Consider the following 277,500-nt stretch of genomic DNA (forward strand, 5'->3'; position numbering starts at 1 on the left):
ACAGTGCAAGGAATTGTTGGGACAAAAGTGACATTTAAGAAAGAAAAAAATAAAAATAAAATAAAAAAAAAATAGGATTATTTGAACTTTTGTTCCAATGTTTATTAATAACACTGAAAGAACCAAATTTCAACCAAAATAAGTCTTAAAACTGTTACCTCTCCAAATATTAAGTGTCCTTCTCAGCCGATCGCCCGCACCGGTGTCGCTTCTTTTCCCAGTTAAGAGATTATAGATTCGGTCTGTATTAGGAATTATTAAAAATAATTTGTTACATAAAGTGGATTTTTTCCTGATTTTTTAGGTGATCGGATCATTTTTCGCTAAGGAATAAGTAAGCACAAAAAGAAACCAAATATTAATAAGGGCGATACAAATGATTAATAAAAGTGATATATTATTACGGTATATGCAACGTGATACATATTATTGACCCAATATTTAACATTTTAATGAACATTTCCATTTACAATGTAGCCAGAAGGTATTTGATAAATCCGCGTCGAGACAATGTTCTCAGCTACTGTTTCCTCCTAAGGCCCTGTGCCCATGGGAGAAAGTAACTGCGGATTTTGCTGCGGAAAACCTGCAGATTTTCTAGATTTTCCAGATGAATCCGTGGGTTTACACAAGTACAGACACTCCCCATGTTATCCTATGGGATTTGGGGAGTGCTGTATCAATGCTGCGGTATTTGCGGCTGCGGAAAATGCTGCGGATTTCCCGCAGCCGCACGTACCTGCATGTCAATTATTCATGCGGAATCATCTGCGGAATTCATGCCTTTCCAGTATGGAGATACAGGGTGGGAAATCCGCAGGAATAACGCACGAAATCCGCACTGTTTCCGCAGGTTTAACGCAACAATTCCGCAGAAATACCGCAGCAATGGATAGCTGCGGATTCCGGGGAGTTGCTGCGTGAACCTGCGGAAATACCTGCAGAAAAGTCCACAGGTACGATCTCCTAAGCCTAATGAGGGCGTCACATGAGACGATCTATCGTGCGATCGGTCGTCAGGGTCACGGTTTTCATGACGCACATCCGGCTTCGTTGGCGACGTCGTCCCGTGTGACACCTCCGAGCGATCGCAAATTGGTGACAAATCGTGAGTCGTCTACTCGTCGTTTATTTTTAAAAAATCGTTTATTTTACTTTGCGTCGGTTGTTCATTGTACCCGGGGCAGCACAGATCGCTCCATGTGACACCCCGGGAACGATGAACACAGCTTACCTGCGTCCCGCGGCTCCCGCCGGCAATGCGGAAGGAAGGAGGTGGGCGGCATGTTTACGCCCCGCTCATCTCCGCCCCTTCGCTTCTATTGGCCGGCTGCCGTGTGACGTCGCTGTGACGCCGAACGTCCCTCCCCCTTCAGGAAGTGGATGTTCGCCGCCCACAGCGAGGTCGCTCAGCACGTAAGTACGTGTGACGGGCGTTAAACGACTTTGTGCGACACGGGCAGCGATTTGCCCGTGACGCACAAGCGACGGGGGCGGGTACGATCGCACATGCAATCGCACGATAGATCGCATCGTGTGACGCCCGTATAAGGCTATGTGCCCATGGGATATCGCGGGAAATCTGCAGCATTTTACACAGCCGCAAATACCCCAGCATTGATACAGCACTCCCCAAATCCCACAGGATAACATGGGGAGTGTCTGTACTTGCATAAACGCACGGATTTATTTGGAAAATCTAGAAAATTCGTGGGTTTTCCGCAGCAAAATCTGCAGTTACTTTCTCCTGTGGGCAGGACAATCATGGCCACCTGTCCTCCCTCCGGCCCAGACCCTCACACCTCCTCGCCCACAGCACTTTTTGTTTGGTTCCATTTTTATGCTTTATTTTTTTTTTTAATAGCTCCAATCCTGAGTCAGGACAAAGTTGGTTACAACTAAAAAAAAAATAAAAAAAAAAATAAAAATTCTACGTTATCCAGGGAGCGCTTAACTAAACGGAGAAAGAGGAAGCCAAATAAACAAGTGGAACAGACCACGAAAGTAATCTGCAAACACTAAATAAATGTTTGTGTTCTGGGAATTTATTGTACAAAAACGGCTGCTAAACAAAAAATATAGAAATATACACAATCTATACGGCCGGCTTTAGTGGTTCCAGATCCCGCCGAGGAGGAAATCTACTGATGCATATTTCGGGACGTCGACTGCCCGGGTATCCAAACACACATGCAACTTATTACATGGTCTTAAAGTAACCGTACTCTTCTGTACTCCGACAGCAGATTACGGCCAACGCTAATTGTACATGTTAATCAAATGTTGCGTTATTAGATTTCATAAGTTCCACTTCAGAAGGGTCAGGACGGGCCCTCTCCCTCCGCAGACGTCCACAGAGGAGCGCACGTGATGCACATGATTAGCTCCATACATACATATGGCGCTTGCATTCCTGGCCTATCATTTAGATCCTCAAAAAACATGCCGGCTATATTTAAGTTAAACACTTTCTCTCTGTAACTCGACACTGCGGGCTTGTATATGCATCCCCAATCTTTAATTTCATCAGTATACGCCATAATACAAACAAGGCCGCCATTAAACGTTTATTACGGGCAGCAAATGAACACAACGGCAACGGTTAATTGCGTCCGGAGGCTGAAACCTGTCATATTCTGCCACCTGCTGGTGAAAGGCAGAACTGCAGATTTGGAACCTTTTGTAATAGATCAGTGGTTCCCTAAAGTTCGCTCTGTAGGATTTGGTTCTTGGGAATGCAGGATATGTTTAACATTTTGTGTTTGCCACTTTCACTTAATATCCACAGTGTAAAAAAAAAGGCCATTGCATTGTGTTCTCTCTGACCGGTGGCGGCTCGTTTTCGGTGTTCTCTAAATCTGCCTTTGAATTCATTTTTGTGGTCTAAAGTCAAAATTAAGTTTGGGGCCTGATGAGGTCATGTGCTTTACCTAGGAATTGGTTCAGTAAGCATTAGGCCTCTTTCACATATGCATGCATTAAATGCATGTGTCATGTGTATGATGGTCCATGGTGAAGGTACAGGTGTGTACGCGTGTCTGTGTTCTACGTGTGCTTTTCCTGTCCTAGCCATGTGACATCTGGATCGCAGATGGATGCATCATCGTAGAGTTATAGATGATTAAATCCATCTGTCAGCATGAGTTGGTATACTTACCTGTCCTCGGCGCTGCTGGTGCTTCCGGGTCTGTGGTGAGTGAAGTGAATATTCATGAGGCTTAATGAGCGGGACCAAAAGGAACAGCAGAAGACAAATGGAGACAGAGAAGTATAAAATTCTGTATTTTTATGTAACGTGTTTTCTCCGGTACATGTCACACGGATCACATCAGTGTGTGGTCCTCGTGACATCCGTGCTCCGGGAGAAAAACGGCCAGGTGGTGCACACGGACACACATATGCTTCACATGAACACACAGTTCGTGTAAAAACATGGATGTGTGACCAAACCCATTGATTTTAATGGATCTACTTGAGTCCGTGTCTTCAGTATGTGTGGAAATGGACATCACGCGAACCAGAGATATGGATGTGTGAAAGAGGTTTTAAGGAGTATGCGGCTTACATGTGGCTTAGCGGTATGAGATGTTGGCTTTTGGTGACTTGTCATCTATGCTGGTGACACTTGTCACAATGGACAATCATGGAGAGTAGAAAGGACTGTCAGCAGCTGGCAAGCCAGAGAAGGTCTACCGTTCATGTACAACATATGTGCACAGTGCAGTGTGGGTTCCAGCTGTGCAATACAGCTGGTGCCGAAGCCTATTTGCAGCTGCTCTGATCACAGCTGTGAAACCCCTGACTACTGTAACCACAGGATTGAAAAGGTTGCAAATAGGTGAAAAAATAATTGCCATAGAATGGTAGAGTTGGAAGGGACCTCAAGGGCCATCGGGTCCAACCCCCTGCAAGTGCAGGTTTTCCTAAATCATCCCAGCTATATGTTTATCCAGCTTCCGCTTGAAGATTTCCATTGATTAAGAGCTCACCACCTCCCGTGGTCGCCTGTTCCACTCCCTGACTGCCCTCACCACCTCCCGTGTTCGCCTGTTCCACTCCCTGACTGCCCTCATTGTCAGAAAGTTTTTCCTAATGTCTCATCTGAATCTCCTTCCTTTAAGTTTCAACCCATTGCTTCTTGTACTTCCTTGTGCTAATGAGATTAGGGTAGTTCCCTCTGCACTGTGACTACCTTTCAGATATTTGTAGACCGCTATTAAGTCTCCTCTCAGCCTTCTCTTTTTCAAACTAAACATCCCTAGTTCTTTTAGCCGGTCTTCATAGGACATGGTTTGCAGACCTTCTACCATCTTGGTTGCTCTTCTCTGGACTTGCTTCAATATATCAATGTCTTTCTTCAATTGGGGCGCCCAGAACTGTACACAGTATTCCAGGTGGGGTCTGACCAGGGCAGAGTACAGGGGAATAATGACCTCTCTTGATCTAGATTCAATGCTTGTCTTGGTACATCCCAGAATTTTGTTGGCTCATGTTGAATCTGGGATCCACTATTATGCCCAAGTCCTTTTCCCCGGTGCCATCACCTAGTGAATGCATTGTCTTGACAGTTTTGGGGGGGGTCATACCCTAATGTCGGCCATGTTTGCACATCTAATATTTGAGCAGAAAATCAATAGAAAATGTAAAAAAAACAAAACAAATAAAATAAAAAAAAATCCTATCATTCCCCTTTTCCCATAATACAAATAAAATCTAAAAAATAAAATCATCACTATATTTGATATTGCTATGCAAGAACTGTCTGAACTAATAGGATATCGTAATATTTATCTCCCATCGTAAATGCTGAAAGAAAAATTTTTTTTGAAAAACTCAGTTTTTTGCTCTCTCTTTGCTTTCCAAAAAAAGGAATAAAGAAAAGATCATAAAGTCATACGGAGCTCAAAAGGGTAAAAGATAAAATCTACAGCTCGTACCGCAAAAAAACAATCCCTGATACAACGCTATTTAATGGTACTCTTGGAACTCGAGAAGAAAAATCTAAATCGAGAAGGTGCCGGCTGAGACTCTGTTGCCCAAGGACCTGTATAACCCTGGAGCCGGCAGAGGTAATGTCTCTGAAGTGACCCGATCACCGCATGCGCCAATACCTTACACCAAAAGTGGCGCACGCCTTTCATAGACCCCTATGGCGGTGATTCCAGGTGTATTCTGAGCTGTGAAATGAGGACATTTTATGGACTGGCAGCAATTACACAGCGGTTTCACATCTCGGCGGTGGCAGCGGATCGCGTCTCCATAGGACTCCATGTTCTTTCTGCTCGCTGTGGGCTGTAATCGCTGCGGCTACTTTTCTTTTAAACTCCGTTGAACTGTCGATATATATATATAAAACACATTACACGTCTCTGCTCAAAGTCCTTAACCCCTTACCAACACAGTCCGATTCTGCAATTTTTAGGGTTTTTTTCAGTCGTAACTTTTTATTTTTCTGTGTTGACGCTGTGAAAGTGAGTTTTTTTTTCGTTTATTTTTTGCAGGCGAGGTTTTCGGGGTAGATATCACCATGTGAGCACCAAAATTCTGCCTGCAAAAAAAAAAAAAAAAGAAACTGTCACGGAGTCAACAGAGAAATAAAATGTTACGGCTTTGTTGTATTGTACGGTAGAATTTTTTTTTTTTATGTTTTAGAAATTTAGCAAAATAAAAACATTTTCCCCAAAAAAGTTTTTATGGCGCCATATTATTCCAAGATGAGGAACTTTTTTATTTTTACAATCTCATACAGTACAGACCAAAAGTTTGGACACACCTCATTCAAAGAGTTTTCTTTATTTTCAGGACTCTGAAATTTGTAGATTCAAATTGACGGCATCAAAACTATGAATTAACACATGTGGAATGAAATACTTAACAAAAAAGTGTGAAACAACTGAAAATGTCTTATATTCTAGGTCCTTCAAAGTAGCCACCTTTTGCTTTGATTACTGCTTTGCACACTCTTGGCATTCTCTTGATGAGCTTCAAGAAGTAGTCACCGGAAATGGTCTTTTCAACAGTCTTGAAGGAGTTCCCAGAGATGCTTAGCACTTGTTGGCCCTTTTGCCTTCACTCTGCGGTCCAGCTCACCCCAAACCATCTCAATTGGGTTCAGGTCTGGTGACTGTGGAGACCAGGTCATCTGGCGTAGCACCCCATCACTCTCCTTCTCAGTCAAATAGCCCTTACACAGCCTGGAGGTGTGTTTGGGGTCATTGTCCTTTTGAAAAATAAATGATTGTCCAACTAAACGCAAACCGGATGGAATAGCACGCCGCTGCAAGATGCTGTGGTAGCCATGCTGGTTCTGTATGCCTTCAATTTTGAATAAATCCCCAACAGTGTCAGCAGCAAAGCACCCCCACACCATCACACCTCCCCCTCCATGCTTCACGGTGGGAACCAGCCATGTAGAGTCCATCCGTTCACCTTTTCTACAAAGACACGGTGGTTGGATCCAAAGATCTCAAATTTGGACTCATCAGACGAAAGCACATTCCTGGTGATTGTTCTGTTTCTTTACTGGGCTTGCTCTGTCTGAACTTCGCCAGTCGAACTTCCTGTTGCTCAGTGTGCTCTTGGCTCCTGTCTGGTGTAAGTGTTCTGATCTTGGCTTCTGACATCGGACCTCTTCCTAACCACGTCTGTCTGCTCCCTGAACCTTATACGTTACCTCCCGGCTTCTGACCTCAGACCTCTTCCTGACCACGTCTCTGTCTGCTCCCTGAACCTTATACGTTACCTCCCGGCTTCTGACCTCGAACCTCTTCCTGACCACATCTCTGTCTGCTCCCTGAACCTTATATGTTACCTTCCGGCTTATGACCTCGAACCTCTTCCTGACCACATCTCTGTCTGCTCCCTGAACCTTATATGTTACCATCTGGTTTATGATCCTGGCTTGTCTGATTACCCTTCTATTCATACTGCCCGCAGTGTCTAGCATCACACTAAAGGCCTCTTTACACGCTGCGATATCGGTACTGATATCGCTAGCGTGGGTACCCGCCCCCATCTGTTGTGCGACACGGGCAAATCGCTGCCCGTGCCGCACAACATCGCCCAGACCCATCACACTACTTACCTGCCCGGCGACGTCGCTGTGACCGGCGAACTGCTTCCTTTCTAAGGGGGCGGTTCGTTCAGCGTCACAGCGACGTCACAGCTGCGTCACTGAACCGCCACCCAATAGAAGCGGAGGGGCGGAGATGAGCGGGACGTAACATCCCGCCCACCTCCTTCCTTCCGCATAGCGGCCGGAATGCAGGTAAGGAGAGCTTCCTCGTTCCGGCGGTGTCACACGGAGCGATGTGTGCTGCCGCAGGAACGAGGAACAACCTCGTTACTGCTGCAGTAACGATTTTTGAGAATGGACCCCCATGTCACCAATGAGCGATTTTGCACGTTTTTGCAACGATGCAAAATCGCTCATAGGTGTCACACGCAACGGCATCGCTAATGCGGCCAGATGTACGTCACCAATTCCGTGACCCCCAACGACTTCGAATTAGCGATGTCGTAGCGTGTAAAGCCCCCTTAAGCCTGCGGGATCAGAGGACATCATATTTTTTTGCAGCCTGAAACTATGGAGACACATAGCTGTGAATTGGAGCTGTGTAGATAAACCGGTAGAATTTTAATGATGACTGTGAGCAAAGTTTGCTTTTAATGTTAATGAAAATATTCTGTAATTCGGTACTCAATCTCAGGGCAGGGTATAATGTCCCCTCATCTAATAACTGGTGACTACTATGACGGCTGCTCCATATCCAGACGGGACAGTCGACGTCAAGGTGAATGTGGCTTCTCATGCATGGGTTTAGCTGTATGGATATGTGATCCTCATCTCTGTGCAATCAGCAGATTAAGGTGACCTAATCTCCTGGACACAGAGCGCACTCTGCAATTATATATTCTGCAGAAATTTAATTAGCTTGGCTGGAAAAAATAAAGTGACCCCCACCCCTTTCCAGCATTATCATCCTATAACCTAAGTAAGATTTCTATCAGGTGCCGCAAAACAGGTGGAAACAATCAGAAAATCGGATTAGAATAAAGGATGCCGCCGCACACGAGGATGGAGAGGACGACCCAAACTACAGCACTCACTTCATAACGTTACAGCAAGATCAAGAGGTGGACACCCTGCCGAAAGAAAAGACCAGTGATGCCCGAACACCCGGAAACAGGTCACAAAGCAACCACAAAGAAAGGTAGAACCCCAAATAATAGAATCTACACACATTATATACAGTGACGAGCAAAAGGGTAACAATGTTTTGCACTTTCGACTTTCAGGCTCCATAGCTTCCCATCCTCTACAGCTTTGAGCGTGAGACGACCTTCACTTTATAGACAATCATCTTGGCTATCTTATGCATAACTTTTGTGACGGGTGAACTCCACAGTATAATCACCAGCAGGACTAGCATACTACCGCACACGGACCAACCCAGCAATGAACTATAGCCGGCATGGGAAGACAGATTTCACCATCTTAAAAAGGTGGGGAGTAAATGTGATAGGTTTCCAACAACATCTGATCCTCCAGGTAAACAGCAGGCCAGCAGAGATTAACCCTTTTTTAAACTTTACTTTGATGGATTTGAAAGCCTAAAAATCCGAGCTGACCACTAATGGTATGTAGATAATCATCCTGATAGTGCCAGTATAGCACTGGTTTTAGCTTACATACGAAAATCCTGGTGATTGGTGCGCTTTAAGAGTGGCACTGGATAGTTTTTTCAGTTACGGTTGATTCAACCACTCTGGAGATGCAACCCTGAGCTAGAGAGAAGTCTTTATCCCTGTACAGGGGTGTAGAGGTGTAGGCCAAGGGTTCCTTTGGGACACGTAAAATGGAGTGGCTTACACAGTCTGTCCGAGGAAGCCTTTTTGAGCTGATGGCCTTAGACAGATCCCAACATCTAGGAAAAAAAAAAAAAGCTTTAGTTACGTAGGGTTGAATCAAACACTCTAGCATGAAGCTTCCTTATTGCAGGTCATTGGTATAGATTTTATTATGGGACGTTGATCCAGGGAACTAGTCTGATTGTCATATGTGGAGTCGGGAAGGAATTTTTCCCCTAATATGGGGCAATTAGTATTTGCCTCATGGGGTTTTTGCCTTCTTCTGGATCAACACATTAGGTTTTAGGTTGAACTTGAAAGACTTGTATCTTTTAACCTTAAAAACTATGAAACTGTCCCTTAGGCTGACGGCCTTATATACTGTAGATCCCAATATTCAGGGAAAAAATATTTAGTCAGATAGTGTTGAATAAAAAGTAAAAGCTACAGAAACATGAAATAAAGTTCCCAAAAAATGTATAAGTGTAATGTAATAAAATAGGGCGAAAGTATTAACCTGTCCAGGTGATAGAGACTAATGCAGTAACAGTATGGTGCATTAGTCTCTGTGACCCGGCCATAAAATACTGTTGCACTTTTTTACTGTATTGAACTCATGAAATTTTGGGGACTTTTGCATCCTTTTTCTGTGGCTTTGTTTTTCGTGTTAGTATAGGTAGGGACTCACAAGATAATGAGGACCCTTGACGTGGGTTGCAAGCTTGTGTATTTTGGACAAAATAGTGACCAATCTCACAAATTATATTTTCCATAAATATTTATTTTTAAGCAGGAAGGTGCCCGGCCCATCTATACTGTCCTTGTAAACGAGGGGGTCTGTCCCGATGTGGTGCACCTATATATAGTGCTGGGCAGCCGCCTGATCTAACAATATAGGTGTCGCTGGGCATTTCATGTGTGTAACCAGCGCCCTATACAAGCCTTATTTGTGCCAATATTAATATTAAGCAATCACCCCTATATGAATTGGGATGCTGTGAGTGGTTGTCTCATTAGTATTTTGCACCGGTGATGCCTCCATCTTTAACAAAGAGGGTGGCTTAATCTTGTTAGGGCACTATTAGTCTCTGTGCCCTGGGTAGGTGAATTCAGCTGCTTTTTTTTTTTTTTCAATATTGACCTAATGAATTTTTGGTGATCTGAATTCCCTAGTCTGTGGCTTTGCTTTTAATTGTAGTATAGGGACTCTCAAAACAATGAGCACCCTTGACGTGTGTTGCAATCTTGAGTATTTTGGTCAAAATACAGGGTGGATAAAAATCAATGTTTTTTTAAAAAAAATAAAAAAAATAAAAAAAAAAAAATCGGATTTTTTTGATTTAAATCGGATTTTTTTGATTTAAATCGGATTTTTTTCAATAAACTGCTTTTTGAGGAAAATATTTTACCATCCAAAGGTTCTACCATCATGAGATAAAGCTGAGTTGTTTAACTCAGTAGAATAAAGGCTGTATATGTGTAACAGTCACAATGCCATGCTCTTCCAGAGGTTTCTGTAGGATTAGTGGGCAGTTTCTCTCCTACATTATCACAGACGCTCGCTTTACTTACGCAGTTCTCAAAACTGAATTTGACTCCGCAGAGGTCCCAGCCTCTTCTTCACGGCAAAAATATTACAACATGAACAGAGTTGAGAAAAAGACCTTAATCCTATTGTTCTACAAACCTATTAATACAGAATCAACCCCTTCAGTGCCAAGTCCAAGAAGTTAGACAATATGTTTCTGATTGTTTGGAGTGGAATAGATCTGCACAACACAAGAAGAATGTGAATCTAAGTGTGAGGAGGAGGAAGGGCAAGCAGACAAGAAAATGAAAGTGAAACTTTGAGCACAATACTGCAGCATAGCCACAGACAGACAAGTCTGGATCTGTTTGTGTGTACGATCTGAGGTTTATTACATTCTTTCCTTATAATGGCAGCAGGCCGTAAAAGAGAATTTTAATGAAGCTCCTTCGCCTATCGGTAAGGCAGGCATGCGTGCAAAATAGAAATGATGCAACAAAGAGATGCAAGGCCTGGTGACGCGAATGAGGCAACATCATGAGAAGTGCGGTGATGAAGATGACCAAAGAAACACTTCTGAACAGGCAGGATCTTCAGGTTGGTAAACATTTTTATTGAATCCTATTTCTAAAGACTGAACTGCCATGTGTGAGAAAAATTATATTTCTTATTATTACTGCATGTTACTGTCATTTGGTACAGTTATGAAGTAAAACAAATATTCCTTTTGGGGCAGGGGCAGTGATGTGTTGTGCACAATAAGCAGAAATTGTATAATAAACAATAAAGTAACAGCATTGACTTTTTTTGTTTAGGGGAATTCATGGATTCTGGAAACTATCCACCTCCAAGATCACCATCATCCTGTTCTACAGTTTCAGAGTTATCCATCCAGGATAGTGCTTCATTAGCAGCAGCATCATCATCAGACACCCACAGCCACATATTACCATCACCCAAAAGGAAGAAAAAACCTTTACCTCCTGGAACCACCATAGATAGGTTTGTGATAAGAACTAGCAGATTAGAAAAAGAGTTGATTGATGAAAAAATTGCCCAGTTTATTTATGCAACGAACTCTTCTTTCCGTCTGACTGAGAACCCACATTTCATTAATATGGTTCAGTCACTGAGACCAGGATACAGTCCACCCAGCAGAGCTGATGTTGCAGGGAAACTGCTGGATCAAGTGTATGACAGAGAAATGGAGCAATGTGCAACAGCTCTGGAGGGTAAAATTGTTAACCTAAGTATTGATGGGTGGAGTAATGTCCACAATGATCCTATTGTATGTGCTTGTATAACAACAGAAGAAGGTAAACTCTTCTTTGCACAAACAACTGATACGTCAGGAAATGCACACACAGCAGAATACTTACAAGAAGTGGCAGTAAAAGCTATAACGACATGTGAACAAAAACTCAAATGTCTAGTATTGGAAGGAACTGAGTGAACACTTAAAAACAGAACTACACATGGACAGAATTAAATTACAAGCAGTAAACAAACGAATGGGACAAGTACTGACTCCAGCTCATTTTTTGGCAAATATTGTCAATATCCAATATCAGGGTCAAAACCTAAGTGCTGAGGAAGAGGAGTTAGCTATGACATGGGTATCCAGCAATCATCCATCTTTAATGCAAACTATAATAAACTTCAGAGCTAAGGGGGAACCATTCAAGAAATATATGTTTGCTGAAGATATTTTAAGGAAGGTCACACCAGTAAACTGGTGGAAGTCACTTAAGCGCTTGGATTTAGAGACTGTTCAAGTAATGATTTCACTTTTAACAGCAGTAGCTTCTTCTGCAGGCGTTGAAAGAATATTCTCTTTCTTTGGACTCATTCATTCTAAATTGAGAAATCGGTTGGGACCCAATAAAGCAGGAAAGCTTGTTTTTTTTGTTTTCCAGATTATGAATAGGAACAAAGAAGAAGAAGATGATGATGAAGATGACGACAAGTGAGCTACAGAGGACAGCAGGGACAGTAGTATTTAAGTTTTTCATGTGTCGGCTCGGCTGACAGTCTAAGTTTCTTAAAATATATATATATTTTGTTTAGCCAAATTAGTTAACAAACATGGATGTTTGTTTAAGCAAATAACTTATGCTGTAATGTTGTTATTGTTTCAGTTGAATAAATCTATTTAAATTGTTATTAAGGTCAGGATTATTTTCCTCCTTCCTAAGTACAACAGAACAGTGGTGTCCAAATATGAATGATTAACCCATTAAACTGGGGAGAAAAAAGTAATATAAAAAGTGATTCTAAAAATCTTCATCTACTTGCATGTTAAAGTAGCAAGAACTAGTTTAGGTAGAAACTTTGATTTAAATCACTGATTTAAATCAAGCCTTACTGACTAGTGATTTAAATCGTGATTTAAATCGTGATTTAAATCAGTTAGAGTTAAATCAAATCCACCCTGTCAAAATATAAACCAATACCTCATATATTTATCATATATATAGTTTTTGCACTAATATATTATATATATATATATATATTTATTATATATATTTTTATGCAGGATGCATTCAATCCCATGTATGTTGGCTTTGTAGACTAAGGAGGGGGGGGGGGGGGGTCTTTCCTGGTGGGCTGCACCGACAGAGTGTTGGGCATACAGGACACATCTCCTCCAGAGTCCGCTGGTGGCGGATTCACACCACTTCATCGTAGCACTGTGCTTGGTGATGTACGGCTCGGCATTGTGCTTGGTGATGTTCGGCTCGGCATTGTGCTTGGTGATGTTCGGCTCGGCATTGTGCTTGGTGATGTTCGGCTCGGCATTGTGCTTGGTGATGTTCGGCTCGGCATTGTGCTTGGTGATGTTCGGCTCGGCATTGTGCTTGGTGATGTACGGCTCGGCATTGTGCTTGGTGACATACAGCTCAGCATTGTGCTTGGTGATGTACGGCTCGACATTGTGCTTGGTGATGTACGGCTCGGCATTGTGCTTGGTGATGTACGGCTCGGCATTGTGCTTGGTGATGTACGGCTCAGCATTGTGCTTGGTGATGAACGGCTCAGCATTGTGCTTGGTGATGTACGGCTCGACATTGTGCTTGGTGATGTACGGCTCGGCATTGTGCTTGGTGATGTACGGCTCGGCATTGTGCTTGGTGATGTACGGCTCGGCATTGTGCTTGGTGATGTACGGCTCGGCAATGTGCTTGGTGATGTACGGCTCGACATTGTGCTTGGTGATATACGGCTCGGCAATGTGCTTGGTGATGTACGGCTCGGCATTGTGCTTGGTGATGTACGGCTCGGCAATGTGCTTGGTGATGTACGGCTCGACATTGTGCTTGGTGACGTACGGCTAATGGAGCTGCTGGGCCATGAAGCACCCGGCAGGCGCAGTATTTGTGCTGATGTTACCAGAGGAGGTCTGGTTATGGGGTCAGCAGCGCAGTGGTGACTTTTCTGCCCTCTGCTCCTCAGTACTCAGCCCCCCACTCTCAGGTTATGGGGTCTCCACTTTGTGGCTGAGTTGCTGCTGTTCCTTCGACATGTCAATAAGATCAGTCACAGGTGATGGAGAAGAAATGTCATGGACGAACTTGTTACCCCGGAGGCTCCTATTACAGGACGCGCTGGTATCAGTGAGCTCTGCACCCCCGGCCACTCTATCATATGGTAATAAAGGCAAAGAGCAGGGCGGGGAGTCTGAGGTTATTTACCGAGGGTACGAAGGTTATACAATAGAATGTGAATGTTATGGCACCTTGGGGTGGAGGGAGAAGGGAATTTTGTTTACTTACCGTAAATTCCTTTTCTTCTAGCTCCAATTGGGAGACCCAGACAATTGGGTGTATAGCTTCTGCCTCCGGAGGCCACACAAAGTATTACACTTAAAAGTGTAAAGCCCCTCCCCTTCTGCCTATACACCCCCCCGTGCATCACGGGCTCCTCAGTTTTGGTGCAAAAGCAGGAAGGAGGAAACTTATAAATTGGTCTAAAGTAAATTCAATCCGAAGGAAGTTCGGAGAACTGAAAACCATTCAACATGAACAACATGTGTACACAAAGAACAACAGCCCGAAGGGAACAGGGGCGGGCGCTGGGTCTCCCAATTGGAGCTAGAAGAAAAGGAATTTACGGTAAGTAAACAAAATTCCCTTCTTCTTTGTCGCTCCATTGGGAGACCCAGACAATTGGGACGTCCAAAAGCAGTCCCTGGGTGGGTAAAATAATACCTCGTAATAGAGCCGTAAAAACGGCCCCTTCCTACAGGTGGGCAACCGCTGCCTGCAGGACTCGCCTACCTAGGCTGGCATCTGCCGAAGCATAGGTATGCACCTGATAGTGTTTCGTGAAAGTGTGCAGGCTCGACCAGGTAGCCGCCTGACACACCTGCTGAGCCGTAGCCTGGTGCCGCAAAGCCCAGGACGCACCCACGGCTCTGGTAGAATGGGCCTTCAGCCCTGAGGGAACCGGAAGCCAAGAAGAACGGTAGGCTTCGAGAATTGGTTCCTTGATCCACCGAGCCAGGGTTGACTTGGAAGCCTGTGACCCTTTACGCTGGCCAGCGACAAGGACAAAGAGTGCATCCGAGCGGCGCAGGGGCGCCGTACGAGAAATGTAGAGTCTGAGTGCTCTCACCAGATCTAACAAGTGCAAATCCTTTTCACATTGGTGAACTGGATGAGGACAAAAAGAAGGTAAAGAGATATCCTGATTGAGATGAAAGGGGGATACCACCTTAGGGAGAAATTCCGGAACCGGCCGCAGAACCACCTTGTCCTGGTGAAACACCAGGAAAGGGGCTTTGCATGACAGCGCTGCTAGCTCAGACACTCTCCGAAGTGATGTGACTGCTACTAGGAAGACCACCTTCTGCGAAAGGCGTGAAAGAGAAATATCCTTCATTGGCTCGAACGGTGGTTTCTGAAGAGCCATCAGCACCCTGTTCAGATCCCAGGGTTCTAACGGACGCTTGTAAGGAGGGACTATGTGACAAACCCCCTGCAGGAACGTGCGTACCTGTGGAAGTCTGGCTAGGCGCTTCTGAAAAAACACAGAGCGCTGAGACTTGTCCCTTAAGAGAGCCGAGCGACAAACCCTTTTCCAATCCGGATTGAAGGAAGGAAAGAAAAGTGGGCAAGGCAAATGGCCAGGGAGTAAAACCCTGATCAGAGCACCAGGATAAGAATATCCTCCACGTCCTGTGGTAGATCTTGGCGGACGTTGGTTTCCTGGCCTGTCTCATAGTGGCAATGACCTCTTGAGATAACCCTGAAGACGCTAGGATCCAGGACTCAATGGCCACACAGTCAGGTTGAGGGCCGCAGAATTCAGATGGAAAAACGGCCCTTGAGACAGCAAGTCTGGTCGGTCTGGTAGTGCCCACGGTTGGCCCACCGTGAGATGCCACAGATCCGGGTACCACGACCTCCTCGGCCAGTCTGGAGCGACGAGGATGGCGCGGCGGCAGTCGGACCTGATCTTGCGGAACACTCTGGGCAGCAGTGCCAGAGGAGGAAACACATAAGGCAGTTGAAACTGCGACCAATCCTGAACTAATGCGTCCGCCGCCAGAGCTCTGTGATCTTGAGACCGTGCCATGAATGCCGGGACCTTGTTGTTGTGCCGTGACGCCATTAGGTTGACGTCCGGCATCCCCCAGCGGCAACAGATCTCTTGAAACACGTCCGGGTGAAGGGACCATTCCCCTGCGTCCATGCCCTGGCGACTGAGAAAGTCTGCTTCCCAGTTTTCTACGCCCGGGATGTGAACTGCGGATATGGTGGAGGCTGTGGCTTCCACCCACAGCAGAATCCGCCGGACTTCCTGGAAGGCTTGCCGACTGCGTGTTCCGCCTTGGTGGTTGATGTATGCCACCGCGGTGGAGTTGTCCGACTGAATTCGGATCTGCTTGCCTTCCAGCCACGGCTGGAACGCCTTTAGGGCAAGATACACTGCCCTTATCTCCAGAACATTGATCTGAAGGGAGGACTCCGGCTGAGTCCAGGTACCCTGAGCCCTGTGTTGGAGAAAGACCGCTCCCCACCCTGACAGACTCGCGTCCGTCGTGACCACCGCCCAGGATGGGGGTAGGAAGGATTTCCCCTTCGACAATGAAGTGGGAAGAAGCCACCACCGAAGGGAGGCTTTGGCTGCCTGAGAAAGGGAGACGTTCCTGTCGAGGGACGTCGACTTCCTGTCCCATTTGCGGAGAATGTCCCACTGAAGTGGACGCAGATGAAACTGCGCAAAAGGAACAGCCTCCATTGCTGCCACCATCTTCCCTAGGAAGTGCATGAGGCGCCTCAAGGGGTGTGACTGGCCTTGAAGGAGAGATTGCACCCCTGTCTGTAGTGAACGCTGTTTGTTCAGCGGAAGCTTCACTATCGCTGAGAGAGTATGAAACTCCATTCCAAGATATGTCAGTGATTGGGCCGGTGTCAGATTTGACTTTGGGAAATTGATGATCCACCCGAATCTCTGGAGAGTCTCCAGAGCAATGTCCAGGCTGTGTTGGCATGCCACTCGAGAGGGTGCCTTGACAAGCAGATCGTCTAAGTAAGGGATCACCGAGTGTCCCTGAGAGTGTAGGACTGCTACCACTGTTGCCATGACCTTGGTGAAAACCCGTGGGGCTGTCGCCAGGCCGAAAGGCAGTGCCACAAACTGAAGGTGTTCGTCCCCTATGGCGAAACGCAGGAAGCGCTGATGCTCTGGTGCAATCGGTACGTGGAGATAAGCATCTTTGATGTCGATTGATGCTAGGAAATCTCCTTGGGACATTGAGGCGATGACGGAGCGGAGCGATTCCATCCGGAACCGCCTGGTTTTTACGTGTTTGTTGAGCAGTTTTAGGTCCAGAACAGGACGGAAAGATCCGTCCTTTTTTGGCACCACAAACAAGTTGGAGTAAAAACCGTGACCCTGTTGCTGAAGAGGAACAGGGATCACCACTCCTTCTGCCTTCAGAGTGCTCACCGCCTGAAGAAGAGCATCGGCTCGCTCGGGGGGGCGGAGATGTTCTGAAGAAACGAGTCGGAGGACGAGAGCTGAACTCTATCCTGTAACCGTGAGACAGAATGTCTCTCACCCAACGGTCTTGTACCTGTGGCAGCCAGGCGTCGCAAAAGCGGGAGAGCCTGCCACCGACCGAGGATGCGGTTTGAAGAGGCCGAAAGTCATGAGGAGGCCGCTTTGGGAGCGGTTCCTCCGGCGGTCTTTTAAGGACGTGACTTAGACCGCCATGAATCGGAGTCCCTCTGACCCTTCTGTGGCCTGTTGGACGAGGAGAATTGAGACCTGCCCGCAGGCCGAAAGGACCGAAACCTCGATTGTACCTTCCGTTGTTGAGGTCTGTTTGGTTTGGACTGGGGTAAGGATGAGTCCTTTCCCTTGGATTGTTTAATGATTTCATCCAATCGCTCACCAAACAGGCGGTCGCCAGAAAGTGGCAAACCGGTTAAGAACTTTTTGGAAGCAGAGTCTGCCTTCCATTCACGTAGCCACAAGGCCCTCCGGACTGCCACCGAATTGGCGGATGCTACCGCCGTACGGCTCGCAGAGTCCAGGACAGCATTAATGGCGTAGGACGCAAATGCCGACGCCTGAGAGGTTAAGGACACCACTTGCGGAGCAGAGACACGTGTGACTGCATTAATCTGCGAGTGACAAGCTGAGATAGCTTGGAGTGCCCATACGGCTGCGAATGCCGGAGCAAAGGACGCGCCGATAGCTTCATAGATGGATTTCAGCCAGAGTTCCATCTGTCTGTCAGTGGCATCTTTGAGTGAAGCCCCATCTTCCACTGCAACTATGGATCTGGCCGCCAGTCTGGAGACTGGAGGATCCACCTTGGGACACTGAGCCCAACCCTTGACAACGTCAGGGGGGAAGGGATAACGTGTGTCCTTAAGGCGCTTAGAAAAGCGCTTATCTGGACAAGCTCGGTGTTTCTGTACTGCCTCTCTGAAGTCGGAGTGATCCAGAAACGTACTCATTGTACGTTTGGGAAACCTAAAACGGAATTTCTCCTGCTGAGAAGCTGACTCCTCAATTGGAGGAGCTGGGGGAGAAAGATCCAACACCTGATTGATGGACGCTATAAGGTCATTCACTATGGCGTCTCCTTCAGGCGTATCTAGGTTGAGAGCGACCTCAGGATCAGAATCCTGATCTGCCACCTCCGCTTCATCCTCTAGAGAGTCCTCCTGCTGAGACCCTGAGCAGTGTGATGAGGTCGAGGGAAGCACCCAGCGAGCCCGCTTAGGCGGTCTGGGACTGCGGTCCGTGTCGGAGACCTCACCTTGGGACCTATGAGTCACCCCAGGAGCACTTTGCTGCTCCAACCGAGGGGGGCCTGGGGTCAATGATTCCACAGTGCCCGGGGCCTGTGTTACCGGTCTGGACTGCAAGGCTTCCAGTATCTTAGCAGACCATTTATCCATAGACTCAGAAAGTTTGTCAGCGAATACTGCAAACTCCGTCCCTGTCACCTGGACAGTGGTAGCAGGTGGTTCCACCTGGGCCACCAGTGGCAGAGGCTCCGGCTGAGTAAGTGCCGCAGGGGCCGAGCATTGTACACAATGAGGGTAGGTGGAACCTGCCGGTAGCATAGCCGCACATGAGGTACAGGTTGCAAAGTAAGCCTGTGCTTTGGCACCCTTGCTTTTTGCGGACGACATGCTGTTGTCTCCTCAGAGTACAATCCGGGAGGGTATATAGCCAAAAACCAACAGTGCGACCGTACAGAGTATATGTATAGCATATAAGCATATATATATATATATATATATATATATATATATACACACTTCGGCACCCAGGGGGGCCAGCACCTAGTAACAGGTGCGGCTTACCGACCGCCCAAAGCGGTTGTGTGACCACCAGATTCCCTGCCTGGGCTCCCAGAGCCGTGTTGTCTCTCCTCTCCAGCTTCAGAAGTGCTGACAGGAATGGCTGCCGGCGTTCTGTGAGGAGGAGGGGGCCGTGGGCGTGCCCTAGAAAGTGCGGGAATCTGGTGCCCCACTGTGCTCAGTGAGGGGGGAGGAGGATACAAAGTATGCTCCAGCCCTCAGCGCTGACGTCCAGTGCAGCGTCCCTCCCTTCCCCTGACTGGCAGGCCAGGGGGCGGGAGTATGCGGTACTAGGCCGCAGAAGCCGGGGACTAAAGTTATAAGCGCGGCCGGCAAACAAGCACGGCCAGCGCGGTAGTCCCGGCGCACCAACACACCCAGCAGTGCTGCAGCGTGTATAACACAGGCGCTCCATGCGCCGTCCCCAAGGGGACACAGAGTACCTCACAGTAGCAGGGCCTTGTCCCTGACGATACCCGGCTCCTGTCCAGCAGATTCCCCAGGGGCTGCGGAGGGAGCACGGTCCCAGTGTCTGGAGACCGATTAGGATCCCACTTCACCCAGAGCCCTTAAGGGATGGGGAAGGAAAACAGCATGTGGCTCCTGCCTATGTACCCGCAATGGGTACCTCAACCTTAACAACACCGCCGACCAGAGTGGGGTGAGAAGGGAGCATGCTGGGGGCCCTGTTATGGGCCCTCTTTTCTTCCATCCGATATAGTCAGCAGCTGCTACTGACTAAATTGTGGAGCTATGCGTGCATGTGTGCCTCCTTCGCACAAAGCATAAAAACTGAGGAGCCCGTGATGCACGGGGGGGTGTATAGGCAGAAGGGGAGGGGCTTTACACTTTTAAGTGTAATACTTTGTGTGGCCTCCGGAGGCAGAAGCTATACACCCAATTGTCTGGGTCTCCCAATGGAGCGACAAAGAAAACTAAATTTCTGCAATGAAAATCAATTCCATGTAGGCAGTGAGGTTCTTCTTGCAGCATTAATTTCTATGACAGTTTGAGAAGTTTCTCCATCAAATTTTCCATATGTAATAGGTTTGCCTTTAAGGAATCTGTATTTTTGCATCAAATTCATTATAGATTTTGTGCTGCAGTATTTTTTCTGTTATTTTTTGGGTTTGCTCCACATTGTTGGGGGTGAAGTTATCCGAATCTTAATGTTTTCATGTAATTCCCCACTTGAGACTTTCTGAAAATGTGTCTTAATTTGTGTGCAATGGTGGACAGAGAGATACGACGCTGCATGCATTTTGCAAAAAAAAATAAAATAAAATAAAAAATAAAAACAAATGCACCTTTGACCTTGTGCTGAATTTATCAAGCAATCTGTAGCATTTTAATAAAATTGATGCAAAATCTGACAATGAACAAAAGCGAGACAAAAAAAATTACTTAAAGAATCCAAATGATGAAGCAGGGCCCAAATCTAATGAAAAATAAGTGGAGCAGCGCCTCCTTGTGGCCACAGGATGAACATATCTGTATAACAGGAGGCTGAACCTGGCCTGAGACCGGGCACAACACGGAGCCTCAGCCCAGACTGTAGCACGGGCCTGAAGATAAACGTGCCGACAGGAGAAGGTGGGGATAAGTGACCACCACACACCTCTGGGCCCCGCTCATCAGTGAAGAGCCAAAGGATTAGATAATACTAAACCATTTAGTCTTGTTTTGCAAATAAAGAATAAGGCCATGTCCCCACAGGACAAAGTACCCGCGGATTTTGCCTCGGAAAACCTGCGAATTTATCTGGATTTTCCAGATAAATCCATAGGTTTGCACAAGTACAGACACTCCACATGTTATCCTATGGGACATGGGGAGTGCTGTATCAATGCTGCGGTATGTGCGGCTGCGGAATATGCTGCGGATATTCAGCACCCGTACGAAACTGCATGTCAATTATTCAAGCGGAAATATCTTCGGAATTCCCGCTCCTCCACTATGGAGATACAGGGCGGCAATTCCACAGGTATTTCTACACTTGTCCCGCAGGTTTACCGCAACAACTCCGCACATATACTGCAGCAATAGATAGCTGCGGATCCAGGGGAACAGCTGCGGTAAACCTGCGGAAAAGTCCGCGGGTACCTTGTCCTGTGGGCACATAGCCGTACACTAGATTTGCACAATACACACATATACTCCAAAGACATACAGATAGGGAATTTAGATTGTGAGCCCCAATGGGGACAGCATTCCTGATGTATGTAAAGCGCTGCAGAATATATTAGCGCTATATAAAAATAAAGATTTTTTTTTTTTATTTATACACTCAGCCGTTTATCAAATTGCTGGTAATCGCTTGGTTCTATCTATACCTCAGAGAATGAGAATGGTTAAAAAAAAAATCTGTGCTGGCGTTGCGGTGCCCCATCCAGTGCTGATCCTCCGCTGCCTCAATCCTCTCTCCGGATCGATCTCCTGCGCTCTTCAGTTCCTCCGGCACTCACTGTTCATATCAGCAATGGAGGTGTCTAAGGCTATGTGCCCACGAGAAATTAAACCTGCGGATTTATCCACTATGGAGATAGAGGCCGGGACGTCTGCAGGTAATCCACACGAATGTCCGCAGGTTTACCGCAGCTATTTTGCTGGAATCCCGCAGCTAAAGAAGGGAATTTTGTTTACTTACCGTAAATTCCTTTTCTTCTAGCTCCAATTGGGAGACCCAGACAATTGGGTGTATAGCTATGCCTCCGGAGGCCACACAAAGTATTACACTAAAAGTGTAAAGCCCCTCCCCTTCTGCCTATACACCCCCCGTGCTCCCACGGGCTCCTCAGTTTTGGTGCAAAAGCAAGAAGGAGGAAAAAATTATAAACAGGTTTAAAGTAAATTCAATCCGAAGGAATCTCGGAGAACTGAAACCATTCAACATGAACAACATGTGTACACAAAAAAACAGGGGCGGGTGCTGGGTCTCCCAATTGGAGCTAGAAGAAAAGGAATTTACGGTAAGTAAACAAAATTCCCTTCTTCTTTGTCGCTCCATTGGGAGACCCAGACAATTGGGACGTCCAAAAGCAATCCCTGGGTGGGTAAATAATACCTCATAATAGAGCCGTAACGGCTCCGTCCTACAGGTGGGCAACCGCCGCCTGAAGGACTCGCCTACCTAGGCTGGCATCTGCCGAAGCATAGGTATGCACCTGATAGTGTTTCGTGAAAGTGTGCAGGCTCGACCAGGTAGCTGCCTGACACACCTGCTGAGCCGTAGCCTGGTGCCGCAAGGCCCAGGACGCTCCCACGGCCCTGGTAGAATGGGCCTTCAGCCCTGATGGAACCGGAAGCCCCGAGGAACGATAAGCTTCGAGAATTGGTTCCTTGATCCACCGAGCCAGGGTTGATTTGGAAGCTTGTGTCCCTTTACGCTGGCCAGCGACAAGGACAAAGAGTGCATCCGAGCGGCACAGGGGCGCCGTACGAGAAATGTAGAATCTGAGTGCTCTCACCAGATCTAACAAGTGCAAATCCTTTTCACATTGGTGAACTGGATGAGGACAAAAAGAAGGTAAGGAGATATCCTGATTGAGATGAAAGGGGGATACCACCTTAGGGAGAAATTCCGGAACCGGACGCAGAACCACCTTGTCCTGGTGAAACACCAGGAAAGGGGCTTTGCATGACAGTGCTGCTAGCTCAGACACGCTCCGAAGTGAAGTGACTGCTACTAGGAAAACCACTTTCTGCGAAAGGCGTGCGAGAGAAATATCCCTCATTGGCTCGAACGGTGGTTTCTGAAGAACCATCAGCACCCTGTTCAGATCCCAGGGTTCCAACGGACGTTTGTAAGGAGGGACGATGTGACAAACCCCCTGCAGGAACGTGCGTACCTGTGGAAGCCTGGCCAGGCGCTTCTGAAAAAACACAGAGCGCAGAGACTTGTCCCTTAAGGGAGCCGAGTGACAAACCCTTTTCCAATCCGGACTGAAGAAAGGACAGAAAAGTGGGCAAGGCAAATGGCCAGGGAGAAAAACCCTGAGCAGAGCACCATGACAGGAATATTTTCCACGTCCTGTGGTAGATCTTGGCGGACATTGGTTTCCTAGCCTGTCTCATAGTGGCAATGACCTCTTGAGATAATCCTGAAGACGCTAAGATCCAGGACTCAATGGCCACACAGTCAGGTTGAGGGCCGCAGAATTCAGATGGAAAAACGGCCCTTGAGACAGCAAGTCTGGTCGGTCTGGCAGTGCCCACGGTTGGCCGACCGTGAGATGCCACAGATCCGGGTACCACGACCTCCTCGGCCAGTCTGGAGCGACGAGGATGGCGCGGCGGCAGTCTGCCCTGATCTTGCGTAACACTCTGGGCAACAGTGCCAGCGGAGGAAACACATAAGGGAGTTGAAACTGCGACCAATCCTGAACTAAGGCGTCTGCCGCCAGAGCTCTGTGATCGTGAGAACGTGCCATGAATGCCGTGACCTTGTTGTTGTGCCGGGACGCCATTAGGTCGACGTCCGGCATCCCCCAGCGGCAACAGATCTCCTGAAACACGTCCGGGTGAAGGGACCATTCCCCTGCGTCCATGCCCTGGCGACTGAGAAAATCTGCTTCCCAGTTTTCCACGCCCGGGATGTGAACCGCGGAGATGGTGGAGGCCGTGGCTTCCACCCACATCAAAATCCGCCGGACTTCCTGGAAGGCTTGCCGACTGCGTGTTCCTCCTTGGTGGTTGATGTAAGCCACCGCTGTGGAGTTGTCCGACTGAATTCGGATCTGCTTGCCTTCCAGCCACTGCTGGAACGCTTTTAGGGCCAGATACACTGCCCTGATCTCCAGAACATTGATCTGAAGTGAGGACTCTTGCCGAGTCCACGTACCCTGAGCCCTGTGGTGGAGAAAAACTGCTCCCCACCCTGACAGACTCGCGTCCGTCGTGACCACCGCCCAGGATGGGGGTAGGAAGGATTTCCCCTTCGATAATGAAGAAGTGGGAAGAAGCCACCACCGAAGGGAAGCTTTGGTTGCCTGAGAGAGGGAGACGTTCCTGTCGAGGGACGTCGGCTTCCTGTCCCATTTGCGTAGGATGTCCCATTGAAGAGGACGCAGGTGAAACTGCGCGAAAGGGACTGCCTCCATTGCTGCCACCATCTTCCCCAGGAAGTGCATGAGGCGCCTCAAGGGGTGTGACTGACCTTGAAGGAGGGATTGCACCCCCGTCTGTAGTGAACGCTGCTTGTTCAGCGGAAGCTTCACTATCGCTGAGAGGGTATGAAACTCCATGCCAAGGTATGTCAGCGATTGGGCCGGTGTCAGATTTGACTTTGGAAAATTGATGATCCACCCGAAACTCTGGAGAGTCTCCAGAGTAGCGTTGAGGCTGTGCTGGCATGCCTCTTGAGAGGGTGCCTTGACCAGCAGATCGTCTAAGTAAGGGATCACCGAGTGACCCTGAGAGTGGAGGACCGCTACTACTGTAGCCATAGAACAAAATAGGGACGGCACCACCATTAAATATATATAGGTAATGGAAGTGTGCTTCAACCCATAAATAGAATCTGGAACACAACACATGGGAAAGAGTGAGCACAACTACACCAAACATATACTGGAAAATCCAGGATAATGGAATCAAGCAAGAGGAGTCCCTTGTTGCATGCAAAAAGTGTGAAAAAGTTTATTAGTAACACAGAGAAATATTGTTAAGACCATTTAAAAATGGGAAAGATCAAAAGAATGATCTACCCATGAGCAAATTGGCACATCACCAACCAAAACCTCATGAATTAATATAAAGCATACAAGCTCAAAATAGCAGTACCAAAGGACAGTATACAGCAGTACATAGTCACCAATTGTAGGATTCACATAAATATGGTACAGATCAAAGAGAGCTAATACAATACCAGGTAAGTAAATAGTGAGGGAGGTGGTATGGGTGCGCCTGCCCCACGCGTTACGCCACCATATGTGGCTTCATCAGGGGTAAGTTACCCCTGATGAAGCCACATATGGTGGCGTAACGCGTGGGGCAGGCGCACCCATACCACCTCCCTCACTATTTACTTACCTGGTATTGTATTAGCTCTCTTTGATCTGTACCATATTTATGTGAATCCTACAATTGGTGACTATGTACTGCTGTATACTGTCCTTTGGTACTGCTATTTTGAGCTTGTATGCTTTATATTAATTCATGAGGTTTTGGTTGGTGATGTGCCAATTTGCTCATGGGTAGATCATTCTTTTGATCTTTCCCATTTTTAAATGGTCTTAACAATATTTCTCTGTGTTACTAATAAACTTTTTCACACATTTTGCATGCAACAAGGGACTCCTCTTGCTTGATTCCATTATCCTGGATTTTCCAGTATATGTTTGGTGTAGTTGTGCTCACTCTTTCCCAACTACTGTAGCCATGACCTTGGTGAAAACCCGTGGGGCTGTCGCCAGGCCGAACGGCAGTGCCACGAACTGAAGGTGTTCGTCTCCTATGGCGAAGCGCAGGAAGCGCTGATGCTCTGGAGCAATCGGTACGTGGAGATAAGCATCTTTGATATCGATCGATGCAAGGAAATCTCCTTGGGACATTGAGGTGATGACGGAGCGGAGGGATTCCATCCGGAACCGCCTGGTCTTTACGTGTTTGTTGAGCAGTTTTAGGTCCAGGACCGGACGGAAAGACCCGTCCTTCTTTGGGACCACAAACAGGTTGGAGTAAAAACCGTGACCCTGTTGCTGAAGAGGAACAGGGACCACCACTCCTTCTGCCTTCAGAGTGCCCAGCGCCTGCAGAAGAGCATCGGCTCGCTCGGGAGGCGGAGATGTTCTGAAGAATCGAGTCGGAGGATGAGAGCTGAACTCTATCCTGTAACCGTGAGACAGAATGTCTCTCACCCAACGGTCTTTTACCTGTGGCAGCCAGGTGTCGCAAAAGCGGGAGAGCCTGCCACCGACCGAGGATGCGGTGTGAGGAGGCCGTAAGTCATGAGGAAGCCGCCTTGGTAGCGGCACCTCCGGCGGTCTTTTTAGGGCGTGACTTAGACCGCCATGAATCGGAGTTCCTCTGATCCTTTTGAGGCCTTTTGGACGAGGAGAATCGGGACTTGCCCGCGCCCCGAAAGGACCGAAACCTCGACTGTCCCCTCCTCTGTTGGGGTATGTTTGGTTTGGCCTGGGGTAAGGATGTTTCCTTTCCCTTGGATTGTTTGATGATTTCATCCAATCTCTCACCAAACAAACGGTCGCCAGAAAAAGGCAAACCGGTTAAGCACTTTTTGGAAGCCGAATCTGCCTTCCATTCCCGCAGCCACAAGGCCCTGCGTATTGCCACCGAATTGTCGGCTGCAACCGCCGTACGGCTCGCAGAGTCCAGGACAGCATTAATAGCGTAGGACGCAAATGCCGACGTTTGAGAGGTTATGGACGCCACTTGCGTCGCAGACGTACGTGTGAGTGCGTCAATTTGCGCTTGACCCGCTGAGATAGCTTGGAGTGCCCATACGGCTGCGAATGCTGGATCAAAAGACGCGCCGATAGCTTCATAGATGGATTTCAACCAGAGCTCCATCTGTCTGTCAGTGGCATCCTTGAGAGAAGCCCCATCTTCAACTGCAACTATGGATCTAGCCGCCAGTCTAGAGATAGGAGGATCCACCTTGGGACACTGAGTCCAGCCCTTGACCACGTCAGGGGGGAAGGGATAACGTGTATCCTTAAGGCGCTTAGAAAAACGCTTATCTGGACACACTCGGTGTTTCTGGACTGCCTCTCTGAAGTCAGAGTGGTCCAGAAACATACTCGTTGTACGCTTGGGAAACCTGAAACGGAATTTCTCCTGCTGAGAAGCTGACTCCTCTACTGGAGGAGCTGCGGGAGAAATATCCAACATTTGATTTATGGACGCGATAAGATCATTCACTATGGCGTCCCCATCAGGAGTATCAAGGTTGAGAGCGGCCTCAGGATCAGAATCCTGATCAGCTACCTCCGCTTCATCATACAGAGAGTCCTCCCGCTGAGACCCTGAACAATGTGATGATGTCGAGGGGATTTCCCAGCGAGCTCGCTTAGGCGGTCTGGGGCTGCGGTCCGTGTCAGAGACCTCACCCTGGGATCTATGAGACACCCCGGGAGGACAGTGTTGTTCCAGCAGAGGGGAACCAGGGGGCAATGATTCCACAGTGCCCCTGGTCTGAGATACCGGTCTGGACTGCAAAGCTTCTAGTATCTTAGCCATAGTCTCAGAAAGTCTTTCAGTAAAAACTGCAAACTCCGTCCCTGTCACCTGGACAGTGTTAGCAGGTGGCTCCCCCTGGGCCACCCTTAGCAGAGGCTCCGGCTGAGCAAGTGCCACAGGGGCCGAGCACTGTACACAATGAGGGTCAGTGGAACCTGCCGGTAGTGAAGCCTTACATGCGGCGCAGGCAGCATAGTAAGCCTGTGTATTTTTGGCACCCTTGCTTCTTGTGGACGCCATGCTGTTGTCTCCCCTGAGCAACCCAGGAGGGTATATAGCCAAAAATCAACCGTGCACCATACAGTGTAAAGTATAGCCTATAAGCATATAATCTATAAGTACACTTCTGCACAAGTGGGGCCAGCACCTCAGGTGCTGCTTACCGGCCGCTCAAAGCGGTTGTGTGGTCACCAGAATCCCTGCCTGGGTCTCCCAGAGCTTGTCTCCCCTCTCCAGCGTCAGAAGAGCTGACAGGAATGGCTGCCGGCGTCCTGAGGAGAGGAGGGGGCCGTGGGCGTGCCCTAGAAAGTGCGGGAATCTGGTGCCCCACTGTGCACAGTGAGGGGGGTGGAGTATGCAAAGCATGTTCCAGCCCTCAGTGCTGATGTCCTGTACAGCGTCCCGCCCTTCCCCTGACTGGTAGGCCTGGGGGCGGGAAAAGAATGAGACTAGGCCGCAAAAGCCGGGGACTAAAGTTATAAGCGCGGCCGCCGTATAAGCGCGGTCGGCGCGGTAGTCCCCGGCGAACTAACAGTCCCAGCCGCGCCGCAGAGTAAACATGGCAGCGGCGGTCAGCGCGGTAGTCCCCAGTAAACTAACACACGCAGCCACGCTGCAGTGTGTGATGGCACAAGCGCGGCCAGCGCTGCGGTCCCCGGCGCACTAACACACCCAGCAATGCTGGAGTGTTTCTGTGCGCGGTCCCCACGGGGACACAGAGTACCTGAAAGTAGCAGGGCCATGTCCCTGACGATACTCGGCTCCTTATCCAGCAGTCCAGGAGCTGTGGATGGAGCACGGTCTCAGTGCCTGGAGACCGATTAGGATCCCACTTCACCCAGAGCCCTAAAGGGGATGGGGAAGGAAAACAGCATGTGGGCTCCAGCCTCCGTACCCGCAATGGATACCTCAACCTTAAGAACACCGCCGACAAGAGTGGGGTGAGAAGGGAGCATGCTGGGGGCCCTGTTAAGGGCCCTCTTTTCTTCCATCCCACATAGTCAGCAGCTGCTGCTGACTAAGCTGTGGAGCTATGCGTGCATGTCTGCCTCCTTCGCACAAAGCATAAAAACTGAGGAGCCCGTGGGAGCACGGGGGGTGTATAGGCAGAAGGGGAGGGGCTTTACACTTTTAGTGTAATACTTTGTGTGGCCTCCGGAGGCATAGCTATACACCCAATTGTCTGGGTCTCCCAATGGAGCGACAAAGAAATTAGCTGTGGATTCCGGCGAGCAGCTGCGGGAAACCTGCGGATGTACCTGCGGATATATCGACAGGTACAAACTCCCGTGGGCACATAGCCTAAGGCTCTGTGCGCACTAGAAAAGTGATTTTTCTCAAGAAAATTTCTTGAGAAACTTCTGGGAGTTGAAGATTTCCGCACCTGCGGAAAAATCCGCGGGAAAAACGCATGCGGATTTGCCGCGGGTTGGTCCCTGCGGTTTTGCAATAAATAATATAGATAATCGATAGACAGATAATGGATAGAGTGAAAGATGGATAGATGAATAGATAGATAGGCCTGTTTCACACGTCAGTGATTCTGGGACGTTTGTGCTTTTTTTTAAACGTACCAGAATCACTGACATACGCAGACCCATTATAATGAATGGGTCTGCTCACACGTCAGTGATTTTTCACTGCACGTGTCTCCGTGCGGCGTACCCGCGTGTGCGTGATTGCCGCACGGAGACATGTCCATTTTTTTCTGGCATCACTGATGTCCCACGGACCACGCAGTGGTGTGATCCGTGAAACACGTGCCAGAAAAAACGTGCTTTTAAAATAAAAAACATTTTTACTCACCCGGCTTCAGCGGCGCTCTCTGCAGCCTGTTCTCCCTGCTGCTTCTGAGCCGGCTCATTACTGTCTCGCATATTCATGATGCACGACACAGCCGACCCGGAAGCAGCTGCTGCGGGGGTCAGCACCGGCCGGATGCTGCACCGCGGGAGCGATCAGCACCAAGGACAGCGGGAGCGCGCACAGGTGAGTTGATTTCTAAGTGCAATCACGGGCCACGGAGAACGGAGCCCGGATTGCACTTAGACAACCCACGTGTGCCGTAATTCACGGCACACGGAGGGACATGTGCGTGTTTTTCACTGACGTGTGAAACGGGCCATAGATAGATAGATAGATGAGAAAGACCTATATAATGTCCCACCTCCCTGCATTTTCTAAGCTGGCACCCTTTAGTGACTTCATGTGGCACTAAAGGGTGCTTAGCCTTGTATTTAGCCATAAAATAAATAATTAAAAAAAAAAAAACTACGTGAGGTCCCCCCATCTTTTGTAGCAGCTAGGGTAAAGCAGACGGCTGCAGCCTGCAAACCACAGCTGGCAGCTTCACCTTAGCTGGTAATCCAAAATAGAGGGCACCCCATGCTGTTATTTTACATTAAATAAATAATTTAAAACAAAAAACGTGGGGTCCCCCCCAAATTGGATCACCAGCCAAGGTAAAGCGGACAGCTGTGGTCTGGTATTCTCAGGCTAGGGAGGTCCACTGTTATTGGACACTCCCCAGCCTAAAAATAGCAGGCCGCAGCCGCCCCAGAAATGGCGCATCCATTAGACGTGCCAATCCTGGCGCTTCGCCCCAGCTCATCCCGTTGCCCTGGTGCGTTGGCAAACGAGGTAATATATGGGGTTGATGCCAGATGTGTAATGTCACCTGGCATCAAGCCCTGGGGTTGGTGAGGTCAGGCGTCTATCAGATACCCGACATCACCAACCCAGTCAGTAAGAAATAAAAAATAGACAACAAAAAAAGTTTTATTTGAAAAAACACTCCCCAAAACATTACCTCTTTAACCAATTTATTGAAAAGAACAATCAATTCCACGTCCGGCGTAATCCAATAAGGGAGGGGGGCACGGCGATCCATACCATAGTCGCTGTCCCAGTCAATGAAGAACAGAATGTTCCCCATTGGCTGGGAGAGCAATGCAGTGACCTGAGCTAACATCAATAGGTCAGCCCAGGTCACTGCAGGGGATGGCGAGCGCTGCTGTTAGGAGGATAGATGAGATCATTACCTTCTGTGATCATCTCCTGTACTGCTGAAGTCAGCGCTGTCACTGACTTCTATGCCCGCCGCGTTGTCAGAAGTATCGCGAGAGCCCGTGAAGTCACCGCTAGTGACAGTCTCGGGCCACTCGCGACACGGGCATAGACAGCAGTCACCACGCTGACGTCAGGAGGCAGGAGATCGTCACAGCAGGTAATGATCTCACCTCCTGACAGCAGCGATCGTCATCCCCGCGGCTCCCAGCACTGCAGGGTGTCAGTGTCTGCCTGCGCTGCCGCGTGACAGGCTGCTGACACTGCGGGCAGACACTGACACCCTGCAGTGCAGTGTCAGTGTCTGCCTGCGCTGCAGCGTGACAAGCTGCCGATACTGCGGGCACACACTGACACCCTGCAGTGCAGGCAGCCGCGAGGCTGGAGCGGGACACACTGTAATACTTATTCTATATTCTGAGGATTTCGATAGCGTAGGGCAATGACAATCAGAGACGAGTTCCGGGTACAAGATGTTTTATAGTATGTCACCACGGTAGAAACAGAACAAACACAACAATACAATAACACATACAATACTTTCCGTAAAACACGCGCAGGGGATTCCCGGGACCACGCACCGGACTCCCCCAGGGAGACCACCGGAGCGAACCCCTATACAGGGACTGTCCGGCAATCTACCCCGGAAGGCCTAAATGCGCCGCGGCCGGGATAAGGAGCAAGCGGTAAAGTCAATGAGTGTCCGTACGGAAATGTTTATCCAGGATGGTTACGAACCAAAAGAGAACCAGGCGGAGTGCTGACCGAAGATGGTAAACGGAATCCGGGCACAGCCTTAAGAGCCGGGTACAGTCCTGATACAATCGGTAGGTAGTCCTTTAGGGGAATCCCGAGGCAATCCGGAATAAGCAGCAAACACAGCAGGAGCACACAGCAGGCAGTATACTCAGGCACTGGACTGGGCTGGGAGGCGGCCTTTTAAGCTGCTGGACAGGAAGTAGGGCAACAGAACGGTAACCTCCATGTTAACCGAGGGCAAGGGCAGTCAAAAGAGAACTGGAAAACCTGGAAACCTGACACACACACTGCACGGGCACCTGGAGGTCGCACGGAAGTGCTTCTGTGCGGCGTCCAGGGAGTGTGACGTGTGTGTTTACTCTCCTCCGCTTCCTCTTCCTGGCATAATGACATAGCTTCCTGCAAAACCGCAGGCAGCGATGAGCATTACCGCAGGTAAATCGCGGCTATACCGGGGGTATACCGCACATCATTTGCTACCTGCGGTATACCCCCGGAATTTCGCGATTACATTACAGTGAATGGAGTGAAATTCCGGGGGTATACCGCAGGTACCTGCGGAAAATAATGGACATGCTCATTTTCTCAAGAAAGTTTCTCGAGAAATTCTTCTCAAGGAAATTTCTTGAGAAAAATCCGCACAGTGCGCACAGCTATTTTTTTTTCTCATAGAATTTGCTGGGAAATGTCTGCACAAAGATTGCAGACATTTCTCAAGAAATTTCCGCGGCCGGGTAAAACGGTCTAGTGCGCACAGAGCCTAAGAGTGAAGAAGACCGAAGCCTGCCGGTGGAAGCGAGCCAGTGGAGGACTAGGGGATGAGGCGAGCATAAATGCTTTTAAGTTATTATACCCTTCCCAGCCCTATAAAGAATCAGGCTGATTAACGGCCGGCCATTTTGCTCAGTTGAGCGAATGTCACATATAGAAAAAATAAAAATAAAGAATTGGCTTCTGGCAAATTTTAATGTTCTGTAAAATGAGGTTGGGTGATTTCCAGCTCTGGGTCATCTCTATGTATTCTTCATAGAATTACTGAACATAAAACTCCACCAGTCTTCTGCGAGTCTGCTCCAGATAACACTCAATGACAGAAATGGCAGAGCTGGAGCCATTTAAAGGTTTCCCGTTTGAGCACCACAATAACTCATGATGTTGATAGGATCCAGTATGTGACCTAAAGTCCTATAGACAGCCACAAACACTCATAACTTGCTCCAGCTCTGCTACATCTGTATCCGCAGTATCAACGTCACCTGCCTTGCATCGTCCTGTGGACAGCGCCTCCTGCTGGGCGTTGCATTAATGAAGCCGTGGCTCCTGTAACGCTCAGTTCTTTGCCCAGTTCACAACTTGTTCCCATATTATCACATCCTATAGCTTCAGATCATGAAATAACGATACTCCGCTCTCCTCATCACTCACAGGACCCTGACACTTGCCGCCGGTCTTGCTTACGTCTTGTCTCCTCCTTCGGCGAGTATACACCGGGCGCTCAGGCTTCTGGTCACCGTCTGAGCCCCTTTCTTGGTTCTTCTGGCATAAAGCGTTCTGAAGGCAGCTGTAAAATCTGCAGAAATAGAGGAGAACAGATCAGTGATATTAGTGAGATAATGCACAATGGCCGATGCATTTTATCCAATTACATTATTATTCTCTTTATTTTCCAAGAGCCAAAACTTTTTTTTGTTGTTGTTACACAGCCACGAACTCGTACTTTCCAGGACGAGTTGTTGCTTTGAATAACACCATTCACCTTACCATAGATACCGTAGGGTATTGATTGACACTACATATTGACTGCTTGTGGTTTTGAACATTTTTTAATACACGCAGAAGGGAGAAATATATACATTTTTGTAGTATCCCTGCCTATGTAAGAGGGACTGATAGGCCCTTAGGGATAGTTACAGCAAATTAAGGCAGCAGTTGTAATGTGCCCAGGCCAAAAACTAATGCACTAACAGGATGCAGCAAAGCCCCCATTAGGTGAAGGCATCACAGGTACAAAAGGAGCAAATCACTCACACACTTCCTATGTATGGAGGGGGTGATCGCTGGATGGTATAATTGCGCACTAGTGGCTTGCATATGGCTCCTTTCACACATGCAGGGGCATAGTAACTTGTTAGCAGCCTATTAACACGCCCATACTTTCCGACCAGGCGGGCTGCCCCATACCATTGTGCACCACACTGAAACGGGAACTCCAATATGCAGAGCATGACAAAAAGGGGACTGGCTGCGACCTGAATAAATTGTTATGTGCAAAAAAATATATATAAAATATATGAGGTATTAGTTGGTATTATGGCCAACATATGGTTGCCTACAACCCACGTCACGGGTCCTCATGCTTGTAGGTCCCTACACTAATATATATAAAAAAACAACAACAAAGAGGATTAAATATCCTACACAAATTCAGATACTTACAGCAAATAAAGGCAGCAGTTGTAATCGGTATTAGTGTAGCATGTGTCCACCTCTATAAAATGAAACAAACAAAACAAATAAACAGTAAAAATGCATAGGACCTCAGACAGTCGCTGTATTTCTATCAAAGTACCAGAAATTACCTCAGACAGTCGATGTATTTCTATCAAACAAGGTACCGGAAATTACCTCAGACAGTCGATGTATTTCCATCAAAGTACCAGAAATTACCTCAGACAGTCGATGTATTTCTATCAAAGTACCAGAAATTACCTCAGACAGTCGATGTATTTCTATCAAACAAAGTACCAGAAATTACCTCAGACAATCGATGTATTTCTATCAAACAAAGTACCAGAAATTACCTCAGACAATCGATGTATTTCTATCAAACAAAGTACCAGAAATTACCTCAGACAATCGATGTATTTCTATCAAAGTACCAGAAATTACTTCAGTCAGTCGATGTATTTCTGTCAAACAAAGTACCAGAAATTACCTCAGACAGTCGATGTATTTCTGTCAAACAAAGTAAATAAACAGGGAAATCGCGTGCCGTCAGCGCGACAGAATTATGGTAACGAGGTCGTTGGGCCATGGATTTTCTGAATGGTGTGGAAAAAAACGGGTGGGAAACAAGCCTTACGCATGTTCCACGTGCTTCGTCGGAACGAACAAACGTTCAATTCAATTCCATATAGCACCTGGCACATTGATCAGATCAGACGAATGGGCCGCTTATCGGAATGTTTCCACATGGCAAGGTTTCAATTACATGCATGAAACAGTGAATCATCAACAAAATTTCATTGACACCATCATGGGCGCAAACACACAAAGGATCGAGTGCCACTGGGGTCACATTAAAACCAAAATATTGTGAAAAATGAAAGGTAAATCGCCGAATTTATTGCCCGGTCACTTGCCTGAATATTGGTGGAAAAAGATACACAACGAAGCACCATTCAATGCCATCGTAGATGAAATAGCTGCACAATATCCGCTGATATAATCACAATTTCTGGTAATTTTCCGACTAACTGTGGTCCTATGCATTTTTACTGTTTATTTACTTTGTTTCATTTTGTAGAGGTGGACACATTTTGTTTCATTTGGTAGACACATGCTACACTAATAACATTGTAATCTGCCCAGACCAAAAACTAATGCACTAACAGGATGCAGCAAAGCCCCCCTCAGGGATAGCTGTCATGGAGCGGGGGCACTAATCTGACCCCTAGTGTGATAACTCTGTTGGTAGGTAGGGTACGGAAGGGCAAGCATAGACCATAATAGGGTGCTCTCCCTCTTCTTACATCCATCTGCATGTAATTGGATTCAACCCTTTTTTGCCTCGTGTGCTATTTATCCATTTTAATTTTATTTAATAAAAGGTATTTTTTAAATTTTCTGTATTTCGGTGAGACTCCATCATCCCGCTGTCCATCACTCTGCCTCGTGATACAATGTACGGATCTCATGTCCACACTGAACCATACCTGACAATCCGATTCTTGTTCTCTTCCATTTTCTGATTTGCGCTTTGTACTAAGTAGTCGATGTATTCCTCGCTCACCAGACATTTCGCCCTGTGACTCAAGGGCACCTCCAGACAATGCGTGCTCCGTACGGCCTGCGATACAAGAAGAGATCACAGGAAAAATGGATTCACAGGAGGAAAATCCACAGCGGATTCCAGCACAGACAGCAACAAAATCTCTCTGAACACTCGCAATGAATGCGGCGAAATCTACTGTCGTTTTTCTCCATCACGCATAGACGCACTTCGAGTTATGAGATCCTGCTGCTCTGCGGATACTCACCCATTATACAGAAAGGGCTCCGTATAAACCTACCACTATATGGAAAACATGTGCAGCCACCTCGATAGATACGTACCATAACAATTTTCCCTTTCTTGCCGACAGTTATTCCAGAATTCCTGAACCCTGAATTAATGGCGACCCCGTGCTGTAGAGTGTGCAAGATATAGCGTTAATGTTAGAAATTATTCAACATTTACAGCATAATACACATTGGTTCTTACCCGTAGAGAAGCTTTTGTAGCTTTAATAGAAGGTTTACATTAAGGTATAGTTCACATGTAGCAGAGCTGTGTTTGTCATAGAACACCAACTTCAATAACATAATGGGTTTGTCCAGGATAAGGGCCGGTTCACATGACTGGGTAGCGGACATATTCTACTGACCACAACTAGGAACCAATATAAGAGGAAAGTAGTATGTCTGATGCACAGTTGTGTGAATTAGCCTTTAGAAAGGCATGGCTGCTTTATTTTAGGTACCGCGCCATCAATGGCTATGGTTTGTCGGATATTGCAGCTCCGGTCCATTGAAGTGAATAGGGCTGCCCTGCAATACCACATATAACCTGTGTACAGGTGTGGCGCTCTGCATGGAAGACGTTCACTTTAAGATGAGGTCACAGACAGAAGATACTACATCATAATGGCATTAAATTGCAGACTGGGCTCTGCTACATCTATCCATGTGCATCTTTAGTTACCAGTATCTGTGCATCCTGCAGCGTACGACACTGTACATGGAGGACGAAGGGTTCGAATTTCAGCACTGCATCTCCTGTAGCCTTCTGAAGACCTGAAAGCTGAACACAAAGGGGGTTTATGAAATCCTAAAGACAGTAAATCACTGTGGTCTGATCCAGAGCCTGTCTATCAGCATGGAGCAGAGTGCATTGTCCTGCAGAGCGGGTGTTCAAGATCGCTGCTCTGCAGGAACACTGTGAAGGCACTATAGCACTTACCTTAGGATGGTGGAGGCTCTGGACGTCAGCGATCCTAACGTCAATGTTACGATGGTCATAAAATATTATTCATAAACCCTCGCCTCCTCAGATCCCACGATGCACCCTTACTGCCCTGGACCCCATGGTGCACCCTCGTCTCCACAAACCCCACGGTGCACCCTCGCCACCCTGGACCCCATGAAGCACTCTCACCGCCCTGGACCACATGGTGCACCCTCACCTCCACAGATCCCACGGTGCACCCTCGCCACCCCGGACCCCACGGTGCACCCTCGCCACCCCGGACCCCACGGTGCACCCTCGCCACCCCGGACCCCACGGTGCACCCTCGCCACCCCGGACCCCACGGTGCACCCTCGCCACCCCAGACCCCACGGTGCACCCTCGCCACCCCAGACCCCACGGTGCACCCTCGCCACCCCGGACCCCACGGTGCACCCTCGCCACCCCGGACCCCACGGTGCACCCTCGCCACCCCGGACCCCACGGTGCACCCTCGCCGCCCCACACGGCATGGCACATACTCACCACATCTTCTTTTGTGCAGAGATCATGTGTTACAAAAAGCCATGAGCAGTTCTGCTTCTGTACAGAGGACACATCGGGATTCTGCAGGAATTAAAAAGAAAAATGCAAAAGTCAGCAAAATGTAAAGATAAAAAGGAAAGTATAAACATGAGCTCATTATATCAACAAAAGAAGGACATCACATGACCGCCTCTTCTCTCGAGCAGCCGTCACATCAGTCCTTTCAGGCAGCAGCTGTCAGAATCATATCGATCTATTCATTACTTCAGGAATGAAGAATAGTGGTTGAGGAAAACTTTCTGTAGAGCAGCGAGAGCCCAAAACAAGCAGCAATAAGAATGACCACCGGACACAGAGTGCTTCACACTAGGACGCACATCCAGAGATCGGAGCCATCAGGGGACGTTACATTTAGGAAGACGGCCGATTGAATGTGCTAACAGTCTATTCCATGTGTCAGCAACCCGACTACTGCCAACAGGAGCTGAGAGGAGGCCAGGAGACCTGAGTATGGTGGAATAAAGCGGAGTCTGTAGTACAGGTCAAGCTCGGGGCGGCATCACCCACTGCAGAGCGCACAGGTCACAGTCCCGTGAGGGGACGCAGCATGTGCCGTCTGGGGCGGTAGTGACAGCACCAGGAAAAGGGAAATGCCTGCAAAGTGATGGCAGCAGACAGGTACAGGACATGTCCTCTGTACAGGGTATCAGCATGGTTACACCTTTTATGTATACCTCTGGATTTTTTGCAGGACATTTCTGTAAGGAGAATATACTCCACTCAACTGACATAAAAGAAGGGAATTTTGTTTACTTACCGTAAATTCCTTTTCTTCTAGCTCCAATTGGGAGACCCAGACAATTGGGTGTATAGCTATTGCCTCTGGAGGCCACACAAAGTATTACACTTAAAAGTGTAAGGCCCCTCCCCTTCTGGCTATACACCCCCAGTGGGATCACTGGCTCACCAGTTTTAGTGCCAAAGCAAGAAGGAGGAAAGCCAATAACTGGTTTAAAGACCAATTCAATCCGAGGAAACATCGGAGAACTGAACCATACCACATGAACAACATGTGTACCCGAAAAAACAGAAAAACCCAGAGAAAACAGGGCGGGTGCTGGGTCTCCCAATTGGAGCTAGAAGAAAAGGAATTTACGGTAAGTAAACAAAATTCCCTTCTTCTTTGTCGCTCCATTGGGAGACCCAGACAATTGGGATGTCCAAAAGCAATCCCTGGGTGGGTAAAAGAATACCTCATGATAGGGCCGTCAAACGGCCCTCTCCTACAGGTGGCCAACCGCCGCCTGAATGACTTATCTACCTAGGCTGGCGTCTGCCGAAGCGTAGGTATGCATCTGATAATGCCTGGTAAAAGTAAGTAGACTCGACCAGGTGGGTGCCTGACACACCTGCTGAGCCGTAGCCTGGTGCCGTAATGCCCAGGATGCACCCACGGCTCTGGTAGAATGGGCCTTCGGCCTTGAGAGAACCAGAAGTCCAGTAGAACTGTAGGTTTCAAGAATTGGTTCCTCGATCCCCCGAGCAAGGGTGGATTTGGAAGCTTGCGACTGTTTACGCCGACCAGCGACAAGGACAAAGAGTGCATCCGGGTGGCGCAGGAGCGCCATGCGGGAAGTAGAACCTGAGTGCTCTCACCAGAACCAACAGATGCAAATCCTTCTGAAATTGATGGACTGGACGAGGACACAAAGAAGGTGAGGTGATATCCTGATTGATATGAAAGTGGGATACCACCTTAGGGAGAAATTCCGGAACCGGACGCAGAACTACCCTGTCCTGGTGAAGGACCAGGAAGGGAGTTTGTATGAGAGCGATGCTAGCTCGGAAACTCTCCTAAGAGACGAGACCGTTACTAGAAGGCCACTTCCCGTGAAAAGCGGGAAGGGAGACATCCTTCAAAGGCTCGAAAGGCGGCATCTGGAGAGCAATTAGAACCTTGTTCAGATCTCAGGGCTCTAACGGCCGCTTGTACGGAGTGCTGAGAAGACAAACTCCCCGTAGGAACGTGCGTACCTGAGGAAGTCGTCGTTTCTGAAAAAATACAGATAGCGCTGAGAATTGTCCCTAAAGGGAACTGAGCGACAACCCATTTTCCTACCTAGATTGCAGGAAGGAAGGAAACATAGACGATGCAACCGGCCAGGGAGAAACACCCTGCGCCGAGCACCGAGATAAGAACATCTTCCACGTCCTGTGGTCAATCTTGGCGGACGTTGGTATGCTAGCCTGTCTCATGGTGGCAACCACGTCCTGAGGTAATCCTGACGACACTAGGTTCCAGGACTCAATGCCACACCATCCGGTTGAGGGCCGTAGAATTCAAATGGAAGAATGGCCCTTGAGACAGCCAGTCTGATTGGTCTGGTAGTGCCCCCGGTTAGCCTACCGTGAGGCACCACAGAACCGAGTACCACAACATCCTCGGCCAATTTGTAGCGACGAGGATGGCGCGGCCGCAGTCGGTCTTGATCCAGCGCAGTACTCTGGGCAACAATGCCAGAGGTGGCACCTAAGGTAGCTGGAACTGCGACCAATGGTGAACTAAGGCGTTTGCCGCCAGAGCTCGATGATTGTGAAACCGTGCCATGAAGCTGGCACATTGTTGTTGTGCCGTGACGCCATTAGATCGACGTCCGGCCTCTGTCAGCGGCGCCAGATCTCCTGAAACCCGTCCGGGTGAGGAGACCATACTCTTTCGGCCACACCTCAGCGACTTAGGAAGTCAGCTTCCTAGTTTCCACACTTGGGATGTGAATTGTGGATATGGTGGATGCCGTGTCTTCCACCCACATCAGAACCTGCCGGACTTCCTGGAAGGCTTGCCGGTTGCGCGTTCTTCCTTGGTGGTTGATGTATGCCACCGCTGTGGAGCTGTCCGACTGAAGTCGGATATGCTTGCTTTCTAGCCGCTGTTGGAAGGTTTGTAGGGCAAGATACACTGCTCTGTGTTCAAGAACATTGATCTGAAGGGTGGACTCTTGCTGAGTCCACGTACCCTGAGCGCTGTAGTGGAGAAAAACTGCTCCCCACCCTGATAGACTCGCGTCTGTCGTAACTATCGCCCAGGATGGGGATAGGAAGGACCTTCTTTTTGACCAAGAGGTGGGAAGAAGCCACCACCGTAGAGATTCCTTGGCCGCCTGAGAAAGAACGACGACTCTGTTGAGGGACGTCGACTCCTCGTCCCATTGGCGGAGAATGTCCCATTGTAGTGGACGCAGTAAAACTGCGCGAAAGGAACTGCCTCCATTGCTACCATCTTACGTAGGAAGTGCATGAGGCGTCTCAATGTGTGCGACTGGTTCTTAAAGAAGAGCTTGCAGCCCGTAGTGAATGCTGTTTGTCTAGCGGAAGCTTCACTATCGCTGAGAGAGTAAGAAACTCTATGCCTAGATATGTTATCGATAGGGTCGGGGTCGGATCTGACTTTAAAAAGTTGATGATCCACCCAAAACTCTAGAGAGTCTCCAGCGCAACGTTCGGGCAGTGTTGGCATGTCGGGACCACAGAGTGACCCTGAGAGTGCAGGACTGTGACTACTGCTGCCCTGACCTTGGCGAAGACCAGTTGGACTGTCGCTAGCCGGAAGGTAGAGCTACGAACAGAAGGTGTTCGTCTCCTATAACGAAGCGTAGAAACGCTAGTGCTCTGGATCAATCGGCACGTGTGGATAAGCATCCTTGATGCCTAATGATGCTAGGAAATATCCTTGGGACCTTGAGGCGATGACATGGCGGAGGGATTCCCTCCGGAACCGCCTGGTGTCCACGAGCTTGCTGAGCATTTTTAGATCCAGAACGGGACGGAACGGCCCGTTGTTATAGGTACCGCAAAGAATTTGGGGTAAAAACCGTGACCTTGTTCCTGAAGAGGAACGGGGGTCATCACTCTTTCTGCCTATAGAGTGCACCCTGTTTGCAGAAGAGCAGCGGCCCGGCCGGGAGGTGGAGAAATTCTGAAGAATCGAGTTGGAGGACGAGAAGTGAGCTCTATCCTGTACCCGTGAGACAGAATGTCTCACACTCAATGGTCATTGACCTATGGCAGCTAAATATCGCCAAGGCGGGAGAGCCTGCTACCGACCGAGGCCGCAAGTCATGAGGAAGCCGCCTTGGAAGCGGGTTTTCAGACTGTCGCTTTTTTGGGCGTGACTGAGCCCGCTAAGAATCTTAGCTCCTCTGATCCTTTTGAGTCCACATTGGACGAGGAAAAATGGGACCTGCCCGAGCCTCGAAAAGGCCGAAAACCCCGACTGCCTCTTGCTCTGTTGGGGTTTGTTGTGTCCGGGCTGAGGAAAGGATGAATCCTTACCCCTGGACTGTTTAATGGTTAAATCCAACGCTCACCAAACAGTCGGTCAGCAGAAAAAGGCAACTGGTTAGGCAACCTTTTTTGGAAGCAGAATCTGCCTTCCATTCACTTAACGAGCAGACCAGGCTCTGCTTAAAAACACGGAGTAGCGGAGGCTACCGCCGCACGGTTCGCAGAGTCCAGGACAACCTGAATCGCGTAAGAAACAAATGCAGACATTTGAGAGGTTAAGGATGCCACCTGCGGCACAGATGTACGTGTAACCGTGTCAATCTGTGTAAGACAAGCTGAAATAGCTTGGAGTGCCCCAAGGGAGAGAATGCCGGAGCCAACGGTGCGCCGACAGCCTCATAGATGGCTTTCAACCAGAGATCCATCTGTCTGTCAGTGGCATCTTTGAGTTTGCAGTTCCATCTCCCACTGCAACTATGGATCTAGCTACAAGCCTGGAGATTGGAGGATGCCGCTCGGGACACTGGGTCCAGTCCTTGACCAAGTCAGGGGACAGGGATAACGTGTATCCTAAGCCGTTTGGAGAAGCGCATATCTGGATAAGCGTGGTGTTCCTGGACTGCCTCTCTGAAGGCAGAGTGGTCCAGAAAAATACGTGAAGCTGACTCCTCCACTGGAGGAGCTGTGAGAAATAACCCACATTCTATAGATGGACGCTATAAGATTATTTACTATGGCGTCACGATCAGGTGTATCCAGATTGAGAGCGGTCTCAGGATCAGAATCCTGAGCCGCTACTTCCGCCTCATTACACAGCGAGTCCTTCTGCTAGGACCCTGATGAAACCGAGGCCGCTCATAGTGAGCCCGCTTAGGCTGTCTGGGACTGACGTCCGTGCAGAGCCGTGACTCTGGGATGCGTGTGACATTCCCGGAGCTGTTAGTTATTCACACTGAGGGGGGCCATGGATCAATGATTCAACAGTGCCCATATTGTGAGAGACATGTCCGGACTGCTAGGCTTCTAGTATCATAGCCATAGTCTCAGAAAAACTGTCAGTAAATACTGCAGACACCGTCCTCATCCCCTGGCCATTAGTGCATACAATGGGAGTCTATGTAAGCTGCCGGCCGTATAGCCGTACATGCTGTACCAGCTGTATAGAAAAACATGTGGTTCTGCACCCTTGTTTTACACAGAGAATATGCTGATAACTCCTCCGTATAATCCAGGAGGGTATATACAACGTGCGACCAAACAGTGCAATGTATATAGTACAAGCATATCTATAAGTGCACTTCTGCACTAGTGGGGTCAGCACCACAGGTGCTGCTTAACGCCTGTTGCAGCGATTGTGTGACTATCAGAATGCCAGGGTCTTCCACACTTGTCTCTGTATCGTACAGAAACTGACACTAATGGCTGCCGGCGTCCTTGTAGAGAAGGAAGCCGTGGGCGTGCCTGAGAAAGTGCGGGAATCCGGATTCACAGTGCACACAGTGAGAGGGGTGGAGTATGCAAAACATACTCCAGCTCTCAGCGCTGCTGTGCTATGCAGCGTCACGCCCCTACCCTGACTGTCAGGGCTGTGGGCGGTAACGAAGGGAGACTAGGCCCAGAAGCCGGGGACTCGAGTTAACAGCGCGGCCGCCGTAAAAGCGCGGGCCGCGCTGAAGTCCCCGGCGCACCACAAGTGCCAGCCGCGCCGCAGTCCCAGCGGCCGGCGCGACCGATTCCTAGAAGTGGCCAGCGTCCCGCCCCTCTCCTGACTGGCAGGTCTGGGGGCGGGAACGAACGGAAGCAGGCCGCAAAAGCCGGGGACTCTAGTTATCAGCGCGGCCGCCGTAAAAGCGCGGGCCGCGCTGAAGTCCCCGGCGCACCGCAAGTGCCAGCCGCGCCGCTGCCAGCGGCCGGCGCGACCGATTCCTAGAAGTGGCCAGCGTCCCGCCCCTCTCCTGACTGGCAGGTCTGGGGGCGGGAACGAACGGAAGCAGGCCGCAAAAGCCGGGGACTCTAGTTATCAGCGCGGCCGCCGTAAAAGCGCAGGCCGCGCTGAAGTCCCCGGCGCACTACAAGTGCCAGCCGCGCCGCAGTCCCAGCGGCCGGCGCGACCAATTCCCATAAGTGAGCCTGCTTCAGCGAAGCTGAATGAGGCCATGGCACAGGCGCCGCAGCGCTGATGTCCCCCGGCGCACTACAACACCCAGCATGCTGCGGTGTGAGCGCCAAATGCACGGGGACACAGAGTACCTTGAGGAAGCAGGGCCATGTCCCTGATGTACTCCGCTCCATCCAGCATCTTCTCCAGGGGCTGTAGATGGAGCACGGTCTCAGTGCCTGGAGACCGGTAAATCCCACTTCACCCAGAGCCCTGTAAAAAGGGATGGGGAAGGAATCAGCATGTGGGCTCCTGCCGCCGTACCCGCAATGGGTACCTCAACCTTACAAACACCTCCGACATACAGTGGGGCGAGAAGGGAGCATGCTGGGAGCCCTTAGTATGGGCCCTCTTTTCTTCCATCCGACATAGTCAGCAGCTGCTGCTGACTAAAAAGTGGAGCTATGCGTGGATGTGTTGCCTCCTTCGCACAAAGCACAAAACTGGTGAGCCAGTGATCCCACTGGGGGTGTATAGCCAGAAGGGGAGGGGCCTTACACTTTTAAGTGTAATACTTTGTGTGGCCTCCAGAGGCAATAGCTATACACCCAATTGTCTGGGTCTCCCAATGGAGCGACAAAGAAAGAGATCTGACAATATAAAGGACCTCGGCACTAACTGACCCGGGAGCTTTCCTAGCACTAAAGGACTATGCCACACTTGTGGCGGGAACTTCACTAGCGCTAAAGGTCCCTGGTGTACCTGTGCTGGGAGCTTTCCTGGCTCTAAAGGATCCTGCCGCGCCTGCGCTGAGAGCTTTCCTGGCTCTAAAGGATCCTGCCGCGCCTGCGCTGAGAGCTTTCCTGGCTCTAAAGGATCCTGCCGCGCCTGCGCTGAGAGCTTTCCTGGCTCTAAAGGATCCTGCCGCGCCTGCGCTGAGAGCTTTCCTGGCTCTAAAGGATCCTGCCGCGCCTGCGCTGAGAGCTTTCCTGGCTCTAAAGGATCCTGCCGCGCCTGCGCTGAGAGCTTTCCTGGCTCTAAAGGATCCTGCCGCGCCTGCGCTGAGAGCTTTCCTGGCTCTAAAGGATCCTGCCGTGCCTGCGCTGAGAGCTTTCCTGGCTCTAAAGGATCCTGCCGCGCCTCGCTGAGAGCTTTCCTGGCTCTAAAGGATCCTGCCGCGCCTGCGCTGAGAGCTTTCCTGGCTCTAAAGGATCCTGCCGCGCCTGCGCTGAGAGCTTTCCTGGCTCTAAAGGATCCTGCTGCACCTGCACTGGCAGCTTTCCTGGCTCTAAAGGATCCTGCCGCGCCTGCGCTGAGAGCTTTCCTGGCTCTAAAGGATCCTGCCACGCCTGCGCTGAGAGCTTTCCTGGCTCTAAAGGATCCTGCCGCGCCTACGCTGAGAGCTTTCCTGGCTCTAAAGGATCCTGCCGCGCCTGCGCTGAGAGCTTTCCTGGCTCTAAAGGATCCTGCCACGCCTGCGCTGAGAGCTTTCCTGGCTCTAAAGGATCCTGCCGCGCCTACGCTGAGAGCTTTCCTGGCTCTAAAGGATCCTGCCACGCCTGCGCTGAGAGCTTTCCTGGCTCTAAAGGATCCTGCCGCGCCTACGCTGAGAGCTTTCCTGGCTCTAAAGGATCCTGCCACGCCTGCGCTGAGAGCTTTCCTGGCTCTAAAGGATCCTGCCGCGCCTGCACTGAGAGCTTTCCTGGCTCTACAGGATCCTGCCGCGCCTGCGCTGAGAGCTTTCCTGGCTCTAAAGGATCCTGCCGCTCCTTTGCAGGGAGTTTTCTGAAGTTGCACACAGTGTGAATTCTTTCTGTGGAGCTTCTCCCCCGGATGTTGGGTTGTGTTCGCGCCGTCACCTCGTCTATGAGGACGATCCTCCCGGAGCAGGAGCTGGTGGTGAAGTATTCGGGCCGCAGGTTGATGTCCCGCACCATCTCCTCGATGGCCGCGTCCACGCTGCCCTTCTTACTGAGGTCCGTCTTCCGTGAGGCCTGGAGCTTCCAGTGGGTGAACAGTCGGGACTCGGAGGACGGAGGCTGCGGACCCTCCTGGCGGCTGGACGTCACATGATCCATTACCTCCTCCATACTATGGGATCCCTGCAGATCAGGCGGAGATCTCCACAATCCAGATCATTGGGGGAGAGATTCTCGGGACTGACGAGGACCCGCTGCCAGCACCGATTATTACCAAGTCCTGAATGATGACCCCGTCACCTCCAGTGGTCTTGTCACGTGTCCACTGTGGTCTCTATAGCAACCGACCAGCCCAGTGTTGGGAGAAGACTGAGATGTCACAGGATCCCTCACACATCTGTAGCCGGCCTCCATCCAGAGAAGGGCCCATTCCGCACGTCACCTCTCCGTATAGGGAAACAGACAAACTAGTTCGCTGCTCAATACTGAGGCTGCAGCGCTCACACCTCAGGCTTCTCCTCCTGTAGAGATGCAGCATCAACCACGTGACACACTCTGGAGGCCGCCATCTTGGCTACGGAAGCTCAGGCTCAGGCTGGACCAAAACGCCAGAAATCCGCGCAGGTATTGTAGATCACGTGACGCCTTCACGCTGGCGTTACGTTTGCCTCAAGAAACATGGCGGACGCGTCAGTGTGTACGGTCACCTGACACTAAAGGACACGCCCCCTAGGGTACAGTACAACTGACAGGAGACGGACGGGGACTCGTAGGTGACAGCTGGAGGTGAGCGGACTGCTGCGACCTGTGGTGCTGCGCGTGTGCACGGGGAGGGGGATAGAGTGCTAGGAGGACACACGTATGTATATAAGGAGATAGAACTACAAGTCCCAGCTGCAGGTGAGCAGACTGCTGCGACCTCTGGTGCTCTGTGCATGCTCTGGGGGGATAATGATAGAACTACAAGTCCCAGCTGGAGGTGAGCAGACTGCTGCACTCTCTGGTGCTCTGTGCATGCTATGGGGGTATAAAGATAGGACTACAAGTCCCAGCTGCAGGTGAGCAGACTGCTGCGACCTCTGGTGCTCTGTGCATGCTATGGGTGGGACTAATGATAGGACTACAAGTCACAGTTGCAGGTGAGCAGACTGCTGCACTCTCTGGTGCTGTGTGCATGCTCAGGGGCGGTATAGTGATAGGACTACAAGTCCCAGTTGGAGGTGAGCAGACGTCTGTGACCTCTGGTGCTCTGTGCATGCTCAGGGGCGGTATAGTGATAGGATTACAAGTCCCAGTTGGAGGCGAGCAGACTGCTGTGACCACTGGTGCTCTGTGCATGCTCTGGGGGGATAATGATAGAACTACAAGTCCCAGCTGCAGGTGAGCAGACTGCTGCGACCTCTGGTGCTCTGTGCATGCTCTGGGGGGATAATGATAGAACTACAAGTCCCAGCTGGAGGTGAGCAGACTGCTGCACTCTCTGGTGCTCTGTGCATGCTATGGGTGGGACTAATGATAGGACTACAAGTCCCAGTTGGAGGTGAGCAGACGTCTGTGACCTCTGGTGCTGTGTGCATGCTCAGGGGCGGTATAGTGATAGGACTACAAGTCCCAGTTGGAGGCGAGCAGACTGCTGTGACCACTGGTGCTCTGTGCATGCTCTGGGTGGGACTAATGATAGGACTACAAGTCCCCGCTGGAGGTGAGCAGACTGCTGTGGCGTGGTGCTGTGTGTGTGTGTGTGTGTGTGTGTGTGTGTGTGTGTGTGTGTGTGTGTGTGTGTGTGTGTTAGAGTGCTAGGAGGAAACACGTATGTATGTAAGGGGGTAGCACTACAAGTCCGAGCTGGAGGTGAGCAGACTGCTGCGAACTCTGGTGCTCTGTGCATGCTCTGGGGGGATATAATGATAGGACTACAACTCCCAGCTGCAGGTGAGCAGACTGCTGTGACATGTGGTGCTGCAAGTGCCCCTCAAGGGTGGTATAATGGCAGGACTACAGGTCCCAGCTGCAGGTGAGCGGACTGCTGCGACCTCTAGTGCTCTGTGCATGCTCAGGAGCGGTATAGTGTTAGGACACATGCAGATATAGAAGACAATAGGACCACAACTCCCAGCTGGAGGTGGCAGACTGCTGCAACCTGTGGTGCTGGGTACCTACTCAGGGGTGATATAGTGCTGGGACACGTATGTATATAAGGAGTAGGACTACAAGTCCCAGCTGGTTTAGTTGCAGATGTGGAGGAAGCTCCTGAGATTTATTCCTGTGGTGCAGAGAAGACTCTGGGGCAGAAGAGTAAAGGTCGTGTGTGCGGAGCCGTAACTGATTGATGGACTGTCCGGGATGTAGCAGAGCTGAGCGTGTCGTGCCGCCCTCTTCCCCCACTTTTAAAAACGCTAAGAAAAAAAAAAATTAATACTTTATTTTTAATTAGTTTAAAATAGATGAAACCGGACCGGCGACAGGAGTTGTGTACGGATCGATGAGATCGTGGTGGAGGGGTGGGGGGGGGGCACAAAAGCAGACGGGCAAGAGGGTGGGGGACGTGCACCAAAATCCACAAAGCCTTCACTTCTGCTTGTAACACTTTCCGTTCATTTGAACGAGAGGATGCCCCTGCAGTGCTGAGGTCGCGCTAATGAAAAAGCATCACACTAATTCTGACGTGCGGTTTTTGCAGCAGAAACGCACCAAAAAATGATGCAGAATTATAATAAAAAAAAAACAAAAAACCTTCTCCCAAAACCACAGGAAATGTTGCACAACTTTTCATAGGCAGAATCGAAGTGGACCAGACTAAGGGTATATGTGCACACTGCAGAGGTTTGCACCAAAAAACGCACCTTGTGGTTGAAAAACGCACCAAGAAACGCGTGCAGTTTTTTTTTTGTGTTTAACTGAGTTCAATGACTGCAAGGGCTAAAAAACGTAGGAAAAAACAGACAAACACTTTACATGCTGCTTCTTTTTTCGGCACCAAAAAACCTTAAGGAAATAAGAAGCACCGTGCACACAGCATGTCTGATTTCTCATAGACTTTGCTGCGATAGGACTAGACATGCAGATTTAGGCAATAAACTGCAACAAAAAAACACATCAAAAACTGCACAATGCGCACAGGTCCTAAGTTGTCAGTAGCTCAATCTGTGACATAAATGTAAAGGCTCCGGGCACCAGAGCTGCGTGCGTCCTTTATATCTGTGCATTATACGTGTATATATATTTTTGTCTCATACCAGTATGGCTTCTGTGGGACGGCTCATGCGTGCGATTCGGGTCTCGGAATTTGGGAAACCGGATGTTCTGAAGCTCCTCACTGATGTCCCAGTGCCTTCCCCAGGGGAGAAGCAGGTACAGACGTCTTTCCTAGAGCAATGCTGCATTTCAGAGCATAGTGGAGAATTGCTGATGGGATTTTCTAGGACTTGGATATTGATGACCATCAATACAAGATGGGTGGGGGGGTCTGACTCCTGGAGAAGATGATTAAAAGGCCACATCCTTTCATTATTTTGCCAGCGTCTGAACCTGGTATTACAGCTCCGTCCCATTCATTTTAATAGGAGATGAGCTGCGGGACCCGAGAGCGGCCAAAACGTGGTTTGTGGGGCTGCGGGGATTGGAGAGCGGCTGCCACGCGGCCTGTGGAGCTGCAAGACCTGAGGGTGGCCAAAACGTGGCGTGTGGGGCTGCGGGACCTGAGGGCAGACAGTACGCGGCATATGGTGCTGTGATGTTTTGGCTCCGTTCACCTTATATATCCAGTCCCCTGTGGAGCTGCCGGCAGCTGATGTGTGGAGGTGAAGACCCTCCCCACCTGCAGGAGCTGCGTCCACTCCTCCATTATATCTTCCTCTTTTTGTCTTTTCCATAAAGGTTTTAATCCGAGTGCACGCCTGCGGAATTAACCCCGTGGAGACCTACATGAGAGCTGGCACCTACGCCCGGAAACCAAACTTGCCCTACACCCCTGGCTCCGATGTGTCAGGGGTGGTGGAGGATGTCGGAAGAAACGTGACCGCATTTAAGGTAAATGATTGTTCTGAACGTTGCTCTCCAGTGCACAGTCTCCCTTCGTAAGCGGATCAGTGTCCCCTGATGGGGTCATAAATGATCAGCTGTGAGGCAGCCTGGCAGTACGCATTCAATTTCCCTATAGTGTATCCACCAGGAGATATGAAGTATTACACACTGCCCATTCATATCATTGGGTTGTTGGACAGGAGGATCTCCAGTGTGAGAGGTCCTGTGCCGATTGTGCACACATTCTGGGGGGTAGCCGGTACCATTCATCTCCCAATACCCATCAATATTGGATAAATTCAGTCAAGCTCCTGGGACCCCCCCCCCCATGATTATTACCTCTTGCAAGGACCAAATCCCTCCCTTAGCGCCATGCATAAAGTTGTGGCTGTGCCCGGTACTGCAGCTCGGCACCATTCACTTGTACAGGTCAGAGATGCTGCATCGGCCACAGCCCCGCCGCTCCAGTATCGCAGGTTGTGTAGTTTCCTAACGTCTTGGTCCCATTTATTATTTATTTTCTTTTATATCTTGTACAGAAAGGAGATCGGGTGTTCACCACCCAAACAATCACAGGGGGGTATGCGGAGTACACAGTCGCCTCTGAGGATTCGGTGCACCCACTTCCCGAGCAGTTGAACTTCAAGCAAGGAGCCGCCATATCCGTTCCATATTTCACTGCATACAGGGCGTTAATCACAAGGTGAGTTATGTGGGTGCGGGGGCGAGGCGCGTCCTGGGGTGCGGAGGTGAGTCCATGGGTGAGGTGCAGTCATGTGACGCTTCCTTGGGTGCGGAGGTGAGTCCGTGGATGAGGTGCATTCATGTAACGTGTCCTTGGGTGTGGAGGTGAGTCTGTGGGTAAGGTGCATGCTTGTGGCGCTTCATGGGTGCGGAGGTGAGTCCGTGGGTGAGGTGCATTCGTGTGGTGCGTCCGTGGGGGTAAGACACGTTGCGTTCATCAAAGCGAGGTTACATTGGGCAATCATTCTGCAGGACTTTGCATCTTTTCTCTTTTGTTACATAGGGCACACGGCAGATCCGGGGAGGTGGTCCTCGTACACGGCGCCAGTGGTGGAGTGAGTAATGTGACCAGTGAATGCTGGGAGTCATCCTCTTCTGTCGAGCGGCTGAATATTATATTATTTCTTATACCCATCTTCATTTTCTATTCTCAAAAAGTAGAAGCTGTGATAGTGGTTTCCATAGAGGGTAGTTTCAGGGGATCCAGATTGCCCCATGATGCAGTGCTTTGTGGTAAAAGAATGGGACTGTAGTAATGAACACAACAGAAAATAGGTGTGAAATCAGAAGAATGTATCCATAGCGGTCTATGGAAGGATTGAATGGCTTCATCCCTGGTGGCTCGGGGAGGGATTGAATGGCTTTGTCCCTGGTGGCTCGGGGAGGGATTGAATGGCTTCATCCCTGGTGGCCCGGGGAGGGATTGAATGGCTTTGTCCCTGGTGGCTCGGGGAGGGATTGAATGGCTTTGTCCCTGGTGGCCCGGGGAGGGATTGAATGGCTTTGTGTCTGGTGGCCCGGGGAGGGATTGAATTGCCTCGTCCCTGGTGGTCCGGGGAAGGATTGAATGGCCTCGTCCCTAGTGGACCACTTACACTGTGGTCTAGGGGGATGTAATGGGTTAGTACTTCTTTCCTGGTAATCTCACGCAGTGGTGGATTAGTAGCAGCTTCTTTGGTGGTTTAGCTCAGGTCTAGAGTAGTGACGATGATCATGCCGGCATCCATGACTGTGCAGGGTAGCCAAAGGGTAATGGGTGACCTGCAGTTCAGGAGCCGCAGTCATCCTGGTGATCGCCCAACCGCTGATGTGCGTTTTATATAGACAGCGGTGTGGTCTGCGCTCCTTCAGTTTCTTCTCCTTTTTTCACGATAGGTGGGGATCGCGGCTTGTCAGATCGCCAGGGCCTATGGATTCAAGGTGTTTGGTACCGCCGGCAGCCCCGAGGGGTTAAATCTGGTTTTACAGAATGGAGCCCACAAGGCGTTCAACCACAGAGAGAAGGATTACATCGAGCAGATCCGGGTCAGTGACCGCCTTATATGTCACATGTACAATATAATAAATAACGTCCGGAGCAGACTGTCGCCATTTATTACAAAAAGATGGATTGTGCTTTCTAATAATTAGGAGGCTGCTGGAGAGGACGGGGTTAATGTCATCCTGGAGATGTTATCCAACGTGAACCTCAGCAATGACCTGAAACTCTTATCATACGGCGGCCGAGTGATGGTAGGTCCTGACAACCCTACCCCCCCCCCCCCCCCCCGCCCCAATCATCCTGACATGTCCACCCTCTCTTCTGTCACCCAGCTCTATGTATCCTATTTGCCCAGTCGTCTGCCATTGGGGTGAGGAATTTACTTTTTTGAGGAGACTCTTTATTCATATATTCATGGCAGTAATGCAGGTTCCATTTTTCACATTTCATTCTTACAAATAGCTATTGAGTTTTTCATGTCAGTATTCACACAGCAGTTTCTGCTATTCCATGTATTCCCCTTCCATAGTCACTGGTGTGCATACCTTATCTCCCTATAGTGATGTTTTTTAGGTTTTTTGCACCCAGTTCAGACATAGAATGGAGTTCCAAACGTTATTCCTTAATGTTAGTAGTTTTTCGTTTGTGAACCCTCCCCATACACACCTATTGCCAATCCACATTATACGCATATATAGCCTGGGTCTCAGCGTCCCATACACGGTAAGTTTTTTAACTGCATGAGAGGACACACACAAGCTAGGGACCCCAAGGTAGAGAAATACTTTGGCGTAGTGTTGGGGCTCTTCTGCATTGATCAATTCAGTAGCTAAATTTCTCTTTATTCATATATTCATGGCAGTAATGCAGGTTCCATTTTTCACATTTCATTCTTACAAATAGCTATTGAGTTTTTCATGTCAGTATTCACACAGCAGTTTCTGCTATTCCATGTATTCCCCTTCCATAGTCACTGGTGTGCATACCTTATCTCCCTATATGGATGTGTAAGGAGACTTACTGGCAATGCTTTATGCAAATGAGTTCCTCAGCGAGAACAGAAAATGCTCATTAGCGCCACCTATTGGAGGTAGCAGCCTTCACCACTGGGTTCCTGTCATCGGTGGTTCTTAGTGCTGGACTAGTCCTGCTCCCGCGTGGCTGGATTCCCTCTGTGTAGGGTGAATTATAAGGACACAGACTGTAGGCAATAGTGGGATAAATCCGGCTCTGATAATGACCCCAACCAATCCAGAAAATCCGGTTTTCACTGACCACAATGTTTACCCCACAACGTTATTCTGTTTAATAATTAATAACCGCTGCGTTCTTCTAGATAATCGGCTGCCGAGGTCCAATCGAGATAAACCCCAGAGACACCATGATGAAGGAGTCCAGCATCAGCGGAGTCGCCCTCTTCAGCTCCACCAAGGTAACCGCAGAAAGCCACGAATATCCAAACACCCAAATCTGAACATGTGAAAGGGAGAAATTAGGGGTTCTCTGCCTGTAACTGATATAGATGGCTCCCTCTCAAATACTGTAAGCACAGATAGTACTGCCTCTCTCTCTGTGATTAATGTAAACACAGATTGTGCCACCTTCCTGTCTCTCTATGTAAATGTTATTGGTACATTTAGTACTGCTTCCCTGTCTCTGTAATGTAGCTTCAGATAATAGTACTGCCTCCTTTATGATTAATGTTAGCACAGATGGTACTGCCTCCCCTCCTCCGTTCATATCTCCCTCTGCAAATGTTGTTGGTACAGTTAGTGTTGCCTCCCTGTCTCTTCTGAATAATGTAGTTACAAATCTTCCGGTCTCCTTGTAAATTATTTTGACATAAAGAAAACAAGAAGGCAGCACTATTTCATTGAGGCACAGATGCCGTTGTATTCCTGTCCCTTTTTATAAATGACGTTGTCACAGGTAGTATTATATTCCTGTTTTACTTTGTAAATGGTTTGGGCACAGGTAGTACTGCTTTCCTGTTTCTTCCTTGTAAGTAAGATAAGTAGTGGTTTCATGTCTCTCCCTGTAAAATATGTAGGATCAGATAGTACTATTTCCCTGATTCTTTGCGAATTAAGTTAAAACAGATTTCTTTGCTGGTCTTCCCTGTGAATGTTGCAGGCACAGATGGTGATGCCTCCCTGTTTTCCTCTTCTGTTCTCACATAGGGAAGCAGCACTGTCTCCTCCTCCTCTTCTTCTGTTCTAACATAGTGCTACTTCCCTGTTTTCCTCCTGAGAATGTTGTAGGCACAGCTAGGTTACCCTAACTAGGAGTCAGCACTATCAATTTGCAGCTCTAAAGGCGACATTCACATTTGCCTCATGGGCGCTGTCAAGTCTCCACGGGTGGGAAGAATAGCGCAACTTGTAGGAAGTCTGTGGTCTGGATCCAGCATGTGGTTGTGCCACCAGAGGTGTTGGATGAGCACAAAGATGTTTTGCAGTGACTTAAGGGGGCTTTACACGCTACGATATCGTTAATGTTTTGTCGTCGGGGTCACATTGTTAGTGACGCACATCCGGCGTCATTAACGATATCGCAGCGTGTGAAACTGACCAGCGATCTTAAGCGACCTCAAAAATGGTGAAAATCGTTCACCATGGAGAGGTCGTCCCAAACTCAAATATCGGTAAGGGTTGTTTATCCAGGTGGTTCATCGCTCATGCGGCAGCACACATCGCTATGTGTGACACCGCAGGAGCGAGGAACGTCTCCTTACCTGCCGCCGGCCACTATGCGGAAGGAAGGAGGTGGGCGGGATGTTGCGTCCTGCTTATCTCCGCCCCTCCGCTTTGATTGGCCGGCCGCTTAGTGACGTTGCTGTGATGCCGAATGTCCCTCCCCCTTGAAGGAGGGATTGTTCGGCAGTCACAGCGACGACGCCGACCAGGTAAGTATGTGTGACGCAGCGTAGCGATAATGTTCGCTACGGCAGCGATCACAAACAATCGCATGCGCGACGGGGGCGGGTACTTACACGCTCTCTATCGCTACAAATTGCTAGCGATATCGCTACCGTGTAAAGCCCCCTTTACTCCGCTATCTCTGGTCTGACCACACGTCCGTGCATGTATATTGAGCTTTCGGCCATCCATGTAAGTTAACTGTATTAACGGTGATATTTTTGCTTTTAGGATGATTGGAAGGAAGCCAGCGCTGCACTCTATGGGGGAATGGAGAGTGGATGGCTGAGGCCACTGATTGGTCCTGAATATTCACTGGAGAAAGCGCCTCAGGCCCATGCGGACATCATCCAAAACAGCGGGGCCACCGGCAAGATGGTCTTTGTGATCTGAGCCGATCTAATTGGCCGCGATTATAAATCACTGATCACTTGTAATTCCTGTAAACAGACACTGGACGAAGGGGGGGAATCAATCACTGCCGGGATCATCCGCACTCAGCGATTAATTCTAATTCTACATGTTATCTGATGTATTGTGCAGCTTTAATGCCCTGAAGCTGTTCGTAGAAGAGGGAGGCTGCAGCCGTCATTACCCCTAAATATGTCTCTATGGCGGCTAAAAGGGGTTTGGATTTTGGTGGGGTAGAGGGGTTTGTGATATCAGGCGCCTGAATAAAGGTGCAGAGACGGTTTGTGTTCCCCTTACTCTATAAGGGACACAGTTTCTAGTGGGTGCACCTGGTATTTCTGGATGCTGCGGTCCCTTTTACTCATCTGAAGGGTGGGGTGGTGGCCCCCCCATTAACCTGGATACTGATTGGTCAACCAATGTGAAGGAAGTGGAAAATTACTTGAATTGGGCAGAGGGGGAAGGGGTCACCTGTTCTCCAGCATTGTAGAAATGAACAATGCCACCCTCAGGTGGGTGTACGACTGGCGCCTGCTCTAATGGCCAGGAGTGGAGGGTCCCAGAAGGTGGCCGCAGACTCGCTGATGAGAAGCCCTGGGGGGGGGGGGGGGGGGGGGGACTGAGGGAAAGAAGGAAGCACAAAATTTATAACAAATGCAAATAAGTGTGAAATATATTTTTCTTTTGCATAAAATCAAAGAAATTGTCCTGTAGACGGCGGCCGCCCTGCGGGAATAAGCGAGGACGCGACAGACACAGGATGAAATGTGAATCGTATAATAAAATCAGTGATCTAAATCCGAATTCTCGATATTTGTGCTACAAACTGAAGCAAAGGCCGATCCTGAGAACTGCTCTAAAAAATATCCCCCCAGTCTCTGCACAGAAACAACCGCATCCAACTACAACTGTTGGGGAAAACTAATTGATCTACAGTGGCATGGAATAAAAAAAAAAGCTGCACAAAGAGGCAGAGCCGAGGCTGAGCCCGGGCAGAAGTTAGGCAGAGCAGAAACTGAGCCTGAACAGAGGCTGAGACCGGGCAGAGGCTGAGACCGGGCAGAGGCTGAGACCGGGCAGAGGCTGAGACCGGGCAGAGGCTGAGACCGGGCAGAGGCTGAGACCGGGCAGAGGAGAGGCAGAGCAGAGGCTGAGACCGGGCAGAGGAGAGGCAGAGGTTAGGCAGAGCAGAAACTGAGCCTGAACAGAGGTGAGGCATAGCAGAGGCTGAGACCGGGCAGAGGCTGAGACCGGGCAGAGGAGAGGCAGAGCAGAAGCTGAGACCAGGCAGAGGAGAGGCAGAGGTTAGGCAGAGCAGAAACTGAGCCTGAACAGAGGTGAGGCATAGCAGAGGCTGAGACCGGGCAGAGGCGAGGCAGAGCAGAGGCTGAGACCGGGCAGAGGCGAGGCAGAGCAGAGGCTGAGACCGGGCAGAGGCGAGGCAGAGCAGAGGCTGAGACCGGGCAGAGGCGAGGCAGAGCAGAGGCTGAGACCGGGCAGAGGCGAGGCAGAGGCGAGGCTGAGACCGGGCAGAGGCGAGGCTGAGACCGGGCAGAGGAGAGGCTGAGATTGGGCAGAGGTTAGGCAAAGCAGAGGCTGAGACCGGGCAGAGGCGAGGCAGAGCAGAGGCTGAGACCGGGCAGAGGCGAGGCAGAGCAGAGGCTGAGACCGGGCAGAGGAGAGGCAGAGCAGAAGCTTAGCCTGAGCAGAGGCTAGGCAGAACAGAGGTTTAGCCTGGGTAGAGGCTGCACAGAGGTGAGGCAGAGCAGAGGCTGAGACTGGGCAGAGGTGAGGCAGAGCAGAGGCTGAGACTGGGCAGAGGTGAGGCAGAGCAGAGGCTGAGACTGGGCAGAGGTGAGGCAGAGCAGAGGCTGAGACTGGGCAGAGGTGAGGCAGAGCAGAGGCTTAGCATGGGCAGAGGTCAGGCAGAGGTTGAGCAGAGGCTTAGCCTGGGTAGAGGTTGGGCAGAGCAGACTCTGGCCATGGGTGCAGAATTGGTTAAATTATTCAATCACTTCATTGAAATGTCACTATCAGAATTTTTGCTCACCGTTTTAAAGGGGTTTTCTGCTTCACTGGAGGGTGGAAAGAAGCCGCACTTACCAATAGAGTGTCAGACTTCTAGCGATGGTGCTCTGATAATGTCAGGATCAGAACTAATGATGTCCCAACATGTAGGGATGTGGTGTAATGTGGGGGGTGCTGGGGCTTGTGCTCCTCCTGATGCCAAATTCTGCTGTGGTTTGAACTTTTGCCCCCTCCCGTTACTCACTACACAGAGTGGCAGACTGGTGCAGTCAGGATGAGTGCAGCAGATGGATTTTTTTTTTTTTTCTTTAAACTTTCCCCCTGTGTTCATTTTTTTTATTTTTCTATAACCCCTGCTTGTTGTCTGTGAATAGAATCTTTTTTTTTTTGTTCACTTTTTAAGTACGAACAGGTGAAGAATCAGGTCTCTGTTTTCTGACTGCAAACGGAGATCTAAATCACAAAGTGGGGAAACTCTAAGGTTATGTGCGCACGTTGCGTTTTTTCATGCGTTTACACAGCGTTTTAAACTGCCGCGTAAATGCATGCGTTCTGCGTCCCCAGCAAAGTCTATGAGAATTAAGCAAATTCCATGCGCATGTTGCGTTTTTAAATGCAGCGTTTTGGATGCCAAATTTTTTACAAAATCGATGCGTTCTAAAAAGCAACATGTCACTTCTTTTGTGAGTTTTGGATGTTTTTCTCACTGTCTATGGTAGAGCAAGCATCCAGAACGCATCCATTCTCCATTCAAAACGCACATGCAGTGACAAAACGCTGCAGAATATTTGTCAAGGCAGAATGCAACATGCGCACAATACTGTACCCTAAGGCTTTGTGCACACATTGCATTTTTGTCTGGTTTTGTTATAAAGCCTGAAATATTTCCTAGTCCAACTAAAGTGAATGAAAATCCTGAAGTCTCCCGAACACGTGGCTTATTTTTTCCCTTGCATATCTTAAACATTTTAATTCAGATTTTACCAGTTATTAGTGGGGAATAATCTGCACCAAAAAGGCATGTAAAAATGCATCAAAAATGCAAGTATTTTTACACTGTTTTTCTTGCCAAGAGAGGCAGAAATTTACCCTTAAGCTATGCGTGTACGCTGCAAATTTGGTAAAAATATAAAAAAAATCTACACCTTCTGGCAGAAAAATCACCCCAAAAAGCGCATGCATTTTGGTGCGTTTTTTTTTTTTTTTTTACCATGCGTCTTTTTAATGACGTCAATTGGTGGAAGGGCTACAAAATGCTGGAAAAAAAAAATGCACCAAGAATTGACATACTTCAGATTATTTTCTGCAACAAACCTGCAAGGAAAAACAAGCAAAGTGTGCACAAGACTACAGAATTCTCACTGACTTTGCTGGCAGGAGGATAGACATGCAGATTTGGTCCGAAAACTGCACCAAAAAAATGCCTTAAACACACATGTGCACAAGGCCTTAAACTTTGCAGGGAGCAGAATAAAATGTACTTACCCAAAACTTTTTATTTCCTGGATACCCAACGACCGCACACAATGGGTTAAATTACGTGACTCCTTCCCCCGTTCTTAAAACAGAAGATAAAATTATTAGGGTCACAAGAATTTTTAAGGTTCTGAAAACTTTACAGTTCCCTTGACTGGAGGATTTGTCTTCCGCCTCGGCTTTTCTATAGTTCATTTTCCTGCCGTCAGAAGCACTGACATCACAATGTACTCAGATGGAGTACAGCTGATGGCAGTGAAAGGAACATTTCTTAATATGACGCAAATATACCGGTAAATCATTTGTGTCTAAACCATGGCAGTCATCTGAGGATATGTCTCCCCTGGGCTGTCCGATGAGCTGGGACAGGAGAGAAGAATTTGCTGTGATATGAGATACTCCCTTATTATATCTGCTTTCTTTATCGTTCCTTCCATGGGAGACCCAAACCATGGGTGTATAGCTACTGCCCCCGGAGGACACACAAAGTTACTACACTCAAAAACGTGTAGCTCCTCCCTCCTAGCATATACACCCCCTGCTAGCCAGATCTAGCCAGTTTCTTGCTTTGTGTCAGGAGGATCACACACACGCATGCATCCTTTTTTGATTTTTAATTTTTTCTAAAGATTTGGAAGAAAAGCGGGTCCACTGGACCCCCGGCATGTCCCTTCACACTCCCCTGGCGGCAGTGCTGTTAAGGTTGACTTCAGGGCAGGAGCCCTTCATGCCGCGCTCCTTCACCATCCCTTAGGGGCTCTGGCTTGAAGTTGGAGCCAACACGGTTCTCACTGCCTTGCAGGAGACCGGCCTCCATCCGCAGCCCTTGTGCAGGACCCTGCTGGACGGAGCACTGACCCCCACCCCACAGGGACTGGGCCCTGCGTCTCAAAGCTAAGTATAGAGACGTTTATTCAGAGGGTCCTTCTGCATTGTGGGGCACTTTTATTGTGGGGGACAGTGATTGCGTGATAATGCTGCTATTCTACTGTGTTTCCGGCCGGTTCCACGGTTTTTACTGAGAACCGCGCCGACGATGCCTGATTCTCGGCCGCATGCATAACTCTAGGCCCCGGCTTCAGCCGCGGCCTAGTTTCGTTTCGTTCCCCTGCATGTCGGTCATGCAGGGGGACACTGCAGCGCCGCCCGCCGGCCGCTCTGCACAGGGGAGGACGCTCCTTTTTGAGGAGATCATTCCCTCCCCTGTACATCTCCTTCGCCCTCCGATTCCCGCTCCTGGGTTAACCCCCGCCCCCCCCTCACTCTGGCGCCATTTTCTCAGCGTCTTTGTACACTGGTCGGCGCTGGCTGCTCTGCAGCAGAGGGAGTGAATACTGGCTGGGGGTCCAGGCTTGGAATTCGTATGGCACTCATAATAGCGGCCTGATAAGTCACAACCTCTGGTTGTGCACTTTTATACACTCTCAGGGCATTCTGAAGGAGTTAATTCTTTATCATAGAACCTCCTCCTCAGCAGCATGTCTCACTCCAGCAGCAAAGCTCCAAGGCTGTACACTACATGTTCTGCATGTAACCTCATATTGCCTGAACCGGCACACTGTAATGGTTCTTATGTGGTGGATGGGTATTCTAGACATTCTAGACAGAGCCCCCACCTCTGCAGCATGTCTCACAGAGCGAGGCTGCAGGCTGTTTTTTATTATCCACTGCAGGTAGTCTCGTACGGCTATACCGAGCTCATAACCACTGTGGCCCCTCAGCATGGGGGCTCATTAATGGTCCCTCCAGCTGCTCCGGTTTCGGTGGCTGACCCCCGTGGGAATCCTATTTCCAGGAGTCGGCTGTCCCGGCATCTGCTGGGCATGCAGCCCCCTTCTCAGGGCGTTTTCTGCTTCGCTCAGCAAAGCTCACAAGGGACTCTCCTTCTGGGCTCAGACCCCGTCCTCCTGACAGGGAGACGCAGGGTCCCCTGTCCTCCCCGTCCCGCAGCTCCGATTTCGAGCTGACTCACTGGACGAGGAAGATGTCTCTACCACTGGCACGGACGGATCCGTCCGTACGTGACGCAGCTGTGAATGATTGGATTGCGTCCATTATTCTTGTACTGGACCTCCATCCGCCTGATCAGGGGAGTATTCCCCGCTGACAGAAAGGCATCAGTATACCTTTAACAGGACGAGGAGTGTGTTCCTTAAACCACTCCAGTTTTCAGCCGCTGCGTCCAAGCCCACAGCCTATCCTGCAGACCCCACAGCGGGGCTCTGCTGCCTCCTCCCATCAGAGGTGGTCAAGGAGTGTACTCATTCGCCAAGGGTAGCCACTCCGGTGTCTAGACTTTCAGCCCGGTTAGTTGTATCAGTGGCTGACGGCACCTCTATATGGATTCTACGGTACATTAATTTTGTACTGGACCTCAATCCGCCGGTGTTACCTTATCTAGGTGAACACAACGTGTGTTCCTTAACCACTCCAGTTTTCAGGCCCCTGTGACTAGCCCAGGGTCCGCTCTGACACTCGCTTCCCATGAAGCGTGATTCTGAGGACTGTGTTTCCCCTGTCCACCAATGGTGGTCAAGAAGTGGGCTCATTCTCCTCAGGTGGCTCAGCCCGGACCGTTATGTCAGTGGCTGATGGCTCCTCACTTAAGGTTCTGCGGTCCGCCCGGTTGTCCTGTGGGCCAAGTCGGTATAAGGACGGCAGGAGCTTCGTTCTCCTCAGCTTTACAGCAGTGCAGTTTTTTTGTACCTTCTCTGCTTCTCTGGAGGAGATGCATTCTCTCACAGGGACTCTATGCCCAGAACGGTTGCCTGAACTTCCAGACTTCACTCTTTTCATCCTCTGCCAGGTCTGCCATGCTGGACGCCGCACGGCGGTGGTCTGTGCTACCTTCCTCGCTATCCGCAGGCTCCTGTGGCTTCGGAATTGGAAGGCAGACGCCTCTATGGAGGTTCCTTGCTGGGCTCCCCCTTGGTGGGACCAGTTTCCCCGGAACCAACTGGGTGAAATTAAGGAAGCTCTTGGCGGGGAGTGTTCTTCCTTGCCACAAACCTAAACCAGGGAACCTGTCCAGGGCAGGAATCAGTTGAGGTTTCGGTGGTTTCCGTTCCTCCATCTGATCGTCCTCTAGCTCGGCCCAGGTTCATAGAACCAAATGGCTCGAAGCTGCGTCTTCAGAAGACCGCAGGAGATGCTGTCACTGACTCAGCTTCCGCCGAGCTATTTAGCCACGCCAACAACCTCTTTGGTCGTGGCAGGCTCTCTCCACTTGGCGACGTGGGGTTCTAACACGTCTCCGTTCAGTGGGGGCGAGATTATATCTCCCTTGGCTACAGGATGGACTTCTGTCCACCCGCCAAACAGATTTTTTCTGTCAACTCCTCCCGGCTACAAGGCCGCCGCCTTCTCGCAGGCTGTGGCATTTCTTGCTGGCCAATGGAGTAATTGTACCGGTTCCCGACTGGGAACGGTTCTGAGATTTTTGCTTAACTCTATTCCTAGTCCCCGAAGAGGGCGGTGCCTTCCGACCTGGATCTTTAGCCTTTCAAGCATAGCCAGGTGGGGCGTCTTCACATGGAGTCTCGGTTTTGTTCCGTGTGTTTTTTTCACCGGATCAATCAAGAACCCAAGAAGATTCCCTAGTAGCCATCGGCATCAGAGATGCCTATCGACAGGAGTCAATCGCAGTTTCACACCAGCGTTGACTACGTTTTGACAATCGGAGTGGTCCAGTTCGTGGCTCTTCCCTTGGGGTTAGCAAGGTGGTCTTCGAGGCCCCTCGAGTATTCTCATGGGGCAGCTGTGATTAGGGTCCTGCCCCCCTAGGGTTTGGCAGTGATCTTTTGCCCTGGACGGCCTTCTTGTCGGGGCTTCATCCAGTGCTGACTCTTAGCAGAGTGCTTCGCTCACTCTCGCCACTCTGACCTATTCGGGTGGCAAGTCCACTCTGACTTCGAACCAGAGGTTCTCAGGGCGTCAATGGAAGCGGTTCCTCGCCCAGTTTCTCCTGCGTCCTCTGAGACTGGATGTTTTCCGCTGTACAAGCGAACTCAATCCTCCCACGGGGTGGTGGCTTCGCCACTGACCAGGGGCTCGTTTCAGTGGTGGCTTCGGCCACTCTGCCTCAGGGGCGCTCCTTTCTGGCCCGTCCCGGGTGATCTTCACCAGGATGCTAGCCTATCCGCCTTGAGAGCAGTATATCTCCACCGTGGAGCGCAGGGCGCTTGGACTCTGTCCGAATCAGCCCTCTGGATCGATGTGCTGGAAATCAGAGCTGTATTTCTGGCTCTCTAAGCCTTCACCGTCTGTGGGCGGCTAGGCACATTCGAGTCCAGTCGGACAACGTGACAGCGTTTTCCTACATCAGCTTCCAGGGCGGGACACTCAGCCGCCTGGCAATCTTGGCGGCTCAACATTCTTCAGTGGACAAGGTACTCCTAGTCCACCGTATCCGCAGTCCACATCCTAGATGTGAAAACTACGAGGCAGGCTATTTCAGCTGTCCAACCGTGGTCCACAATCCTCAGGTTTTGCGGTAGACACACTGGTTCATGTTTGATCCCAGCTTTGTCTCTTTTCGAATTTCACCCTCTACCTCTTGTCCAGAGTCCTGCGCAAGATCGGTAAAGGGGGCCGTCGGGTCATTCTTCCAGACTGACCCAAGCAGGCTTGGTACTCTGACCTGCTCCTTCTGTCCGTTGGGTTGCCATGGCATCTTCCGGACCGTTCAGACCTTTTCTCAAGAGTTCCGTTTTTTCCCGTCAGAATTCTGGATTTTCAGATTGACGGCGTAGCTCTTGAGTCCTGGATCTTGGCGACTTCTGATATCCTTCCTGAAGTCATCTCCGCTATGACTCGAGCTCCAAAGTGTCCTTTGACCTTTTGGCCTTGCCGACCCTCCTGTCCCTTCCACAGTCCGGTCTACAGCTAGGACTATCCCTCATTAAGGGACAGGTCTCGGCTCTGTCAGTATGTGCCAGCGGCGTATCGTCCGGCTGGCTCCGGTGCGCTCCTTTAAGGGCGCATCTCACATCATTCCGCTTTTCCGGCGGCCTATGGAGACCTGGGACCTTGAGCCGGTCCTCCCGGTTCCCGGAAACCCCCCTTTGCGCCTCTTGGGGAGGTTTCGTTGTTTCATCTTTCACAGAAAGTACTCTTTCTAGTGGCTATAATTTCCCGCCAGAGAGTTCTGGCTGCATTCTTTCGGAGTCGCCCCCTTTGTTTTTGGTCTTTTGCATCAAGACAAGGTGGTCTTCGTCCGACTCCGGCCTTTTTTCCCTAAGGTGGTTTCTGCCCCACCTTATCCGGGGCAATTTTCCTGCCTTCCTTTTGTCCGGCTCCTGTTCATCGCTTGAGGAAGCGTTGCATATCCTGGATCTGGTGCGGGCGCTCCGGATCTATGTGTCTCGCACTGCCGTTATTAGGCGGTGCACCTCTCTGGTGCTGACTGTTCGTCAGCGTAACGGTCTCTCGGCATCTAAGCCGACCCTGATGTTGGCTTAGGTCGGCCATTTCCGAGACCTACGAGTGTACTCAAGTGCCTTCCCCGCCGGGGATCAGAGCACATTTGGTCAGACCTGTCGGCGCTTTTTTTTTTGGGCTTTCAGGCACCAGGTTACGGCTCAGTAGGTCTGTCAGACTGCAGCTCGAATTAGTCTGCATACTTTTTCGAAGCACTTCCCAAGGCATGCTCATGCTTTGGCAGACGTGGACTTGGGCAGACGCATTTTTCCGGCGTCTGTCGCCCATTTGTGAAGTTAGGTTTGCCTGCTTCTCAGTTGTCTGTTTATTCCCACCCATGGACTGCTTTTGAACGTCCCATGGTCTGGGTCTCCCATAGGAACGATAATGAAAAAGAGAATTTTGTTTACTTACCGTAAATTCTTTTTCTTATAGTTCCGTCATGGGAGACCCAGCACCCTCCCTATGCCTGTTGGCAGGTTTCTTGTTCCGTGTGTCTTCACCGGCTGTTATTGTTGTAGACAGAGGTTCCGATTCTTCCGGTTTTTACTCGGTCTCTCTTGTGGGTGGATGTCCTCCTTCAGCTTTTGCACTAAACTGGCTAGATCTGGCTAGCAGGGGGTGTATATGCTAGGAGGGAGGAGCTACACGTTTTTGAGTGTAGTAACTTTGTGTGTCCTCCGGGGGCAGTAGCTATACACCCATGGTCTGGGTCTCCCATGACGGAACTATAAGAAAAAGAATTTACGGTAAACAAAATTCTCTTTTTTCCTGCCGTCAGAAGCACTGACATCACAATGTACTCAGATGGAGTACAGCTGATGGCAGTGAAAGGAACATTTCTTAATATGACGCAAATATACCGGTAAATCATTTGTGTCTAAACCATGGCAGTCATCTGAGGATATGTCTCCCCTGGGCTGTCCGATGAGCTGGGACAGGAGAGAAGAATTTGCTGTGATATGAGATACTCCCTTATTATATCTGCTTTTCTCCATCTCCTGCAAAGTCTTGTGAAGTTCCCATTGAACCAGCATAAGAAGCATTGGAGTACAGAATCACATCTGAAAAGAAATCCACATATTAAACAAAACTGAGAAGCGACAAATCCCAGGTAAATACCTCTGACCTTAAAGGGGTTCTCCACCTCTAGGGACTTTTTTTTTCTAGCTAATTGCATGTATTTGGGGCTAAAATTCATTTTTGCTATTGGGTTTCATAAAATAACTTTTTGCATTGTTTCTCTTTATCAGACTCTTTGTATCTCTGAACATTCAACTTTGATGTGGTGTGTGATCATAAATCTGAGAGGAGTGCAGGAAAAAGACAGAGTAATAAAAATAAAGTCCCCACCAGAATGTCATCACGAGCTTACTGATTGATTTTCAGTTAACTCATTCTGTAGCCAGCAATGGATAGTGCAGCACAGAAGCTACAAAAGGCAACATTTTTAATGAAACCCAGTTGGAGAAAAAGAAAATCTATTGCAAATGACATGCATTTAAATTCTATATACACTACAGTTCAAATGTTTAGGGTTATTTTAGATATTTCCCTTGTTTTTCTTAAAAAAAAAAAAAAAAAAAAAAAAAAAAATTTTTAAATGGCTGTTTTTTAATGCAATATCTACATAGGTGTATAGAGGCCCATTTCCAACAACCACCACTCCAGTGTTCTAATGGTACATTGTGTTTGCTAACTGTGTTAGAAGGCTAATGGATGTTTAGAAATTCCTTGAAAACCCTTGTGCAAGAATGTTAGCACAGCTGAAAACAGTTTTGCTGATTAGAGAAGCTATAAAACTGACCTTCCTTTGAGCTAGTTGAGAATCTGGAGCATTACATTTGTTGGTTCCGTTAAACTCTCAAAATGGCCAGAAAAAGAGAACTTTCATGTGAAACTCGACAGTCTATTCTTGTTCTTAGAAATAAAGGATATTTCATGCGAGAAATTGCCAAGAAACTGAAGATTTCCTACAACGGTGTGTACTACTCCCTTCAGAGGAGAGCACAAACAGGCTCTAACCAGAGTAGAAAGAAGTGGGAGGCCGCGCTGCACAACTGAGCAACAAGACAAGTACATTAGAGGCTCAAGTGTGATAAATCGACACCTCACAGGTCCTCAACTGGCAGCTTCATTAAATAGTACAAGCAAAACGCCAGTGTCAACGTCTACAGTGAAGAGGTGACTCCGGGATGCTGGCCTTCAGGGCAGAGTGGCAAAGAAAAAGAAATATCTGAGACTGGCTAAAAGGAAAAGATTAATATGGGCAAAAGAACACAGACATTGGACAGAGGAGGATTGGAAAAAAGTGTTATAGACAGACAAATCGAAGCTTGAGGTGTTTGGATCACACCGAAGAACATTTGTGAGATGCAGAACTACTGAAAAGATGCTGGAAGAGTGCCTAACGCCATCTGTCAAGCATGGTGGAGGTAATGTGATGGTCTGGGGTTGCTTTGGTGCTGGTAAAGTGGGAGATTTGTACAAGGTAAAAGGGATTTTGAATAAGGAAGGCTATCACTCCATTTTGCAACGCCATGCCATACCCTGTGGACAGCGCTTGATTGGAGCCAATTTCATCCTAAAACAGGACAATGACCCAAAGCACACCTCCAAATTATGCATGAACTATTTAGGGAAGAAGCCGGCAGCTGGTATCTATCTGTAATGGAGTGGCCAGCCCAGTCCCCAGATCTCAACCCTATTGAGCTGTTGTGGGAGCAGCTTGACCGTATGGTGCAAAAAGTGCCCATCAACCAATCCAACTTGTGGGAGGGGGAAGCATGGGGCGAAATATCTCCAGATTACCTCCGCAAATTAACTGAATGCCAAAGATCTGCAAAGCTGGAATTGCTGCAAAGAAGCATTCTGTGCCGAAAGCAAAGTCTGAAGAGAAAATTATTATTTCAAGTAAAAATCATTATATAACCTCGTCACTGTCTGGACGATATTCTCTATTCATTATGCAACTCATTTGACAAATAAAAGTAGGATTCCTCATGGAAAAGACAAAATTGTCTGGGTGACCCCAAACAGTGCACTGTACCGAGCACTAAATAGTGGTGAGAGGGTGGGGGGGACGTCAGACGCCGGCGACCAAGTCATTGCTACTATTGGATTATTAGAGCTGCTTCTGCCGGATCCCTGGACTTCCAACATGGCGGCATCTTTAAACAATCCAATTAAATCAGGATTTTGTGACACACAAAAAAGTAATCTTGAAATGTTCACATTGGCCACTGGGGGCTTTAGACTTGTACTTCTTGACCTTTCACAAGAGTTTTCAGCAGTTTCCTTATGATCACTGGCAGGATTATAATGACTGATAACACCTCTATATAGAGTAACACAGGATAAACCATTCACAATGGGTAATGTCACAGCTCACCTCCTCCCCCTTCCTTCACAATCACTTTTGCACATGCTCATTAGATGCCTCAATACAAAATATCGGGTCTGAGTTTGTTCATTACTGCTGATGTCCATGTGAATTTCCTGAAATAGTCTAAAATAGCCCCAGTAGGTGTGCACATTGCAAGATTCTATTTTTGAAAGAAAAAAAAATTGAAGAAAATGTTTTAAAATATATTTAATACAAAACCCTGATTTAAACAATAGGTCATTTTTTTTGGATGAGCGCTTCCCTTTAAAGATTAACCAATACAGTGATACATTTTGTTATTCTGGAATTATCTTGCAACTTCAGGTTTTGTATCATTCACAGGTTCTCATGGATTGGGGGGAATCTGGAGGACAGTTTATGGGATATTTGCACTTGTGTTTAATAATGGGAAGATTTGGCTGACAGCATATAATAATATAATATTTATTCACTTATATAGAACCATTAATTCCATAGCGACTGCTTACCCTGTGCTCGCGCTGTATATGAGTCCTGTGCCCTAGGTGTATATGCAGTACCCCACTGTGCAGGTGGTTAACCTACTCGTTGCCAAGCCGTTTTGGGTCTGATCAGGCGTTGTCACGGGGTAGCCTTGCCCGGCTTCGTTGCCCCGAGGCGTACAGTAAATGGTGGGGTATTGGAAAATGTTTGTCTTGACGCCACCTGTGGTATGCGGCCAGGAGTAGCTGCCGCTGCAGAATTCCTCGCCGGGGCAGGTGTTATGGCAGCCGGGATGGTGCCGCTCCTCACAGGCAGAGCGGGCATCCGGTAGATGAAGAGGGAAGGTAATGGCGGTTGGCGCCTAAGCGCTGGGCGGCGGCGCCGGAAAGGACGAGCCAACACAGTCTCTGCGGGTTCAGGGTGTAGTTTATTCACAGCTTCGGTCGCCGGCCCAGTAGCACGGGTCACGGCCGTGATGGGCTCCGGTCAATCCCAGACGAGTAAGGGGTCACCACCGGTGTTTGAAGAGAGAAGGGGAGAGACAGAGAGTGAGTGTCCTATTTCTAGGGTGTCAACCACCGCAGTTAGGTACCCCGGCTGAGCTCCCGCTCCAAGCCTCGGGCCCAGTAAAGTCCAAGTTTTCCAGAGATATATTGCCAGAACTATGGCCCTGATGGGTCTGTTTCTGATGTGCGTGTGTAGTGCCTGTTTCTACCCCAGGTGGAACCCACCCCCCCAGGTGGCTGGTTTCAGTGACCGGGAAGTCGCATGATCATGATGGCCACCCCCTGCCTACCCTGAGCCAACCCACTGAGCTGTATGTAGAGTGTGAATGTGGAACACCGGTGATTAATCCCCCCCTTACCTAAGATAGATACCGCACCTTAATTGAGGTGCAGTACCCTGTGGCGACCACAGCCTCAGGGGTGCCACATATACATATTTCTGTGCTCTAGCTGTATACATATATTTGTTTTCAGACCAGTATGGTTTCCACAAAGTTCATGCGGGCAATTCGGGTCTCAGAGTTTGGGAAACCGGAGGTCCTGAAGCTCCACACCGATGTCCCAGTGCCTTCACCGGGAGACAACCAGGTCCAGACGTCTTGTTTAGAGTAAAGCTGCAGTTTAGAGCATAGCGGAGAATTAAATTCACAGCCTGATTTATCATTTGCTTTTTTCAAGACACTTTTCTTTTTCTTTTGTTTGTGGTATTACTTGTCGTTTTTTGCTATTTAAACATGTAGCGACTTTTTTTTATTGCAAAAATTTGCAGGCTTCGCTAAAATTTTGCAAAATTTTTTGGAAAAAACAGGAGAACATATAAAAAAAACCTTCCAAAAAGGCGCAAATTAAAAGAAAAAATTTAGCACAAATAAAAAAAAAAAATTAAAAAAAAAAACAACCAGTAAGTAAAGGTGTAAATCCAGTAACAAATTAGCGCTTTGCTTTGTCTCCCTTATACAAGGTGTTAATCCGAGTGCACGCCTGCGGAATTAACCCTGTGGATACTTATATCAGATCCGGCAGCTTTGAATGGAAGCCAAGCTTACCCTACACGCCCGGATCCGACACGTCGGGGCTGGTGGTGGATGTTGGCAGAAAGGTGATGGCATTTAAGGTATTTGAAATGTTTGTGTCTTTTTTTTTTTTTTTTTTTTTTTTTACTATTTTCTACAGTTTTATAGCCAATAGGTGGCGCTATTTCTTGTCTGTGATGCATTTCATATTTCCTATTGTGAAATTGAATCTTGCTGAATAAATGATGGACATATCGGTCGGAGCATTCGTCATATGTTTGCCGCCAAATTTAATTTAATTTGCTCAAACATAGCAGCATAAGTATTGTTAGTGTCAGTGATTTGTATGATGGTGGGTCAACTTTACTACAGTGGCGTTCCACAATTATAGTGGGCACCTTGCCAGACGTATATAAAACGCTATACAGAGGCCAAAGCCAATATTACCATCATATAGTGGCCACATAGTGGTGGATACCAATCCTGCAGATCTCTCTTATTCCAGTCTTTAGCTTTTCCATTCTTCTCCATCTGACCCAGACCTCCATCATGACTTCTGCCAGCTACGATTCGTCTGCAGAGCTTCTCATAAGTCAGAAATGTTTTTCTCATTGCTATAATTACTTCCCAAAATATAATGCCAAACAAACAGCAACCTCAAAATGATAATGCAATATAGATAATGTCTCTTATTACTTGCCAATAGTGCACAACACAGTAAAATTGCCGTTCTTTGTGCTCAATAATATCCCATATGTCATCATTGTACCCATTACAAACTTATATTGCACCTAGGAACCTACTTCAAAGTAATAATACACCCTGTGTTTGTTTTAAAGCATAATAGTTTTTTTTTTTAAGCCTTCTAGACAGTAATAATACCCCAGGTGTACCCCTTTTCAGGTTGCTATATCCAGAATGCCAATTTCTAAAGATAGAAGGACTCTTGAGATACCACTTAAGAAATGGTAATGCATGTACTTCATGAATATAACCTCCGGGACGCCTGCAATCAGCACTTTCTACGAGCATTGCTTCCCATTTATTATTACACAGCTACAGCACCAGGTGTATGGTTGTGGTTGTGCCTGGTTCTGTAGCTTTGTGTTGAATAGGACTAAGCCTTAGAACCAGGCACAGAAAGCCTTGTAATGTGCAATGTATTGGTTTTGACCCTCATGGCGTTATCTAGCCGGGTAGATTAGTGTTTGTCGATGATTTTAATATTTATTATTATTATATATTTTTTTGTATGTTGTACAGAAAGGAGATCGGGTGTTCACCACCGGAACAATCACAGGGGAAAATGTGGAGTACACAGTCGCCTGTGGATTCGGTGCACCCTCTTCCCGAGCAGCTGAACTTCAAGCAAGGAGCCGCCATTGCTATTCCATATCTCACTGCCTACAGGGCGCTATTCCAAAAGTGAGCGCTATAGGTGTCTGCACGCAGGCGCCACACTCCACTGCCACTGCATTTCAAAATCTGCAAATTCAATACATCATCGAGACCGGCGAACAAATCCCTCCAGAGGCTGCAATCCTCATCACAACCACCGGGCGGCCACGTATAGAGAGTTACATACGGCATAAACATAAACATCTCTGCTTGAAGTGTCAGAATAGGATTTTTTGTCTATCTAACCCCTTAATGTCCAGTTTATTTCCATCCTAAATAGTCATATTTTTTGACTTCTTGACCAAATGGGGCTCAGTTTGTTGTTTGTTTTTTTTTTTTTTGCAGAATTTAATTTTTTTTAATTGCAATTTTTTTTTTTTTTCAGCCATTTATTTTTCTTTTCTGAAGAAGGGCTATGAAATACAAAAAGCAGATGTGTCATTGTATTTTTGGGTTTACACTATGTATTGTTTAGAATAAATGACCTCATTCATTTATTTTCAGGGACAATAGGAGGTCAGCAATACCAAATCGATATATATATTTTTTATATTCTATATATGTTGCCTCCAGATCTGTAAGTTTAAAGTGACACAAACGCAAAGTTATGTTTTTTTTTTGTTTTTTTTTGTTTTCAGGATCATTAATAGAATGGTTTTATATGTGATGACAGTTTTACAGAAAAACAAGTGAATCCTCTTACTTTGGACTTTTTGTCCTAAGACTTGATTAAAATGTTATTTTCAACATTTATTAATCCACAAGTGGCTGTGAATATGCGACCTTTGATCTCTTACCCGCGCTCCTTCTACATTGCACTGCGTTAATCCTATAATTCTGTCAATATAAAACCCGCCGGCTTCCTATTACGGCCTAATCAGTCCTAAACCCCTCAGATGGCGCGGTCATTATTGAGTAAGGCGTCTAAGGGTACCGTCACACTATAGCGACGCCCCAGCGATCCCACCAGCGATCTGACCTGGTCAGGATCGCTGGTGCGTCGCTACATGGTCGCTGGGGAGCTGTCAATCAGGCAGATCTCACCAGTGACCAGCCCCCAGCCAGCAGCAACACGTGGAAGCGATGCTGCGCTTGGTAACTAAGGTAAATATTGGGTAACCAAGCGCTTGGTTACCCGATATTTAACTTGGTTACGAGCGCACACCGCTTGGCGCTGGCTCCCTGCACGCCAGAGTACACATCGGGTTAATAAGCAAACCGCTGTGCTTATTTACCCGATCTGTATTCCAGCTACGCGTGCAGGGAGCCGGCACTGGCAGCCTGAGAGCGGCGGACGCTAGTAACCAAGGTAAATATCGGGTAACCAAGGAAAGGGCTTCCCTTGGTTACCCGATATTTACCTTTGTTACAGCATACCGCAGGCTGAGAGACGCCTGCTCCCTGCACATTCAGATCGTTGCTCTCTCGCTGTCACACACAGCGATGTGTGCTTCACAGCGGGAGAGCAACCTCCAAAAAAATGAACCAGCACTGTGTGTAACAAGCAGCAATCTCACAGCAGGGGCCAGATCACTGCTCAGTGTCACACACAGCGAGATCGCTAATGAGGTCACTGGTGCGTCACAAAAAACGTGACTCAGCAGCAATCTCGCTATGTGAGAAGTACTCCTAAGGCAATTTCTCTTTTGTTTTGTAGGACACACAGCAAAGCCGGGGAGGTTGTCCTCGTACATGGCGCAAGTGGCGGAGTGAGTAATGTGACCAGTCAGTGATAAGAGGATGAGGCACTGGGTTAATAAATTATTTTAGGGACTATAAAATGCACCTAGGTAGCAGAAGTCGGGGATCGGCTGCAGCGGTCATATGGGACTTGACATCACTGCAGGGGCATGCACAGACCTGCACAGGACCAGACGAGTTAGACAAGGGAAAAAACTGTGAAATATGACCATAATTCAAACAATGTGACACGATTTGTATCGCTTTGCACATAATTGCTTGTACTACTAAAAATGGAGGATGAAAAGGGCAGAATCGCAACATAACCTGCCATCCTACAGGAGACTGTGCCCACCCAGGATGAGGGCGATGACTAAACCTTGTCCCCCCAGACTGTAACCATTAAGCTCGTGTCCTACATAAAGTGACTGTAACCACAAAGACGTCTGTGCCTCTGCGGAGGAAGGGAAATTGGACAACAAGTGTCCGCAAGGTTCCAGCAAGGGTATAGTGCCGCCGTGAAGTCAGCATGGTCCACGCGCCTCAATTTCCGCTCCTTTTTTCCCGATAGGTGGGGATCGCGGCTTGTCAGATGGCCAGGGCCTATGGATTAAAGGTTTTTGGGACCGCCGGCAGCCCCGAGGGGTTAAATCTGGTTTTACAAAACGGAGCCCACAAGGCGTTCAACCACAGAGAGAAGGATTACATCGAGCAGATTCGGGTCAGTGACCGCCTTATATGTCGCACATACAATATAATAAATAACGTCCGGAGCAGACTGTCGCCATTTATTACTGAGAGGTGGGTTATGCTTTCTAATAATTAGGAGGCTTCCAGAGAGGACGGGGTTAATGTCATCCTGGAGATGCTGTCCAACCTGAACCTGAGCAATGAGCTGAAACTCCTCTCATCCGGCGGCCGAGTAATGGTGGGTACCGGTTATCCTGTCTGTGCGCTCGTCCTGTATCTCCTGACATTTCCCTGCTGATCGACCTCCATGTGACATTTTTGACTTTAATTGTTTTCTATTTTAAAAATCAAAAACTATAGGTTTATCTAAGACGCTAATATCGATGGAATACATTTTGGATAGGTCCTCAATATTCGATTAGTCAGGGTCCAACACCCCCCAGTGACCAATCGCTAACAGTTCCCAAGGGCACACCTTCGTTTACAGTGTATGGAGCGGTCAGCACAGCTCTGTGCACCACATAGTGGCTGTTCTCAGTACTGCAGCTCAGATCAGTCACTTCAGTAGGAGCTGAGCTGTAATACCGAGAACGACCACTACATATTGTACGGAGCTGTGAGGAGCTGCAGTACTGAAAACGGCCACTACATGGTGTATGGAGCTATGAGGAGCTGCAGTACTGAGAACGGCCACTACACGGTGTATGGAGCTGTGAGGAGCTGCAGTACTGAGAACGGCCACTACATGGTGTACGGAGCTGTGAGGAGCTGCAGTACTGAGAACGGCCACTACATGGTGTACGGAGCTGTGAGGAGCTGCAGTACTGAGAATGGCCACTACATGGTGTATGGAGCTGTGAGGAGCTGCTGTACTGAGAACGGCCACTACATGGTGTATGGAGCTGTGAGGAGCTGCAGTACTGAGAACGGCCACTACATGGTGTACGGAGCTGTGAGGAGCTGCAGTACTGAGAACGGCCACTACATGGTGTACGGAGCTGTGAGGAGCTGCAGTACTGAGAATGGCCACTACATGGTGTATGGAGCTGTGAGGAGCTGCAGTACTGAGAATGGCCACTACACGCAGCTGCTGTACTGAGAACGGCCACTACACGGTGTACAGAGCTGTGAGGAGCTGCAGTACTGAGAACGGCCACTACACGGTGTATGGAGCTGTGAGGAGCTGCAGTACTGAGAGCAGCCACTACACGGTGTATGGAGCTGTGAGGAGCCGCAGTACTGAGAACGGCCACTACACAGTGTATAGAGCTGTGAGGAGCCGCAGTACTGAGAATGGCCACTACACGGTGTACAGAGCTGTGAGGAGCTGCAGTACTGAGAACGGCCACTACATGGTGTATGGAGCTGTGAGGAGCTGCAGTACTGAGAACGGCCACTACATGGTGTACGGAGCTGTGAGGAGCTGCAGTACTGAGAACGGCCACTACATGGTGTACGGAGCTGTGAGGAGCTGCAGTACTGAGAATGGCCACTACATGGTGTATGGAGCTGTGAGGAGCTGCTGTACTGAGAACGGCCACTACATGGTGTACGGAGCTGTGAGGAGCTGCAGTACTGAGAATGGCCACTACACGCAGCTGCTGTACTGAGAACGGCCACTACACGGTGTACAGAGCTGTGAGGAGCTGCAGTACTGAGAACGGCCACTACACGGTGTATGGAGCTGTGAGGAGCTGCAGTACTGAGAGCAGCCACTACACGGTGTATGGAGCTGTGAGGAGCCGCAGTACTGAGAATGGCCACTACACGGTGTACAGAGCTGTGAGGAGCTGCAGTACTGAGAACGGCCACTACATGGTGTATGGAGCTGGGAGGAGCTGCAGTACTGAGAACGGTCACTACATGGTGTATGGAGCTGTGAGGAGCTGCAGTACTAAGAACAGCCACTACATGGTGTATGGAGCTGTGAGAAGCTGCAGTACTGAGAACGGCCACTACATGGTGTATGGAGCTGTGAGGGGCTGCAGTACTGAGAACGGCCACTACATGGTGTATGAAGCTGTGAGGAGCTGCAGTACTGAGAATGGCCACTACACGGTGTACAGAGCTGTGAGGAGCTGCAGTACTGAGAACGGCCACTACATGGTGTATGGAGCTGGGAGGAGCTGCAGTACTGAGAATGGCCACTACACGATGTATGGAGCTGTGAGGAGCTGCAGTACTGAGAATGGCCACTACATGGTGTATGGAGCTGTGAGGAGCTGCTGTACTGAGAACGGCCACTACATGGTGTATGGAGCTGTGAGGAGCTGCAGTACTGAGAACGGCCACTACATGGTGTACGGAGCTGTGAGGAGCTGCAGTACTGAGAACGGCCACTACATGGTGTACGGAGCTGTGAGGAGCTGCAGTACTGAGAATGGCCACTACACGCAGCTGCTGTACTGAGAACGGCCACTACACGGTGTACAGAGCTGTGAGGAGCTGCAGTACTGAGAACGGCCACTACACGGTGTATGGAGCTGTGAGGAGCTGCTGTACTGAGAACGGCCACTACACGGTGTATGGAGCTGTGAGGAGCTGCTGTACTGAGAACGGCCACTACACGGTGTATGGAGCTGTGAGGAGCTGCAGTACTGAGAACGGCCACTACACGGTGTATGAGCTCTGAGGAGCTGCTGTACTGAGAACGGCCAGTACACGGTGTATGGAGCTGTGAGGAGCTGCAGTACTGAGAACGGCCACTACACGGTGTATGAGCTGTGAGGAGCTGCAGTACTGAGAACGGCCACTACACAGTGTATGGAGCTGTGAGGAGCTGCAGTACTGAGAATGGCCACTACACGGTGTACAGAGCTGTGAGGAGCTGCACTACTGAGAACGGCCACTACACGGTGTACGGAGCTGTGAGGAGCTGCAGTACTGAGAATGGCCACTACACGGTGTATGGAGCTGTGAGGAGGTGCAGTACTGAGAATGGCCACTACAAGGTGTATGGAGCTGTGAAGAGCTGCAGTACTGAGAATGGCCACTACACGGTGTATGGAGCTGTGAGGAGCTGCAGTACTGAGAACGGCCACTACATGGTGTATGGAGCTGTGAGGAGCGGCAGTACTGAGAACGGCCACTACACGGTGTATAGAGCTGTGAGGAGTTGCAGTACTGAGAACGGCCACTACACAGTCATGGTGTACGATGCTTTTCAGCTGTATGCCCCCCATTGATCTGATATTGATGACCAATCCTAAGCATATGGACTCATGTGCAGTGCAGGATTATTGGTGTGTCCTTGGGGATAAGGTGTGTAATACCTGGCCCCGGGGAAGAGACTCTAAAAGGTTATGTGTTGGGGACACAAGATAGTTGTCTCTTCCTTGGCTCTGGTAGCCCTCACTAACCACTGGTCCTAGGTTTGCCCTGTCCACTCCTGGTTTGTTCTTCCGGTGCTGGCAGGTCAGTGCTGTGTGTGAAGGGGGCTGGCCGACTGTTCACTGCAATAGCTGAACCTTACCCGTTCTCTGACAGCCAGTGCATGTGTGTCGCCCTGGGCAAGCCAGGGGACACAGGTCACACACCACCACACCCTACATCCCAGGTAGGCACATCTAAGCTGAACCAAAAATCCTTGTTGCCTTCCTCCAGAGGCTGATGATTCACACCAGGGGGTGGGCCAGGCGGTTGGCTCCGCCCACCAAGGAGATCACAGCTCTGGAGGCGGGAGGTACCAGGCAGTCAGCTCAGGGACGAGCTTGAGGAAACAACAGAGTCAGCTCAGGGACGAGCTTGAGTAAACAACAAGTTCAGCCCAGGCAGGGCTAAATTAAACAGCTAGTGAAAGTAAAGGAGGAAAGCAAGAGTGGTGACAGAGAGAGAAAAGCCTGAAGAGTCCAGCTAAGTGCAGGGCAGGTCAGCAAGGTCAGCAACGGCGGTGACTGTCTGGAGGGGGACCGTTTGGAAGTTCCTGGAAGGACCCCGTAGGCTGTGTGCCCGGTGGTCTGGAGCAGTGTTCCGAAGGACAGTCAGCACCAGGGCAGGGGCCTCTCGGACCCCGGCAAGGCTTGGAGTCGCCGTAAATTGCCGAATCCGTCAGTGAAGGGGACGTAGATCCCCCAACAACCAAGACCCGAGTGAAGGCAACAGCCCAACCTGTACAACAGAGACACCGCCACCGCCAGGGCACCAGTTTCTGAGGGCCAGCGCCTGCGGGCAAAGAGTAGAGCTCCTCCGGCCCAGCTTGAAGCCGGGGAGCGGGTTACCGGTGGGGACCCATCGCAACCAACTAGTACACAAGGTGCAAGGAAGAGGGACATCACCGTCACCTACTGGGAGAGCAATCACAGCCGTCCGTGGGACCGTCTTACCAGCCGTTTGGTTTACCGTACAAACTGTGTCATCGTCTCAGGCTGAGTGAGTACCACAGTGCCGCAAGGCACAGCGCTGCCCCCGCGTCCCTGCGCCCACCAGGCCCTGCACCTCCCAAGCCATCACCGGGCCCCGGGATCACCGACCCCTACCCACGGAGGGGCAACACAACACCTGGCTGCTCCGCATCACCATCCCCGGGACCCCCGTATTGAGCAGCGGTGGTGAAATCACCACAACCGTGGGTGGCATCACGGACTATAAACAATCCCCACACCCAACCAACCCCTTTCACTCACGGGCGAGGAGTGCCGCTCGAGAAACCCCCGGGATCCGGCCTACAGCTCGAGCCACCACTGAGCAGCGGCCGCCGGACCCGAGCAGAAGGGGTGAGCGTAGTGTGCTGACACCCTCCTCCCCGCCCGCGACAACTTGGCGTCACGAACAGGATCTTACCGCTCTGCCGTTTGGTAGAGGTGCGCCTTGTTACCGCCGGAGGTATCCGGCAGAAAAATTTCAGAAGCCGCCATCTTTGGCGCGAAAAGTTCCCGCTCGAGCGTCTTCTCGAGCAGTAGAGGCGCGAAGGCCAAAACCCCGCCCCGAGAGAGGAGGGGCCGGAAAGAGCTAAGGGGGACGCGATGGCGGCTGGCCGCATGTAGCTGCGGCTATAAGAGCAGGGACGCCAGGACTCTGCAGACTGACTGGGTTCCTGGAAGGCACGCTTGCCAAGATGAACAACCCAACTCCCAACGAGGAAGCCCCCGCGCCCGGCACGGCGACGTGGTTGAGGGACCGGACCGTCCCGCTGAGTAACCGTCTGCAGGCCCATATGCAACTCCTCCTGGAGGAGTGGGAGACCGACATGGCGGACGTGGTGGCTGCTATGTGGAGACGCGAGGCAGAGGAGGATTTGGAGGAGCGGGTAAGCGACCCACGCCCCTGTATTCCTGAAGGATCGGCCGTTGGAGCTGAGGGGCCCGGCCGGTTTCCGCTCGCCCTGCCTCTTCCCCCCCCCGCTACCCGCGATAGTTGCTGCCGCCCCGCCATTAGGCCCGCTACCTGCCCAACCGGTAGCGATACCCTGCCCGGCCGCTCCGGCGGACCAGCCGGCTGCAGACGTCCAGGACGACCCTGAAATGCACCAAGGGGAACCGCTAGAACCGCGGCCTCTTAACAGCGTGGTGCCAGAAGTCCCAGTAGAGACTGTGCCATACCCTGAGCCCGGGACCGTGGCTTGGATGAAGGCCCGGGTGATACAATTCCACCAACGTCAGCAGGATCAGATCTTCCGGATGCTGGAGCAGTGGACCAACGAGGTGGAGGAGCTGATTACAACTGCCCCGATGTGCGAAAGGGGAATAGATGTAGCAGAACCGACTGGTGACCCACTTCCCTATGTCCTATCTGGACCGGCCGCTGCGGCTGAGGGGCCCGGCCTAGTCTCGGCCTATGCATCGCCCTTGCCATCACTTATGGGGCGCCTCAGTATAAGCTCGCCTACTATGTTGCTCCATGCTACCGCAGAAGGGGCTGAAGTGTTGGATGCTGGGGGCCAGGAGGCTGCGGCAGCTGGCGGCAACCCGCCTGACGCAGGAATAAGAGAGGACGACTCCTGCCCCAGCTCCGAGTCCATTGTTGCAGCTGAAGGAGCAAGTGGGCGTTCCCGCTATGTGGGGGACCCCGTGGTTTACCATACCTTGCGTACCGGTGGAAATGGGTACCGGGTACCCCTGTCACAGCAGGCATGTCAGTGCATGTTTGATGTGCTGGTGGCAGAGGGTGGGTCCGCCTTAGCAGAGGAACCGGAGTAGGGCAGCGGATGCCCGCAGCACCGTCCCCGTTGGGACCACCACTTTGTTTGTTTGAAAGAATGATAAGAAAGATGATTAACCGAAGTTTCACCTGATTTGCTTGAGATTGAACCGGCTGGAGCCGGCACCGTTGTCCCCGTGGGGACCGTTTAAAAGTTTGGCATGGGAACTATCCATGGACAAGCCCGTGAACTTGCAGGGCACCCACAAACGTTAGTGGCTTGTAAATATGTTGTTTTGCAGTTACCGTTTTCCGCAGGCCGCCTCCGGAGAGGCAGGTTGGAGGGAGGGCCCTCAGCAGAGCAGGCTGGGGCCCAGCCACCAAAGGAACCGGTGGCTACCCTCTGGAGGGAAGGACAGATCCCGCTCGGGTACCGTGTGCTGGACTGTGGGTCAAGGGGTGCTGCCTGGGCTTTAGGGGCAGCATCAGGGCCAGGTTGCTTGGGTGGGAGAGAGCGGAAACCGTAACCGTAAACCGTTATGCAACGTTAAAGAAATGTGCCTCCCGTTTTGGGAAGAGTTATTGAAAATGTATTTATGTGTTATTTACCTTGTTACCCCTTTTTGCAGAAAAATAAAACCGGTGTAGGACGGCAGCCCGCGGACGGTCTGCATTTTGCTAAGGGGGAATGTGTCGCCCTGGGCAAGCCAGGGGACACAGGTCACACACCACCACACCCTACATCCCAAGTAGGCACATCTAAGCTGAACCAAAAATCCTTGTTGCCTTCCTCCAGAGGCTGATGATTCACACCAGGGGGTGGGCCAGGCGGTTGGCTCCGCCCACCAAGGAGATCACAGCTCTGGAGGCGGGAGGTACCAGGCAGTCAGCTCAGGGACGAGCTTGAGGAAACAACAGAGTCAGCTCAGGGACGAGCTTGAGTAAACAACAAGTTCAGCCCAGGCAGGGCTAAATTAAACAGCTAGTGAAAGTAAAGGAGGAAAGCAAGAGTGGTGACAGAGAGAGAAAAGCCTGAAGAGTCCAGCTAAGTGCAGGGCAGGTCAGCAAGGTCAGCAACGGCGGTGACTGTCTGGAGGGGGACCGTTTGGAAGTTCCTGGAAGGACCCCGTAGGCTGTGTGCCCGGTGGTCTGGAGCAGTGTTCCGAAGGACAGTCAGCACCAGGGCAGGGGCCTCTCGGACCCCGGCAAGGCTTGGAGTCGCCGTAAATTGCCGAATCCGTCAGTGAAGGGGACGTAGATCCCCCAACAACCAAGACCCGAGTGAAGGCAACAGCCCAACCTGTACAACAGAGACACCGCCACCGCCAGGGCACCAGTTTCTGAGGGCCAGCGCCTGCGGGCAAAGAGTAGAGCTCCTCCGGCCCAGCTTGAAGCCGGGGAGCGGGTTACCGGTGGGGACCCATCGCAACCAACTAGTACACAAGGTGCAAGGAAGAGGGACATCACCGTCACCTACTGGGAGAGCAAGTGCAGCCGTCCGTGGGACCGTCTTACCAGCCGTTTGGTTTACCGTACAAACTGTGTCATCGTCTCAGGCTGAGTGAGTACCACAGTGCCGCAAGGCACAGCGCTGCCCCCGCGTCCCTGCGCCCACCAGGCCCTGCACCTCCCAAGCCATCACCGGGCCCCGGGATCACCGACCCCTACCCACGGAGGGGCAACACAACACCTGGCTGCTCCGCATCACCATCCCCGGGACCCCCGTATTGAGCAGCGGTGGTGAAATCACCACAACCGTGGGTGGCATCACGGACTATAAACAATCCCCACACCCAACCAACCCCTTTCACTCACGGGCGAGGAGTGCCGCTCGAGAAACCCCCGGGATCCGGCCTACAGCTCGAGCCACCACTGAGCAGCGGCTGCCGGACCCGAGCAGAAGGGGTGAGCGTAGTGTGCTGACACCCTCCTCCCCGCCCGCGACACATGTACAGAAATCACAGCTGCAGGCAATGATGAGCCAGGATCAGCAAACAGCAGCGAAAACATCCAGAAAATCTGCCTTCTCTGACTGCAACATTAATCTACCTAAAGTTAAGGGGTACTTTACACGTTGCGACATCGCTCCCGAAATATCGTCGGGGTCGCGTCGTTAGTGACGCACATCCGGCGCCGGTAACGACATCGCAACGTGTAAATCCTAGATGCGCCGATAAACGATCGCAAAAGCGTCGAAAATCGGTAATCTGTGTAGCATCGGTCATTTTCATAATGTCGGGTCGACCGCAGGTACGATGTTGTTTGTCGTTCCTGCAGGTCCACACATCGCTGTGTGTAAACCCGCAGGAGCGACAAACATCTCCTTACCTGCGTCCCGACGGCAATGCGGAAGGGAGAAGGTGGGTGGGATGTTATGTCCGCTTCTATTGGCCGGCCGATTAGTGACGTCGCGGTGACGCCGAATCCTTCAAGGGGAAGGCATCTCCCCCTTGAAGGAGGGATTGTTCGGCGGTCACAGCGACATCGCCGAGCAGGTATGTGCGTGTGATGCTGCCGTAGCAATAATGTTCGCTACGGCAGCAAGCACCAGATATCGCATGTGCGACGGGGGCGGGTGCTATCGCGCTCAACATCACTAGCCGATGCTAGCGATGTCGCAACGTGCAAAGTACCCCTAAGCTCTTTCTCATACCGGACTGTTGTCTTCTTCTAGATAGTTGGATCCCGAGGTCCTGTTGAGATAAACCCTAGAAACACCATGTTTAAGGAGTCCAGTATCATTGGAGTTGGCCTTTACTTCTCCACTAAGGTAATAACCTAGTACAATATCAGAATTTTGTATAAAATGCAGGTACATACAGTTGCATGCAAAGGTTTGGGCACCCCTGGTCAAAATCACTGTTATTGTGAACAGTTAAGCAAATTGAAGATGAAATGATCTCTAAAGGCATGAAGTGAAAGATAACACATTTCCCTTTATATGTTAGACAATATTTTATGTGTGTGTGTGTGTATATATATATATATATATCAGTACAGACCAAACGTTTGGACACATCTCATCTCTAGAACAACTGTTGAGAGGAGACTTTGTGCAGCAGCCTTCATAGTAAAATAGCTGCTAGGAAACCACTGCTAAGGACAGGCAACAAGCAGAAGAGACTTGTTTGGGCTAAAGAACACAAGGAATGGACATTAGACCAGTGGAAATCTGTGCTTTGGTCTGATGAGTCCAAATTTGAGATCTTTGGATCCAACCACCGTGTCTTTGTAGAAAAGGTGAACGGATGGACTCTACATGGCTGGTTCCCACCGTGAAGCATGGAGGAGGAGGTGTGATGGTGTGGGGGTGCTTTGCTGGTGACACTGTTGGGGATTTATTCAAAATTGAAGGCATACAGAACCAGCATGGCTACCACAGCATCTTGCAGCGGCGTGCTATTCCATCCGGTTTGCGTTTAGTTGGACCATCATTTATTTTTCAACAGGACAATGACCCCAAACACACCTCCAGGCTGTGTAAGGGCTATTTGACTAAGAAGGAGAGTGATGGGGTGCTACGCCAGATGACCTGGCCTCCAGTCACCAGACCTGAAGCCAATCGAGATGGTTTGTGGTGAGCTGGACCGCAGAGTGAAGGCAAAAGGGCCAACAAGTGTTAAGCATCTCTGGGAACTTCTTCAAGACTGTTGGAAGATCATTTCCAGTGACTACTTCTTGAAGCTCATCAAGAGAATGCCAAGAGTGTGCAAAGCAGTAATCAAAGCAAAAGGTGGCTACTTTGAAGAACCTAGAATATAAGACATATTTTCAGTTTCACACTTTTTTAAGTATTTCATTCCACATGTTTTCTTTGTCGCTCCATTGGGAGACCCAGACAATTGGGTGTATAGCTACTGCCTCCGGAGGCCACACAAAGCACTACACTTAAAAGTGTAAGGCCCCTCCCCTTCTGCCTATACACCCCCCGTGGGATCACGGGCTCCTCAGTTTTCATGCTTTGTGCGAAGGAGGTCAGACATCCACGCATAGCTCCACTGTTTAGTCAGCAGCAGCTGCTGACTATGTCGGATGGAAGAAAAGAGGGCCCATATAGGGCCCCCAGCATGCTCCCTTCTCACCCCACTTTTGTCGGCGGTGTTTGTTAAGGTTGAGGTACCCATTGCGGGTACGGAGGCTGGAGCCCACATGCTGCATCCTTCCCCATCCCCCTTAGGGCTCTGGGTGAAGTGGGATTTTACCGGTCTCCAGGCACTGAGACCGCGCTCCATCCACAGCCCCTGAAAGGAATCTGCTGGATGTGGAGCTGAGTATCGTCAGGGACAGGACTCTGCTTCATCAAGGTACTCTGTGTCCCCATACAGACGCAGACACACTGCAGCATTGCTGGGTGTGTTAGTGCGCCGGGGACAACAGCGCGCACGCTTGTGCCACTGCTCACTACAGCTCTGCTGAGTGAGTTTATGTATTGGGAACTGCCGCACCGGCCGCTGCTGTCAGTTTGCTGCGGCGCGGCTGGGACTTGTGGTGCGCCGGGGACTTCCGCGCTGGCCGTGCATGTATGACGGCCGCGCTTATTACTCGAGTCCCCGGCTTTTGCGGCCTAGTTTCCTTTCGTTCCCGCCCCCAGGCCTGCCAGTCAGGGGAAGGGCGGGACGCTGTACAGAATGTCAGCGCAGAGGGCTGGAGTCTACTTTACATACTCCAGCCCTCACACTGGGCACAGTGGGACGCCAGTTTCCCGCACTTTGTCTGAGGCACGCCCACGGTCCGCCCCTCTTCACAGAACGCCGGCAGCCATTCCTGTGTGCAGTCTGAGCTGGAGAGGGGAGACAAGTTCTGGGAGACCCAGACACGGGATTCTGGCGACCACACACCCGCGTTTGAGCGGGCGGTAAGCGGCACCTCTGGTGCTGAACCCACTAGTGCCGAAGTGTACATTTGTATTTTTATGCTTGCATACTATACATTGCACTGTACGGTCGCTGGTGATTCTTGGCTATATACCCTCCTAGATTGCTCAGAGGAGACAACAGCATGTCATCCGCAAAAAGCAAGGGTGCCAAGGCACAGGCTTTCTATGCTGCTTGCACCGCATGTGAGGCTTCTCTACCGGCAGGTTCCACTGACCCCCACTGTGTGCAGTGCTCGGCCCCTGTGGCAACTGCTCGGCCGGGGCCTCTGCTAGAGGTGACCCAGGGAGAACCACCTGTGAATACTGTCCAGGTGACGGGGACAGAGTTTGCAGTTTTTGCTGATAGATTGTCTGTGACTATGACTAGGATTCTAGAAACGTTGCAGTCTAGACCAGAATCTCAGACCAGGGGCACTGTTCAATCATTGCTCCCTGGTCCCCCTCAATTGGAACAGCTCCGGGCTCCGGGGGTGTCCCATGCATCCCAGGGTGACGGCTCGGACACGGACGACAGTCCCAGACAGCCTAAGCGAGCTCGCTATGAGCGGCCCTCGACTTCATCACACTGGTCAGGGTCCCAGCAGGAAGGCTCTCTGTGTGATGAGACGGAGGTAGCTGATCAGGATTCTGATCCTGAGACCGCTCTCAACTTGGATACACCTGATGGGGACGCTATAGTGAATGATCTGATAGCGTCCATCAATAGAATGTTGGATATTTCTCCCCCAGCTCCTCCGGTGGAGGAATCAGCTTCACAGCAGGAGAAATTCCATTTCAGATATCCCAAGCGTAAATTAAGTTCTTTTCTGGACCACTCTGACTTTAGAGAGGCAGTCCAGAAACACCACGCTTATCCAGATAAACGTTTCTCCAAACGGCTTAAGGATACACGTTATCCCTTTCCTCCTGACGTGGTTAAAGGCTGGACCCAGTGTCCCAAGGTGGATCCCCCAATCTCCAGGCTTGCGGCTAGATCCATAGTTGCAGTGGAAGATGGGGCTGCACTTAAAGATGCCACTGACAGACAGATGGAGCTCTGGTTGAAATCCATCTATGAAGCTATCGGCGCGTCGTTTGCTCCAGCATTCGCAGCCGTATGGGCACTCCAAGCTATTTCAGCTGGTCTTACACAGGTTGACACGGTCACACGTACATCTGTGCCGCAGGTGGCATCCTTAACCTCTCAAATGTCTGCATTTGCGTCTTACGCGATTAATGCTGTTCTGGACTCTACGAGCCGTACGGCAGTGGCGTCCGCCAACTCCGTGGTTTTACGCAGAGCCTTGTGGTTAAGGGAATGGAAGGCAGATTCTGCTTCCAAAAAGTGCTTAACCAGTTTGCCATTCTCTGGTGACCGACTGTTTGGTGAGCGTTTGGATGAGATCATTAAACAGTCCAAGGGTAAGGATTCATCCTTACCTCAGCCCAGACAAACCAAACCCCAGCAGAGGAGGGGACAGTCGGGGTTTCGGTCCTTTCGAGGCTCGGGCAGGTCCCAATTCTCCTCGTCCAAAAGGACTCAAAAGGATCAGAGGAACTCAGATTCTTGGCGGGCTCAGTCACGCCCTAAAAAGACAGCCGGAAGACCCGCTACCAAGGCGGCTTCCTCATGACTTTCGGCCTCCTCTCTCCGCATCCTCGGTCGGTGGCAGGCTCTCCCGCTTTGGCGACATTTGGCTGCCACAGGTCCAAGACCGTTGGGTGAGAGACATTCTGTCCCACGGGTACAGGATAGAGTTCAGTTCTCGTCCTCCAACTCGATTCTTCAGAACGTCTCCGCCTCCCGACCGAGCCGATGCTCTTCTGCAGGCGGTGTGCACTCTAAAGGCAGAAGGTGTGGTGATTCCTGTTCCTCTTCAGGAGCAAGGTCGCGGTTTTTACTCCAATTTGTTTGTGGTGCCAAAAAAGGACGGATCCTTCCGTCCCCTTCTGGACCTAAAACTTCTCAACAAGTACGTAAAAACCAGACGGTTCCGGATGGAATCCCTCCGCTCCGTCATCGCCTCAATGTCTCAAGGAGATTTCCTAGCATCAATAGACATCAAGGATGCTTATCTCCACGTGCCGATTGCTCCAGAGCATCAGCGTTTTCTACGGTTCGTTATAGGAGACGAACACCTTCAGTTCGTAGCTCTGCCTTTCGGTCTGGCGACAGCCCCGCGGGCCTTCACCAAGGTCATGGCAGCAGTAGTAGCAGTCCTGCACTCTCAGGGACACTCTGTGATCCCTTACTTAGACGATCTACTTGTCAAGGCTCCCTCTCAAGAGGCATGCCAACACAGCCTGAACGTTGCACTGGAGACTCTCCAGAGTTTCGGGTGGATCATCAACTTTTCCAAGTCATATCTGACCCCGACCCAATCGCTGACATATCTTGGCATGGAGTTTCATACTCTCTCAGCGATAGTGAAGCTTCCGCTGGACAAACAGCGTTCACTACAGACAGGGGTGCGATCCCTCCTTCAAGACCAGTCACACCCCTTGAGACGCCTCATGCACTTCCTAGGGAAGATGGTAGCAGCAATGGAGGCAGTCCCTTTCGCGCAGTTTCATCTGCGTCCACTACAGTGGGACATTCTACGCCAATGGGACGGGAAGTCGACGTCCCTCGACAGGAACGTCTTCCTTTCTCAGGCGGCCAAGGAATCTCTTCAGTGGTGGCTTCTTCCCACCTCATTGTCAAAGGGAAAGTCCTTCCTACCCCCATCCTGGGCGGTGGTCACGACGGACGCGAGTCTGTCAGGGTGGGGAGCGGTTTTTCTCCACCACAGGGCTCAGGGTACGTGGACTCAGCAAGAGTCCACCCTTCAGATCAATGTTCTGGAAATCAGAGCAGTGTATCTTGCCCTACAAGCCTTCCAGCAGTGGCTGGAAGGGAAGCAGATCCGAATTCAGTCGGACAACTCCACAGCGGTGGCATACATCAACCACCAAGGAGGAACACGCAGTCGGCAAGCCTTCCAGGAAGTCCGGCGGATTCTGAAGTGGGTGGAAGACACGGCATCCACCATATCCGCAGTTCACATCCCAGGCGTGGACAACTGGGAAGCAGATTTTCTCAGTCGCCAGGGTATGGACGCAGGGGAATGGTCTCTTCACCCGGACGTGTTTCAGGAGATCTGTCGCCGCTGGGGGATGCCGGACGTCGACCTAATGGCGTCCCGACACAACAACAAGGTCCCAGTTTTCATGGCGCGGTCTCACGATCACCGAGCTCTGGCGGCGGACGCCTTAGTTCAAAATTGGTCGCAGTTCCGGCTCCCTTATGTGTTCCCACCTCTGGCACTGTTGCCCAGAGTGCTGCGCAAGATCAGGTCCGACTGCCACCGCGCCATCCTCGTCGCTCCAGACTGGCCGAGGAGGTCGTGGTACCCAGATCTGTGGCATCTCACGGTAGGCCAACCGTGGGCGCTACCAGACCGGCCAGACTTGCTGTCTCAAGGGCCGTTTTTCCATCGGAATTCTGCTGCCCTGAACCTGACTGTGTGGCCATTGAGTCCTGGATCCTAGCGTATTCAGGATTATCTCAAGAGGTCATTGCCACCATGAGACAAGCTAGAAAACCAGCCTCCGCCAAGATCTACCACAGGACGTGGAAGATATTCTTATCTTGGTGTTCTGCTCAGGGAATTTCTCCCTGGCCATTTGCATTGCCTACTTTTCTTTCCTTTCTACAATCCGGTTTGGAAAAAGGTTTGTCGCTCGGCTCCCTTAAAGGACAAGTCTCAGCGCTATCTGTATTTTTTCAGAAGCGACTAGCACGACTTCCTCAGGTACGCACGTTCCTGCAAGGGGTTTGTCATATCGTCCGTCCTTACAAGCGGCCGTTAGAGCCCTGGGATCTGAACAGGGTTCTAATTGCTCTCCAGAAGCCGCCTTTCGAGCCTATGAGGGATGTTTCCCTTTCTCGACTTTCACAGAAAGTGACTTTTCTAGTAGCGGTCACCTCTCTTCGGAGAGTGTCCGAGCTAGCAGCGCTCTCATGCAAATCTCCCTTCCTGGTGATTCACCAGGACAAGGTGGTTCTGCGCCCGATTCCGGAGTTTCTCCCTAAGGTGGTATCCCCCTTTCATCTCAATCAGGATATCTCCTTACCTTCTTTGTGTCCTCACCCAGTTCATCAATGTGAGAAGGATTTGCATTTGTTGGATCTGGTGAGAGCACTCAGAATCTACATTTCCCGCACGGCGCCCCTGCGCCGCTCGGATGCACTTTTTGTCCTTGTCGCTGGTCAGCGTAAAGGGTTGCAAGCTTCCAAATCCACCTTGGCTCGGTGGATCAAGGAACCAATTCTTGAAGTCTACCGTTCTGCTGGGCTTCCGGTTCCCTCAGGGCTGAAGGCCCATTCTACCAGAGCCGTGGGTGCGTCCTGGGCATTACGGCACCAGGCTACGGCTCAGCAGGTGTGCCAGGCGGCTACCTGGTCGAGTCTGCACACTTTCACCAAGCATTATCAGGTGCATACCTACGCTTCGGCGGACGCCAGCCTAGGTAGACAAGTCCTTCAGGCGGCGGTTGCCCACCTGTAGGAAAGGACTGTTTTACGGTCCTGTCACGAGGTGTTATTTACCCACCCAGGGACTGCTTTTGGACGTCCCAATTGTCTGGGTCTCCCAATGGAGCGACAAAGAAGAAGGGAATTTTGTTTACTTACCGTAAATTCCTTTTCTTCTAGCTCCAATTGGGAGACCCAGCACCCGCCCTGTTTTCTTAGGGATTTTTGTTTTTTCGGGTACACATGTTGTTCATGTTGAATGGTTCAGTTCTCCGATGTTTCTTCGGATTGAATTGTTTTTAAACCAGTTATTGGCTTTCCTCCTTCTTGCTTTTGCACTAAAACTGAGGAGCCCGTGATCCCACGGGGGGTGTATAGGCAGAAGGGGAGGGGCCTTACACTTTTAAGTGTAGTGCTTTGTGTGGCCTCCGGAGGCAGTAGCTATACACCCAATTGTCTGGGTCTCCCAATTGGAGCTAGAAGAAAAGGAATTTACGGTAAGTAAACAAAATTCCCTTCTTTATTCATAGTTTTGATGTCTTCAATATAAGTCTACAATTTTTAGTCATGCAAATAAAGAAAACTCTTTGAGTGAGAAGGTGTGTCCAGACTTTTGGTCTGTACGATGTGTGTGTGTGTGTGTGTGTGTGTATGTATATGTGTGTGTATGTGTGTATGTGTATATATATATATATATATATATATATATATATATATATATATATATATATATATATATATATATATATATATATACAAATTAGTGCCTTGCGAAATATTCGGCCCCCCTGAATTTTTCAACCTTTTCCCACATTTCAGGCTTCAAACATGAAGGTCAACCATTTAAATTTTATGGTGAAGAATCAACAACAAGTGGACACAATTGTGAAGGTGAAGGATATTTATTGCTTATTTTAAACTTTCATAAAAAATAATGAACTGAAAATTGGAGCGTGCAATATTATTCGTCCCCTTTACGTTAATACTTTGTAGCGCCACCTTTTGCTGCGATTACAGCTGCAGTCTCTTGCGGTATGTCTCTATCAGTTTTGCACATCGAGAGACTGAAATTCTCGCCCATTCTTCCCTTGTAAACAGCTGGAGCTGAGTGAGGTTGGATGGAGAGCGTTTGTGAACAGCAGTTTTCAGCTCTTTCCACAGATTCTCGATTGGGTTCAGGTCTGGACTGTGACTTGGCCATTCTAACACCTGGATACGTTTATTTGTGAACCATTCCATTGTAGATTTTGCTTTATGTTTGGGATCATTGTCTTGTTGGAAGACAAATCTCCATCTCAGTCTCAGGTCTTTTGCAGACTCCAACAGGTTTTCTTCAAGAATGGTCCTGTATTTGGCTCCATCCATCTTCCCATCAATTTAACCATCTTCCCTGTCCCTGCTGAAGAAAAGCAGGCCCAAATCATGATGCTGCCGCCACCATGTTTGACAGTGGGGATGGTGTGTTCAGGGTGATGAGCTGTGTTACTTTTACGTCAAACATATCGTTTGGCATTGTGCCCAAATTGTTTGATTTTGGTTTCATCTGACCAGAGCACCTTCTTCCACATGTTTGGTGTCTCCCAGGTGGCTTGTGGCAAACTTTAAACAGCACTTTTTATGGATATCTTTGAGAAATGGCTTTCTTCTTGCCACTCTTCCATAAAAGCCAGATTTGTGCAGTGTACGACTGATTGTTGTCCTATGGACAGACTCTCCCACCTCAGCTGTAGATCTCTGCAGTTCATCCAGAGTGATCATGGGCCTCTTGGCTGCATCTCTGATCAGTCTTCTCTTTGTTTGAGATGAAGGTTTGGACGGCCGGGTCATGGTAGATTTGCAGTGGTATGATACTCCTTCCATTTCAATATGATCGCTTGCACAGTGCTTCTTGGGATGTTTAAAGTTGTGGAAATCTTTTTGTAACCAAATCCGGCTTTAAACGTCTCCACAACAGTATCACGGACCTGCCTGTTGTGTTCCTTGGTCTTCATGATGCTCTCTGTGCTTTACACAGAACCCTGAGACTCACAGAGCAGGGGCATTTATACGGAGACTTGATTACACACAGGGGCTTATATTTATCATCATCAGTCATTTGGGACAACATTGGACCATTCAGAGATCCTCAATGAACGTCTGGAGTGAGTTTGCTGCACTGAAAGTAAAGGGGATGAATAATATTGCACCGCGCTCTACTTTCTATTTTTCCTCCTTTCTCTCTGACTTACGCTATCTTTCCTACATACCATGACTGCTACTCTCCTCTGTCTTTCCTCTCTGTGTTACTGGTTTCTATGGTTTCTACGGTTTAAAATGAGGACCTATGTGTCACCACAATGACTTATAATTCATTATGACTCCTATGACAGTTTAACATTGTTCAGATGTTTGATGAAACCTGTCTATCATTACATGGTCCCATGCTCTTTATTGTATGCTTATGAAAACTCAATAAAAATTTAAATTGGAATAATATTGCATGCCCCAATATTCAGTTATTTATTTTTTACAAAGTTTAAAATAAGCAATACATTTCGTTCAACTTCACAACTGTGTCCCACTTGTTCTTGATTCTTCACCATAAAATTTAATTTTTTTTTTATCTTTATGTTTGAAGCCTGAAATGTAGGAAAAGGTTGAAAAATTCAAGAGGGCCGAATACTTAGTAGTAGCCTCAAATTAGAAATGTAGTACAGCTCTCCTGATTCACTATATTGCTTACCTCATGTGCAGGCCATTGAAGGACCTTGGGTATCCATGGTTATGACCACGTATATAGTCAGTTAGTTGCTAGTACGCATAACCGTGGATACCTAAGCTGCAATGCCCTTCACATGAGGTAAGAGGCATGACTAATCAGGAGATCTATGCTACATTTCTAATTTGAGGTAGTAGTTAATATTAATATTATTCCTGCCACATATTGGGATTGGAGATGGGAATCCCCCTTTTAACTTGCTCAATATTTAGTTGTTTTTATAGGTGGCATTTTAAAAAGACATTACTGAGTATTATGATCCACAGTAATCACCTCACACTGATCAGAGATCTAACAGATATATATATATATAATATATAGATATAATTATAAAGTAGGATCTCAAATCTCAGTGATGAAAACGGCCTCACAGTCAGACTGTTCTAGTGTCCATAGCAACCAATCAGAGCTCAGCTTTCACTTCACCTCAGCAGCTTCAATGTTGAAAGCTGCACTCTTGTTGCTATAGGCAACAGAAGGATCTTACTGTGAGGCGTTTCTAATAAATGAGACCCCAGTTACTTGTGCACTGGCTGTTGACAGCTGATGCAATAGATACAGACTTTAGCGCAAGTTATCAAATTGCCCCACCATAGCGACAATATGGTCGCTGCCTCTGATGACTCTTTGGGCTCTGTCGCTTTAACACTTTTTGGGCAAAAACTGTGTTTTTGCATTCAACACACAGACATCCATTTTCTCCTTTATTTCTATAGAGCCTAAATTCAGGGGCCAAATCTCATATCTTGTAAAAGGGGGAGATTGAGTTTTATTGTTCACAATAGTTGTTAGGAATTTGGGCTGATTCCTCCTGACAGGAGGTGTAGCTGAGCCATGTTTGTACCATCTTTGCACTAGTTTCTTCCAGCACTGCTGAGATGTACGGAGTTGTGGTTGGATGGGGTTGTGGCAGGGGCGCGATGTCATAAATCATCTAATTCAAGGTGGGCAGGTAATTTTCCCGAGGGGCCACATGGCAGACCGCGACTGGTGTGGAGGCCGAACCCATAGGCTGAAGTAAATGCTGCTCAATATTCATATTAACATATTAATTATTATTTTATATGAATATTAATTGTGTCACTTAATAGTGAGCAGAATTAAGTATGATGACATCCCCTATATACATTGAGCCCACACAGAGGCTCCTATATACAGTATGAGCCTCCACATAGCCCCTTTGTATACAGTGTGAGCCCTCACATTGCCCCTCTATATGTAGTAGGAGCCCTTGCGTAGCCTTCTCTACATGCAGTATGAGCCCCTACATAGCCTCCTCTATATATGCAGTAGGAGCCCTTGCGTAGCCTTCTCTACATGCAGTATGAGCCCCTACATAGCCTCCTCTATATATGCAGTAGGAGCCCTTGCGTAGCCTTCTCTACATGCAGCATGAGCCCCAACATAGCTTCCTCTATATGCAATATGAGCCCCAACATAGCTTCCTCTATATGCAATATGAGCCCCTACATAGCCTCCTCTATATGCAGTATGAGCCCCTACATAGCCTCCTCTATATGCAGTATGAGCCCCCACATAGCCTCCTCTATATGCAGTATAAGCCCCTACATAGCCTCCTCTATATGCAGTATGAGCCCCTACATAGCCTCCTCTATATTCAGTATGAGCCCCTACATAGCCTCCTCTATATGCAGTATGAGCCCCACATAGCCTTCTCTATATGCAGTATGAGCCCTTGCAAAGCCTCCTCTATATGCAGTATGAGCCCCTACATAGCCTCCTCTATATGCAGTATGAGCCCCTACATAGCCTCCTCTATATGCAGTATGAACCCCTACATAGCCTTCAATATATGCAGTATAAGCCCCTACATAGCCTCCTCTATATGCAGTCTGAGCCCCTACATAGCCTCCTCTATATGCAGTATGAACCCCTACATAGCCTTCAATATATGCAGTATGAACCCCTACATAGCCTTCAATATATGCAGTATAAGCCCCTACATAGCCTCCTCTATATGCAGTCTGAGCCCCTACATAGCCTTCTCTATATGCAGTATGACCCCCACACATAGCCTCCTCTATATGCAGTATGAGCCCCTACATAGCCTCCTTTATATGCAGTATGAGCCCCTACATAGCCTCCTCTATATGCAGTATGAGCCCCTACATAGCCTCCTCTATATGCAGTATATATGGATGCAGACAGTGGTGACATCGGGTGGTATGGTGCGGACTGCCAGACGTGGCCTGCAGGCCGCCCTTTGTCCAGCCCTGGTCTAATGCTTGATGAGCTATGGCGTTCTCTATGCCAGAAATCTTACTCCAGTTCCAGTTCAGATGTTCCAGATTAATGAAGAGGTGCACACCTGAGCAGGAGCGTCTGACTCCAGCAATGCCGTCTTATGAAGGCACCGATCTTGGTGAATTAGGGCCTCATTGTATTAAAAATATTTTGTTTGGTTTTTAGGATGAATCGAAGGAGGCCGGAGCTGCGCTCTTGGGGGGAATGGAGAGCTGATGGCTGAGGCCACTGATTGGTCCTGAATATTCACTGGAGGAGGCTCTTCAGGCCCATGAGGACATCTACCAGAGCAGTGGAGCCACCGGTAAGATGGTCTTTGTGCTCTGAGCCGATCTGATGGGCCGTGATTATAGATCTCTGATCTGAAAACCTGATTACTTATGATTCATGAAAACAGACGGGATGCGTGGCAGGATAAGTCACTGCCTGATGCACTATATGGAGAAAAGTATGTGCCCCCCACATCTCCCTACATGAGCTTTTCTGGCATCTCATCCTACATTCATAGACATTAATATGGAGTCGCCCCCTGCAGATATAATGGCTCCTGCTATTCTGGGAAGGATTTCTCTATGGTGTTGAATTGGGTTGAGGTCTGGGCTTTGTGCAGGTCATGTTCTCACCCCTCTATGTCTGTATGGACCTGGGCACCGTCATGGGAACAGAAAAGGGCCACCCCCAGACTGTTCCCACAAAACTAGAACTACAATTCTCCACAATCTCTTGTACTGAAGATTAAGATTATGTCATGCACAGACTTGGTGTACCCCTTGTTATTGTGTGTCTTTCCCCACCCCAACAACAAACAAGGGGTACATCGGGGACACTTTAACAATGGTGGGCCCTGGTGCTAGGGAGAGTAGTAATGGTACACCACCTGTACTCCCCTGCACCCTGCACTCTTAGCCAATCACTCTACAGGTTCCGCACCGGTCACCAAGCAGGATACCTGAAGCCCTGAGAGATCCTGCAATAACCCTGGCTAGTGAGCTGGCAGGTAAGCATAACTAGTCCCACCGCTGCACTAATACAACAGGAAGGAAAGGTACAACAGACAGGGGAAACAGCAAAGGATAAAGCATAGCTTCATGGCTGCAGTCAAACACCAGGATTGCAGCACAAATCGCTTCATAGCAACAAGGGCTCCAGCAGCTGCTTCCATCTCCAGGCCTGGCTTCAGAATGGATTCTGAATAACTGGCGCCCTCTACTGGAAGGTGTGTCCATATATAGGGGAAGGGAGTGGTCACCAACCAGAAACACCTGAGGCCAGAAGTCAGAAGCTGCTGGAAGCAAAACTGACATTAACCCCTTAAGCACCAAAGTTTAGGGAATACGTTTAATATGAAGAGTCTCAGATGGCAAAGAGCGACTCTGGTCCAGATTCTGTCACAACTCTCTAGTAAGAGACAGATGGCCATGACACATTTTCCAATAACAACACGGAACATCATCCTCCCCCACCATCTGTACAGTGGGCACAATGCAGTCAGGGGGTAACGTCCTTCATTCACCAAACCCAGACTCCTCCATCAGACGCAGATAGAGAAGGTTGATCCATCCCTGCAGAGAACACGTCTCCTCCAGAGTGGTGGCAGCTTTACACTACTGCATACAACGGTCTGCATTGTGCTTAGTGGTGCATGGCTCAGCATTGTGCATGGTGATGTACGGCTCAGCATTGTGCATGGTGATGTACGGCTTGGCATTGTGCTTGGTGATGTACGGCTCGGCATTGAGCTTGGTGATGTACGGCTCGGCATTGTGCTTGGTGATGTGCGGCTCGGCATTGTGCTTGGTGATGTACGACTCGGCATTGTGCTTGGTAATGTGCGGCTCGGCATTGTGCTTGGTGATGTATGGCTCAGCATTGAGCCTGGTGATGTACGGCTCAGCATTGTGCTTGGTGATGTACGGCTCGGCATTGTGCTTGGTGATGTACGGCTCGGCATTGTGCTTGGTGATGTACGGCTCGGCATTGTGCTTGGTGATGTACGGCTCGGCATTGTGCTTGGTGATGTACGGCTCGGCATTGTGCTTGGTGATGTATGGCTCGGCATTGTGCTTGGTGATGTATGGCTCGGCATTGTGCTTGGTGATGTATGGCTCGGCATTGTGCTTGGTGATGTATGGCTCGGCATTGTGCTTGGTGATGTACGGCTCATCATTGTGCTTGGTGATGTATGGTTTGGCATTGTGCTTGGTGATGTTCGGCTCGGCATTGTGCTTGGTGATATGCGGCTCGGCATTGTGCTTGGTGATGTACGGTTCGGCATTGTGCTTGGTGATGTACGGCTCGGCATTGTGCTTGGTGATGTACGGTTTGGCATTGTGCTTGGTGATGTACGGTTCGGCATTGTGCTTGGTGATGTACGGTTCGGCATTGTGCTTGGTGATGTACAGCTGCTGCAGCTGTTCAGCCATGAAGCCACCGGTGGGCGCAGTTTTGTGCTGATGTTACCAGAGGAGGTCTGGACTCTGCAGTTATGGGGTCAGCAGAGCTGTGGTAACTTTTCTGTCCTCTGTTCCTCAGCACTCGGCCCCATCACGAGCCCCTATGGACCCGGGGGTGAGATGTGAGCGCGGTGCCCCCAATATTGTGAATCGCGAGCCCCTATGGACCCGGGGGTCAGGGTGAGCATGAAGCCGCCTCGGAGCCCCCAGTATTGAGCTTCGCTGTGTCTACACGAGTCATTTTTGGTGCATTTCTATAAGGTCAAAACAAAGGCAGAACATGGAGGAAAGTGGTCGCTTTCTTCTCTTCTGGGATTTCGGCTGTGTGGCTCCGTCCTGACCCAGTAACATCTCGGCTGCTGAGATCCGGGCCAGATCTTGCTGCAGGTTGTAAATCTCCCATTGTTGTGTGCCGGCTCCTAGGGAACAGATAATGACACAGGCAGCTCAGCCCAGGGCTGACAATATGGCTGCTCATTGGATGCAGCCACAATGAGAGCAGGAGAGGACGGGTTTCTCCAGGATTGGTCGCAATCTCCTGCCCACATTGTGCAAAAGCATCATGATGTGTCTCAACCTAGCAACCAGGGTGCCATCCGTGCAGAGCCAGGGAAGGAGCCGGACGGGCTGCACCGCTCCGCTACACCATGAGCCACCCATATCCCGGGTAAGTGCCCCACATCTGTGCAGAAATAGGGGGTTCTCCTCCTGCACCCCCTGCTTTACCATCACTACATGCAATTTAACTATTTAAATGCTGACAATTATTCCAAGGTCACTAGTCATCTAGTGCGCTGCTTAGAAGAACTACAACCCCCATCATGCAGTACAGATGTGGAGACCGGTATATGCTACGGTTAAGAAGAAATTCTACAACTATTTGTATTGTAAACTGTGTCTGCAAAGTTTGTGCTGATCTTCGGGACTGCGGTTAAAGTGACAGCGCTCATTTATACATGAGCACCCAATGGATCCCATTCACAGTACCTTTAAATAATGGCACTTTGATCACTATTGGTGTTTTCGGTTATAAATCTGTTATTTTTGGTGTTTTTCTTGCACCACTTATTTATTATTATATAAATGAATAAATATTATATTTCGAGGTCTAAACTGTGTGAAGGGAAAAGCTTACACCACTGCAAATACGTAGATTGTAATCACTGACTGAATCCGGTCGTTTTATGTCATTTATTCTCTCTGCAGAATGTATTAGGAAATTGCTTAAATGCCAATTCCCTGATATAACGAAATATGGGAGATCCGATAATACTGATGATGTAGGTGGGATCAGAGCCTGATACATGAGCTAACCTGCAACCTGAGGCTGTGGCATAACTACAACTCCCAGACGGTCCTGGCAGCTGCAGGATGGAGGGACGAGCTGGGAGTTGTGGTTCTACAACAGCTGGGGAGCCAGAGATTGGAGACCGCTTACATAGACGTTAGTCATGTGGATTTAATTTGGAGAAATGTATTTAGGGTAACTAGTGACCCTATATTAGGCAATTGCTATTTAAAGCAGCACTCCAGCGTTTCTTTTGTTAGTTTTTTTTTTTTTTTAATTTCACTGCTGGAGGGCGCTTTAGATCAATGCTCCCCGTCCCTGGTATTATACCCACCTATAGATGTGTTCATGCGTTTTCGGTGCCACTCCGGTCTCATGGCATCATCTTGTGCCCCCAACTTCTGACTGGCCAAAAGTCAGAAGATACATCAAAAGCAAATGCAAGAATGAGATCAGAGCAAGGCTAGGATGAGGTAAGAACTGAGCCAGAAGAAGGCCAAAACGGGTCCCGTATGAGGCCAAAACGGGTCCAGTATGAGGCCAAAACGGGTCCCGTATGAGGCCAAAACGGGTCCCGTATGAGGCCAAAACGGGTCCCGTATGAGGCCAAAACGGGTCCCGGACGAGGCCAAAACGGGTCCCGGACGAGGCCAAAACGGGTCCCGGACGAGGCCAAAACTGTTCCAGGACGAGGCCAAAACTGTTCCAGGACGAGGCCAAAACTGTTCCAGGACGAGGCCAAAACGGGTCCAGGAGGAGGCCAAAACGGGTCGAGGAGGAGGCCAAAACGAGTCCAGGAGGAGGCCAAAACGGGTGCAGGACGACGCCAAAACGGGTCCAGGACAAAGCCAGGACGAGGCCAAAAAGGGGCCAGGATGAGGACATTATGCGGCCAAAACGGGGCTAGGGCAAGAATGAGGCCAGATCGAGAAATAGACTAGAATGAGGCTGGAACGAGTTCAAAATTAGGCCAGATTGAGGCCAAAACGAGGCCAGGACAAGACCTTTGGAGCACTTCTGTTCAGTTTCTGCTTCAAAGACAGCTAAAAACCCGAAATGTGAACATGACCTTAAGTTTCAGCATGGCATTTATTCCAAAGAGTTATTCCATGTATTAGTATATTGCTAGGACATGCTATTTCTTGATGATTAGTGGGATCTCACAGTCCTGAAGAATAAGGGGCAGCAGCAATGACTTTTCGTTTTTTTTTTTAGTGCTCAGCGGCGCCCCCTACATCTAGTGCAGGGACTGCAGGACAGATCCATTGAAATAAATAGGTGCAGCTGCATTTCCCTGCACAGCTGGCGCCTGGGAGCGTGCATACTGCTCTGAATATTGGGGTCCAAAGTCCTGTTACAATTATAACCCTTCAATTTAAATTCTTTAGCAATTCCTTTTTTCTTTAATACTTTTCTGTTTTTATGCACTTTTTTATACCTTTATTAATTAATGCGCACTGGGGTTTTGATGTGATTGATGACGTGACATCTTAGTGATAAGGTTTGTGACTTTATTCTTGTGTTTGCAGTGGAGATGTAGTTTATATCAGTGTTACCAAGTTAAAAAGTAGAAAATTGGGCGATTTGCTGATAGACGGTTTAGTTTTTTATATTTATTCATCCATTATTTTAAGCAAAATTCCCAACTTGCAGATATTTGGTGCGGATTTGTGAGCAGAAATCTGCAGCGTATTATAGCACCCACCAAGAAAATAAGATTTGAAAAAGACGTCATCTACACATTGCAGATATTTTCTGTGTGGAAATTGACCTGCGGTGCTGATTTTTTAAATCTCTAGCATTTCAAGTCCTTGTGCAGAAAGAAAGAGTGAAATCTGCACCAAAACCTGAACTAAATCTGTAGCAAAATCAGCTTGTAAGATCTGCAAAAAAAGCTGTAGTTTCTCTGCGGATCAATCCGAACTGGATTTACAGATTATAAACTGTGGAGTAGTGTGCAAAGTTCCCCGTGGAGCATGATGCTATTTGCCCTCTTATACACTCTGGGTTCACACAATGAGTATCTGTTTCCATTTTTCCGAAGGATCTGTGCACATAAAGTTTTTTGAGGAGGCTTTGGGGCAGAAATCCTCTCCAAATCCTTCTCAAAAACTTGGAAGTTCTGCTCGGAGTCTTTTTGCTGAGTTTTTGGAGCCGAAACTGTGCGCAAAAGCTTAGGGAATGTTCACAATTAGGTTTTTTGCACACATTTTGGCACAAAAACTCTCCATTAACCACACTTAATTAAAAAAAAAAAAAAAAAAATATGCATAATGATGGGAGTTGGGCTATGTGCGCACAAGTCTTTTTGCTGAATTTTCAGAGCAGCAACTGAGCAGAAAATGACTGCTCTAAAAACACTTTGTGTGCACATAGTTTTGAAGACTTTCTGCTCCGAAAAGTCATTAATAAAACTCAGTGTGCACAAACCTGTAGCACATCTGCCGCTAATCTGTAGCAGAATCAACACTTGTTACATGAGGATTTTTTGCAGTTTTTGCTGCAGATTTGATGCAGAATCCTCAGTGATTCTGCACAAAGAATTGTCGAGCTGTGGATTGAAAAAAGAGCAACAGAACAATGTTTGCGCAGATTCTGCTCCAAAAAAAGATGCAGCTTTTGTCTGACATTAAGGGAGAACGCATTCACTTTGCTGATACTGTAAAATCCGCACTAAATATGCGACGTGTGAACATAGCAGATGGATGAGCAACTTCTATAGCACCGGTATGCTCGAGCCACGAGTCGGCATGCAGATGGCCCAATGTAATGTACGACTGATTGGCGTGGCCGATGCTCCAGGCTTTGGTGGAGGTCTTGGATCTTCGGAGTATCGCGGCACACAGGGGGTCCTTGGCGTCTCCCATTTCTTTCTGGACTGTTCTCGTCTCGGACTCTATCCGGTCACTCTCCAGTATCTTGTGAACGTTGATCGCCTCTGTAATGCAGTCTTGTGCCGCTGCTAATGAATAAGTAAAAGTTTGCAAATGTATCAGATAGAGAGCACGTCCGGGTCACACGACCGATTGCACCAGGGTTAGTGGCTTGTGTCCTTCGCATTATTCAGGAGAATAATTTATTTCCGTATACTGTAAATATTCTGTGTGAAGATTCTGTGAATTGTCCAGGTTTTCGGGGTCCCTTTAATGTTTTGTAGTCCAATCCTCTAAACCACAGTAAAATACACTTTCCAATATAAACTCTGCTTTTGTTCTTGGCCGATGTTCCCTCCTGGGTCGTGTTCACACTATTGCGGTAATAGATAAAGCAGCAGCATTTATCACTGGTGGTGGCGGTGCCCATGATCTCGCACAACCGACAGCAAGGGAAATATTTATGTGGGGCGTGGGGTGACCCCGCTGCACCGGACCCCTGATGGTGTTGTGAATTCTGCCCGGGAGGTCAGGGGGTAAGGTCTAATTGCAGCTGGATTTACGTCCTTGTACATAGTGGTGGAGTGGGGAGCCGTCAGCTCTGGGCCCCACCATCCAACCTGTGCATCTGAGGCTCAGCGCAGCAGGAGCCATGGTGTCACTAAATTGCACCTTCAGTAGAGTCACACGCAGCACAGACCGGAGCAGCTCAATGTGGTAATTGAACTGGCAAGTATTTTTATTTTCGTTTTTTGGGCTTTTTAGTAGTGTATTATTTTGAGGAAAAAGAAAAGGCATCATACTTTGTGGGGGCCATTATGGGAACATCATACTGTATGTAATAGGCACTGTGGAAGCATCATACTGTATGTAATTGTCAGACACAACATACTATATGGGAGCACTGTGATGGCATCATATTGTATGGGTGTCATACTGTATGGGGGGCACTGTGATAGGGGTAATACTGTATGGGGCACTGTGAGCATCATACTCTATGGGGGGTACTGTGATGGGTGTCATACTGTTTTGGGTGCACTGTTAAGGGCACAATACTATATGGGGGCAGTTTGAGTGTCATACTGTAAGAGGGGGACTGTGATGGGCGGCTTACTGTATGATGGGGCACTATGATGGATGTAATACTGTATGTGGTGCACTGTGATGAGCGTCATACTGTATAGAGGCACTGTGATGCATGTCATCCTGTATGGGGGCAATTTGATGTGTATAATACTATATGGGGGCATAGTCATGAGCATACTGAATAGGGGCACTGTGATGGGTGTAATACTATAAGGTGGGCACAGTGATGAGCATCATACTGTATGGGAAGAACTATGATGGATGTCATACTGTATGAGAGGCTTTGTGATGGGCGTCATACTGTATGGCGGCACTGATGGTCTCATTCTGTAGGGTGGGAACTAATATTTGTGTTGTACTGTATGGGGGTCACTGTGATGCATGTCATCCTGTATGGGGTCACTGTGATGGGTGTAATACAACATCGGGGGGCATAGTGATGAGCATCATACTGTGTGGGGGGCACTGATGGATGTCTTACTGTATGAGGGGCACTGTGATGGGCGTCATACTGTTTGGGGGCACTGTGATGGATGTCTTACTGTATGAGGGGCACTGTGATGGGTGTCATACTGTATGGGTTAAAGCCGCAATGTACCCAGGGGATGCACAGTATCAACCGTAGTAAATAGCTGAATCCAGGCAAAACAAAAGGTGCAAGTATAAGAGACCTAAAACATAACTTTTATTCGAGTGCAGCTAAAAAGCGAACCTAAGCTCACTAAGGGTGAGTAAAATCACTAAGGATCTTCAAACAAATCTCCTTATAGTCACAAGAGTCCAGTATCACCACATTCCCCCCTTTATCCGAGGGTTTTATGGTGACACTGGAGTCCCTCTCTAGGCTTTTTAGACTGAGCATCTCTGTTTTGGTCAAGTTATAATGACTTCTGCGTACCCCCATGCTGTTCCTAACGTCTTCAGTTACCAAGTTAACAAAAATATCAATCGCGTCAATCTCTGTCATGACAGGAGGCATCTTAACACTCTTATTTCTCAAATTTGTGAAAGGGCCTTCACCGAAATCGTTTGGGTTCATGTCCCCAAGGTGGAAAAGCAATTTCACATCCTCAAGGAGTTCTCTTGGGATTCCTAGCTCAGCCGAGGTTTTTTCCGTTTGTCTACCAAAGAATTTTTTCCATTTGAGGCGTCTTGCAAAAAGATGCAAATCCTTAATTGCCTCAAATTCATCAAAATCGGTTGTCGGCACAAAAGACAGACCCTTGTTTAGAATGGATAAATCCATCTCAGAGAGGGATCTTCTCTGTACAATGACGCTATGCTGGTTGAACCGGAGCCTGTTTACTTTGTGATGGCAACGCGCTCTGTGTTCTAGTTTGTCTAAACCAGCAAGCGTCACTCTCCAGGATGTGACGTTACCTGGTGAGGCCGTGCCCGCCCCGTTGCGACGCGGCGGCTGATGACGCGTGTTTCCGGTCCCGATGCTTTCTGGGAGCGCGCGTCATCGGCCACTATGGTGCTTCTGCGCATGCGCCGGTTTATAAAAGAGCCCGCTCTCGGATGCAGAGCGCGGCACTTTTGAAAAGGTTCGGTCCTGACGCATGCATATGTGCGGTGAGTATCTTGTGAATGGGGCAGTAAGATAAGCCTGCTCCATATGCTTATTTGGGCTTAATGTGTATTTTTGCTTTGATTTAGAGCATTTTTGGGCATGACAATATGGCCACATAAGATGTATATGGGCCATACCCTATAATCTTCACCCGGACTCCCCTGATGATTGTTCCCCATGAAACGCGTTGGAAGTGAGTGTTTCTTGACTATATGGAGTTGACCCCTCCATGACATTATTGTGAGATTTGATGAGCTGGTGGGCAGCTCCCCCAAAAAAGCCGTGATGTCCTTCTAAAGTTGCCCCTTTTTCATCTCTGCAAGACCGGGTAAGATCATTCCCTCTTGGGATTTAATCTCGATACCCGTATGTCTATTATATTTATGTACACTCTGGACACACTTTCTTTAAGTTGGTGACTCCTCCGGCTATAGGAGTGGAAAGAAATGTGTGTTACTCCATAGTCATTCTACACCCTGGCAGCCCGTTTTTGGGTGGCATCCTCAAATGAGATTTGAGGCTAGCATTGCCGCATTACATTACCAGTGGTGGGACGACTTGGGCTCTTATTTGGCCCTACTTTTAGCATGATAGCAATCATTGCTACTGTTTCTTTGATTTTACTCACCCTTAGTGAGCTTAGGTTCGCTTTTTAGCTGCACTCGAATAAAAGTTATGTTTTAGGTCTCTACTTGCACCTTTTGTTTTGCCTGGATTCATACTGTATGGGGGCACTGATGGATGTCTTACTGTATGGGGACACTGATGGATGTCATACTGTATAAGAGGCACTGTGATGGACGCCACACTGTATGGGGGCACTGATGGATGTCATACTGTATGGGGGCACTGATGGATGTCTTACTGTATGGGGGCACTGATTGATGTCATACTGTATAAGAGGCACTGTGATGGACGCCACACTGTATGGGGGCACTGATGGATGTCATACTGTATGGGGGCACTGATGGATGTCTTACTGTATGGGGGCACTGATTGATGTCATACTGTATAAGAGGCACTGTGATGGACGTCATACTGTATAAGAGGCACTGTGATGGACGCCATACTGTATGGGGGCACTGATGGATGTCATACTGTATGGGGGCACTGTGATGGACGTCATACTGTATGGGGGCACTGATTGATGTCATACTGGATAAGAGGCACTGTGATGGACGTCATACTGTATGGGGGGGCACTGATTGATGTCATACTGGATAAGAGGCACTGTGATGGACGCCATACTGTATGGGGGGGCACTGATGTCGTCATCTGTTGGTACAGAGCGTAAACTTGACATACCAGCAGCCGATGCACTGGATGGCGGTCTGCAGAGCTGCTCTCTTCCAAGCTCACTCCTTATTACTTACTTCTAACTCTTTATTTGATGTTGGGATCATTTTTCGCCCCTCTAGACAATGCCATGTTCCCCTCAGTATCCGCCTGTCTCTGGCACAGTCTCATCCCTATACTGTAGCGGAGCAGCACTCCTATCCTTCCCTCAGTATCCGTCTGTCTCTGGCACAGTCTCATCCCTATACTGTAGTGGAGCAGCACTCCTATCCTTCCCTCAGTATCTGTCTGTCTCTGGCACAGTCTCATCCCTATACTGTAGCGGAGCAGCACTCCTATCCTTCCCTCAGTATCCGCCTGTCTCTGGCACAGTCTCATCCCTATACTGTAGCGGAGCAGCACTCCTATCCTTCCCTCAGTATCTGTCTGTCTCTGGCACAGTCTCATCCCTATACTGTAGCGGAGCAGCACTCCTATCCTTCCCTCAGTATCCGTCTGTCTCTGGCACAGTCTCATCCCTATACTGTAGCGGAGCAGCACTCCTATCCTTCCCTCAGTATCCGTCTGTCTCTGGCACAGTCTCATCCCTATACTGTAGCGGAGCAGCACTCCTATCCTTCCCTCAGTATCCGCCTGTCTCTGGCACAGTCTCATCCCTATACTGTAGCGGAGCAGCACTCCTATCCTTCCCTCAGTATCTGTCTGTCTCTGGCACAGTCTCATCCCTATACTGTAGCGGAGCAGCACTCCTATCCTTCCCTCAGTATCCGTCTGTCTCTGGCACAGTCTCATCCCTATACTGTAGCGGAGCAGCACTCCTATCCTTCCCTCAGTATCCGTCTGTCTCTGGCACAGTCTCATCCCTATACTGTAGCGGAGCAGCACTCCTATCCTTCCCTCAGTATCTGTCTGTCTCTGGCACAGTCTCATCCCTATACTGTAGCGGAGCAGCACTCCTATCCTTCTCTCAGTATCCGTCTGTCTCTGGCACAGTCTCATCCCTATACTGTAGCGGATCAGCACTCCTATCCTTCCCTCAGTATCCGCCTGTCTCTGGCACAGTCTCATTCCTATACTGTAGCGGAGCAGCACTCCTATCCTTCCCTCAGTATCCGCCTGTCTCTGGCACAGTCTCATCCCTATACTGTAGCGGAGCAGCACTCCTATCCTTCCCTCAGTATCCGTCTGTCTCTGGCACAGTCTCATCCCTATACTGTAGCGGAGCAGCACTCCTATCCTTCCCTCAGTATCCGTCTGTCTCTGGCACAGTCTCATCCCTATACTGTAGCGGAGCAGCACTTCTATCCTTCCCTCAGTATCCGCCTGTCTCTGGCACAGTCTCATCCCTATACTGTAGCGGAGCAGCACTCCTATCCTTCCCTCAGTATCTGCCTGTCTCTGGCACAGTCTCATCCCTATACTGTAGCCGAGAAGCACTCCTATCCTTCCGGTGTTCCCCTCCAGGAGGCTGCAGGCTCAGGCTGCACTTGTCTGCAGGGCGTGAGTGCGGCTCATTGTCTTTTCTTCACTTTCCTGGAGTTTAGATGCAATACCAGGCAAGTCCCATGGTCAGTGGAGGCGCTATTTCTGGAAGAAATAAGTCATGTTTTTCTAATTCGTAATGTGACCAAGTGAATTTCCAGAGCGTGCAGATGATTTACTGACAATTACCAGGAGATTAATTATATTTATCTTCTCAATGATTTCTATGGATTAAGAAGAAATGATTAATTTCCTTAGAGATTAATGTTACAGTCGCCTGTGAGGAGGATGCACCGATCTGAGAGGACGGGTAGAATCGCACATCTCACCTGTGTAGTAAAACTGCTCTCTGTAAGTTACTGCTCCGAAGCCAAATAACAGTGCCAGTGTATGAGCCCCATACAGTACCCAAATAACAGTGCCAATGTATGAGCCCCATACAGTACCCAAATAACAGTGCCAGTGTATGAGCCCCATGCAGTACCCAAATAACAGTGCCAATGTATGAGCCCCATACAGTACCCAAATAACAGTGCCAGTGTATGAGCCCCATACAGTACCCAAATAACAGTACCAATGTATGAGCCCCATACAGTACCCAAATAACAGCGCCAATGTATGACCCCATACAGTATCCAAATAACAGTGCCAATGTATGAGCCCCATACAGTACCCAAATAACAGTGCCAGTGTATGAGCCCCATACAGTACCCAAATAACAGTGCCAATGTATGAGCCCCATACAGTACCCAAATAACAGTGCCAGTGTATGAGCCCCATACAGTACCCAAATAACAGTACCAATGTATGAGCCCCATACAGTACCCAAATAACAGTGCCAATGTATGACCCCATACAGTACCCAAATAACAGTGCCAATGTATGAGCCCCATACAGTACCCAAATAACAGTACCAATGTATGAGCCCCATACAGTACCCAAATAACAGTGCTAGTGTATGAGCCCCATACAGTACCCAAATAACAGTGCCAGTGTATGAGCCCATTACAGTACCCAAATAACAGTACCAATGTATGAGCCCCATACAGTACCCAAATAACAGTGCCAGTGTATGAGCCCATTACAGTACCCAAATAACAGTACCAATGTATGAGCCCCATACAGTACCTAAATAACAGTGTCAATGTATGAGCCCTATACAGCACCCACATAACAGTGCCAATGCATGAGCCCCATACAGCACCCAAATAACAGTGCCAATGTATGAGCCCCATACAGTACCCAAATAACAGTGCCAGTGTATGAGCCCCATACAGTACCCAAATAACAGTACCAATGTATGAGCCCCATACAGTACCCAAATAACAGTGCCAATGTATGACCCCATACAGTACCCAAATAACAGTGCCAATGTATGAGCCCCATACAGTACCCAAATAACAGTACCAATGTATGAGCCCCATACAGTACCCAAATAACAGTGCCAGTGTATGAGCCCCATACAGTACCCAAATAACAGTGCCAGTGTATGAGCCCATTACAGTACCCAAATAACAGTACCAATGTATGAGCCCCATACAGTACCCAAATAACAGTGCCAGTGTATGAGCCCATTACAGTACCCAAATAACAGTACCAATGTATGAGCCCCATACAGTACCTAAATAACAGTGTCAATGTATGAGCCCTATACAGCACCCACATAACAGTGCCAATGCATGAGCCCCATACAGCACCCAAATAACAGTGCCAATGTATGAGCCCCATACAGCACCCAAATAACAGTGCCAATGTATGAGCCCCATACAGTACCCAAATAACAGTGCCAATGTATGAGACCCATACAGTACCCAAATAACAGTGCCAATGTATGAGCCCTATACAGCACCCACATAACAGTGCCAATGTATGAGCCCCATGCAGTACCCAAATAACAGTGCCAATGTATGAGTCCCATACAGTACCCAAATAACCGTGCCAATGTATGAGCCCCATGCAGTACCCAAATAACAGCGCCAATGTATGAGCCCCATACAGTACCCAAATAACAGTGCCAGTGTATGAGCCCCATACAGTACCCAAATAATATTGCCAGTGTATGAGCCCCATACAGTACCCAAATAACAGTGCCAATGTATGAGCTGCATACAGAACCCAAATAACAGTGCCAATGTATGAGCCCTATACAGTACCCAAATAACAGTGCCAGTGTATGAGCCGTATACAGCACCCAAATAACAGTACCAATGTATGAGCTGCATACAGAACCCAAATAACAGTGCCAGTGTATGAGCCCCATACAGTACCCAAATAACAGTGCCAGTGTATGAGCCCCTTACAGTACCCAAATAACAGTGCCAGTGTACGAGCCTTATAAAATACCACTGCTGCTCACTTTGCACATCATTTTGTCTTTTTAAAGCTAAATATGTTCATCATTTTGTGTTGATTAATTTCTTATATTTTTATAACTTAGTTTTTTTCTGAACTTTAATTTTTCAGCAGGAAAACAAGCTAATTAGATTAATATATCCAGTCTAGAGATGTTTTTGTTCTGTGCTAGTTTTTTATACTTGCATCAATTGTCCAGTGAGCGGTCCCAGTCATTAATTACAGGCAGTAAGACCCGCCCACTGGACTCCTCAGTCTAGAATGAGCAAAGGTCTAAATGAGAAAAATTGCAACTTGTACTGAATATTTTTCCACAAACCAAATATCAGACTGTTCCGCTCCTCCTGCTCTACAACCTGCTCCCTGCACTTTAGATATAATGTATAAAAATCCCATGCTGGCTGTTTTCTGCCAGCACTATGTGTACTGAGCATGCATTGAGCGCCATATTAACACTGTATGCACTGAGCTCCCTCTAGTGGTGACTGCAGGGAGGCAGAATGATATAGATTTCTGTATCAGAAAATGCAAAGCTCTGGCCACTGCTGTTAAGATATATTGTGCAATCTATTTGCACATAATTTTGTACCCAAGATGATAATATAGAGTTTCTGTGCAACATCCGAGGGGCACTACTACCCCCATCAGCCATGGAGCTGTAGATAATGGCTGTGGACATTCTCTCCTTGTGTGGTCATTTCTGGTTATCAGTCTGGAGCCCGGGGATCGATCTGTTTTAGTTACATGTGTCGGGTGACACCGCTCTTTGTTCTGGGCACTGATATTCCCAGGATCCGTTACCTGCGTATCTACGTGACCGTTCACATTACAGTACACAGCTTTTGGCTTTTATTTCAGTTTTATGCTCCATGTTTAGCTGGTAATTAGATTGGCCATGTCCGATTCTCCTGTTACCATAGGAGATAAGCGGCATCGCAGCTCCTTATCTCCTGAGCTTTACTGTAGCTGATCAGTTACAGAGCTGTAGAGCACAGCGCATCGCAGAATGGGGCCGTCCTGCTCAAATATGTCCCATAAAAGCTCCTTCCAGTTCCACTAAAGGGGAATCTTAAAGGAGTTCTCCGCATTTTTACTGATCATGGGGAGACCTGAGGCCGGGACCCTCAGAGATCCGCTGTAATCAGCAGGTGTTCAATTCCCCACAGTGCCTCCGCAGGCAAAATAAGGAATTACAAGGCGCCTATAGAAATCAATGGACCTTCTGTGTAAAGCACAGAGTAAGGCGAAACGCACACGTTTAGTATTTGGCTGCAGATATTTCTGCACCATTTCTCCATCTCTTGGCAGGAAAAATGCAGCTCCAAAAAAAAACACGCTTTTGCTACATTGTTCATGCGGTTTTTTTAATGCATTTTTTCCATGTTCTAACAAGTTTTTTTATACTTTTTTTAATGCATTTTTTCATTGCTTTTAATGGTGAAAAACGCTGCAAAAACGCTGAAAGAATCAACATGCTGCAGATTATTTTTTTGCACCAAACATGTGCACTACACGTTGGGTTTCTCATTGACTTTGCTGGCATCAGGATTTGCTTCCAGTTTTGTCACAAAACTACACTAAAAAAGTGTGTACTGCCTAAGTGATACTCCTTGTACCCGCTCTCCACAGGACTTTTTTTCATGCTTTTTTCCTTGCTTTTTTTAACCGATCAAAAGCAAGGAAAATGCATCCCAGCAAAGTCTGAGAATTGTGAGTCGCTGTGCCCACAGTGCTTCTTTTTTCCTTGCTTTTTTTGTTGCTGAAAAAAGTAGCGACATGTCATTTGTTTCTGCTTGTTGCCTGCTTTTTTTCCACTATCTCAATACATAACAAGCGTGAAAAAAGCATGAAAGCATGATAAGAAGCATGAAAAAAAGTATGAAAAAAGCATGAAAGAAGCATGAAAAAAGCGTGAAAAAAGCATGAAAAGAAACAAGAAAAAAAGCATGAAAAGAAGCGTGAAAAGAAGCATGAAAGCATGCAAAAAAGCATGAAAGCATGAAAAAAAGCCTGAAAGCATGAAAATAAGCATGAAAAAAGCATGAAAAAAGATCATGAAAAGAAGCGTGAAAAGAAGCATGAAAAAAGCATGAAAGCATGATAAGCATGAAAAGAAGCATGAAAAAAAGTATGAAAAGAATCATGAAAAAAGCATGAAAAGAAACAAGAAAAAAGCATGAAAGCATAAAAAGAAGCATGAAAGCATGAAAAGAACCATGAAAGAAGCATGAAAAAAAGCATGAAAGCATGAAAAAAAGCATGAAAAGAAGCATGAAAAGAACCATGAAAGAAGCATGAAAGAAGCATGAATAAAAGCATGAAAAGAATCTTGAAAAGAAGCACACAAAAGCAGCTTTTTTTTGTGCTGAGAAAAAAAGCACTGTGGCCACATAAGCTGTTTGGTCAAGAATGAAATTTTGTTTTCTAAACCAGATAACCACCTTAAGGGTTTGCACAGGATAAAAAAACAGGTCCACTTTTTTCTAAAAACAGAACCACAACTGTTCATTATTACGTCTGGTTTTGTAGTTCAGTTCCATTGAAGGGAATGGAGCTGACCTGCAATACCACACACAACCAGAGGACAGCTGGTGGCGCTGTTTTTGAAATAAAGTAGCCATCTTTTCTAATTTTGGAGAATAGGATCAATACTGCAAAATAGGATATTCCAATTTTGGTGCAATGAAAGCGTTGCCCAAAAGTTGGATTAGCTATATGTGATGCCGACATATACCGCAGAGTATTATTGGGGGCTCGGGGTGAGGTGGGCAGCAGGGATGTGGTGTCGGGTCTTCCAGCCTTCCCTCTGATGATTCTTTCTGGATGTTTCAGTATATATTATATATCCGGCTCTGGTGTTTTGCAGCAGCGAGCTCGGTTTGCTCTTGGTCGTCAGTGTCCTTGCAGCAGCGCCATGTTATATAATGATGGGGCAGCTCGTGATATAGACGGTTATATAAGCCGGCTCTCCGCAGAACGTCCGGATATGAGTGGGAGGAAGACAGGACTCCACGTTATCTATTACATTTGTGGAAATGTGTATTTTTTCCACTTTTTAAGATATTTTGTATTTTTTCATTCTTTTTGTTATGTGTATAGGAGGATATGCTGGACCTATGTGACATGATATATAGATAAAATATGCTGCTATACTGTATCCATAGGGGGTGAGAATAAACTCTTGTTTTTACCATCTTCACATATGGATATTGTTGGATAGTGCTGGTAAATAGAATCAATTTTGTAATTTACCCAGCAAAGTCCATGAGAATCCTGAAGTTTTCTGCACTTGTTGCTTTTTTTTTCCCCTTGCAGATTTGGTGCAGAAATAAATCTGCAGCTGTCAATTCTTTCAGTGTTTTTGCAGCTTTTTTCCACCCAAGAATCCATAGAAAATGCATGGGAAAAAATGCATCAGAAAAGAAGCAAAAACATGGCACCTCGTGCCTTTTTTCTGCCAAGAGATGCAGATTTGGTGCAGAAATACTCAGCACATAGAATAACTGGAAACTCAGGGGCATTATCACTGGGTTAGAGGATGAAATACCTGCCAGACCCGCAAATGCAACGGCCTCCCACTCCATTACTTTCTATGGAATAGAAACCTCTAAGCAACAACTTCCGGAAGGAAGGAGTCCTACATACCCAGCAGTTATTGATTGCAGATCGACCTGCAGTATAAAGCATGAGGGAGAGAGAAAAGAAGCAGGATTGGTTGGCGGTGATTTACATATGATATTTAGGGCAGTAAATAGTAAGTATGTAAGGGCCCTCTCCATAGATTATAGCCGGGGACACAACTACCGGGGGGGCACTCAGCAGACACTGGATCGTCCCTATTTCTCCTGTCGTCAGGACGGTAATTATTTGTTCTTTTCTCGGTGGCTCTTGAACCTCTTCCAATAGGCTCATTACATTTGTAGCAGAGGAAGTTCTGAATAATCATATATAATGGTCACCTTCGTTGTTACAAACCGTAAACGGAAAGACTATAATCAACAGCAGATTAATTAAACCCGGAAACGGTTAACAAGGTGCTGTTGACGGATCTGGGATTGCAATTTTTGCTGTTGCTGGTATGAATTAAATCTGAAAACAGTCAAAAAGGTGCTGTTGACGGATCTGGAATGGCAATTTTTGCTGTTGCTGGTATAAATGAGACCTGGAAATGGTCCACAAGGTGCTGTTGATGGATCTGGGATTGCAATTTTGCTGTTGCTGGTATGAATGAGACCTGGAAACAGTCAACAAAGGTACTGTTGACAGATCCGGGATTGCAATTTTTGCTGTTGCTGGTATGAATGAGACCTGGAAACAGTCAACAAAGGTGCTGTTGACAGATCTGGGAGTGCAATTTTTGCTGTTGCTGGTATGAATGAGACCTGGCAATGGTCAATAAGGTGCTGTTAATGGATCTGGAATTGCAATTTTTGAAGTTGCTGGTATGAGTTAAACCTGGAAACAGTCAACAAGGTGCTTTTAACGAATCTGGGATTGCAATTTTTGCTGTTATGAATTAAACCTGGAAACAGTCAACAAGGTGCTGTTAATGGATCTGGGATTGCAATTTTTGCTGTTGCTGGTATAAATTAAACCTGGAAACAGTCAAAAAGGTGCTGTTGATGGATCTGGGAGTGCAATTTTTGCTGTTGCTAGTATGAATGAGACGTGGAAATGGTCAACAAGGTGCTGTTGACAGATCTGGGATTGCAATTTTTGCTGTTATGAATGAGACCTGGAAACGGTCAACAGGGTGCTGTTGATGGATCTGGAATTGTAATTTTTCCTAATCCTGGTATGAATGAAATGAGGGTCTCTATAATATATGGCATCAGTGCGATCGCCTGTGTTCGGCTTCAGTCGTGGCTACACCAAGTCATCAGGTTGCCCATGTGACAACCTTACTACTGACTTTCCAAGTTACATCCTAAAATCACGACTCCAGACCAGATTATACCAACTTTCAAACACTACAAATTAGACTTTCTTAGACCAGTTTTGTGACAGTGCTTAATAATTAAAGGGTTTGTCCACTTTGGATAATCCCTTTTTAGCTAAAAGAACCCACCAACATGTTGTTCTGCTGTTGGGACCCTAGTAATAAGCTGCAACCTGTGTGGGAATTCAAGAGTAAGCGTAACATTTCCCTGCAGCGCCTCCGCAGGAGGATTGCGGAATTACACAATTGTCATTATTAATAATAGGCAGTCTATATTACACGGTGCTGGGTCCTCCAGATCAAGCTGCTAATAGCGGAGGCTTCTGAAAGGGGCAACAAAGCCATGAGACTTATAATTTAACCAATTTTCATTCATTGATTATCTCTGTAATTAAATAATACAGGATGACGACCTGTTTGCATTTTTAGGTCATATTTGGCTCTAGGTGCATTACCTCTTTTACCTGGAGTTTTATTAATATATACAAATTGTCTCCTGCTAAGACAAAGAAAGATCCTCTCCTCCTCGTCTGAATATACAGTGGGTACAAAAAGTATTCAGACCCCTTTCAATTTTTCACTCTTTGTTTCATTGCAGCCATTTGGTAAATTCAAAAACGTTCATTTTTTTCTCATTAATGTGCACTCTGTTCCCCATCCCACATCTTGACAAAAAAAACAGAAATGTAAAAATTTTTGCAAATTTATTAAACAACAAAAACTGAAATATCAGATGGTCATACGTATTCAGACCTTTTCCTCAGACCCTCATATGTAAGTCACATGATATCCATTTCCTTGTGATCCTCCTTGAGATGGTTGTACTCTTTCATTGGAGTCCAGCTGTGTGTAATTAAACTGGTAGGACTTGATTTGGAAAGGCCACACCTGTCTATATAAGACCTCACAGCTCATAGGGCTTGTCAGACCAAATGAAAATCATGAGGTCAAAGGAACTGTCCAAGGAACTCAGAGACAGAATTGTGGCAAGGCACAGATCTGGCCAAGGTTCCAAAAGAATTTCTGCAGTACTCAAGGTTCCTAAGAGCACAGTGGCCTCCATAATCCTTAAATGTAGGTAGTTTGGGACCAGCAGAACTCTTCCTAGACCTGGCCGTCCAGCCAAACTGAGCAATCGTGGGAGAAGAGCCTTGGTGAGAGAGGTAAAGAAGAACCCCAAGATCACTGTGGACCTTTCTCCCATCTCCCTACTGCATCTCTGGAGCTCAGCCACGAAGTCAACCATCACTGCAGCCTTCTACCAGTCGGGCCTTTATGGCACAGTGGCCCGACGGAAGCCTCACCTCAGTGCAAGACATATGAAAGCAGCATAGAGTTTTCAAAAAAACACATGAAGGACTTCCAGACTATGAGAAATAAGATTCTCTGGTCTGATGAGAAGAAGATAGAACTTTCTGGTGATAATTCTAAGCGGTATGTGTGGAGAAAACCAGGCACTTCTCATCACCTGCCCAATACAATCCCAACAGTGAAACATGGTGGTGGCAGCATCATGCTATGGGGGCAGGGACAGGACAACTGGTTGGAATTGAAGGAAAGATGAATGCGGCGAAGTACAGAGATATCCTGGAAGAAAATCTCTTCCAGAGTTCTCTAGACCTCAGACTTGGTCGAAGGTTCACCTTCCAACAAGACAATGACCCTAAGCACACAGCTAAAATAACAAAGGAACGGCTTCAGAACAACTCTGTGACCATTCTTGACCGGCCCAGCCAGAGCCCTAACCTAAACCCAATTGAGCATCTCTGGAGAGAACTGAAAATGGCGTCCACCAACGTTCACCATCCAACCTGACGGAACTGGAGAGGATCTGCAAGAAGAATGGCAGATGATCCCCAAATCCAGGATCCCAAGAAGACTCATGGCTGTATTAGCTCAAAACGGAGGGTGCTTCTACTCAATACTGAGCAAAGGGGCTGAATACTTATGACCATGTGAGATTTCAGTTTTTCTTGTATAACAAATTTGCAAAAATTTCTACATTTCTGTCTTGTTTTTTTTTTTGTGTCAAGATGGGGATGGGGTGCAGAGTGCACATTAATGAGATAAAAAAAATACCAAATCGCTGCAATGAAGCAAAGAGTGAAAAATTTAAAGGGGTCTGAATACTTTCTGTACCCACTGTATATCTAAGGGAGTGATTCTACCAGTTCTTGAAGGAGACAGGACATATGCTTTAAAACTCTCCCTGACTTGACCTTGGATACTAAAGAAGCTGCCACCATCCTGGAGACACAAAACATTTCATTACTTTTTGTTCTGCGCTCAAGTCTCCACCAAGACACAAGTTTAATTATCTTTAATTATTCTTATTAATCTCTGCTATTACTTAAAATTGCCCAGCCATTGTACGAGATAATCCTTGTATAATAAACTATAAACCTCTAACCTGAACGTACAAAGAGGATAAAATTAAATTAAATCAATTAGTAAAGCACTTTCTGCCATGTTTGCAAATATAATACTGCCCCTATGTACAGTAGTATACTATAATACTGCTCCCTATGTACAAGAATATATCTACTATAATACTGCTCCCTATGTACAAGAATATAACTACTATAATACTGCCCCCTATGCACAAGAATATAACTACTATAATACTGCCCCTATATACAAGAATATATCTACTATAATACTGCCCCCTATGTACAAGAATATAACTACTATAATACTGCTCCCTATGTACAAGAATATAACTACTATAATACTGCCCCCTATGCACAAGAATATAAACTACTATAATACTGCCCCCTATGTACAAGAATATAACTACTATAATACTGCCCCCTATGTACAAGAATATAACTACTATAATACTACCCCTATGCACAAGAATATAACTACTATAATACTGCCCCCTATGTACAAGAATATAACTACTATAATATTGACCCTATATACAAGAATAGAACTGCTATAATACTGCTTCCAATTTACTTGATATCGTCTATAATCCTGCTGTTACACACACGGTTTGGATGTAATATTCTTTACTTTTGTTTGTATATTTAGATTAGATTTTCCGCTATTTGAGATGTTATTAGCACAGGGGATGAGGGGATTATATCTGTGCACTATGATCCCTGGTGTTTGGCGCTGCATTGCTAGCATTGTGTCGTGCTTAGTCAGATACATTGTAAACATATTAGTCAATTCCCAGCAACCTGCAAACAGGCACCAAGGAAACTCTATACTGTTGCTATAGTGTGAGCGATCCATACACAATGAGAGCAAACATTCTGTATTATTAAAGGGGAGGATAAGGTCACAGGCGGCCGGCGTCCACCGCAGCCACATCCACATCACAGACCCATCCATAGGTCACTGCCAAGGAGGAAGAGAAAGATTGGCTGAAGCTCGGGGAAATGTCATGTTCACACTGACACCAATGCACAATCCATACATATCGGAGCGGCACAATCCATACATATTGGAGCGGCACAATCCATACATATCGGAGCGGCACAATCCATACATATCGGAGCGGCACAATCCATACATATCGGAGCGGCACAATCCATACGTATTGGAGCGACACAATCCATACGTATTGGAGCGGCACAATCCATACATATTGGAGCGGCACAATCCATACGTATTGGAGCGGCACAATCCATACGTATTGGAGCGGCACAATCCATACGTATTGGAGCGGCACAATCCATACATATCGGAGCGGCACAATCCATACATATCGGAGCGGCACAATCCATACATATCGGAGCGGCACAATCCATACATATCGGAGCGGCACAATCCATACGTATTGGAGCGACACAATCCATACGTATTGGAGCGGCACAATCCATACATATTGGAGCGGCACAATCCATACGTATTGGAGCGGCACAATCCATACGTATTGGAGCGGCACAATCCATACGTATTGGAGCGGCACAATCCATACGTATTGGAGCGGCACAATCCATACATATTGAAGCGGCACAATCCATACATATTGGAGCTACACAATCCATACATATTGGAGCGGCACAATCCATACATATTGGAGCAGGTGAATGATCTGTTACTAAAAGGATGAAAAGTTCAGGAACTTTCCAAGTTTCAATTCCTCACTTTGTTACATCTCTGCTTGTTTTCAGTGAATGGAGCATTTTTCACCTAGGGACTATAAATGGTTATGCAGTATTTTTTTTTCTTCTAAAAAGTCCCCAGCATCTCCCCTCTCTCAATCCCCCCTCCTTGCCAAAACATTAAAAATAATCCCCCTTTGCTGATCCCCTCCATACCACTGACTATACTTTACATGATGTGAAGCTAGAGACATTTAGCTTTATTATCCGATCATCTGCGTTGTACATACTAATATGCAGTGATCATAATACAGGGGAGAATCCAGATACGGGCGAATGTTACATAATGGTTTCTGTCAGCTTTACCTTCAGTCTCATGTCCTCCAGCTTTCCAGAAATCGTGATTGCCTAAAATAACCTTCATTGCGTCAATGATAATAAGGCAGATTATATCCCACCTCCACATCCCCGGCTCACGATTCACTGATGACTGTTCAGAGAAAAAGAATAGAAACATACAAAAAAGGAACATACTGCGTGTGCCAATCTAAGCTATGCTATAGTACTGCCCCTATGTGCAAGAATATAACTACTATAATACTGCTCCTATATACAAGAATATAACTACTATAATACTGCCCATATATACAAGAGTATAACTACTATAATACTGCCCATATATACAAGAATATAACTACTATAATACTGCCCCTATATACAAGGATATAACTACTATAATACTGCCCATATATACAAGAATATAACTACTATAATACTGCACCTATGTACAAGGATATAACTACTATAATACTGCCCATATATACAAGGATATAACTACTATAATACTGCCCCTATGTACAAGAATATAACTACTATAATACTGCCCCTATGTACAAGAGTATAACTACTATAATACTGCCCCTATGTACAAGAATATAACTACTATAATACTGCCCCTATATACAAGAATATATCTACTATAATACTGCCCCTATATACAAGAATATATCTACTATAATACTGCCCCTATATACAAGAATATAACTACTATAATACTGCCCCTATGTACAAGGATATAACTACTATAATACTGCCCATATATACAAGGATATAACTACTATAATACTGCCCCTATGTACAAGAACATAACTACTATAATACTGCCCTCTATGTACAAGAATATAACTACTATAATACTGCCCCTATGTACAAGAATACAACTACTATAATACTGTCTCCTATGTACAAGAATATAACTACTATAATACTGCTCCAATGTACAAGAATATAACTACTATAATACTGCTCCTACGTACAAGAATATATATGTTACAATATATATGTACAAGAATATACTGGAACTACTATAATACTGCCGCCAATGTGCAAGAATATAATTATTATAAGACTGCCCCTTTGTACAAGAATATAGCTACTATAATACTGCTTCTATGTACAAGAATATAAGTACTATAATATTGCCCCCCTATATACAAGAATATAAATACTATAATACTGCCCTCTATGTACAAGAATATAACTACTATAATACCTCCCCCTATGTACAAGAATATAACTGCTATAATACTGCCCCTATGTACAAGAATATAACTACTATAATACTGCTCCTACGTACAAGAATATAACTACTATAATACTGCTCCTATGTACAAGAATATAACTACTATAATACTGCCCCTATGTACAAGAATATAACTACTATATTACTGCTCCTATATACAAGAATATATCTACTATAATACTGCTCTTATGTACAAGAATATAACTACTATCATACTGCCCCCTATGTACAAGAATATAACTACTATAATACTGCTCCTATGTACAAGAATATAACTACTTTAATACTGTTCCTATGTACAAGAATATAACTACTATAATACTACCACTATGTAGAAGAATATAACTACTATAATACTACCACTATGTACAAGAATATAACTGCTATAGTACTGCCCCTATGATGTGGTGCTGTGTTATTTTCCTCACTTTTTACCCGTTCTATCCTTATATTACAGACTCTTGTCCGGGTATAACAGTCTTACAGACAAACATCTAACAGGATATTTTAACAATACGAGGATCAGGAAGCATCTTCAGAGAGCTGGGCTGGTAAGAGACCTTTATGAACTAAACTTTGAGAATTACTGAAGGTTCCTAATTATTCATGACATTCCAAGAATCGTGTCTGAATAATATTATAACATAAGTTATTACTACGGTATGTTTCTATAACTTTGATACAATTCCTCGGACCCCTGTGAGTTCCTGCTTGTTACATAGAGGGAATCTCATGGTGTATGAGTGGATCATGTCCATAGTGATCCATTCTTTTATCTGACATCTGCTCACACGTGATATTACTGGTCCTGAGGAAATCGATGGTTTTGACAAGTTGTGCAGATTCCGTTAGATTTTCTTTATATTACAGTATCTAGGTAGTGCCCTGCCGGGACCTTCCTTTTGTTATCAGATTATACAATATTATGTTCTCTTTTCTTTCGTGTGGGCGGTTGTAGTCATTTCTGCATGTTATGGACTTTACTGTTCTCTTGCTGTCAGAAAATATATTATAGCGCCCCCAGCAGGAACCACAACGTTATAGCAATGGAAGACCAATCTAATGGATTAATAAGGGACACAAGATGGAGCCTGGGTCAGGAGCCTGGGAGAGCAGACGTCACCCGGCGAGGCTGCACATGAGATGGCAGTTTCTTCATTAGTTTTTGTTCTCAATATTTCACTTTTTTCAATCACATACATCCTAAAAATGAGAACCATTGAAGTGTGAAGTGTTACTTTACCCTGAGCTTATGTTCCAGATCACAAGAAGTGGGAGAATCCTGACGGAGAAGGAATACAGGATCAACGCCATGAGACGAGACCATCAGAAATACATCCGGGAATGTCTGGCCCAGGCGATATTCCACAAGGTACTAGATATGGAGGTAAGTGCTTCACCCCTCCTCAGAGGCAGTCCCATGGCAGCCTCCTCCGACACCCCCATCTGGAGCCCTTTCCTTACCGTCTCACCGTCACGTTTCTTGCTGAGTTGCATGGCTCCAGTATGGGTTTTTATGAAATCATTAGTACCGGCGGTGCACATGAGCGTTGCCGGCTTAGGCTATGTTCACACTTCCATTGTTTTGGTTTCGCCGCAATCCGTCACCTTGAGGAATTACGGTATCCTGCAGAATATTTTGCAGGAATCCATTTTTCCCCATAGACTTCTACTAGCGGCGGATTGCAACGGATGGCCTTGCGTTGCATCTGCCACGTGACGGATCAGTCGTTTACTGACTGACCGTCAGGCAGGAGCAATGGAATCCTGCGAACGGAATCCTGTGAAAAAAATGATCCGTCGTGTCCGTTACATCCGTTGTGCGTCTGTTTTTTGACGGATCCGTTGTTATCTGTTTGTGTTTGGGACAGGCCAATGGGTGTGCCAAAAATGCTGGGCATGCTCAGTAGAACATGATGGAATCCAGCACTTGATTCCGTCGTGTTACGGATTACGGCGGAATCGAGCACCTGCGAACGGAATCCTGTGAAATAACACATCCGTTGTGTCAGTTGACATCTAAAAAACGACAGATCCGTTGTTGCGACGGACCTGACGGAAGCAAAACAACAGAAGTGTGAACATGAACATAGCCTTAACCTCAAAGGAAATGTTCCTAAACGTATTTACTTGGCTGAAAGACTTTCTAACTTTTTTGTGATGTAGGAAAAAGTCCTGCATGAGGCGTATTCTAAGAGATGGACCTAGCGGACCCCATAATACTGTGGCCCTTCTCCTCTTGATTGCAGAATTGATACAAAGGTCCCTTATTCCTAAATCTAAGGAGATGCCATGTCTCAAGGACTTGTGAGCAGAGCCTTAAAGGGGTTGTCAGAACTCATCCAAAGGATAGGTCATAACTTGCAGGACCCTGGGGGTCCCACTGATCCTGAGAACGGAGCTGAGGATGCCCATTGTGAATGGAGCTATGGCGGCACATGATGGGCAATCTGCAGAAAGAATGGCTGGAGCGGTGGATCACAGATAGCTACATAGGTTGAAAAAAGACCCGTCCATCTAGTTCACCTTCCTCCACCAATTATACATTTTGTCATTAAATCATTTATAACCAACAATGTTGTGTACTGAAGAAATCATCCAGCCCTGATATAAAGCTGTTCTAGTATCTGCCATTACTACCTCTTGTGGTCGGCATTCCACAGTCTGACTGCTCTAACTGTAAAGAACCCTTTCCTGTTTAGCTGTGACCATCGCTCTGTTTATATCATAATGCAGTTGAATACAGGTTTCCAGGAGAGGTCTTTGTAGCATTTTACAGATCAGTGTCCTGTGGTGCATAGAGTGGTATCTCGCAGCATTGGTGTCATTGTGGCGCCCTGGACAAGCCAGGGGCCACAGAGAACAACACCAACACACCCCACACTCCCAGCAGGCACATCAAAGTCAGAACACAAAACACTTGTTGCCTTCCTCCAGGGGCTGATGTCCACACCAGGGGGTGGAGCCAGGCGGTTGGTCTCCATCCACCAAGGAGTTCACAGTCCTGGAGGCGGGAAAACCAGTAGATTAGTTGTGGAGTTTGAAGTGGAAGGAGGAAAGTAGTGAGAGAGGAGAAAAGTGACAGCTAAGCAGCCTGAAGTTGGTCCGGGTGTGTGGCCCGGACAGATCAGCAAGGTTGGCAGACGGTGGTGACCGTCTGCAGGAGTGGCCGATTGGAGTCTACCGTAAGGACCGTGGACGGGCGGTGGCCCGGCGGTACCGGACCGGTACACAAAGAGAAGTCAGCACCATCTGGCAGGGGCTTACGGATCCCGGCAAGGCTAGGAGTCGCCATGAATTTGCCAAATTCGTTAGTGAAAGGAACCTCCTGGGTTTCCCAACAGCCAAGTCCCGACAGAAGGCAACAGTCCAACCAAGTGAGGGAGATACCGCCAAGGCAACCGTTTCTCAGGGCCAGCGCCTGCGGGCAAAAGGGGCTCCTCCGGCCCATATCCAAGCCCGGGAGCGGGTTACCGGTGGGAACCCATTGGAACCATCTTCCATATCTAGGTGCAGGGAAAGGCAGTCACCATCAACCTGCCGGAGAAAACAACACCGCAGCCGTCTGTGGGACCCGTCCATCCAGCCGTGTGTTTTACCGAGAACTGTGTCCTCATCATTGGCTGAGTGAGTACCACCGTGCCGTGTGGCACAGCGCTGCCCCCGCGACCCTGCACCTCACCAGGCCTCGCAACCCGCCTGCCATCCATCCCTACCCCATCACCGGGCCCCGGGACAACCAACCCCCTACCCACGGAGGGGAGAACTAACAACAAAGCTGCTCCCTGTCACCGCTCCCGGGATCCCCGTCTAGAGCAGCGGTGGTGTCACCAATATCACCACAACCATGGGTGGCGTCACGGACAATAATCAAAACCCCCACCATCAAAATCCCCTTTTCACTCACGGGCGAGGAACGCCGCTCGAGTCCCCAGGATCCGGCCCACCGCTCGAGCCACCACCAAGCAGGAGCAGCCGCAGCAGCAGCGGCAGCCGGACTCGAGCAGTGGGAGAGCGCATCGTCCCCTCCTCCGCCCGCGACATCATCACTGTGGTCCCAGTGATGGTGAATACTGGTCCCTTTAGGAGGCCATGCAGCTGCACCCCCACTCATTGCAGGCCTTTGCCTCTTGGACAATCCTCCTGGGGATCATCCCATCTTTCTGCTGGCCAGCTTTTCAGATGCCAGATATAATATATATATATATATATATATATATATATATATATATATATATATATATATATACATTATATATTTATATAGATACATATGTGTCCTGGGTATCCTTGTGTATACACAGGGAGTGGTACCCAGGTAAGGCTGCTTTCACACATACATTTTTCGCCATAATTTACAATCCGGCGAATTGCAGATAAAACGGATCCGGCGTCGGATCTGTTTTATTCCCCATAGACTTGTATTAGCGCCAGATTGTGCTGGATGGCCCTGCATTGCATGCGGCGTCCGCCAGATCTGGCAAAATTTCTTTGTCCGGCTGCCTGAAAGGATGCAGCATGTAACGTCTTTTGTCTCCGGCAAAAAAACGGACCACGCCGGATCCGACGCCATTCGGCATGTTGTGTAATGGAAGCCTATGGGCACCGGATACGTCGTCATCCGGCATATGACAGAATCCAATGACGCATCTGGTTTTTTGAACTGAGCATGCTCAGTATCACGACGGATCTGTCAAAAAACAGAAGGAACGCATGGAAAAAACTGATGCGATGGATCCGTTTTTTCACCGAATCCATCGCATCAGTTTTTTCACCGGATCGTGCCTGACAGCGAAAAACAGATGTGTGAAAGCACCCTAAGGCCTCCGACACACATCCATTAAAAACGTACGTGTTTGGTCCGTTTCCGTATATACCGGAGACACGGACAAACGTGCACCAATGTTAATCTATGTTTGTGGTCAAACTTGCGTTTTTCATCATGTCCGTGTGTCCGTGATACGTATGTGTTTCCGTTTTTCACAGCAGCTTGTCCGTTTCCTGCACGGAACACGCACACACGGACACCATGAAAGTCAATGGTTTGGTGCGCACAAGTACGTGACACGGATGCATCTCTGTATGCTCCATGTACGTTTTGTGTTTTTTCTAGCGATGTCGGTCATTCTTTCTTTTTCTGTCTATGTCGGTCAATCTCCCTCAGTCCGTTGGTTGGTCTCTCTCTGTCTTGTCTCTCTCTCTCTCAGTCTGTCGGTCAGTCTCCCCCCTCTCTCATACTTAACGTTCCCCGATCACCGGCGCGGCGCTGCATGGCTGTTCACTAAACTCCGGTGGCTTTTTCTCTTTTGAAGCTCATTAATCAATCTCATATTCCCTGCTTTCCCCGCCCACCGGCGCCTATGATTGGTTGCAGTGAGACACGCCCCCACGCTGAGTGACAGCTGTCTAACTGCAACCAATCACAGCCACCGGGGGGCGGGACTATACTGTGCAGTAAAAAAAATAAATAAATAATTAAAAAAAACGGCATGCGGTCCCCCCCATTTTGATACCAGCCAGGGTAAAGTCACACGGCTGAAGGCTGGTATTCTCAGGATGGGAAGCTCCACGTTATGGGGAACCCCCCAGCCTAACAATATCAGCCAGCAGCCGCCCAGAATTGCCGCATCCATTGGATGCGATAGTTCTGGGACTCTACCCGGCTCGTCACGAATTGCCCTGGTACGTTGGCAATCGGGGTAATAAGGAGTTAATGGCAGCCCATAGCTGCCACTAAGTCCAAGATTAATCATTGCAGGCGTCTCCCCGAGATACCTTCCATGATTAATCTGAAAATTACAGTAAAAAAATCCTTTATTTGAAATAATAATCAATAAAAAAACCCTCGTTCACCAATTTATTATGCCCCAAACACCCATCCATGTCTGGCGTAATCCATGGAGGTCCCACGTCGCTTCCAGCTCTGCTACATGAAGGTGACAGGAGCTACAGAAGAACACCGCCACTCCTGACAGCTCCATGCAGCAACTGAGGTGAGTAGCGCGATCACTGATGACGTCACTCAGGTAACTCGCGGCCACTGCTGGATCCTCCAACTGTGACAGCAAGTCGCCCGAGTGACAGCGATGAAGTCACAGGTGAGTTGCGGTCACGGGGGGAGGATCCAGCTAGCCGCGGGTAACCTGAGTGACGGCAGCGATAATCGCGCTGGTCACTTCAGTGACTCTGGGGATTAGCGGTCACCGGTGATTCCATCACGGGTGACCGCTAATCAGGACGCGACACAGACAGAGCCGCGGTATGAGGATGAAGTCGGGTGAAGTTCACCCGAGTTCATTCTCAGCGCGCGACTCTGTCTGCTGTCAGCGGTTATGTATCAATGACATTTAGCATCACACACGGACATTCCACACGGACAACACACACACACGTCAGTTAAGTTTCACACGCACACACGGGCATTCCACACGCACACACGGCTAGCATACGCAGTTCACACAGATGCCACACGAACCAAAAAAAAGGACACAAAAACGGAAAACGGACCCGAAAAACGGACGTAACACACGTGCGTGTTTTTTCACGGATGTGTGTCGGAGGCCTAAGACTGAGGTGATACTTCCAGTATTCGTCCTTTAGAATGGATCCAGCAGAAATCTGTTGGAAAAAAAAAAGTTCTGCAGACAACTTTCTTGTCCGTTTTGAAAAAAATGTATTTTTGCAGGATCCGTTTTTTTATCCCTGGAATCTGTGGAAATCGGATCCGTTATCTGATTGCTATTTAGCCGTCCGTCCGTTTGTCAAATGTAAGATAAATAGTGATCAGTTAACGGATCCAATGACTCCAATGTTAAAGAACGGATCCTGCAAAAATCGACTTTCCAAAACGGACTAGAAAGTTGTGTTTGCAGAAGTTTTTTGCCAATGGATTTCTGCTGGATCCTCTCTGAAGGACGATTACAGGACGTGTGAACTCCGCCTTACAGTTACGAGTTGCACAATGAGACTTAAAGACTCCTCTGCTACTTAAAGGCTTATTTCCAGATGCGAGGTATAGTACGTAGTGTTTGTGTAACTCCCATAGAAATGAATAGCAGTTACAGAAACAGATTAGTGCAGCGACCAGTGCTATTTCTGACACGCCCACACCGGGGCCCTGGGGTGACTGGTTACCGGGCCGCAGTTCTGCTTCTGGGACGCCGTGGTGGTGAGGCCCGGTTCCGTGATCCCGGTGGTGTTGTTTAAATAGGAAGGTGATAATGACAGTTTATTCGTGACACCACCTGTGGTATGCGGCAAGTTAGGTGCTGCTGCAGGATGGGGGCCTCTGGGGCAGATGGTGACGCAACTTAGATGGTGCAGATCTCCACAGGTAGAGCTGGGCCCCAGGGCTGATGGGGGTAGTATTAGGTGATGACGGAGGTGCAGGCCGGAGGCACAGGAGAATAACAGAGCGACACAGGGATGCAGTTTCAAGGTTTTTACTCACTGTAGCAGGTTTCAAGGTAACACGACTAGTCAGTGACCGCCTTTGGAGTGCTGGGGTTTCACTATGATGGTCTCCAGATGATCCCGGGTAGTTCGGAGGTCAAGACCGGTGCACCCTTCTAGTGTTCCTTCCCTGGCCGTCTTCCTGCGCTAACTTCTCTCCCGCCTGTCCTGCGCCTACCCACACAGTGCCCTGAGCCAGTGTCTGCAGGTCCTGATGGGTGGCTTGAGGCTCTATCCATTGACCCTATGGCCCAGCGGATTACATGTGCGGAGTTGGCTTTGGTACTAAATGGTTCTTACCCTCTGGTTTTACTAGTGGAGCACGTTGGTTCTTCTCCCCTAGTCTAGGGACCAGTCCCTGATCTGTGGCCAGGTCCTTCCACTAAGGAGGTTGTATGTGGAATGAGGCCACGGGAGTATGGCGCACTTCCCGTGGTCTTTAGGACCCCTTCTCTCTTGTGCCCGGGACGAGCTGCACCAGCACCAGACCACAGTTCTTTACTCCTCCACTGCTCCTTGTCGACTCCCCAATTCAATACACTGTGTCCCCAACTCACTAGACTCCACACCAAGGCCCTGTCGGATTAGGGGGAGGGAGGAACCATCACCAGCAGTGTGATGGCTATACATAGCACTAATGGAACCAAGCCCTATCCCTGACCCGGTGGAGAGCTGGTAGCTGAGGTGTTGTGTGTGTTTTGTCTGAACCGGTGGATGACCTCCTCTGTAACCAGGGATGGGATACCACACTTCTGGATGAGGTGTAGTACTTCTGTGGCGACTAAAGCCTCAGGGGCGCCACATTTCCATTAGTCATGCCAAGAGAGGTGGGCAAAGGTTTGAATACCCCTTTAAGACGATACCAGTATTAATAATGTCACCTATTGATGGGACCCCTGTTCCACATTTTGTACTGGAAGTTTTGACTCAGGAACTTTAAGTTAGACCCCCAAATCACATATGTCTCATATTGTAGCTCTGGGCTTCTGGGGTGAAATCCCACTGAGGAAACATCTGCAGGGAGTTTGTATGTCCCCCCTGTTCTTGTGTCTTTTTCGTCTGGATTCTCCAGTTTCCTCCCACATTCCATAGACCTAGTGATAGTGAATGTAGATTATGAGCCCCAATGGGGATAGCAATGATCACGTCTATATTGTGCTATGGAATTAATGGCGCTATACAGTGTGTCCACCCATATCCTGTCCACCCCCATTAACTTGAGAACGGCGGCAGCTATAGGCATAGGAGTGGTGTCTAGGTATAGTAAAGTAGCTATGCGCTACGCAATGAAACCACCTATAGCGCCACCTGGTGGGAAACAACGGAGTGCGCATTTTTATCTCAAAAATGGAACGAGATAGAGAAAAAAAGTGAATTACAAAGTTGTAGCTCATCATCAATTCAATACGAATCGACACCTTGCATACAGAAATGCTAGGATAGGAAATCCATGACCCCCCGCAAAACATTGAATGCTGGTCACGCATATGGCGCTCATTTAACTTTGATGCTCAAAGTGGCTCCCGTCAGCTGCAATGCACATCTGGACTCTGGACAGCATACTGTATCTTGCTGCACGTTGTGCAATATGGTAGGTGACACGTTTGCACAAGCATCTGTGATACGTCGTCGTAGGTCCTGCCATGTTGGTGGAGGGGTCGCATATGTCGCGGGCGGAGGGGACGCGTTCGCCACGCTCGGGTCTGGGGCTTCTGCTGCTGCTGCTCAGTGGCTCGAGCGGTGGACCGGACCTGGGGACTCGAGCAGCGCTCCCCGCCCGTGAGTGAAAAGGGGTGGTTTGGTTAGGGAGATTGTTCGTGACGCCACCCACGGGTCGTGGTGATAATGGTACCACCGCTGCTGGTAACGGGGATCCCGGGAGAGATGGTAGGGTGCAGCTAGGATGTTGTCCCCTACGTGGCCAGGGGGTTGGTGATCCCGGGCCCCGGTGGTGTGACGGGGAGGCCGGATGGCTGGGGTGCAGGGACTGCACTGGTGTACTCACTGACAATCACTGACAGAGTCGTAGGTAAACCAAAACGGCCGGATGGATGAGTCCCGCAGCCGGCTGCAGTGTTGTTCTTGTGCTCTCCCCGGACGGCTGATGGCGGCTGTCTTTCCCTGCACCTTTGAGAATGTTCTGACTTCTGTGGTTGCCCACCGGTAGTCCGTTCCCCGGCGTATAGGTATCGTAGGAGCCCGTTTTGCTCTCAGGCGCTGGCCCTTGGATCTCTAGCCTGTGGCGGTGGCTGTATATCCTCTCTGGGTGGACGGTTGCCTTCAATCGGGACTTGGTAGTTGGGAAACCCCTGGGGTTCCTGTCACATTCGGATTTGACTATTGACGGCGGCTCCAAGCCTGGTCGGGGTCCGATGGCCCTGCCCTGTGTGCTTAGCTTCACTCCGTTCCCCGGTCCGGTACCGGCGGGCCGATGCCCGACCCCGGTCCTTACGGCTCTGCGGAGTTCCACCAAATCCTGCAGACGGCCACCACCGTCTGCCAACCTTGCTGTCAGCGCCTGGGCTCCTACCCAGACACCTCAAGTGTTCACTCCTCTCACTTTCACCTCCAAGACTGAACTGACACTTTCTTTGTCGCTCCATTGGGAGACCCAGACAATTGGAGACCCAGACAATTGGGTGTATAGCTTCTGCCTCCGGAGGCCACACAAAGTATTACACTTTAAAAAGTGTAACCCCTCCCCTCTGCCTATACACCCTCCCGTGCATCACGGGCTCCTCAGTTTTATGCTTTGTGTGGAAGGAGGCACACATCCACTCATGCATTCTCATATTAGTTATATCGGTTGGAAGAAAAGTGGGCCCCCACGGGGCCCCCGGCATGTTCCCTTCTCACCCCACTACGTCGGCGGTGCTGTTAAGGTTGAGGTACCCATTGCGGGTACAAAGGCCGGAGCCTCATGCCGTTTTCCTTCACCATCCCTTAGCGGCTCTGGGAGAAGTGGGATCCTGACCGGTCATCCAGTTACTGGGACCGTGCTCCCTCCGCAGCCCCTGTGGGAATCTGCCGGACAGGAGTCTATTTATCCTCAGGGACCGGGCCCTGCATCTCTAAGGTACTCTGTGTCCCCATGGGGGCTGTGCATGGAGCGCCTTCATCCCGGACGCTGCAGCAGCTGCTGATTTGTGAAGACCGGCGGACTTCCGCGCCGACCGCGCCTGCTTGACGGCCGCGGTCTTAAATTTAGTCCCCGGCTTCATTGCGGCCTAGTAGCAAAACTCCCGCCCCCGGGCCTATCTGTCAGGGGTAAGGGCGGGACTGCCGACCTGACGTCGGATGTGAGGGCCGGAGCATCCTGTATGTTTCCTCCCCCCTCACTGATCACTGTGGGGACCCCAGATTCCCTCACTTTTCTAGCGCCGCCCACGGCTCCACTCCTCCCCTGAGAGCTTCGGCAGCCATTTTTTTGACATTCTGCCGGTGGAGGATTTCGAGGAAAGAGCTCTGCAACTCTGGGAGACCTAAGGCAGGGAATCTGGAGGACACATGCTCCGCTTTTTAGCGGTCGGTAAGCCACACCGGTCACCCGGTGCTGGTCCCCCTAGGGTGCCGGAATAGATACTATATATATATATATATATATATATATATATATATATATATATATATATATATTTCTGTTTGGTCGGGCTATATACCTTTTCCCATATACCCTCAGTGATCACTCTCCTAGGAGACAACAACATGTCGTCCACAAGGAGCAAGGGTGCCAAGGCACAGGGTTATTTTGCGACCTGTACCTCTTGTGCGGCTATGTTACCTGCGGGTTCCACCTACCCTCACTGTGAGCAATGCTCGACCCCTGTTTTGCTTGCTCAGCCGGAGCCTCGGTCACTAGTGGGCCCCTCGGCTCAGGTAGACCCCCCTGCTCCCCCTGTCCAGGCGGCAGGGACAGAGTTTGCCGTTTTTGCTGAGAAACTCTCTGAGTCACTTTCACAATCCATGGCTCAGTCTATGGACAAATGGTCTGCCAAGCTGCTTGAAGCTTTGCAGTCCAGACCAGTCCTTACACAGGCCCCGGGCCCTGTTGGATCGTCCCCTCCAGGCCCCTCTCTGTCCGCGCCGCAGCGCGCTCCCAGGGGGGGCCCTAGGTCTCACGTGGAGGACTCCTGCCTGGACCACAGTCCCAGACCAGCTAAGCGGGCTCGCTGGGAATCTTCCCCGACTTCTTCACGCTGCTCGGGTTCCCAGCTTGAGGACTCTCTGGAGGACGAGGCGGAAGTCGCAGCTCAGGGCTCTGACCCTGACGTTGCTCTCAATCTTGATACACCTGAAGGGGACGCCATAGTAAATTACCTTATCTCGTCCATCAACCAGGTGTTAGATATATCTCCCCCGCCGCCACCTGTAGAGGAGTCGACTTCTCAGCAGGAGAAACACCAGTTTCGGTTCCCCGAACCGCATCCTCGGTCGGTGGCAGGCTCTCCCGCTTTTGCGACGCCTGGTGGCCACATGTTCAAGACCGATGGGTGAGAGACATTCTGTCTCACGGTTGTGAGCATCAGACGGTTTCGGATGGAATCTCTCCGCTCGATCATCGCATCGATGTCACAAGGAGACTTCCTAGCATTGATCGACATCAAGGATGCTTATCTCCATGTGCCGATCGCACCCGAACATCAACGCTTTTTGCGTTTCGCCATCGGGGACGAACACCTTCAGTTCGTGGCATTGCCTTTCGGCCTGGCGACAGCCCCACGGGTGTTCACCAAGGTCATGGCATCTGTTGTGGCGGTCCTACACTCTCAGGGCCACTCGGTGATTCCCTACTTAGACGATCTTCTGGTCAGGGCACCCTCTCAGATGGCGTGTCAAAACAGCCTTACCGTCGCTCTGGCGACTCTCCAGCAGTTCGGGTGGATCATCAACTTCCCAAAATCCAAGTTGACACCGACCCAATCACTGACTTACCTCGGGATGGAGTTTCATACTCAGTCAGCGGTAGTCATGCTACCGCTGGACAAACAGCTTTCTCTGCAGGCAGGGGTGCAATCTCTTCTTCGGGGTCAGTCACACCCCTTGAGGCGTCTCATGCACTTCCTGGGGAAGATGGTGGCAGCGATGGAGGCAGTGCCCTTCGCGCAATTCCATCTGCGGCCACTCCAGTGGGACATTCTCCGCAAATGGGACAGGAGATCGACTTCCCTCGACAGGAACGTCTCTCTTTCCCTTGCAACCAAGACGTCACTTCAGTGGTGGCTCCTTCCCAACTCTCTGTCGCAGGGAAAATCCTTCCTACCCCCAACCTGGGCTGTGGTCACCACGGACGCGAGCCTGTCAGGGTGGGGGGGCGGTTTTTCTCCACCACAGGGCTCAGGGAACCTGGACTCCGATAGTCATCCCTTCAGATCAATATTCTGGAGATAAGGGCAGTGTATCTAGCCCTATTGGCTTTTCATCGGTGGCTGGAGGGCAGGCAGATCCGTATCCAGTCGGACAACGCCACTGCCGTCGCATACATCAACCACCAAGGAGGCACTCGCAGTCGTCAAGCCTTCCAGGAAGTCCGACGGATTCTGCAGTGGGTGGAAGCCACAGCCTCCACCATCTCCGCAGTTCACATCCCGGGCGTAGAAAACTGGGAAGCAGATTTTCTCAGTCGTCAGGGCATGGACACGGGGGTATGGTCTCTTCACCCAGACGTGTTTCGAGAGATCTGTCGCCGCTGGGGAACGCCGGTCGTCGATCTCATGGCGTCACGGCACAACAACAAAGTCCCGGCATTCATGGCCCGGTCTCAAGATCACAGAGCTCTGGCGGCAGACGCGTTAGTTCAGGATTGGTCGCAGTTTCGACTGCCTTATGTATTTCCTCCTCTGGCGATGCTGCCCAGAGTGCTGCGCAAAATCAGGTCCGACTGTCGTCGCGCCATTCTCGTCGCCCCAGATTGGCTGAGGCGGTCGTGGTACCCGGATCTGTGGCATCTCACGGTGGGTCAACCGTGGGCGCTCCCAGACCGCCCAGACTTGCTGTCACAAGGGCCGTTTTTCCATCTGAATTCTGTGGCCCTCAACCTGACTGTGTGGCCATTGAGTCCTGGCTCCTAGCGTCTTCAGGGTCATCTCAGGATGTCATTGCCACCATGAGACAGGCCAGGAAACCAACGTCCGCTAAGATCTATCACAGGTCTTGGAGGATCTTCTTATCCTGGTGCTCTGATAATGGTTTTTCTCCCTGGCCCTTTGCCTTACCCACTTTTCTTTCATTCCTCCAATCCGGAATGGACAAGGGTTTGTCACTCGGCTCTCTCAAGGGACAAGTATCGGCGCTATCCGTATTTTTTCAAAAGCGTCTAGCCAGGCTTCCGCAGGTCCGCACGTTCCTGCAGGGAGTTTGCCACATAGTCCCGACTTATAAGCGTCCGCTGGAACCCTGGGACCTTAACAGGGTGCTAACGGCTCTTCAGAAACCACCTTTCGAGCCGCTGCGGGATGTCTCTTTATCACGTCTTTCGCAGAAGGTGGCATTTCTAGTGGCAGTTACATCGCTCCGTAGAGTGTCGGAGCTGGCAGCGCTGTCATGCAAAGCCCCCTTCCTGGTGTTTCACCAGGATAAGGTGGTTCTGCGTCCTGTTCCGGAATTTCTCCCTAAGGTGGTATCTCCTTTTCATCTCAATCAGGATATCTCCTTACCTTCATTTTGCCCTAATCCAATTCACCAATGTGAAAAGGATTTGCACTCATTAGATCTGGTGAGAGCACTCCGGCTCTACGTGTCTCGCACGGCGCCCCTGCGACGTTCAGATGCGCTCTTTGTCCTTGTCGCTGGCCAGCGTAAGGGTTCGCAGGCTTCCAAGTCAACCTTGGCTCGGTGGATCAAGGAACCGATTCTTGAAGCCTACCGTTCTTCTGGGCTTCCGCTTCCTTTGGGGCTGAAAGCCCATTCTACCAGAGCCGTGGGTGCGTCCTGGGCATTGCGGCACCGGGCTACGGCTCAACAGGTGTGTCAGGCAGCTACCTGGTCTAGTCTGCACACTTTCACGAAACACTATCAGGTGCATACCTATGCTTCGGCAGACGCCAGTCTAGGTAGGCGAGTCCTTCAGGCGGCGGTTGCCCACCTGTAGGAAGGGGTCGTTTTCGGCTCTTTTTTATCGAGGTATTCTTTTACCCACCCAGGGACTGCTTTTGGACGTCCCAATTGTCTGTGTCTCCCAATGGAGCGACAAAGAAGAAGGGAATTTTGTTTACTTACCATAAATTCCTTTTCTTCTAGCTCCTATTGGGAGACCCAGCACCCGCCCCTGTTCCCTTCGGGCTGGTTGTTCTTTTGGGTACACATGTTGTTCATGTTAAATTGTTCTTTTGGTTCATGGTTTCAGTTCTCCGAACATCCTTCGGATTGAATTTACCTTAGACCAATTTATAAGTTTCCTCCTTCCTGCTTTTGCACCAAAACTGAGGAGCCCGTGATGCACGGGAGGGTGTATAGGCAGAGGGGAGGGGTTACACTTTTTAAAGTGTAATACTTTGTGTGGCCTCCGGAGGCAGAAGCTATACACCCAATTGTCTGGGTCTCCCAATAGGAGCTAGAAGAAAAGGAATTTACGGTAAGTAAACAAAATTCCCTTCTTTCCCGCCTCCAGGCCTGAACTCCTCGGTGGGTGGGGCCAACCACCTGGCTCCGCCCCACCTGGTGTGGACATCAGACCCTGGAGGGAGGCAACAAGGGTTTTTGGTTTGGCTGGTGTAACTGCCTAGGGTAGTGGGGTGTGTGCGTGTTGTTACCTGTGACCCCTGGCTAGTCCAGGCCGTCACACATACACCTGCTGTTTGATGTGACCTCACAGAAAGAAGTCCAATGGGGTCAGGTCAGGTGAGAGAGCGGAGGCCACTCCACACAGCCACCATACCCAATGACTTGTAGGAAGGTGTCCATGAGGTATCGCTTCATGTCCGCAGCCTTGTGACTTTTACATGTTCTAATCATAGCATTCCTGTATGCTGCGGACGTGAAGCGATACCTCATGGAGACCTTCCTATGAGTCATTGGGTATGGTGACTGCATGGAGCGCCATATGCGTGACCAGTATTCAATATTTTAGGGGGGGGTCATGGGTTTCATATCATAGCATCTCTGTATGCAAGGTGTCGATTCGTATTGAGTTGATGATGCCCTACAATTTTGTAATTCACTTTTTTCTCTATCTCGTTCCATTTTCGAGATAAAAATGCTAACTCCGTTGTTTTCCACCAGGTGGCGCTATAGGTGGTTTCATTGCGTAGCGCATGGATACTTTACTATACCTAGACACCGCTTCCATGCCTATAGCTGCCGCCGTTCTCAAGTTAATGGCGGTGGACAGGATATGGGTGGACACACTGTGTAAGCAGAGCATAATAAACATATGAAGGTCGCACACATGTATCAGTCTCTGATTAATGCACTTTACTATAGGCCCCTGGATATGATTGTCTGCAGTGTTACGATCCTCTCCTCTGACCGGAGACTTTGCAGCTTGTGATGTGAGACAGGAGTGAAGCGTAATTTTACTCCACGGTCAGCGAGCGCTCGGGGAGAAGCCTCATTAACACGTCCGTCATTGAGTGTTTGTTCTTCCTCCAGACGCCTATTATTGGACCGCACTTAATAATACATTGCTGTAAACCATCGCTCCACTTCCATCTTGCTACATCTGATTTGCATCTCAAGATAATTCGATACCTAGCAATTATTTAAGACAATTCCTAAGGGAACTTAAAGGAGTTGTAGCAATTGTATTCCACATCAATATACTTTATAGCGCTGTGGATGCGGATTACCACGATGGGTTAATCACATCTGGGAGGGGCTGCATTATAAAGATATCACATCTTATTTATGGTAGATCAGTGCCACATTCAATCTACTGCTGCCACTAGTGGTAGAAAGCGGTACTGCATGTGATTAGGACAAGGAGTTCCATGCTGCCATCTCGAAATTTCAGCAAGAAACTGACATTGTTTTGTGTCTTTTTGTTTTCTCAGCGACGTCACCAAATTGACATTAAAAGAAAACTGGAAACGTTCGCCAGGAAAGAACGAGTGCAGAGACTTAAGGTAATAATCGGTCTTACACCCTGCGGGATGTCATTTACCAGCAGGGTCCATCCCGGCCCCTCACAATAGTGACTGTGCACAGACGAGTCTGAAACAAAAAAAACCCCAATGGTGTAAAATGCTCCAAATTTATCAAAAAGGGCACGGACTCCACAGAATAAGGTGGCACAGATTTATACTAAATACTAAAATCAGAAAAACTGATTGAAATTCACAAAATTACCAATTTTTCTTTTATGTAATCTAAGGTGCGCATAATGTAGAGGCAGAGACCCTGATTCCAGAGATGTGTCACTCGCTGGTCAGTATGTTGCCATTTTTATATAATCCCTGTTTTCTCTGCTGCAGATGTAGTAGTACTCTGAATGCTGATCCCTCTATAACCTCACCTACACCACTGATCGGCAACTTTCTGTGTATAATCCTACCTACACCACTGATTGGCAGCTTGCTGTGTATAATCCTACCTACACCACTGATTAACAGCTTTCTGTGTATAACCTTGCCTACACCACTGATTGACCGCTTTCTGTGTACACCACTGATTGGCAGTTTTCAGTGCATAACCATGCCCACACCACTGATTAGCAGCTTTCTGTGTATTACCCCGCCCACACTACTGATTGGCAGCATTCTGTGTATAACCACTCCCACACCACTGATTGGCAGCATTCTGTGTATATCCACGCCCATACTACTGATTGGCAGCTTTCTGTGTATAACCACGCCCACACTACTGATTGGCACTCTACTGATTGGCAGCTTTCTGTGTATATCCACGCCCACACCACTGATTAGCAGCTTTCTGTGTACACCACTGATTGGCAGTTTTGTGTATGACCCCACCCACAAAACTGATTGGCAGCTTTCTGTGTATTACCCAGCCCACACCATTGATTGGCAGTTTTCTGTGTATAACCACACCTACAACACTGGCAGTTTTCTGAGTATAACCACACCTACACCACTGATTGGCAGCTTTCTGTGTATAACCATACCTACACCACTGATTGGCAGCTTTCTGTGTATAACCCCGCCCACATCACTGGCAGCTTTCTGTGTATAACCCCGCCCACATCACTGGCAGCTTTCTGTGTATGACCCCACCCACACCACTGATTGGCAGCTTTCTGTGTATAACCCTGCCTGCACCACTGATTGGCAGCTTTCTGTGTGTAACCCCGCCCACATCACTGGCAGCTTTCTCTGTATGACCCCACCCACACCACTGATTGGCAGCTTTCTGTGTATATCTGGAGAGGTTACACGGAGCAGGATGACTAAAAGTCACAAGTCCGGCAATGATACTCTCCTGATGATAAAATACTGCTTTTATTGAAACATACACATCCTTGTAAGTGACGCACTGCTGAAATAAGGCTCTCTGTCCTACCCCATGCTGATCTTAGATTACATAGCAAAAACCTGCTGACAGATTAGTAGGTTTGCAACATTTTTTGGTGTGATGCCTGATTAAAGTCTAAAAGTTATTGGCCGCATCCACTCCTTATACTCCACAGTCAGTTTTTCAGCTTTTAGCAAGCTCGGAAATGTGCAAATAGCTATTTTTTTTTAAGCTATTTTGTAACTTTTATTGCAACATATGACATTTGGGAATAGTTTACACCAAAAACTGGAGCAAACGGCTCTATAAGTGGTAGAACATAGGGGCATGACGCTTAGTTTAGAGCTACATACATAGAGACTTAGATGTAAGGTGCGGTATAAGGATGCAAGCTCAGTTTTCTGTATGTAGCAATATTATGTGCATGTCATAGTTGTAGTAATGGGTGATTGTTGAGGTTTTGCTCTTGTTCCTCCTGTCCTCGGACACATAATAACCATCTGATCTGCCTCAATGATCTGACTATAACCCAACAGGACCAGTCTGTATAATAGTAGCAATTGTAGGAATTATCTCTGTACACATAAAGCGTGCTAATCTACATTTTTCATGTAAAATGTCCTGTTCTGCAAAATCTGGTTAGTTAACATGTAATTCCTCATACTTCCACCAGGGGGCGCTCTTGTCACACATAAACCAAAAAGTTGGAATTTTCATTGAACTTTTCCTGAGCAGATAGCACAGTCATTGCTGCACACCGTGTATTTCTGTTATAGGTGGATTATTCCAAGAGGCCCGAAGGAGAAACATTCCCGGCCTTCTCCCCTCGCCCTCCTACAGGACCTAAAAGTGGCAGCAACAGACGTCTGGGGAACCCCGAACGCTCTGATTCCTCTGAATCTGTAAGTGAAAATCGAGTATGAATACAGGGGTTCAGCAATATATAGTCACTTACCCAATATCCCCCCTAGTCCTATTGAGCTGTCAAAATCATAGGGTTTTTGCACCCCCATCTGAGAGCAGCATAATATAGAGACAGAGACCCTGATTCCAGCGATGTGTCACTTACTGAGCTGTTTGCTGTCTCATCTGCTGCAGATCTAGCAGTTATACAGAGTTCATGAATATGCTGGACTACCTGCAACATGCCAAGTAGTCCTGTAATGATGATCTCCTGCTGATTAAACAGTGATCAAAATATTTTATAAAAACTACACTAAGCAGCCCAGTAAGTGACACATCGCAGGAATCAGGATCTCTGCCCCTATGTTATGCTGTTCTGGTGACAGATTCCCTTTAAGCATGTGTCCAGTATAAGCGATGTGTGCGGTGTGTGTCTGGCATGTGAGTAATGTACATATGACACTGGTTTATCAACTTGATTTTTTTATTTTTTCTGGACAACTTATGAAAACTTCACAGCAGACAATATTTTGTCCATGCACATAGAAAAACCATAATAAATGATTATTATTAGAAGTGATCGGTGTCTACAGCCCATAGTTCTGATATGAGGACGCCGGCTGCACTCACTGGAAACCGTATAATGATGATAATTACAGTCAAAATCATCTGTAGAAGTTTCTTCAGCTTCAGAAAAAATAACGGAAGTCTTACATTTTTTGCATAAACAAGGCAGAAAAGTGCCCTATTTGTACAGACTCTCCTGGTAGCTCTGGACTGTTGGAATCTCAGATTTCACATTTGTGCAGGATGTGAGGGATCAGTGTTTGTTGTGTGACTGCGGCAAGAGGGGCTTAGGGCACATGTCCTGACCGACGAGGGCAAATGTGCAGAACCTATCCTGTGCGAGTGCTGCACGTAGCCATAGTGCGAGTGCTGCTTCTATCCGTAGTGCGAGTGCTGCATGTAGCCATAGTGTGAGTGCTGCATGTAGCCATAGTGCGAGTGCTGCATGTAGCCATAGTGCGAGTGCTGCTTCTATCCATAGTGCGAGTGCTGCTTCTATCCGTAGTGCGAGTGCTGCATGTAGCCATAGTGCGAGTGCTGCATGTAGCCATAGTGCGAGTGCTGCATGTAGCCATAGTGTGAGTGCTGCTTCTATCCATAGTGCGAGTGCTGCTTCTATCCATAGTGCGAGTGCTGCTTCTATCCGTAGTGCGAGTGCTGCATGTAGCCATAGTGCGAGTGCTGCATGTAGCCATAGTGCGAGTGCTGCAGGTAGCTATAGTGCGAGTGCTGCTTCTATCCATAGTGCGAGTGCTGCTTCTATCCATAGTGCGAGTGCTGCTTCTATCCATAGTGCGAGTGCTGCTTCTATCCATAGTGCGAGTGCTGCTTCTATCCGTAGTGCGAGTGCTGCATGTAGCCATAGTGCGAGTGCTGCATGTAGCCATAGTGCGAGTGCTGCTTGTAGCCATAGTGCGAGTGCTGCTTCTATCCATAGTGCGAGTGCTGCTTGTAGGCATAGAGCGAGTGCTGCTTGTAGCCATAGTGAGAGTGCTGCTTCTATCCATAGTGCGAGTGCTGCTTCTATCCATAGTGCGAGTGCTGCTTCTATCCATAGTGCGAGTGCTGCTTCTATCCATAGTGCGAGTGCTGCATGTAGCCATAGTGCGAGTGCTGCTTCTATCCATAGTGCGAGTGCTGCTTCTATCCATAGTGCGAGTGCTGCTTCTATCCATAGTGCGAGTGCTGCTTCTATCCATAGTGCGAGTGCTGCCTTTATCCATAGTGCGAGTGCTGCTTCTATCCATAGTGCGAGTGCTGCTTCTATCCATAGTGCGAGTGCTGCTTCTATCCATAGTGCGAGTGCTGCTTGTAGCCATAGTGCGAGTGCTGCTTCTATCCATAGTGCGAGTGCCTCATGTAGCCATAGTTGCACTCTGAAATGAGATTATTGGAATTCCCCATCATACGCACCATTATGCGGCAGCGGAGGTTGGAGTCGGACGGCGCCAGTTTATTATTGTTTCCGGTCGCTCCCATCAGAATGTGCTGATGAAATGATGAAAAGCTTCACAAACAGCAACAATCTCCATGCCCCGGCTCCTTCCCTGATACACATAATTCCTCTGACCTCGGTGTGTTCACAAACACAACAATAACCAAATTAATATTTCCTGCTCTCCTGCGGGTCATAAAGGGATCAAACCGTAACGAGTCCACAACAAAACAGTAATAATTGCATAATGTCAATAAATACCATTATATAATAACACTGCTGACAAGTATCCACATCCCCACCCAACCGCCATAATGTGCTGGGAAGAAATCCATGCCATAGAGGTATACTCACCCCCGGGGTCCACATTATGATTTTTATCAATTTCTATTTATTTTTTCCATTATTATTTTTTATATATTTCTATGGTATTTTCAAGCCATTTTCTTCCATTCTCTTAGTGGTCACAATGGAAAATATGTTGGCTACAAACATTTTGGATATACAGTGTGTCCAGCCATATCCTGTCCACCGCCATTAACTTGAGAACGGCGGCAGCTATAGGCATAGAAGTGGTGTCTAGGTATAGTAAAGTAGCCATGCGCTACGCAATGAAACCACCTATAGCGCCACCTGGTGGAAAACAACGGAGTTAACATTTTTATCTCGAAAACGGAGCAAGGTAGAGAAAAAAAGTGAATTAAAAAGTTGTAGGGCATCATAAATTCAATACGAATCGACGCCTTGCATACAGAAATGCTATGATAGGAAACCCATGACCCCCCCCAAACATTGAATGCTGGTCACATATATGGCGCTTATTTAACTTTGATGCTCAGTGGCCCCCGTCAGATGCAATGCACATCTGGACTCTGGACAGCATACTGTATCTTGCTGCACGTTGTGCAATATGGTAGGTGACACGTTTGCACAAGCATCTGTGATACGTCGTCGTAGGTCCTGCAATGTTGGTGGAGGGGTCGCATACACCTGCTGTTTGATGTGACCTCACAGAAAGAAGTCCAATGGGGTCAGGTCAGGTGAGCGGAGGCCACGCCACACAGCCACCATACCCAGTGACTTGTAGGAAGGTCTCCATGAGGTATCACTTCACGTCCGCAGCCTTGTGAGTTTTACACGTTCTAATCATAGCATTTTTGTATGCAAGGTGTCGATTCGTATTGAATTGATGATGCCCTACAACTTTGTAATTCACTTTTTTTCTCTATCTCGTTCCGTTGTCGAGCTAAAAATGCTAACTCCATTGTTTTCCACCAGGTGGCGCTATAGATGGTTTCATTGCGTAGCGCATGGCTACTTTACTATACCTAGACACCAGTTCTATTCCTATAGCTGCCGCCGTTCTCAAGTTAATGGCGGAGGACAGGATATGGGTGGACACACTGTATACGTATGACAATAAATCCTACATTATGTATTAATGCTGAAATCGTGTAATAAATAACTTATTGATTCTATTTTTTACAATTCCAAAGTCTTCATCTCTTCGTCCAAACACGGCTCCCGGTAACATGCAGCGCCCCGTCCGTCTCCAGCCGCTGCCGGTGTACTCCTCCTCCGGTAATGTACCCAAAATATCTACAGCTCCCCGACAGAAACACTCGGCTGATGAGGACGATCAACGCTGCAACCGTACGGTGAGAACAATAAGGATAGTGATGAGAGATAGAAACAGTACTACAGTGTCAGTGCGGGAGATCCGGCACCCACCAGGAATACAGATTTTGGGGTTCACTTTTCAGTCGCATGCAAATATTCGTGTCCGGGATGGAGGACACTGTGCTGTTTGCTGCTGCTTTTATTTTGTAATTTCAGCCCAAGCTTCCATAAAATATTCAAATGGAAGGTTTGTTACATAAATGAGATGCAATATTCCGTCTTGTGCCAGGTGCTGCTCCTCTGGACGACCCACCGGGGGACTCGCCTGCTCCCTGGGCATTCTCACTTAGGGGTGTATGTGACGGGGTATGCGACAGAGCAGTAAGGGACACCAGGCCAAGGAACAATCCAAGAAGATTTAATGAGACAGGGAGCATAAAAAATCCAATAATAAAATGGTTCTTTAGAGTCCACACAAAGGAAATAGGTCCGGGGCAATCCGACGCCAAGGAGAATGCAACAGTCCTCAGATGAGTTCCTTAAGTCCGATAGCGTGGCTGAGACAACACAATCCCACGTGGCCACTGATCTCCAGTCTGCAACAGTCCATACACATTCTCTATGATCCAGCCTCAGCCTTTTGTTGCCAGTGGTTTAGACATTAATGGCCGTGTGTTGAGGTATTTGGAGGGCAGCACATTTAGGCTGGGTTCACATGCCCAGTAATCATCAATTATCACTGATCCATTAGCGATCAGTTTGCAAAAAGGTAGTGGAAACGCATCTTTTTTATCCAGACTTGTGGAGTCTATGGACAACGGATCCGTTAACGGATTGCTATTTATTGTCCATTTGTAATGAATCTGTTACAAATGCAAGCACAATAGATGGGTAATGTCACGCTAGGTATGGGGAAGTACCAAGCAAACGGCAAAAGGGAAGGTAAGGGAAAACTCTGTGCCTAGGGAAAGGGGAGATGGTGACCCCTGACCAAACCTACCGCTGGTGGTCGTTGGCTTCCCTCACCACCCTAGATAGGTTCTGCACCTATGTGCCAAGCCGGATACCTGACCCTGGAGTAGACCCAAAGTAGGGAGCGGATAAGATGAGAGCTTAGTCAACCCCACTAACCTCTGGTAAGGGAAACCCTGTGGCTAGGGAAAGGGAAGATGGTGACCCCTGACTAAACCTACCGCTGGTCCCTGGCTTCCCTCACCACCGTAGATAGGTTCTGTACCTATGCGCCGAGCCGGATACCTGACCCTAGGTATCCCTAGTGCTGGGCCCTAAATAGTGAACGTATGGGTTGCGCTCTTTGTCAACCTCACTAAGCTCTAAAGAAGATAACAAGGAGGACACACCTCGAAAATGCATGAACTACTTATTAGATGACTCAGGTAGAAGTTCTGCAAAGTTTTCAGCAACGATACAAAAAAGGAGTACAAGCCACCTGCTTGCAACCAAGGCTTGAATGAACTGAAAATATCACCAGCACCAGTCCAAGAAGGAAGGAAGGGGTATTAAGCACCAAGGGAATGCTGATGGTCAGCAGCTGGGTGGAAGGTGAGCTCCTGCTGGGTCCCAAAAGGGGGAGAGATGAATCCAGCAGGAAAGCTACCAATGAATACTGACAGCAGGAACAATGGAAAGTCAGGGAGCATTCTGCACAAACAAATGCCATGACCTTCACTAGGAGAACCTTCACTAGGAAAACCTTCACTAGGAAAACCTGCACTCGCAGGGGATTGGACCCGATGGCCCTTGAGGTCCCTTCCAACTCTACGATTCTATGGCCAGAAACCACATGACTGTCTGTCACATGTCACACATCCGTGACAAGTAAATAGCAATCACTTAACGGATCCATTGTCCATAGACTTCCATGCTAAAAAAAACGGACCCTACAGAAATCAGTTTCCCAACCGATCCGTTGTAATGGATGACTACAGGACATGTGAACGCAGCCTTAGGCCCCCTTCACACATGCGTGAAAATCACGTACGTTTTTCGCGGACGTGTCAAACGTGCATTTTGTCCTACGTGAGCTGTATTTATGGCACACGTGTTCTCCGTGTGTTATCCGTGATAACACACGGAGAACCGGAACTTTATGCTCACCTGTCTCTGGCGTTGCTGTCTATGGTGCTGATCTACGGTCTGCGGCCTCCCCACTGCTGCTGCTTCCGGCCCGCAGTGGACTAAATATGCAATGAGTATAATGAGCGGGGGTCGACAGCAAGTGACAGCAGCGGCAGAGACAGCAGGGCTGGAGAAGGTAAGTATAGAATTTTTTTTACAACACGTGTGTTTTCTCTGGTGCGTGTCACATGGATTACATCCGTGCGGTCCATGTGCGTGCCGTGTGACACCCGTGATGCCGGAGAAAAACAGACATGCCTACGTGTGGAGCACACGGACACACGGTCCATAGCAATACACGCAGGTGTGCGCAGACCCATTGATTTTAATGGGTCTACATGTGCCCGTGTTTCCGGCACGTGAGGAAACACACCAAACATGTACCGGAGACACGGACGTGTGAAGGGGGCCTTGCACGGTTATACAAGCGGCACACTGACACTGCACATTGTATCACAGGGTCAGATCTTCAGTGTTGTCCCATTAAAAGATATAATAAAAAAATTACAAAAATGTGAGGGGTGTACTCACTTTTGTAACCTATGGTAGATACTGCATAGATAGTTTAGTCTATGTAATATGTGGCTAACACAATAAAGACGCAGACTCATCGGCTGCAGTTGCGATGGTTTCTGAAGACCCCTTAGTTGTTTTTTCTTACCTTCGTTTTCCCAGACAGACAAGGAGATCCTGAGAATCCTGCACAGCTCGGAGCACACCACGGCGGGGATATCGCCTTATCGGCTTCCTATCATTAACAATTTTGTGACGCCTGTTCCACCACCGCCCCAGAAGCACCCTAAACTGGCAGTGAGCTCCACCTCCAGAAGGAGGCGATACCGGCCTACCGCCGCCCCGGACGGGCCTGACGCCCCAGCAAAGGTAGGAAGAAACCAAAGCATGCAGGAACCTCAGCTCAATGTAAGGCCCTGTGCGCACGCTGCAGATTTACCGCGGGTTTTGCCGCGGAATTGCTGCAGAAAATCTGTCTATCATTGCTGCAATCATTCCCCAGCAAATCTTATGGGTTTTAAAAAATGCTGTGCGCACACTGCGGTTTTTTTATACCTGCGGATTTACTTTCGGATTTTCTGGTGCGGAATTAATGAGCATGTCGCTTCTTTTCAGCAGGTACCTGCGGTTTTTGCCATAGATAATGGTAAAAATCCGCGGGAACCAGCTTACGGAAAATCCGTTGTAAATCCGCAGAAAAATCGTGGCAAAAACGCGGGTGTGGTTTTACTGCGGGTGCGGGATTCTTTCAGAGGGTCTGTTTTTTTCTTAAGAAAATGGCACTTTCTAGTGCGCACATAGCCTAAGGCCCTGTACGTACACTGCGTTTTTTTTTATACCCGTGGATTTTCCACTGCGGAATTAATGTGCATGTCACTTCTTTTCTGCAGGTACCTGCGTTTTTTGCCATAGATAATGGTAAAAATCCACAGGGACCAACTTGCGGAAAATCCGTGGTAAATCCGCGGTAAAACCGCATGTGGATTTCACTGCGGTTTTGGTGTGTTTTTTTAACCGCGGGCGCGGGATTCTTTAAGAGGGTCCGGATGTTCTTAAGAAAAAGGCACTTTCTAGTGCGCACATAGCCTAAAGGTCATTTTTACCATACAGTGGACAACCCAAGCAACAAAGGTGAATTTTTTTTTTTTAATTTTTTCACCATTTAACCCTTAGTGCTATTCTTTTTTTCTTTAAAAATTTAACTTTTTAGTGCTATTCTTTTAATAGAGCATGAGGGTATAGGGCATTACACAGGGATTCCCTCTTTTTTTTTGCCATGTTCTGCCCCTTCAAACTCTGCCCTGGGCATTATAAGAATATTCATGCCGCCTTGAAGCCTCCATTACACAGAAATCCCAAAATATATTCTGCTTCACACAGAAAATAAATCTACAGCTGAAATCCTGACACTTCTTTTTCTCCGGGGCAGATGCTGGTCGAGGACTCACCTTTCCAAAAAAAATTAATTCCTTTAAAAAAATGAGGAGAATTGTATGATAACAACTGAGTGAGATTATCACAGTTCCCCGGAGGCGGTGATCTGGGACAGAACCCGGCGGGTGACACGTTGTGATGTTATACGGCGGTGCCAACTATGGCGGTGATTTACCGATGAAACCATCTGATTTATCTCCCGTTCTCTCTAGGATACTGGAAAATTTCATAAAACGTCCTTGCACAGTAACGTGAAGATTACCATGGTTTACCGGGGAAAAAATGTGCATTTATCACACGAAGATGATGACTACAGGGACGAGATCAAAGTCTTCCAGCAGCACTGCGGGGGCGAGAACCTCTGCGTTTTTAAAGGAAAACTCCTAGAAGAAGGTGAGAGAAAGCAGAAACCTAAAACGTGAGCCGGTGACATGTCACTCAAACATATATACACATACATGCAGGAAATATACACATTTATACACATTACACACAGATGAGAAGGGTATAAATAGATTTTTTTCTTATCAAATAACAAAAAAAACTAAAAAAAATGATGTGTGAATAGACCCTAAAATCATACAGAAGTAAGAAACAATTGCACTATATTTCCTTTACACCATTTACTGATTCATTCAAGGTAGCTGGAGACATATGCTCTCATTGAAGATTTTATTCTCATATACTGTATGAGGAGACAACTTTCAGGAAGATATGCAAGAGTGTCTGCCCATTCCGGTATTACATCTGCTCTTATAGCAATACATTCAAATGAAAAACCGCAAAAAAAATCATGTATCATTCAAGCTTTGTGACATAAATCTGGTAATTTCCATGCCCATCAGATAACGGAACTTGTCCTTTACAATACTCTCTTTTAGAAAGTACATAAATCATCCAGACATCCGCTATATTATCCAGACAGAAATAACATACATAAATCAGTAGATACAAATAATAAATACAGACAATTAAGACAAATAAGATTACTATTACAATGTTCTCTACTGACAGTTATTTAAAAAAAACTGTATTATGAAAATGTATTTATTGTAATTGTTTTTGTACGATTATTTTTTTTTTTTTTAGCAGGGTTATGGAAAAAAACGTTTTGGACTCTCTTTAGATTTTTTTAATCTATATTGTACTGGTAAATACATCTGTATTTTAGATATCAGTTACAAGATATGCCATTGTGAGGTAAATCCTGGGATATGAAGAGGAATTATGACTAGAAGTCATAATTGCTCTCATCACTCCCTGGCAGTGCCCCCCTCCCTCCTTGTTCCCAAATGTCCAGCATCTGTGAAGGTGTCACATCCCACTTACACCTCCAACAGCCATCTCCTCTGATATGGAGATGAGATGATGTGCGGACAATGGACACAGGATGGCTCCCTGCCGTCACCCTGTAACAAGAGTTGTATCTCATTAGCAAGGCTTGGAAGTAGCCAGACAGAACGACTCCAGTAAAAAATGGTTCATATCTCGCAAGCCATATCTCCGATAAATATGGCAACCATAAAAATGGTGTTTGCGCAGGCGGACGATGCTGGCACACCTTTTTTATGGAAGGGGGAGCTTGGGAAATGCCCCAGGCGTGATATCAGCCAATGGGGAACTGGCAGACAGGTCATGAGTCCCCTCGTTCTGTAGCTAAATTCATAACTGTCACAATGAGAGCATTGGCGTCCGCCTACGACGCTCCCAGGCAAAGTTATGGCCAATATCCCCTTTGCTGGATAATTCTGATCCATGCAGGGGGAGTGGCAGTGCTTCCCTGTGAGGTCACTAAGGTAGGAGGGGACCTGGATCTGCCCAGGTTGATAACCCTACTTCGGCCATTTTCCAGTGTTCTTCTGCTCGGGGGCCTGGTTGGGAAAGACCTGTGAGGAAGAATCCTAGAAACCTGGTCTACAGCGCCCCCCTGTGGCCAGACACACAAGGTAACTGATGTAATTGTATACCTGTTTGTAACCCATGCTTTATCTGTAACTGTACTCTGACATAACTGTATATTCTGTAGATTCCCTATTGTATATATTGTAGTTTCTAGTGTGCTTTAGGCGATTAAATTATATAATTAATCTTGGGCTGTTCTGTTATCTCGATCTTGAATCCCACGTCTGTGTGTTCGGCTAATAGTTACCGTAAATCGGTTGGTGGCAGCGAGTTGTGCCAAGGATTATTGTGGGGAGGCCAGTGAGATTCGGGGAGAGTTTATATATTCCGCCCGCGGAGGTCGGGGGAATATATACCCTACTCTCACCGGGGACCCTTCAATAATCGGCATAAGTAGTATAGCGGCCTCCTTGCTTATTGTCGGGCAATTCCATAATTGGCCTGACTATAAGAGGGGCGCTAGAGAGCGCGTCACGTGCTCTGTCTGTCGGTCGGGAGGTATAAAGGAGGGGTGACCCCCACTTGTTACCCCCCCGATTGTGACGTACTGGTAGCCAGCGCGGGGGATTTCTGAGTGACCCCCCCCCGGTGGTTTGTGACATATTGGTGGCAAGCGGTGGGATCGAGATAATAGTGTGTGTGAGTGTGAGACCCATACTCCCAGACACTAAAGACTGCCTGCAGCAGCTGTGGCTGCTGGGGTCTTCAGACTAGCTCAACACTAGAGTGTCAGAGTGCAGATACTGTAAGGTGTGTGGAGGCATCAGGTGTCAGTTCTGTGTCAGTGACCAAAAGTCTGCAAGAATGGCTGAGAGCACCAGGAGCAAAGCCAAAGGAATGGCCGATGCTAAGGCCAGAGACGATGAGGAGGTTGTCCACGAGTCCTCCAGGAGCTCGACGCCAGAAAACAGCTCTGCAGAGGACATGGCACAACCGGGCACTGCTGGACAAGATGAGGAGCAGCTCGCCCAAGGGTCCTCAACGAGCCAGATGCCAGCCCTCCGCTCTGCCATGGACAGTGAATCACCAGGCTCCGCAGCGGGCCGCAGATCACCACGTGCCATTCCACCGAGCCTGGGAGGCTCGGATAGCCTTCTTCAAATGGCTATGGCCCTACGCCAGGCTGGAGACCGGGAGGGCTACAAGGAACTCATGGCCGAGCGTGAGCGGCAAGCAGCGCGTGAAGAGCGCCAGGCAGAGCGTAACTACCAGCTGCAGCTAGCTCAGCTCCGGCCCTCATCAGCCACCCGTGACCTTCCAGACACCAAACTTCCAAAGGTCCGTGTTGAGGACTTCCCAGTGCTGGAGAAGGATGGAGACTTGGACTCTTTCTTGACTGCTTTTGAACGGACTTGCTTGCAGCATCATCTGAACAAGGACCAGTGGGCCAAATACCTGACCCCCCGTTTAAGGGGTAAGGCCCTGGATATCCTTGGGGACTTGCCTGCTGAGGCGGATCAGGGCTACGACACCATCAAGCGGGCCCTGATCCAACAGTACAACCTCACCCCGGAGTCCTACCGCAAGAAGTTCCGGACGCTGCAGAAGGGACCAAAGGACTCCTGGGCTGACCACCGGCGGGCACTTGCCCGAGCTGCCGACCACTGGACCCAAGGCCTGCAGCTTTCCACCGGACCGGAGATCCTGGACTTGTTCATCACGGAGCAACTCTTGTGGAACTGCCCTGAGGATCTCCGCCAGTTCATCCGAGACCAGAAGCCAAAGGGATCCACGGCTACAGCTGCCCTGGCCGATGACTACACCAACAATCGGGCTCCTGAAGCCAGGAGAGCAGCCACCAGCAGCACCTGGAGAGGGGGTAAGATGAACTCTGCGACTGCCCCACCTGCCCCTAGACTGCAGGGGGTGTCCCCCTCAACTCCCCTCTCCAGGCCCGTGGCAGAACCAAGACGGTGCCACCAGTGCAACCTACCTGGACACTTCAAGGCCATGTGCCCTCAGCGTCCCAAGGCCCCGGCTCCGTCCCCATCCCAAGGGCCGCCCAAGGTGTATTGTGTGGGTGGGGGTGGTGGTAGGTCCCTGGACAGCTTCCAACCTGTCACCGTCGGCCAGTCTGTGACCATAGGACTGCGAGACAGCGCCTCGGAGGTGACTCTGGTGCGGCCTGAGATGGTGTCCCCCCAAGACTTGATCCCTGGAAAAACCCTCGCTGTCTCCGGGATTGGAGGCATTGACCCGGCGCTGCCTGTTGCTGACATTTATGTGGACTGGGGTGCAGGGCGAGGGGTGAGGGAGGTGGGGGTAACTGATCGGATCCCTGCAAACGTGCTACTTGGGACAGATTTGGGGCAAATAACCTCCCAGTTTGGCCCCGCCCCAAAGGCTGAACCTTCAGCCAGTGCTGACGTGCCTCCGGACAATGTTAATGTGTTATCTATGAATGATGTAAGGGAGGAGGGAGTGAACTCTGATATTTCTGCTTGCACAGACACCATAGACACACACGCAGCTGCAGCTGTGACAGGGGAGGGGGTCAGAGAAAGGTGTGACCATGCCTCTACAAGTAACCAGCCTGTGAGCTGGGATCTGTTGCCCTCTGCAGGGATAAGCAGAGAGCAGGGTGCTGCAGGGGGAGGACCAGTGTGTGGGGTGGGGGCTACCACAGCAAATGTGGGGTCCCCAGAGATTTCACAGCGGGGTTCTGTTGCTGCAGAGGGGGAACAGGCAGGTGAGATTGGGGCCGGTCCAGGAGCGGAAGTGCTCCCAGGTAAGATCTCGGTGCAGGGTTCCCCCACAACCGGGGTGTCAGGAAGCCAGGTAGGTCTGCCTGAACCGGCGACTTGGTCAGGAACGGAGGAGGAGCAGGCACGACCCACGGTCGCAGCGGCTGTGGCCGCTGTCACCCGCAGTGGGAGTGCTGGAAGCCAAGGGGCCTCCCGGAGGTCCGATAGCTCTTCCCCTTCTGACCAAGTGGCAGCCGAGTCAGGTGGAGGCCAGGACACAGGTCCCGGGGTACTGACCGAAGATGTGACAGTCTCGTCGATTCTGGCCACATCTGGTCAGGGGTTTCAGGCAGCGTTAGAAGCTGACGACAGCCTGAAAGCTCTAAAGGAGCAGGCGGCACAGCCTCCCTCGGACCCGGAGCGAGTGGTCTGGGACCAAGGACGGCTGTACCGGGCCACGGTCCAGCAGGGTTCACCGGAGGCGTGGCCCAGGGACCGACAGTTGGTGGTACCCTATCCGTTCCGGACGGAGTTGTTGCGGATCGCACATGAGATTCCGATGGCCGGACACCTAGGGATCGCTAAGACCAAGGCCAGGTTAAACCAGCATTTCTACTGGCCAAAAATGGGGGCCGATGTGGCTGCCTACTGCCGTTCGTGTGAAACCTGTCAGAGAGTGGGGAAGGCGGGGCCACGCCCCAAAGCCCCACTGGTATCTCTGCCCATCATCGATGAGCCTTTCAGGAGGGTGGCTGTGGATCTGGTCGGCCCGCTGGCCATCCCCAGCAGCTCCGGGAAACGCTTCATACTGACGGTAGTGGACTATGCCACCCGGTACCCAGAAGCAGTGGCCTTGTCGTCCATTCGGGCTGACAAGGTGGCCACCGCATTGCTGGAGATTTTCTCCCGAGTGGGTTTTCCCCAGGAAATGCTCACCGACCGGGGGACCCAATTCATGTCCCAGCTGATGGAGACCCTCTGTAAGCAAGTCCAGGTGCGACATCTGGTGGCCAGCCCGTACCATCCACAGACTAATGGCCTGTGCGAGCGGTTCAATGGCACCTTAAAGCAGATGCTTAAGATGTTGGTCGACTCCCATGGGCGTGACTGGGAGCGGTATCTCCCACACCTGTTATTTGCTTACCGGGAGGTTCCACAGGCCTCAACAGGATTCTCACCGTTTGAGCTCCTGTACGGGCGACGTGTGCGGGGCCCCCTGGCTCTGGTGAAAGAGGCTTGGGAAGGGGATTTGGCCACCCCTGGAGTGTCGGTTATCGAGTATGTCATGCGCTTCCGGGACAAAATGCAGGCCTTGACGCAACTGGTACACGACAATATGGCTCAAGCCCAGGCCGATCAGAAGCGTTGGTACGACCAGAACGCTTGTGAGAGGACCTACCAAGTGGGTCAAAAGGTGTGGGTACTGGTCCCCGTACCACAGGACAAGCTTCAGGCAGCCTGGGAAGGCCCATACCTCGTGTACCAGCAGCTCAACCCTGTAACGTACCTGGTCACCCTGGACCCTGCCCGTGGAAGGCGGAAGCCCTTCCATGTGAACATGATGAAGGCACATCATGAGCGGGAGGCATGTGCGCTCCCCGTGTGCAACCTGCCCGAGGAGGGAGAAGCGGAAACCCTCTTGGATATGCTAGCCCAGGTTAGGGCAGGCGGATCCATTGAGGATGTGGAGGTGGGCCACCAGCTCTTGGAGGACCAACGGTCCCAGCTGTGGGCCACCCTACACCCCTTCCGGGGGTTGTTTACCAACCAGCCCGGAAGGACTGACTTGGCTGTCCATCACGTGGACACTGGGGATCATCCCCCGATCCGGCGTTCAGCATATCGGGTCTCCCTGGAGGTGCAGCAACACATGCGCCAGGAGATTGACGAGATGCTGGAGCTGGGGGTGATCCAGGCATCCAACAGCGCTTGGGCCTCGCCTGTGGTCCTCGTCCCTAAGAAGGACCGAACCACTCGGTTCTGCGTGGACTACAGGGGGCTCAATGCGGTCACGGTCGCCGATGCGTACCCAATGCCACGCATCGATGACCTGCTCGATCAGTTGGCCGGGGCTCAGTACCTGACCATCATGGATCTGAGCCGGGGATATTGGCAGATCCCCCTGACTCGCAAGGCCAGGGAACGCTCTGCCTTTATTACCCCATTTGGACTGTACGAGTCCACGGTGATGCCATTCGGGATGAGGAATGCCCCTGCCACTTTCCAGCGGATGGTCAACACCCTGCTCAAGGGACTTGAAGGGTACGCGGCCGCGTACCTAGATGACATTGCCGTCTTCAGTCCCACCTGGGAGGACCACCTAGAGCATCTAGCACAGGTGCTCAGGCGGATCCACCGGGCAGGTTTGACCATCAAGCCGGGAAAGTGTCAGCTGGCCATGAGCGAGGTCCAGTACCTCGGTCACCGGGTAGGTGGGGGAACGCTGAAGCCCGAGCCTGAGAAAGTGGAGGCCATCGCATCCTGGCCCACCCCCAGGACCAAGAAGCAGGTGATGTCCTTCTTGGGGACCGCTGGGTACTATAGGAGGTTTGTTCCATGCTATAGTAGCCTGGCAAAGCCCTTGACGGACCTCACCAAGAAGAAGCTGCCCTCTGCAGTCGATTGGACAGTGGACTGCGAGACAGCCTTCCGGGCCCTAAAGGACGCCCTGTCCAGCCCGCCCGTGCTACAGGCAGCCGACTTCACGCGGCCGTTTGTAGTACAGACCGACGCCAGTGACTTCGGCCTCGGTGCGGTGCTCAGCCAGGTGGACTCTGCGAGCCAAGAGCACCCAGTCTTGTACCTGAGCAGGAAGCTGTTACCAAGGGAAGTGGCCTATTCTACAATGGAGAAGGAGTGCCTGGCCATAGTGTGGGCCCTGCAGCGTCTGCAACCCTATCTATACGGGCGCCACTTCATCGTGGAGACGGACCACAATCCCCTCAGCTGGTTGCACACCGTCTCTGGGACGAATGGGCGATTGTTGCGATGGAGCCTTGCGCTCCAGCAATACGAGTTCACCATTCGCCACAAAAGGGGCCGTGACCACGGTAACGCAGACGGGCTGTCCCGACAAGGAGAGGTCGCGGACGGGCGCACGGGGGAACACCGGAGTGTGCTGCCCCCTAGCGCCCTCAAAAGGGGGGAGGTGTGAGGTAAATCCTGGGATATGAAGAGGAATTATGACTAGAAGTCATAATTGCTCTCATCACTCCCTGGCAGTGCCCCCCTCCCTCCTTGTTCCCAAATGTCCAGCATCTGTGAAGGTGTCACATCCCACTTACACCTCCAACAGCCATCTCCTCTGATATGGAGATGAGATGATGTGCGGACAATGGACACAGGATGGCTCCCTGCCGTCACCCTGTAACAAGAGTTGTATCTCATTAGCAAGGCTTGGAAGTAGCCAGACAGAACGACTCCAGTAAAAAATGGTTCATATCTCGCAAGCCATATCTCCGATAAATATGGCAACCATAAAAATGGTGTTTGCGCAGGCGGACGATGCTGGCACACCTTTTTTATGGAAGGGGGAGCTTGGGAAATGCCCCAGGCGTGATATCAGCCAATGGGGAACTGGCAGACAGGTCATGAGTCCCCTCGTTCTGTAGCTAAATTCATAACTGTCACAATGAGAGCATTGGCGTCCGCCTACGACGCTCCCAGGCAAAGTTATGGCCAATATCCCCTTTGCTGGATAATTCTGATCCATGCAGGGGGAGTGGCAGTGCTTCCCTGTGAGGTCACTAAGGTAGGAGGGGACCTGGATCTGCCCAGGTTGATAACCCTACTTCGGCCATTTTCCAGTGTTCTTCTGCTCGGGGGCCTGGTTGGGAAAGACCTGTGAGGAAGAATCCTAGAAACCTGGTCTACAGCGCCCCCCTGTGGCCAGACACACAAGGTAACTGATGTAATTGTATACCTGTTTGTAACCCATGCTTTATCTGTAACTGTACTCTGACATAACTGTATATTCTGTAGATTCCCTATTGTATATATTGTAGTTTCTAGTGTGCTTTAGGCGATTAAATTATATAATTAATCTTGGGCTGTTCTGTTATCTCGATCTTGAATCCCACGTCTGTGTGTTCGGCTAATAGTTACCGTAAATCGGTTGGTGGCAGCGAGTTGTGCCAAGGATTATTGTGGGGAGGCCAGTGAGATTCGGGGAGAGTTTATATATTCCGCCCGCGGAGGTCGGGGGAATATATACCCTACTCTCACCGGGGACCCTTCAATAATCGGCATAAGTAGTATAGCGGCCTCCTTGCTTATTGTCGGGCAATTCCATAATTGGCCTGACTATAAGAGGGGCGCTAGAGAGCGCGTCACGTGCTCTGTCTGTCGGTCGGGAGGTATAAAGGAGGGGTGACCCCCACTTGTTACCCCCCCGATTGTGACGTACTGGTAGCCAGCGCGGGGGATTTCTGAGTGACCCCCCCCGGTGGTTTGTGACAGCCATGATTTGGCAACTGGGCAGATATACAAATGGCCATTTTGTATGTTAAATATCTTATTTTTTCTTAGATTTTCTTAGTTTTTCCTTAGCAGTAATGCATATCTATATTCTTACATTCATGGCTTCCATACTTTAGCATTTCAGAGTGCAAACTGTCTCTTTTTTTGTAATTTTATGTCATGTTCAGTTATGCACCTGTTCACATTGCAATTTTGGGAATGCCAACGGTCTTTTTTCTCTAGATTAATGGGGGTCATAGCGTCTGACCGTGCACCCCTCCCTCACTAGCCACAGGTGATTTCATTCTCTATAGCAGGTTCCTAGATGCCCATACACAGGAAGTTTCAGTATAGAGTAGGTTTAAAAAAAAAACAAAACCCAGTTACGAGATATGCCGTGACGTGGCGACTGGGCAGATATAAAAATGGCTGTCTGTATATTGCAGCAGATTATGTCTGAAAAATAAAATTGAGTTTTTTAGGCAGAGAAAATCCTCTCATATATAACAGTGCAGCCTTTGGCTCACTGATAGGGTTTCTGCCTTTCATACCACAGTCCCTGAGCTTGAATCCTACTAGTGATAATATATAAGAAGATGAGAATGCATTGAATATATAAAGGCATCCACTGAGAGCAGCCAGATACTGGAGCAGAGATCAGCAGCGCTGGCAAACACTGCAGCGTCCCTCCCCCCATTGGTCCCTGTGCAACAGAACTGAATAACTGGAATAACAAATGACTCCTCTAGCTTTTGACTTGTTTGCTTTTCAGCTGTGCTGCACTAGTGCACACCTCAGACCACTAACTCCGGTTTACCTACATTTTCTAGTCAGGTGGTTGGTATGAAATCAGAACTAAGTAAAGTAACTGTTTTTAAGGAGTTATCTAAGTACCCTCACAGCTAAAGGGTGTAATATTAATGATATTAGTGTAGATTTATTAATATACATGCATTGCACAATCATTTATAAACCTGTTCTAATATATTAGGTAATTATAATTCCAGCAGTTTCTAGAACGTACTTGGGTCACTTTCAGTTAATAGACAAGTAGGAGGGACTTAAAATAGTCGAATGAATGAGAGATTTAATCTCCTGTGCAACCGACAGGAGTACCTGTGACTAAATGAGTACATGTTCTCGAGTGGTGGTCATCCAAACAGAGTGTCAATAGGTTACTTAGAAATCTGAACTAAACCGTCCTTAAAAAGAGTTTTATTCCATCTGTAAGTTATCCAAGTACCTTCATGACCAAAGGATGTAATTCTAATAATTACATTGGAGGAGGTTTATTAATGTACCATAGGTGCAGAGTACAAACCTTGGATAAACCTTCCCCAATATATTAGGCAATTATTATTTCAGAAAATTCAAGAACATATCCACGTCCTACATGTCACTTTTAAAGAATTGTATTTGGAACTTTGGAAATGTGTAATCTGTATAAGTCATCTCTAGTAGATCTGCACTTACTGATTTTTTGCTGGATTTGTTGCAGACTCCTTCAGTTTGGTCTCTAGACGGCACCGCGGTTTTCCGTTCAGCCTCACATTTTACATTAATGGGATCCAGGTGGACCGGCTTAGCTCTTGCTGTGAACATAAACATCGCAAGGGAGCGAGGCTCGGGGGCAAAAATGGATATTTTGGATTCATCAATATAGAGGGAGCCTCTCCTTGTTACAGGTATTATCCTCAGAACTCCTGACGTCTGTTCTCAGTAAATGCCGCCAATGTGGTGCAAAGTGCGTAAGGCCAGAATCCTGCTACATTTCACTGTGTAAATCTCCCGTCTTCATGCTGGTTTCCCATCCTAGGTGCATAATTTCAATGGGCCTAGATAAAAAGCCATCTCCTCCACCAAAGAGTAAGAAAAAAGGCAAGAAGAACAGTGACGAGGAAGAGGAGGGAGGCGATGAAGACCATAACGACAAGCAAGAGATTGAAGAGGAGGAGAGGTTGTGTGAAGAAATCGATGGTAAAGAAGAAAAGGCAAGCTCAGTGTGTAATGACGACGGTGACGGGGACGACCAGAATATAGAGGATAAATCAGCAATGGAGTATGAGGAGCAAGGAGACGAGAATAAGGACTACAAGACAGATGAATATGAAGCCGATGATGAAGATAAGGATGGTAAAGTGTGCTGCAGGGGTTAAATGTTTGTCACGTCTATATAAGCTTTATTGTTTCATAGTATAACTACATTATTACTATCTAATATCTATATGTCTAAAGAGCGTCTATAACTTTCTGCAACATTTTACAATTTACATAAAAAGTTTACTTATATCGCACATCCTGTTTTATACCCCAGAGCTGCACTCACTATTCTGCTGGTGCAGTCACTGTGTACAAACATTACAATACTGATCCTGCACTGATCCTGAGTTACCTCCTGTATTATACTCCAGAGCTGCACTCACTATTCTGCTGGTGCAGTCACTGTGTACATATATTACATTACTGATCCTGTACTGATCCTGAGTTACAACCTGTATTATACTCCAGAGGTGCACTCATTATTCTGCTGGTGCAATCACTGTGTACAAACATTACATTACTGATCCTGTATTGATCCTGAGTTACATCCTGTATTATACACCAGAGCTGCACTCACTATTCTGCTGGTGCAGTCACTGTGTACAAACATTATATTTCTGATCCTATATTGATCCTGAGTTACATCCTGTATTATACTCCAGAGCTGAACTCCGTATTCTGCTGGTGCATCCACTGTGTACATATATTACATTACTAATCCTGAGTTACCTACAGTATTATACTCTAGAGCTGCACTCACTATTCTTCAGGTGCAGTCATTGTGCTTATACATTACATTACTAATCCTGAGTTAGGTCCATACTCCAGAGCTGCACTCACTATTCTGCTGGTGCAGTCACTGTGCACATACAGTACATTACGTTACTAATCCTGTACTGATCCTGAGTTTCCTCCTGTATTATGCTGCAGAGCTGCACTCACTATTCTGCTGGTATAGTTGCTGTGTACATACATTACATTACTGATCCTGAGTTACATCCTGTATTATTCTCCAGAGCTGCACTCACTATTTTGCTGGTGCAGTCACTGTGTACATAGATTACATTACTTATCCTGAGTTACATCCTGTATTATGCTCCAGAGCTGCACTCTTCGGCTTGTGGCATGTGTAATTACGGTAATACAGGGCTCCATGCATGATTTTGCTGCCTCATAGTCAGTACATTTGGATTCTGGTAAATGTCGTCTTCACACCAGGTGTTGTATAGTAATGTGATGTAGGAGCTCAGGATAGCTCATGTCTGATGGCGGTAAGGTTATTCGCTGTTTTCAATATCATGTAAAACAATCGTGATTTCTGCTCCGGAGTATAATACATTTACTGTAAAATGGTGCACATAGGTGGATATATTCCTTAAATGGGTCGTCAGGTCTTATAATATTGATGGGGATCCGACACCCAGTAAAGCCATCTGTTTTTAGCACCGGATATAAACAATGGTCAGCACGGAGCCGTACATCGTGTCATGGCCGCTGTCAGGTGCTGAGGCTCAGATTTCATTCATTTGAAATATTGATATTAATCTGGGACACTTCCTTGTATATTCTGCATGTTTGGTCTGGCTCTAAAAAAGAAGCTTGAGGCGGCCATATTATTGCCATTTTCAGTGCGCTAATGGAGCATTTTTTAGGTACTGGAGGGGGTTATCCCATAATGGCCTATTTATGAAGATTGCCATAATGGAAACTGTCTTGGTTGCTCATAGCAACCGACTGGAGATGAGATTTCATTTCAACCTACTGTGGTAAAATAAAAGCTGCTCCGTGATTCGTTACTATGGACAGCAAGGAGACGGCCTTTATAATTTCCCTACTAGGCCTCATTTATCTAAGCTGCAGCCAATCACAGCACCGCTCTGATTTTACAACGGCAGTTTAAGAAATGAAAGCTGAGCTCTGATTGGTTGCTATGGACAGCAGAGAAACAGCCTTTATAATTTTCCTACTAGGCCTCATTTATCTAACCTGCAGCCCATAGCAGCCAATCACAGCACCGCTCTGATTTTACAACGGCAGTTTAAGAAATGAAAGCTGAGCTCTGATTGGTTGCTATGGACAGCAGAGAAACAGCCTTTATAATTTTCCTACTAGGCCTCATTTATCTAACCTGCAGCCCATAGCAGCCAATCACAGCACAGCTCTGATTTTCCAACGGCAGTTTAGGAAATGAAAGCTGAGCTCTGATTGGTTGCTATTGACAACTACGGGGTACTTTGCACGTTGCGACATCGCTAGCATCGGCTAGCGATGCTGAGCGCGATAGTACCCGCCCCCGTCACACATGCGATATCTTGTGATAGCTGCTGTAGCGAACATTATCGCTACGGCAGCTTCACATGCACTTACCTGCCCTGCGACGCCGCTCTGGCCGGCGACTCGCCTCCTTCCTAAGGGGGCGGGTCGTGCGGCGTCACAGCGACGTCACTCGGCAGGCGGCCAATAGAAGCAGAGGGGCGGAGATGAGCGCAACGTAAACATCCCGCCCACCTCCTTCCTTCCGCATAGCCGGTGGAGGCAGGTAAGGAGATGTTCCTCGCTCCTGCGGCTTCATACACAGCGATGTGCGCTGCCGCAGGAAAGAGGAACAACATCGTATCTCCTATTGGTACGACATTATGAAAATGACCAACACTACACAGATCACCGATTTACGACACTTTTGCGATCATTTATCGGCGCATCTAGGCTTTACACGTTGCGATGTCGTTACCGGCGCCGGATGTGCGTCACTTTCGATTTGACCCCGACGATATCGCAGTAGTGATGTCACAGTGTGCAAAGTACCCCTAAGTCCGGTTATGTTTTTAGACAATATGGGTGAATTTGACACATTTATTTCACGTTTCAGCCATAAAATCACAGAAATTCACTAATTAACCGTTTGAGGCTTCTGGTGTATATTTTATCCATGCAGTCAAATATATTTTATCAAAATGTAAAATGTATACAGTTGCAAAAAAGTATTGACATTATTTGGATTGTTTTCATCATTCCGATATGTCATCACTTAATTTTAAGCTGGTCGACTTCCTCTCATCCATTGGGCTAGCTAGTCTTCTACTGTCGTCTGCCAAACTGCCCCAGGTATCCATGAGACGAGCCTCAATCCCATGGATAAGGACCCCAAATGTCCAGAGTATTATGGCCTGATCGAGTGATATGCCATAGTATTGTATAACCCTTTATGTCCCCTCTTTACAGGTGATAAGTGGTGATGCCACCAGCAGGTCACTTTGCTAGAATCTATCTATTTATGAGGCCACCTTCCTTTATATACGCTTTTCCTCCATTATGTTGCTGATATTAAGCATTAACACCTTTACAGTGATAATATTAAATCTCCTTTCCAATCCTACAGTACATTATATCAATATAACAGTCTGAGGATAGGGAGCAAGCGACCAGGCACTTGCTAATGATCTTATTAATAAAGGCCACGTCTCACTAAGCGACATCGCTGCTGAGTCATGGTTTTTGTGACGCAACAGCGATCTTGCTAGCGATGTCGCTATGTGTGACATCCAGCAACAACCTGGCCCCTGCTGTGAGGTCGCCGGTCGTTGTTGAATGTCCTGGACCATTTTTTGGTTGTTGCTCTCCTGCTGTGAAGCACACATCGCTGTGTTTGACAGCGAGAGAGCAACGATCTGAATGTGCAGGGAGCCAGCTTCTGCGGACGCTGGTAACCAAGGTACACATCGGGTAACCAAGCAAAGGCTTTGCTTGGCTACCCGATATTTACCTTGTTTACCAGCGTCGGCAGCTTCTAGAAGCCGGCTCCCGGCTCCCTGCTCCCTGCATACGTAGCCAAGGTACACATCGGGTAACTATAAGCAAAGCGCTCTGCTTAGTAACCCGATGTGTACTATGGTTACGAAGCACAGCGTCGTTACACAGGTGGCTGGAGGCTGATCTCTGATCGCTGTGGAGATCTGCCTGTTTGACATCTCACCAGCGACCATGTAGCGACGCTCCAGCGATCCCTGCCAGGTCAGATATCTGGTGGGATCGGTGGAGCGTCGCTTAGTGTGACCGTACCTTTAGTGTGAGCTGCATCTTGGGTTATGGTATATATTGTGTTATATGGAGAGTATGACCAGAAGAATTTTGTTATATAATTTCAGTATCTCCATATATTATATTATTAGTCCTTTATTACGGTCCTATACGAGAGGTAGGGACAGCGCCTTTGGCTGTGAACTCAAACGAACCACAAACCGTGTAATATGGAGGATTTTTTTCTTCTTATTTTTTTTTACCAAAGACTATGATGAAGATTTTGAACTCGACGAAAATAAACCTGATGAGAAACCTAATGAAGGCGAAGGGGTAGATGATCAAGAGAAGGAAATGTCAATGTCTCCCTTGGATGATGAGAAAGACGATGTAAACCAGGAAAGGAGAAGTAGCGTGCCGCCATCAAACGCTACGCAAGAGGCTTCTGACAGAGCGGTAGATGAAAGGGACAGCGACTGCGAGGATAAACAAGGTGAGCTACTTTCTCACTATTTCACCTGTCACCTGTTTCTCATGGTTAATTGTCTCCTAAAGTTAGGCCTTGGTGGGGTAATGAAAATACCTTTAATGGAGCGCCTTTTAGGAAAAACTTCATTTGCATCTTTAATTCTTTGAACAATTTTGGGATGACGGCTATACGTCTCAGGAAACGTTTCCCTTCACAGGGATGTGCTTACTACATGGCGGAATTTTACCCCGACAGATTCCATTTAACGTCCTCCCGATATAGGACGCATCACTACAATAGACAGTATGAAGAAAAAAAATAATCACCAGAATTGTCATTTTACATTCATTATCACTCCCTCCAAAATCATAATAAATATCAATCAAAAAGTTGTATGTACCCAAAATGGGACCAATAGACGCGTCGGCCCGCCACACAAAAAATCAAACCCTCACACTGCTCCATGGATGGAAAAGTAAAAAAAAATACCGGTCTCAGAAAATGGAGACACAATCACCTTTTTTTGACAAAGTTTAGAATTGTTTTACTTTCTTTAATACTTATAAATATCTATACAAGTTGGCATCGCCATAATCCATACATGTCAAGCTCTGGCCCGCGGGTTGGTTATATTAGACCCGCAACGCCAGCACCTATTTCCTGCGCCCCACATTGCACTTAAAACTGTGTCAGCATCTTGACCCGTTATGGACCCATTATTGTCTATGGAGGGCTATGTGGGGCCCATTATTCTGTATGGAGGACTATGTGGGGCACATTATTCTGTATGGAGGGCTATGTGGGGCACATTATTCTGTATGGAGGGCTATGTGGGGCACATTATTCTGTATGGAGGACTATGTGGGGCACATTATTCTGTATGGAGGGCTATGTGGGGCACATTATTCTGTATGGAGGACTATGTGGGGCCCATTATTCTGTATGGAGGGCTATGTGGGGCCCATTATTCTGTATGGAGGGCTATGTGGGGCATATTATTCTGTATGGAGGGATATGTGGAGCACATTATTCTGTATGGAGGACTATGTGGGGCACATTATTCTGTATGGAGGGCTATGTGGGGTCCATTATTCTGTATGGAGGCCTATGTGGGGCCCATTATTCTGTATGGAGGGCTATGTGGGGCCCATTATTCTGTATGGAGGGCTATGTGGGGCCCATTATTCTGTATGGAGGACTATGTGGAGCACATTATTCTGTATGGAGGGCTATGTGGGGCCCATTATTTTGTATGGAGGGCTATGTGGACACCATTATTCTGTATGGAGGACTATGTGGGGCACATTCTGTATGGAGGGCTATGTGGAGCACATTATTCTGTATGGAGGGCTATGTGGAGCACATTATTCTGTATGGTGGACTATGTGGGGCACATTATTCTGTATGGAGGGCTATGTGGACACCATTATTCTGTATGGAGGACTATGTGGGGCACATTCTGTATGGAGGGCTATGTGGGGCCCATTATTTTGTATGGAGGGCTATGTGGGGCACATTATTCTGTATGGAGGGCTATGTGGGGCCCATTATTTTGTATGGAGGGCTATGTGGAGCACATTATTCTGTATGGAGGGCTATGTGGGGCATATTATTCTGTATGGAGGGCTATGTGGGGCATATTATTCTGTATGGAGGGCTATGTGGGGCATATTATTCTGTATGGAGGGCTATGGGGGGCATATTATTCTGTATGGAGGGCTATGGGGAGCATATTATTGTGTATGGAGGATTATGTGTGTCCCATTATTCTGTATGGAGGGCTATGTGGGACCCATTATTCTGTATGGATGACTATGTGGGGCACATTATTGTGTATGGAGGATTATGTGGGGCCCATTATTCACTGTAGAGGGCTATATGGGGCCCATTATTCTGTATGGAGGGCTATGTGGGGTCCATTATTCTGTATGGAGGCCTATGTGGGGCCCATTATTCTGTATGGAGGGCTATGTGGACACCATTATTCTGTATGGAGGACTATGTGGGGCACATTCTGTATGGAGGGCTATGTGGAGCACATTATTCTGTATGGAGGGCTATGTGGAGCACATTATTCTGTATGGTGGACTATGTGGGGCACATTATTCTGTATGGAGGGCTATGTGGGGCACATTATTCTGTATGGAGGGCTATGTGGAGCACATTATTCTGTATGGAGGGCTATGTGGGGCACATTATTTTGTATGGAGGGCTATGTGGAGCACATTATTCTGTATGGAGGGCTATGTGGGGCACATTATTCTGTATGGAGGGCTATGTGGGGCACATTATTCTGTATGGAGGACTATGTGGGGCACATTCTGTATGGAGGGCTATGTGGAGCACATTATTCTGTATGGAGGGCTATGTGGAGCACATTATTCTGTATGGTGGACTATGTGGGGCACATTATTCTGTATGGAGGGCTATGTGGACACCATTATTCTGTATGGAGGACTATGTGGGGCACATTCTGTATGGAGGGCTATGTGGGGCCCATTATTTTGTATGGAGGGCTATGTGGGGCACATTATTCTGTATGGAGGGCTATGTGGACACCATTATTCTGTATGGAGGACTATGTGGGGCACATTCTGTATGGAGGGCTATGTGGGGCCCATTATTTTGTATGGAGGGCTATGTGGGGCACATTATTCTGTATGGAGGGCTATGTGGGGCATATTATTCTGTATGGAGGGCTATGTGGGGCATATTATTCTGTATGGAGGGCTATGGGGGGCATATTATTCTGTATGGAGGGCTATGTGGAGCACATTATTCTGTATGGAGGGCTATGTGGGGCACATTATTCTGTATGGAGGGCTATGTGGAGCACATTATTCTGTATGGAGGGCTATGTGGGGCACATTATTCTGTATGGAGGGCTATGTGGGGCCCATTATTTTGTATGGAGGGCTATGTGGACACCATTATTCTGTATGGAGGACTATGTGGGGCACATTCTGTATGGAGGGCTATGTGGAGCACATTATTCTGTATGGAGGGCTATGTGGAGCACATTATTCTGTATGGTGGACTATGTGGGGCACATTATTCTGTATGGAGGGCTATGTGGACACCATTATTCTGTATGGAGGACTATGTGGGGCACATTCTGTATGGAGGGCTATGTGGGGCCCATTATTTTGTATGGAGGGCTATGTGGGGCACATTATTCTGTATGGAGGGCTATGTAGGGCCCATTATTTTGTATGGAGGCCTATGTGGGGCATATTATTCTGTATGGAGGGCTATGTGGGGCATATTATTCTGTATGGAGGGCTATGTGGGGCATATTATTCTGTATGGAGGGCTATGGGGGGCATATTATTCTGTATGGAGGGCTATGGGGAGCATATTATTGTGTATGGAGGATTATGTGTGTCCCATTATTCTGTATGGAGGGCTATGTGGGACCCATTATTCTGTATGGATGACTATGTGGGGCACATTATTGTGTATGGAGGATTATGTGGGGCCCATTATTCACTGTAGAGGGCTATATGGGGCCCATTATTCTGTATGGAGGGCTATGTGGGGTCCATTATTCTGTATGGAGGCCTATGTGGGGCCCATTATTCTGTATGGAGGGCTATGTGGGGCCCATTATTTTGTATGGAGGGCTATGTGGACACCATTATTCTGTATGGAGGACTATGTGGGGCACATTCTGTATGGAGGGCTATGTGGAGCACATTATTCTGTATGGAGGGCTATGTGGAGCACATTATTCTGTATGGTGGACTATGTGGGGCACATTATTCTGTATGGAGGGCTATGTGGGGCACATTATTCTGTATGGAGGGCTATGTGGAGCACATTATTCTGTATGGAGGGCTATGTGGGGCACATTATTTTGTATGGAGGGCTATGTGGAGCACATTATTCTGTATGGAGGGCTATGTGGGGCACATTATTCTGTATGGAGGGCTATGTGGGGCACATTATTCTGTATGGAGGACTATGTGGGGCACATTCTGTATGGAGGGCTATGTGGAGCACATTATTCTGTATGGAGGGCTATGTGGAGCACATTATTCTGTATGGTGGACTATGTGGGGCACATTATTCTGTATGGAGGGCTATGTGGACACCATTATTCTGTATGGAGGACTATGTGGGGCACATTCTGTATGGAGGGCTATGTGGGGCCCATTATTTTGTATGGAGGGCTATGTGGGGCACATTATTCTGTATGGAGGGCTATGTGGACACCATTATTCTGTATGGAGGACTATGTGGGGCCCATTATTTTGTATGGAGGGCTATGTGGAGCACATTATTCTGTATGGAGGGCTATGTGGGGCATATTATTCTGTATGGAGGGCTATGTGGGGCATATTATTCTGTATGGAGGGCTATGTGGGGCATATTATTCTGTATGGAGGGCTATGGGGGGCATATTATTCTGTATGGAGGGCTATGGGGAGCATATTATTGTGTATGGAGGATTATGTGTGTCCCATTATTCTGTATGGGGGGCTATGTGGCACCCATTATTCTGTATGGATGACTATGTGGGGCACATTATTGTGTATGGAGGATTATGTGGGGCCCATTATTCACTGTAGAGGGCTATATGGGGCCCATTATTCTGTATAGAAGGCTATGTGGGGCTTATTATTCTGTATGGAGGGCTGTGTGGGGCCCATTATACTGTATGGAGGGCTATGTGGGTCACATTATTCTATATGGAGGACTATGTGGGGCACCTTATTCTGTATGGAGGTCTATATGGAGCCCATTATTCTGTATCGAGGGTTATGTGGGGTCCATTATTCTGTATGTAGGGCTATATGGGGCCCATTATTCTGTATAGAAGGCTATGTGGGGCACATTATTCTGTATGGAGAACTATATGGGGCCTATTATACTATATGGAAAACACATAGTATATCCTTTGTTATTACATTACATATCCATTAATGACATCATCATGACAGTGATGTCACTGAAGTGATTATCTGGTGGTATCATGGTATCGATATATAATAGAGGAGGGTCGCTCATTTGGGGCCCCTGTATCAGCCTGTGTATGATGCTACACTGAGTGGCTCTTATTTGGCGGATGCTGTGCATCGTAGTATCACTTACTGTATCTGCAGTTTCATCATCATTACCATCTTTATTGCAATCCTTAGGGCTTGATATTGACACATCGAATAATCAAGGGCTCAGCGACCACCCAGTTTTCCTTACATAAATTCTCTTTCCTTTGAACTCGGCGGCTCCTTTGATATTTTATTTTCCATATTAATTAGGAAAACATAGCACAGCTGATGAGGAAATGAACTCGGCTGCGACAAAAATCCAGAACCTCTATAGAGAACATAGAGTACGCCGGCAGAACGGTCCGCCAAAGAAAGGTTTGGAATCAGAAATCAAGGGGCAGAATCCGCCTTTGATTGTATTCACTAATTAACTTGGAATTTGGGAGCCAATCTTGCCGCTTTCCTAAATTTCTAATCTAAGATGACTAAATCTGCATGTTCTACAATCAGCATTTCTATATGATTAAGTCTTTCCTTATTATAATTGTCCCATTAATTAAATGTCCCATCATAGCTGGAAATGGCATGCGACAAATGACGCAGAGAATTAATACTGGTGTATTTTATGCTTCACACACATTGAAAGTGAAAATCATGGTAAATCGCATAAAAATGGGTCTGTTACCATATTCTGATTGACTATTTAAGGTAAGTTACAGAAAAAAATGACCTCATGAAACTGATATGCCTAAATCAAGACCTCAGGGGTGGAGCAAGACACAAACCAACAATGCAGTGCCCCGCCCCTGCAGAGTTATACTTGGGGAAAACACAGTACACAAGTTCTGCCTTCAGTGTTTTTTAAAATGTTTTAATGCTTTGATGATCATCACAAAGGTATGATTGATATGGCAGATAAACATGGACAGGTCAGCTATCTCTGTCTTTCATTTAGAGTGGACTGGGGGTTGACCATACCACACAAATTTTGAGATCCATTGGTGTTCCTGTCAGAACATCTTAAAGGATCATATGCTCAGATGGATAGGTGATAAATGTATTTATAGAGAAGAAACCATAAAGTTGACTCTCGAACTGGTGCTAAATCAGAAAATATTGTATATAATGTGACCCAAGATTTTCCACGTTACAGATCTTTGACACATTTTGGTAGATTGATTAAGATTTGACATTTCTCTTCCCCATTGTAGACAGGAAGCGCAGAGAATCCTTTTCATCTAGCAGTTCAGTAGATCGTTCCTCAAGTGAAGATGACTCCGATCAAGACGACAATAAAGAAAGAAATGGACACCATGAGGCAGTTAGGGACCAAGAGAAGGAAACAAACGAAACTAATCTAGACGAGGACATCAATGACAAGGACCGTGAGCTGGAAGAACCAGAAGAGGAAGACAAGGAGGTGCTGGAGACACATCATGAGAATATTGAAGGTCATGATGATGTAGATGAACCCCTGTCAGATAGACCAGAAGGGGACAAAAAAACTGACTGTGTGAGTCCTGACAAGGAGCAGGTAAATGGTTGTGGAACCTTAGGTGACATGGATGACGAGGACAAGTCTGAGGCAGAAGATGACTTAGAGAGTAAGCTCACAAGTGATGAGGAGGGTGGTGAGTATAGGAAGTGATCTGTGGTGTGCGACTGCTCCTGCATGCCACCTGTGCCGTGATGCCGGTGTGTCTACCCGACCAAGCATGCAGAAGGTCATTCTCTCAACTTTCATTTGTAATAAATATTTAAAAGATTATTGTTCTATGAAAAAAGAAACGTTCAAAGCGCTGTTAGATTTAGAAAATCAATTTTGAAATATCCTATTCGTCAATTCTCAGTTAATAAATAAGGGACCTGGGTAGGTAGACCACCCCCACACAGTAGGAAAGGGCATTCTAATTTGGCCATATTCATATCAGCAGAGTCTAAACAACTTCACTAACCTACAATGGGCTCCGAGAGGTTACACGGAAAGTTTCTGACTTTTGATGGTGTCTGTACTTTTTTGGCAAATTTGACGAAGTGTGTAGGGAAGTATTTGATAAAACCTCCAACTCTTATGTGAACATGGCGTAAAAATATAATATGTAATCCAGCATTAGAAATTAATTAGTCAATGTCTAATCCACTTTCACTGCATTTATTGCTGTTTTTGCTATTTTTTTCCCAGTAGATTATTACTCCATGCAATTTACTTACAGCAAAGATGGGCTGCGGTGTGTACATCGCCCAGGCCAAAAACTAATACTCTAACATGATACAGCTAAACCCCCACTAAATGGAGGGTTCCCGTGACGAGGGTTGTAGGCTTCCATATTCTGGCCATAATACCAACTAAAACCTCATAATTTTTTGTACAGGATACAGTCAGGCCCCTTTTTGTTGGGCCTTGCATATTAGAGTCCCTGTCCCTGCATGGTGCACAGATGGAGTACTGCTTGGCAGCCCGCCTGATCTAACAGTATGGGCGTCACCTAATAGGCTGCAGGCTTGTGACTGTTATCTGCATGTGTGAACATCACTCTATGCAAGCCATCAGTGTGCAGTTTTATCATCCAGCAATCGCCCCCTCCATTTAATGGAAGCGTGTGTGTGATTTGCTCCTCCTGCACCTGTGATGCCTCCACTTAGTGGGGGTTTAGCTGTATCGTGGTAGAGTATTAGTTTTTGGCCTGTGTATTGTACAACTGCAGCCCATCTTTGCTGTAAGTAATACTTAATTTTTGGAGGATATTTATTCCTCTCCATGCAATTTAGAATAAAATTATCTGAAAATATTATTAAAATAATTTCCATACATTTCCATTCCAAAACGTTTCATGTGCACGTGTCTGCCACCAAATAAAAATATTTTTGGACCGTTATTTTTTTCCATTTTCCGTATCATGAAACGTCTGACGGCGCAGTGTTCTAGTTGGATAACAGCTGTCATAATCCGTTTAACCATCATTGGATATTTTGAGGTCACTTTGGCATTTCTAAGGCCATATTGCTTCCATTAAAGACCCAGAAAGCGGTTGGGTACAGTCGTAGGAGACCTCCGAGTGCTACACCCAGGTTTTCAGGGCAGTTGGAGGCTTTGGATTACTTTTAGATTTTTCTGTGAAAAAAATTTCCTGGAAAAATTTGGCAAATTCAAATTTTTAAATATTCGCTCATCTAATTTCTAATTATTACAAATATTTTTTGCAATTGAAAACTAAGTGAAAACAACAAGAATGTAATATTGAAAATTCTTAGTATGGAGCGTCGTTGCTTACAAGAGAAAAGGCAAATCTGGTTTATATTTACTGTAGATTGTAAGATCTTTGGAAAAATAAATTCTTTCAGAATGTTTGTTTTTATTGCCAAAATAATCTTCCTATTAGGTCATGTACACACGTTGAGTATTTGGGGAGCTTTTTACCTCCCTATTTATAGCCAAAACCAGGAATGGAACAATCAGAGGAAAAGTATAATAAGAACACGAGCACAACTTCTGCATTTATCACCCACTCCTGATTTTGGCTACAGATACGGAGGTTAAAAACTCTCCAGATACTCTACGTGCGCACGTGGCCTCAGGATTCGTCACTTGTTTGCATATTCCCAGTTTATAAATTGCTTTGCAGACGTCATGTAATCAGCAGCTTTGTTGTGTTGTTGCTACGTTGTTTCGCTTCTCCCTTTCTTTGCTCTTTTGTGTCTTATTTTTCTTGTGTGAATTTATACAGCATGTACAGAATAAATTATTGAGTGTCGTGCCATTCTCTTGCCATCCGTTTTTCAGGTAACACATTCTGTGTTCTGTTAAAAAAAAAAAAAAAAAAAATTAAAAATGTAAAAGATTCCAAAAAAACATTCATCATATTACTGTATGTAAAATCTTCTAACAGTGCTCCCAACTATCACGATTCTTTAGCAGTATTGGTCTTCTCGCATTGTGCAAAGAGATCTATTGGGATAAGGCCAAGGTGCGACAAACCTTTTTTTGTCCACTGTACTTATACCCCTGGACTCATCAATCAGTTCCACACAAGTCTACTAGTTTTTCACTTGTCCTAACATGTTCCCATGCTTTTAAAGGGAACCTGTCACCACTTTTTTGGCGTATAACCTGCGGCCACCACCACTGGGATCTTATCTACAGCATTCTAACATGCTGTATATAAGAGGCCGCTTTGAGAACATAAAAAACACTCACCTAAACCGGTCGCTCGGTTGGCCATATTGGCGTCTCCGTTGCCGGCGCCTCCTCTTTCGGTCATCTTCGTCCTCCTTCTGACTCCTGTGTGCATGATGCGTCCTATGTCATACACACTCACCGGTCCTGCGCAGGCGCACTACAATACTTTGATCTGCCCTGCTCAGGACCTGAATGCTGGCGAGTGTGGATGACGTCGGACGCGTGATGCACCGTGGCTAGAGAAGAAGGAGCACGAAGATGGCCGAAAGAGGCGGCACCGGCACCGGAGAACGGAGACGCCCATGTGGCCAACCGAGCGACCGTTAGGTGAGTATTATAAAGTGTTTTTTTATGTTCTCACAGAGGCCTGGGCTCTTATATACAGCATGTTAGAATGCTGTATATAAGAGCCCGGTGGTGGTGGCCACAGCTTATACGCCAAAAAAGTGGTGACAGGTTCACTTTAAGTCCATTTTTAAAGGAGCAGATTATGTTGCAGAGCTTTCTGGAACTGAAAATCAATCATTCCTTTCATATGAATGACACAGTATACAGTTGAAATTGTTCCAGAAAATGAAGTATTTCTCACACAAAATGTTTGCATTTACACGTTTTCTTATACACATGTTTATTTCCTTTGTGTATATTGGAACAACTGAAAAATAAAAACAGAGAAAGAAAGGCAAATTAGACAGAATTTCACATAAAACTTCAAATATTGGCCAGACAAAATTGTTGTTCCCCTCAGCTTAATATTTGGTTTCTCGCCCTTTGAAATAAATATCTGCAATCAGTCACCTCCTATCACCGTCCATAGCTTCTTCCTCCTCTCACCTGGAATCTCAGACTCTTCTTTATAAATGTCTCCAGGTCTCTCATATTTGAAGGCGTCTTCTCTTTTCCCAACAGCAAATTTCAGATCTCTCCACAGGTGTCAATTGGACTTAGATCCGGACTCATTGTCCCACTTCTGAACTCTCCAGCGCTTTGTTTCCATCCATTTCTGGGGCTTCTTGAAGTGTTTGTGGTCCTTGTTCTGCTGGAAGACCCATGACCTAGGACACAGACCCAGCTTTCTGACACTAGGCACTGCATTGTCACCCAAAATCCTATGGTAATCTTCAGGTTTCAAGATGCCTTGCACACAGTCAAGGCTCCCAGTACCAGAGGCAGCAAAACAATCCCAAAACATCTCTGACCTCCACCATATGTGACTGTAGGTGCTCTGTTCTTTTCTCTTTAGGCTTCATTGCATTTTCAGTAAACAATAGAATGATGTGCTTTACTAAAAAGCTCCATCTTGGTCTCATGTGTCCACAAGTTACTTTCCCAGAAGGATTTTGGTTACTCACATACATTTTGGCTTTTTTCTGTCTCTGTGCCAGCAGTGGGGTCCTCCTGGGTCTCCTCCACAGTGTTTCATTTCATTCATGTGTGGACAGATAGTTTGCACTGACACTGATGCCACACAAAATATCACGCCTCTTAAAATAGAAAAATTCTTTCACTTCATCTACTAACTTTGAGTGCCAGATTCTCTTCTTAACTGATGCCCCCTGAGCCTGCAGGAAGGCTGGAATTTCTTTGGAACTTGATTGGGGCGGCTTGTCCACCATCCAGACAATCCTACGTTGCAATCTTTCACCAATTTTTCTCTGCCGTGCACATCCAGGGAGATTAGCTGCAGTGCCATGGGTTGTAAACTTCTGGATTATGTTGTGCACCGTAGGCAAATGAACATCAAGATCTCTGGAGATGGACTTGTAACTTTGAGATTGTTGATATTTTTCAACAGGTTTGGATCTGAAATCCTCAGACAGTTCTCTTCTCCTCTTTCTGTTCCCCATGCTTAGTGTGGCACACAATGCAAAGACTGAGTCAACTTCTCCCCTTTTTATCTGGTTTCAGGTGTGATTTTCATATTGCCCACACCTGTTACTTGCCACAGGTGAGTTTGAAAGATTATCACATGTTTGAAACAAAGTATTTTTTTTTACCCACAATTTTGGAAAGGTGCAAACAATTTTGTCTGTTCCATTTTTGGGTTTTCTGTGAAATTATACTCAATTTGCATTTTTATTTTGCTCTGTTTTTATTTTTCATTGTTGCAATACACATAAAGGAAATAAACGTGTGTATAACAAAACATGTTTTACTGCAATAATTTTCTGGGGGAAATACTTCATTTTCTGGAACAGTTTTAGGGGTGCCAACATTTTCGGCCATGACTGCACATACCAAGTGAATTCAGCTTTAAGCTAAGTTCACACATTCTGATAACACAGAAGTACAAAAGCAGACTACACACAGGGTGTATTTGTAGTCTGTAAACATAGTGATACATAGGTCGGCCTAGGAACTGTATACACACAGTTAGGAGCTGTTTAATTAAAGGGGTTGTACACGACTAGGACAACCCATTTTGAGTCATGTTTATCCCAGGTAAAATAATAAAGCCTACACTCACCTCCCATACAGGCGCCGTTCCAGCAGAGCCGTGCCTCGCGGTACGGGGACTCACATGGGGTTGTGACGTCACACGAGCCCCACATCCAATCAATGCTGGCTTCCTTCTCCCTGCCTTTGGACCAAATTACTTAATCAACAGGAAGTGAGATCAGTCGCGGTGCTCACTTCTTGTTGATTAATGCGTTTGGTCCGAAGGCAGGGAGAAGGAAGCCAGCATTGATTGGATTTGGGTCTCATGTGGGATTAATACTACTGCCTAATAATCCCTTGGCAAAATGGATTTCATTCTTGTTTCCCCAGATATAAGGGGCTGTTTAGCCTCTGTTGGCCGCTTATCACCTCCAGGTTTTGATATGTAATGTCTGTGGAAATGACAGAGAAGGTGGTAGCTGTCTGGTGAATACTTCAAAAGTCAAAGTAAAGGGGCAGATACTCATGTCCGTATACCGCTATACAGTGTGCACCCTTTAACTTGAGAACGGCGGCAGCTATAGGCATAGAAGTGGTGTCTAGGTATAGTAAAGTAGCCATGCGCTACGCAATGAAACCACCTATAGCGCCACTTGGTGGAAAACAACGGAGTTAGGATTTTTATCTCGAAAACGGAACGAGATGGAGAAAAAAAGTGGATTACAAAATTGTAGGGCAGCATCAATTCAATACGAATTGACACCTTGCATACAGAAATGCTATGATAAGAACGTGTAAAACTCACAAGGCTGCGGATGGGAAGCTATTCCTCATGGAGACCTTCCTACAAGTCATTGGGTATGGTGGCTGTGTGGAGTGGCCTCCACGCTCACCTGACCTGACCCCATTGCACTTCTTTCTGTGAGGTCACATCAAACAGCAGGTGTATGCGACCCCTCCACCAACATTGCAGGACCTACGACGACGTATCACAGATGCTTGTGCAAACGTGTCACCTACCATATTGCACAACGTGCAGCAAGATACAGTATGCTGTGCAGAGTCCAGATGTGCATTGCAGCTGACGGTGGCCACTTTGAGCATCAACGTTAAATGAGCGCCATATGCGTGACCAGCATTCAATGTTTGGGGGGGGGTTTCATGAGTTTCATATCATAGCATTTCTGTATGCAAGGTATCAATTCGTATTGAATTGATGATGCCCTACAATTTTGTAATTCCCTTTTTTTCTCTACCTCGTTATGTTTTCGAGATAAAATGCTAACTCCGTTGTTTTCCACCAGGTGGCGCTATAGGTGGTTTCATTGCATAGCGCATGGCTACTTTACTATACCTAGACACCACTTCTATGCCTATAGCTGCCGCCGTTCTCAAGTTAATGGCGGTGGACAGGATATGGGTGGACACATTGTATATCATATAATAATAGTCTATTAGTTGCTACAACTAATTGCAATATCATGATGTCATTACGGTCTATGGGTTTACATAGGACTGCAGGACATCATAGAGATGTGTGTAAACTATTACTGATAGATCTGTATTGTGTACTTGGAGAAAAGATTTCTACAGAGGACGAGGCTTATTTTTTGGAGAAAGATAATAGAACTGGAGCGACAATTTTGTAACTGTCGGTGTTTTCCCTGAAATACTAAAAGGTCAATGAAATAAAAGCCTCTTAGTGCAGCTGTGTTTCGTGCGTACGATAGCGGTGAAATGCACTGCGATGTCACTTACCCGACTCTCATTTTACAGCAGCTTACTTTTAAAGGGTATGAAGACTTTTGCAACTATCTTTTATATTGATCTCTTCACAGTTCTCTCTTATTATTGATAGCCCTTTAGGAGATGTTGATTTCAGGACCTCCTCAATACACCAAATGATATAATATTTATATAAAACAAAGTCAATCATATGAATCAGCACGCGTCCGCAGGGGATGGCGATGATCCTGGAGATTCCCGCGCATGGTTTGTGCATGAATTGGCTTTTGCTTCCCCCCCCTGCATGGATGCACGCCCCCCGCAGCTCTCCTTCTATGCTTCTGGCTCTGTGCATCACGTGCATTTCCCCCGATCGATTCTCTTCTCATCCTTTTGCCTCCTGTGAATTTGCTATTTTTTCTTAAAGACTGCAAATCAGTCCAGGAAAAGATAGCAGAGGCCATTGACAATAAACCCAGTCTGGATTCTGAGCCCGAACCCAGTGACTCCAGTACAGATGAAGAGGACAATTTTAAAGGCAAAAGGACAAGTAAGATCAAGTGTTTATTCTTAGCAATCCTGGTGTAGTAGGGGAACATGTCACAAAGGGGGCGCTACAGCACGACCACTCCACAATGACCAATATCACCTCATAGACTTTGGTGGGTCTGGGACTCCCTCCCCTGCTAACAGACCCATTTCCATGGTAGTTATGCTTAGGTATAGTTGTTTATATACAGTGTGTCCACCCATATCCTGTCCACCGCCATTAACTTGAGAACGGCGGCAGCTATAGGCATAGAAGTGGTGTCTAGGTATAGTAAAGTAGCCATGCGCTACGCAATGAAACCACATATAGCGCCACCTGGTGGGAAACAACGGAGTTAGAATTTTTATCTCAAAAACGGAACGAGATAGATAACAAAAGTGAATTAAACAATTGTAGGGCATCATCAATTCAATACGAATCGACACCTTGCATACAGAAATGCTATGATAGGAAACCCATGACCCCCCCCAAAACATTGAATGCTGGTCACGCATATGGCGCTCATTTAACTTTGATGCTCAGTGGCCCCCGTCAGCTGCAATGCACATCTGGACTCTGGACAGCATACTGTATCTTGCTGCACGTTGTGCAATATGGTAGGTGACACGTTTGCACAAGCATCTGTGATACGTCGTCGTAGGTCCTGCAATGTTGGTGGAGGGGTCGCATACACCTGCTGTTTGATGTGACCTCACAGAAAGAAGTCCAATGGGGTCAGGTCAGGTGAGCGTGGAGGCCACTCCACACAGCCACCATTCCCAATGACTTGTAGGAAGGTCTCCATGAGGTATTGCTTCACGTCCGCAGCCTTGTGAGTTTTACACATTATAATCATAGCACTTCTGTATGCAAGGTGTCGATTCGTATTGAATTGATGATACCCTACAATTTTTTAATTCACTTTTTTTTCCTCTATCTCATTCCGTTTTCGAGATAAAAATGCTAACTCCATTGTTTTCCACCAGGTGGCGCTATAGGTGGTTTCATTGCATAGCGCATGGCTACTTTACTATACCTAGACACCACTTCTATACCTATAGCTGCCGCCGTTCTCAAGCTAATGGCGGTGGACAGGATATGGTGGACACACTGTATGTATATCACCATACATTACTAAAAAAAAGTAGTTGAATACAATGGCCACACAATCCAAAAAATAATAGCCCCATTAAGTGCTTAAATAGAAATGTGCTTCTATATCCAAATAGTAATGTCATACAGTGCCTATATAAACCTGCCAGATATTCTGCACTTACAACTGCCATTCAGTACCCCTAATATTCCACCATGCAATGCCTAAAAAGTGAAAAAGTTCATGGTGGCCTATGATAGTTATTAGTAAAGCCAATAAAAATTTAGACCGAAATGGCTTACATGCTCCAATATTGCTTCTAAGGGTGTAGTCCTTGGACTTCCCCAAAAAATGGAGCTATTGTTGTCCAACTGGACCATTGCCCATTATTTTGGAGTGCAGTTGACTAGAGTCTCTCATTGATATGTACAGTAATGATGTGATCTGTATTTCACAGACTTGGAGAGCCCTATGTTACACGATTCACCTGATAAAGTCCTTCAGCAAGAACCAGAGGAACTGGGAAATGACCAAGAACAGATGATTGTGTTGGATCCCTCAACACATGAAGAAATGCTGACTGAAAGTACATCCCAGGCAGTGCAGGGCGAAAACCCTAAAGATGAACCTGATGAAAGCAGCAATGTGTGTGAAGAGAAGTCACATGAGATTTTTGAGGAGACATGCGATCCTAAGAAAGAAGATGCATGTGGTGATAGAACGGCTGAGATAGAAGATGTGCCTGATGACGGGACGACTGAGAAAGAAGATTCATCTGGTGATGGGACTGTGGAGAAGGAAGATACACCTGAAGAAGGGACTGTGGAGAAAGAAGATGCACCGGGTGATGGGTCTGCTGAGATAGAAGATGTTCCTGGTGATGGAACGGCTGAGACAGAAGATGTACCTGGTGATGGCATTGTGGAGAAAGAAGATATACCTGAAAAAGGCACTGTGGAGGAAGAAGATGCACCGGGTGATGGGATGGCTGAGAAAGCAGATGCACCTGGTGATGAAACAGCTGACGTCGATTATGCACCTGGTGATGGGACTGCTGAGAAAGAAGATGCACCTGATGAAGTGATGGATGAGAAAGAAGATGCATCTGGGGATGTGACTGCTGAGAAAGAAGATGCATCTGGGGATGTGACTGCTGAGAAAGAAGATGCATCTGGGGATGTGACTGCTGAGAAAGAAGATGCATCTGGGGATGTGACTGCTGAAAAAGAAGATGCAGCTGGTGAAGTGACTGCTGAGAAAGAAGATGCAGCTGGTGAAGTGACTGCTGAGAAAGAAGATGCAGCTGGTGAAGTGACTGCTGAGAAAGAAGATGCAGCTGGTGAAGTGACTGCTGAGAAAGAAGATGCAGCTGGTGAAGTGACTGCTGAGAAAGAAGATGCAGCTGGTGATGGTACTGCTATGAATAAAGATGCACCAAATGAAGTTATGGCTGAAAAAGAAGATGCATCTGATGAAGTGACTGCTGAGAAAAAAGATACACCTAATGAAGGGACTGCTGAGAAAGAAGATGCACCTGATGAAGCGACTGCTGAGAAAGAAGATGCACCTGATGAAGGGACTGCTGAGAAAGAAGATGCACCTGGTGATGGGACTGCTGAGAAAGATGCATCTGGTGAAGGGACTGCTGAGAAAGAAGTTGCACCTGGTGATGGGACTGCTGAGAAAGAAGATGCACCTGGTGAAGGAACTTCTGAGAAAGAAGATGCATCTGGTGAAGGGACTGCTGAGAAAGAAGTTGCACCTGGTGATGGGACTGCTGAGAAAGAAGTTGCACCTGGTGATGGGACTGCTGAGAAAGAAGATGCACCTGGTGATGGGACTGCTGAGAAAGAAGATGCCCCTGGTGAAGGGACTGCTGGGAAAGAAGATGCACCTGATGAAGGGACTGCTGAGAAAGAAGATACACCTGGTGATGGGACTGCTGAGAATAAAGATGCACCTGGTGAAGGAACTTCTGAGAAAGAAGATACATATTGTGATGGTACTGCAGAAAATAAAGAAGCACCAGGTGATGGAACTGTGGAGAAAGAAGATGCACCTGGTGATGGGATGCCTGAGAAAGAAGATGTACCTGGTGATGGGATGCCTGAGAAAGAAGATGTACCTGGTGATGGGACGACGAAGAATGAAGATGCAGCTGGTGAAGTGATGGTGGAAAAAGAAGATGTAACTGGTGAAGGAACTGATGAGAAAGAAGATGCACCTGGTGAAGTGATGGATGAGAATGAAAATGCACCTAGTGAAGTGACTGCTGAGAAAGAAGATGCAGCTGGTGATGGGACTGTTGAGAAAGAAGATGCTCCCAGTCATGGGGCCGCTGAGAATAAAGATGCACCTGTTGTTGGGATTGCTGAGAATGAAGATGCACCTAGTGATGAGACTGTTGAGAAAGAAGATGTACCCAATGATTTGACAGCTGAGAAAGAAGATAGACCTAGTGAAGGAACTGCTGAGAAAGATGCATCTGTTGATGGGACTGCTGAGAAAGAAGATGCATCTGGTGATCTGACTGCTGAGAAAGAAGATGCAGCTGGTGAAGTGACTGCTGAGAAAGAAGATGCAGCTGGTGAAGTGACTGCTGAGAAAGAAGATGCACCTGGTGATGGGACTGCTGAGAATGAAGTTGCACCTTGTGATGGGACTGCTGAGAATGAAGGTGCACTTGGTGATGGGACTGCTGAGAATGAAGGTGCACTTGGTGATGGGACTGCTGAGAAAGAAGTTGCACCTGGTGATGGGACTGCTGAGAAAGAAGTTGCACCTGGTGAAGGGACTGCTGAGAAGGAAGTTGCACCTGGTGATGGGTCTGCTGAGAAAGAAGTTGCACCTGGTGATGGGACTGCTGAGAAAGAAGTTGCACCTGGTGATGGGACTGGTGAGAATAATGATGCACCTGGTGATGGGACTGCTGAGAAAGAAGTTGCACCTGGTGATGGGACTGGTGAGAATAATGATGCACCTGGTGATGGGACTGGTGAGAAAGAAGTTGCACCTGGTGATGGGACTGGTGAGAATAATGATGCACCTGGTGATGGGACTGGTGAGAATAATGATGCACCTGGTGAGGTCCCAGCTGAGAAGGATGTTTCATCTATTGGTATCAGTGTGGACCATGAAGATGTTTCTGAAGTTGTAAAGCTTGAAAATTCTCCAAGTTCTACAGCTATGGAGAAAGTAGATCCAACTAGTAATGAAAAAGAAGAAACACGTAACGTAGTAAGTCTGGTGGGAGAAGATGCCTCAGGAGGTAATAAAAGCCCTTTGTGTGATGTGAATATTGAGAGTGAGAATAAAGGTGAAATAATGGAGGATGTAGGTGTTGAGCACACAATCACTTTAGTAGAACCTATAAGTAATGAAGATGATGATACACAACCAAACAATAGACCCGATGAATTGAAAAATGAAGAGGGAGCTGAAGGATCTACCGCTATAGAAGACAACAGTACTAAGAAGGAGCTTGATGAAGGTCTTGATTTGACAGTGACAAGTGAAGAACTTAAAGATAATCCCCAAGATCTACCTCAAGAGGAGACAATGGATAAAGTTCAGGAATTCACACCACCGATGGAGCCAGAGGAGACATTGCACAATGAGACCGACATTAGTAACCACAATGTGGTGGAAGAATCTGGCACTGAAATGTTTCCTGCACTGACTGGATCTGGAGAAGAAATGACCAACGTGGTACAAATGACGGAAGAATAAAAAATGGAGAAGACAAGGTGTGAAGAATTTTAAGTGAGTATTTAAGTATTTACAATCGAAAATGTTATAGGTTGTCTGAATTACTGTAGAAAACCCATCCATTGTCACATTAAAGGTTAGAGATGTCGCACCAGGGACCACTACCTTTCTCGCTTACACTTGACCCTTTCAATGAAAGTTTATAGATTTTATGGAAAAATATGAGCATAATTCCCATAGACTTCAATGGAAACAGGATTTTTATGTACAGTTACTGAGTGGATCATGCCATGCACAGGAATAGTCAGGGGTTGGTCGGTGACCCCCCATTTCCTCGATAGATGAGGACTAGTGTTGAGCGAGTAGTTAACTATTCGTACTCGCTATGCTGTTATCGAGTACTGTCCGCTGCTCGCATATTCATTACAAGTAGCAGGTGCAATGTAAGTCAATGGGAAATACTCGCTATGTAGCGAGTAACCCGAAAGCTGTACTATTCGCTACTCGCACGAAAAGTATGGCTTTCGGGCTACTCGCTACTTAGCGAGTATTTCCCATTGACTTACATTACGCCCGCTACTCGTAACGAACATGCGAGTAGTGGACAGGACTCGCTAACAGCATAGCGAGTACGAATAGTTAACTACTCGCTCAACACTAATGAGGACCCCAGCAATCGATTGCAACCATTTAATAACGTATACAGCATTAAAGTCTTACTGATGACCTTTTCTTAGGATATGGGTTGCAGTACCCGGGACGACCACATGTACGGAGCTATGCTGTTCCAGCTCAATACACCATTTGCAGTGTGCTGTTCCAGCACTATACACCGGTTACAGTTGGCCAGCACTAGTGGTGAGAACAGCTGGGAATTAGAGATGTCAGAACCACACCTATCTGGTATTGATAACGTATCCTATGGATATGCCATAAGTGTAACTGGAGTGGACCACACCTTTAATTTAAGCGGGCTTCACACGCAGCGACATCGCTAACGAGATGTCGTTGGGGGTCACTGAATTCGTGACGCACATCCGGCCTCGTTAGCGACATCGTTGAACGTCCGTTAACGATCAAAATTACTCACCTAATCATTGATCGTTGACACGTAGTTCCTTTCCAGATTATCGTTACTGTTGCAGGACATAGGTTGTTCGTTGTTCCTGTGGCAGCACACATCGCTATGTGTGACACCGCAGGAACGAGGAACATCACCGTACCTGCGGCCGCCCGCAATGAGGAAGGAAGGAGGTGGGCGGGATGTTCGGCCCGCTCATCTCTGCCCCTCCGCTTCTATTGGGTGGCCTCTTAGTGATGCCGCTGTGACGCCGCACGAACCGCCCCCTTAGAAAGGAGGGGTTCGCTGGCCACAGCGACGTCAATAGGCAGGTAAGTCCGTGTGACGGGGCTTAGCGATGTTGTGCGTCACGGGCAGTGATTTACCCGTGACGCACAAGTGACGGGGGCGGGTGCTTTCACCAGCGACATCACTAGCGATGTTGCTGCGTGTAAAGCACCCTTTAGTCACATCTCCTGCAAAGAGGAAGTAAATCCTGGTCGTCTGCAGCCGCCACTGGGAGGAGCATAGTGCATAGTCTATATATTCAGCTCAATTATCCATTAAGTTCCTATGCTCCCTCTAGTTGTGGCAAAAGACTAACAGAATGTCATCATTCATCTTCTGTTTGTATATGTATATGTATATATATATATATATATATATATATATATATATAGATAGATAGATATATGTATATATTTAACAATATTTGCATAACCAACACTTTTTTTTAATGTGGAAAAAGGCTTTTATTTATTATGTTTTCTATATTTTCCTGAAATATATGTCTAAAATTATTATTCTTTTATCTGCAGTTTCAAAAGCAAAACCATCGGGATGGAAAAAAAAAAAAAAAGAACGGAGGATCCATGTGTGGTGTTTTTTTGTGAACTCAACTTTTACTATACAGATGGAAAAAGTGCAACAAGAAAAATATCTATTTTTATTACATCTTTTTAGATGGCTCTGTTTACAGAAAATCCAAGAAATTATATATTTAAATTCTGCTTTCTTTGTATGAAACCACAGCCTCAAAGCAACGCACTTTCTATATGTTTACACATACTCGTGTTTTTCTATAATTAATCTACATCAGGGTCAAATTAAAAAAAAAACAAAGGAATAAATGAAGAAGTATTTATTGAATTTATTATTATTATTATTATTATCATTATATCATCAGAATAATATTTAAGATGGATAATCTAAAAAGTCAGATCATGCAGTATCTGCTTCCAGCAAAATCAAAAGAAGCAACCCTTTTGGAAATTGCGCGAATTAAAAATTGATATTATATTAGCAGATTTGATCTATACATTTTATTTTACATTTTCTTCCTGAATGTTTCTACACATTTCTGTGACCACATTAACAACATTAAAAAACTAAATACATTTGGAGATAATAAAATTGCTGTAACACTTTACATTGTGGATAAGAACTATCAGGGGCGGACACTGACAGCTTGGGGACCCTGTACGTACAAGAAATTGTGCCTGGCCCCCCCCTTCTTTTATGGCAAGAAAGTAGCAGATATATATATACAGGGTGGTCCAAAAGTAGGTGGACACTATGTGTAATAGGGTAATCAAACATGGTGTAAAGTGAAACTGACTCAGTTGCCCTTAGCAACCAATCAGATTCCACCTTTCATTTTCCAAAGAGTCTGTGAAGAACGAAAGGTAGGATCTGATTGGTTGCTAAGGGCAACTGAGTCAGTTTCACTTTACACCATGTTTGATAACCCACATAAGGGTGCTTTACACTCTTCGACATTGCTAGCGATGTCGCGAGCGATAGAACCCGCCCCCGTCGTTGGTGCGATATGTGGTGATCGCTGCCGTAACGGACATTATCGCTACGGCAGCGTCACACGCACATACCTGTTCTGCGACGTCGCTGTTGCTGCCGAACAATCCCTCCTTCAAGGGGGAGTTGTGTTCGGCGTCACAGCGACGTCACAAAATGGCCGTCCAATAGAAGAGGAGGGGCGGAGATGAGCGGCTGGAAAATGCCGCCCACCTCCTTCCTTCCTCATTGCTGGTGGACGCAGGTAAGGAGATGTTCATCGCTCTTGCGGTGTCACACATAGCGATGTGTGACGCCGCAGGAACGACGAACAACCAGCGGCATGCAGCATCACCGATATGAAAAGGAGCGACATGTCAACGATCATCGATTCTTGACGTTTGTGCGATCGTTGATCCTTTTAGTCACACGCTGCGATGTCGCTAACGACGCCGGATGTGCGACACAAACACCGTGACCCCAACGATATATCGTTAGCGATGTCGCAGCGTGTAAAGCACCCTATACTGTCCACCTACTTTTGCACCACCCTGTATATATATATATATATATATATATATATATATATATATATTTTACATAGTGCCCTCTTTTGTTATGTACAGCACCATCCCTTAGGCCCCTTTCATACATCAGTTTTTTGCCATCAGTCACGATTCGTTTTCTCGATGGATCCGTTGCAGATTGTGGCTAAACTGATGCGATGGAGCCGACTAGCTGGGGGCTAAATAATATATTGGAGCATGCTCAGTTAAAAAAAAAACGGAATCAGTCGCCGGATTCCGTCATTTGACGAGTTACAATGGATCCTGCGCCCATAGGCTTCCATTCTACCAAATGATCCATCGCTGTCCGTTTTTTCGACGTACACAAAAACACAGTACTGTGGCCATTGTCTCCGTCAGACGGACAAACATTTTTCGGATGAAATGTGAGGTCATCTATCGCAATCAGTCGCTAATACAAGTCGATGAAAAAAAACGGATCTAGTGGCATCAGTCGTTGGATCCGTTTATTTCAAAATTCAACGGATTTTGACTGATGGCAAAAAACTGATGTGTGGAAGGGGCCTTACATATTGGATTGTCTTTTTATTTTTGCTATTTATTGCGCTCTCTTTATTTCATAGCATCCTCTCTTGTTAGATATAAATGATTTCTGATGGAACATGGTAAGCCTTATTTTCTGATGGAGGATTTGATGGACTGGTCTTCTGGTCAGATACTGCTCCATCAGCAGTCAATTTATATCTAACAAGAGAGGATTAAGTAAGCATCAAAAATTCAAAGTAGAAGTGGACTCCCGCGCTGTTGTATAAAGTAGGTCAGCAGTAATGGTTAAATCGTGATTATTATGCGTTTCGGAGGACACATCTTGGTACATCTGTGATTTATCTGAGGAAGGAGATTTGTTCTTCGAAACACGTAATAATCACGATTTAACCATTACTGCTGACCTATTTCAGTGCGGGAGTCCACTTCTACTGTGAACTTCTGACGCTGATCTCCTCATGGTGCTCCTGGAGCCATAACCTACACACTTTCTATAGCAGTTGTGACTATTTTCACAACTACATCAGGTGAGCATATCTGACATTATTAACCATTACACTATTACCCTATTACCACCTTTTCTTTTTTCAGTTTTCCTTTAACAGAGGATTAAGTAACAGAGAGGGCGCTGTGAATAACAAAAATAACGAGAATATGCTATATAAGAGACAGTGATATACGTAACAAGAGAGGACACTATATAATAAGGGACAGCGCCATACATAAGTAGAGAGGATGCTAATAAGGGACAGTGTTATACATAGTAACAGGGGAAACTACCGTATGTATTAAAAGGACAGTGCTTTACATAGTGAGTGCACTAAATACTAATGTGTGGTGCTGTACATAAATAAGGCTACATTCCTGCATCCGTGTGCAGTGTCGGTGTGCTGCCTGACTTTTTTTTTCTCAAACAGCGCACAGACCCATGGTGTCATTTCCTCATAATCGGACCAGAACAGCACATGCTCGGAGTCTCACAGATCTCATTCTCGGCTCTGTGATATTCACAGATATGTGAATGAATCTATGAAACTCTAGGCGTCCATGTGCCGTCTGATAAAGAAAAGTTTTGCAACACACGGACATGGAACACGAATGTGACGTAAGGGATTTAACATATAAAAGCATTACTCCAAGTCATACAGTACAGAATAAAGATTTACATAAAGTTACTTCCCTCTGACATCTCATTTGCTTAGTTATTTTCTGTTGTTTCTTCTCCATCTGGTCAGACCTTCATGTCGCCCACTTCTAGCCACGACTCGTCTTGTCACACTGATCACCGCAGCCCTGAAAATAGCAAAGTCATATATTGTATACATACATTTACCTCCTGAATACAAAATCCCCCAGACTGCGCCCCTGAATATAAATATATATCAGACAATATATTATACAATTAGCCACACACCATTCACAATAAGCCGCACTGTGCCCCCCATTAACTATAATCTCTGGCACCCAATAAATATAAACTAATCAGTCTCTGTGACTCTACTCCAATTAATGTTAACCCTGTGTGCACACGTTGCGATCGATTTTGTAGTGGAAAATACGCAGCATTTTACAGGACAAACAAATGAAGTGAGATTACTGAAATTTCATGTAAATTTTGCTCAGTTTTTTCCTTTCAGATTTGCAGCAGTTTCCGATCTGCAGAATGTCATTTTTTGCAGCATTTTTTCACCCATACTAATAAGAGTAGAAAAATGTATAACAAAAGCAAATGTAAAAAACTATGCAGTCTTCTTCCCATTGACACATCAGGGTTTGCAGCACAATTTTATGCAGCAAATCCTGAATTTGTGCACATAGCCTTAGTTCCTCTCTTGTGTCCCCCCCACAATTTATTAAAGTCCCTGCTAGCTTCATAATTTATTGTGGGATGGGGGGACACTGACGGCCATATAATGAATTGTGGGGTGAGGGGGATACTGAAGGCCATATAATAAATTATGGGTTGGGAGGGACACTCAGAGGGCCATATAATAAATTGTGGGGTGGGGAAGACACTATGAGGGCCATATAATGAATTGTGGAGTGGGGAGGACATTATGAGGGTCATATAAGGAATTTTAGGGTGGGGAGGACACTGTGAGGGCCATATAAAGAATTGTGGGGTGGGGCGGACACTATGAGGGCCAGATAATGAATTGTGGGGTGGGGCAGAGGCTATGAGGCCATATAGTGTAATGTGGAGCGGAAGCTATGAGGAACTTAGCATCCTCCTCCACCATCCAATTAATTTTAAAGAGAACCAGTCAGGTCCCCCATGCCTTCCAACCCAGCAGCATTCACATCTGTATGTCAAAATTTCCTGCCTAATCATTTCTGTGTAATATTAAACTAAAAAATTCAATGTTTAAAAAAGGGATTATTAAAGTGCAATGTTTCTATACTAATTAGGGCCTTGACTAGTCGATGGGGCATTGTTTCCCCTGACTAGTTGGCCCTCTTTCCATGCTATCACACCCCTGTGGGCATAATAACATGATTTCCACAAACCAGTGTCACTGGCAGCCTCTGGGAATTTTGTGCATGTGCGTGGCTGTGTTCACTTACATTGAATCTCATCTGAAGTCGGGTGTACGCGTCCCGGCTTCAGAGAGGCGCAATCAATATGATCGGAAAAACAACTTCTGCACCCCCGATCATGCGCAGTGTGCCTCTCTGAAGCCGGGACGGTGCACAGTGCACACCCGACTTCAGATGAGGCTTCTTCTCCTGCCAGGGAAATTTGCAAATGACACAGGCGTGACTGCCGTGCTGACGTCATCAAGGTGCGTGCGCCTGTGTCATGGAGAAAGTGCCGGGCAGTGATCAGAGGACACACACCAGCGTTCTGCTCTCTGCACTGTGCGGAGCTGCGGGATCGCTCCCTGCCCGGCACACTGCGTGTGATGAGGGCAATCTGGCCAGGGAGCAATCTGTCCAGGCATCAACCCAGATTGCCTTCATTTTTAACCGGCGAGCATGGGCCCCCTGAACCTCCAGGCCCCACTGTGGCTGCACCGACGGTGTCCGTCACTAATTTTGATGCAGCATTTGCTATTGAACTGCAGCATCTAAGAGGCTAAACTTTTACTACATAGTATATAAAGGGATTTATCTCCTTACATGTACAGCAGATGTCACCACATGGTTAGAAAAATGTTCATAAGGATTTATTGAAACTTTGTGAAAAGTTCAGAACAGAGTAAAAGATTATAATAGACTGAAAAGATCATAAATCTTCAAGACTCCGATGAGATCACAGAAATGATTCTGAGTGACAACACGAATCTGACAGACGTCCAGCGGTCACAAAAGATCACATCAGGACCAAAAATACAAACTACAAAAACTCCATCATTTCTCATCGAGAAGAACGCTGGGGACATCTTGTGCCCAAACAGCGACATTACAATATGGAAAAAAGAACAAACACAAGATGTTCTCACTTTCCAGATATCCATAGTGTGGGCTGTGATGAGAGAGAACTCAAAGTTTCCTTCCAGATAATTTGGCTTTCGAAAAACAATGTTTCCTCCGTCTAACACAATTGTTGTCATACATGATTTTCATTCTCATAATGTCCGGCCTTTTTTTTTTGTTAAAAAAATATATTTCATATATTTCATATACTTATAAACATGTATTATTCATTTTTGACATCTCCATCAAGGACTGTACTGGACCAAATTGTCAGTCGCATGTTTCTTTTATTGTTAACCGGCAGTCCTATGTAAACCTGTAAATGTAATCACAGGATTTCAGGAAATGTAGGGGAGATGCCAGGTTCACAATCTCCTGTCTAGTTCACCTCTGTGGTGTTGGATGGGGCTGGAATCCGGGCTCTGTGCGGAGTCATCTTCTCCCCTCCATGTCTGTATGGACCTTGTGTACTGGGCATAGTCATGGGGGACAAAGAAGCATCTTCCCCAAAACTGTTTCCATAAAGCTGAAGCTACAATTGTCCATAATGTTTTTCTCTGAAGATCAAGATTTCCCATCACTGGAACCACAAGGCCTAGACCAACCCCCTGATAACAGCCTGGAGCATCGTCCTCCCCCACCATCTGTACAGAGGCACAATGCAGTCAGGGGGTAACGTCCTCCATTACCAAACCCAGACTCCTCCATCAGATGCAGATAGAGAAGTGTGATTCATCCCTGCACAGAACACATCTCCTCTAGAGTCTGGTGGTAGTGGCTTTACATTGCTCCATCCAACCCTCAGCATTGTGCCTGGTGATGTACGGCTCGGCATTGTGCTTGATGTACAGCTCGGCATTGTGTTTGGTGATGTATGGCTCGGCATTGTGTTTGGTGATGTATGGCTCGGCATTGTGCTTGGTGATGTACAGCTCGGCATTGTGCTTGGTGATGTACAGCTCGGCATTGTGTTTGGTGATGTATGGCTCGGCATTGTGCTTGGTGATGTACGGCTCGGCATTGTGCTTGGTGACGTACAGCTCGGCATTGTGTTTCGTGACGTACAGCTCGACATTGTTCTTGGTGATATAAGGCTTGGCATTTTGCTTGGTGATGTACGGGTCGGCATTGTGCTAGGTGATGTACGGCTCGGCATTGTGCTTGATGTACGGATCTGTATTGTGCTTGGTAATATAGAGCTCGGCATTGTGCTTGGTGATGTAGAGCTCGGCATTGTGCTTGGTGTACGGCTTGGCATTCTGCTTGATGTACAGATCGGCATTGTGCTTGGTGATGTATGGCTCAGCATTGTGCTTGGTGATGTACGGCTCAGCATTGTGCTTGGTGATGGATGGCTCGGCATTGTGCTTGGTAATGTAGAGCTCGGCATTGTGCTTGGTGATGTAGAGCTCGGCATTGTGCTTGGTGTACGGCTTGGCATTCTGCTTGATGTACAGATCGGCATTGTGCTTGGTGATGTATGGCTCAGCATTGTGCTTGGTGATGTACGGCTCAGCATTGTGCTTGGTGATGGATGGCTCGGCATTGTGCTTGGTGATGGATGGCTCGGCATTGTGCTTGGTGATGTGTGGCTTGGCATTGTGCTTGGTGATGTACGGTTCGGCATTGTGCTTGGTGATGTACGGCTCGGTATTGTGCTTGGTGATATAAGGCTCCGCATTTTGCTTGATGTACAGCTCTGTATTGTACTTGGTGATGTGCGGCTCGGCATTGTGTTTGGTGATGCACAGCTCAGCATTATGCTTGGTGATGGATGGCTTGGCATTCTGCTTGGTGATGTACAGCTCGGCATTGTGCTTGGTGATGTATGGCTTGGCATTGTGCTTGGTGATGTACGGCTCAGCATTGTGCTTGGTGATGTATGGCTCGGCATTGTGCTTGGTGATGTATGGCTCGGCATTGTGCTTGGTGATGTACAGCTCGGCATTGTGCTTGGTGATGTATGGCTTGGCATTGTGCTTGGTGATGTACGGCTCGGCATTGTGCTTGGTGATGTACGGCTCGGCATTGTGCTTGATGATGTGCGGCTCGGCATTGTGCTTGGTGATGTGCGGCTCGGCATTGTGCTTGGTGATGTACGGCTCGGCATTGTGCTTGGTGATATGCGGCTCGGCATTGTGCTTGGTGATGTACGGCTCGGCATTATGCTTGGTGATGTACGGCTCGGCATTGTGCTTGGTGATGTGCGGCTCGGCATTGTGCTTGGTGATATACGGCTCGGCATTGTGCTTGGTGATGTATGGCTTGGCATTGTGCTTGGTGATGTGCGGCTCGGCATTGTGCTTGGTGATGTGCGGCTCGGCATTGTGCTTGGTGATGTGCGGCTCGGCATTGTGCTTGGTGATGTATGGCTCGGCATTGTGCTTGATGTATGGCTCGGCATTGTGCTTGGTGATGTGCGGCTCGGCATTGTGCTTGGTGATGTGCGGCTCGGCATTGTGCTTGGTGATGTGCGGCTCGGCATTGTGCTTGGTGATGTACGGCTCAGCATTGTGCTTGGTGATGTACGGCTCGGCATTTTGCTTGGTGATGTACGGCTTGGCATTGTGCTTGGTGATGTACGGCTCGGCATTGTGCTTGGTGATGTGCGGCTCGGCATTGTGCTTGGTGATGTGCGGCTCGGCATTTTGCTTGGTGATGTATGGCTCGGCATTGTGCTTGGTGATGTACGGCTCGGCATTGTGCTTGGTGATGTGCGGCTCGGCATTGTGCTTGGTGATGTGCGGCTCGGCATTGTGCTTGGTGATGTGCGGCTCGGCATTTTGCTTGGTGATGTATGGCTCGGCATTGTGCTTGGTGATGTACGGCTCGGCATTGTGCTTGGTGATGTGCGGCTCGGCATTGTGCTTGGTGATGTGCGGCTCGGCATTTTGCTTGGTGATGTATGGCTCGGCATTGTGCTTGGTGATGTACAGCTCGGCATTGTGCTTGGTGATGTACGGCTCGGCATTGTGCTTGGTGATGTATGGCTCGGCATTGTGCTTGGTGATGTATGGCTCGGCATTGTGCTTGGTGATGTACGGCTCGGCATTGTGCTTGGTGATGTACGGCATGAAGCTCCCGGCGGGCGCATTGTTTGTTCTGGCTTTTGTGTGATATTTTGCTATAAGAGCTACAAGTAAGGGCCGCATTGGCCTGAAATGTGTTACATAGTGGACTCTGTCATTGTATGATACGATTCCTCCTTTAAAAATGATTGAATTAGACAATTACGCTCTATTTTCAAATGTTCTCATTGGTCCTAAAAATTACATATGAAATTGTGCAAAATTCTGCGCAAAACACGATAATTAATGTTCCCTTTGGTTTCAGGACAATTTTTCAGCACACGCAGAATATTATATGCACAATGATCTAAGCCACAGCATAAATTCTATAAAAAAATTTAAAAATAAAAAATTTTTTTTAGGCAAAATTTTCAAATGTAAAAAAAAAACCCGACTATTTTTTTTCTGTGTGCTTTATCCAATTTTCCTCCTTTTTTGGTTTGTCCCCATTTGAACCGTCATGTGAATTTTTTTTTTAAAGTTTCCATGTACGGATGGATAAAACCATTACATAATAAAACACTGACTGCACACGGACGGCATCTGAGCGCTGTTCATTTTTTTCATTGAGCCATTTATTTGCGTTTAATGCACAAATCTGTTTTTTTAATAAGCAAATTTTTCTATAAAAGAATAAAAACACAGAAATGTGAACGGCCCCATAGACTATAGTGGATACACGATCTCTCGGGGGGAAACACTGAACACAAGAGTGAAAAATGGACGTCAAAGAGACTCTTGACAATTTTATAACTTCAAGCCCAGCATCTTTTATTTTTATGAAGTTTTTTTTCAGTATTTTAGGTTCCATTTGTGTATAACTTGCATCTTTTATGGGTTTATCTAGTAGAGAAATTTTGCTATATAAAGTTGTTTTTTAGGAATCTAATATATAAAGCTGAATGTGTACGTGTGTATATCTCTGCACCGTCACATTTACAATAACAACATTTTGCACAGCCGCCTCATTTGACTCAGGGAACGTCATAGACTATGTTTTGAAGGGAAATTTTAACCCTGCGCTTCACAGTTATTCGCTAAAAAACCTGCCTCCATTAAAGTCAATGGGGCTGGGAGCTACAGGTCATTAATAGGAGCTTTAATTGGTTGCTATAGGAACAAAGGAAATTCTTAGTATAAGAAGTTTATGTTTTTATGATTTCTGTAGCTGATCAGAAATATCAAGACATGTTGTTGATTTCCACAGTCCCGATGAAGGGGACTTGATCTCAGAAACGCGTCGACCTACAAAATAAAGTAATAATATTAATTAACAAATCTTTGCATTGGTGGTAGCGCGGCATTACATCCATTCTCATCTCCAGCAATCACAGATCATCCATGTGGAGCTGCGGCAACCGCCATTACATCTTATGCCTACATAGGGGTTGTGCCTTTCACAACCCTGCCAGGTGAGTGTGTTTCATCTTACACATCTCATTTTTTATCTGGTAAAGCCCTGTTTTGCACTCTCTATTGTTCTAGCATGATTTCTGTGGAGAGAGAGAGACACAGACAGACAGAGACACAGACAGAGAGAGAGACAGAAAGTGAAACAGACAGAGAGACACAGACAGAGAGAGAAACAGACAGAAAGAGAGACAGAAAGACAGACAGAGAGACACAGACAGAGAGAGAAACAGACAGAAAGAGAGACAGAAAGACAGACAGAGAAACAGACAGCGAGAGAAACAGACAGCGAGAGAAACAGACAACGAGAGAAACAGACAACGAGAGAAACAGACAACGAGAGAAACAGACAACGAGAGAAACAGACAGCGAGAGAAACAGAAAGTGAGACAGACAGAGAGACAAAGACAGACAGAGAAACAGAGAACGAGACAGACAGAGAGACAGACAGAGAGACGGAGAGAGAAACAGAATGAGACAGATTGAGACAGACAGAGAGAGAGACAGACAGAGACAGACGGAGAGAGAAACAAAGAACAATACAGTCAGAGAGAGACACAGAGATAGGCAGAGACACAAAGAGAGAAACAGAGAACGAGACAGACAGACAGAGAGAAACAGAGAGGGAGAGAAATAGAGACAGTGAGAGAGTGAGCAAGAGAGAGACAGTGAGAGATAGAGAGAGTGAGAGATAGAGACAGAAAGATAGAGAGAGACAGAGCGAGGCGCAGACAGAGAGCCAAACAGAAAGGAACAGAGAGAGACAGAGAAAGACCGACAGAGAGACAGTCAGAGAGACAGACAGAGAGAGGGGCAGATAGGGAGATAGACAGAGAGACAGACAGCCAGACAGAGACAGAGAGAAAGACAGACAGAAAGAGACAGATGTGGCGCCCTAGGACCTGGTCGCCACAGCAGCATTGCCCTCCCTAAGGGTTAATGCTGAGCCTGGAGGTAATTGGGAGATCCATTGGCCAGCAGGTTTAACACCCAACCCAGTTCTCCCTCCGGCCAGCAGGGGGAGCTCTGAACCTGGAATTCCAGGGAGCCTTCCTCTACCTGACCAGAGGGAGGAAGTCAGCCAGTCTGTAGGGAGTAGTGGAAGTGAACAGACGCAGAGTGAGCTGTCCTGTGAATCTGGGGCCTAGAGCTGGAGCAGCTTGGCCCAGAGAAGCAGGAATAGCTGAGAGGCAGCAGAGAGACTCAGACATCGGAGTCTGTGGTTGCCAGGGTATAAAATCCGCCCCTGGTAGCCGAGTCCGAAGGGCAGGAGAGCTGCAAGCCCCTGGCCCAGAAACATCTAAGGCACAGCTGCAGCATCAGGGCCCGGTGTGGACTCCAGCGGAGAAGCACCAGAGAGAGGGTCTGCGCAGCCACCTACAGAAAGAAGGGACGTGCCATCGGTCCCAGCAGCAAAGAGGGCCATTGCTGGATTCAGAGAAGCAGGGTCCTATCAACACAAAGCAAAGTACAGGAGTAGGCCTCATACTCAGCTGGCCAGAAAGATCATCCCAAGTACTTCCAGGCCGACCGGATCCCCATCACCACCTGTAACGGTCTCCCAGGACTGGACTGTTCCCAGAGTAAAAGAGGAGAAGGTAAAGAGACTGTTGTTTGTGCCTGGTTCTTTCCTCGCCTGTCGGCCCTGCACCGTGGTAGCCACACAACACCATAGACTTTCACGGGCACCAACTGTATCCCGGGGCATCGCTCCACCTGTGGGGAGCAGTAACATCATAGCTGCCATAACATCACCCCGGAGTTCTCCCATAGCAGCGGCGGCTTAATAGCCGCATACCACAGGTGGCGTCACGAACATTAACTTCAACTCATCAGCCACATATTCAACTGACACCCACCAGGGCCACGGAGCCGGGCCCAGCCACCACTGACTACCACCGGACTAGTCCGGCCCGGCACCGGGTGTCCCCTAGCCCTGGGGTGGGCGAGTCAACTTTGGCGTCACGAACAGGATTTCGTGCCCGGTTCCACCGGGTACTGTGCGCCTGAATAATTGCGCTTTAAAGACTGTATTACTGCGTGTTTCACTGTTTGAAAACTGCCGCCGCCATTATCCTCACTGAGCGCAGGAAGAAGGGGGGCGTGCCTGACAAAGAGCGCGAAGGGAGCGCGCCATCAGAGCAGAGCGCTGTTAACCCCGCGCGACCCGGAAGGAAATTTGAAAAGTGAACGGAGCCTGGTAAGGTTCACTAAGGGGGAGGAAGATGTCCGACGCAGAGGGAGGGCAGGTGGCTGCCATAGCCCGGGACGCCGCAGCGCCCGCCGAAGCGATCCCTGTCGCCGTCGCCCCATCCCCCGCTGTAGCGCCGGTAATGCCGATCACCATGCCGTACATACCGGGCGCAGAATGGCTGCCGCAGTATTCCGGGGAGTCCCATACCTTGAGCGACTTCAGAGAAAGCCTGCACAGCTTATTCCGGGTGTATCCGCTGACTGAGAGCCAGAAGGTGGGCATATTAATGGGACAGCTAGCCGGCGCAGCCCAGCGTGAAGTGAAGTCCTGGCCTGATACAGATAAAGGGACAGTAACCCAGATACTGGCCAAGCTAAAGAGTACTTTTGACACCCGCACCGCAGCAGAGATAAAGATGAGATTCTTTGGGTGCAAGCAGCGGCCCACAGACAGCATAAGGGACTATGCCTTAAACCTGCAGGAGGCCCTGAAAGCGGTTAAACAAGTGGACCCAGAGAGTGTACGGGAAGAACACAAACTCCTAACTGAGCAGTTCATAGAGGGGCTCCTGTCAGATGCCCACAGGACCCAGCTGCGTATCATGGTCCTGCAGAACCCTGCTCTGGACTTTGCAAAGTTTAAGGACCAGGCCATCCGGGTACTGAGAGAATCTACACCGAATGACCCAGTGCCCCTCCGGCCTCTTGCTATCACGTACCCCGGGGTGGTGCCTGCAACACGAGCCACTGCAGGGGCTGAGGCGCAGTCCCTGGATAAGGATCCCACTGCAGAGCTCAGACAGCAGTTCCAGGAGCTGACCAAGACTGTAGCTGCCCTTGCCAAGATCGTGCAGTCCCTACAAGTGACCCCATCGCCTGCAAAAATCGAGTTGGCCTCCAGCCCAGATGACGTCCCATGGATGCGACAGAGGAGGGTTCCGCCGACCCGAGGCAGAGACACAGACCGGTATGATTCAACGGGACAACCGATCTGCCGCCGCTGCAGCCAGGCGGGCCACATTGCACGATACTGTCCTTTAAATGGGCCGAGCCTGGGGCCAGGAGCCGACCCCCAGGTGTAAGGAAGCCCGGCTCAACCCCCAGCCGCAGCAAGTATGTGGGAGGACGACCGGTCCTTCCTATTGTGCTGGATGGGATCCCTTTGAATGCCCTCCTGGATACTGGGTCCCAGGTAACGACCATCCCCTATAAACTGTACAAAAGATATTGGGCTGATTCAGACATTGACCATGGCCCAGATGATGATTTAACAATTGTGGCCAGTAATGGTCAGCCCTTACCTCAAATTGGGTATAAAGAAGTAACCATTAAAGTGGGGCGGGTGGAATTGCCATGTCAGGGGATGATAATTGTAGATATTGATCGCAAAGAATCTGACCCGCTGGTAACCATTGGTACAAATGTGATAGAAAATTGTATTGCCGAAGTGATAATTTTGTTGCAGCAGGCGTCTGAAACTGCCAGCTCCGGGCAGCAGCGTGCCCTACAGAGGGAGATCAGAGCCCTGATGAGGAGGCAGCAGGTGGAGCTGGCCGGAGGAGAAATTGGCAGTGTGAGGGTAAGTGACCCCCTACCCATTGCAATACCCCCAAGAAGTGAAATGTTGATATGGTGTCGGGCAGCAATAGGCCTCAAGGGTCAGGATTACCATGCCTTGGTAGAACCGGTGTATTCAGACAGTAGGCCTGGAGTCCTGATAGCCAGAGGGGTAGCAGACGTCCGCAAGGGGAGAGTGCCCATCCGTGTCCTGAATTGTGGGGAGGAGGAAGCCAAATTGCCCCGGTACGCCACTGTAGCAAAACTGTACACTGTCAGCAACAACACCATCAAAGCAGTGGAACCCTTGATCCCGTCCGACCAGGCGGAAGACAAGGGCTCCAAGGGGCAGCTGGAAGACTGGTGCCAAAACTTACATGTGGGCACCGACTCCACCCCCTCACACCAAAAGAATGGGGTTTACCGGGTGGTACAGGAGTACGAGCGGGTCTTCAGCAAACACCCCCTAGATTTTGGGCAGGTGAAAGGGGTTAAACATCAAATCCCCACGGGTGATCATCCTCCCGTTAAAGAGAGATACCGCCCTGTACCCCCCGCACAGTATCAGCGTACCAAAGAAATGTTACGGGAAATGAAGGAGGCTGGGGTTATCAGAGATAGTTGTAGCCCCTGGGCAGCTCCACTAGTGCTCGTAAAGAAAAAGGATGGTACAATGAGAATGTGTGTAGATTACAGGCAAATTAACCGCATTACACATAAAGATGCTTATCCCCTACCCAGAATAGAGGAGTCACTAACAGCCTTAAAGTCAGCTAACTATTTCTCCACCTTGGATCTCACCAGTGGGTATTGGCAGGTTCCCGTGGCAGAGGCGGACAAGGAGAAGACTGCATTCACGACGCCGATGGGCCTCTGCGAGTTCAACTGCATGCCATTCGGGCTCTGCAACGCCCCAGGGACATTCCAACGGTTGATGGAGTGCTGCTTGGGCCACCACAACTTCGAAACCGTGCTGTTGTACCTGGATGACGTCATAGTCTACTCCAAGACTTATGAAGACCACCTGAAGCACTTAGCAGAAGTGTTCGAGTCTTTGTCAAAATATGGCCTGAAGATCAAGCCGTCCAAATGTCACCTCTTGAAGCCAAAGGTACAGTACCTGGGTCATGTGGTCAGCGCAGAAGGTGTGGCACCTGATCCGGAGAAAGTCACCGTAATCAAGGACTGGCCAAGACCCACCACGGTAAAGGAGGTGCGGCAGTTCCTTGGGCTGGTGGGCTACTACCGAAGGTTCATTGATGGTTTCACCAAGATAGCAGCGCCCCTTCAAGATCTCCTGGTGGGCCAGCCAAAGCAGGCTAAGAAGCAGAGCCCTCCATTTGAATGGAGCAGCCAACTAGAAACCTCCTTTGTCCAGCTGAAAGGGGCTCTCACGGGAGAAGAAATTCTGGCCTACCCTGACTACAGCCAGCCGTTTGTACTGTATACAGACGCCAGCAACGTGGGCCTGGGAGCCGTTTTGTCCCAGGTGCAGGGAGGCAGGGAGAAGGTGATAGCGTACGCCAGTAGGAAGCTTCGGCCCACAGAAAGGAATCCAGAAAATTACAGTTCCTTCAAGCTGGAGTTCCTCGCTATTGTTTGGGCAGTGACTGAACGCTTCAAACACTATCTGGCGTCGGCCAAGTTCACCATCTTCACGGACAACAATCCGTTGACACACCTGGCAACAGCCAAGTTAGGGGCGTTGGAACAGCGATGGATGGCCCGGCTGTCTAACTTTGACTTTACCATCAAGTACCGGGCTGGCAAGAAGAATAACAATGCTGATGCGCTGTCCAGAATGCCTCACTTACCCGAATCTGGAGAAGACCTGGATGAACTCGAAGAGATAGAGTTACCGGCTTTCCATCATCAGGGCGTTTCCCAGTGTGAGCATGCTGTGGGAGTGAAGCGCTCGAGCCAACACGAGGTCCCGGTTAACCCATTACTCCACCATAATTGGGAAGAGACACAGAACGGTGACCCGGCGGTGCGATTGGTCAAAGAAAAGCTAGCACAAGCTGAGACTCATCTTGGTCCAGATGCTCCAGAAGAAGCCCAGCAGTTGTGGAAAGAGAGGGGACGACTGTTCACCTACCAAGGCAAGCTCTGCAAGAGACACGTCAACTGGCGAACAAATGAACTTGTCTGGCAGATCGTGGTTCCGCAGAGGGATGCCCCAATGGTCCTAGCAGCTTATCATGATAACGCAGGCCACTTTGGGTGGAAGAAGTTGGAGGCCCTACTCCGTGATCGGTTCTATTGGGTGCACATGAGAAAGGTGATCGAGAAGTGGTGCCGAGACTGTGGCCCGTGTAACCTGAGGCGGAAGGATGATGCCAGCCAAAGGTCTCCCCTACAGCCAATTGTTACGAAGCAGCCCCTGGAGTTGGTGGCCCTGGACCACGTGAAGTTAACACCAAGCCGGTCAGGCTATGTGTACGCCCTCACAATTGTGGACCATTACTCTCGTTTCCTGGTAGTAGTGCCTGTGAAGGACCAGACAGCCAGAACAGCAGCTAAAGCGTTCCAGGCATCCTTTTGCCGGCCTCACGGTTATCCGGAAAGGATACTGACCGATCAAGGCCCTGCGTTCGAGGCGGAGGTGTTCCAAGAGTTTTGTAACATGTACGGTTGTAAGAAAATCAGAACAACACCGTACCACCCCCAAACCAATGGACTGTGCGAGAAAATGAACCATGTGGTTATTGATATGCTGAAGACTCTACCTCTGGAAGAAAGGAACCAATGGCCAGAGAAGCTGCCAGATCTGGTCGACCTGTACAACCATATCCCAGTAAATTCGACCAACTGCAGCCCCGCTTACCTGATGCGAGCCAGACCTGGCAGGTTGCCTGTAGACTTTGAGATGGGGACTGTGTCGCCTGAGGCGGTTCAAGAAATAGAGGATTGGGATACAGAACGGCAGCAGCAGTACCGTAAGGTCCAGGAATGCGTAGAAAGGAGCCTGTCTCAAGCCAGAACAAGACAAGAGCAGCAGTACAATCAAACGGCCCCAGCAACTCCCTTAGCACCTGGAGAACAAGTCCTCAAGAAGAAGCGGAGGACGCATAAATTGGATGATCAGTGGGAGAACGAGCCCTACACCATTATCCCCTCCAACTTTGACAACAGTAAGGTGTGCCTCATAAGCAAGGACGAAGGCAAGACTTGTCAAGCAATATCCAGAGACCGCCTGAAGACGTGCCCTGAGCGGTGCAAAGTTCAAAGGGAAGTGGAGGAAGTTCGAGAAGAAGGGGAAGAGATGATACAAACGATCCTCGGCAAATTCCCCAAGACTTGGACCCGCATAAATGGTGCCGTAGTGGTACCGGTCCTGACGTTCCCACAGTTGGTCAAGCCAGAAACAGAACAGGTTCCGGATCCACCCAAAGAACCGTCCGCCCCGACACGCGGTGACACGCCAGCAGTGGAACAGGAGGATCAACCCCCTGTCAGTGGTGAACCTGTCATACCCTTGGCGACTCCTAGACCACATAGGCAATCATCATGCATACCTATTGGGGTTAGGCCTACCAGTAGTGCTGAGATAGGAGACACACTAAGTAGTCAGGGACAAACACCAGAGCTACGCAGGTCTCAACGCAGCACTCGGGGACAACCCCCTCTAAGGTATAGGGAATCAACTATATAAAGAAAGAGTATTTATTAGAATGTAAATAGTTATGTGAAAAGTCTGTAATGTCGTGTACAAAATGTTTTTTTTTGTGATTGCGAAAATGGACAATTGGGCCACTGGACTATGGGTGGCCAACACCTAAATTGTTTATAGTTAGCACCAGTGTGCTCAACACCCCTGAAGAAAAACCCGTCCGGCGTGCATAGAGTGGGGTCATCAATGCTCTGACGCACGCCCAGAGCCTACGTTGGGGGTTTGATCGCGGCGGGTCCCCCATGGAGCAGTGTAATGGACACCCGGCAGGGAGCCACACTGGACTCTTATAGTACTGACTGAAGTTGTAACGTTAAAAATAATGTGCCTCCCATATTGGGATGAAATGTATGACATGTTATGTTTTGTTTCCACAGTCCGGGAGTACTGAATTTAACTAAGGGGGAGTGTGGCGCCCTAGGACCTGGTCGCCACAGCAGCATTGCCCTCCCTAAGGGTTAATGCTGAGCCTGGAGGTAATTGGGAGATCCATTGGCCAGCAGGTTTAACACCCAACCCAGTTCTCCCTCCGGCCAGCAGGGGGAGCTCTGAACCTGGAATTCCAGGGAGCCTTCCTCTACCTGACCAGAGGGAGGAAGTCAGCCAGTCTGTAGGGAGTAGTGGAAGTGAACAGACGCAGAGTGAGCTGTCCTGTGAATCTGGGGCCTAGAGCTGGAGCAGCTTGGCCCAGAGAAGCAGGAATAGCTGAGAGGCAGCAGAGAGACTCAGACATCGGAGTCTGTGGTTGCCAGGGTATAAAATCCGCCCCTGGTAGCCGAGTCCGAAGGGCAGGAGAGCTGCAAGCCCCTGGCCCAGAAACATCTAAGGCACAGCTGCAGCATCAGGGCCCGGTGTGGACTCCAGCGGAGAAGCACCAGAGAGAGGGTCTGCGCAGCCACCTACAGAAAGAAGGGACGTGCCATCGGTCCCAGCAGCAAAGAGGGCCATTGCTGGATTCAGAGAAGCAGGGTCCTATCAACACAAAGCAAAGTACAGGAGTAGGCCTCATACTCAGCTGGCCAGAAAGATCATCCCAAGTACTTCCAGGCCGACCGGATCCCCATCACCACCTGTAACGGTCTCCCAGGACTGGACTGTTCCCAGAGTAAAAGAGGAGAAGGTAAAGAGACTGTTGTTTGTGCCTGGTTCTTTCCTCGCCTGTCGGCCCTGCACCGTGGTAGCCACACAACACCATAGACTTTCACGGGCACCAACTGTATCCCGGGGCATCGCTCCACCTGTGGGGAGCAGTAACATCATAGCTGCCATAACATCACCCCGGAGTTCTCCCATAGCAGCGGCGGCTTAATAGCCGCATACCACAGGTGGCGTCACGAACATTAACTTCAACTCATCAGCCACATATTCAACTGACACCCACCAGGGCCACGGAGCCGGGCCCAGCCACCACTGACTACCACCGGACTAGTCCGGCCCGGCACCGGGTGTCCCCTAGCCCTGGGGTGGGCGAGTCACAGACAGACAGACAGAGAGAGATGGATAGAGAGACAGAGACAGACAGAAAGACAGAGAGACAGTGAAAGACAGAGTGAGACATAGAAAGAGAGACAGAGAGAGACACAGAGAGAGAGGGGCAGACAGAGACAGAGAGAGACCGACAGAGACAAACAGAGAGAGACAAGGATAGATATTATATGGGGATAAGGTATGCACACCAGTGACTATGTAAGGGGAATATATGAAAAGCAGAAACTGCTGTGTGAATACTGACATGAAAAATCCAATAGCTATATGTAAGAGTGAATATGTGAAAAATGGAATCTGCATTACTGCCATGAACATATGAATAAAGAGAAAGTTAGCTACTGAATTGATCAATGCACTGGTGTGCATACCTTCTCTCCATATAGTGTAGATTTTTTAGCTTTTTGCACCCAGTTCAGACTCAGAATGGTGTTCCAAACGTTATTTCTTGATTGATAGAGGATAGATAGACAGAGAGACAAAGACAGATAGAGAGAGACAGAGAGAGAAGGAGACAGACATACAGAGGGAAGATAGGGAAAGAGAGGGGGAGAGTGAGACAGTGGGAGAGAGTGGGTGAGACAGAGAGACAGTTACTAGCTTGGGCAACACCGGGTACTACAAGCTAGTCACTTATAAGAGCCAGGGTTTAATGAGACAGGTGATCCCTCTAACACAAGAGAAAAATGTATCCTTAAAGGGAAGCTGTCAGCAAATTTGTACATATGTAAATAGTTGTATGTGTAGGCGCTTATTCCTCAAATACAAGTGACACATTTATTGTAAAGATCAAATGAGCCAGTCATGCAAAACCCACCATAGAATCCGTATGCAAATCAAGCAGGAAGTGCACTGGGGGCGTGTCAATGCACTTGGATTGTTTCTTTTAAGTTCACTGACCCGCCCTGGTGCACTTCCTGCTTGATTTACATATGGCGTCTACTCTAGATTTCGCTTGACTCTTACATCGGATCTCTATACTGACTGAACTGCCATACCACTACACAAGCATGTACCAGGTTCTCTTTACATATTATATTTTCTTGTTACGTTACCATTTTTGAACTTTAAGGCTATGTGCGCACTTACCGGATTACAATAACAATAGATTTTCATGAGTCTTTCAACAATTTTTCATTTTGATAAAAAAAAAAGTTTCATGGGTTTAAAAAAATATACATAACTTGCATTGCTACCGAACAAAGGAATTCCGAACATGGAATGTGTAATCTGAGAAACCAAAGGCAACAACATGGCGCGACACTCGATAATATATTCTGTGTGTGCTGTACTAATGCAGATACGCTGAAGGAACAATAAGACACAAAAGAGCAAAAAAAGGAAAAGTGAAACAACACAGAAACAAAAACACAAAGCCGCTGATTACACGACTTGTGCGGAGCGAGTTATAAACTGTGACAGCGACTTAACCCTGAATATGTTAAAAAGCGACAATATCGGAATTATTACTTTGCGAGAAAATGGAACATTTATAAAGACATTTTTAACAAATCACCACGAAATCTACAAGTAAATATAAACCATTATTTCTGCACTTTCCCAAAATGTCCAAATATTTTTATTACAATTTTTGTTATATTTTATTATATTTTTGTTGTGTTCACTTCCGGTTTATTTTAGTGTAAGTTTTCTATATGAAGTCTAATTTTACGGATAGACATTAGTTATTTTAAATGCTAATTTGCCAAGCAGATATGTAATCGTTACATTTGTGTTTTTTTGTATTGTATATGTATTTAATGGAGAAAAAAAAATCAATTACTCCATTTTTTGCACCATTTACCAATCACCATAAGGCTACTTTCACACTTGCGTTGGACGGCTTCCGTTGCTATCCGCAGCCCTGAGGAATTACGGTAACCGTTGCAGGAATCCGTTATATTCCTCATAGACTTCTATTAGCTACGGATAGCAACAGATGGTCTTGCGTTGCATCCGCTGCACGATGCAGCATTGTTATTTTGACGCTGCGCCGGGCGGAGGGAACGCTGCATGTAGTGTTTTTTGAGCAGCGCAATCCGTAGGATTTCGCTGTGCATGCTCTCTCTGGCTCCCTGCACATGTAACCAGGGTAAACATCTGGTTACTAAGCAATGCACTTTGCCTAGTTACCCGATATTTACCCTGGCTACGTGTGCAGGGAGCCCGACACTTTCCTGCTCGGCTCCGCCCCCTCCCGCACTCCACTCCACATGTACACACGCACGCACACACACACTCACACTCACCTGTCCCCAGCCTTGCATTTCTCACTGCACTGACGTCTTCAGCGCCATGGTACCGCTCGACTCCACCCACCCCGCACTCCGCCCCCTCACACATTCTCGGCGGCTGAACTGTCAGCTGATCACCCGGCGACCGGCTGCTGTGAGCGATCAGCTGATCACTCGGCGACCGGCTGCTGTGAGCGATCAGCTGATCATTCACAATAGTCTACCGCAGGTAAAACGAAAGGAAAAAAAAAAAAAAAAAGATTTCGTTGTTTTGTACGATTCGTTGTGCCACTAAATGCAACACATCCGTTGCATCCGTTACACAACGCAATGCAATGGATGCCGTTCAACGCAAGTGTGAAAGTAGCCTAAATAATCAATCCGCTGCCTTATTTCAGTGGCTACAATTTATTTATTTCTGTATTTATTTATTTGATTGTGACATTTATTATTTAAATAGTGCATTATAAATGTGAATATTGTATTTTTTTTTATTATTTTGAAGTAACTTTATAGGAAAATATTATTTTATTATTATTGACTATTATTTTACAATAATATAGGGGTATTTCTCTTTATATCAGTACTACATGCATCTTCAGATGATTGCTACAATTTAGATCTTTAGACAGAAAAAATCCTGCTATCGTTAGCGGTACAGGCTATGGATTCCCGCAAAACTCTCCGTCTGTCGTGTTACAGGTTGGTAGTTTGATTCCTGGAATAGACCACACTTCAAGAGCAACAAAATATGAACTATATATGAAGACATCTACTGAGCGCAGTCGCTGGTGCTGATCCTCAAACCTCCTGAGCGATAGTAAAATAATCTACAGGGGAAAGAAAACAGAATGAACACAGCAGTAAAAAAATAATCCAAATGCAGAACTATTGTCCCATCAAAAGAATGGATTATAAATCACTGGGGTCTTTATGTGATAGTTATTATCCGATGTGAATATACAGTAGCCTTATTTGAAAAATTACTATTCACTCCATAATTTTTTAGGCCCCCTTCATACGTCCGTGCAAAAAACAAACGTTTTGCGTAGTCCGTTGTGGAGTTCCGTGGGCCGTCCGTGTGTCAGTGTGTGTGTCATTAGTGTGCTGTCTGTGTATGATATCCGGATAGCACACGGACAGCATAAACTTGTATACTTATCTGCTGTCACACTTGCTTCCGGGTCCGCGGGGCAGTGAATATTCAAGAACCATAATGAGTGGACCTGGAAGCAACAACAGTGCCGGAGACATTTAATTTCAGTGAGTTGTCAAAAAATGGACCTGTCGCTATGTGGAGAACAAGGACACACTTGTACTCCACAAGGACACACAGGACTGTCAAAACACAGGACTGTCAAAACACAGGACTGTCAAAACACAGACATGTGAACAAACCCACTGAATTTGATGAGTCTACGCGTGTCTGTGTCTCCAGTGTATGTGAAAACGGACACCACACGTGCTGGAGACACGTATTTGTGAAGGAGGCTTTTGATGTAACATCCGAGAGGAGAGGCTAAATACACTGCATTATGGCACAGGTGGCATGCTGGATCTCGGAGGTGCACAGGATCCTATACTCATCCACTATGTGCTTCCTCTAAAAGTCATCATCCACTTCAGACTTGTCCTCCTCATCCATCTATGGTTCCACCACCATTACTTTCTAGTTATCAGGACTCACACAAACTGTTTTTCTTTCTTTTTCCGGTCTATTCAACAAGGGTTCATCTACATCATTGTGTCCTTGGATGTTCTTATCAACTATGGTGTCACGTTCCTCATAATGAGTCTCCAACACATCATCTGGTTCTTCCACCTTAAGGTCCTTATCTAAGTCATGGTTGTCAATGTCTTAATTAGTTTTATTAATCTCCTTCTCCTTGGTCACTTTCTAGTTATCATCTCTTTCAACATGATCAGAGTCATCTTCACTTGATCTACTCAACTGTTAGATAAAAAGGATTCTGTACGTTTCCAATTAATATTTCCCTAATGTGAAATTTTAATTTTCGATCACAACTATTTCTGTTATGATCCGATGTTCAATGACTACCATGAATACAAATCACCAGAGTCATAGGTAAAAAAGTACCGACCGCAAGCCCTGACCTTAACAACAACTAGAAGTAGCTGGGCAGTATGCCTAACAACCTAGATGCCTCAAACCCAGCCGGAGGACTACATAACCTACAAGGCAGAAAGTGAAAAGAAACTATCTTGCCTCAGAGCAGATTTCCCCAAAGAAGATAGGCAGCCTCCCACATGTACAGACTGTGAACAAAGATGAAAAGACATACACAGTAAGAGCAAGATGGAGCAAAGAGAGGCCACACTATACTAAATACAAAAGACAGGATAGGGAACTCTTCCGGTCGGCATAAAAAACCCTATCAAAACTTCCTACACGGAATGTGCAAAAAAGGAGAGTAATCTAACACTCGCACGTTCACAATCCGTTCAAGACTCTGGTATGAAAAGACTAGCAATTACCCTGCTGACTAAACCTTGTGAAGAATAATAGCATAGACTGACTAGGAAGATAAACCTTCCGTATCTGAAGGCACAAACAAAACAGGATTCAATACAAAAACCTTCAGAGATAATTCACAGAAGCAATAAGCAAAAAACACACAAAAAGTATGACGCAAAACCAAGAACTTAGCTTAGCTTGATAGCGGGGAAGCCAGGAGGACAAGATACAGATTCCTATAGTCTCAGGAATTTCAGACAACTGGCAAAGACAAACAGCCAACACACGCCTATATTCAAAATCAAGGTTTGAGCTGCCAACCAGATGAATAGAACAGAGGAACAGAATCCAACCCACTAACATCAATGTCCACAGGAGGGAGTCCAAGAGCGGAACTCCACCAGACAGTATTCACAACATATTTCACCAAAATGTGTCGACGATCTGAATCTTGGAACCTCTGGAATCACAATCATTTCTAATTTAGGTCCAGTGTAAGCGCCAACTTAAAAGATGTTTTCTACTATATACATTCATGGCCTATCCACAAGATAAGTGATAGTATAAATGTATGACAGCTGGGAGTACAACAATGGGTCCCCCACCAATCCCTATAAGGGGAGTTTTATAATCCCCGATGTTTATGGACCGTGATGGGCATGGTCTATTAATTCCTATTCACCTGATGGAGATGGCTGTTCTATCAGTCTCATTGAAGTGAATAGAGCGGCACTCAAGCTGATTGTTCACCACCAAGACCCTCCTCCTTGGATTCAGAAGGGGTTCCAATTTTTGGTCTAGCATTGACCATACAGATATCACTTTCTTGAGGATAGAAAATATATACATTTGGTGGGAAAACACATTTGATCTATCAAGGATTCTTGAAAGTCAATCCTATATTAAAAAAATATTTGGTTACATTCGTCTGGGCTGTACAGGACCTAACACTACTTAGCCATCTGACTCCATTACCTTTGTTTTAATGTGAAAATTTTGGACAAACCTTTTTTGCCCAATTTATACATCTATTGACCATATTTATTTCATTGTGTCCTCAATTGAGAGGGTTAAAATAATTGTCTAAAATAAAAAAAAATGTTGTTTTTTTTTAGGAACAGTGCCACTTCAGGCCATGTGTGGTATTACAATTTATTTTTTTTTTCTTTTAAGTGAATGGCGTTTCATTAACAGAGTCAGCTCATGGCAGGAGTTGCTCATGTTGTAGGTTATTGCTGTAGGTTTAAGAACATTTTTTTTTTTTTATCTCTGGCCTCTTTTTGGTTCTACTAGACTAATCTTACTTGCCAAAGATCTTTTTTGTTTCTGGCCACAAGTTCTGTTTTGGTGATTTAAAGTTTTATCTAAATGGCATGACTACATAATTAATAAAACTTGTCAAATATTAACAGTAATTGTCCAGTCTGGAAGCCACATTTCAGTGGACATCTTTAGTTTGCATGGCTCTCGGCTCTTGGGCAGTCCTAATTAAGATTCCTCGATTTATTGTATCGAAGAGTAGATATAAATAGTGGTGTTTGATGAAAAATGAATTTCTTGGCATAGAATTTTTTAAAAGAAGGCATTAATAGAACTGATGCACTGCTTTATGCCCAATGTAGGCTCTGCGGGGGCGGAGAGTAGCACATTGATTCCCTCTTATTGGACTATTATGCTCTGCCCCTGAGGACATGCTTTAGGCCGGGGGTGGGGAACCTTTTTCCTGTCGGGGGCCATTTGGAAACTTCTACCAACCTTCGGGGGCCGCACAAAATTATCAATGTTTAAATGACCCTGCTATATTGGGTGAAGCAATTAATTAACTGGGGGCATGGGGCTGGGGGTATGCACACCACAAGCGGAACTGGGGGCACAGACACCACAAGCGGGGCTGGGGGCACAGACACCACAAGAGGGGTTGGGGGCACAGACACCACAAGAGGGGTTGGGGGCACAGACACCACAAGAGGGGTTGGGGGCACAGACACCACAAGAGGGGTTGGGGGCACAGACACCACAAGAGGGGCTGGGGGCACAGACACCACAAGAGGGGCTGGGGGCACAGACACCACAAGAGGGGCTGGGGGCACAGACACCACACGAGGGGCTGGGGGCACAGACACCACAAGAGGGGCTGGGGGCACAGACACCACAAGAGGGGCTGGGGGCACAGACACCACAAGAGGGGCTGGGGGCACAGACACCACAAGAGGGGCTGGGGGCACAGACACCACAAGAGGGGCTGGGGGCACAGACACCACAAGAGGGGCTGGGGGCACAGACACCACACGAGGGGCTGGGGGCACAGACACCACACGAGGGGCTGAGGGCACAGACACCACACGAGGGGCTGGGGGCACAGAAAAAACTGGAGGGAGCACAAACATCACTGGGGGGAGGCACAGACATCACGGGGAGGATGCACACAGGACTGGGGGATGGGCTGCACACAGGACTGGTTGATGGGCTGCACATAGGATTGTGTGGGGGTGCACACAGGACATTCAGGGGCTGCACACAGGACATTGGGGGGCTGCACACAGGAATGGGGGAGGGATGCACACAGGACATTGGTGGGCACACTGTGCTGAGAGTTTCATGCAACTCTGGAGGGTTTACAGAACTGGGGTGGGAAGGCACAAAGCATTGGACAGGGCACATAGCAGCAGAGGGTCGGCGCTGGACTCACAGCAGCATTGCATTCACATCACCGGAGTGCAGGAGCCGGACACACAGCATCAGAAGGAGAAGGCAGGCACTGCTCTCCGGAGGGCAGGGGGCGTGCACACAACGCTGGAAACTGTGAGGCTGCTGTGGACCCGCCCACAAAGTAAGTCCTGATCACGTTGGCACTGGCCGACAGGAGAACACATTGCAGCACAAACAGCAATGTGTGGATTTAACCCCTTTAGGACGAAGCCAGTTTTGTACTTAATGCCCAGGCCATTTTTTGCAATTCTGACCAGTGTCACTTTATGAGGTCATAACTCTGGAACGCTTCAACGGATCCCAATGATTCTGACATTGTTTTTTCGTGACATATTGTACTTCATGATAGTTATAAATTTAGAACGATATTTTTTGCTTTTATTTGTGAAAAAATCGGAAATTTGATGAAAATTTTGAAAATTTTGCAATTTTCAAACTTTTAATTTTTATGCCCTTAACCCAGAGAGTTATGTCACACAAAACAGTTAATAAATAACATTTCCCACATGTCTACTTTACATTAGCGCAATTTCTGAAACAAAATGTTTTGGGGTTAGGAAGTTAGAAGGGGTCAAAGTTCATCTGCAATTTCCCATTTTTTCAACAAAATTCACAAAACCATTTTTTTAGGGACCACATCACATTTGAAGTGACTTTGAGAGGCCTAAGTGACAGAAAATACCTAAAAGTGACACCATTCTCAAAACAGCACCCCTCAAAGTACTCAAAACCACATCCAAGAAGTTTATTAACCCTTCAGGTGCTTCACAGGAACTAAAGCAAAGTGGAATGAAAAAAAGCAAAAAATAAAATTTTACCTAAAATGTTGCTCTACCCCAAATTTATTCACTTTTAGAAGAAATAACACAACAAAATGAACCCCAAAACTTGTTACCCACTTTCTTATGAACGCGCCAATACCCCACATGTGGTCAGAAACCTTTGTTTGGACAAATGGGAGGGCTCGGAACAGAAGGAGCAATATTTGAATTTTGGAAAGCAAATTTGGCTGAAATAGATTGCGGGCACCATGTTGCAATTACATGTCCGCTAAGGTACCTAAACAGCAGAAACCCCTTACAAGTGACACCATTTTGGAAACTAGACCCCTTAAGGCTTCTATCTAGGGGTATAGTGAGCATTTTGGATCCACAGGTACTTCACAGATTTTGATAACGTTACGTTGTCACATTGAAAATTTTCATTTTTTTCTCAAAAATGTTGCTTTAGCATCAATTTTTTCACTTTTTCAAGAGGTAATTCCAAAAATTTGACCCCAATGTTTGTTACCCACTTTTTTATGAGTGCGGTGATACCTCACTTGTGGTCTGAAACCTTTGTTTGGAGAAATGGGAGGGCTTGGAACGGAAGGAGCAATATTTGAATTTTGGAAAGGAAATTTGGCTGAAAAAGATTGCGGGCACCATGTCGCATTTGGAGGACTCCTAAGGTACGTAAACAGCAAAAAAACACCACAAGTGACCCCATATTGGAAACTAGGCCCCTCAAGGAATTTATCTTGATGTTTCGTGAGTACCCTGAACCTCCAGGTGCTCTACAGAAGTTTATAACGTTGAGCCATGAAAATAAAAAAATAAAATTTTACCACAAAATTGTTACTTCAACCAGGTAGCTTTTTTTTTCACAAGGGTAACAGGAAAAAAATCACCATGAAATTTATTGCGCAATTTCTCCTGAGTTTGTTGATATCTTGTATGTGGTGGAAATCAACTGTTTGGGCACACTACAGGGCTCAGAAGAGAAGGAGTGTAATTTGACTGCAAAATTGGCTGGAATCAATAGCGGACGCCATGTTGCATTAGGAGAACCCCTGAGGTGCCTAAGCAGTGGAGGTCCCCCACAAGTGACCCCATTCTGGAAATAAGACCCCTCAAGGCTTTAATCTAGGTGTATATTGAGCATTTTGAATCCACGAATACTTCACAGAATTTGATAAGCTTAGGTTGCCATATTGAAATTTTCATTTTTTTCACAAAAATGTTGATTTAGCGACACATTTTTCACTTTTTCAAGAGGCAACAACAAAACGTGTACCCCACAGGTTGTTATCTAATTTCTTGTGAGCGTAGGGATACCCCACATGTGGCCAAAAACCTTTGTTTGGATAAATGGGAGGGCTTGGAATGGAAGGAGCACCATTTGAATTTTGGAAAAGTTGAAGTAAATTGCGCGCACCATGTCACATTAGCAGGGCCCCTTGGGCACCTATACATCAGAAACCCCCCACAAGTGACCTCATTTTGGAAACTGGACCCCTCAAGGATTTTATTCAGGAGTATAGTAAACATTTTGAATCCACAGGTACTTCACAAAACTGTTGCTGTAGCAACAAATTTCTCACTGTTAAGGGGGCTTTACACGCTGCGACATCGCTAATGCGGAGTCGTTAGGGTCACGGAATTGGTGACGCACATCCGGCCGCATTAGCGATGTTGCTGCGTGTGACACCGATGAGCGATTTTGCATCGTTGCAAAAACGTGCAAAATCGCTCATCGGTGACATGGGGGTCCATTCTCGATTATCGTTACAGCAGCAGTAACGATGTAGGTCGTCGCTCCTGCGGCAGCACACATCGCTATGTGTGACGCCGCAGGAACGAGGAACCTCTCCTTACCTGCCTCCCGGCCGCTATGAGGAAGGAAGGAGGTGGGCGGGATGTTCCGGACACTCATCTCCGCCCCTCCGCTTCTATTGGGCGGCCGCTCAGTGACGTCACTGTGACGCCACACGGACCGCCCCCTTAGCAAGGAGGCGGTTCGCCGGTCACAGCGATGTCGCCGGGCAGGTAAGTATGTGTGACGCATCTGCGCGATGTTGTGCGGCACGGGCAGCGATTTGCCCATGTCGCACAACAGATGGGGGCGGGTACCCACGCTAGCGATATCGGGACCGATATCGCAGTGTGTAAAGCGGCCTTTAGGCTATGTGGCCATGATCCAGCGACACGGCGTCTAGTACACAGTGTCAGCCTCCTGCAGAAATGTGAGTGTTGTCCACGGGAGAACGCAGCTGCCCATGCCCACGATTTGGGTTCAGGCTGCTGTGGACTTTAGTTCTATTCTACCTGCAGAAAGCACTCATCTCCGCAGCATAAATTGACATGCTGAGGCTCGGGAAGCTGCGCCACAGGTCGATTTATGCTGCGGAGAAAAGAAACACAGTGGGCACGGGATTTCTAAAAATCCTGCCACTGTGCTTCTACTGCACAACGCAGCGTTATGGACGCAGGGAAAACACTCTGCGTCCAAAACGTTGCAAACCCTGATTGTGGGCACACAGCGTAAAATGCTACAATGGATGAATGGATAGATGTCAAACATATATAACGTCCCACCCCCTGCATATTCTAAGCTGGCGCCCTTTAGTGCCTTTCATGTGACACTAAAGGATGCCTAGCCTTGTATTTAGCCCAAAAAAAAAAAAAGAATTAAAATAAATGACGTGGGGTCCCCCCTATTTTTGATAGCCAGCTAGGGTAAAGCAGACAGCTGTAGCCTGCAAACCACAGCTGACAGCTTCATCTTGTCTGGTGATCAATTTGGAGGGCTCCCCAAGCTGTTTTTTTTTTTTAATTATTTATAAATAAATAATTAAAAAAAAAAAAACAAACGTGGGGTCCCCCCAAATTAGATCACCAGCCAAGGTGAAGCTGACAGCTGGGGTCTGGTATTTTCAGGATGGGAAGAGCCACGGTTATTGGACTCTTCCCAGCCTAAAAATAGCAGGCCGCAGCCGCCCCAGAAGTGGCGCATCCATTAGATGCGCCAATTCTGGCGCTTCGCCCCAGCTCATCCCGCGCCCTGGTGCGTTGGCTAACGGGGTAATAAATGGGGTTGATACCAGGTGTGTAATGTCACCTGGCATCAAGCCCAGCAATTAGTTATGTCACGGCGTCTATCAGATACCCGACATAACTAATTGACAGTAATAAAAAAAAATTGACAACAAAAAAAAATTTATTTGAAAAAACACTCCCCCAAACATTCCCTGATTGACCAATTTATTGAAAAGAAAAAAAAAAATCCACAATAATCCATTTGGATGTCCCACGTCGCCTCTGGACCTTCTAGAATATGGGGGGCACGTTCAGGGAACGTATCCCCCATTTTCTAGGAGGGCAGACCCTCCATTTGAGGAGAGTGGGTGCAAAGAATCTGCACCCACTCTCCCCGGGTCACAGCTGCAGAGTGCGAGCAGCCAGCGTCCTGAACACAGGAAGCTGACAGCTGCGCTCTGCTCATGTGACCGGAGTTTGCTGTGAAGGAGCCGGAGGAGGGGGCCGCGGGGGATCAGCGCTCCGACAGGTATGTATGACACCGGGGGACACCAGGGGGGGGGTAGGGGGGGACCCGGCAGGGCCTAGGGAGCAGGTTTCTGTCGTATGTGTTATGGCACATACGACAGGAACCATAGGAACACTGTAAATGCGGCCGGCGCGCTGCTGTGCTCGCCGGTGCGCGCGGCCATCTTGGATTTTCGGGAGGGGGTTGGGGGTCGGGGGGGGCACTTTGGGGACACCGGGGGACCGGAGGGAACCGGGAAAAAGATTTATCTCCCATCTGGCAAGCTAATACTCTGGGATTTGCCTAAAGCAGGGGTGGGGAACCTCCGGCCCGCGGGCCGCATGCGGCCCGCCATGACCTTTTATGTGGCCCCCGGGCAGATTCCCGGGGGAGGCAGTGCTCGTGCTGTCACCGCGGTCTTGCTGCCGCCGGCCCTTTAACCTTTTAACGACCGCCGATACGCCTTTTAACGGCGGTAAATAAGGGTACTTTTTCCGATCCGCCGCTTTTTAACGGCGGTCGGAAAAAAGGGTCTAGCGCCCCCCAGAGTCAGAAAATTTCCGGGGTCTCAGCTGCCGGGGGTAGCTGAGACCCTGGAGATCATGATTCGGGCCGTTTTTTCCGGTCCCCAGTCACGTGATGACCGGTATACACCGTATACCGATCATCAAGTTATAGTAAATGACCGCGCCGGTAAAAAATGATTTATCTCCCATCTGGCATGATCAAACATGCCAGATGGGAGATAAATCTTTTTCCCGGTTCCCTCCGGTCCCCCGGTGTCCCCAAAGTGCCCCCCCCGACCCCCAACCCCCTACCGAAAATCCAAGATGGCCGCGCGCACCGGCGAGCACAGCAGCGCGCCGGCCGCATTTACAGTGTTCCTATGGTTTCTGTCGTATGTGCCATAACACATACGACAGAAACCTGCTCCCTAGGCCCTGCCGGGTCCCCCCCTACCCCCCCCTGGTGTCCCCCGGTGTCATACATACCTGTCGGAGCGCTGATCCCCCGCGGCCCCCTCCTCCGGCTCCTTCACAGCAGACTCCGGTCACATGAGCAGAGCGCAGCTGTCAGCTTCCTGTGTTCAGGACGCTGGCTGCTCGCACTCTGCAGCTGTGACCCGGGGAGAGTGGGTGCAGATTCTTTGCACCCACTCTCCTCAAATGGAGGGTCTGCCCTCCTAGAAAATGGGGGATACGTTCCCTGAACGTGCCCCCCATATTCTAGAAGGTCCAGAGGCGACGTGGGACATCCAAATGGATTATTGTGGATTTTTTTTTTCTTTTCAATAAATTGGTCAATCAGGGAATGTTTGGGGGAGTGTTTTTTCAAATAAATTTTTTTTTGTTGTCAATTTTTTTTTATTACTGTCAATTAGTTATGTCGGGTATCTGATAGACGCCGTGACATAACTAATTGCTGGGCTTGATGCCAGGTGACATTACACACCTGGTATCAACCCCATTTATTACCCCGTTAGCCAACGCACCAGGGCGCGGGATGAGCTGGGGCGAAGCGCCAGAATTGGCGCATCTAATGGATGCGCCACTTCTGGGGCGGCTGCGGCCTGCTATTTTTAGGCTGGGAAGAGTCCAATAACCGTGGCTCTTCCCATCCTGAAAATACCAGACCCCAGCTGTCAGCTTCACCTTGGCTGGTGATCTAATTTGGGGGGACCCCACGTTTGTTTTTTTTTTTTTAATTATTTATTTATAAATAATTAAAAAAAAAAACAGCTTGGGGAGCCCTCCAAATTGATCACCAGACAAGATGAAGCTGTCAGCTGTGGTTTGCAGGCTACAGCTGTCTGCTTTACCCTAGCTGGCTATCAAAAATAGGGGGGACCCCACGTCATTTATTTTAATTCTTTTTTTTTTTTTTTGGGCTAAATACAAGGCTAGGCATCCTTTAGTGTCACATGAAAGGCACTAAAGGGCGCCAGCTTAGAATATGCAGGGGGTGGGACGTTATATATGTTTGACATCTATCCATTCATCCATTGTAGCATTTTACGCTGTGTGCCCACAATCAGGGTTTGCAACGTTTTGGACGCAGAGTGTTTTCCCTGCGTCCATAACGCTGCGTTGTGCAGTAGAAGCACAGTGGCAGGATTTTTAGAAATCCCGTGCCCACTGTGTTTCTTTTCTCCGCAGCAAAAATCGACCTGTGGCGCAGCTTCCCGAGCCTCAGCATGTCAATTTATGCTGCGGAGATGAGTGCTTTCTGCAGGTAGAATAGAACTAAAGTCCACAGCAGCCTGAACCCAAATCGTGGGCATGGGCAGCTGCGTTCTCCCGTGGACAACACTCACATTTCTGCAGGAGGCTGACACTGTGTACTAGACGCCGTGTCGCTGGATCATGGCCACATAGCCTAAAGGCCGCTTTACACACTGCGATATCGGTCCCGATATCGCTAGCGTGGGTACCCGCCCCCATCTGTTGTGCGACATGGGCAAATCGCTGCCCGTGCCGCACAACATCGCGCAGATGCGTCACACATACTTACCTGCCCGGCGACATCGCTGTGACCGGCGAACCGCCTCCTTGCTAAGGGGGCGGTCCGTGTGGCGTCACAGTGACGTCACTGAGCGGCCGCCCAATAGAAGCGGAGGGGCGGAGATGAGTGTCCGGAACATCCCGCCCACCTCCTTCCTTCCTCATAGCGGCCGGGAGGCAGGTAAGGAGAGGTTCCTCGTTCCTGCGGCGTCACACATAGCGATGTGTGCTGCCGCAGGAGCGACGAACTACATCGTTACTGCTGCTGTAACGATAATCGAGAATGGACCCCCATGTCACCGATGAGCGATTTTGCACGTTTTTGCAACGATGCAAAATCGCTCATCGGTGTCACACGCAGCAACATCGCTAATGCGGCCGGATGTGCGTCACCAATTCCGTAACCCTAACGACTCCGCATTAGCGATGTCGCAGCGTGTAAAGCCCCCTTAACAGTGAGAAATTTGTTGCTACAGCAACAGTTTTGTGAAGTACCTGTGGATTCAAAATGTTTACTATACTCCTGAATAAAATCCTTGAGGGGTCCAGTTTCCAAAATGAGGTCACTTGTGGGGGGTTTCTGATGTATAGGTGCCCAAGGGGCCCTGCTAATGTGACATGGTGCGCGCAATTTACTTCAACTTTTCCAAAATTCAAATGGTGCTCCTTCCATTCCAAGCCCTCCCATTTATCCAAACAAAGGTTTTTGGCCACATGTGGGGTATCCCTGCGCTCACAAGAAATTAGATAACAACCTGTGGGGTACACGTTTTGTTGTTGCCTCTTGAAAAAGTGAAAAATGTGTCGCTAAATCAACATTTTTGTGAAAAAAATGAAAATTTCAATATGGCAACCTAAGCTTATCAAATTCTGTGAAGTATTCGTGGATTCAAAATGCTCAATATACACCTAGATTAAAGCCTTGAGGGGTCTTATTTCCAGAATGGGGTCACTTGTGGGGGACCTCCACTGCTTAGGCACCTCAGGGGTTCTCCTAATGCAACATGGCGTCCGCTATTGATTCCAGCCAATTTTGCAGTCAAATTACACTCCTTCTCTTCTGAGCCCTGTAGTGTGCCCAAACAGTTGATTTCCACCACATACAAGATATCAACAAACTCAGGAGAAATTGCGCAATAAATTTCATGGTGATTTTTTTCCTGTTACCCTTGTGAAAAAAAAGCTACCTGGTTGAAGTAACAATTTTGTGGTAAAATTTTATTTTTTTATTTTCATGGCTCAACGTTATAAACTTCTGTAGAGCACCTGGGGGTTCAGGGTACTCACCAAACATCAAGATAAATTCCTTGAGGGGCCTAGTTTCCAATATGGGGTCACTTGTGGTGTTTTTTTGCTGTTTACGTACCTTAGGGGTCCTCCAAATGCGACATGGTGCCCGCAATCTTTTTCAGCCAAATTTCCTTTCCAAAATTCAAATATTGCTCCTTCCGTTCCAAGCCCTCCCATTTCTCCAAACAAAGGTTTCAGACCACAAGTGAGGTATCACCGCGCTCATAAAAAAGTGGGTAACAAACATTGGGGTCAAATTTTTGGAATTACCTCTTGAAAAAGTGAAAAAATTGATGCTAAAGCAACATTTTTGAGAAAAAAATGAAAATTTTCAATGTGACAACGTAACGTTATCAAAATCTGTGAAGTACCTGTGGATCCAAAATGCTCACTATACCCCTAGATAGAAGCCTTAAGGGGTCTAGTTTCCAAAATGGTGTCACTTGTAAGGGGTTTCTGCTGTTTAGGTACCTTAGCGGACATGTAATTGCAACATGGTGCCCGCAATCTATTTCAGCCAAATTTGCTTTCCAAAATTCAAATATTGCTCCTTCTGTTCCGAGCCCTCCCATTTGTCCAAACAAAGGTTTCTGACCACATGTGGGGTATTGGCGCGTTCATAAGAAAGTGGGTAACAAGTTTTGGGGTTCATTTTGTTGTGTTATTTCTTCTAAAAGTGAATAAATTTGGGGTAGAGCAACATTTTAGGTAAAATTTTATTTTTTGCTTTTTTTCATTCCACTTTGCTTTAGTTCCTGTGAAGCACCTGAAGGGTTAATAAACTTCTTGGATGTGGTTTTGAGTACTTTGAGGGGTGCTGTTTTGAGAATGGTGTCACTTTTAGGTATTTTCTGTCACTTAGGCCTCTCAAAGTCACTTCAAATGTGATGTGGTCCCTAAAAAAATGGTTTTGTGAATTTTGTTGAAAAAATGGGAAATTGCAGATGAACTTTGACCCCTTCTAACTTCCTAACCCCAAAACATTTTGTTTCAGAAATTGCGCTAATGTAAAGTAGACATGTGGGAAATGTTATTTATTAACTGTTTTGTGTGACATAACTCTCTGGGTTAAGGGCATAAAAATTAAAAGTTTGAAAATTGCAAAATTTTCAAAATTTTCATCAAATTTCCGATTTTTTCACAAATAAAAGCAAAAAATATTGTTCTAAATTTATAACTATCATGAAGTACAATATGTCACGAAAAAACAATGTCAGAATCATTGGGATCCGTTGAAGCGTTCCAGAGTTATGACCTCATAAAGTGACACTGGTCAGAATTGCAAAAAATGGCCTGGGCATTAAGTACAAAACTGGCTTCGTCCTAAAGGGGTTAAATCCACACATTGCTGTTTGTGCTGCAATGTGTTCTCCTGTCGGCCAGTGCCAACGTGATCAGGACTTACTTTGTGGGCGGGTCCACAGCAGCCTCACAGTTTCCAGCGTTGTGTGCACGCCCCCTGCCCTCCGGAGAGCAGTGCCTGCCTTCTCCTTCTGATGCTGTGTGTCCGGCTCCTGCACTCCGGTGATGTGAATGCAATGCTGCTGTGAGTCCAGCGCCGACCCTCTGCTGCTATGTGCCCTGTCCAATGCTTTGTGCCTTCCCACCCCAGTTCTGTAAACCCTCCAGAGTTGCATGAAACTCTCAGCACAGTGTGCCCACCAATGTCCTGTGTGCATCCCTCCCCCATTCCTGTGTGCAGCCCCTGAATGTCCTGTGTGCACCCCACACAATCCTATGTGCAGCCCATCAACCAGTCCTGTGTGCAGCCCATCCCCCAGTCCTGTGTGCATCCTCCCCGTGATGTCTGTGCCTCCCCCCAGTGATGTTTGTGCTCCCTCCAGTTTTTTCTGTGCCCCCAGCCCCTCGTGTGGTGTCTGTGCCCTCAGCCCCTCGTGTGGTGTCTGTGCCTCCAGCCCCTCGTGTGGTGTCTGTGCCCCCAGCCCCTCGTGTGGTGTCTGTGCCCCCAGCCCCTCTTGTGGTGTCTGTGCCCCCAGCCCCTCTTGTGGTGTCTGTGCCCCCAGCCCCTCTTGTGGTGTCTGTGCCCCCAACCCCTCTTGTGGTGTCTGTGCCCCCAACCCCTCTTGTGGTGTCTGTGCCCCCAACCCCTCTTGTGGTGTCTGTGCCCCCAGCCCCGCTTGTGGTGTCTGTGCCCCCAGTTCCACTTGTGGTGTGCATACCCCCAGCCCCATGCCCCCAGTTAATTAATTGCTTCACCCAATATAGCAGGGTCATTTAAACATTGATAATTTTGTGCGGCCCCCGAAGGTTGGTAGAAGTTTCCAAATGGCCCCCGACAGGAAAAAGGTTCCCCACCCCTGCTCTACATTGTCCTCTCCATAATACACCCTCTACACCGCCCCTCAACATAATACACCCTCTACACCGCCCCTCTCCATAATACACCCGCTACACCGCCCCTCTCCATTATACACTCTCTACACCGCCCGTCTATAATATCTCTCCAACACTGCCCCATGTATAATATCCCCCACACACACTGCCCCTCTGTATAATATACCCCCACACAATGCACCTCTGTATAAAATCTCTCCCACACATAGTGTCCCTCTGTATAATATCCCACAAATACACTGCCCTTCTGTTTAATATCCACCCGCATGAACTGCCTCTTTGTATAATATCCACCCCCACCCAATGCCCCTCTGTATATTATCCCTTACATACACTATCTCTCTGTATACAATCCCCCATACAAGCTTCCTCTCTTTATAATATCCTCCCACACACTGCTCCTCTGTATACAGCAATATCCTCACAAACACTGTCCCTCTGTATAATATCCCACAAATACACTGCCCTTCTGTATAATATCCACCCGCACGAACTGCCCCTTTGTATAATATCCACCCCCACAATGCCCCTCTGTATAATATCCCTTACATACACCGTCTCTCTGTATACTATCCCCCCATACAAGCTTCCTCTCTTTATAATTACTCCCACACACTGCCCCTCTGTATAATATCGCCCCACACACATAACCCCTCTTTATTCTATCCCCTCACACACTGCCCCTCTGTACAATGTCCCCCTCACACACACTACTCTTTGCAAAACACTTTGTTAAGAAAGAAGTAGTTGACACCCAGTGTAGTAAATATAAATAAAGGGAGGGGTGCTAAGAAAAACTATGCAAAAAATGAATTGTAACATGAAAGGAAAAAAGTTGCATAGTAAAAATGTGCACACCCAGCTGTTTATATATAAACATGACTTTTATTGACACAAAACATAGCTCTCAAAAACAAAGCTTAAAAACATGATTGACAAGGGAAAAAGAATGGAATAAATAGGGGGATGAACATAATAATCTGGTACTTATCGCCAATGAAGTATCAGGGAACTGATACTACAATCAACAATAAGTATATAAACCAAGCAGTGTCCGCAGATATATATTATAATCCCAAAACACCCAGTACTTCGCTATAGAGCCTCACCTTAAAGGTAATGTGGCAGTAAGTCAATAGAGGGTAGGTTTTCAACCTTTGTTTTTGTCAGCCTTATATGTTTTGCATCAATAAAAGCCAAATTTACATATAAATATATATATGTCCCTCTCCTGGTATATATCCCCATCATGGGCTCCTTCTGGTATATATGTCCCCATCTTGGTATATATGTTGTAATATCTGTCACTAGGTGGCGCTAGACACTATAGACACTATTTGCGTGCAGTGAATGGAGAGGTAGTCAGACAAGCCGAGGTCAGAAGCCAGGAGATAACGACAGGACACTAGGAGCAGACAGAGACGAGGTCAAGATACAAGCTGAGGGTCAGGATTCCAGGAGAGTACGTATAGGATACAGGAAGCAGGCGGGGACGTGGTCAGGAGGAGGTCCAAGGTCAGAAGCCAGGCGGTAACGACAAAAACAGGGAGACAGGTGTTTTGCTAAATTCTCCTAAAAAGGGGCTGAAAACCCGTACTTACGAAGCGCTCACTGATATCCTAATCAGGCACAAATACTAAGATTCTTTATAGCAAGATACTATTTATTTTAATAGCACATGAATAATCAATGGTACGTAGGCATTAGAACTACATTATAGTCATATTATCTTATACAATAAAAGAAATATGCATCAACATTACCGTATGTTGTAGCACGCCTTTCTCATCGAAGGGACTCGATTAGTGAGAAGGAAAACAACCCGGCCTCTGTATCACAGGAACAGTGCGTCCACTTGAGCGTCCTGGAAATGTCCCTAATCTCACTAAGCGAGTCCTGTATTCAAATTTCCTGCATATATGGCAATGAGCCGTGAATTTTACATCGCCAGTTTCCTGCACATGTTTTTAACTAACCACGATTTCCTGCATATGTGGAACTGTAAGGTTCCTTCCTCATAATAGTGGTTTGTTCAAGACCTGATAACACGTACACTTGGTCATGGTGAAATAGGGTCAACCAGAGGACATCTCTCTGATACTGAATTTTGGATGGATCAAATAATACTTGTGATCACTATCTTTTGATTAGGATCCCTATCTAATCACACTCATTCTTTCAGTCATATCACATTGGTATCACAACAGGCAGGGAAGAATCAACAACAGTCCAGAGTCGAGAGCCAAGATCAGATCACTAAACACTATGGGAGTAGAGAGCACTACTGTATAACCGGGAAGAATGACTGGCGAAGTTCCAGGCGAACATGCTCCCTAATAAAGCAGAGCAATTACCAGAAACAAGGAGCATCTGCATAGGCACCTCCCAGGACCAGCATAGAACCCAGTCCTGAGAGACAACCCATCTATAGGTGTTAAGACAAATAGAGCATCCAACCTGCCAAAAGCTCTGTGCGATGGAATAGCAAGTAGCAGATCAGCAGTAGAGCATGCCAGAACATAACAACACAGGATGCCTTGCACATCAGAACCGTGACATATGTCCTCCTCCTGGTATATATGTCCTTCTCCTCATATATATGTCCCCATCCTGGGCCCATCCTAGTTTATTTGTCCCCTTCCTAATATAAAAACCTTTTTTTTTTCACCATTTCTGTGTGTTATGATGCTGCTCATGACGTTGCTTTACAATATCGCTGGACAGTAGAGGTGCAGTGTCTAAAGGAAATGAGCTCTCTATGTAATCAGTGAGATTGCGGTGGGTTTGTGCTTGTATACAGAAGTCAATCAGAACAAGCAGATCTGCAGTAAAGAGAAACAGTGCGGTAGATCCAGCCAAATGATACACAGGTCTCAGCTTTATGGAGATATAGACCTGTAACTGACAGCATAACTAAAGCTTAAAGTGCAATACGTCAGAGCTCTTTCTGTTTCCGCTCACCTTTTAGGAATTTTCCTTTAAATACGCAGAGGTTCTCGCCCCCGCAGTGCTGCTGGAAGACTTTGATCTCGTCCCTGTAGTCATCATCTTCGTGTGATAAATGCCCATTTTTTCCCAGGTAAACCATGGTAATCTTCACGTTACTGTGCAAGGACGTTTTATGAAATTGTCCAGTATCCTAGAGAGAACGAGAGATAAATCAGATGGTTTCACCGGTAAATCACCGCCATAGTTGGCACCGCCGTATAACATCACAACGTGTCACCCGCCGGGTTCTGTCCCAGATCACCGCCTCCGGGGAACTTTAATAATCTGGTTCAGCTCTTCTCAGATGTTTCTGGTGATTTATTTATTTTTTGGAGGATTTCTATTTTTTTCCTAGGAGCAGGACCCTTGGAAATAAGCCGTATTCCAGCTATAGAGAAGTCATTCCTATTTATCTGTCTAGGAAAAAAGTAAAAAGTGAAGTTCTTTGTACACTTATACTACACATACGACATTTCACCTGAACTCTATGGAACTATTCAAACTTGATCTCTGTATATAAATAAATATTTTTCCTGTAATGCAACCAGAACGCTCTTATCCTACATATTGTATTACATGCATTTAATATTGATATATAAAATAGTTAAAAATAAGCTGAAATTTCTATGGGATTTTTGAAAAATCTGACAGTTTCGTATAATGGCATTCACCACTGGTAACATTTTGCCTTAAATGGATGAAATTATCTATATATATGATTAAGAAGATGTGATATTCTATTATTTTATTCCATTCTGGCTATGGAAACACAAATATATTTTTTGTGACATCTGTTGATATTGGCTATCTTCCTCTTAAGCAGTAATGCTGTAAATCCCTCTTTGTCTGAAAGTATGCAGCGTGGTCCTGCTGCATGTTTTGAAAAACATGATGCAAAGTGTATTGGTTTAGGTAAAAACTGTACTCCAATAACGACTATAATACTTCTCCCATATACAAGAATATAACTACTATAATACTGCCCCTATGTACAAGAATATACCTACTATAATACTGCCCCTATGTACAAGAATATAACTACTATAATACTGCCCTTATGTACAAGAATATAACTACTATAATACTGCCCCTATGTACAAGAATATAATTACTATAATACTGCCCCCTATGTACAAGAATAAAACTACTATAATACTGCTCCTATGTACAAGAATATATCTACTATAATCATGATCCTATGTACAAGAATATAACTACTATAATACTGCCCCCTATGTACAAGAATATAACTACTATAATACTGCGCCCTATATACAAGAATATAACTACTATAATACTGCTCATATGTACAAGAATATAATTACTATAATACTGCCCCTATGTACAAGAATATAACTACTATAATACTGCTCCTATATACAAGAATATAACTACTATAATACTGCCCCTATGTACAAGAATATAATTACTATAATACTGCCCCCTATGTACAAGAATAAAACTACTATAATACTGCTCCTATGTACAAGAATATAACTACTATAATACTGCCCCTATGTACAAGAATATAACTACTATAATACTGCTCCTATGTACAAGAATATAACTACTATAATACTGCCCCTATGTACAACAATATAACTACTATAATACTGTCCCTATGTACAACAATATAACTACTATAATACTGCGCCCTATGTACAAGAATATAACTACTATAATACTGCTCATATGTACAAGAATATAACTACTATAATACTGCCCCCTATGTACAAGAATATAACTACTATAATACGATCTCCTATGTACAAGAATATAATTACTATAATACTGCCCCTATGTACAAGAATATAACTACTAAAATACTGCTCCTATGTACAAGAATATAACTACTATAATACTGCCCTATGTACAAAAATATAACTACTATAATACTGCCCCTATGTACAAGAATATAACTACTATAATACTGCCCCTATGTACAAGAATATAACTACTATAATACTGCCCCTATGTACAAGAATATAACTACTATAATACTGCCCCTATGTACAAGAATATAACTACTAAAATACTGCTCCTATGTACAAGAATATAACTACTATAATACTGCCCTATGTACAAAAATATAACTTCTATAATACTGCCCCTATGTACAAGAATATAACTACTATAATACTGCCCCTATGTACAAGAATATAACTACTATAATACTGCCCCTATGTACAAGAATATAACTACTATAATACTGCCCCTATGTACAAGAATATAACTACTATAATACTGCTCCCTACGTACAAGAATATAACTACTATAATACTGCCTCCTATGTACAAGAATATAACTACTATAATACTGCCCCTATGTACAAGAATATAACTATTATAATATGGCCCCTATGTACAAGAATATAACTACTATAATACTGCCCCTATGTACAAGAATATAACTACTATAATACTGCTCCTATGTACAAGAATATAACTACTATAATACTGCCCCTATGTACAAGAATATAACTACTATAATACTGCCCCTATGTACAAGAATATAACTACTATAATACTGCCCCTATGTACAAGAATATAACTACTATAATACTGCTCCCTACGTACAAGAATATAACTACTATAATACTGCTCCCTACGTACAAGAATATAACCTCTGTAATTCGCCCTCTTCGGTTTCCTTGTTATGGGTCTGTAAGGACACATTTGATCTCATGCATTTTGCAGGGTTGACCTTGCTTGACTTTCCTCAAGTGCTCGGAGCACACAGGACATTTTTGACACTTACGTTTTATTTCTTAATTATAATACACAGGCATTTGCTGGAGCGCCCGTCCTGTCACTTTGTATACAATAATGTGAAGTGATATCCATCCCCGGCATATTCATTAGCAGCTGTCACTGTTATGTATCTTGGACTGGGTCCAATCTTCTGTTGTTTGCTTAATATAAAGCTCCAAAAATAATTCCCAACTTTGTATATAAACTGTTTTCTCTCAGAGTAATTAAAAACAAGATATTTTCAAAACACATGCATGAAGCTCTTAAAGGGCCAGTACACTGGAAATTGGCATTGCGTCAAAGTGCAGTTTGTAGGATTATCCCATTGAGGTATATAAGTGTATATGGGTAAAATATATCTTTGTACCGTGTTAGCCAGTAGAGATAAAAAATTGTTTAAAAGAACCAAAGTCCTCAGTGATTGATACCTTTTAATGGCCAACTGAAAAGATGGTAATAATAGCAGCTTTCCAGACTACTCAGGTCTCTTCCATGCCTGATGAAGAGACCTGCGTAGTCTTGAAAGCTGCTATTATTACCATCTTTTCAGTTGGCCATTAAAAGGTATCAATCACTGAGGACTTGGGTTCTTTTAAACAATTTTTTAAGTGTATATGGACGTTCTCAAATGTGAAGATAAGGGGCGTAAAGTGGTAATAGGAAGATTCTATATGGAAGTGTGGACTTTGCCGGGCTGTCAATCTCTTGTTATTTTACTTACAAGAGCATCGTGCTCTAGAATTAGAATTCCACTGATACATTAGACACCACTGACCGGATCTGCCATCTGTTGCTTCACTCTGCCTCCTCCAATGGGGACACAGTAGTCACTTTTGGAGCTGCAACGGGGGCAACTCTGCAGAAAATGGAAGAACAGTGTTCAGCAACTTAAATAATATCTATATCATCCAGATCCGATACTTCATTGCAGAGATATGTGTACTTTTATCCATATGTAAATGAGGTGCACTTGCAGGCAAACTTCTCACTTTCACTTTCCTACTTCCGCTGATTTGTTGACAGTAGAGACAGCGGCTGTTGTAGATAATATCACAAACAACATCCTCTGTTTCCACTGCAAAGCAAGTGCCAGAAACAGCGATGAGTGGTGGAGACAAGGACTGCAAGTGCACTTCTAACACCCAGTGCACTTGCAGTCTAAATTACATATAAATAAAAGTACAGATTTTTCTGCAATGAAGCAAAGGAAAGTTGAACTAGACGGACCTAGGTCTTTTTTCAACCTATGTAACTATGTAAAAAAGGATGGGGATGATACAGATACCATTTTATTTGATGATCACTGATCTTTATGATGCTTCCTTTTCCTGCCTATATAAAATGCTACTGATTCAACACACAGCATTTTCTGGGAAAACATCAATGCAAAGTTTTATGAAGTTTTTGAGCCAAAGCGAAAAGTGGATCCAGCAGGAAAGGTTAACACTATGTTCACACTTTGCGTTTTTTCTGCAGAAAAACCTGCTCTTTGGCAATAAAAAATAAAATCTGCTTTCATAAATCAGGTTTTGCAAAAAAAATAAAAATAAAAAAATGCAGCTATGTTTCTGCGCTGCCATTGCATTCAATTGTGAAAAAAAGTAGCAAAAACTCTGAAAGAATTGACATGCTGATGCTTCTTTCGAAAATGTAGCAAAAACGTAGCAGTTTTCCATTTAAGTCAGGGAAAAAAGCAGCTGTGTGTGCAGGAGATTTCTGGAATCTCATAGATTTTATTGGTACTGTAAAAAATGTGCTTATTATTTGCAGAAAACACAAAAAACATGCAAAAAACTGCAACCAAAATGCAACGTGTGAACATATGTACCTACCATCTGGACATGCTGTGTCTTGGAGGTGTGCCGCCCCTGTGTCAGCAGCCGGGCTGCTCAGATTGGGATCCGCGGTGGCTCGAGGGGTCTCAGGCCACTCAAATGAAGGGGGTATGTACAGGGGATTATATTAGAGTTCGTGACGCCACCCGTGGTGTGTGGTAATGTGGAGTACCACCGCTGCAGTTGGGAGTACCCAGGGCGATGGAATGGGGCAGCCAGGTGTTAGAACCCTCCACAGGTAGGGGAATGCCCCGGGACTCTGTGATGGTATTCGGGGAGTGCCGTGGAGAGTGAAGGGGGTCACTTTCATACTCACTCAGTCCATTAAGCTGACACTGACAACTGGATAAACCAATGTTTTGGACACCACTGCCGCTGACGGGAGCTAGTTTGGGTCCCGTCCCCAATGGTGATGATGGTGATCCGTTATCTGCCTCCTGGCACGAAGTTCACTTCTTTGTTGGTCCCTGTAGTGTAGAACTAGTCGGGTCCCGCTCCCCACTATGGCTAACTGTGGGAACTTTCTCTCAGGGTTCATGCTTGGGATTTTCTGGACCGTTTTAGTGGAAATTCCTATCCCCCTCGTTGCGCTGGTACCCAGATTTTGGAGCGGGTGGAGAGCGGATCTTGAAGGCTTCGTTCTCGTCGGGTAAATTGTCAGGTTGCCTGAAGCTACTCCCTGATCTAGGGTCCACGTACCCCGTCATGCCCTGGTCCCAGCCTGGTGATGGTGCAAGGCCGCCGGCTGTCCTCCTCGACAGTTCTGTGCCCCTTGCAACGATCCCCTGCTACCGGGGGTCCAGCTCCTCTAGGCCCAGACCACCGTCTGCTACCTAGACAGTTCCTAGGAGCCATGCTCCTGACCTCCTCTCTTCTTCCCTTCCAACACACTTCTCTCTCCTGACACTCCTGACCTCCCCTTACCAACTCCCAAACTGGGCGACCCTATTCCACTCAGGCCATCACTGGTGTGTCTGGTGGGTGTGGTGCAGAGTGTACCTAGGACTTTAATTGACTGATGTTGGCAACACCATGTAGTTGGGGACCCAAAACCATGAGGAGGCGGATATTGCACAGGAGGGCAGATTGCACAATACCCTGTGACCACCTGATAGTCCAGGGGCGTCCTGGATGCAGCGAGTCTTCTACTGTGGGGCCGTGGCTGCTGTCTGCAGAAGACCACAGCTGCCTGTGCCCACGATTAGCGTTCGGGCCGCTGTGGTCTTACTCTCTGTTCTCGGGAAGCCGCACCATATGACAGTTTACGCTGCAGAGAAAAGAAGCAGTGTGCAGGGGATTTCTATAAATCCATCCACTGTGCTTGTACTGCACAATGCAGCGTTTTGGACGCAGATGAAACACGCTGTGTCCAAAATGCTGTGAACTCCTACTGAATCCTTTGCTTTGGCTCAAAAAAGTGCATGAAAAACTTCAGCTACATTTTTTTAAAAAAACCCTATGGGTATGAAACCACATTAAAAACTCAAAAATTTCTAGTGAGTGTGACGCGCCCATGGGGTTGGGGGTTACTCATCACCGGGCCGCGGTGCTTCTCCTGGGACGCCGCGGTGGCCTTGCCCGGTTTCGTGACCCCAGCGGTGTCAATCAAAGGCTGGGGATAGGGATGATGGGTGTAGTTGTTCAGGATGCCATCTGTGCTGCGTGGCCAGTATTAGCCGCCGTTGCGGTACTTCTCCGTTGGGACGGATGGTGACGCAGCTCGGATGGTTCAGCTCTCCACAGGCAGTGCTATGGCCCCAGGGAGGATGGTGGTAGTAGTAGTCGCTCAGGCGCGATCGGGAGGGCGCCAGCAGTAACAGGACGACACAGATGGAACAGTTTAAGGTCTTTTACTCACTGGTCACACACCGCCATTGGAGCACCGGGCTATGCTGGGATGGGCCTCAGCCGATCCCGGATACTTCGGAGATCGTGGACGGTGGTTCCTTCTGTGAGCCTTCCTTCAATGGTTTCCCTCCACCCCAGCTCCTGGGCCATGGAATGGGTCACAGGTGCCTTCTGCACTCCCCGCGAACCCTGGGATCCCCCTTCTTTCCTCAGAACCCGGGTCAAGCCTCTGGCTCCAGACCACGGGCCCCGAACTTTCCGTGTCTTTGCTTGCTTGTCCATTCCAGAGTCCAACCTTACTCAGACGTCGTCTGGTGCTAACTGCCTGTAGTGTGTCAGATGGCTCCTCCCTTCCCCTGTGGGTGCTCCGCCTCCTGAGTCCCTGAACTAGTGGGCATGACATCCCATACCTCATGATGGTCACCCCAGCTCCTCTCCTAGCCCACTCCCAGTGACAGAACCCCCATGTTATTTGTTGGTTGAGTGTGGTTGTGATTGTTACTGGTGACAACATCCTCCATATCCACGATGAATACTGCACCTTGGGTGAGGTACAGTACCCTGTGGCGCCTGAGGCCGCAGGGGCGCCACAAGTGTAATGTCCTAGAAGCTGTTCTCGAATAGTTCTAATAAAGTCTGTATCTTAGACTATGTTCACACAGAATCTTTCAGGAGGTTTTTTTAAAGGGGGGAGATAGAAGGGAAATACATTTTTGCTTTTCCTATGCAAGTTTCTTTTCCTCTGAAAAGGATTTTAAAAAGTCTTCAAAAACTTTTTCAGAACAAAAACTCCTCCAAAAATGGAGCATTTTCTTAAGGAATTTCAGGTTGAAAATGTGTTACATTGAAACTCCTAAACAATTATCTACGTGTACATTGCTGTATTCCACTGGGATCTTGGTAAGTTGTTGGCAGGGGCTCCGGCTCACTTGCATCGTCCATAGGAGTCTATGGTAGTCTGAAATCCACATCCTGCTCCATTATAATATTATGTTGCCATTTTTTATTTTGTTAATTATTATTATTATTCTTTACTTTGCAGCTTTGTGTCTTCAGATATTGTTCTGTATTGCTCAGTGATGAGAGAAGGTGACCGTCGACCCTGTACATTTACCGGGGTGAAGTCGAGGTCTCTCGTAAATATGTTGCTTATGAACAACACTTTATTTTCCTGTATTCGGTTTCTTGTGTTTCTTTGCACATTGTCAGCCTGAAGAGATCTAATTAATTACTTCTTCTCAATATATTTTGGCATATGTGTGTGTAGGAGGAAGCGTAGGAGAACATATTGTAGTATTCAGTAGAAGTGTCAAATAATCACGTCTAATTTTGAAAGCCGCCTCATCATTTATGCAAGATTACGATTTTCTAAATTCTTGTCCAAAAATTAACAATTTTTTTTTCTCAAAAATAACATTGGAATAACTTTTTGTTTTACAAGCAATAAATTATATGCACCTCCAAACGGTGGAAAAAGAATAAAAGCTATTTTTGTGAAAACGTTAAATGTGAAATGAAAAATACAAATATAAGTGCTTCTCAATAAATTAGAATATCAAAAAAATAATTTATTTCTGTAATTCAATACAAAAAGTGAAATGCATATATTATATAAAATCATTATACACAGAAGGATCTATTCCTATATATTATATAAAATTATTATACACAGAGGGATCTATTCCTATATATTATATAGAATCATTATACACAGAGGGATCTATTCCTATATATTATATAGAGTCATTACACAGAGAGGGATCTATTCTTATATATTATATAGAGTCATTACACACAGAGGGATCTATTCCTATATATTATATAAAATCATTATACACAGAACGATCTATTCCTATATATTATATAAAATCATTATACACAGAGGGATCTATTCCTATATATTATATAGAATCATTATACACAGAGGGATCTATTCCTATATATTATATAGAGTCATTACACACAGAGGGATCTATTCCTATATATTATATAGAGTCATTACACACAGAGGGATCTATTCCTATATATTATATAGAGTCATTACACACAGAGCGATCTATTCCTATATATTATATAGTCATTACACACAGAGGGATCAATTCTTATAGATTATATAGAGTCATTACACACAGAGGGATCTATTCGTATATATTATATACTGTAGAGTCATTACACACAGAGGGATCTATTCTTATATATTATATATACATTACACACAGATGTATCTATTCCTATATATTACCGGTATATAGAGTCATTACACACAGAGGGATCTATTCCTATAGATTATATAGTCATTATATACAGAGGGATCTATTCCTATATATTATATACTGTAGAGTCATTACACACAGAGGGATCTATTCCTATATATTATATAGAGTCATTACACACAGAGGGATCTATTCCTATATATTATATAGAGTCATTACACACAGAGCGATCTATTCCTATATATTATATAGTCATTACACACAGAGGGATCAATTCTTATAGATTATATAGAGTCATTACACACAGAGGGATCTATTCGTATATATTATATACTGTAGAGTCATTACACACAGAGGGATCTATTCTTATATATTATATATACATTACACACAGATGTATCTATTCCTATATATTACCGGTATATAGAGTCATTACACACAGAGGGATCTATTCCTATAGATTATATAGTCATTATATACAGAGGGATCTATTCCTATATATTATATACTGTAGAGTCATTATACACAGTGGGATCTATTCCTATATATTATATAGTGATTACACACAGAGGGATCTATTTCTATAGAGAATATACAGAAATAGATCCCTCTGTGTGTAATGACTATATAATATATAGGAATAGATCCCTCTGTGTGTAATGACTCTATATAATATATAGGAATAGATCGCTCTGTGTGTAATGACTATATCATATATAGGAATAGATCCATCTGTGTGTAATGACTATGTAATATATAGGAATAGATCCCTCTGTGTGTAATGACTATGTAATATATAGGAATAGATCGCTCTGTGTGTAATGACTCTATATAATATATAGGAATAGATCCCTCTGTGTGTAATGACTATATAATATATAGGAATAGATCGCTCTGTGTGTAATGACTCTATATAATATATAGGAATAGATCGCTCTGTGTGTAATGACTCTATATAATATATAGGAATAGATCCCTCTGTGTGTAATGACTATATAATATATAGGAATAGATCGCTCTGTGTGTAATGACTATATAATATATAGGAATAGATCGCTCTGTGTGTAATGACTCTATATAATATATAGGAATAGATCGCTCTGTGTGTAATGACTCTATATAATATATAGGAATAGATCGCTCTGTATGTAATGACTCTATATAATATATAGGAATAGATCCCTCTGTGTGTAATGACTCTATATAATATATAGGAATAGATCGCTCTATGTGTAATGACTATGTAATATATAGGAATAGATCCCTCTGTGTGTAATGACTATGTAATATATAGGAATAGATCCCTCTGTGTGTAATGACTCTATATAATATATAGGAATAGATCCATCTGTGTGTAATGACTGTATATAATATATAGGAATAGATCCATCTGTGTGTAATGACTATATATGTGTGTGTGTGTGTTCCCTTTTTGTATTGAATTACTGAAATAAATTAACTATTTGATGATATTCTAATTTATTGAGATGCACTTGTATATACACTCAAGCACATATTATATCCAAGTTAGCATTATAGCAATTGTATACAGCCCCTTGTTATGGGCACCTCGGTGGCTGTTTGCACTGATGCCGTCCAGCTCTGTTGCAATGTCTCATGTAATACTGAAGGCTGCTGCCAATCAGTGACTGGCATTGTAATGTAATGAGACCACTGCAGCCAGTCTCTGATGGACATGACTGCATCAATCAAGTATCATTGTAATGGCAGATAACTGCTGGAAGAGCCAATATAGCAGAAAAGGGATGTTTGGCAATAATCAGCACATAAAGATGTAGACATTAGACATATGGTCACACGATATGTGCTTCATACACAATAAAAAAAATGTAAAAAAAAACCAAAAACCTCCAAAACTTTCCATAAAGGCCAAAGCCCAAAGATGTTGAGATTGTGATAGAAACGTTTGTTCCTGCATCCCCATATTAGAAGGCTAGGGGGCGCTATTGAGGCGAGACACCTGGAGACTTTTCCCGTCTTTTGGACACATGGAGCCGTTTGGTTAATTAAATGTAAATGATAATAACAGACAGGAAAAAAAATCATTTCTGGGGGCGTTTTCATTTTACGCAGCGTGGTTTGTTTTTGATGGGCAAATCAATCAGTTTACTGTAAATGTGTCTGTGTGTGCAGATCGCTGTGCGGCGGCGTGGGATGCATCAACGCAAATAATACAGAGGATACAAAGGAGGTTTCTTGTGGGAGAACTGAGGGTCCCGGCCCCCCAGAATCTGTTACAGATTTGACAATGATCTCACAATTTTTCGCAAACATGGAAAATTCAGGGAAAGGTTGGAGCTGGTGTGAATGCCGCCCAATAGTGGTGGTCAGGTTCAGCTTGTGCTCATTGCTGGGCAGGTTGCGGGGCATTTGTGAATGGATTTAGCGGCAGGGCTTAAAAGCACTTCAGGCTATTATGGTTGCGCAGCACGCCCCTGTGATGTCTTCGTTCAAGGCCAGCTCAGGTGGCTGCTTTACACCTGAGTATTCAGGTAGCAAGTTAATACAGGTACCACTTGCTTTCAAGTGTGCACTTTCCACCTCAGCTAGGTGCCTAAATGTCAACTCAGCTCAGTTGTTCAGCATATCCACCTCTGCTACAACAGATTTATTGTTACCGAGTGCCGTCTGGACATCAAGCTCTGCTACAACGTTCCTGATTGTCGACTTTGCTTTGCTGTTCCTGAGTGATACCCACACATTCAGCTGTGCTACAACAAAGCGCCTGATTGTCTACTCAACTCTGCTACAACAGGGTATTTGGTTTCCTACTTAACTCTGCTGATTCAAGGTGCATTTGTGCACACTCAGCTCTGCTGCCTGCCTACTCGTCTCTGCTGTTTACGGTGCTGCCTGCACACTCGGCATTGCTGCAACTTGCACTTCCAGCTCTGCTGATCCATGCGCTTCTCTGTATATTGAGCGCTACGGGTTCTTATGTGTTCCACGTGCCGTCAGGTTAGTCCAGCTCTGATAAATTAGCGCCTCTTGTGCGGCTCACCCTGACCAAGGGCTTAGGAAACCCACCTCAACACCGAGCCCAAAAGAGTTGGTAAGAAGTGTGGACTAAGGCCAGGGCCGGATTATAGGCGGGGCTCCAGCCCCGGGGCCCCCACCACAAGAGCTCCTAAGGGGGCCCCCACGGCAGCAAAGTGGATGTTTGCCCTTGATGAAGCGATCTGCATTGTTATCAATCCTCCCTCTCTGCACAGGGACCTCTGCACATTTCACAAGGCACGCTCTTTACACTTTCCGGCTTTGTGCCCCTCTCTGCACCATATATGGCTCCGTGCCCCATATTCTTGTCAGACCACTGCGATCTGTTCTAGTAGTAAACCATAGTGTCTCTGTAGCCTGACCACATAGCTGACATCCTCTGAAGTGTGCGTTATCCTCTGTGAGATGATTTGTATCCGCCGCCATCGGCAGGGGAATGGTGTTACGCACGCGCCGGGCAGGGTTTATGTTCTCATTACTTTTCTTTATTCCAGACTTCGTCTTCTTTTATTTTACATGGGCGTCCGGGTGAGAGGATGAGTAAGTGCATAATGATTTGTACAAAGTAAGTCTGTCCCTCGATGGTAACATCAATATCGTGTATGGAAGAACCATGATCCCACCAAAAAAATCCTGCAGGTATATCATGTATCACGCGCGAGCATTTGATACCGGTTTATCCAGAAATTTATGTATACGACTCTCTATCGTCCTCTAAAAGTGTCTGTGCAGATTCAGTGGATTGTATCCGGCTCTCACACGGGCGCTATCAGTCACCGGAGTGGCCGAACGCGAAAAGCTTAATGGGGAGATGGACCCCAATATGTTACACGGTGTCTGAAAGGGAATGTGTCATTAGAAATAGATCTGCTGTTTAAATCCAGTTTCTGTGATAAATGTATTTAGTTTTTAAATGTTGGCAATGATTTTTCATAGCAATCTTTTTTTTTTTTTTTTTTTTTAAATCTTGCAATTATTAAATCGTCCACTTGGGATTTGGGGATTTTATAAGCTCTGACTTCCTTTTGTTCTGTAATTGCACCCGCATATTAGCAGCAACAAACAGACTAACCATAGCTTTTGTACTGAAGCATCTAATGATGGTGTGCAAAATTCATTCTGAAGGGAGGGGGAGGAGGTGATGTGAGACTGCCAATTATGATTGGTGGATCTTGTGTTATCAGCTATATGTAGTAGTGGTATTAATCATTGTAAAGGGAGGGGAAGGAGGTGAGCTGTGACATCACCAATTATGATTGGTAGATCCAATTATCAGCTGTGTGTAGTGTTGTTATTAGTCATTGTCAAGGAAGGGGGAGGAGGTGATCTGTGACATAATACAAGATCCACCAATTATAATTGGCGATGTCACAGCTCATCTCCCCCCTCCCATTACAATGACTAATAACACCACTACACATAGCTGACAACAAGATTCACCAATCACAATTAGCAATGTTACAGCTCATTTTCTACCCCTCACCTTACATTGGTTAATACCACTAAACACAGCTGATAACCAATTATGATTGGTGGATCTTGTGTTATCAGCTGTGTTTAGTGGGGTTATTAACCATTGTAAACGAAGGGGGAGGAGGTGAGCTGTGGCATCGCCAATTATGATTGTGGATCCTGTGTTATCAGCTATGTGTAGTGGTGTTATCAATCATTGTGAAGTGAGGGGTAGGGAGTGAGCGGTGACATCGTCAATTGTGATTGGTGGATCCTGTTATCAGCTGTGTGTAGTGGTGTTATTAGTCATTATAATGGGAGGGGGGAGGTGAGCTGTGACTTTACCAATTATGATTGGTGGATCTTGTGTTATCAGCTATGTTTCGCGGTGTTATCAATCATTGTGAAGTGAAGGGGAGGAGGTGAACTGTGACATCACCAATTATGATTGGTTGATCCTGTGTTATCAGCTATATGTAATTGTATTATCAATTATAACAAAGGGAGGGGGGGAAGGTGAGCTGTGACATCGCCAATTATGATTGGTAGATCCTGTGTTATCAGCTATATGTAATGGTGTTGTCAATTATTACAAAGGGGGGAGATGAGCTGTGACATCGCCAATTATGATTGGTGGATCCTGTGTGTGTTTAGTGGTATTATTAATCATTGTGAAGTGAGGGGGGAGGATGTGAGCTGTGACATAACCAATTTATTGGTGGATCTTGTGTTATCAGCTGTGTGTAGTGTTGTTACTAATCATAGTAATCCTGCCTCTGCTGATAAGGAAACTGCTGAAAACTGTTCCTGAAAGGACAGGAAGTGTGAGCCTAAAAGAGCCCCAGTGGCTGCTGTGAAAATAGTAAGATTATTCATAGTGGTTTTGTTGTTTTTTTTTTATAAAAATCATGATATGAAAGAAAAAAAAAAAAAAGAGTGGGAAAGAATGAATCAAAGTGCGTGATTACAAAGATTCAGAACTAAATGAAGGGAACCAAAAGGGAACCCTTTCCAAATTATTGCCATGTAGGTCATTACCATGGAGTTAAAACGATACAGTAAATGGATTTAAAAAGTAACTATCATAACAGGAAAAAGGCAGGAGCTGCAGCTGCATTGCCCCCCTCCCCCCGCACCTTCCTCTCCTCCTTGTCTGGAAATTACTGTGTTCCTATAGAGACACTTTGGATAAATGAAGAAGATCTGAACATTTACCGAGAACGGCAGCTAGGGACAGGGGAGCGAAGGATGTTTGAAAGTGAGGAAGATGCGTCCTTCCCTAATAAGAAATGGTACAAAGTTTAATGTATTTTTAACATACAGTGGCACACAAAAGTTTGGGCACCCCTGGTCAAAATTACTGTTATTGTGAACAGTTTAGCAAGTTGAAGATGAAATGTTCTCTAAAAGGCAAAAATTTAAAGAGGACACATTTCCTTTGTATTTTATGCAAAAACAAAAAGAAGGATTTTTGTGTACTCACCGTAAAATCTCTTTCTCTGAGTCTTCATTGGGGGACACAGGACCATGGGTGTATGATGCTGTGACTAGGAGGCTGACACTAATGAACATAAAAAGAGTTAGCTCCTCCCTGGCAGTGTACACCCCGAGCCGGAGGCGGGACTATGACAGTTTTGTCAGAGCCTTGAACAACTATAACTAAACAATGTGATACAAGAGAAAAATGTGTGTTGAAAAAAACACAGTGCCTTATGGGCACGTAAATATATAGTAGCCGGATGGAAACAAAGGTGACCCGCAAACAACATCGGGAAACATCCGGTAAATGAAGACCTCACAATCCAAACAGGGTGGGTGCTGTGTCCCCCAATGAAGACTCAGAGAAAGAGATTTTACGGTGAGTACACAAAAATCCTTCTTTCTCTATCGCTTTCATTGGGGGACACAGGACCATGGGACGTCCAAAAGCAGTCCCTGGGTGGGTACATAAGCCGTCCTACAGAACCAAAACAAACAACAAATTCTGTGGGAAAGCTCTGTACAAATGTTTACTACCTTTTTAGAGGTGTGCGACAGCCGTCTGCAACACCTTTCTCCCAAGGCAGGCATCTGCTGATGCCTGGGTGTGGACCTTGTAAAACCTGGTGAAGGTATGAAGACTGGACCACGTTGCGGCTTTGCAGACTTGCTCGGCTGAAGCCTGGTGTCTGATTGCCCAAGACGCCCCAACTGCATGGGTGGAATGGGCTCTTACTCCCCTCGGAGGGGACTTGTCCCTGATTCGGTAGGACTCCGCAATGGCTGATCTGATCCATCTGGCAATGGTAGCCTTGGACGCCGGCATACCCTTCTTGGAACCAGCAGGCAGGACGAACAGGTTGTCTGATTTGCGGAAAGGCGCAGTTCTCGAGACGTAAGTCCTGAGCGCTCGTACTAAGTCCAGAGTGTGTAGTGACATTTCCAAGGAGCGAGTGGGTGCCGGACAAAAAGATGGAAGCACGATCTCCTCATTCAGGTGAAAAGGAGACACCACCTTCGGCAGGAACTCCGGAGATGGGCGCAGGACAACCTTGTCCTGGTGAAAAACAATAAAAGGTGAGCGGCACGAAAGAGCTGCCAGTTCGGACGTTCTCCTGATTGAAGTGACCGCCACCAAAAAGACCACTTTCCAGGATAAGTGTGAGAATGAAGATTCTCTGAGTGGTTCAAATGGAGCCAGTTGGAGGGATCCTAAAACCAGATTAAGATCCCATGGTTCTAGCGGAGCCCGATAGGGCGGATTCAGATGAGCGACTCCTTGGATGAACGTCTTGACCTGCAGACGTGATGCTAGGTTTCTTTGGAAAAGAACAGACAAAGCCGAAACCTGCCCCTTGATGGTTGCCAGCGAGAGACCCGCTTGCAACCCTGCCTGAAGGAACGCTAGAAGCGTCGGTAGTGAAAGAACTAGCGGGGAGAGATTGCCGTTGACCTCGCACCACTGAAAAAATGCCTTCCAGGTGCGGTAGTAGATCTTTGACGATGAGGGCTTTCGAGCCCTAATCATAGTCTGAATCACTTCTGGAGCAAATCCTGACTGGGCTAACAGCCAGGATTCAAGAGCCATGCCGTCAAATTGAGAACCCCTGAATTTTGATGGAAGAGCGGACCCTGAGACAGCAGGTCTGGCCGATCTGGAAGCCGCCATGGGGTGTCTGCGACGAGCTGTGCGAGTTCTGCGAACCATGCTCGCCTGGGCCATTCTGGAGCGATGAGAATCACCGGAATGCCCTCTGGCTTGATTTTCTTGAGGACTCTTGGGATCAGTGGCAGCGGCGGAAAGATGAACGGTAGTCTGAACTGATTCCACGGAAGAATGAGGGTGTCGACTCCTAGCGCCTGCTGGTTGTGGTAGCGGGATATGAACTAAGGAACTTGATTGTTGAACCGCGAGGCCATCAGGTCCACATCCAGAGTCCCCCACCTGTGGCAAATCTGCTCGAAAACCTCTCTGTTTAGAGACCATTCGCCCGACACTGTCTGCTGAGGTAGTCGGCCGTCCAGTTTTCCGCGCCGGGGATATGTACCGCGGAGATCCTGGCGTTGTGAGACTCTGTCCACTGTATGATCCTCTTCACCTCTCTCATCACCATGACGTTCCTCGTGCCGCCCTGATGATTGATGTATGCCACCGCCGTGGCGTTGTCCGATTGTATCCTGATTGGAGACCCTTGGAGAAGGCGTTGAAAAGCTTTCAGGGCTCGTAGGACTGCTCTGATCTCCAAAACATTGATCGGGAGCCGGCTTTCCTGGTAGGACCACTGACCGTGAGCCGTGTGGTGCTGGAAGACCGCTCCCCAGCCCAGAAGGCTGGCATCGGTGGTGACCGTCTTCCAGTGTACCGGTAAAAACGACGTTCCTTTGACGAGATTCTGGCTGTTGGTCCACCGGCGCAGAGAGTGGCGGACTTTCGGGGACAAACGTATCTTGCGATCCAAGGTGAATAGAGACTTGTCCCATTTGTGCAGCAGGAATAGCTGAAGAGGGCGAAGGTGGAAGCGGGCAAACGGAACCGCCTCTATTGCCGCCACCATCCGACCTAGGGCCCTCATACCAAATCGTATGGACACCGCCCTGGAGTGGTGGAGGGTCTGGACGTCTTTCCGGAGGGAGACAATCTTTTCCTGTGGAAGGAACACGCGTCCTTGGATGGTATTGAACTCCATGCCTAGGAAGGTAATCCGGCGAGCCGGGGTCAACGAGGACTTCTTCCGATTGATGAGCCAACCGAGACGGGATAGAGTGTCGATGGTGACCTGGACACTTAGACGACAGTCGTTGAAAGAGAACCCTTTGATCAGTAAGTCGTCCAGGTATGGAATTACCAAAACACCTCTGGAGTGCAGGATCGACATGGCAGCAGCCATGACTTTCGTGAACAATCGAGGCGCGGAAGCAAGACCAAACGGTAGGGCAGTGAACTGATAATGATCGTGTGATACGGCAAAGCGTAGGAATCTTTGGTGCTGGTGTGCAATCGGGATATGCAGATATGCGTCCTGTATGTCCAGAGAGGCGAGGAATTCGCCGACCTCCATGGAGGCAATCACCGATCGGAGGGACTCCATGCGAAATCTTCGGGTTCTGACGTACCTGTTGAGGATCTTGAGGTCGAGAACAGGGCGCACAGTGCCATCCTTCTTGGGGACAACGAAGAGGTTGGAGTAAACTCCTCTGAACCGCTCCGAATCTGGAACCGGAATCACGACCCCTGAGCGGTGCAGAGATTCGATGGCACAAAAAAAAGGGGCGAGCTCGCGCGTCCGACTCGGGAGGATGGGAAAGGAAGAAGCGGCTTGGAGGAATTGACGTAAATTCTATCTTGTAACCCGAGACTAGGATTTCTCTGACCCAAGCGTCTGTGATCAAAGGGAGCCAGACGTGTTGGAACAGAGAAAGGCGCCCCCCCCCACCTGGTCTGCACTGACGCGCGAAGACCAGGAGTCATTTGGAGGAGTATCGCTGAGATCTAGATGCTGGTTTGGTAGGCTGGCGTGGTCTGGAACGCCAGGAGGGATTTGTTTTGAAAGACTGGTTCTTCCTGCTTCTCTGGGGGGATCTGTTCCTCCTAGGCTGTGCCGGGGAACTGAAGCTGCGAAAGGGGCGAAAACCTGAGGTCGGCTGGCGGCGTGGGAAACGCCTTGGTCTCAGCTGTGGAAGGGAGGTGCTCTTTCCTCCCGTAGCCTGTCCCCAAACAGTCGGCCTCCTGCAAACGGGAGGGCGGTAAGTGATTTCTTTGAAGCCGCGTCTGCATTCCAGGCTCTGAGCCAGACTGCCCGGTGGATTGCCACCGTGTTGCTGGCCGCTTGTGCTGCGCAATTGGCTGTAGACAGAGATGCGTTAATGATGTACTCACCCGCCAGGGCAATCTGTGCAGCCATGTTGACAAGCTCGGGATCGCCCGACTGCGAGCGAAGCCCTCTGTGGAGGGTGTCGGCCCAGGTCACCATGGCCTTAGCTACCCAGACGGCGGCGAAGGCCGGAGACAGGGCCGCGCCCGCCGCCTCAAAAGCCGAACGGGCGAATCTCTCGATGTTACGGTCCGTGGTATCACGGAGCGATGTTCCCTGCGGCAGAGATAGAACTGTATGCGAAGCCAGACGGGAGACCGGAGGGTCGACCACCGGTGAGCCCGCCCATTCCTTCCTGAGATCCTCGGGGAAGGGATAGTGTAAATCAATCGACTTACCGTTGTTGAACGTCTTGTCCGGTTGCTGTCTGTGCTTGCGTAAGATCTCAGCGAACTCCGGATGATCGCAGAAATACCTGTGAACACGCTTAAGTTGTTTGAAAGATACCTGTGAGCTCTGGGAGGTGGCAGAGTCAGGCTGTAGCTTCAGCGTCGTATTCACCACGTCGACCAGGCTGTCCACCATACGCCTGACGTCGGCTGCCTGATCCGAGTCCATAAGGGAGGCTGCATCCGACTCTTCCCCTGAATCATCACACGGTCTCGGAGACGAGTGGCTCTCGGGCCTTGGAGGGGAGAGGGACCTCTGGGAGGAATTGGAAGACGAGACCGTCCGGGTCCGCTTCCGCGCTCCAGTAGTCGGTTCTGGGTCAGACCGACTGTCATCCTGCGACGGCTGTACCTGCGGGGCCTGGCTGAGCGTAGGGAGCGACTGCAAAGCCTGTGCGATGGTCTGAGACGCCCTAGACAGGGAATCCACCGACTGGGAGAGAGAAGTCAGCCACTCCGGGGGAGGGAGCGCATTGGGGCTCGGTGCATCCTGTACTGCTGCAGTAGTGAGTGGGATGGGGGTGCCGGCAGCGTCTGGGGCAATCTGCGTGGGCTGTGGGTCAGGGACGCAAGCTGCGCAGAGGGGGATAGCCTGGCCTTGGGAGAATTTTTCGCACGCAAAATGCATTATGAAAGGGACCTGTTTGGATCGGGAAGACTTAGAGTTAGGCATGGCTGCTCAGGGGGCTCCTACTAGAGACACTAGGGAGGAGACAGGAGATAGGAGGAAAAAAGTGAGAAGAAAAAAGTGTAAGAAAAGTTGCTGGTCCTAATCAGAAACAGCACTAACCCAGGCCTGTGTCCTCCCCGGGTCAGCAGGAGGCTCAGAGTAGCTGGGGGCAGCCACCGGAAAATAGATGCTGCTGCTCAGTGGCCTGCCTGTGCTGAGGTGGGCCGTTTGCAAGAAAAACTCGGGCTTTTGCCTCTTTTTTTTTTTTTTTTTTTTTTTACTGAGGGGGCATGCTAGGGATGATCTCTGCTGTTGCTGGGCAGAAAAAGCGGGGGGCGGTCCAGGAAGACGCGCGCGCAAACGGGGGGGGGCGGAGAGCTCCGGCCTAATGGTAGGCCCGAAGCCGGGGACTAAATTTGTGAGCGGCGGCCGCCGGGAGAGCAGCACTGCGCGCGGAGCAGGGCTTACCTGCGTCCCTGCGCGGTGTCCAGATCCCTGGGTCCCATCCTGGCTGCTGAAGGCCCCCGGTGAGTGCAGGCTTGTGTTGGCAAGTGCCAGGGGAGGCTGCTGGGGGGCTGTGTGGAAGACTGCAGAGCGCTCCTGCGCTGCAGTGTGTGCTCCTTTGCCTGGGCCCAGTGAAACAGGGGAGAATGCTGGGGGAGGCCTGGTGCTGTGAGTGCTCCTGCGCTTGCGATGCTTCCTCGCCGTCTCCACCCGAAACACCCCTTGGGACGGTACCATAGGGGTCGACGGGGAGTGAGCCCATAAAACGTAAATGAGTGGGACCCCAATCAGCCCCTGGGGTGGTACCATGGGGCCGGAGGGGGATAAGGGCTGTGTCTCGAGTGGGGACGATACCCTGTAGGGAAAGAGCAGGCGAGGATACTCTCTGATGCAGGATCTTTAACCCTGCAGAAGAGATAAAAAGCGTAAAAAGGATGAGAACGCTGAGCGGCGCCGTATAGGTTGAAAAAAAGAAATAGCCTAGGCTGAGGTTGGCCCACAGAGATATGGGTCCACATCAGCCTCCTACGACACTAAGCAAAAAACTGGCATAGTACAGCCTCCGGCTTGGGGTGTACACTGCCAGGGAGGAGCTAACTCTTTTTATGTTCACTTAGTGTCAGCCTCCTAGTCACAGCAGCATACACCCATGGTCCTGTGTCCCCGAATGAAAGCGATAGAGAAATTTATTTTTTCATCTTTAAAATTTTAAAAATTAGTCAATCCCCTGTAAATCACCCCCTTTTAAAAGCGACCCCAGGGTCATGGAACCAGGCAACGTCCACCTAGTGAACTGTCCCAACGTAACCAGGCTCGGAACCGAGTACCCCATAGTCCTGGATGACACACATCCAAGGAAGAGCAGTGCTTGCAAGATGAGCCAGAAATCTCACAGAACTGGAAGAAGTCTCCAAGGAAGAGCAGAGCATGCGAGACGAGCCAGGAATCTCATAGAACTGGAAGACGTCTCCAAGGAAGAGCAGTGCATGCAAGACGATCCAGTAATCACACAGAACTGTAAGACATCTCCAAGGAAGAGCAGTGCATGCAAGACGAGCCAGGAATCTCACAGAACTGGAAGACGTCTCCAAGGAAGAGCAGAGCATGCGAGACGAGCCAGGAATCTCATAGAACTGGAAGACGTCTCCAAGGAAGAGCAGTGCATGCAAGACGAGCCAGTAATCACACAGAACTGTAAGACGTCTCCAAGGAGGAGCAGTGCATGCAAGACGAGCCAGGAATCTCACAGAACTGGAAGACGTCTCCAAGGAAGAGCAGTGCATTCAAGACGAGCCAGGGATCTCACAGAACTGAAAGACTTTTCCAAGGAAGAATGGATGAAAATCCCTTAAACAAGAATTGAAAGACACTTGGCTGCTACAAAAATCGTTTACAAGCTTTGATACTTGCAATAGGGGAGCTACTAGGTACTAACCAGTGCAGGATGCCCAAACTTTTTCAATGGCCCATTTTACTTTTTTGTTCATTTTAAAATGTAAAAGATGAAAATATTTTTTTGTGCCTAAAATACAAAAGAAATGCGTCACCTTTACCTTTATTCCTTTCAAAGACCATTTCACCTTCAGTTGCTTAACTGTTCACAAAAACAGTAATCTTGACCAGGGGTGCCCAAACTTTTACATGCCACTGTAGTTCTATAGGACTACACTATGAGGTTATGTATAGTTTGTGACAGGAAAAAAATCATAACATAGAACCATGTTTTATATACTTTAATGTATTAATGATCAGATACAAGCATTCTATAGGTGCCATCAAGAAAGGGACAAGTCGTGGCGCCCTCCGCCGGGCTTGTGTCATTCAGCGTTCCGGGGATTTGCCGGTTTGGTGCCAGGTTACAGTGGGAGACGCTCACAGCCATATCATGTAATGAAACAAGAGCAAAACAAAACTATAAAGATGAATTATCCAACATCAATGAAAAATAAAGATGACTGCTGTGTGTAAACTCTTCCCTCCGGGCTGTCGGGTGGCGGTGCGCTCGCCCTTTTCACCGGGATATCGTCACAGGCAGTAACGGCTCCATCTGTCAGTTACTGTCTTCGAAACTGCTGCTCCTGCAGCAAGAATGAAATCGCATTGTGCTCATGGGATCAGACACATAACCTGGTAAATGAACGGAAATAAAGTGAATGCGATGGCTTTGAGAGGTGCCACGTCCACGACACGTGAGAGCATCCATCTACCACGACAATGGATTAACCACTGAGCTGTAGACCGCAGTACACATTGCTTAAGGGCACACATGGTGATAATTTGGACCTCTTGTTTCCTGTATAAACAGGCTGCAAATTTCTCAGTTGCACCAGTCGTTTGTCAGGTGAAATGATTTTTACACTTGATACAATCTGATGCCGAGAACGAAGGTTTTTAAGCAAGCTGACAAATTATCTCACCTGACGAACGAGCGTTTTGTTTTACAGAGATGGATCCAGTCTGCGGATGACTTGGAATCATTGCACTAATTTTATTAACAAATGTGTAATGCTTCAGTTCCCCTGTGGGGGCACTGCAGGAAAAATGAGCACTTGTTTGCATGTTTTCTCAAACAGCCAGCTGTTCCCAGCAGCATTTTTTGGGGGACTCTTAGCATCGATATGTACCTTTTAGAATTAGTAGACAATCATTTATTATATACAGCAGCTGTAATATGTATTAGACGTGTCACCAATTTTCCAAGTCAATATATTTATAAAGGTGCTATTGACATGAATTTCTCCCTAGATGTCGGTAACAACTCATTCAATCCACACAAGCAAACAAATCAAACCATAGAAGTCCATAAATTTAGTGATGTGTAATAATGAGAAACAACAGAGGGAAAAAGTATTGAACACATGAAGAAACAGAGTTGAAAAAAGCCATGGAAAGTAATGACACTAGCTCAAATCTATCAGTAAGTAGAAAGCAATCCTGCCACTTAATGAGAAATAATATCAGCTGGTTCAAATTATGGCCTATAAAAAGGAGTCTCATTACAAAGATGCCACACAAGAAACATCTCATGATGGGTAAAACCAGAGAGCTGTCTCAAGACCTTCCCAACTTTCTTGCTGCAAAACAAACTGATGGCATTGGTTACAGAAGAATGTTTAAACTATGAAGATTCCAGTGAGCACTGTTGAGGCTGTTATCCGGAAGTAGAAAGAACATAATTTGACCATAAACGGGCCATGAACAGGTGCTCCCTACAAGATTTCAGGCAGAGGAGTGAAATAATTATTAGAAGAGTTGTCCAAGAGCCAAGAACCACCTGTGGAGCTACAGAAAAACCTGGAATCAGCAGGGACAATTGTTTCACAGAAAATGATAAGTAATTCACTCCCCCTCCATGGCCTGTATGCACGCTCCTGTATGCACACTCACCACACAGGACTCCATTGCTGGACAAAAAGTAGGTTCAAGGGCGTTTAAAGTTTGCGCAATAACATTTAAACAAGTCTGTGAAATACTGGAGAACATAGTCTGGTCAGATGAGACCAAAACTGAACTCTTTGGAGGCCATAATACACACCATGTTTGGAGGCCAAAAGGCAAATCACCCCAAAAACACCAGCAACAGTGCAGTGTGGAGGTGGGAACATCATGGTGTGCGGCTGTTTTTCAGCATACACCATTGCCAAACTTCATATCATTGAAGGACCAATGTACAGAGACATTCCTGATAAAAATCTGCTGCCATCTACCAGGATGATGAAGGTGAAACGAGGGAGGACATTTTACAAGACAATGATCCCAAACACACAGCCAAGGAGAGTACCAACTGGATTCAGAGAAAGACAATAAATCTGCTAGAATGACGGAGCCGATCACCGGAGCTGAATCCAATAGAAAATATCAGGAAAGAACTAAAGAGCAGAGTTCATTTGTAAGAAGTAGTAAGTGCGTAACAGAGCTCTGCAAACAAGTATCGCCATCTGCTGGCCAAAGAGTATGAGGATGACAGAACTGTATCAACAGGATGAGTGGCCGGAACTAGAACCAATACACCAGAGACGAGTGGCCAGAACCAAAGCCGAGAGACCAGAGACGAGTGGGCAGAATCAGAACCAAGTGACTAGAGAAAAGTGGCGAGAACTGAGAGATCAGAGACAAGTGGCCAGAACAAGAACTAATGGACTAGAGAAGAGTGGCCAGAACTAAAGACGAGAGACCAGAGACAAGTGGCCAGAACCAGAGTTGAGAGACCAGAGATGAGTGGCCAGAACAAGAACTGATGGACCAGAGAAAAGTGGCAAGAACCAGAACCAAGTGACTGGAGAAAAGTGGCCAGAACCAAGAGACCAGAGACAAGTGGCTGGATCCAGAACTGAGATAGCATAGACAAGTCGCCAGAAGAAGAACCAAGGAACCAGAGATGAGTGGCCAGAACCAGAGCCGAGTGACTAGAGATGAGTGGCCAGAACTAGAACCAAGGGACAAGAGACGAGTGACCAGAACAGAGACACTAGAGTTGAGTGGCCAAAACCATAACCGAGAGACCAGAGATGAGTGGCCAGAATAAGAACCAAGAGATTGGAGACGAGCAATCAGAACTATGACCAAGTGAATGGGACCAGAGGCGTAGCAGAGCCAGAGCCGTGAGACGTGACCAGACAGAAGAAGATGAGCATTCGTGTGAGCTGCGACCGGAGATGTAACACTACGGTACAGAGGGGACCAGGGTCATGCTTCAGAGAACGGAGGCGGCCAACGTAACTAGTCATCGAAGAGATTCATCGATAGGGACATGTGTCCTCACGGTGCAGCACCACTGAATTCCATTAGGACCTGGGTGACGGTTATTATTGCCAACAGAGGGACGACAATGACAGGCACGAGACTGACTGTGATGCATCACTGTATAGAATAGTTACTATATTTCTTTACCATAATAGAACAAAAGTGTGTGGCTGAAAGAATCGCTGTATTCATATTGTAAAATAATTTCCACCATTTACACTATTGTCTTATCCCTTTTTACATTGTGCCCTAGGAACCACATCCATTGGTGTTAAATAAATAAATAATTCTTGGCTCAAGTTACCGCTGTGTCTACCTTCTCTGTGCCGTTGCATCCACATACCTGTTTACACATAGAAGGTGCCAGGACCTGCAGAATGTGGAGAGTGTTTGTGTGGAAGAATGGGCCAAAATCCCACCTGAGTAATGCAGGTGACTAGTGTCTCCATACAGGAGGCATCCCGAAGCTTCATCACCTATAAAGGTGAATGTACCAAGTATAAAATAAATTTCAGTAACGTGTTCAATACTTTTTCCCTGTGTCATCTCTCATTATTACACATCACTAAATTTATGGACATCTATAGTTTGCTTTCTTTGCCTGTGTGGATTGGATGGGTTGTTACCGACATCTGTTGAGAAATTCATGTCAATAGCACCATTAGAAATATATTTACTTAGAAAACTGGTGACATGTTCAATACTTATTTTCCCCACTATATATATATATCTTAAAAACTTGACTTCCTGATGACAGATTTAAGCCGTGTACTTAAGAGGTAAGAGTCCAATCTTCCACCAGAAATAACACCTTGTACTCGTCTTAAAATAAACACTCAGATTTTCCGCGCCTTTTAATGCAGAACAACATGGTGATTATGCCATTACTGGCGCAGAGACATCTGTACTCACCATTCTTGTCTATAGGGGGGTACTGGAAACTTCTCTTCATTTCTTCTAAGGTCAGACCTCGTCCGGGGGTGGCATCTGTGCTGCAAAATACCAAGAGGAGATAACACAAAAGGCGTAAATGTTATTAGATTCACAAATACTTCTCAAAGACTTTTTCATGGCATGTTCACCTATCAGCTACACAATCTACATAATGCGCTAATTTGCTTTGTAAATTATATTACTTGTACTTATCCTGTATTATACTCCAGAGCTGCACTCACTATTCTGCTGATTTATATCTTTTCAATATTTAGAAAGCTATGGCAAAAAAAAATTGAAAAGTTAATGGGGTATGAATACTTTTTTCAGGTCACTATTTTAGCAAAATAGTTTTGGGCAGAGAGACTGTACAACTCTGAAGCACCAAAAAGCCATAAAAAAATGCAACATAGTAACACCAGCTACTCATATAATATTCGGTGCAGCTCTTTTCATGAGTTTTATGGTATGAAAATGGCTTAAAATTGCTCACCCAGACCAGGCTACATTTCAGAAAAAGAGGCCACAAACAAAAACACATTGGGCAACATTTGTCAAAACCATCTTTCTGCTCTACATCTTATGTTTTTAAGCAGCGACACTCGGTAGTGGCCCAGGTTGGATATTTCAGCTCTTTCCAGCTAAAGTTACTGAGACCGAAAGGCAACACCAGACACAACCCATGGACACCAGACACAACCCATGGACACCAGGCACAACCCATGGACACCAGGCACAACCCATGGACACCAGGCACAACCCATGGACACCAGGCACAACCCATAGACACCAGGCACAACCCATAGACACCAGGCACAACCCATGGACACCAGGCACAACCCATGCACACCAGGCACAACCCATGGACACCAGGCACAACCCATGGACACCAGGCACAACCCATGGACACCAGGCACAACCCATGGACACCAGGCACAACCCATGGACACCAAGCACAACCCATGGACACCAAGCACAACCCATGGACACCAGGCACAACCCATGGACACCAGGCACAACCCATGGACACCAGGCACAACCCATGCACACCAGGCACAACCCATGGACACCAGGCACAACCCATGGACACCAGGCACAACCCATGGACACCAGGCACAACCCATGGACACCAGGCACAACCCATGGACACCAGGCACAACCCATGGACACCAAGCACAACCCATGGACACCAAGCACAACCCATGGACACCAGGCACAACCCATGGACTCCAGGCACAACCCATGGACTCCAGGCACAACCCATGGACACCAGACACAACCCATGGACACCAGGCACAACCCATGGACTCCAGGCACAACCCATGGACTCCAGACACAACTCATGAACACCAGAGCCGCTGTTTGGGGTAACAAAGCAAAACTTTTTTTTTTTAATCACGTACAATCACATTTAACGTCAGAAATTACTTTTCTCTTTTCATTCTCCTCTTTGTACTTTTTTAATTGCTGCCCCCAACGTGGATATAAAAGTCTGGCGTAATTACCGTAACCTGCAAGGATCTGTCAGCAGAAGCAGAAATGTTTTTATTATTTGCAAATCAAAAGGAAACTAAATTATCATAAGTATCTTAAAATATCTTCAGTGATTAATTAATCAGGCTCAGGAACTTAAGTCACTTGTAATAATGAGCGCTGAAGCTAATAATAATGAACACATCATAGAAAACAGTCAAGAAAATGTCATTGGTTGTAATCAGGTTAAAAAAACCCACTCACAAATCTAAACATTCTCCATACGGGGCTTCACTTTGAACATAAATTGGGTTCTGTAGCGCTACGTTCCCCGTCTGCAATGTGTTTGTAGTTAATGTATTCACTTTTCCAGTGAGGGTATTTGTCTATTAATTGTAGTGTTAAAGCGGATCTAGTGATCCAAAACTAAGTATCTTTGTGTCTCGGTGTGATTTTGGTGCGGAGTGATCAGACGAGCTCTGGTGGGGATGGATATACACAGTGCACGGAGCGCTTCCGGGTACTGCAGCTCCGCTCCTATTCATGGCCCAGGTGATGAGACCCCCTCCAATCACTAGTTACAGAGACCCCATTTTTCTTCCCAGCCCGATCACTGTAACTAAAAATGTCCAACGCATTTTTGGATAACTGGCCCTCCCACTCTCCTTATACACATGCATGCTAGATTAGGTTGAGCGTGTGACCCACCCCAGGGCTATGGGGTACTCGGTCCCGGGCAGCACATATATGGGGATGCTTTGTCACGGGTGTGTAATGGCCGATGCCCGCTTCCGTGACCCTGGGGGTCGCTTTAAAATGTGGATATTTACAGTGGAGATCTAATAAAAGTTTATGTTGTGACGCCACTTGCGGGTTGCGGTTACGGAGATAGAACCGCCGCTGCAGTGTCTCTTGCCTCTGGGGCTGATGGTGGGTGCAGCCTAGATGTTGGGCCCTCCGCAAGTAGGGCCAGCCCCAGAGGGATGGATGATGGAGTTAGGCGCAGATAGTAAGGGGAGGCCACACAAAGGGTTGCTGTATAACTGATTTTCTTTACTCACAGTAGGTGGTAGTGGGTAACTGGTCCCTGGAGGATGGCTGGTACACCTCAGTTTCCTTTAGTCCCAGTGCCGGTGTGGTACCCTGGTGGCTTCTGTCCCTGGTGGCACCTCTCGCTAGTTGGTGGAACCCTGTGGCTTGGAGCGTCTGGGGGTCACTTACTGTCTTTCAGCACTCTCTGATCCGTACGGCGGGCAGTACGAACCCTGTAGAGTCGGTGTTCTGTTCCGGTCCCTGGCTCTATCTTTACTGCTAGTGCCCCCGGATTCTTGGGTCAGTGAGGTCCGTGAAGGTCCCCTCACTGTGCAGGTATTTGTCAGGTAGCGAAGAGTTCGCCTGACCTAGGGCCCTGTGTCCTGTCTGTGCTCTGGTTCCAGGGGTACCTGGCTGTACCCTCTCTGGCAACCACTCTTCTACGCCACCTAGGCCCCTGCTACACGTTCCTGTCTTGAGATACGTCCGTCTCCTTCAGCTGTCGCTACGGACTCTCCTACTTCTCTCCCCGCTCCCACCTGGTTGTCTTCTAGTGGACTGGACTGGCTCCACCCCTGGGTGGCCATCCATTGGGTTTTCTGTTGGAATCGGATATTAGGTCTTCTGCAGGAATTGGGTATTCGGTCTTCTGCAGAAATAGGGTATTCGGTCTTCCTCAGGAATTGGGTATTCGGTCTTCCTCAGGAATTGGGTATTCGGTCTTCCTCAGGAATTGGGTATTCGGTCTTCCTCAGGAATTGGGTATTCGGTCTTCTGCGGGAATCGGGTATTTGGTCTTCTGCGGGAATCGGGTACTTGGTCTTCTGCGGGAATCGAGTATTCGGTCTTCTGCAGGAATCGAGTATTCGGTCTTCTGCGGGAATCGTATATTTGATCTTCTGCGGGAATCGCGTATTTGATCTTCTGCAGGAATCGGGTATTCGGTCTTCTGCAGGAATCGGGTATTCGGTCTTCTGCAGGAATCGGGTTTTCGGTCTTCTGCGGGAATCGAGTATTTGATCTTCTGCGGGAATCGGGTATTCGGTCTTCTGCGGGAATCGGGTATTCGGTCTTCTGCGGGAATCGAGTATTTGATCTTCTGTGGGAATCGAGTATTTGATCTTCTGCGGGAATCGGGTATTCGGTCTTCTGCAGGAATCGGGTATTCAGTCTTTTGCGGGAATCGTATATTTGATCTTCTGCGGGAATCGCGTATTTGATCTGCGGGAATCGCGTATTTGATCTTCTGCGGGAATCGGGTATTCGGTCTTCTGCGGGAATCGGGTATTCAGTCTTCTGCGGGAATCGAGTATTTGATCTTCTGCGGGAATCGGGTATTCGGTCTTCTGCGGGAATCGAGTATTTGGTCTTCTGCGGGAATCGGGTATTCGGTCTTCTGCGGGAATCAAGTATTCGGTCTTCTGCAGGAATCGGGTATTCGGTCTTCTGCGGGAATCGAATATTCGGTCTTCTGCAGGAATCGAATATTCGGTCTTCTGCAGGAATCGAATATTCGGTCTTCCGCAGGAATCGGGTATTCGGTCTTCCGCAGGAATCGGGTATTCGGTCTTCCGCAGGAATCGGGTATTCGGCCTTCCGCAGGAATCTGGTATTCGGTTTTCTACAGGAATTGGGTATTCGGTCTTCTGCAGAAATTGGGTATTTGGTTATCTGCAGTCCATGGATATTTAGCTGTAAGCGACTCCACTGCTCACACGACTGCTCTCTTCCATGTCTGGGTGCCAATTCCTCCCTCTGTCGTTCTGGGCTTTTATAAGTAAAGGGGTAGTTCACCCATATTTTTTATTGTCTAGATCGATATTATATTGAGAAACAATGTTTCACTCAAATACCTTGTGTTGGCAATAGTGCCTGTGGGAGGCGCTATTGCAGACCGCTGTTCTCCCATCCAGTGACATCCCCGTCAAGTACTGCACACGTCACATCCGTGCAGCCGGCTTCAGTCTGAGCCCATCTGCTCCCTGCTCCTCCTCCCTCTTCCCTCACAGCACAGCGCGTCCCTTGCTTGCAGCGTTCTGCGAGGAGGCAGAAGGGAGGGGGAGCAGGAGACGTGCTGTGCTGTGAGGGAGGAGGGAGGGGGGAGCAGATGGGCTGTGACAGCAGTGAAACACCGCTCACAGCTCAGAGTCTGGAAGAATGTAGCCGGCTGCACGGATGTGACGTGTGCAGCATTTTACGGTGACGTCACTGGACGGGGAACAGCGGTCTGCAATAGCGCCTCTCACAGTCACTATTGACAACACAAGGTACTTGAGAGAAACATTGTTTCTCAATATAATATCGAACTAGACAAAAAATATGGGTGAACCACCCCTTTAACAACTGTGCCACACCTGTCACCTAACCTGGCTTCTCTTTCAAACTTTTTCCTCAAGGAAACACAGACTTAGCTGTTAAGTTGTTTTCCTGCAGACACAGTGAAATGTCAACTTAAGTGCATCTTCTGCTGTCCAGCTCCCTTACACATGTATGAGTGGAGTTGGCTGCTGTTAGGTTCCTCCTGGGAGAATTAAAGGATTGGGCATCTCTCCTCTTATCACCTGTCAGGAGAGGTAGGGGGCCACTCTACACAGACGGTGATCTGGATCTGGCCAAAATGCTGACCTGGGCCGACTTTCCTCTAATACGTATTGGAGCTTAAAGGGGTGGTCTGGTGAAAATACATTATCTACAGGGTAGGTGATAACTTATTGATTGGTGGGAATCCTCTGGGACCAGCAGCAATCGGCAGAAGGGGGCACTTTAGAATGAAGCAACTGATTGACCGCTGCTCTATCAATTCTCTATGGAAACTGCTGGAATAAGCGGAGCTCGGTCCTATAGAAAATGAATGGAGCGGCGGGCAAGAATGTGCACTGTCAGGAATAAAAGTGCCCCATTTGCTGATGGTTCGGGTCCCCATGGCCGGAGAACTAACGATTTACAAGTTATCACCTCTTCCATGGATAGGTGATCGTGTCTTTTAACCGGACACCCTCCTTTTAAGATTCGTATGCCCAGTGGCGTAACTTCAATACCATGGGGCCCGATGCAAAATCTCCAGCAGGGTCCCCAAAAATCATTGGCCATTAAGGCTGTGTTCACATGTCCTGGAATGATCCATTTGTAATGGATTCAACTGAGGTCTAATAATGGATCTATTACCGGATTTTCCAAAAAGATCACTTTTTTAAACCGATACGTTAATGGATACATCATCAATGCATCCGTTTTTGCATTTTCCAAACAGATGCAAAAACGGAAATAATTACAGGAGATATGAACATAGCCTAACAGTATTGGTCTTTTTATATGGGTCAAAGGGACTTTTTGGGCCCCACAGGATAAGTGCGATTGTATCCCCTGCACCCCCTGTATAAGCCGTGCAGACTCTCCGTTTTCTGTGCACTCCCCGGTTTCACTCATCTTTCCTGGAAATTAATGTAACAAGGAGCCTGTTATTGTCCAGTATCGATTGTATATGTTGCATTTCCACGTAGCGCCTGTTTAGCTATGCAGCAGCGCCCGGACACGTGTAGCCTTTGTCCCTCTCCTATAAATATTTGATGGGCTGCTCCGCTATCAGGTTCCTCGCAGACTCCTTACGGCCGGAGGGAGGGCGGCCTCGCCGTGCACAAGTGTCGCTCTCGTCTTCTAGACGGTTTATCTGCTTTTTCCAGGTAAGACGAACCTTAATCTTGATTCTTCCTTCCCCTCTCAAATAGCAGAACTTCAGTCGGGAATATAAAGTTAGGGGGGAGCATCCACACGTCGTGTCCCGCAGGCTGCTCGCTCCGGTCTGGTCCTATCCGTACAGATCAGTCAGTGATCGGCCATTCTTAGGAAAACAATGTAATTCTCCGGCACATGGAAGGTGAGTGCTGCTCTCTTGGATGGAGATATTTACATTTAAAAGGGGGATTCTTGTTATTTTTGCATATGGAAAATTCTGAAACTTTAAAATAACTTGTACTCGGATATATCAGCGCTTTCCAAATGACTGATAGCAGCCAGTGATGTGTATACGTCCAGCTGCTGACAATCTGTATACATCTACCGTATCTCACAGCTGTGGGTTTGTTACAATTCTTTGCAGTCTTCCATTTATTCTGTCTTAGGCTACGTTCACACATCAGTTTTTTGGCATCAGGCACAATCCAGCGTATGCCTGATGCAACTGATCCGACACAGAATATGCAAAAACGGATGCGCCTGATCCTTTTTTTTTGATGGATCCGGTATACCTGATCAGTCAAAAAATGGATCCAGCGCATCCAGTTTTTTGCATCCGTTTCATCCATTTTTTTTTGCTGGATCCGTTTTTTTTCAAAAAATTGGAGCATACTCAGTTTAAAAAAAGCCACATCAGTCTTTTGCCGCATCGCGGCGGATCCGGCGTCCATAGGCTTCCATTGTAAATCACGCCGTATCGCGCCGTATCCGAGATCAGAGATATCAGAGACAAAAAACGTTCAATGAGATGTTCCATCCAGTCGACGCATTGAGTAATTATGCCGGATCCGTCAAAAGCTGGATGCAACGTAAGGCCATCAGGCACAATCTGGCGCTAATACAAATCAATGGGGATAAAACGGATCCGGCGCCGTTTTTTTCCGGATTGTGCCTGATGGAAAAAAACTGATGTGTGAACGTAGCCTTATAAAGACATTTTATACAATCTGATACATTGTAGCGAAGCAGCAGAAAAGGAGACAGATTTCGTCTGTTCACATCTATGTTTTTCATTGTGACAAATACGCATTATCTTCCTGCGATTTTCCAAAATTGTGGCAACAATGTTACAGTTCTGCCAGCAGCAAAAAAAAAAAGCACAATAACCAAATATATACTGTAGAGGGAAACAGAAAGGTTCTCAGTCCCTGCTGAGGTGTCGAGTCGTAAGCGAGAGGCCAGAAAATATAACCCTGCACCCCGACCACTGGGGAACAGCGGATGAGATCGTACATGAGTCGGGCGTACAGGGAGATGGACGCGAATTCTTACCAACTCAATACCGAGGGTCCCCAGCACAGCCCCCTGTATGCCAGTTATATACAATAATACCTTGGGAAAGCAGTGACCATCGTAAGAAACGAGTAATAAATGGCAGAAGAACTGGTGCCAAAATGTGGCTTTTCTAGGTTGGAAAGGTTTATGAGGATGAGCAGCATAATGGGGTCTTTAGGGATCTGCAGGATAACGAGGTCTATAGGGACCAGCAGGATAATAGGGTCTATATGAACTCGCAGGATAATGGGGTCTATAGGGACCAGCAGGATAATGGGGTCTATGGGATCCTGCAGGATAATGGAGTCTACAGGGACCAGCAGGATAAAGGGGTCTATAGGGTTAAGCAGGATAAAGGGGTCTATAGCAAACAACAGGATAATGGGGTCTATAGGGTCAAACAGCATAAATGGGTCTATAACGACCAACAGGATAATGGGGATTTAGGTAACAGCAGGATAATGAGGTCTATGAAGTCCTGCAGGATAATGGTGTTTATAGCAACCAGCAGGATAAAGAGGTCTATAAGGACCAGCAGGATAAAGGGGTCTATGGGGATCAGCAGGATAAAGAGGTCTATAAGGACCAGCAGGATAAAGAGGTCTATAAGGACCAGCAGGATAAAGAGGTCTATAAGGACCAGCAGGATAAAGAGGTCTATAAGGACCAGCAGGATAAAGGGGTCTATGAGGATCAGCAGGATAATAGGGTCAATAGCGACCAGCAGGATAATGAGGTCTATAAGGACCAGCAGGATAATGGGGTCTATGGGGATCAGCAGGATAATGGGGTCTATAGGGGTCATCAGGATAATGCGATCTATAGCAACCAGTAGGATAATGGGGTCTATAGTGACCAGTAGGATAATGAGGTTTATAAGGACCAGCAGGATAATGGAGTCTATGGTTGGGTTGAGCAATTGCACATTCTCTCAATTTTAGATGGGTCTCGTCACTCTTTGCCATCCTCAGGATTCGGAGCCCCATCCTTGGGGTCTGAGGAGTGGGATAGGGGCAACTCCTTCCAATCTTTAAATTGAATGTAGAATTCTGGAGCTCGTCCGGTTGGTTTTACTGTGCAGCGTTTGCCAGCGGTGTCTCCTCATACTTGCCTTGGGGCTGGTGCTCCTTTTTTGGTTGGAGGGGTTAACACTTTAGGGTCCAGCTGGTGTTCAGCAAAGACCTGGCACGGGCACGCTGGCTGCCTGTACTGCTGGTTATACACTGTATCCCCCCAATTACTGAGGAGCGATGCCATTGTTTGCGTTCTGCTAGGAATTAGCATTTTCACATTTACAGTTCCGCTATGTTAATGCCGATCGCTCCTCCGGGGACACTTTTGCTTCACAGCTCTTGATACTTTTGCAAACGAAATGTTTCCACAACGTCAAAAGAAAGAAAAAAGAAAGTGCCATAAATGAGAGTTGTTGTTTTTGGGGATGTGAGGGACGGCGTCTCCTTCTGGACGCTCCAGCAGACCACGCTCCAGCAGACCACGCTCCAGGAGACCACGCTGCAGGAGACCACGCTTGGATCTTTTTGTTTGGACAGATACCGAGGGCTACTGACTTTAAGTGCTCCATAAAGCTGTTGTGAATATTGCGTTTCTCGCGGCAGCCTTTCCTGATAATGCAGACATTAACCTTGCGGAGCTCCGGTATATAGCGGCATTAGTCATGGTTTTACCGTCCTAATGCTCATTGCAGATTTTAATAAAAAAGACGGAATAATCAACATAAGTTTTCAGAATGTAACAGCACAATAGCGATTCAGCACAGACCCGCGGCATATTACTGGCCGGAGAGGACTGCAAGACGCCATTACTGTTCATGGTCTGTTCTGGGAGGCTAGCCTGCAGAGCATTACCCCCAAGACCGGGCAGGTAGCTCATCTCCACTCTACGTCTCCCAATGATGCACCATTAACACGATCTCTCTTCTTACATTTATATAAATTACTCACAAAAAGTTTGGGATATTTGGCGTTAGGATGACATTTCTGGATGATCCTAAAATGCCCTCTAACCTTAATGTGACCTTCTCTCCACTTTTGGATGCTCATGTCCAACTGTTTAATGTTTTAGGACTTTTTGCACAATTTTCTCTTCTCTAACAAGGAGCCTAATGGCAAAATTCACAACAGGTGTTTGATGCATGAATCACCCAATAAATTTTGATGTTCCATTACAATTGGTATTAAACCGTCCTCCTCATCGGACTGTTCACATTTTGACATCATGAGACCAAGACGATACCTAACAACTGATCAGCAGCACCGCGCCATTTGTGAGGCTTCAGGCAGGAGGTTCTCAGATGGAAGTGGCCTTTGAGCTTAGAGCGTCAGCGAGTGTCACCAGCAGGTTGTACAGAGACACAGAGAGACTGGAAAAGTCACAGAAAGGCAGAGAAGTGGCCACTGAGCATAGAGTGTCACCAGCAGGTTGTACACAGACACAGGGAGACTGGGAGAGTCACAGAAAGGCAGAGAAGTGGACGTCCTCTGCCCACATCCCACACTGATGACGGCTTCATTGTGAACAATGTTCTGCGGAACCAGATGATGAATGTCACACAACTCCAGGCACATTTAAGGGAAGTGAGAGGCACCAAGTGCACTAACCACGCCCCAGTGCACTAACCACGCCCCAGTATACTAACACGCCCTAGCATACTAACACACCCCAGTGCACTAACCACGCCCCAGTGCACTAACCATGCCCCAGTATACTAACACGCCCTAGCATACTAACACACCCCAGTGCACTAACATGTCCCAGTATGCTAATACACGCCAGTATACTTATACGCCCCAGTGCGCTAATACACCCCAGTATACTAACAGACCCCAGTGCATTTCCAGCTTGATTTCTCACCACTGCCATATCAGATCTCTACAAAATAGGTGTCATTTTATCGGGGAAGAGGAGATTACTCGGTATCATTACATCCATATATGATAAAGTACTGACAAGTATGTGATAAATATGTGAAGTGGAGAGCACTTGTGCCGGGCGCCGTGGCACTCTTCAGCATTCTGGCACGATCACAGTCCGTTGTGATAAACAATCATTTATTTCAATAATCATTGGGTAAATGTTGATAAATTCCAGCGTCGGTTTTCGGAATGTCTCTATCCCTCTTCTGGGCATGTCGGCCTGGCTGGATACCATGGGCGGCTGATAATAATCTACAGCACAATCTGCCACTGACATGCCACTTTGCCAGAATCCAAAATGACACATCTGCCAGTTGGGAAATTGCTTGATGTTATAATAAAATTATACAAAGTATCTCCGTGCTCGGCGGCTGAGACGGCACATTAATATTTACAGCGGGATGCGAAGCCATAATCCCCGGGAATAGAAATAATGGCGGAGAAATGATAAAACAATGCACTGCTGCCGAGCGATGCTGAATGCAGGAGGAACATGGAGGTTATAGGAACCAGTCCGGCCCATCCTACCGCGGAGACGAGCGGTGCGGCCGTCCTACTGCGGAGACGAGCGGTGCGGCTACCCCACTGCGGAGACGAGCGGTGCGGCCGTCCTACTGTGAAGACGAGCGGTGCGGCTGTCCTACTGCGGAGACGAGCGGTGCGGCTGTCCTACTGCGGAGACGAGCGGTGCGGCTGTCCTACTGCGGAGACTAGCGGTGCGGCTACCCCACTGCGGAGACGAGCGGGGCGGCTGTCCTACTGCGGAGACGAGCGGTGCGGCCGTCCTACTGCGGAGACGAGCGGTGCGGCTACCCCACTGCGGAGACGAGCGGTGCGGCCGTCCTACTGTGAAGACGAGCGGTGCGGCTGTCCTACTGCGGAGACGAGCGGTGCGGCTGTCCTACTGCGGAGACGAGCGGTGCGGCTGTCCTACTGCGGAGACTAGCGGGGCGGCTGTCCTACTGCAGAGACTAGCGGGGCGGCTGTCCTACTGCGGAGAGGAGCGGTGCGGCCGTCCTACTGCGGAGAGGAGCGGTGCGGCCGTCCTACTGCGGAGAGGAGAGGTGCGGCCGTCCTACTGCGGAGAGGAGCGGTGCGGCCGTCCTACTGCGGAGAGGAGAGGTGCGGCCGTCCTACTGCGGAGAGGAGAGGTGCGGCCGTCCTACTGCGGAGAGGAGAGGTGCGGCCGTCCTACTGCGGAGACGAGCGGTGCGGCCGTCCTACTGCGTAGAGGAGCGGTGCGGCCGTCCTACTGCGGAGACGAGCGGTGCAGCTGTCCTACCACTTTAATTACTTGTATCATATATTCCAAAAGTCTTAGTTTTATTGGTTTCCGTACATTTCCGGACACATCTCTTGGTCATTATTGATGTTTTCGTGCGCTGAATATACAGCACAGATTTTTCTTTGTCCGGCAGAGTAATGCCTTTGTTGCCTTCGCTCTATAAAATAAAATAAGTCTAATGGTCTCAGTTTATGAAGTAATCAACCCGGCGATGTATATTATTAAGTGGCTGAGGTGCGCGGCGCAGTTATCTCTCCTGCTCAGGCTCATACATTGCTCGCTGTGTAGCCGCTCTCCTCCTGCTCCACAAGATTAAAGATTCATTAATTTCCACTGACTAAATGTAAATCACTCCAACCTGGTGGGGAAGAGCAAAATGAAGCAGAGGAAGAAACCCCCGAGTGCTCAGAGCGTGCCGGAGCCGCCTCTGCACCGCCATTATCACCCCCCGAGTGCTCAGAGCTGACAAAGCCACCTCTGCACCGCCATTATCACCCCCCGAGTGCTCAGAGCGTGCCAGAGCTGCCTCTGCACCACTATTATCACCCCCCGAGTGCTCAAAGCGTGCCGGAGCCGCCTCTACACCGTTATGATCACCCCCAACTGCTCAAAACGTGCCAGAAGCTGCCTCTGCACCGCCAAAATCGTCCCCCGAGTGCTCAGAGCATGCTGAAGCCGTGTCTGCACTGCTATTATCACCCCCGAGTGCTCAGAGCATGACTGAGCCGCCTCTGCACCGCCATTATTACCCCCGAGTGCTCAGAACGAGCCGGAGCCGTCTCCACACCGCCATTATCACCCCCCGAGTGTTCAGAGCGTGCCGGAGCCGTCTCCACACCGCCATTATCACCCCCCGAGTGTTCAGAACGAGCCGGAGCCGTCTCCACACCGCCATTATCACCCCCCGAGTGTTCAGAGCGTGCCGGAGCTGCCTCTGCACCGCCATTATCACCCCCTTAAGTGCTCAGAGTATGCTGGAGCCGCCTCCGCACCACCATTATCACCCCCCGAGTGCTCAGAGCGTGCCGGAGCCGCCTCTGCACCGCCATTATTATGCCCCGAGTGCTCAGAGCGTGCCGATGCCGCCTCTGCACCGCCATTATCACCCCACGAGTGCTCAGAGCGTGCCGGAGCCGCCTCTGCACCGCAATTATCACCCCCCTAGTGATCAGAGCGTGCGAGAGCCGCCTCCGCACCGCTATTACCACTCATTACTCAGGAATTTACCAAAATACCGGATAGGTTGGGGTCCACTCTATAAATGAAGTTGGTCCCCTCCAGGCACTAATTCAGGAGGGAGAACAAACAGCAGAAAAGCAAATCTGAACCCATAAAAGGTCAATATTAGCAAAAAATTTACCGACCTGTTAACATTTTTTATTTATTTTCCTCCCATTCTTCTAAGAGCCATAAATTATTTCTTCCACAGAAATCACCACACGAGGGCTTATTTTTTTTTGCAGGCCGAGTTTTAGTTTTGTATGATGACATTCATTTTACCATAAAATGGATCGGAAAATTGGATAAAACAATTCCAAGTGAAGTGAGATAGTGAAAAACCTGGCAATTCCGCCATCGTTTTTTGAGTTTTGTTTTAACGCCATTGAGTATATAATAGAAATGACCTGGGATCAGGATTATCCAGTCAGTACAATAATGGAAATACCAAACTTACCGTATGTAATATTATTTAAGTGGTGAAAATAAATTTAAAAATTATTGAAAAAATAAAAACATTTTTCTGATGAAGACCCTTCAGGCTGTTTGGGACATCAGGAGAAAGGATTGTCCAGAGAAGAAAAGCCTCCTGAGACCACTCATTTGTTGGGGCGTCTCATCCATAGAGGAGCTCACTCACAATATGTGAGGGCTTCTCATCCATGGAGGAGGTCACTCACAATATGTGGGGGCTTGTCATCCATGGAGGGGTCATTCACAATGTGTGGGGGCTTCTCATCCATAGAGGAGCTCACTCACAATATGTGAGGGCTTCTCATTCATGGAGGGGCTCACTCACAATATGTGAGGGCTTCTCATCCATGGAGGAGGTCACTCACAATATGTGAGGGCTTCTCATCCATGGAGGAGGTCACTCACAATATGTGAGGGCTTCTCATTCATTGGAGGGGCTCACTCACAATGTGTGGGGGCTTTTCATCCATGGAGGGGCTCACTCACAATATGTGAGGGCTTCTCATCCATAGAGGAGCTCACTCACAATATGTGAGGGCTTGTCATTCATTGGAGGGGCTCAGTCACAATATGTGAGGGCTTCTCATTCATTGGAGGGGCTCAGTCACAATATGTGAGGGCTTCTCATTCATTGGAGGGGCTCAGTCACAATATGTGAGGGTTTCTCATTCATGGAGAAGCTCACTCACAATGTGTGGGGGCTTCTCATCCATGGAGGGGTCATTCACAATGTGTGGGGGCTTCTCATCCATGGAGGGGTCATTCACAATATATGGGGGCTTCTTATCCTTGGAGGGGGTCACTCACAATATGTGGAGGCTTCTGATCCATGTAGAGGTCACTCACAATGTGTGGGGGCTTCTCATCCATGGAGGGGTCATTCACAATGTGTGGGGGCTTCTCATCCATAGAGGAGCTCACTCACAATATGTGAGGGCTTCTCATTCATGGAGGGGCTCACTCACAATATATGGGGGCTTCTTATCCATGGAGGGGGTTACTCACAATATGTGGAGGCTTCTGATCCATGTAGAGGTCACTCACAATGTGTGGGGGCTTCTCATCCATGGAGGGGGTCACTCACAATATGTGGGGGCTTCACATCCATGGAGGGGCTCACTCACAATGTGTGGAGGCTTCTCATCCATGGAGGGGGTCACTCACAATGTGTGGGGGCTTCTCATCCATGGAGGGGGTCACTCACAATGTGTGGAGGCTTCTCATCCATGGAGGGGGTCACTCACAATGTGTGGAGGCTTCTCATCCATGGAGGGGGTCACCCACAATGTGTGGAGGCTTCTCATCCATGGAGGGGGTCACTCACAATGTGTGGAGGCTTCTCATCCATGGAGGGGGTCACTCACAATGTGTGGGGGGTTCTCATCCATGGAGGGGGTCACTCACAATTATATGTAAGACCACAGCCATGAATAATGAATGGGATCTAAACCTCCTCCAAGAACAACTTGTCCCATCATCCAGGACAATGTGGTGATGATGCTTTCTCCCTATGATTGAGACCAGGTCACAAGGCAAAAGTGAAAACTAAGTGGCTCAAAGAACAAAACATTCACATTTTGAGTCCTGGGCCAGGAAACTCCTCAGGTCTCAATCCCATTGAGAACCTGTGGTCAATAACCAAAATGCGAAATATCTCCAAATTTGTGATAATTTCCAAGCCCCGATGAGACCAGAACAGGTCATCAGTCAGGATCAGGAGCCGATATCCAGCTGCCGGGTGAAGGGAAGAGTCTGGAGAAACCAGGGTCAGCGCTGGAATATTCAGTCTGTACAGAAGATTGGTCAATAAAATGTAACAACTTACGGAATGTTTAGAATTATGCGTCAGTAACCATAGAAATGTAGGATGAAAAGAAGGAAAAACACTGAAGTTTGGCCGTGATGACTTTACATCCCATAATTAATGCCTTGATGGTGACGTTTCCACATTAGGAGTATTTGAGAAAACAGAGCAGAGTCCTGAAGTGCAAAACAGCTCACATCATTAAAGGGTTAAAAGGAATAAGACTTCCAAATCCAGACACAAATAAATGAAATCATAAAAAAAAAATGGAAGACCCCCTTTACCGCAAAAGTGACATTTCTCAGGAAACTTTAATAAGTTGGATAATTTGAAATAATACGAGACAAATTTATAGAGATTGTTTATGTGTAATGGGAAGAAGCGGAATCATTCTGCCTCATTTTCTGCCTAATTTTCTGTGTAATGAAAATTTCATATCCTTTCAAATAGATGTAATATTTCCATTGTAAGGGACGAGACGTGCTCTCAGGAATGAAAGAAGAAGGCCGGGAAACGAGACGATTGGGAGTGTGAAAACGCTGCTATTTTTTTCAGCTGAATTTTTTTCTGATGTGTTGCACCTGTAGCACCCACGGGTCAAGGGGTTAACTTTACTCGTCGCCAGGCCGGGGATGTCAGGTCAGGGGGATGTCACGGGTGGGCTACCCGGCTTCCTGACTCCGAGGTGTACAATAAAGAAGGGGGGATGATAATGGTGGAGGTTGGTTTCGTGATGCCACCTGCGGTATGCGGCCAGGGATTAGCCGCCGCTGCTGTCGCTGTCCTCCGGGGCGGATGGTAATAGCAGCTAAGGTGTTTCTGCTCCCCACAGGTGGAACGGGCCCCTGGGAGGATGATGAGGGGAGTTGCGATGGCGGGCGCCAAAGTGCGGGGCGCCGGCAAGGACAGGCGGACACAGTCTCTGCGGGTTAATGGTGTCTTTACTTACAGTCCTGGTCTTACCCAGAAGATGACGGTCACTGCCGCAATTGTCCCCAGCCAATCCCGAGCAATTCGAGGTCACCACCAGTGTTCTCACTGTGAGTCCTTTCTGGTTGAGGTCCATCTAATTCCGGTGTAGGTGGAATGTGGAATGGGCTACGGGTGTTTACTGCACTCACCACAGACACTGCCATCCCGTGTAGGTGTAGAGAACCCGGGCCGAGCAACCTGCTCCAAGCCGCGAGTCCTATGGCGCTCCCAGAAGTGTGAGGTAAAAGAAGATTGGACCGAGGTCCCAGTGTGTGTCTCACCCAAAGCTGTTCCGGGTGTTAACTGACCAAGTGTGAAGATGCTCCTTCCCTTTTCCCCAAGTGGTGCCCGCCCACCAGGTGGTTGTCCCAGTGACCGGGAAAGTCCCATGCTTCGTGATGGCCACCCCCCCTATCTACCCCAGGCCATCCACCCGATGGGAAAGCACCTAACCATGTTTGGTGTGTGAATGTAGGAAACACCAGCGATTAACCTCTCCTTACCCGGGATGAGTACTGTACCTTAAAAGAGATGAAGTACCCTGTGGCGACTGAAGCCTCAGGGGCACCACACACCGAATATGGAATCTACATTTTGTTGCATTTATTTGATGCAGCTGCTTATTTTCTATTAGTTTCTTTTTGGCTATTTTCACAGAGGTGTACAAAAAGTTTTCAACCAAAAACGTTTCCAAGAAATGCTCCTATTTTTAGGAAGGTTTTTTTTAATTGAAGTATTTTTTTTTGTGTAGCCTTGTTTATTAGGGCTGCTTTACACGCTGCGACATCGCTAGCATTTGCTGGCGATGTCGAGCGCGATAGCACCCGACCCCGTCGTACGGCCGATATGTGGTGATCGCTGCCGTAGCGAACATTATCGCTACGGCAGCGTCACACGCACTTACCTGCTCTGCGACGTCGCTGTGACCGGCGAACCGCCTCCTTTCTGAGTGGGCGGTTCGTTCAGCGCCACAGCGACGTCATAGCAGCGTCACTGAACTGCCGCCCAATAGAAGCGGAGGGGCGGAGATGAGCGGGACGTAACATCCCGCCCACCTCCTTCCTTCCTCATTGCCGGCGGCCGCAGGTAAGGTGAGGTTCCTCGTTCCTGTGGTGTCACACGTAGCTATGTGTGCCGCCGCAGGAACGACGAACTACATTGTTACCTGCAGCAGCAACGATCATCGAGATTAGGGGGGCATGTCACCGATTATCAATTTTGAACATTTTTGCGATGATTCAAAATCGCTCATAGGTGTCACACGCAACGACATCGCTAACGCGGCCGGATGTGCGTCACAAATTCCGTGACCAGAACGACATCGCAGTGTGTAAAGCCACTCTTAGGCAGCGCCTGGTTTGGAGCAGTTTCTATAAGGATTCTCATTAAAGAAGTAACATACTTTGCTTTTCCCCAGAAGATGTTTTCAAAAATTTTTAAGTGGAAAAAACGCTCAAAAAATTCCAAAGTGGATTTCCCATAGGAATTAATAGGAAGCGTTTTCTTTCTTTTTTTTTTTCTATGGTGGTTTTAAAGTAGATTTGCTCCCAACAAAACTTTTGCGAAAATTCTGCAAATAGTCAGTGTAAGGGCTCGTGCGCACGTTGCGTAATATCATGCATTTACGCTGCGTCTAGGATTGCTGCGTAAATGCATGCGTTCTGCGTCCCCAGAACAATCTATGTAGATTGTGCATGATACGTGTGCACGATGCTTTTTTGAACGCAGCAATTTGGATGCTAAAATTTTGACCCAAATCCGTACATTCAAAAATACAGCATGTCAATTAACTTGTGCGCTTTGGATCTGCTCCCACTTTGTCTATGGGAGAGGCAGCATCCATAGCGCATGAAATCGGCATCTATTCTGCAGACACACTGCATCTATTACGCAGTGTTTCTGCAGCAATTTGAAGCGCACATTTGCTGTGAAATCACTGCAGAAATTTCAGCCTTTACGTGCGAACATGGCCTAAAAGGACTGGAATTCTGTACTTAAAATGCAATTTTGTTTCTTCTGGTTTCATATGGACGGGAAAAAAACCCAACAGCACAGTTCTTTGGCATCTTTAAACGCATAGAGCATGGTAGTTGTCGTGAAATCACATTCAACTGTTCGTGCCACTGATTGTCCACCTGGAAAATCAGCATTTATGTTTGGTGGAAACATAATGTAATTGGTTGAGCAGAGATCGGGTTTGTGCGCAATTTCTGCAGAAAAATCTCCAGAATATTGGCTGCAAGTGCTGATGTGTTGGCAGGAAAAACCCAGTAACAAATACATCTGTTTTGACACATTTTCCCCCACTCATTAGAATGGGTGAAATCTGCAGCAAAAACGCTGAAAGAATCAACATTCTGCAGATTGAAAATTGAGGCGATGGAGAAAATAAGTAACATGTGCCCGAGGCGTCAGGATTCTCATTCATTTTGCTGGGAATGGGAAATCCTTCACATTTTGTGACAAATCTGCTCAGAAAAAAAGCAACAAAACATAAGAAAACAGCAACATGTGAACAAAGCTGTAAGAGCTTTGTGTATAAACACCTCACCCTGTCCTGTCCCTCAAATCATGACATGTTGTCTCTTATGCCATTGCTTTATTATGGAAAAAATAAAGTATGTATCGCCATGTCTGTTACTTTTCATGGGTTAAATGATGTTATATTTGGGGTTGTAGCAAAGCCAGAATTACTTTTTTTGTGCAAAAGTAGCCAAACATGAAAAATAAATTACGGTAATTTGATTTCACTATAAATCGTACTGACCCGAGGAATAAAGTTGTTTTTTTTTCATGGTGGGCGCTGTGAAATAACAATTATAAGCAATAATAATAATAATAATAATACTATTATGATAAAATATTAAAAGATACATTGTTGCTGTTTTAAGTTCACCCTTTTCCCCCCCACAAAAATATATATTAAAAGTAACTAAAAAATATTCCATAAAAAAAAAACTGGTATGGAACTAGGAACAAAATAATTTAAAAAAAAAAAAAAAAATAATAGCTGTATCCTTAAGGGGTTACATCCAAGCAAGATGAATAAGTTCTGTTTCCCTGAAATGGGATCCAGGGATTCCTGACTTAGGAGGTGCTGTCAGTTTTCCCATTTTAGATTATAGGGTCATGCCTTCTGACTGAGCACTCTTTCCAACTAGCTTAAGGTGATTTTTAATTTTCTATAAGTAGGTTCCTGCCCTCCCTTAAAGTTGTTGGCTTTTTCAGCCCAGGTATAGGCATTAGGTAGGAATACGCCTTGACGCTGACTGCTGGGCTCAAATAAAACTACCCTTCTCAATTTTTAACTGTATTTTCTTAGTATGTCCAAATTCCTATATTTAATGTTTGCATACCTTAGCGTCTCAGAGTGGAGCTGTTTGTTAGGGGATATTTCATATTGCGTTTGCACTTATTCACACAAGTCTGTTAGGAAGTGCCTTCAGTTTTTTCATTTTACAAGCACCGGACTGGTATATGGTTTGGGTTCATTGTGCAGAGGTGAACTTTAGTCATAGGGCTACGCCAGTAAAGGCTCATTCCTCATATGGGTGGCACGGTGGCTCAGTGGTTAGCACTGCAGTCTTGCAGCGCTGGGGTCCTGGGTTCAAATCCCACCAAGGACACCATCTGCAAGGAGTTTGTATGTTCTCCTCGTATTTGTGTGGGTTTCCTCTGGGTTCTCCGGTTTCCTCCAACACTCCAAAGACATACTGATAGGGAAATTAAATTGTGAGCCTATTATTATTTATTTAATAATAAATATTATTATTATTCCCCAGATCATTCTTCAGGAGCGCACCGCTCCTCTGCCTTCCTGTTTCCTGCTTGCTGTGCTTCTGATGTTTGACAGTATGGAAGAGCCGCATGGTTGAGTGGACGGCCCAAACTGTGCACCCTCCTATGCCGCAGGCAGACAGTTTTGCCTCTGTAGCATCGGAGGGTGCAGGTGATCCAGGATCTGGCCAGTAATCTGCACCCCTTGCCTAGGAATCCGTCCACCACTGACAGAATTCAGAGGTCGCCGGTAACTTTGACCATGAGCTATAAACTGCAGAATTAAAAATCCCTCCATTCTGGGGAAATGATTGACTTTACAAGCACTTTGCAATTTTCCTCATCTATTATGGTGAGACAAACTAAAATAAATATAAACTATGTCTCCCCCAGGATCACTGGCTCCTACTCCCAAAGTCATTTTTACGAGTAATACCCCCCTTGCTTTGCAGTCAGGATTACTTGGAATAAGGCCATATTCACACAGTTTTTTGAGGTGTACCAAAAAACACAAGTTTTAAAACACAAAAAACACTTTTTTGAGGGGCTGACATTTCGGAGTAGGTTTTTTTTTATGAAGAGGTTTCAAAGAGTTTTGGAATTAATTTTTTTGAAGCTTTTTTTTCCCATTTTTTTACTTAGTTTGGAGAAGTTTCTTTCGAGATATGCTTCAAAGGAGCAACATGCACTTATTTATTTCTAAACCATTTCAGAGAAAAACAAAAACAACAAAGCTGAAAAAAAATCCTCCTATAATCAGCAAAGTGGAATTCCCATAGAAATGATGAGGAAGGGGGTATTTTTGTTCAGGATTTCGGAGAGGATCTGCTCACCAAAAAAACTCCTCCAAAAACTCTGTTTGGATTGAACCTAACATAATATTCCCTTGATGCTGAAGAGTAGAGTTCCCCTTTAATCATCTGTAGAGAGATCAGAGCTCAGTGACGGGTGGGAGTCAGGGGGTCGGGAGGCGGACATAAGTGGGCGGGGGGGGGCTGAATAACCAGGGCAGAAATACCGAGCGTTTCAATAAATTACGGACGGTATTTATAATATGAAAGGTGCAAAAGACGTTGATGAAAGGCGCGGGAACACTCCTCCGGCTATCTCCGGTCCTTTCTTGCCTCCTATTACTATGCTAATGTGTCTATTCTGCTTCTTTCTAAGCCCAGGTAACGTATTGTCAAGTGTCTGCTTCATGTAATAATACAATTAGATCCACGGAGCTTCTTCTGATTCTTCTTTATTTTCTATAGCGGAGAATCCATTCCAATTATCTGGAAACTTCCTAACCGATTCTCACGCCTTAAAAATAAAAAAAAAGTTTTGGGTCGTTTATAAACTTTGTGCACTTTGCCTAAATTGACAAATTCACAAAATGTTTTGGATGAAGTTTGTGAAGTGGTTTTATTTATTTTCCAACTTTGGACACGTCACAAATATTCTAAGTAAATATATTTGTAAGGTTGCTATTGCCAATAAATTCACACCAGATGTCGGTAACAGCCCATGCAATCCACACAGGCAAAAAAATAAAATCACAGATGTCCATAAATTAAGTTATGTATAATAATGAGAAATACAGTTAGGTCCAGAAATATTTGGACAGTGACACAAGTTTTGTTATTTTAGCGGTTTACAAAAACATGTTCAGAAATACAATTATATATATAATATGGGCTGAAAGTGCACACTCCCAGCTGCAATATGAGAGTTTTCACATCCAAATTGGAGAAAGGGTTTAGGAATCATAGCTCTGTAATGCATAGCCTCCTCTTTTTCAAGGGACCAAAAGTAATTGGACAAGGGACTGTAAGGGTTGCAATTAACTCTGAAGGCGTCTCCCTTGTTAACCTGTAATCAATGAAGTAGTTAAAAGGTCTGGGGTTGATTACAGGTGTGTGGTTTTGCATTTGGAAGCTGTTGCTGTGACCAGACAACATGCGGTCTAAGGAACTCTCAATTGAGGTGAAGCAGAACATCCTGAGGCTGAAAAAAAAAGAAAAAAATCCATCAGAGAGATAGCAGACATGCTTGGAGTAGCAAAATCAACAGTCGGGTACATTCTGAGAAAAAAGGAATTGACTGGTGAGCTTGGGAACTCAAAAAGGCCTGGGCGTCCACGAATGACAACAGTGGTGGATGATCGCCGCATACTTTCTTTGGTGAAGAAGAACCCGTTCACAACATCAACTGAAGTCCAGAACACTCTCAGTGAAGTAGGTGTATCTGTCTCTAAGTCAACAGTAAAGAGAAGACTCCATGAAAGTAAATACAAAGGGTTCACATCTAGATGCAAACCATTCATCAATTCCAAAAATAGACAGGCCAGAGTTAAATTTGCTGAAAAACACCTCATGAAGCCAGCTCAGTTCTGGAAAAGTATTCTATGGACAGATGAGACCAAGATCAACCTGTACCAGAATGATGGGAAGAAAAAAGTTTGGAGAAGAAAGGGAACGGCACATGATCCAAGGCATACCACATCCTCTGTAAAACATGGTGGAGGCAACGTGATGGCATGGGCATGCATGGCTTTCAATGGCACTGGGTCACTTGTGTTTATTGATGACATAACAGCAGACAAGAGTAGCCGGATGAATTCTGAAGTGTACCGGGATATACTTTCAGCCCAGATTCAGCCAAATGCCGCAAAGTTGATCGGACGGCGCTTCATAGTACAGATGGACAATGACCCCAAGCATACAGCCAAAGCTACCCAGGAGTTCATGAGTGCAAAAAAGTGGAACATTCTGCAATGGCCAAGTCAATCACCAGATCTTAACCCAATTGAGCATGCATTTCACTTGCTCAAATCCAGACTTAAGACGGAAAGACCCACAAACAAGCAAGACCTGAAGGCTGCGGCTGTAAAGGCCTGGCAAAGCATTAAGAAGGAGGAAACCCAGCGTTTGGTGATGTCCATGGGTTCCAGACTTAAGGCAGTGATTGCCTCCAAAGGATTTGCAACAAAATATTGAAAATAAAAATATTTTGTTTGGGTTTGGTTTATTTGTCCAATTACTTTTGACCTCCTAAAATGTGGAGTGTTTGTAAAGAAATGTGACAATTCCTACAATTTCTATCAGATATTTTTGTTCAAACCTTCAAATTAAACGTTACAATCTGCACTTGAATTCTGTTGTAGAGGTTTCATTTCAAATCCAATGTGGTGGCATGCAGAGCCCAACTCGCGAAAATTGTGTCACTGTCCAAAGATTTCTGGACCTAACTGTAACACAGGGAAAAAGTATTGAACACGATTCATAAAATTTATTTAATACTTTGTACAAAATCCTTTGTTAATGATGAAGCTCCAGACGCCTCCTGTATGGAGACACTAGTCACCTGCATTGCTCAGGTGTATTTTGTCCCATTCTTCCACACAAACACTCTTCAAATCATCCAGGTGCCACCACCTTCTATGCACTCTGAGCTTTAGTTCCTTCCATACATTTTCTATTGGATTCAGCTCAGTTGATCGGCTCGGCTAGTCTAGCAGATTTATTTTCTTTCTCTGAAACCAGTTGAGAGTTTTCTTGGCTGTGTGTTTGGGATCATTGTGTTGCTGAAATGTCCTTCCTCATTTCATCTTGATCATCCTGGTAGATGGCAGCAGATTTCTATCTAGAATGTCTCGGTACAATTGACCATTCATCCTTTCTCCAGTTACATGAAATTTGCCAGTGCCATCTTCTGAAAAACAGCCCCACACCATGATGTTCCCACCTCCACACTTCACTGTTGGGGCTTCTGGGGTGTTTTGCCTTTTGGCCTCCAAACAGTGTGTATTATGGCCTCCAAAGAGTTCAATTTTAGTGTCATTTGACCAGACTATATTCTTCACGTATCTAAATGTTGTTGAGGAAACTTTAAACGCTCTTGAACCTGCTTTTTGCTGAGTCTTGTGTGATGAGAGTGCATACAGGCCAGGGAAAGGGAGTGCATACAGGTCATTGAGGAAAAGTGTATTACTTATTGTATCTGCCGATTCCAGGTCTTTCTGTAGGTCTTCACATGTCGTCCTTAATTCTTGGACAACTCTTCTGATAATTCTTTTCAATCCTTTATGTGACATGTTGTGGTATGCACCTGGTCGTAGCCGGTTAATTGTCAAATTATGTTCTTCTGTAACCAATGCCATCAGAATGTTTTCCATCAATAAGGTTGCAGAGATCTTGAGACAGATCACTGGTTTTACCCATCATGAAATGTTTCTTGTATGGCAGGTTGGTGATGAGACTAAGGGGTACTTTGCACGTTGCGACATCGCTACTGCGATATCTTCAGGGTCAATTCGAAAGTGACGCACATCCGGCGCCAGTAACGATGTCGCAACGTGTAAAGCCTAGATGCGCCGATTTACGATCGCAAAAGCGTCGTAAATCGGCGATCTGTGTAGCGTCGGTCATTTCCATAATTTCGGGATGACCAATGTTACGATGTTGTTCCTCGTTCCTGCGGCAGCACACATCGCTGTGTGTGAAGCCGCAGGAGCGAGGAACATCTCCTTACCTGCCTCCACCGGCAATGCGCAAGGAAGGAGGTGGGCGGGATGTGTACGTCCCGCTCATCTCCGCCCATCCGCTTCTATTGGCCGCCTGCCGTGTGACGTCGCTGTGACGCCGCATGACCCGCCCCCTTGGGAAGGAGGTGGGTCGCCGGCCAGAGCGACGTCGCAGGGCAGGTAAGTCCATGTGAAGCTGCCGTAGCGATAATGTTCGCTACGGCAGCTATCACAAGATATCGCATGTGCGATGGCGGCGGGTACTATCGCGCTCGGCATCGCTAGCATCGGCTAGCGATGTCGCAGTGTGCAAAGTACCCCTAAATGTTGTTGAGCAAACATTAAACCCCCTTAAACCTGCTTTTTGTACCGCAATGGAGTCTTGTGTGATGACTGTGCATACAAGAGTGTGCATACAGGCCATAGAGGAGGAGTGTATTACTTATTGCTTTCTGTGAAACAATTGTACCTGCTGATTCCAGGACTTTCTGTAGCTCCACAGGTGGTTCCTGGCTCTCGAACAACTCTTCTGATAATTCTTTTCACTGTTCTGTCTGAAATCTTGCGAGGAGCACCTGGTCATGGCCAGTTTATGAGGAAATGATGTTCTTTCCACTTCCGGATTATGGCCCCAACAGTGCTCACTGGACTCTACAGTAGTTTAGAAATTCTTGTGTAACCAATGCCATCTGTATGTACCGTGACAATAAGGTTGTGAAGGTCTTGAGACAGCTCACTGGTTTTACCCATCACAAGAGGTTTCTTGTGTGGAACCTTGGCAATAAGACCCCTTTTTATAGGCTATCAGTTGAACCAGCTGAATTATTTTTCACTAAGTGGTAGGATTCTTTTCTAATTATTGATAGATTTCAACTGGGGTCAGGACTTTCCATGGCTTTATTCACCTCTATTTTTTCATGTGTTCAAAACTTTTTCCTGTGCCGTTTCTCATTTTTACACATAACGTAATTTATAGACATCTGTGGTTTGACTTCTTTGCCTATGCAGATTGGATGGCTTGTTACCGACATCTGGTGAGAAATTCAGGTCAATAGCAGCTTTATAAGTATATTTACTTAAGATATAGGTGACATGTTCATTCAATAATTATTTCACTCGCTGTAAATGCAATCAAATAATACAACAATTACACTAAATGGAAAAAAAAATGGGCAACATGCCCAACAAAGGTTAGTACTAAAATAAACATACATTTTTGATAGGGGTAGAAGCGGTCCTGTCCAACACTACAGCCAAATATTTAGTAAGAGGATAACTGGTATACACAAACGTATGCATGGCGACAAAATGAGGACTAATGGATTTGCCCATTTCTGTTCCCCATCTCACAGTCACTATAAGTAATCTTTATTAAACATTGTATTTTCATATCTAAAAATGTACTGACAGGCTAAATTTAAAGAGGTCCAGTCACCAGATCAGAAAGGGATAGTTTTGCTCTTATTTTATACCCGCTGCTCCCCTAAGTATTCTGTTATTTTTTTTGTTTTTTTTTTATATAAATCCACCATACGATTCCAGAGAAATGGGCCTTTTTATTTAATGTTCATTTTTTATGGATTTTTCAAGGGGGTGTATTTTACAGGATCCTCAGGGGCGTGTTTCTAGGCTCTGTTGCCTTATTAAAGGCCATAAAAATTAGCACTAACTATTACAGGCAATATGTCTGCACTCATATGGTGGATGGATGTAAAAATAAAAAAAATAAAAAAAAAGATAGAAAAATCATGGAAGCAGCAGGAATATAATAAAAGCAAAAACTGAACACTTTTGATCTGGTCCAATGATTTCTTTCAGCTCTTTTTAGGTGCTGTTTTCCCTCCTCTGCGTACTGACTGCCTTATTAAGGGTAAGTCATAGTCCTATGTACTTACATCCATGCCACTATATGATTACAGAGATATGGGCCTTTTTATATAGTGCTGATATTTATGGATATTTCTAAGGGGTGTGGCTCACATGATCCTCAGGGGCGTGTCTTTTGACTGCTCCACCTTATTGCAGGTCATATCTCTGGAACCCACATGGCGTATTTATGTAAAATAACAAAAGGAAAACTCAAGTGAGCAGTAGGAATACAGTAGGAGCAAAAACTATAAACACAATCTGGTCCCAGGGTCTCTTCATCCCTCTTTAGGTGCAGTTTTCCTTCCTCTGAGTAGTGACTGCCTTATTAGGGGTATGTCATAACCCCATGTACTTACAGCCTTGGCACCATATGATTACATAGATATAGGCCTTTTTATTTAGCGCTGATATTTATGGATATTTCAAAGGGGTGTGGCTCATAGGATCCTCAGAGGTGTGTCTTTAGGCTGCTCCGTCTTATTAAAGGCCGTAAAAGTAAGCAATAAATATTACAGGCCATATCTCTGGCACCATATGGCGGATTTATGTAAAATAAAAATTGGAAAACTCAAAATTAGCAGCAGAAATTTAATAGGAGCAAAAGCTGGACAGTTTTGATATGGTCTCAGGTTCTCTTTCAGACCTCTTTAGCTGCTGTTATCCCTATTAAGGCATGCTCAGAGGAGGGTAATGTCAGAGCCCCATGTACTTACATCCATGCAAACATATGATTACATAGATATGGGCCTTTTTATTTACTGCTGAAATTTATGGATATTTCAAAGGGGAGTGGCTCACAATATCCTCAGGGGAGTGTCTTTAGGCTGCTCTGCCTTATTGCAGGCCATAGCTCTGGAACCATATGGTGGATTTATGTAAAACAACAAACTGAAAACTCAGGGCAACAGCAGGAATATAATAAAAGCAAAAACTATACACCTTTGATCTAATCCCAGGCTCTCTTTCAGCTGTTTTTCAGTGCTGTTTACCCTTCTCTGAGTATGGACTGCCTTATTAGGGGTATGTTATAGCCCCATGTACTTACCTCCATGCCACTATATGACTACATAGATAGGGGCCTTATTTAGTGCTGATTTTTGTGGATATTTCAGGGGAGTGGAGCTCACAGGATCCTCAGGGGTGTGTCTTTAGGCTGCTCCACCTTATCAAAGGCCATACAATTAGCACTAAATATTACAGGCCATATCTCTGGAACCATATGGCGGATTTATTTGAAATAAAAAATGGAAAACTTAGGGGAACAGCAGGAATATAATAACAGCAAAAAGTGTACACTTTCGATCTAGTTCCAGGTTCTCTTTCAGCCCTCTTTAGGTGCTGGTTACCCTCCTCTGTGCATGGACTGCCTTATTAGAGGTATATCGTAGCCTCATGTACTTAAGCTAAATTAAATCCAATTAAAAATAGAAATAAAATCATAAAAGCTGAGAATTGGGAGAAAAAAAAATGTGAATGCAGTGACACAAACAAACATAAAATGACATAGTGATTAAGCGTCTAGACAAAGAGAAATATGGAGAGACGCAGACGGCGAGGAATGAGAATCCTTGTTGTGCTGTCACGCGATGGGTTGATAAATTAGTATAGTAATCATCCCGGTGTCAGCCCGCTCTGTTCTGGTATAAAAAGGGATTTTTTTGTTTTTGTGTTTTTTTAGACATGAAAACAGGAATCGTCTGGGGAATTTCATTTTTAATTATGTGGTGAGAATAAACAGAAGCAACAGAAAGTACAACGTGAATAATTGATATTATATGAATACCAAAACACCGCAGGTAGGAATTATTAACGGGATTATTCATCGAAAATTGAGTGACCCCCGAGACGTTACCTCCACATAACCCTGCGCATCCTCCGCATACACTGCAGCCTTTCATTTCTCTCTGGTTGTTTGATCTTGACTGTTGCAAAATAGTATTAATTAAAAAATAAAATAAAATCATCTATTAAATAATCCCGGCACATACATTTATGTAAGACATACAGACTTGTAGTGCGCATCCAGCTGCGAAGTAACATTTAAGAAATCTGTCACTTTTTTCGTTCACTTTCAGGGTCTCCGTTATTTTTATTTACTTGCAGTACCACTCCTGACCACATGGAGCGCTGTGGGTAACAAGGTGCAGCATTCATACATTGTATAGTACCACTCCTGACCACATGGAGCGCTGTGGGTAAGATCGTGCATCATTCATACATTCTATAATATCACAAGTCCTGACCACATGGAGCGCTGTGGGTAAGAACATGCATCATTCATACATTCTATAATATCACAAGTCCTGACCACATGGAGCGCTGTGGGTAAGAACATGCATTATTCATACATTCTATAATATCACAAGTCCTGACCACACGGAGCGCTGTGGGTAATAACGTGCAGCATTCATACATTCTATAGTACCACTCCTGACCACATGGAGTGCTGTGTGTAGTAAGATCGTGCATCATTCATATATTCTATAGTACCACTCCTGACCACATGGAGCGCTGTGGGTAATAACGTGCAGCATTCATACATTCTATAGTACCACTCCTGACCACATGGAGTGCTGTGTGTAGTAAGATCGTGCATCATTCATATATTCTATAGTACCACTCCTGACCACATGGAGCGCTGTGGGTAATAACGTGCAGCATTCATACATTCTATAGTACCACTCCTGACCACATGGAGCGCTGTGGGTAAGATCGTGCAGCATTCATACATTGCATAGTACCACTCCTGACCACATGGAGCGCAGTGGGTAAGAACTTGCAGCAGTCATACATTCTATAGTGCTGCTTCATTCCATCCCATGTAGTGTAATGATACTCAAAAGCATTCAATCGTTGCAGAGGTTAAGTTTACATCTTGTGGTCTACAAAACCTAAAAGTAATTGACTTATTGCAATTTGCTCCTTTAATATGACCCTAGTGTCACCGTTGCCTCCAATGATGGGGTATGATGTGCTGTAAAGCTCGTCAGGTATCGTAGTCCACTCACCTCTGAGGCCAGCCGGAGTAAGCTCTGGAATTTAAGGCATACTCTAACTCAAAGCGAGTACGAAGAGCCGCAACATGGCTACGACCAGGACCACCACGGCCAACCAGGTAATCGGATGACGCCGACGGGGAAAGGGAACCGCTGCTGTTACTGGATCCGGGAGACATCAACTGCGATCAGAAAGAAAAGAAAATGTGTTATGAGCCTCATGTTCTTACCAATGTATCTATAACTCGTGAAGCTTCACTCACTTTACAAGATGCAAAAATTTCAAAATTTGCAAAATTTTTACACCGCTACGAGTTATGCAAAAATAAAAAATTGCAACATTAGTAATAGCTTTAGGCCCGAATTCTAGTGCGAGCTGATGACTCGAGGTTACAATGTTTATAACCAGTATAGCACATGGTAACTGGTGAACCGTTGGTTCCAGCTTTGGCACTGGGCCGCCAGCTGCGCCTCTATCAGGACTTGGCTTTTCTTTTGTATTTTGTATCCTCTGGTTTTTGGAGCTAAAATCTAAAGCATTGCAATGTTTATCCTTTATAAAAAGAAAGTTTAAATAGAAATAATACAAAATCAATGTCTTTAATGGTATTAATGTGTGTGCTGAGCACAGATGAGTCTGCGGCCTCGGGTCGTACGGCTGAAGGTCTGCGCCGGGTAGAATAATGATCAAGATCTAACGACAAGACGCTCAAAATGCACAAAAACTCCCCACGATCCAGCACTAAAATCCATCCGGTAAGAAGAGACGACCGTGAAAAATGAGGAGGAAAATTACGGAGATTTTTCTGCTCACCTGAGGCAATCTCTGGCGCCCTTAATTTAACATGGCGGCTCTCGCTGCTACCACTCCTCAGCCGAGAGAGAGGGCCATTCATTTTTATGGCTGAGCTCCATTCACGCCGAGGACATTGCACAGTGAAGGTTATAAATTACAGCCGCCTGCAATAATGTATCTCGATGTTGCTGTCGATCAGCGGAATCTTCCTGCTAGGTTCTTTTATTGTTTCCTTCCGCGGCAGCAACGGGAGATGAATAATGTATTTATATAATATTTAGATCGGGGTCTTATAAATGTGTCACTGGGATTGCTACACATACTTATATTAATATCAGTCATAGTATTATTTAACCCTTCAATATTATTTTTAGGGCAGGATAAAAGGGGATAGAAGCAATCCGCTGCGGGTCACCTTTCTCCAAGGGCCACAAATCCACTGCATGGGCCGGCTGTCCGGTACAGAAGCTCGAATACAAGCCTTTTCCTTATTATCTACATGGCGTATTGTTAACCCCTTTAGGACCAAACCAATTTTTGTTTTTACGTTTTCTTGCCATTTTTCCAAGAGCCACACCTTTATGCTTTTATTTTTTTGCGCACACACATGTATGAGCACTTTCTTTATGTGGAACAAGTTGTAATCTTGAATGATACCATTCACTTTACCGTATAATGTAGTGAAAATAAAAAAAACAAAAATTGCAACTGCGGAGAAGAAATGTTCAATTTCGCCACTGTTTTTTGGATTTTGTCTTTATGTTGATTAATGTAAAAATGTCTCCAAGTCAACATGATCATTGAGATACCAAACTTTATATATAAATAAATATATATATACAGGGTGGTCCAAAAGTAGGTGGACAGTATGTGTGATAGGATTATCAAACATGGTGTAAAGTGAAACTGATTCAGTTGCCCTTAGCAACCAATCAGATTCCACCTGTCATTCTTCATAGACTTTTTGGAAAATGAAAGGTGGAATTTGATTGGTTGCCAAGGACAACTGAGTCAGTTTCACTTTACACCATGTTTGAAAACCCTATTACACATACTGACCA

The 277,500-nt window shown here is 47.1% G+C and overlaps 4 protein-coding genes and 1 pseudogene across 15 annotated transcripts in view; 3 read left to right on the forward strand and 2 right to left on the reverse strand.

The window, feature by feature from the left end:
- Window positions 1-28,839: 28,839 nt before the first annotated feature.
- TYW3 (tRNA-yW synthesizing protein 3 homolog) lies at window positions 28,840-46,102 on the reverse strand. Of its 3 annotated transcripts, none has more exons than XR_012724955.1 (7): window positions 45,443-46,102; window positions 37,202-37,282; window positions 36,413-36,511; window positions 35,785-35,856; window positions 35,385-35,518; window positions 32,210-33,019; window positions 28,840-28,926 (listed from the first exon to the last, which is right to left on the reverse strand). XR_012724955.1 is itself a non-coding variant. In XM_075320300.1 (6 exons), the coding sequence occupies exons 1-6, from the start codon at window positions 45,671-45,673 to the stop codon at window positions 32,824-32,826; spliced, it is 813 nt and encodes a 270-aa protein (XP_075176415.1). In that variant the 5' UTR covers window positions 45,674-46,102; the 3' UTR covers window positions 31,959-32,823. The 3 variants fall into 3 exon arrangements, 1 of the variants encoding a protein (XP_075176415.1); XR_012724954.1 differs by lacking the exon at window positions 28,840-28,926 and adding an exon at window positions 31,158-31,929 and having other exon boundaries at window positions 32,005-33,019; XM_075320300.1 differs by lacking the exon at window positions 28,840-28,926 and having other exon boundaries at window positions 31,959-33,019.
- Window positions 46,103-46,194: 92 nt separating this feature from the next.
- Window positions 46,195-55,473, forward strand: CRYZ (crystallin zeta). Of its 6 annotated transcripts, none has more exons than XM_075320295.1 (9): window positions 46,195-46,288; window positions 48,742-48,853; window positions 49,379-49,531; window positions 50,065-50,228; window positions 50,553-50,604; window positions 51,425-51,574; window positions 51,680-51,781; window positions 52,867-52,962; window positions 54,680-55,473. In XM_075320295.1, the coding sequence occupies exons 2-9, from the start codon at window positions 48,743-48,745 to the stop codon at window positions 54,839-54,841; spliced, it is 990 nt and encodes a 329-aa protein (XP_075176410.1). In that variant the 5' UTR covers window positions 46,195-46,288; window position 48,742; the 3' UTR covers window positions 54,842-55,473. The 6 variants fall into 6 exon arrangements, with proteins under 6 accessions (XP_075176410.1, XP_075176408.1, XP_075176412.1 ...); XM_075320293.1 differs by having other exon boundaries at window positions 46,219-46,288; window positions 48,737-48,853; XM_075320297.1 differs by lacking the exon at window positions 46,195-46,288 and adding an exon at window positions 46,379-46,402.
- Window positions 55,474-68,614: 13,141 nt separating this feature from the next.
- LOC142248897 (quinone oxidoreductase-like) lies at window positions 68,615-93,711 on the forward strand (annotated as a pseudogene).
- Window positions 93,601-181,593, forward strand: ERICH3 (glutamate rich 3). Of its 3 annotated transcripts, none has more exons than XM_075320304.1 (15): window positions 93,601-93,688; window positions 118,824-118,917; window positions 119,628-119,753; window positions 134,806-134,877; window positions 136,999-137,124; window positions 140,624-140,785; window positions 143,562-143,768; window positions 145,046-145,226; window positions 155,376-155,562; window positions 155,694-156,010; window positions 160,203-160,427; window positions 166,606-167,025; window positions 174,103-174,225; window positions 175,755-179,059; window positions 180,884-181,593. In XM_075320304.1, the coding sequence occupies exons 3-14, from the start codon at window positions 119,679-119,681 to the stop codon at window positions 179,024-179,026; spliced, it is 5,367 nt and encodes a 1,788-aa protein (XP_075176419.1). In that variant the 5' UTR covers window positions 93,601-93,688; window positions 118,824-118,917; window positions 119,628-119,678; the 3' UTR covers window positions 179,027-179,059; window positions 180,884-181,593. The 3 variants fall into 3 exon arrangements, with proteins under 3 accessions (XP_075176419.1, XP_075176416.1, XP_075176417.1); XM_075320301.1 differs by lacking the exon at window positions 93,601-93,688 and adding an exon at window positions 96,398-96,504; XM_075320302.1 differs by lacking the exon at window positions 93,601-93,688 and adding an exon at window positions 96,398-96,504 and having other exon boundaries at window positions 119,628-119,738.
- A 60,751-nt stretch (window positions 181,594-242,344) lies between these two features.
- The window catches only part of TNNI3K (TNNI3 interacting kinase), a 215,997-nt gene continuing 180,841 nt past the window's right edge, over window positions 242,345-277,500 (reverse strand). For 2 of the 3 annotated variants that reach the window (XM_075320308.1, XM_075320305.1), the window contains 3 exons: window positions 275,656-275,825; window positions 246,276-246,355; window positions 242,345-242,747 (listed from right to left, as the gene is read on the reverse strand). In XM_075320308.1, coding sequence (XP_075176423.1) covers window positions 242,671-242,747; window positions 246,276-246,355; window positions 275,656-275,825 — 327 coding nt within the window. In that variant the 3' untranslated portion in view covers window positions 242,345-242,670. The remainder of the gene's footprint in view (window positions 242,748-246,275; window positions 246,356-275,655; window positions 275,826-277,500) is intronic. The other variant, XM_075320306.1, reaches the window with a different exon arrangement.

The sequence above is a fragment of the Anomaloglossus baeobatrachus genome, chromosome 8, assembly GCF_048569485.1.
Source record: "Anomaloglossus baeobatrachus isolate aAnoBae1 chromosome 8, aAnoBae1.hap1, whole genome shotgun sequence".
NCBI classification, from domain to species: Eukaryota; Metazoa; Chordata; class Amphibia; order Anura; family Aromobatidae; genus Anomaloglossus; species Anomaloglossus baeobatrachus.

Excerpts from the sequence above, each read along its gene's own strand:
- TYW3 (XM_075320300.1), bottom strand. The coding sequence starts at position 45,673 with ATGGAGGAGGTAATGGATCATGTGACGTCCAGCCGCCAGGAGGGTCCG. Across the intron at positions 35,519-35,784 it reads AGAAAGGGAAAATTGTTATG|GCCGTACGGAGCACGCATTG; the intron begins GTACGTATCTAT and ends CTTGTATCGCAG. Across the intron at positions 33,020-35,384 it reads AACAAGAATCGGATTGTCAG|ATTTTACAGCTGCCTTCAGA; the intron begins GTATGGTTCAGT and ends CTATTTCTGCAG.
- CRYZ (XM_075320295.1), top strand. The coding sequence starts at position 48,743 with ATGGCTTCTGTGGGACGGCTCATGCGTGCGATTCGGGTCTCGGAATTT. Across the intron at positions 48,854-49,378 it reads CTTCCCCAGGGGAGAAGCAG|GTTTTAATCCGAGTGCACGC; the intron begins GTACAGACGTCT and ends TTTTCCATAAAG. Across the intron at positions 50,605-51,424 it reads TACACGGCGCCAGTGGTGGA|GTGGGGATCGCGGCTTGTCA; the intron begins GTGAGTAATGTG and ends TTTTCACGATAG.
- ERICH3 (XM_075320301.1), top strand. The coding sequence starts at position 96,485 with ATGAGCCACCCATATCCCGG. Across the intron at positions 118,918-119,627 it reads ATCTTCAGAGAGCTGGGCTG|ATCACAAGAAGTGGGAGAAT; the intron begins GTAAGAGACCTT and ends CTTATGTTCCAG. Across the intron at positions 143,769-145,045 it reads GGCCTGACGCCCCAGCAAAG|GATACTGGAAAATTTCATAA; the intron begins GTAGGAAGAAAC and ends CGTTCTCTCTAG.